General features: G+C 46.8%; 2 protein-coding genes across 8 annotated transcripts; both read left to right on the top strand.

Annotated features, from left to right (window-relative positions):
* The first annotated feature begins 4,622 nt into the window (after positions 1 to 4,622).
* Positions 4,623 to 72,047, top strand: ST8SIA5 (ST8 alpha-N-acetyl-neuraminide alpha-2,8-sialyltransferase 5). 2 transcript variants are annotated; one of them, XM_082242124.1, is made up of 8 exons: positions 4,626 to 5,131; positions 27,676 to 27,783; positions 44,736 to 44,828; positions 54,361 to 54,447; positions 56,649 to 56,793; positions 60,349 to 60,461; positions 63,723 to 63,815; positions 69,388 to 72,047. In XM_082242124.1, the coding sequence occupies exons 1-8, from the start codon at positions 5,001 to 5,003 to the stop codon at positions 69,854 to 69,856; spliced, it is 1,239 nt and encodes a 412-aa protein (XP_082098250.1). In that variant the 5' UTR covers positions 4,626 to 5,000; the 3' UTR covers positions 69,857 to 72,047. The 2 variants fall into 2 exon arrangements, with proteins under 2 accessions (XP_082098251.1, XP_082098250.1); XM_082242125.1 differs by lacking the exon at positions 27,676 to 27,783 and having other exon boundaries at positions 4,623 to 5,131.
* Positions 72,048 to 89,726: 17,679 nt separating this feature from the next.
* LOXHD1 (lipoxygenase homology PLAT domains 1) lies at positions 89,727 to 285,872 on the top strand. 6 transcript variants are annotated; one of them, XM_082241741.1, is made up of 41 exons: positions 89,727 to 89,945; positions 120,722 to 120,836; positions 130,571 to 130,651; positions 133,071 to 133,255; positions 142,360 to 142,458; positions 145,245 to 145,393; positions 146,706 to 146,829; positions 160,063 to 160,313; positions 163,046 to 163,181; positions 166,145 to 166,305; positions 166,828 to 166,914; positions 176,813 to 176,948; positions 183,997 to 184,151; positions 186,704 to 186,864; positions 190,526 to 190,602; positions 190,947 to 191,143; positions 192,488 to 192,680; positions 193,323 to 193,483; positions 195,482 to 195,782; positions 198,276 to 198,427; positions 199,366 to 199,499; positions 203,300 to 203,445; positions 204,553 to 204,657; positions 206,038 to 206,166; positions 208,600 to 208,764; positions 212,492 to 212,673; positions 216,847 to 216,963; positions 227,986 to 228,148; positions 231,313 to 231,467; positions 232,169 to 232,378; positions 243,191 to 243,305; positions 245,623 to 245,831; positions 256,851 to 257,036; positions 259,596 to 259,723; positions 262,924 to 263,041; positions 270,167 to 270,344; positions 272,895 to 273,080; positions 278,070 to 278,240; positions 279,877 to 280,015; positions 281,193 to 281,354; positions 284,315 to 285,871. In XM_082241741.1, the coding sequence occupies exons 1-41, from the start codon at positions 89,903 to 89,905 to the stop codon at positions 284,793 to 284,795; spliced, it is 6,543 nt and encodes a 2,180-aa protein (XP_082097867.1). In that variant the 5' UTR covers positions 89,727 to 89,902; the 3' UTR covers positions 284,796 to 285,871. The 6 variants fall into 6 exon arrangements, 5 of the variants coding, with proteins under 5 accessions (XP_082097867.1, XP_082097866.1, XP_082097868.1 ...); XM_082241740.1 differs by lacking the exon at positions 89,727 to 89,945 and adding an exon at positions 111,457 to 111,764 and having other exon boundaries at positions 284,315 to 285,872; XM_082241742.1 differs by lacking the exons at positions 89,727 to 89,945; positions 142,360 to 142,458 and adding an exon at positions 111,457 to 111,764 and having other exon boundaries at positions 284,315 to 285,872.
* Positions 285,873 to 288,358: the final 2,486 nt, after the last annotated feature.

The following is a 288,358-nucleotide window of genomic DNA, read 5'->3' as shown; positions in this document are numbered from 1 at the left end:
ACTAGTATGAAAGAGGCCTCCCAGGATATTCACAGGCCCATATAAGAACAGCGTAAACAGTTGGGTCTGATGAGCATTTGTTGTTCCCAACCCTAATCCTGCGGAATTAGGAGGTAATTTAATTATTTTTTGATTTTATACCAATGTTATATATTTGACGTTAGCCGCCCTGAGCCCGGTTTCGGCTGGGATACAAATAAAAGTTGTTGTTTATTATTATTATTATTCCTTGGTTAGACTTTAACCTTTACTGGGTACAGGACCCCAAGAACTCAAAGGGTTGCAGGGCACCATCCAGACTGACTCCCCAGCCCATAACAATACTCTTATTGGAAGTGCTGAGAGCAGAAGGAGGCACACTTTCTGCACTGTTCCTCTGCCCGCTACCTTCCCCGTCTTCCTGCCTCTGCTGTGACCAGCAAGGACCCTATTTTTGCCCAGTAGCAAGCAACGGAGGAGGCAACTGCAAATCGGTCTCCCACTTTCTCTTCCCAGGTTCTCTTTCCTGCCTGTTTCTGCAGCGAAACGCCCACCCACAGACCTCTTAGCAAGTGCAAACTGTGAGATATATGCTCTAATGGAATTTATGGGGAGTTGATTGAAAGAAGCATTTAATCCTTCAGCATTATGCTTTCAAATAAAACAAGTTTTTTGTGTGTGGAAAAGCCCTCTGGGTTGCATACTATTCTGTGCTTCATTCCCTCACAGCAGTTCCCTCAGGATCATGTGTCCTTGTCAAATATATTTCCAGATCCCTGCCTGGCGGTACAGCAGGGCATCCCATAGGCTAGAATCTGTCCCTGTGGCTTTGCATCTTGGATAGTGAGCCGCTGGGATGAGGCAATGGCTAAGAGAGCTTCGGCTGGAAGCAGGAAGGGGAAGATCTGTTCATTTCACTGCCTCGTCCTCCCAGTCTGAAGTTCAGGTCCTCGCCTTTCTGCTTAGTGATTCTTCATTATTAAAAAACCCCCATGTGCAGTGAATCCCTGCTTCTGCGTTTCTTCACTAGCAAATGCTGCACTGGTTGAATTTCTGCCTATCATGCAGCTCATAAAGGCACAGAACTTATTTCATGACACAAGCTAGTCTTGGTATTGCTGCTTCTTATGGACCTTATGCTGTCAAAAAAATAAGGAGCAACAATTGCTTCCTCCAAAGTTGTTGGGGATGACAACAGATAATGAGTAATTTCAATGCTTTTGAATATTTGTTGATCTTTTAACAGCTTTGATTTCCAAAAAAGCTCAACAACTTTGGCTGGCCTGCACCCCCATGCTGTGCGGTGTACATAAAAATGGCTAAAACAGATGGGGAAAATATATCTACCACATAAAACACGTGACGGCAAAGGTGGTGCCATAAAATTAAACACAGACATCTTTTTTCTGCGAGGTGTCTGCATTTTCTCCTTTGCAGAAATTCTAATTCTATTCCTTTGTATGCTTCGTTTTTCTTTGTGGTTGTTTAAGGCGTATATACATAAATTAAGTTTTTAATGCCAGTCTTAAAAACCCAGAAAAAGGTCTCTTAAGCCTTTATTTATTAAATACAAGTTAAACAATGATGGTTAAATAAGAAATAACCAAAACAGGCTGCAGTTCTGCACCCACTTACCTGGAAGTAAGCCCATTGAACTCAGTGGGACTTCCTTTGGAGCAGTGATGAATAGTGTGTTCTGATCATACCTTTAAAATCCGCCCTGCATTCCATGCTGGTGCAGAGCCAGGAAGGCTGCAGTCCTAAATCACACTTACCTGGGAGTAAGCCCTACTGAATACAATGGGACTTCTTTCTCAGTAGGCATGGTTAGGAATCTGCTGTAAACTGCTTGCCTATGAGGACCTGGTGCCTTGCTTTGTCTACTGAGCATCATGTTCATTCCGTGGCATCTTTCCAGCTTCAAAGCATCTCATGTAGGTAAGCTGCAGAAGGAACTCTACCTGAGATCTGGTAAGGGAGGAGGAGAGAGATTGCCAACCAGAGTGGTCAGCACAAAGGACCAGTGCTTTGCCCACTCTAAGACAGCATGTTCATCCCTAACTCAGGAAGACTTTAGGGACGTAATGTGACGGTCACTCCTGAATAAAAGGTAAAGGGACTTCTGACCATTAGGTCCAGTCGTGACAGACTCTGGGGTTGCGGCGCTCATCTCGCTTTATTGGCCGAGGGAGCCGGCGTACAGCTTCCGGGTCATGTGGCCAGCATGACTAAGCCGCTTCTGGCGAACCAGAGCAGCACACGGAAACGTCGTTTACCATCCCGTCGGAGAGGTACCTATTTATCTACTTGCACTTTGACGTGCTTTTGAACTGCTAGGTTGGCAGGAGCTGGGACCAAGAAACGGGAGCTCACCCTGTTGCAGGGATTCGAACCGCTGACCTTCTGATCAGCAAGTCCTAGGCTTTGTGGTTTAACCCACAGCACCACCAGCATCACTCCTGAATGTTGTTGTTTAGTCGTGTCCGACTCTTTGTGACCCCATGGACCAGAGCATGCCAGGCACTCCTGTCTTCCGCTGCCTCCCGCAGTTTGGTCAAACACTCACTGCCTTGCTGTGGCAAAGGGGCTTGAATAACTCAGAGAAGCTATGAGCCCTTGCAGGGCCACCCAATATGGACAGGTCATAGTGGAGAATTTTGACCAAATGTGATCCACCTGGAGCAGGAACTGGCAAGCCACTCCAGTATCCCTGCCAAGAAAACTCCATGGACAAAGACAACAAGAACTCCCGAATAGCCAGATACAAATTAATGCCAGCGTTGTATGGCGGTTACAGTGTCAGGCTAGGATTTGGAAGACCAGGGGTCGATTCCCCACTCAGCCATGAAACTCATGGGGTGACCTTGGCAGTGCCACTGCCTCTTGACAGGGTCGCTGTGATGATAAAAATGAGGGAGTACCATGGACACCAACTTGAGCTCCTTTGATGGAAATGCAATATAGAAATAATAATAATAATAAAAATTCCTTCCAGTAGCACCTTAAAGACCAACTAGGTTAGTTCTTGGTATGAGCTTTCGTGTGCATGCACACTTCTTCAGATACACTGAAACAGAAGTTGCCAGATCCTTCTATATAGTGAGAAGGTGGGGAGGGGTATTACTCAGAAGGGTGGTGGGAATGGGAGATTGGCAGATAGCTGAGATGAGCCTGTTGACGACTCTTAACAACTGCAATAGGTCTTACAGGAAAAGGCAAGGGGTGAGAAGGTGAAAAATGGCTAAGTCATGTATAATGAGATAAGAATCCAATGTCTTTGTTCAAACCAGGTCTCTCCATGGTTTTAAGTTTGGTAATGAGTTGCAATTCAGCAGCTTCTCTTTCCAGTCTATTTCTGAAATTAGAAATATAGAAATGTAAGAGATAATACTATTTGCTTGCAAGAGCCACAAGCTTGTGGAGACTAAAGTTGCCTTCATCAGACCCAGGGCATGTTAAGAATTTTGCAGCAACAGACTGCAGGGGGTGGGGTGGGGGGCGGTGTTCCTGCATTGCAGGGGGCTGGACTAGATAATCCTCAGGATCCCTTCCAACTCTGCAATCCTATCGTTCTATGGCCACCAGAGACTCGTGCAGTTTGCCTTACCCATCCTAAGGGCTATCGGGAGTCAGGAAGGCATCGCTGTATATCTGCTACAATTACCCCCAGCCCCATCACCTGCCGGTGGATCCCGGTCGACCTTCTTTCCCTGACAAAGCACGCACACGCAGCTTTTGCAAATAGCCGCCTCTTCTACCGCGACAAGTTTCCGGCATGGGGAGCGGGTTCCTTCTCGCAGCTGAGACGGGCTAACCGTTCAGGCAGGAGGGCTGCAGAGAGAGGGGTGTGTGCAAGCATCTCTCTACAGGGCACCTGGAGGTCGCAGAGGCGGAAAATCAGGTCAGAGACAAAAGACACACTTGTCTTCTCAAGGACAGTTTCTTCCAAGCACGCTTTCGGGTCTGCCTGAAGTCCCTGGCCTGCGACGGCCGTCCACATGGCTCCACCAGCTGCAGGCGGGAAGGCGCCGGGCGCGCGCGATCTCCGTGCCCTTGAAGAGATGCGCAACGACCTTGCCTGGGCTTGGTAGGGGAAGCTGGACGGGGCGCGAGGAGAGCAACTCCAGCCGAGAGCAGGCGTTGCACATCAATGCTCCAGAACCAGCCCCCCTCCAGCCTACCGCTTGCTTTGGACACTCACAAACCCGACAGCCCTCTCCACCGCAAACGCAGCTCGGCCGCGACGCGCTAGTCCCTGCCTCCGCGCCTCGCTCCCTCCCCGGGCCGTTTGCTTGGAGAGCTGTCCAAGCGCCGTCGTGACCCTCCTGGGGCTCAAACCTAGCCCTGGCCGAACACGTCCCCTTCTCCTTCCTCTTCCTCGCCGGAGCCTATGTGCCAGACGCCCACATGGAAATCTCCATGCGCGCCCGCACCATAGCAGCACCTAACCAAAGCGCAGCGTTTTGGAGAGGCCAGCCAGCCCGCTGCAGGAGTTCCGTTGGGGGTGTCGCCTTTCGCGTTGAACCCTCTCTCGATTTGCTCGGCCTCCTCCCTGCCCGCCCCCTCTCCGAAAGAAGACCGGGGCAAGCCCCTCGTTGAGTAGAAAGGGGGATTTTTGGGGGGCTTTTATTCCCCGCCCCGCAGGAGGCGGAGGAGGAGCAGCGCCGCCCTCCTTTGCGCGCCGGGGGCCTCCTCCTCTGGCGCAGCGCGGGCGGCGGAGGCGCCGACCAGGCGAGCCGGAGGGCGCTGCTTTGCAGAAGCGAGAAGCCACCGAGGCGCTTTCCCGCGCCGGGGAAGAACTTTCCGCCCGCCCGGCCGCCGCCGCCTCTCTCCCTCCGCCGGGGGGCGGCGATGCGGGGCCGCCGTGCCCTTGAATGGCGCGCCTCCGCCTCCTGCTCCTCCTCCTCCTCGGCTTCTCCCCTTCGCCCCAGCCGCGCCTGAGCGGGGTTTGAGGAGGATGCGGCTCCTTCTGCGAGCGAGACCTTGACGGAGCTCGGCTTCGCGGCCCCCTTTCCGCCAGCATGGGCTACACGGACCCCACTTCCAGCCGGGATCTGCTGGGGAACCGAACTTTGCTCTTCATCTTCATCTGCGCCTTCGCCGTCGTCACTCTCCTGCAGCAGATCTTGTACGGGAGAAACTATCTCAAGAGGTACGAGAGGAGTTTTCCTCGCTGTCTTTTGGGGAGGGAGGGAGAGATCCTGGGGATAAACGAATTGCGGGCGAGGGGGGGGGGTCCGCAGATTTATTTATTTTTAACCCTCCTGAAAGTATGCAAAAGAGGCTTCTGGGACCTTCGGAACCAACCGTGCAAACAGCCTCGCGCGCTCTTCCCAAGGAGTGAGTTGAGCAGGACTTTACTCCCGAGTAAAAACGTGAGCGGGATCGCGCCGTACGACTTGCCCGTCACCCTCTACATCCCGTAACTTAGGCAAAAACGGGCGCAGGTCTGGGCTCCGGGGCTTGCAATCCTCTTCACAGGATTGAACCCAGCGGGACTGAGGAAGCGCAGGATAGGACCGGGCTGCCTTTGGGTTTGGGCTTGTGGCTGCACCAACCCACTTTCGCCAGATCCGGAGCGGTGCTGGTCCCTTAGCCTGGATGCGTGTTGGTGACTGGTGGTGGTTGTGTGTGTTGTAACGCAGTGAGGCCAAATGGCCAAGACATGCAAGAGTTCAAGCTCCGTGCGATGCTGTGTGGGCAGATAGCCACAGATGTTTCAGAAGCAGGCACTGTGCTTGCCTGGATGGATATGAACACATTTCCTGGTTTAGTGTCGCTGTAAGAACTCCCTGCAGATATTCTTTACCTTGTAAGGCTTTGCTCAGTTTGGGCTAGAGGGCTGTTGGGAGATAAAACTTCTGCCTTTGGAGTGATAACTACAAAGTGTGCAAAATGCAGCTGTACAGAGGTACCAGATGCTAGGGGCAGCTTAAGCCACCTTGCTGCACGCTTTGGAGTCCTGCCACTCTGTTTTGGTTGGAGAGCTGGGCAGATGCCCTGTGCCCTCAAGGCAGCCTTTGCCAGCCTGGTGGTGCCCTGCAGATTTTGGGGCCCGGAGCTAATGGGAATCAAAAAGGCTGCCTTAAGCCCACTCTTCCCGTCCCACTAATCCAGCACTCTTGGACTATGTGGAGACAAAAATTGCAGTTTTCTGTGTGTGTGTGTGTATAATATGTGTGTGTGTGTGTGTGTGTGTATATATATATATATATATATTTGCTTTCGTAGATTTTCACGGGTACAGGAATGCAGGTTTTGGTGTCTTCGGGTGTCTTCCCGTGTAAGAGTCGGGGTGTCTGTGCGACGTTTCGACGAGGTCTCATATATATATATATATATATATATATATATATATATATATACACCCCATATTTCTTGCTCTATGAGACTCACTTTTTCCCTCCTAAAAAGTAAGGGGAAATGTGTGTGCGTCTTATGGAGCGAATGCAGGCTGCACAGCTATCCCTCTTGTTGTTCTGGCTTCTGAGATTCAGAATATTTTTTTTCTTGTTTTCCTCCTCCAAAAACTAGGTGCTTCTTATGGTCTGGTGCATCTTATAGAGCGAAAAATACGGTGTGTGTGTGTGTGTGTATATATATATATGTGTGTGTGTGTGTGTGTGTGTGTGGGGTGTGTGTGTGTGTGTGTGTATATATATATATATGAATGATCTAATTTGGCATTATATATATTTCTACAGCATAGATATTCCAAGCTTTACTGTGTCTTGAGGGCTGCAGAACAGCCTTGTTTTATCAGAATGATCTCAACCTGAGAAATTGCAAAGTTTGCTGCCTTGTTTCATATGCAGAGAATACACCCCATCTTTCCCCCACTCATCTCCTGCTACTCACTGGTGAAATGCTGTCACCCATTTCTTGCCTATACAGGCGTGTTTCTGTTTTGGGTCCTTTACTACCACTACCATTACTTCTTCTGCTTAGATCTTATCTTTCCTCCAAAGAGCTCAAGGTAATTCTCTCCTCCCCCAGCCATTTTATCCACACAACAACCCTGTGAGTTGGTTAGGCTGAGAAATAGTAATTCGCCCAAGGTCGCCCAATGAGCTTATGGCTGAGTGGGGATTTGAACTCTGGCTTCCCAGGTCCCAGCCTAACTCTCTAACCACTACACAACACTGGCTGTTCCACTTTCCCATTGTCTGTTCCAATACATGGAGTCTTTGCCAAATGGATGCTCTGTGCATAAACATATTTTCTCATATGAAATGCATGCCTCGTATGCTTCTGCCAGAACAAGTAGCAAAAAGTGCCTTCCACCCTCCTTTCATGGAACTGAACCCCATTTGAACAGGTCAGCTTCCTTCTGAGTAAAAGCATGCATTAGCTTGGGCTAAATAGTTATGCAAATGAAGAGGATGCTTCAGGTTCCGAGCCCTGATCAAGAGAGAAATTATCACACCTGGGCACCATTGAAGTCAATGGATTTGTCAGTGATGAATTCAGCTGGCCCATTCATTTCAATGGGATGTGGGCTGCAATGGCCTTTTCCTGAATTGGGATCAGCAAATGTAAAAATTCAGCGAGTGTAATAATGTAAATTGTTCTAGTCACTGGTAGGTAGCCGTGTTGGTCTGTCGTAGTCGAAACAAAATTTTAAAAATCCTTCCAGTAGCACAGGGGTCAGCAAACTTTTTGAGCAGGGGACTGGTCCACTGTCCCTCAGACCTTGTGGGGGGGCCAGAATATATTTTTTTGGGGGAAATGAACTAACTCCTTTGCCCCACAAATAACCCAGAGATGCATTTTAAATAAAAGGACACATTCTACTCATGTAAAAACATGCTGATTCCCGGACCGTCCACGGGCCGGATTTAGAAGGCGATTGGGCTGGATCCGGCCCCCGGGCCTTAGTTTGCCTATCCATGCAGTAGCACCTTAGAGACCAACTAAGTTTGTTATTGGTATGAGCTTTCGTGGGCATACACACTTCTTCAGATACTTCTTGCATGCACATGAAAGCTCATACCAATAACAAACTTAGTTGGTCTCTAAGGTGCTACTGGAAGGAATTTTTTTTGCAAAGTAAATTGTGAAAGGGGACTTTTCTCAAAGGACAAATGGGGTCTAGGTGTTCAGAGAATATAACATCAATCCTATGCCGGTTGCATTGGCTGCCGATTCATTTCCAGGCTCAATTAAAAAGTGCCGGTTATGCCCTTTAAACAGTGGTGTGGGACGCCTGCTTTTCCCGTTTCGTAAGTTCATTAGTAATAATGAACAGGTGCCAATTGCAAATACAGTATTAAGCAAGCTTGGCAGTTTCAACATTCTTAGCTTTGTTTACCAAATACAAGTAAAATAAAACATGCTACATTAGATCACTCTCTACTGGAGCATAAGGATTTCCCCACATGGAAACTAACTTGCAAAGGAAAACGTTCTGGAAAAAATTACAACACAGATTTTTCCGGAAAACCAACACCATCGCCTTTCAAGCCCTAAATTCAGCCTCGCCAATTTTGATGCCCTCCAGATGTTGCTGGACTAAAACGTCTGCAATTCCTGACTGTTGGACATGGCGGCGGCTGGGAGTTGAAGTCTAACAAGATGTAGAGTTCACCTCAAAGGCTACTGCTGCTCTAAATGATTTGGGATCGGGTTGTTTGCAGGACCTCTTGCATCTATAGGAATGCACCCAGGTGTCAAGATCATATTTTGGGGTCTGGCTCATGAGCCTGCTGTCAGGATCCATCAGACTGGTGGGTGTTGAAGACGGGGCCTATTCTGTGTTAGCCCTGCATATGTTGGGAATTCTCTTCCAGAAGTTTGATCGGCTCCATTTTTTAGACTGCTGTTAAACAGACCGTAAACACTTGCTTGTTCCAAACTGTGTTCTGTTTAAAGTGCGGTCGCTCTTAGCTTTTGAAATTGGCTTGTTTAATTTGTACATATTTTTTTAAAAATCTGTTACGATTTTGATGGGCTTTCGTAAGCCACCTTGGGAGGGCTGCTTCTTTATTTAAAGGGGGATCCACAACAAAACGTTGCAGCATGGAGTTGCACAATTCAGCCAGCCAGCCAGCTGTGTCCTTTCCTAGGCTACTCCATTATGTTCCCACTGATTTTTCTCTCTTTCCCGCCAAATAGTCAGCAAACATTCTGAGTTCTCAATGAGATGCTTTTGGCTCCCTCCACTTTAAGGATTTTTTAAAAAGGTATTTTTTTGGGGGGGAGGGGTAGTCTTGACAACCCTCAGTTTTTCCTTAGCCACTGTGTTGCATGTAGGTAATGAGATTTTTGCTGTATTGTATAAAGATTGGCACTTGGGTAGTGAGTTTGCTGTTAGTACAGTGGATCAGGGAACAGGGTGTTTTTCAGGCTTTTCCAATGGGTGTTCCAATTATACACAATTTCACGCAAGCGTGCAATGATCCAGAATGCAATCCCCGCGCAAAGAAGGCGTTGCCTGTAAATAGGAAATGATCTCTTTCAGCTTCTGCCTTCTGGATGAAGATACAGGGTTATAAAGACTAGGACTAGCCGCCTGAGAAACAGTTTCTATCCAAATGCGATTTTGGTTTTAAATGCAGTGTAAGGTAGTCTCTGTGGGAGTATATTGTATTTAATTATGGGGTATCAGAGTTTTTAGGGGGTTAACCAGGCTGGGACAGCTGGGATAGCAGGCTTGTTGGTTTTTGAATGTCTGATGTATATTTTTTCAGTTTCATTGTTCTGTACGGGACAAAGACAATAAAGATTATCATATCGTAGAGCAAGTTCCCCCAAGCTTAGGAACGGAGAACCATAGAGTTGGAAGGGACCCCTGGGTCATCCAGTCTGACCCTCTGCAATGCAGGAATCTTTTGCCCAGTTTGGGACTTGAAACCATAACCGTGCGATTCAGAGCCACAGGCTGCAGGTTAGGGCTTCCATGGAAGCCAGCAGTTCATGGATTTCTGGCAGCTGACATATCCTTTATTGTAGCCACGGCCAACCTGATGTGCTCTAGATGTTTTTGACTGCATCTCCCATCAGCCACAGCCAGCATCTGGAGGGGAGCACATTGGCAAAGTCTGCACTAGCACATATCAGCCCCCTACCCCTCCGAACCAGTAGTGATGTATGGAAGTGAGAGCTGGACCCTAAAGAAGGCTGATCGCCGAAGAATTGATGCTTTTGAATTATGGTGCTGGAGGAGACTCTTGAGAGTCCCATGGACAGCAAGAAGATCAAACTTCTCCATTCTGAAAGAAATCAGCCCTGAGTGCTCACTGGAAGGACAGATCCTGAAGCTGAGGCTCCAATACTTTGGCCACCTGATGAGAAGAGAAGAGAAGACTCCCTGGAAAAGACCCTGATGTTGGGAAAGATGAAGGGCACAAGGAGAAGGGGACGACAGAGGACGAGATGGTTGGACAGTGTTCTCAAAGCTACCAGCATGAGTTTGACCAAACTGTGGGAGGCAGTGAAAGACAGGAGTGCCTGGCGTGCTCTGGTCCATGGGGTCACGAAGAGTCGGACACGACTAAACAACAGCAAGAACCCCTCTGAAAGAGATAGGGTGCCTTCAGCTTACAGCTCTCCATTGGGGAAGAGAGAAAGTCCTTTAGAAAACAGGTCTTCTTTAACCTTTTGCAAAGCGTTTTTCCTCTCTCGCACCATGAGGGCTGGAACTAAAAATAATAACAAGGATTTAAACCTGGGATTCTCAGGGAGCTGCTGGAAGCCCCGGTTTCTATTCTGCGTGATCACAGCTGTTCAGAAAGCTACCATCGCCGAAGACAGCTAGTAAACGCAGCTCTTGCACTCCTGCCATCCAGTATTTTAAAGCACTGCTGACTTTTGGCGAAGCGAGGGCAGTTTACACAGGAGGAAGCCCTGCCTTGTATGCAGGATTCCTCTCTCTCCAGCCTTCTCCAGCAGCTGACAGTCCAATGGAAGGCTCCAGTCGTGCAGTGCACATTTAATCGTTCCTCTTTAAATAGCTGTAATTTAGGTGATTATGAAACCAAACATCTCCAGATGTGGCAGAGGCAGTTAATTGGAACTTGCTACAAAACAGACAGGGCTTTTAGAAGTAATAATGCTGCACTATAAATGGATATAATTTATATATAATTGACACAGGCACGGTGCCCCCCTTCCAAAGGTTTATTCGTTTATTTCACCAATGGATCCATCCAGCCCTTACCGCAAGGAGCTCAGGCAGACGTACATTGGTGCTGGCCCATTTTATCCATACAACAGGCCTTCTTCTTTGTTTTTTTTTAAAAAAATATATTTATTAAGTTTTCAAAAATTATACAACAAAGACAAAAAACCAAAAATAATAATAATTAACAACACGTATAATTTCATTCCCTTATTTTCTTTTAACTTATTTCTTGGACCTCCTCATACCTCCCCTTTTTGTATTCCAATTCGAATTATTCATTCAGCAAATCCTCACACTTAATTTTCACTTAATTTTACACCTTTCTTTCTTTTAATTTCCCCCCAATTATCTTAATCATTTCAGCTGATAACCGCTTAAATTCTATCCAACATCAATTTAACATTCACGAATTTTGTAATATTTCCCAAGATAGTCCTTAAATTTATTCCAATCTTCTTCCGCCGTCTCTCTTCCCTGGTTTCGGATTCTGCCGGTCATTTCTGCCAGTCCCATGTAGTCTATCACCTTCATCTGCCACTCTTCCAAGGTGGGTAGATCTTGTGTCTTCCAATACTTTGCAATAAGTATTCTTGCTGCTGTTGTTGCGTACATAAAAAATGTTCTGTCTTTCTTTGGCACCAATTGGCCGACCATGCCCAAGAGAAAGGCCTCTGGTTTCTTCAGAAAGGTATATTTAAATACCTTTTTCAGTTCATTATATATCATTTCAACAGCCCTTCTTCTTTGGCGATCCTTCGTAGCCAAGTAAGATTGTCTTCCATAAATACGGTTTTAACAATGAGTCCATAAGTGACCGTGGAGGCCAATTCTGGATCCATACATCCTCCCACAGTGGGGACATTGGTTTCCGGGCGGGAGTTGATCACAGTGTGGATTTGCCAAGTGAGCCTTCCTCTTAGCACGTTTCTCCATTTGACTTCCGAAATGTTCGAAAACCAAGGCACAGCTTCTGATTGGTGGAGGTGCCCCGGAAACAATAGACGACAACTGCATTGGATGTTCGGCTTCCGAAAAACGTTTGAAAACTGGAACACTTACTTCTGGGTTTTCGGAGTTTGAGAACCAGAGCATTTGAGAACCAAGATACCAGTGTAAGCCAAAATTGCTCTCCATGTATTTTGTGACTGCATTCAATGCTCTTTTCAGGACATAGTTGCATTTTGAAGTTTTGGGCTTGTAAATAGCCACCCCTTGTGTAAGACCCAAAGTAGGTAATGATATTGCAATGGTACAAAATGTACCAACTACTCACTCTCACCCTCCGCACTTGTGTGTACATTTAACACAGAAGTAGAAATCCTGGACAGGGCATGTGTTGAATAAGGAACTAGAAATAGCTAGAGGTTTATTCCATCTGACGGCTCAGTAGTGCCCACACTGACTGGCAGTCACCCTTCAGAGTTTAAGCTGGGAATCTCACCCAACTTTCCTAGAGATGTTGGGAATTGATCTCTTTTTTGGGGGAATGTTTCAGTAGTTGTTTTTAATACAGTGGTACCTTGGGTTACAGGGGATGCGGGTGGTGCTGTGGGTTGAACCACAGAGCCTAGGACTTGTCGATCAGAAGGTCAGCGGTTCAAATCCCCGCAACGGGGTGAGTTCCCGTTGCTCGGTCCCTGCTCCTGCCAACCTAGCAGTTCGAAAGCATGCCAGTGCAAGTAGACAAATAGGTACTGCTCTGGCGGGAAGGTAAACTGCGTTTCCGTGCGCTGCTCTGGTTCTCCAGAAGCGGCTTAGTCATGCTGGCCACATGACCCGGAAGCTGTACGCTGGCTCCCTCGACCAATAAAGCAAGATGAGTGCTGCAACCCCAGAGTTGGCCACGACTGGACCTAATGGTCAGGGGTCCCTTTACCTTTACCTCAGGTTACATACGCTTCAGGTTACAGACTCCACTAACCCAGAAATAGTGCTTCAGGTTAAGAACTTTGCTTCAGGATGAGAACAGAAATCGTGCTCCGGCAGCGCTGCAGCAGCAGGAGGCCCCATTAGCTAAAGTGGTGCTTCAGGTTAAGAACAGTTTCAGGTTAAAAACGGACATCCGGAACAAATTAAGTACTTAACCCGAGGTACCACTGCACCGATAATTCTGTTGTTTTATTCTCTTTGTAATTTGATGGTTTTTGTAAAATCAGGTGGTGTATAAATTTTATGAAATTGTGTGTGTGTGTAAAATACAGACACCCCCCCCACCAGCAGTTAAAAACAACACAAACAGCACAAAGCATTTAAAGTATTAAATCAAGGCAGCTAAAAGGGAGAGATTGAAAATAGCAGCAGAACACCAAAACTGTGATTAAAAGAAGCTCAGAATGGAGAAATCTTCAAGACTGCCTTAAAAGACTGCTTGTCTTTATTTTCATATATATATATATATATATATATATATATATATATATATATATATATATAGTTTTTTAAGATATCATTTCCAACAATCGTTTAACATATTTTCTTATCTTATACAATGTTTTTCTATCAGCCTCCTCTGAAGATTTGTCAATCTTTATCACTTAGTCTACATTTCTTAATTTCTCTATTACTTTTAATCGTCCTTAACTAATAACTCTCTTCATAGTCTTCTCTGCAATATTTTGCATAGTCTGCCTTACAAAACTTCTTGTAGTCCTACTAGCGTAATCTGTTTATTACAATTGTTTTTCAAATAGTTCAAATATTTACTCCAGTCCTCTAAGAATCTCTGGTTCCGCAGGTTTCGGATCCTTCCTGTCATCTTATCTAATTCTGCATAGTCCATTAATTTCATTTGCCACTTTTCTTTCGTCGGTAGTTCTTCTTGCTTCCATTTCTGTGCCAATAATATTCTCGCTGGCTTGCCTTTATTTTCCTTGTGGGCAAATTCAATTTGTGCCCCTGTTCACTGTTCATGAAAGACAAAGTGCAGGTGTATTTTGGGCCCTTAGGAGGCAGGAGAGCTCGGGTCAATTTCTGAGTCGCAAGAGCATGGTCTGAAGTGGTGTTGACTTCTTATTCTGCATAGGCTGCGGATCTCTAGAAGTGTGTGTTGGACACCTGCCCCCCGTCACCAAATGCCTGATGATGTCTCCCATATCTCCTGCATTACATAACGTATTTTTCGCTCTATAACACGCACCAGACCATAACACGCACATAGTTTTTAGAGGAGGAAAACAAGGAAAAAAATATTCTAAACGAAATAGTGGATATATGATTTTTGTGGTTCATGCTGTGGCCACAGACATGTGATCTGACAGTGAGTTTGGAGTAGCCCAATGCAAAAATCCTGAGGATCCATGTGGATCCATGCTTTGTAACCATGGAGGAGGGAAGGAAGGGGACCCATGGATCCTCTGCTCACGACTGCAGCAAATCCCCCCACCACCACCTGCAGACATTCACTCCATAACACGCACAGACATTTCCCCTTACTTTCTAGGAGGAAAAAAGTGAGTGTTATGGTGCAAAAAAATACGGTAATCCCCTTTCCCCCACTGCCCTTAGAAAAACAAAAGCATGAAAAGGGTGGTAAAGTAGGGGAGAGAACAGATCACACACACTTGAGCTGTGATTTCAAAAGATCCCTGCAGGAATGTTGCAAGTGCTTGCTGTTCAAGCGTTCCCTGCGAGGTAGTATTTTTTTGGCTGTGAACATAGCACCGTGTAAGAATTCCCGATACATACATCAGCACCTCTGCTCTTAAACTGCAGCCTTGTTAACAGCAAGAACATTTCATTCTGACTCATCCAGCTTTCTCTCTCTCTCTCTCCCCCCCCCCTCGTTTGGGTAAAGAAAATAAAAGCCAATCAATAAAAAATACTTTCAAAGGTGTCCTTGCCTCAGCACAATTTCCTCCTCCCACCAAAGCTGTGTGTGCTTTAATTGTTTAGTTTTCAACCTCTAGGCCTCCCTTTCTGACTTGAAAAGCTCTCAGCGGTCTGCACCAATTAATAAAACAATGCCAAGCTGGTGTTGAAATGAGTCCTTAAAAACACAGTGTGAGAGAGCACCACGCAAGGAGAAAATTCAGTGAAGTGGGAAAGCCCACACTTCAAAAACTAAGAGTTTGCGGTTGCAGTCCTGAAGTGTAGGTGGGTTCCTACAAGGCAAGACACAGCGATAGCAGCAAGAACCTTCATTGAACTACATAACTGGGAAACAGGCAAAGCAGCTGCTTATATACATTTCTGAAAGCCTGGGCCACTCCCACTCCCAATGTGATTGGCTGTCTAAACTCCCAAACTGCGAATCACGACTCAGAGTTCAAGGGCCAATGGCAGAGGCCCAAATCCTGAAAAGTTCTGTGATTGGACAACATGTACCGAATCAGAACCCAGGAGCTCAGATTCCTTAGTCCAGACTCAAGCTCAGGCAAACACAGACCACTGGATACATAACAAGTCCTACACCAGACACCCCCAAACTTGACCCTCCAGACATTTTGTGACTACAGTTCCCATCATCCCTGACCACTGGTCCTGTTACTTAGGGATGATGGGAGTTGTAGTCCCAAAACACAGGGAGGGCCAAGTTTGGGGATGCCTGTCCTACACTCAGTCAACTTGGAGTATACCTGTGTAGGATTGTGCCGTAAGAAGCAGGGCAGCTGCTGTGAATCACAAGTCGGGAGAGAGCTCTTGTGTGCAGGTCTTGATTGATTGCTTTCCATGTACATCTGGCTGGTCCCTGTGAGAAAAGGATGTCGGCAGTGATGTGCGGTGAATTTTTTCCATAGAGGAACGGTCAGGGCCAGAGGAATCAGCTTGCGAGGGCAATTGGTGGGGGGTGATGTTGTGGCATCTTGACGTTGCACGCATGAGTATTGCACCCCCCTCTCTAAGCAGGGCAGAAGCTTCCCAGGCTATGGGAAAGGGGGTGCCAGGCTTTAATACTTTAATCCTCTAATTTACCAGGAACATTTAGGGGACTAGCTTAGTTCCCCTAGTCCACTGATCACACACAACTGGATGTCAGATTCATCATCATCATCATCATCACTGATTTATTAAGGTAAAAGTAAAGAGACCCATGACCATTAGGTCCAGTCGTGGCCGACTCTGGGGTTGCGGCGCTCATCTCACTTTATTGGCTGAGGGAGCCAGTGTACAGCTTCCGGGTCATGTGGCCAGCATGACTAAGCCGCTTCTGGCGAACCAGAGCAGCGCACAGAAACGCCATTTACCTTCCCGCCGGAGTGGTACCTATTTATCTACTTGCACTTTGATGTGCTTTTGAACTGCTAGGTTAGGAGGAGCAGGGACCGAGCAACGGGAGCTCACCCCATCGCGGGGATTCGAACCGCTGACCTTCTGATTGTCCTAGGCTCTGTGGTTTAACCCACAGCACCACCCGCGTCCCTCACCTTCTAAATCAGCCTTTCTCAACCTGTGGGTCCCCAGATGTTGTTGAACTACAACTCCCATCACCCCTAGCTAGCAAGGCCAGAGCTCAGGGATGATGGGAGTTGTAGTCCAACAACATCTGGGGACCTACAGGTTGAGAACCGCATCTAAGCCATCACCTCTAGGAGATTGACACAGAAGAGAATTAAAAACAGCAAAAACAAATGAACCCCCCTCCAAACAAATGGACACCAGAGGTAAAGACCCATTTATGCAACTGGGAAAGCCTGTCGGGGAAAAAACAGTCTTCAGTTATTTTTGGAAGGTGCAGGTGTCTTGACAGGGGCGCTGCTCCACCGAATGGGGCTCTGTTTGGCCCTCAGGACATTCCCCAGATGTGGCCTTCAAGGCCACTCTGTTTGACCCTCGGGACACTTCCCAGCTTGTGTTCAAGCCCAGGCCATGTCCCTCATTGGCCTTGCTTTGCCGTCTCAGTGAATGCTTTTGCCCGGCTGACATGCATCCTTGATGATGCTTCTGGCTTGCCTGTATGTAGGATGCAGAGAGGCCTGGGTGTAGAAACCTCTGGCTTTCTTTTTTTATTATAAATATTTATTAAATTTTCACAAATTATAAAAACACACACAATGCACAATACAAACGTACACACGCAAAAACAAACAAACACGTATAATTTCAAATCCTTTTTTTTCATAAAACTTACTTCACCGACTTCCCCATACCTCCCCTTTCTGCATTCCAATTCCCAAATTTGTTTCAGCAAATCCTCCCCTTAATTTTATCCAGTTTTCCCTTTCCTTTTCTTTTACTTGATCTTTTACAGCTGTAATCCCTTACTTTCTATAACCACAACATTTTAACACTCATTAATTTTACAATTTTTCTTAAGGTAAATTTTAAATTTCTTCCAATCTTCTTCTGCCGTCTCTTTCCCCTGGTCTTGGATTCTGCCAGTCATTTCAGCCAGTCCCATATAGTCTATCACCTTCATCTGCCATTCTTCCAGAGTGGGTAGATCCTGTGTCTTCCAATACCTCTGGCTTTCACAACGTAGCCTGCTTTGCAAAAAGGGAAGAACTGTCTCTGTTGCGCCATCTACTTTCCTCCTGGCCCCACGAAGTACCAGTGAGCTGCCTGTGAGGGGATGCGTCCCTTTGGCTGGAAAAGATTCCCCTCCTCTGCTGTGAATTTAATTATCCACTGTGTGCAGAAATGCTTCCTTTCGCTCGTCCGTAATCTGCTCATCCGTTTGATTGGATAACCCCGAGTTCAAGAATCAGGAGAGGGAGAGAGCAATGTCTCCCCATCCACATTTATTCCACTGGGTGTGCAATTTTATAAAAGTCAATCACATCCTCTCCACCTCTGTACCAAACTGGAGGTTCTTTTTCTGGCGTAGTTTCTCTCTGCTTAGTTAGGAGCGTAAGAAGTTGCTGGCTCTGTTGGATTGAGGCCAGCGACCCATCAAGTCCAGCACCCTGCTGTCACAGGGACCAACCAGGTGCCTATTTGAACCCTTCAAGGAACACCTGAGCATCACAGTGCCCAAGTTAATTTTTTTGTTAAACATGTCTGCAGTACGCAATGGGAGGAAAACTCCTTTTGACACCACCAGCAAGACGTTTTTCTCCCGCTGCAAATCCCAGCTGTGGGTGTTTGGGGACTTATTTGTTTATCTCTGCTATTTATGCATTTCCTTCCCATAATTTCTAAGTGGCATGCAGGAAACGTGTATGAAAACATACGAAGAAAGGTAAAGGGACCCCTGACTACTAGGTCCAGTCATGGCCGACTCTGGGGTTGCGGCGCTCATCTCGCTTTATTGGCCGAGGGAGCCGGCGTACAGCTTCCGGGTCATGTGGCCAGCATGACTAAGCCACTTCTGTCGAACCAGAGCAGCGCACGGAAACGCCGTTTACCTTCCCACCGGAGTGCTACCTATTTATCTACTTGCACTTTGACGTGCTTTCGAACTGCTAGGTTGGCAGGAGCAGGGACCGAGCAACGGGAGCTCACCCCGTCGTGGGGATTCGAACCGCCGGCCTTCTGATCGGCAAGCCCTAGGCTCAGTGGTTTAACCCACAGCGCCATCTGCATCCCTTATACGAAGAAAAGAGGCAACTAAAATCCATCATAGAGTACTAAGAAATAGCAAAGTGTTTATCAGGTGCCTGAGGTTTAGAAAGGAGGGGGGCAGTTGAATCCCAGCTGGAAGGGAGTTCCATTCTGGGTGGTGGTGGTGGGCAAAAAGGTTAACACCCCCCCCCCTATTTCATCCAACTCACCTCCCTTTCCCAATATTTGTTAAAGATGAATGCAGTAAGCAAGGAGAGGGGCTGGACCTCAGTGGTAGAGAATCTGCTTGGCAGCAGGTTCAGTCTTCAATGGCATCTCTCAGTAGGGCTGTGAATGTCCCTCATCTGAAATCCTGGAGAGCTTCTGCCAGCCAGTGGAGGCAATACTGACCTAGGTGGGCCAGTGATCTGACCCAGGGTAAGTTCAGCTTCTGAGGTTCCAAGGGGAAACAACCTCACTGGTGTCATGTATAAGGGTTGCTTTCTCTCCTCAAAGTTACAAAAAGCCCCACACTTACCTTGTAGGAAGTAAACCATGAAAATCTGTACAAAATGAGAGAAAACGTATGAGACACAATTGCAAGGTGCTGGATACAGTCATACCTCGGGTTGAATGTGCTTCAGGTTGAGCGCTTTTGGGTTATGCTCCGCGGCAACCCAGAAATAAGGGAGCGCGTTACTTCCGGGTTTTGCCACTCGCGCATGCGCAGACGCTCAAAACGACGTTACGCGCATGCGCTGAAACAGCAAAATGTGACCCACGTCTTACGTTCTGTTTAGGATCCCGTTCGCATCCCGAGGTACCACTCTACAGTGGTATCTTGGGTTACATACGCTTCAGGTTACATACGCTTCAGGTTACAGACTCTGCTAACCCAGAAATAGTGCTTCAGGTTAAGAACTTTGCTTCAGGATGAGAACAGAAATCGTGCTCCGGCGGTGCAGCGGCAGCAGGAGGTCCCATTAGCTAAAGTGGTGCTTCAGCTTAAGAACAGTTTCAGGTTAAGAGCAGACCTCCGGAATGAATTAAGTACTTAACCCGAGGTACCACTGTATTGCCGAAATGCCTGATTGCCTCTGCTTAGATTGTCCAGCATTAAATGTTGAATTTTGGATATTCACTGAACATGGCAAACCTCGCCAGTATTTGGAGAATATTGGCTGCCAACATTTAGGGAAGACCTTTGGAGCAGATTAATTTGTTTGCATCTCTCCTTCAGTAAACTGGGTCACATTATTTTGCTCCTTGTCCTTTAAGGATGCAAGGAGGGGGGACGGACACACGTATGGCGGTGACTCTGCTTCCTTGCCATGATTGATGCGGGCATTTCCTTTTCGATGGTTAGATCCAAGGGTGTTCATCACTCATCAGTCCACGAAGCCTGGAGGCAGGAGAACCCATCCCTCCTTGGGTGACCTTGGGCGTTCTTGTTTCTGGCCAATCCTTGGCTTGCTCCTTTGTTGACAACTGTTCTCCATTCCCCCATCAACTGCTACATGCAGCTCAGTGCATGTCCATGCCAACACAGTCTGGCTGCAGCTCCCCTTGGCACAGTTCTTTGGCATCCTTCTGCCAGCACTAGAGACGAAAGCCAAGTGAAGCGAAATAATGAAGTTCCTATTTTTCACCCTTTGTCGCCTTCTCTGGTATTTTTGCGTCCAGTTTTTCTGCTCTCCGTTGATGGCGGTTCTCTGAGCATCATATTACGGAAAAGCAAAAACTGAAGCAGCAGTTATACCACTTTTAAAAATAATTTTTATAAAGGCTTATAGAGAAAAATGCAAAAATGAATATATTTAACCTTTTTTTGAAAAAACCCGAACCAAGGCTTTTATTTAGATGCAATAAAAACACAAAGGGGGGGAAGGGGAGAGAAATAGAGAAAGAAAAGGAAAGAAAAAAAAGAAAAAAAGAGTAGAAAAGAGGTTAAAAGAGAAAGGTAGAAAATAAATAACTTCTGATTCTTCATCTATCTTCTATATTAAAAAAAGCAATATTCAGTTTGTCCAATCCACCCAACAAAGCCACTTTCTATAAACAAACATGATCTTCAATCCTCAAATCCAGATATCATTATTTCTTTTTCTTTTTCATGTAAAAAGTCTGTGAGGGGCTTCCAATCTCTAACACATGTTAACAATGACTTAGCAATGTTTAGTCTCTGACTAAACATGTCAATTTAGCCATTTCAGCTATGTCTCTTAGTTTTAACAGCTATTCTTCCATTGTTGATAATAATGGGTTCTCCCATCTTTGTGGCTATAAAAGTCTCGCAGCCGTGATCATATATTGTACTAAAGTTCCACAGTCCTTTCCTAATTGTATATATCCATAAGTCCCGTCAGGAAGAGTTCTGGCTTCAGCTGAAAACCAGCAGTTATACTATCAAAACAAACTAGTTTGAATCAGAGAGCAGCAGAACATCTCAGCGGCGGACAATTTGAACAGAGACAAAAGAACAATAATAATGAAAATCACGGGTTAAACGAATATACGAAGTATATTGGTACTGTTAGAGGTCTCCTGGCATCCATCTCAAATGGGTGACAGCCTGTACTCTCTATGAGGCTGTGTACTGGTAGGGTTGCTATTTCCAGAATCAATTTTGCTCAACAACTTTTGTGTCTGTTTCACTGTTTGAAACGTGGCAACCCTAGGTAATGGTCATTTCTGAACTGAACTCTTCATGACAGCCTCCCTGCCCATTCCACATAACAAACTAGCCTCATAGCTATGGCTTTCTGAGGTCCCAACTGCATTTAAAACAGTATCATAACACTTTAAACAGTCATTGCTTCTTGCCCAAGGAATCCTGGGAGCTGTAGTTTGTTAAGGATGATGATAGTTCACAGAAGCCGATGCCATTGCAAATGTAGTGGCCTTGAAGGTGCCACAAGTCTCTTCTGCTATTTTTAAGGAACGTTGGTATATCTGTAGGGTTTTGAGCCAAATTTCATGTCTGTGAGGTGACTCCTTTTGGGGAAATGGCATGGGAAAATGACCATCTGTGCCCTCGCTTGAGTGCCAAAATCCCAGTCCAGTTCAGAGGCTCAAGAGATTGCAGTCAGACCCCTTCTGCATTATGCATTTAAAGCAGTATCTTATCTTATCAATCTTATCACCAGAGTAGTTTAACAGCCCATATCTCTTCCCAGGGAACTCTAGGAATTGTAGTTCTGCGAGGGGAATAGGCATCTCCTAACTGCTCTCAGCGGGACACGGGTGGCGCTGTGGGTTAAACCACAGAGTCTAGGGCTTGCCGATCAGAAGCTCAGCGGTTCGAATCCCTGCAACGGGGTGAGCTCCCGTTGCTTGGTCCCTGCTCCTGCCAACCTAGTAGTTCGAAAGCACATCAAAGTGCAAGTAGATAAATAGGTACTTCTCCAGCGGGAAGGTAAACAGCGTTTCCATGCGCTGCTCTGGTTCGCCAGAATCGGCTTAGTCATGCTGGCCACATGACCCGGAAGCTGTACATCGGCTCCCTCGGCCAGTAAAGCGAGATGAGCGCCCCAACCCCAGAGTCGGCCACGACTGGACCTAATGGTCAGGGGTCCCTTTACCTTTAACTACTCTCAGCATCCTTATCAAACTGTGGTTCCCAGGATTCTTTTGGGGAAGCTATGACCGTTTAAACTGGTATGATACTGTTTTGGAGGTATAGTGCAGATATAGGGCCTAAGTCTATACAACAAAAATCCTTTATGGTTTCCGCAACAAGCCAGCTTTTGTTTCTCCAACTTGATGAAGAGCTCAGGTGGACCTGAAAGCTTGCTTACTGCTGTGGGATGTTTTGCTCGCTCGCAACAAAAGGGTGCTGGGAATTTTTTCCAAGGGAAAGTTACAGTTCACCCCCAGGGTCATGCATGCTCATGTCTTCCTCCGCTCGGCTTATTTGGTGGGTTCCTCTCTTGAGAAAAGCTTATTTGTTTGACGTGCGACGGAAATAGTGCCCGGGGAGATGATGCCGCCGTCCCTGCTGTGACATATGATGGTGGCGAATTTTCTCTGCAGACGCAAAGCCTAGAGCCCAAATGAAAACATCGAGCACCTCCTTGACCCAGTTCAGGTATCGCACAATCAGCCAGGGGCGCCCTAATCTGGAGATGCCTTTGGTGGAGGAGGAAAGCAATTCGACGAGAGGAGCCCTTCGAGGGGTTGGACATCATCCCGGCCTGTAATTGCTCCTGACCTGAAGCCGTCTTGGGAGTTCTCCGGGCTGCTGTCAGGAAATCAAGTTTAACAGATGTCAGGTCTCTCTCTATCCCCTGCCCTCCCAGCTCCTTTTGGAGGAAGGCCAGAGGAAGATCAGTCAGACTAATTTGAGGAGTGGAAAGATATGTCTTATGAGGAGCGGCTTAACATGCTTGCCCTTCAGATCACAGCGAGCGAGGGGATCCAATTTAAGCACCCTCGATGCTAAGGGAGTTCAAGTCAGGATGCTGTTATGGACCCAGTGGCTCATTATGTAATACAGCCTTTCCCAACCTGTGGGTCCCCAGATGTTGTTGGACTACAACTCCCATCACCTCCAGCTAGCAAGGCCAGAGCTCAGGGATGATGGGAGTTGTAGTCCAACAACATCTGGGGACCCACAAGTTGAGAACCACTCAATTGAAGAAGTGCCCAACTGGATCAGGCCTGTGGCCCAACTTAGGCCAGCATCCTGTTTTCACAGTGGCCAACCAGATGCCTGTGGGGAACTCGCAAGCAAGATTTGTTTTTGTTTTTCAAAAATTTTACTCATTTTATAACACAAATAAACAACACAAACAGAAAAACAATACAAACAAATTCTTTTTTTTATAATATTTTATTAGGTTTTGTCAATAAACAAGTTTAAAAAACACAAAAGACAAATGCAAGTCAAGTACAAAATACAAAGCACAAAAGTACAAAATACAAAAATACAAACATTAAACACAACAAGAAGAAAAAACACATATAAAAGAAAAACAAAATTTCTCTCTTTCTTAATCTCTCCACTTTAGGTTAACTTATTTTCCTGACTTCCTCACTTCTCCCATTATTGTATCCCTTTTAAATTTAGTTCAGCAAATTCATGATCTATTAATTTATCTATTATTAATCCCCTTATACTTTTTACCTTGTTGCTAGAGCCCCTTCAATTCATTTCAATGTCATCAACATTCAAAAATTTTACAATATTTCTGCAAATAAATTTTAAATTTCCTCCAGTCTTCTTCCACCGACTCTTCTCCCTGGTCTCGGATTCTGCCAGTCATTCAAATTCTTGTCTTATCCTTATTTTTTTAAACATTGTTAGGTGGGCTTCCCTAAGTCCCCCCTATCTGGTTTTCATTTTACCTCATCTTTAGCAGTTCATAATTTCTAACCATTTTTAAAAATCACGTTTACTATTACCATAAAAGTCTTCACATTTTATCACTTACAATTACAGTGGTACCTCGGGTTACATACGCTTCAGGTTACAGACTCCGCTAACCCAGAAATAGTGCTTCAGGTTAAGAACTTTGCTTCAGGATGAGAACAGAAATCGTGCTCCAGCGGTGCGGCAGCAGCGGGAGGCCCCATTAGCTAAAGTGGTGCTTCAGGTTAAGAACAGTTTCAGGTTAAGTACGGACCTCCGGAACGAATTAAGTACTTAACCTGAGGTACCACTGTAATACTATTTTAAAATAGGCTATCTTCTACTTCTAACCCTACAGCCTATATCCACTTCCAAAGGTGTTCTAAGATTTAAATATTAACATATTTTTTCAAATATTCCTTAAACTTCTTCCAAACTTCTTCCACTGTCCCTTCTCTCTGGTCCCAGAGTCTCCCAGTCAGTTCGGCAAGTTCCATATAGTCCATCATCTTCATCTGCCCTTCTTCGATAGTTGATAATCGCAAGCAGGATTTGAGCAGCTCTTCCCTCTTGTGGTTTCCAGCAAACTGGTATTTGGAAGCTTCTGGCTATGGAAGCAGATCATAGCCATCATGACTGGTAGCCATTGATAGACCCCTCCTCCAAGAATTTGGCCAGTCCTCCTTTAAAGCTACCCAAGTTTGTGACCGTCCTCTTGTGGGAGTGAGTTCCACAGTCTAACAATACACTGCCTGAGTACGAGAGAGAAGCCTCCAGGCTGTGGCTGATTGTGCTGTGGTGCAGCAGGCAAAATCCTGGATTTGGCTGCCAGAGCCAACATCCCAATCTCCTTTCAAGAGAATATCACTATCTCTTAGCTAGAGCTGGGTGATATGTTGGTAAGTCATCTGAAACCTGTGTAGCATTCAGATTGCCATGCCTGTTTCAGACATTTTGAGGTGGCAGTGCACCCCAGGTGGCAGGATTTGAACTGGGACCTTTGGCAGGCAAGGCAAAATGCTCCATCACTGAGCTGTGGTCCTTCCCTAGAGGTGAGTAAGGGGATGGATGGACGCGATAGATGGGAATGAAATTCTCTCTTTTCAAAAATAATTTTTATTTGATTTTACAAGTACAGTAGTACCTTGGGTTAAAGTTGCTTCAGGTTGAGCATTTTTGGGTTGCGCTCCACAGCGACCCGAAAGTAACGGAACGCGTTACTTCTGGGTTTCGCCGCTCGAGCATGCGCAGACACTCAAAATGACATCATGCGCATGCGCAGAAGCAGCAAATCGCGACCCGCACAGACGCGGGTTGCGTTCTCTTCAGGATGCGAACGGGGCTCCGGAACGGATTCCGTTCGCATGCAGAGGTACCGCTGTATAGAATTATAACAGTACAAATTACATATCCATATTTAGAGATTTTCCCAAATCTCTGGACTTCCCACCTTCCCTTCCATGGGTCCAATTGTCTACCTTCTCAACTGCATATTATTTCATCATCCATGTTTTGTATCTTTCCATTTTGTCCATAATATTTGCTACATTCCAAGTGTTATTAGAATCCTGCTAATGTTTTCATCTGCGGACAGTGGTCTCCTAGATACAATATCAATTTCCCCATTCTTTATTAAAACTTTTTGTCTTCTGGGTTCCTGAGCTTTCTGGTCAGTTTTGCCATTTTGGCATAATCCAACAACTTGGTTTGTCATTCCTCTGTGGTAGGGACATTGTCTTCTTTCCATCTCTGGGCTAGTAGCATCCATGTGGTTCAGGGCCAGATTTAGGTTTGATGAAGTGCTAATCTACTGAAGGTAATGGGGCCCTTTATATGTCCAGCTGTCCTTTGTCAACAACAAATTGTCACTGTTTTTTGTGTTGAATATATGCTACATGGCACCGTATTTTTCGCTGCATAAGACGCACCCGACCATAAGACGCACCTAGTTTTTAGAGGAGGAAGACAAGAAAAGCCAGCGAGAGCTGCAGACACGCTCACTCGGTGCGGCTCTTTAAAGAAAGAGCGGCTCTTGCTGGCTTTTCCGGGAGGTGGGAGAAAGGACTGATGGGCTCCATCCCTCCTCCCTGAAAATCCAGCGCAAACCGCGCAGCTATCGCTGAAGCCAGCAGAGCAAGAGGGAGAGCTGTGCATCGCCTCTTGTTTTGCTGTCTTCCCAGTGAAGCGGGAGAAGGGACGGAAAGGGCTCCGTAAGGGCTCTCTTCTGTTCCTCCTCCCCTTCCGCTGGGAAGCCAGCAGAACAAGACGCGCTGCGCAGCTCTTGTTCTGCTGGCTTCAGTGCTAGCTCCGCAGCCTACATTCACTCCATAAGACGCACACACATTTCCCCTTACTTTTAAGGAAGCTTCTAATGTTTGATGTATTACTGTATTTTAATATTTGGTTGGAAGCCACCCAGAGTGGCTGCGGAGGCCCAGCCAGATGGGTGGGGTATAAATAAAAAAATATTATTATTATTATTATTATTATTAGGAAAAAGTGCATCTTATACAGTAGTTCAAAGCGCTTTGCATGCAGTTAACACAAACCATAGTTTAGCTACCATAGGGAGCCTCTTTGAAGGCTGACTGGTGTTGAAACAGTACCTTCAGAGGTGGTTACTGTTAACCGCTAATCAGCAGTTGCAGCAACCTCCATTGAATGTTGACAGCTGTTAATCACCTGATGCCATTATGCTCTTGCTCTGCTGGCTTCAGTGATAGTTCTGTAGCCTACATTCGCCCCATAAGACGCACACACATTTCTCCTTACTTTTTAGGAGGAAAAAAGTGTGTCTTATGCAGCGATACTTTATGGACCTAATAGGGATCTAAAGCCATTTGCACATAAACAAAATATGTCTTTTATCACATTGATTTGATTTTATTTGTTTTTTATCTTATATTTTGGAAATGTACACCCAGTTTGTTTTCCTTTAAAATTTTTGCCGCCCCCCCAAGAGAGTAGGGCCCTAAGCTATAGCTTGTTTAGCTTATATGTAAATCTGTAAAGCTTGTTTAGCTTATATGTAAATCTGGCACTGGTGCGGCTGTTGTCGCATACATAAAGAGCCTTTTCTGGATGGGAATGAAATTCTGCATGGGTTGGAAAAAGTGGACAGAGAGAGAATACGCATGTTGGAATCATAGAGTCGGAAGGGGCCCCAAAGGTCATCCAGTCCAACCCACTGCGATGCAAGAATCTCAACTAAGGAAGATGCGCGTCAAGCGAAAGGAAGCGCTTTGACTTGGAAAACATTGTTAAGCTGGGTTTTTTAAAAAGCAAATAAACTTATTTAGAGCATTTGTAGCGTGCTTTTCACCAAAAAAAAGTCTCCCGGAGCGGCTTACGTGAAATCAAAACAAGACACCCCCTTCCCACAGGTTTTTTTGATGCCAGCCTCTGTAGTAGCTGTACGGGACACCCCCAAAGAAGAAGCAGACTCCTAGAAAAGCTGCATTTGCGGCTGCAAGATGTAAAATTGGGCCACCGGTTGGGATGCCTTGCAAAGCGGGTTCGGCAAATTCAGATGCAGTCTCCCAACCCAAAGAGAAAAGACCCTGACCTTTCGTAATGATAAAGTTGCCTTCCCCAAGTTGGTGCCCTCCAGATGTTTTGGACTACAGATTGTGGCTGGGGCTTTGCAGTCCAGAACATCTGGAGGCCACCAGCTTCGGGAAGGCTGCACTAAACCAACGCGGTTCCTGCCCTTTGCAAAAACGCATTCCGTCCACCGTGTAACGGGCTGGATAGAAACTGAGCCGATGAAATCTGCAAAATACCAATTGCCTCGTTTTTTTGCTAGTGGGCTGCAGTTTAGCTGGCAGAGTGGAGAGGAAATGGCCAATTGGACCGGCAGCCTCAATTTCACGGATGGCGGAGCTCTGAGGAGTGGCGGTGACACTGGCACCAGGTACAATCACACACACCCAGGGCATTGTGGTGGCGGGGTTGACCGTGGTCCCCGGGGAGAGTCGCTTGGCACAGTCGGGGCAGGCCCCACAGCTCAGTGGCAGAGCGCTGCATCCTTTGCATGCACGAGGCCCCAGTGTTGTGTTCTGAGGCCAAAGGAAAAGGACTGGACCCTGATTAAAATAAGACACATAGAATCATAGAGTTGGAATAGACCACAAGGGCCATCGAGTCCAACCCCCTGCCAAGCAGGAAACACCACCAGAGCACTCCTGACATATGGTTGTCAAGCCTCTGCTTAAAGACCTCCAAAGAAGGAGACTCCACGAGGCTTTGACCGGCAAGGCTTTCGGAGGAAGTGCGTACACCACACCCTCACCAGGCCATTTTATTAACAAAAGAACCCTTTACACAGTGCTCGTAAGAACCAATCAGATTTCCTCTGAGCATTTAAACAAACCCCACGTGCGGACAAAGTTAAAACTACAAACACTAGTTAAGCATGCATACTTTTGGAGTAAATGAATGAAAACTACAAAGGAGCGCATTCAGCAATCCTGGAGGTCATAAACAATCAATACACATGATAAGAAGGATGGCCAGGAGGACAGCGATCATTATCACCTTCATGTGAAACCTGTTTCCTGGCCCTAAGATTAACATCCTAAGATTAACATATCAGAAAAGCTACATTGACGAAACTGCCCACTGTCTTTGAGGACCCAGGACGCCTGCCTGTCTAAGTGTGTACTGGCTTGTCAAGAAAGAGGAATGGAACAGGGATGCAGAGGTGTAGATTGATCAAGAATCATATCAAAATAGTTTAAACCTAGTCAACGCAATGCTTTCATTGCTGACACAGATGGCTTACTCTATATTTGTTATAATTTCTCATAGCAATCCCACCTGATCACTACACCCAGGATTTCTGGTAGCAGCACCGGGAAAGTCCCTGCACCCACGGAGAGATCCCCGCAGGTCAGGGCACCAGGGTTAGATGGAGCATTGATCTAGCTAATGGGATGCTGGTGGCCCTGTGGTCTAAACCACTGAGCCTCTTGGGCTTGCCAATCAGAAGGTCGGCGGTTCAAATCACCGCGACAGGGTGAGCTCCCGTTGCTCTGCCCCAGCTCCTCCCAACCTAGCAATTCGAAAGCACGCCAGTGCAAGTAGATAAGTAGGTACTGCTGTGGCAGGAAAGTAAACAGCATTTCCATGTGCTCTGGCTTCCGTCACGGTGTTCTGTTGTGCCAGAAGCGGTTTAGTCCTGCTGGCCACATGACCTGGAAAGCTGTCTGTGGACAAATGCAGGCTCCCTTGGTCTAAAAGCGAGATGAGTGCTGCAACCCCATAGTCGCCTTTGACTGGACTTCACCGTCCAGGGGTCCTTTATATTTTTACCTTTTAGATCTAATTCCATGTATGTCATGAACTGGCTAAGAGAAGAGAATAAAGATTGGGGGGGGCAGGACATTCAGCTACACAAGTGTAAATCCTTGCGCTGATGGGACATGTTAGTTGGTCTGATTGACAGTTAAGTCTACTGCTACGACGGCTACTGCTACTAATAATTTACAAGCCTTTAGCAGTCTTTCCCCAAATTGGTGTCTCCCTCCAGAAGTTTTGGACCACAATGTCCCATCAGCTGATGGTAGAAGTAGTCCAAAATAGCTGGCAAGCACCAGGTTTTGGAAGGCGGAGAGCCTTCTCGGTAGTGGCACCCGCCCTGTGGAACACCCTCCCACCAGATGTCAAAGAGAAAAACAACTACCAGACTTTTAGAAGACATCTGAAGGCAGCCCTGTTTAGGCAAGCTTTTAATGTTTCATAGGTTATTGTATTTTAATATTTTGTTGGAAGCCGCCCAGAGTGGCTGACAAAACCCAGCCAGATGGGCAGGATATAAATACTAAATTATTATTACTACTATTATTATGAAGGGTGATCCAGAAGGATAGGGACAGAGGATGATGTCTTAATCAATCAATCAAACAATCAGTCAGTCAATTAACTTTGCATACTGCCCTTCATCCAAAGCTGACAGGATGGTTCATAGCGTAACGATACAAAAATTGAAACGTAAAATGCATAATAAAACACAAGCAGAACAAACCCAGTAACCTCCATCCCACAAACACATTTAAAAGACCGTAGAATGTTAACCAGCCAAACGCCTGGAGATGCTAGGATTTGAACCCAGGGCTGCCTGCCCTTGAGCTATGGCCCTCTCTCCCTGCCCAATGCGGTAACAGGAATGCCCTCCAGATTTGTACAAATGTGCCCCTTGCGCACTGTCAGCTCTGTGCTCCTTTCAAACGGCAGAGTTAGCATCTGAAGCAATGTGACCCTCCAGGAAAAGATGAGCGAAAGCTGATCTGGACGCTGCAGTGCATCGTAATGGGCTAGGATGGCTCTCGTGCAGCAGCTACGTGACTCAGGCTGTTATATTTGCAGAACGCATCACTCAGAGCCGCTCCTCCTCCTCTCCTCGTGCTCTCCAAAGGCAGCCGGCACAATCCGTGACCCTTTCCGCTCACATATGGTAACTCCATAAGAGCCCAGTGCTGAACTTACTATTTATTTTAGTTTGCAATTGCAGTTTTTTTTTGAAAAACCCCACCTTTCATCCAAGGACCTCAGGGTGACTTTCAGGCTCCCCCCAACCTTATTTTTATCCTCAGCACAACCCTGTGAGGTAGGCGAGACTGAGAGGAAGAGAAATTTGAACATGGATCTCCCTGGTCTTAATTCAGAACGCCAACCATTATACCACCCTGGCTCTCTTACTCATTTTCACCACCCTATTTTCTTGAAAATAGGTGTGGGGGTAAAGGGACTGTCAGCTATTTTTGACAAAAACAAAACAAAACGGGGGACGGTTCAGGTGGCTGTGACAAGGTTCCTCTGAGCAGCCAGCGGCCGCTGTTAAAATTTTGTAGAAGCCCTCTGGGGAAAAACACATAGCATTGTTCCCAGGAGACCTCTGGGAAATTAAAATGGTGGCCAGCCTGACAATCACTTCTCTGGTTGTAGTGAAACCTGTGTTGGAGAAAGCACCCCCTTCCAACTGAGAGCTTTAGGGCTGGGTGGCGCTGTGGGTTAAACCACAGAGCCTAGGGCTTGCTGATCAGAAGGTTGGTGGTTTGAATCCCTGCTACAGGGTGAGCTCCCGTTGCTCGGTCCCTGCTCCTGCCAACCTAGCAGTTTGAAAGCACATCAAACTGCAAGTAGATTAATAGGTATCGCTTTGGCGGGAAGGTAAACGGCACTTCTGTGCGCTGCTCTTGTTCGCCAGAAGTGGCTCAGTCATGCTGGCCACATGACCCGGAAGCTATACGCCGGCTCCCCCGGCCAATAAAGCGAGATGATAGCCGCAACCCCAGAGTCGGTCACGACTGGACCTAATGGTCAGGGGTCCCTTTACCTTTACCTTTAAATAAACTTCCTAGTTTGGCTTACTACCTGTGACTTAAAAGGCAGGGCCAGGGATTGTCCAACGGACCTCAAGACATGCCTAGTAGCTGTGTTCAGGTTGGTGGAAGGGCCATTGCTCAGTGGTAGATTGTTTCCTTTACATGCAGAATCCCTGACATCTCAAGGTAGGTCTGGGAATGACCCTCACCTGAAACCTTGGAGAGCTGCTGCCAGACAGTGTAGACAATACTAAGCTAGATGGACCAATCATCATCATCATCATCATCATCATCATATTTATACCCCGCCCATCTAGTTGGGTTTCCCCAGCCACTCTGGGTGGCTCCCAACAGAGGACTAAAAACAGAATAAAATGTCAGAGATTAAAAACTTCCTTAAACAGGGCTGCCTTCAGATGTCTTCTAAAAGTCAGATACAGTGGTACCTTGGGTTATGAACTTAATTCGTTCCAGAGGTCCGTTCTTAACCTGAAACCGTTCTTAACCTGAGGTACCACTTTAGCTAATGGGGCCTCCTGCTGCCACCGTGCCACCGGAACGCAATTTCTGTTCTCATCCTGAGGTAAAGTTCTTAACCCGAGGTACTACTTCTGGGTTAGCGGAGTCTGTAACCCGAAGTGTTTGCAACCTGAGGTGTTTGTAATCTGAGGTACCACTGTAGTTGTTTATTTCCTTGATATCTGATGGGAGGGTGTTTCACAGGGCGGCTGCCACTACTGAGAAGGCCCTCTGCCTGGTTCCCTGTAACTTCACTTCTTGCAGGGAGGGAACCGCCAGAAGGCCGTCAGAGCTGGACCTCAGTGTCCGGGCTGAACAATGGGGGTGGAGACGCTCCTTCAGGTATACATGGCCAAGGCCGTAATTGGTTTAAGGCAGCTTACTGTCATCCCAAGTTGTGCAAGCCTCGTCTAAAACGACCATTAAAGGTAAAGGTAAAGAGACCAATGACAGTTAAGTCCAGTCGCGGACGACTCTGGGGTTACGGCACTCATCTTGCTTTACTGGCCAAGGGAGCCGATGTACAGCTTCTGGGTCATGTGGCCAGCATGACTAAGCCGCTTCTGGCAAACCAGAGCAGCGCACAGAAATGCCGTTTACCTCCCCGCCAGAGCAGTACCTATTTATCTACTTGCACTGTTGTGCTTTCGAACTGCTAGGTTGGCAGGAGCAGGGACCAAACAATGGGACTCACCCCGTCGTGGGGATTCGAACCGCCGACCTTCTAATCAGCAAGCCCTAGGCTCTGTGGTTTAACCCACAGTGCCACCTGCGTCCCTAAAACGACCAGTAGGGTTGACGTTTTTCTTGCTTGTTCGTGGAACTGTTTGGGGATCTAAAGAGAGCGGAGGGTAAGCCCAAGGACCCAGAGATTACACGGACATTAAGGTGGTTTATGGTTGGTGGAAGGAACCTGAGTGAGAGACAGGGAAGGGGAGACCTCCCAGGATGAGAGATTTGGAGAAGAAAGGAAAGCTCCCAGCTGAGAGCTTGGAGGGTCCACCACTTTCTGTAGGTAGCAAAGGTTGAGAGCTACCTTTGAATGAAGACTCTGTGTTTTCTTTCCTCTTTCTTTCTCTGCTTTTTTTAATATTTAGATTACAGTGGTACCTTGGGTTACATATGCTTCAAATTACAGACTCTGCTAACCCAGAAATAGTACCTCGGGTTAAAACTTTGCTTCAGGATGAGAACAGAAATTGTGCGGCGGCAGCACGGCAGCAGCAGGAGGCCCCATTAGCTAAAGTGGTGCTTCAGTTTAAGAACAGTTTCAGGTTAAGAACAGACCTCTGGAACTCATTAAGTGCGTAACCAGAGGTACCACTGTAGTTTCTTTTCTCTTACTGGACCATGAAAAAAGCTTTAATAAAAGCTTAGGAAAATAAAATAAAGAGAGCAGAGGGGTAGGAAAATACCCAGAGAGAGTTCGAGGACCTAGAAGGCTTTATCACTGCCCTGTCTCCTCTCATGACAAATCGGACACCAGGACATAAGCAACAGGGAAGGACTAGGTTGGTGGTCCTTGCTGACCTCAAGACATTTGATCCTCGAGGGTAATCTTCCTCCCTCTTTGCAAACCTGAGTCACCTTCAGCTTCATTCTGCAGTGAAACCGTAGTCCTGGGCGTACGGGGGTCATGAGTTGCTAGCGATTAGAAGGATCCAAAGCATGCCATTTAGCAAGGTGACTTTGCTCCGACGTTACAGCCGCCAGCTGCAGCGCTCGGAAGTTGTGACCTTGTGCTGTCGCTTGGGAGACGGTGCTTCGCTTTCCCCTTGTTCACCATACTGTTTTCCAGTGGCAGTGCATTGTATCTTGCGATGTAATGACCCTCTCTTTCGCCCAAAGGTTCCCAGAGCAGCCTGCGGCAATTAAAACAGCAATAAACAATCAAAATCACATTCTCAGTGTGGGGTCACCAACATCCTAACGCCCACAGCGGCAACGCAGCGTGTAAAAACCAGTAACCATTCTGACAGTTTGGGTTTTGTTGTTTCCTTTGCTAACTGCTGGTCTTCCAGATGTTGCCAGCCTCCCCCCCAGCCTCCATGATGGGAGTTGTAGTCTAACAACATCTGGAAGGCCACAACCACCCCGGTCTCTTTGAATGGACTGCTGCTTGTTTTAACTTGCTGTGCTATTTTGTATGCTCAGATAGTGCTCTCATTGTTTCTGACTGTTTTCTTAGCCACCCTGGGAACATAAATAAGGGAGGAATATTAGAAAGCAATTTTCAAAGGAGCATGAAAATGGCCTGTAGTTGGCAATGAAAGGGCATTGGATTTGGCACCAGGTGAATTTTGGATGAGGAATGCTTGAAAGAACTTGGCATGTTCCCCTCCCCCAAATAATCTTTATTAGTTTTTCAATTAGATACTCCACATACACATATTGTAATACATTTTACCTTTATACTTGCTCTTCAGAGCTAACTTCCCTCCTTCCTTCTTCTGGTTTTTTTTATATCACATATAATTTTATTGCATTATCTTCTTCCATTTTATATATTGTTATTCATTTTCCATATTTTGTCCATAGTGTATCCATAAATAAATAAGTCCTCATGTTTATACAATTCTTCTTGTCTGTCTGTACAGTGGTACCTCGGGTTACATACACTTCAGGTTACATATGCTTCAGGTTACAGACTCCGCTAACCCAGAAATAGTATCTCAGGTTAAGAACTTTGCTTCAAGATGAGAACAGAAATTGTTATCCAGCGGCGCAGCGGCAGCAGGAGGCCCCATTAGCTAAAGTGGTGCTTCAGGTTAAGAACAGTTTCAGGTTAAGAACAGACTTCTGGAACGAATTAAGTACTTAACCCGACGTACCACTGGAGGTACCACTGTATTCATTTACCACTACTGTTAGTTATATTGGTTTCCTTATACATTTTGCTTCTTATTATTTTCATTATCCATCACTTATCTTAATCTTTACCGTTATGAGGTTTGTTTCCAATTCTACTGGTTTTACTATTTCATCTTATCTTTCCTATATACAGTGGTACCTCTGGTTACAGACGCTTCAGGTTACAGACTCTGCTAACCCAGAAATAGTAGCTCGGGTTATGAACTTTGCTTCAGGATGAGAATAGAAAATACGCCGCGGTGGCAGCAGGAGGCCCCATTAGCTAAAGTGGTACCTCAGGTTAACAACAGTTTCAGGTTAGGAACGGACCTCCGGAACGAATTAAGTTCTTAACCAGAGGTACCACTGTACAACATATTTTTTTTGAGAGCTTGGCATGTTTAGTGTGGAGAAGAGATGGGCCGTAGCTCAAGGGCAGAACAGCTATTTTGCATGCTGAAGGTCCCAGGTTGAGTCCCCACCATCTTCAGAGACCCCTGCCTGGAGACCTGCTGCCAGTTAGTGAAGACAGAATTGATCTAGGTGGGCCAGTAGGTCTGATTCAGTATAAGGCAGCTCCTTGCTATTGACATCCATCTATCTTCAGAGACAATGGAGTTCACCTCTGGGGGTGAAGTCAAACTGTTGCATTAGCAGCACCAAAGTGACCTCCCGGGGGTGTAAGCTTGGGCAGTATGTCTGGAGGTCCTGGGCTGCCCAGAAGACAAGACCCCCCTCTTGGCCTCGCTGCAGTGGCCCAAAGGAAGCAGAGCGATACGTTTTGGCACCAGCTGGGATGCAGGAGTTGCCGGAAGGAGACATAAAAGGCACCATCCAACTGCCTTAGGGACTCCACTCCGGATCTATGTAGCGTTTACTCCTTCTTCTTTTTTTAACATAATTTTTATTGAGTATTCCATATTACATTTCATTTTTATTGCATAAACCCATAACTTACAGTCCTCCTTCCCTCCCTCTTTCTGACTTCCACATATCTTTATCAAATCCTTCGCATCTCTACAACCACTTCTTTACCTTATATTAACTTTTAACATTCACCCTCTTATATGTAAATTAGCTCCTTAATTTCACATTACCAAACATTTCATGTTAAAGCTGCAAACGTTTTCAGATGTTTACAGTTTTCTTTCAAATAAATTATAAATTTGCTCCAGTCCTTTTGAAACAATTCATCGCGCCGATTTCGTATCTTTCCCATCAACTTTGCTAATTCCACGTATTCTACCATCTTTATCTGCCAGTCTTCCAGGGTGGGGAGTTCTTGTCGCTTCCATCTTTGGGCCAGAAGAATTCTTGCAGCCATTGTGGCATACATAAACAAATTTACTTTTTTTTTAAAAAAAATTCCTCGCCAATTAATCCCAATAGAAATGCCTCTGGTTTTTTTTTACTAAAATTATATTTAAATACCTTTTTTAATTCCTTTGTATATAATATCCCAGAAGGCCTTCACCCTGGTACAGGACCACCACATATGGAGAAAGTTCCCTTCCTTCTCCTTGCATTTCCAACAAAGTTTATCATGAGACCTGTACATTTTGGCAAGTTTACTCGGTGTGATGTACCAACGATAAATCATCTTCATTAAATTCTCTTTAAGTGCCACCCATGCTGTAAATTTTATTGTTTTAGTCCACATTTTCCCCCACCTCTTGAAATCGGTGTAGGGTTTACTTCTTAGCATTTTCTTCTCCTGAAGATATCATGCAAGGGCGCATAGAGTTAGAATCAGTACAGTGGTGCCCTGCAAGACGAATGCCTCGCAAGACGAAAGAGTTTTCCGTTTTGGAGGTGCTTCGCAAAATGAATTTCCTATGGACTTGCTTTGCAAGATGACAATGTCTTGCGGGTTCCTGCTGGTTTTTTTCCCTTTCCCCCCTTTTTCTAAGCCGCTAAGCCGCTTATCAGCTGATCCGATCAGCAGATAAGCTGCTAAAAGCCGCTAATAGCGCTAATCCGCTAATCCGTCAATGGGCTTGCTTTGCAAGACGAAAAAACCGCTAGACGAAGAGAATCACAGAACCGATTCTTTTCATCTTGCGAGGCACCACTGTATTTCCCTTCTCCTAAATGGGCTACGTTCCCAGGTTGACAAGCCCCATCGGCCCCTCACTACCCTCCACAACACATGCAGAAACTGCCTTCTTGACCATTGGACCCACTATTGGTCTCATTAGCTCAATCTGCCAGAACCTGTCTTTGTATTTTTTTTAATATACATTTTTATTGATTTTTTAACATATCAGTTCCAACAATCATACAACATATCTTCACTTCTTATACAGTATTTTGACTTCCGTCAACACCTCTGATTTTCCGTTCTTTATTGCTTATTCTGCATTTCTTAATTTCCTGTTACCTTTAATTATCCTTAACTAATAATTCTTTTCATAGTCTTTCTTGTAATATTTCAAATAATCCACCTTACAAAACTTCTTGCAGTGATCTGTTCATCACAATTATTTTTCAAAGAGTTCATATATTTACTCCAGTCTTCTAAGAATCTCTGGTCCCGCAGGTTTCGAAGCCTTCCTGTTAATTTATCTAATTCTGCATAGCCCACAAAGCCTGTCTTTGTATGCAGGAAAAGTCCCCAACTCACCAAGCGTTTGAGACTGGCTGGCTACTCTCACCTGGTTTAGCCAGCCAGTCAAAACTGTTTCCGGGGTGTGGCTGCTGTTGCATGCTGAGCTACAGGTGAGTGCTGAGTGCAGGGTGGGCACCAAAGGTGGACAGATGACCCCAGAAGGAGCATGACATGCCCCCCACCAGAAGTACTACCCCTCCCCCAAGACCCCATATCCCTAAGATTAAGGCAAGAGCTTGCAACTTGGGCAATCGATTCTGAAATGGACTCTGTGCCCAATAGCCTGGTTTCATATTGGTGAAGGAAGTTGACGATGATGATGATGATGATGAAGAAGAAGAAGAAGAAGAGGAGGAGGAGTTTGGACTTGATATCCCGCCTTTCACTCCTCTTAAGGAGTCTCAAAGCAGCTAACAATCACCTTTCCCTTCCTCCTCCACAACACACACTCTGTGAGGTGAGTGGGGCTGAGAGACTTCAGAGAAGTGTGACTAGCCCAAGGTCACTCAGCAGCTGCATGTGGAGGAGCAGGGAAGCGAACCCGGTTCACCAGACTACGAGTCCACTTCTCTTAACCACTGCACCACGCTGGCTCTCAAGACAAGCTGGATGAACTTACTTCCTCCCTGTTCCCCGTTTGTGCTATTCAGCTCCTGCCAGCCCAGCTGCGTGTAATTGCACCAGGCAGAGTGGGAGTTAATAGACACGCCCACCAGGGAGAGCGGATGGACAGAAGCACAGCAGAGCTCTTCCAGGCGGGGAACTCCCAACACGCTGCCTTTGGAAAGAGGTCTTTCTGCACATCTGCAAGCGACTATAATCAGCTGCAGAGGAAGGAGGGGGCTGGGAGAGGATGCAAAGTGAAGTCCGGTGGAAAGGAGGCTTTTAGAGCAATGTGCTGCTCTGAAAAGTGGAGTTAATGGAACTGACATGAGCTCTGAATATAGCACAGGATTCAGAAGTGCTTAGATTGGATGGATGGTCTCCCAGGTGGCAATTTCAGCCTCAAAGCAGTTTTATCCAACGTGTTACGGCCCTGCCAGATGTTAACTAAGGTGTGGTGGGAAACTTGCCCACGGTCTATTTATTTTCTTACATTGAGGTGAATCTTTACATGCCACCCTGCACCTTACAGTCCGAGGCTGGTGTGCAGAAAAAGAAGAACATGCACAAACTTGATAAAAACTATACCAACTTAAAATGTCCACAGTGTAAAAGACTGGTGCCATAGAACAACAGTACAACAGGAGGGGAAACCATCAAATTCACCCAAACTTTCCTGCACTCAACTTTGGGAAGATGGAACAAACTTGTTTTCTCCTGCTCTGGAGCATAGGACTCAAACCAATCAATTCAAGTTACAAGAAGGACAATTACAAATAAACACCAGGAAGGACATTCTGACAGTAAGAGCTATTTGACATTGGAATGGACTTGCTTGGGAAGTGGCGGACTCTTCTTCATTGGAAGTTTTTGAGCAGAGGTTGGATGGCCATCAGTCATAGATGCTTTAGTTGAGATTCCAGTTTTGTAGTTGGACTAGATGCCCTGGGTGTCCCTTCCAACTCTATAATTCTATGATTTTATGAATACATAGGGACGCGGGTGGCGCTGTGGGTAAAACCTCAGTGCCTAGGACTTGCCAATTGTATGGTCGGCGGTTCGAATCCCTGCGGCGGGGTGAGCTCCCGTCTTTTGGTCCCAGCTCCTGCCCACCTAGCAGTTCAAAAGCACCCCTAAGTGCAAGTAGATAAATAGGTACCGCTTTATAGCGGGAAGGTAAACGGCGTTTCCGTGTTCTGCGCTGGTGCTGGCTCGCCAGAGCAGCTTCGTCACGCTGGCCACGTGACCCGGAAGTGTCTTCGGACAGCGCTGGCTCCCGGCCTCTTAAGTGAGAGGAGCGCACAACCCTAGAGTCGGACACGACTGGCCCGTACGGGCAGGGGTACCTTTACCTTTACCTTTATGAATACATTACTGGTGGCTAGCGTCCATTGGGACTGGTGGAACAGAAGCCAGGGAGATCCTTCTAGGCAGAATCCTCCTGAACCACCTTGGTTGAGTAGGACACAGGCTCGAGGCAGTTTATCTGTAATCAGTGATAAGAGAGGAGCGCCTGGGTGGAATACATCCCAGAGGGGCTTTGAGGGCCTTCGAGGTCTGGACTCTCTTGTATAGAACATGGTAGGTACACAGGTTTTCTTAAGCCTTACATCTATGAAGGTAGGAGGTTTCTAGTTCTCACGGTGAAAGAAAAGGAAGCTTCCCTAAACTGGACATTTTCTTGTTAAAATATAGGAGACAGAGAGACAGAGAAGTGTGTGTGTGTGTGTGTGTGTGTGTGTGTGTGTTTATGAGAGGGGTCTCCAAGATATGCTGGTCTAAATGACATGTAGGGAATTTGGCGTCTCTGCAAGATGCAGCCCAGATTTTGGGCTCCTTCCAGCAGAGTTAAGATCACACAGTTCAACTGAAGATCTTGGAGTGCAGCCTGTTTTATTCCTTCTGATAATTTTATGTGGCAAAATACTGGACAGGCGTACATCTTCCCTGCTGCTTTCGCCTCTGGACGGACCTTTGTTTTATTTTTATCCGGTTATCTGCGTAAACAGGAAATGACCACGGGAAAGAAAGAAAGAAACCTCACGACATCTTGAGGAGTGTTTATATCCTTCACAGAAAATTGGTAGCTAGCACTGACCCACCTTGCTTTCCTTTCCTTCCTTTCTTCCTCAATCTTGGGAGTCCCTCCATGAGCCAAGTTTCCCTCTAGCCTGCCGGATTCCCATATGGCAGATGAGCTGTGAAATGTGAGCTGGGTTTTTTCTAATTTAGGAATTGCAGATAGCACAGCCAGGGAATGACGGACGTCATTCTTGAAGATTTATTTGTCTTTCACGGCTGACTGGTCCAGTACCGCCACCCCACCCCATCATCTTGGCTATAACATTTTGTAGTAGGAAATGTCTCTGTTTCTCCCATCGCTTTGGAAGGTTGGAATGTAAAAAAAGCCTGCTGGATCAGGCCAGTAGTCCATTTAGTCCAGTATCCTGTTCTCACAGTGGCCAGTCAGATCCCTATGGAAAACCCTCAAGCAGGATTTGAGCACAAGAGCTCTCTCCCCTCCAGTGGTTTCCAGTAACTGGTGTTTGGAAACATTGGTGCCTCCAACCATCACGCTAGCCATCATGGCTAGTAGACCTCAACAGCCCTCTCCTCCATGAATTTGTCTAATCCTCTTTTAAACCAATTCGAGTCCATGAACATCACTGCTGAAATCCTGAGTAGGAGCACACAATGCAGGGATAGCTTAGTCGGTAGAGCATGAGAGTTTAAATCTCAGGGTTGTGGGTTTCAGCCCCACACTGGGCAAAAGTTTCCTTCATTGCAGGGGGTGAAGTAGATGTTCTTTCCAACTCTACAATTCTGTGATTTTGTCAAAGCCCTCTGCTTATTTGGGCTCAGTTCAGAGTGCTAGTTTCAACTTAGGAAGGCCTATACGGCTTGGGACCAAAGCATCTCAATGATTGCCATCTCTTGTGCAAACCTCCCCATTCCTTGCAGTCATTTGGAGGGGCTCTTCATTGGATTTTCTCACCTGCTCCAAGCCATGGCATGATCAGCACCTTGGAGAGGGACCAAGGAGTGTGTTTCAGGACCATGGACAGTGATCCTGCAGTTGAAGTTGTCTCAGCAGTGTCTTAGAGCAGGCACGCCCAACTAGTAGATCATGATCTACTGGTAGATCACTGGACAAACACCGAACCCCCAAAAAGGGGGTAGATCACTGTCAGTTTATAACTCTGTGTGTAGATCACAGTCTCTTGGGAGTTGGCCACCCCTGTCTTAGAGCATCTGGCAGATCTTTAGAGGCGTTCACAGGCTAGAGGCCCTTCCCTCCAAATCTGTCCAACTACCTCCCTCTGCATCCATTGGCCTCTTCTAAGCCCTGAGGTTCCAGGTTATGAGGATAGCTCATAAAGGCCTCTCCAGTCATTCAGGGGCAAAGGTCTCCATGGGGTTCTGGAGAGTTGTGGGTGCCCGTGGCAGTACATTGGATGGACATGCGATACACCAGGAATCAAATCCATCTGCTTGGGGCTGCCGTTGTTGGAGAGCTCTTGCCTCTGATGCTTCCAGGTCTGAGGCCATGGCAAGTGATACGCAAGCAGTGGGCCTCTTCTGTGACATCGCCTTCTCTCTCCCTCTTCCACCCCACCTAGCGGAGCTAATTCCATTCGTTCGCCACCTCCTATTTCCACCACTCATTCTGTTGCTCCATCTCTTTCTGCTGCTTCCTCCTCCTCCTCCCTTTCCTTTCTTACCCACCTTAAATTAAACTCAAGACTCCTTGTGGTCATACTCTCATTTGTAGCTTGTTACTACCTACTTCACCACGTGGTTTTCCCCCCCTTTTGTATCACCTAGCACATTACTGTATCTTTTTAACTCCACCTTCAGCAGCCTGACACCCTCCAGTTTCACTGAACTCAATGTAGGATGAGCCCTGCAGGATCAGGCCCATTGCCCACCTAGTCCAGCCTCCTATTCTCACAGTGGCCAACCAGATGCCACATGCAAGTAGGAAATGAACACTCCCGTGCTCTTCCCACTTGGGATTGAGAAGCATTGTTTGCCTCTGGCAGTGGAGGTAGAACGCAGTCATTGTCCATCATGAATTAGCCCCATCCTTTTTTATAGCCACCCATGTTGGTGCCATCACTTACTCTTGTGGCTTACCATGCACTATGTGAAGAGAGTCTGTTCCGAGTCTTCCAACGCTCAGCTTCAACGTCTCCAAGTTCTAGACTTACGAGAGAGAGAAACTTCTCCGTCTTTCCTCTCTCCACACCGTTCTAGAGTTGCCATATTTCAATAAGTGAAAATCCAGACACAAAAGTTGTTGAGATTATTTTTTTTTTGGCAAAGTTGTTGAGTTTTTGAGCTACTTTTTTAAGGAAATTCACCAAAAACACCCATCCATTATGGATTGCCATTGTCAGGAGTTCAGCTTACACTTGAGTAGGACCCTGGCAGAGACACACGCCCGATTGGCATCTTCTCTCCCTCCTGGTTGATCGTTTGGGAGCTTCATAAGCTTTCTTCATTCCAAACATCACAGCGACTGATGCCAACCGACACTGGCACACTTAGGGATCTGCAGAGTCTTTGCACATCATGCGTAACAGACCTCAGCAACTCAGCATTTTGGCTAATCTACTTTATTTACATATAAACACACCCGGAGCACTGCAACATGGCTCCCTCTCTCTCTACCATCAGACAGCGAAGAGAGAAAGAACAAAGGACAACAGTCCCACTTCACAGAACACAGTAACACAAACATCCTGTCTCTGTCACTTCCCATTCTGTGGAGTCAAAACATACCACGTCATGTGAAAGATAACAATCCCATGACTGCAATCATGGAGCAGGAATTCTAACAGCCATATGCCTGTTTTTCCTCAGACATTTTTACCGATTTTCAGGAATTTTGCCTGGATGCTATTTTCGGCGGACGAATCCTGGATATGTCCGGGAAATCCCATGCATAGGGCAATCCTACACCACGCACAATTTTACACTCTTCTATCATGTTCTCGTTGCCCCCCTTATTTTATTCCCCCCTAATCTAAAAATCATCCCCCTAGCCTTTCCTCATAGGAGAGTTGTTCTATCCCCTTGCCCTCTTGGTTGCCATTTTCTGAACCCCTTTCACAGCTCTACAGTATATGTTTTGTGGGGAGGCTTCCGTATTGGCAGAGACTCATGGGAATTGTAGTCCAAAACATCCAGAGGTCACACTACAGATTGGTGGAGGCTGAGTTAAGTGAAGAATGTCAGGAGTTGAACCTAGAGCCTTCTGCACACAGAGCTTGTCGCTGCCATTGAGCTGTGGCCTTCCAGCTTTCGGTGCAAAGCCTTGGGCTGCCTTTATCTCCCATCTGCTTCTAGTCTACATCAGTTGACTGCTGTCTGCTTCCCTGCTTTTAAATTTAGATTTTGTATGGCTTTATGAGGGCGCCCTATTTTCAGTTTTTGATCCTGTCTGTGTTGTAATCTGTAACCCTTCTTCATGATAAGGTGGTGGTGGTGGGGGGTAAGGTTTAGGCAAAATCTGCTTTCCTTGCAGTTTCAGCCACAACAATTTGGGTGGTGGTATCCCCCCATCCCAACTTTGTAAATACCCACCCCACAAAATTATATAATTTTATAATTTTAGAGTTGGAAGCAGTCATGGAGATAATCTGGACCGGAGGACAGGGAACCTTTTCAACTGGAGGGCCATGTTCCCTCATGAGAGGTCTTCTGGGGCCGTATGCGAGGGATGGCCTGAGGCAGAATTGGGCAGAGCGATGGGTGCAACTCTTACATTTGTGGGCAGCCTTCTAACCATGTAAATGTCAGAGGTTTCTTCTATATATAGACACGCTTCTCCATCCTCCATTCTGGCAGTCAAAAGGCATTATCATGGTTTAGCATTCAAGGAATAGGTATGCCATACCCATCTTTGTTAATAATTCCAGTAAATGAGAATCCACCCACTCCCTGATTTTATTTTACTGTTTACAGTGGTCCCTTGGTTCTCAAACTTAATCCGTTCCGGAAGTCTGTTCCAAAACCAAAGCATGCCAAAACCAAGGCGCGCTTTCCCATAGAAAGTAATGCAAAACAGATTAATCCGTTCCAGACTTTTAAAAACAACCCCTAAAACAGCAATTTAACATGAATTTTACTATCTAACAAGACCATTGATCCGTAAAATGAAAGCAATAAACAATGTACGGCAGTCACACAATCAATCAATCAGTAGCTGGACTGGGTTCCACGCAGTCACAAAAACAAAACAAAAAGAGCCGCAAAAATGCAAAATAAATAGCAAAAACAGACAGACCTCAGCGTAACACTCAAAGCAGAGCACATTTGGCTTCAAAAAAAAGTTCACAAACTGGAACAATTACTTCCGGGTTTGCAGTGTTTGGGTTCCAAGTTGTTTGAGTACCAAGGCGTTTGAGAACCAAGGTACCACTGTATGTATTAAATTTATACCCTACCCTTCCTCCCACAGGAGTCCGGGGCAGCAGATGCCTTTGTGATTCCAAAACCCAACAAATAAAACTTCCCATGCATTTTGTTTTAATGTCAAAAACAATTCTTAATGTTGGAAAGTTTCTCCTAATTGACTTCCCTGCAATTTCGACCTAAAGTTTTGCCCTCTGGCGCAAAAGAGAAGTGGTCCACATCACCTTCTGCACGACTGCCCTCCAGATATTTGAAGACTGCTATCGTATCTCTCCTTAATCTTCTCCAAGCTAAACATATCCAGCACTTTCAATCATTCCTCCCAGGACTTGATTGCCAGGCCCCCTACCAGCCTTCCTCTGGACACATTCCAGTTCGTCAATTTCCTTCTGAAAATATGCTCCTCAGAGCTGGGCCTGGTACAGTCCAAATGCAATTTGACCTGATTTTATATATATATATATATATATACATGCATGTGTGTGTATCTATTTCTGAAATAGCTAGTGATTACATTTTTCTTTTCTTTTTCTTCTCCAGGTACTTTGAGTTTTATGAAGGTCCTTTGGAGTACAACTCCACAAAATGCCTGGAGCTGAGGCAGGATATCATTTCAGTGAAGGTTCTCTCGATGTAAGTGGGGCCACACCATTTTAGTTCTCCAGCCTTAAGCAATTGTGAGTGATGCTGACGGGCTTTGACCAGGCAGACCTGGGTTCATATCCCTGATCCGGGTACAGAGCTCAGGGGAACCTTGCACCTTGTTCCTTAACACAGGCTTGCTAAGCAATGATAAGGCACGGGCAAACATGTTTGCAGGAGACAATGGCGAAGGTAGGTCTGGACACCTGCATTTGACACTCCATCTTTCAGGCAAGACCCATCACCTGCCTGGACTCCAGCTGCAGGCTTACCTTGTTCCTGAGATTTGATTTTTATTCTCCTCTCCCTTCCCTTTCCCTTTCCCTTTCCCTTTCCCTTTTCCTATGCCTGTGGCTGTTTTCCCTTGGCAACTAGCCTCATGTATATGAAATGCGTTTAATCCAAATCAGAAGAATTGGATACGTCACCTCAACTGGGCACACATAGATAAAAATACATCATTATTGGGAAAACAAAATGGCTTCCTCATGTGGCTAATTTAGGAGGGAGCCACTAGCAGGCACTTTAAAAAAACAAAAATCCATGTGTCCTCTCAGGCATTGAGACAGCCCTGTGTTGTGTATACAGTGGAACCTTGGTTTTCGAACGTAATCCGTTCCGGAAGACCGTTCGACTTCCGAAACGTTCGAAAAACAAGGCACAAAGGGCGGTCTGCAAATTTAATTGAGAAAATTGAGAAACACTCAGCGGAAGCCATTTGACTTCTGAGGCATGTTCAAAAACGAAAGCATTTACATCTGGGTATTGGGCATTCGAAAAGTGAAATGTTTGACTTCCGAGACGGTCGAAAACCAGCCACTGTATACATATAAATAAATGCTGATGATATGCAATGTCCAGACTCTTTATATTCGAAAGGAACTTTACTTTCATAAACATATAACTGAGAAGAACATATCTACATTCTCATGCTTATTCACTTTGTTCCTTATAGAGAACACAGGTTTCTCCCTATTAACACTTAGAGATCTTCCTCTGTCTGCTTCACCCCAGAGAGGCCACACTGACACAACATTGTCCTCAGTAGCAGAAACCTCTCTCAGCAGCCGTTCTCCCTCACACACACAGAGAGAAGACCAGAAAAACAGTTAAAAAACGACAGTTACCGGAATAACAGTCACAACAGAATGGAATGTCTCTCTCATGTGACTCACAGCCAGCCAATCACATGAGAGCTACTGCCACAGAAAAAACCCTATGCTAAGAATGCATAGGCAAACATTCCCATTTCAGGAAGTTAAACCATTATCCGTAACGCCCTGGACAGGTGAAAACGGCTGGATTAAAGAGCAGTTAGCGTTGGCATCCGCATAGCAGAGTCACGCTGACTTGGCATAGTTGGCTCTCGCCAGCCCCTCCACCAAGAAGCGCCCTTGTTTCCCAAGTTGCGCTGTGGCTTTCTAGCTTCCTTTCTGAATCTCCCCCCCCGCCTGCCCCCATTCACTGTTTTGTGCCCCGAAAAGATTTCAAAATTATCACGCTTGGCTGGTCTGAAGTACAAAATGACCTACTTCTTTGAAGAGTGACTTATGGAAAATCCTAAATTGCTCCCATTTTAAATATTAAACCCCTTTTCTCTGGAGGGGAAGCGAGGGAGGGAAGAAGCTCATTGTGTTTGAGGCAAGGTTGGACAAATGTGTGAAGGGTGTGTAGAGGATGGCTTGCTATCCTGGCATAAACCTTTTTTAAAATATAAAAAACTTTCCCCATAGGTTTTGGAGTGTTTTCCTTCTTCTGGGGTACTACAAACTGCTGCAATTCAAAGGCTTTTCATTGGGTGGTTTGGAAATGTATTTGTTTTTGTTTTTTCCTAAAGGCCCCTGAGGATTGGAGGGTTTTATATGGGTGCATTCTGCAACATGTCATTGATGCAATAGTATTGCATTAGCAATGGATTCATACTGGACCATCCACACATCTCTCTGCTTTGTTAGTTTTTCTGCAAGGTTTCCCTGACGATAACTGTATTCTTGCTGTCTGGAGGGGCACTCTTGCACTCCAGCACAACAATAGCAAACCAACAACAACAACCAAACAAACGAAAGAAAGAAACTGGAACGTTTGTGGTATAAAGATTACATTATTTCAGCTGCGGGACATGCATTGATTGGAAACGAAGCAGTATGACCACCCAAAAAGATTGTTTGAGCATATTACACCGATCCTGGTCCAACTGCGCTGGCTACCAATTAGTTTCTGGGCCCAATTCAAAGGGCTGGTTTTGACCTATAAAGCCTTAAATGGCTCTGGACCGCAATACCTTAAGGACCGCCTCTTTCCATATGAACCTACATGGACCCTGAGATCATCTTCTGAGGCCCTTCTTCATGTGCCTCCTCCTTGAGAGGTCCAGAGGGTGGCAACACGAGAACGGGGCCTTCTCTGCAGTGGCTCCCCATCTGGGGAATGCTTTCCCGAGGGAAGTTCGCCTGGCGCCTTCATTATACACCTTTGGGCACTAGGCAAAAACGTTCCTTTTTAACCAGGCCTTTGGTTGATTTGATTGGCATTCTATGCCCTTTTAAAATGTCCCCCCCCGGGGGTGGTTATTGGGTTGTTTTCATTTTGATTATATATTTTGTGGTTTCGTGTTTTGGTTCTGTGAGCCGCCCTGAGACCTCCGGGTATAGGGCGGAATATAAAATCAATCATCAATACTTTTGCAGGTGCCAAACAGTATCTGTATAAGCACCCTATGAGCACGAATAATCCTAAACACACAAGGAAATGGGTGCTTGGAGGGGCCTATAGAAGGCAAGGACTCTTTTGGAACAAGCAAAATGCCCCAGGGCCACTGTTGAGGAAACACACTCTGCTGACAGAAGTCCCCTGGACCTGCTCCTCGTCTTCCCCATTGCATCTTGCTTGTTCACTCGTCTTAGAGCCAATGTGGTGTAGTGGTTAAGAGCGGTGGAGTCGTAATCTGGTGAACCGGGTTCGCGTCCTCGCTCCTCCACATGCAGCTGCTGTGTGACCTTGGGCCAGTCACACTTCTCTGAAGTCTCTCAGCCCCACTCACCTCACAGAGTGTTTGTTGGGGGGGGGGAAGGAAGGGAAAGGAGATTGTGAGCCACTTTGAGACTCCTTCGGGTAGTGGAGCGCCTCCACCCCCATCGTTCTACCTGGACACTGAGGTCCAGCACCGAGGGCCTTCTGGCGGTTCCCTCACTGCGAGAAGCCAAGTTACAGGGAACCAGGCAGAGGGCCTTCTCGGTAGTGGCACCCTCCCTGTGGAACGCCCTCCCACCAGATGTCGAAGAGAACAACAACTGTTGGTTTCTGCTTCCTTCACTGTGCAGCGAAGTGCTTGTCACAAGACAATGTTTACATTCCACAGTCAGAGCACTGTTGGGTTTTCCCACGGGAATGGGAAGCTGGATGTGACGTACACTGGTTTCCTGTTTTTCACTGTTCTCTCGGTGTTCTTCATTCCGAGGAGGAGGACGGTTGCTTCTCTGCTCCCGCAGAGGCAAGATGCATGTTTGTAATTTCTCAACTTTGAACTGAAAATAAAGCAACATTAAGCATGTGGCACGTACTGTTCGTCATTCCGTTGTGCACAGGACTCTGCAATTTCAACATTTTGGTTATCGGGCCCAGAAAGACGTAAATCAAACTGAGGAATAAAGACTCCAGCAGTCGAGTCGAGTCAGAATGCCGGCAGAGGAACAGAGGAACGGATCGCGTTATCTGCTCTGCGCGTCAAGTTTGATTGATGAAGGTATGTGCTCATGCTCCAGGCAGCCTGCCAGTTTCTAGTTTATGGCTTTATGGCTGGACTTTGAACTTTTAAAGCCGTTTTGCCGCGATATAGGCAATGGCTGAGAAAGCGAAAGTACTTTTACAAGTGCTTTTGGAAGCTGCAGGACTGTGACTCAGCTCATTTAAAGCAGCGGAAATGGCTGAAGCAAAGCTGGCTGAAGCTTTTGGGATTCCTAAGCTCAATAAGAAAAATTACACGGAGTGGGTACTTTATGCAGAGGCTGTTCTGCGGAAGGAAGGTCTGTTTAATGTTATTACAGACAACCCCCCAGCTCCAATTACAGCTCAATGGGCAGCTAAGGATTCCAAAGCAAGGGGAACACTTACATTGATAGTATCCCCAGAGGAGCTCTGTCTGTTGCGTGGAAAGACCACAGCCAGAGAAATTTGGAACACTTTAAGAGAGGCTCACTTGAAGACAGAAGCTGGTTCCTCAATGTACTACTATGCCAAGCTGCATGATATGGCTCTTGCTGAAGGTGGAGATGTGCGTAAACATCTGATGGAGATGCAGAATCTGAGACATGAGTTGCATGATACTACATTCTTTGGGTCCAAGTTGGGAGTCCGTTGCCACTCAGATTGCTGTTCAACCAACTGCTCAGCTCACAGTAGCCTATGTTACTGCCGTGATCCAGAATGAAGCAGATCGCCGGGCTGCTAGCTGCATGGGTATGGGGGAGTCTTCACAGACGTCATCCCAGAATGCAGTGGAACCACCAGAGGGCGCCAAAGCTTTGAAGGCAGTGAAATGCTACTCGTGTGGACGTCTAGGCCATATGAAGAGGGAATGCAAATATCCCAAGGCCAAGACAGAGCAGCGCAGCGGAAGTTCATCGCGTGGAAAAGGCCAAAGCAAAGGCAAAGGTCCGGTGTCCAGGACAACGCAGCACAAGGCAATGGTCTCACGTTTCACTCCAAAGGTTGCAAAGGTCCAGAAGACGTCTAGATCTTTCTTTGTTGTTGATTCAGCAGCTACCCACCACATGTGCAACGATAAGAGACTGTTCGTGTCTTTTACACCGCAGGAAGGTGCGATTCACCAGGCGGATGACCACACGATCCCCAGTCAAGGCTACGGAACTGTTGTACTTCACAGTTTGGACTTAGAGATACATGATGTACTTTATGTTCCAGATGCCACACACAATCTTCTCAGTGTGATGCAGCTGAATGAACGGAACATTGACGTTTCCTTCAAGAATAAGAAATGCACCATCACAAAGAAAGACGATTATGTTTTGCATGCTGAATGTGTTGATCGTTTGTTTGTTTTGTATTATGATGATGTTGTGCAGAATGATACTTGTTGCATTGCAGGTTCTAACAAAAGTTTGCATGCAGGATGTATTCATGATTTTCACAGGAAATTTGGTCATTTGCATTTTGAGGCAGTATCTAAAATGCCTGCCTTGGTTGAAGGTATGACTATTAAACCCTGCAGGTACCACATGAAGTGCAAAGCATGCGCAGCAAACAAGGTGAAAATGGCTGCGAAAGGTAAGGTGTCTAGTAGGCAAGCTACAGAACCATACCAGATTGTTCATGCTGATTTAGTTGGTCCACTATCGCCCTCTTTGGGTGGAAATAGGTTCTTCATGGTTCTCATTGATGCATTTTCCAGGTATATTTATGTGTACAATCTCAAGCAGAAACCAGAGGCTTTTCCAAGGTTCAAGGAATTCTGTGCTTGGTTGGAAAATGTGCATGGTAAGAAGATAAAAATTCTTTTCACAGATCGCGGGGGAGAATTCACTTCTCAGCAGTTTGAAGCTTTTCTGACTGAGAAAGGAATTCAACACGATTTGTCCAGTCCTCGCTCGCCATGGCAGAATGGTCTTTGCGAAAGGGCAAATCAAACATTGCTTCAAGGGTTAAAAACCTTGCTGCATGATGCAAATCTTCCAGAGAGTTATTGGGCCGAAGCTCTCTCGTTTTTTATTTACAGTTACAATCGCAGGTTATCTTCAGCGATTGGTTGTACCCCCTATGAGAAGATGTTTGGCAAGAAACCATACATCAAACACATGAAAATTTTTGGTTCTGACATGTGGATTCATTCACCACAAAGCTCCAAATTAGGCAAACGTGGATTGCATGGTATCTTTCTAGGTTATCAGAAAGGTTCTTACAGAATAATGATGACTGACTCTAAGACGATTAAACTCACAAGAAGTGTTGAGTACAATGCCAAGTGGGGGGAGAATGTGGGAATTTTCCAATGTTATCCTGATGACAGTGATGAGACTGAGGATAAGCAACAGCAACCCACACCCACTGATGAAGGTTCTGATTCTGAGTCTGAAACTGAATCGGATAATTCAGAGGTTTTCAAGAGTGCGAAAGCCTCTATGCGACCCTCTGAAAGCTCTGATCAGGAATTGGAAGAACCATTGTTCACAATAGGTCACTTTTCTCCTAAGAAGGAAGAGGAAAGTGTTGAAGACCAAAGGCTAATTCGCAGGTCACAAAGAGCCACAAAAGGCAGACCTCCAAAGAGATTTGCTGATGAATTTGCCAAGACAGCAGTAGCAGCTGTTAAAAGCTCCAAGAAGGTATTTGAACCTTCAAGTTTCCAAGAAATCCAGGATTTGGATTCTAAGGAAGCTGAGCCATGGTTAAATGCTATGAAGGCTGAGCTTGATTCCTTAGAAAGGAACAAAACTTGGGAACTAGTTCCAGTAGTTCCAGGAATGAAACTGCTTGGAAGCAAATGGGTCTTCAAAGCGAAGACAGATCAAAATGGCAAGATAGTCAGACACAAAGCCAGATTGGTAGCCAGAGGTTTTGCACAGGTACCAGGTGAAGACTATCATGAGACCTACTCACCCACGGTGAGGTATGAGAGCATTAGGCTTATGCTCAAGCTAGCTGCAGAGGAGAATCTTCACATTAGTCACCACAATGTGAATACAGCATTTTTGTACGGATCTTTAGGTGAATCACTTTATATGCTTCCACCTGATGGCGTACAGGTAAAACAGGGATTTGTTTGTGCTCTGAAGAAGTCCCTTTATGGTCTCAAACAAAGTGCACGGTGTTGGCACACAAAACTCACTGAAGCATTGTTTTCTCTAGGTTTTCAACAAGGGAAGGCTGATCCATGTGTATTTGTCAAAGAGGAGGGGCAAAAGAAGCTGTATTGTTTGTTTTATGTTGATGATATTTTATTCTTTTGGAAAGATGTCACAATGTACAATAATGCCCTAGCTCAACTGAAAGAGCACTTTGACATGAAAGATCTTGGTGAGGTAAACAATTACCTATCTCTGGAAATAGAGAAAGATCAAAGTGGTAACATTCTAGTACACCAATCACGGAAAATTGCTGATGTGTTAAGCAAACTAAACCTGATGGATGCTAACCCTGTAGACACACCGATGACAACAGGTTATCAGGTAGAAGACACTGAAGAAGCATTTTCTGACACTACACTGTACAGAAGTGTGCTAGGCAAGCTAAACTTCATTGCCAGATGTTCAAGACCTGACATTGCTGTTAGCTGTAATTTGCTAAGCAGACAAGTCAACAATCCTACTGTTAAGGATTGGAAAGCTCTGAAACGCATAGCACGCTATTTAAAAGGCACTATGCATTACAGACTGAGATTTAACAATCAGAAGTCTGGTGGTCTTGAAATTTTTGCAGATGCAAGTTTTGGAAGTGACACTGCAGACAGGAAAAGTACGTCTGGAGTTTGCTACATGTACAATCAGGGTCTATTTGATTGGTCATGCAAGAAGCAAACAACAATTAGCTTAAGTACTTGTGAAGCTGAACTGAATGCACTGTCTTATTCACTTAAGGATTGTGAATGGTTGTTACAATTGTGCAAAGACATGAAAATTCCTGTCAAATGTCCAATCCAGGTTTACCAGGACAACAAAGCATGTTTGGCTTTGCTGAATTCGGAAGGTTGTAAGCAAAGCACGAAGCACTTGCAATTGAAGGTGCAACATGCTAGGGAACATATTCAGAAGGGACTCGTAACGGTGTCCTATATGCCAGGTAATGAAATTCCTGCTGATGTATTGTCCAAGATTGTATCAAGGGATCAACACTGTACCTATGTACAGAAGTTGGGTTTGTACTGATATTGTACGAACACGCTGCCCAGTGATGTTCACAGAAAGGGGGAGGATGTTGGTTTCTGTTTCCTTCACTGTGCAGCGAAGTGCTTGTCACAAGACAATGTTTACATTCCACAGTCAGAGCACTGTTGGGTTTTCCCACGGGAATGGGAAGCTGGATGTGACGTACACTGGTTTCCTGTTTTTCACTGTTCTCTCGGCGTTCTTCATTCCGAGGAGGAGGACGGTTGCTTCTCTGCTCCCGCAGAGGCAAGATGCATGTTTGTAATTTCTCAACTTTGAACTGAAAATAAAGCAACATTAAGCATGTGGCACGTACTGTTCGTCATTCCGTTGTGCACAGGACTCTGCAATTTCAACAACAACTACCAGGCTTTTAGAAGACATCTGAAGGCAGCCCTGTATCGGGAAGCTTTTAATGTCTGATGTATTATAGTATTTTAATATTCTTTTGGAAGCTGCCCAGAGTGGCTGGGGAAGCCCAGCCAGATGGGCGGGGTATAAATAATAAATTATTATTATTATTATGCGGGATATCAAATCCAAACTCTTCTTCTTCTTTTGCCCAGAGGAGAGGAAGAAGTGAACAGCAGGAATGGCAAGGAGGAGGAGGGAGGAAGCAACTCTCCCTCTGCCTGTTTGGCCATTGGCTCTGTCTCGCAAGCGAGCAAGAGGTAGCCGCAGTGAGGCAGAGGAGCACAGCATCTGGCAACGTTGGCATATGAGGTTTCCCTCCTCTAATTAAATGAAGTGGAGGAATCAGGGAGGGCACAAGCATGCAGAGCTGGTCTCTTATCATGCTGGTTGCACTTTAAGATGACCTTCTGCAAGGAAGTGGAGGTTGACACTTGTACTATCTATAGAGCCAGTGTGGTGTAGTGGTTAAGAGCGGTAGACTCGTAATCTGGGGAACCGGGTTCGCATCTCCGCTCCTCCACATGCAGCTGCTGGGTGACCTTGGGCCAGTTACACTTCTCTGAAGTCTCTCAGCCTCACTCACCTCACAGAGTGTTTGTTGTGGGGCAGGAAGGGAAAGGAGAATGTTAGCCGCTTTGAGACTCCTTAGGGTAGTGATAAAGCGTTGGATATCAAATCCAAACTCTTCAAACTCTATCTATTAAAGCGTCAGTTGATAACACTCTGGGAATCTGCTGCTATGGCTGAGCTCATTTTCTCAGATTTGGGGCACAAAAACAAAAGATGTGACAAGTTTTATGAGAAGGTAGGGTGATTTTCTTGGAACGTGTTAACAACAGAAAAGGAAAAGGGCTGTTGGCAGATACAGATCATGGCTTGCTTTACAGCGCTTTAATAATAATTAAGTAGAAGATGAAAAGCAGCCTGATAGCACGCAGGAAGATAGCTCACCCTTAATTGTTAATGAGATACCAGAAATGACAAATTTAAATGGAAAGACCCTTGTTTTATTTCCATTCTCCGTGCTGTTTTGTTGAACCAGATATAAACGGCAGTTAATAATACCTGTATATAAAATTGGGGGCTGCCCTAGATTTACATATCAAGGAAATGTTTGCCCACCTCAGGCTAGTTCTCACCGCAGTGGCAAACTTTGTTTCTGCGTTGGGAGTCGATAGCCTCTTGGACCCACGCTCTAAGTTTAATTAAAAGATCCTTTCTCCCTCTTTTAGGGTGAAGCAGACAGAGTTGTTTGAAAGGTGGAAGAACCTTCAGATGTGCAAGTGGGAGATGAACATCACCGAAGCCAGACAGTTCAAGTAAGAGGCATCTCAGCTCGGGGGTGGCAGGACCTCAGCAAGCACTGTTGGCTGAAGAACCGCTCTTGGCTCTTGCATTGTGCAGGAGCTGCTCTTGGTTTTGCAAGATGGAAGGTTTTTTTTATAACACTTTAGATCTTCCCCATGATATAAGTAAGGCCATTGCTAGTTGGTCTAGGGAGGGCAGCTCTTTACAGGTGGCATTTAGACACTGAGAGATCAAGATGCAAAGCCCACCCTTTAGCCTTCCCAGGGCTCTGCATGGGACAGCCCTAATTGTATAAGCATAAAAACCTTCCAGAACTAGAGTTTCCGCCACCCATGTCTCTTGAAGGGTGATGATGTTTTGGCGATAGAATGGAATATCTGTAGATTGAGATAAACATCTAGACCAGCCAGCCACATTCCAGGAAAGGATATTTAGGTCATTGGCTGATTCTTGGATTTTTGGATTTGGGGCACCCTCAGATATTTTCATTGGGATGTGGGTGGCACTGTGGGTTAAACCACAGAGCCTAGGACTTGCCGATCAGGAGGTCAGCGGTTCGAATCCCCGCACCGGGGTGAGCTCCTGTTGCTCGGTCCCAGCTCCTGCCAACCTAGCAGTTCGAAAGCATGTCAAAGTGTAAGTAGATAAATAGGTACCGCTCTGGCGGGAAGGTAAACGGTGTTTCTGTGCGCTGCTCTGGTTCACGACAAGTGGCTTAGTCATGCTGGCCTCATGACCCGGAAGCTGTACGCCGGCTCCCTCGGCCAATAAAGTGAGATGAGCACTGCAACCCCAGAGTCGGTCATGACTGGACCTAGTGGTCAGGGGTCCCTTTACCTTTACAGATATTTTCAGCCGTTGATTCTTTAGGGTGGTGGAGTCTGGCATTTTTGTAGGGAGGTGGGGTAAGATAGAAAAACCTTTTGTAGTAGGGACTGATTTGGTGTGTTTAGTTTCTCTGACAGGGCGTCCACCCACTGTATCCGTATTTCAAAAGATGGAAGATACATGCTCACTGTAGCAACATGGGGTGCCTAAGGATGGGTCTGAAGGCAGTGGTGGGCGGGGCCAAAGCAAAAAGTGGGTGGGGCTCTGATACGTTAACATATGAGAGTGCTGGAGGTGAAATAGTTAAACAGGTTGCCCAATCAGGACCCGGGGGGGTGGAGTCAGAGGGACTATAAAACCAGCTCTGGGAGGAGTTTGTTAGGAATCATAAAATCATAGAGTTGGAAGAGACCACAAGGGCCATCGAGTCCAACCCCCAGCCAAGCAGGAAACACCATCAGAGCACTCCTGACATATGGTTGTCAGGCCTCTGCTTAAAGACCTCCAAAGAAGGAGACTCCACCACACTCCTTGGCAGCAAATTCAATTGTCGAACAGCTGTTAGGAGTTTGTTGGGAGTTGGGTGGTTGGTTAGAGTGGGAGTGAATTGGGATAGAGTTTGTGGGTAGGTTGAGTTAGTGTAGCGAAATAAGATGAGTCAGGAACAGTTAGGGGCTAGGAAGACAAGTAAATATCTGAGAGGTGGTTTAGTGAGTGAGAGCAGGGAGTGGAAGTTATAGGTCTGGATAGGCACCCCATGATTATAATTGACCGATACTGTTTATGAAACCACAAGCTTGTTAAACTGCAATAAATAAATAAACAAAAAATTATGTTCCAATTTAACCCTGACTGGACTCAGTATTGTATCAGGTAGGGCCTGGGTGGTGACAGCGAGAAATAAAGTAGTGGCACAGGGATCAAGAGATGGTGAAATGTCCAGGGACCCTGTGTGATCGCCACAGGCTCTACTCTTACTCTCTCTCTCTCTCTCTCTCTCTCTCTCTCTCTCATTCTCTCTCCCCCCCACACCCTTCTCTCTCTCTTTTTCTATCCCTCACTTTCCCCCCTGTCTCTGTTCTGTCACGCTCATTGCCCCCTTTCCTTGCCTCTTCTTCCTCTGCCCAGGTGGCTTTTGGTGCCAGGAGAGATCTCTCTCTCACCCCAGAGGACTTCTGAAATTAGGCTGAGGGCCACATAAAATTTGGGCAGGGGCCACATGCATGGCACCTTGAGCTTGCTGAAGAAACAGTGTTGTATGCATGCAACGTTGACATCAACAGCAGCTGATTCACAGCTCCCTGCCACACTCGGTGTTTGCCTGGGTCGAGGGTCTGCCTTCGTCCTGTGGTTGACCCATGTAATCCTGTTTCTCCTTCTTTAGGGCTACTCTGTCGAGGTGCTGCAACGCCCCAGCCTTCCTCTTCACCACCCAGAAGAACACTCCTCTGGGAACAAAACTCAAGTACGAAGTGGACACAAGCGGCATCTTTCACATCAATCAAGAAATATTCCGAATGTTTCCAAAGGTGCGGTGCATGTTGTTGACTTAACAAAATCTCAAGACGCCGTTCTATTCAGAGGCGTGCGCCGGGTGGCAATCTTGCCATCCTCTGTGCTGCAATGACTTCCTGCGTAACCGTTCTGATCGCAGGCCAACTGTTCTCTTTGTCGTCACATTCCTGTGCAACAGCTGATAGGCAGCTTAGTTTATATTTAGCAGCTTTACATCACGGGAGTATCATATCCATGTGGAAAATGACTGATCAACAGCCGAGTATTCTCTGGCAGGGATGAGTGCAGAATTGCTTCTGGTGTATAGCTAAGAAAACGAGATGCTGCCCAATAGTGACCCCGAAAGAGTGACTGACAGCAGTGCTTAGCATTTATATAGCACATTAAGCGTTCCAAAGTGCTTTACGTATACAGTGCATTGCTCCTTATGGTGAGCCCAGTGGTTGGTCTGGGAGCACCAGTTGCATTATTACTGTTTTCAATTACCGTATTTTTTGCTCTATAAGACTCACTTTTTCCCTCCTAAAAAGTAAGGGGAAATGTGTGTGCGTCTTATGGAGCGAATGCAGGCTGCACAGCTATCCCAGAAGCCAGAACAGCAAGAGGGATTGCTGCTTTCACTGCGCAGTGATCCCTCTTGCTGTTCTGGCTTCTGGGATTCAGAATATTTTTTTCTTGTTTTCCTCCTCCAAAAACTAGGTGCGTCTTATGGTCTGATGCATCTTATAGAGTGAAAAATATGGCAATTCAGATTAGAAGGTGGCTTCTAAGTGGTTTACAGGTGTAAAACCAATTCTTTCTTCTCCTCTCTTCTTTGGTGATCACTCGAAGCTGAATAAGATTGTCTTCCATAAACACGGTTTTAAAAGTGAGTCTGTAAGTGACTGTGGAGGCCAATTCTGGATCCACATGTCCTTCCACAGCGTAGACATTGGTTGCTGGGCGGGAGTTGATCACGGTGTGGATTTGCCAAGCGTGCCTTCCTCTTAGCACGTTTCTCCCTTGCGTCCTGAGTTCGAGTGTCTTCAAAGCCCATGACACCTTTGGTAAAGGCTGTTCTCCAGTTGGAGCACTTGCAGGCAAGTGTTTCCCAATTGTTGGTGTTTATACTACATTTTTTTTTAGATTTGCCTCGGGACAGTCTTTAAACCTCTTTTGTTGGCCACCAGCATTACACTTTCCATTTTTAAGTTCGGAATAGAGTAGTTGCTTTAATTAATTAATTAAATTAATTCAGATTACCAAGTTGGCTTCTAAGTGGTTTACAGGTATAAAACGAATTACAGATGCCAATACTGTAGCATCGTAGAAAGTGGTTGCAGGTGGACTTGATCAGAAGTCTGGAAGGCTATTGGAAGGCCACTTATAACAAGTTGAAGACAGGCCGTCAGGTCATGCATCCATGCAGATGAAGGCATCCATTTGTGCTGCTGCAGATGCACCATGGCGTCTCTTCTTTCCACGCTCCTCCCGGTGGTCGTTCCTCCTCTGGTCCGCTGCTTTGGATGCACGACTGCCTGCCAGTCTCTAGGCACTGCCGTCATCTGCAAGAGATCCCCACATATCAAGGTTGATGTTACCAGCCTTCATGTCACGGTTGCAGACATCTTTGTAAAACGGAGTTGGTCTGCAAACAGGGCCTGGGGCCTGAAGCCTGATCCCCATAACGGCAGTTTTATTTTCAACCCCTTTTCCTAAATTGCGTGCTGGATCAATCAAACGTTTGACCCTTGGTGTTATTGCTTCGCATATGTCAGTTCCAACCTAATGTTGCTGGTCCATCTCTGAACGTGGTTCTCTTTGCCCCCAAATCTCAGAGGACTCTTCGTTGCTCCATTGGGCTTTCTGCCATTATGAGACCATGTAACGTGTGCTATAAATAAATCACATTAAAAGCAACAACAACAACCACACCACATTTCATGTCACCGTTTCCTTCAGATGTGTTTTTGTTTTACTGTTGCGGAATTACTCATAAACTATGCATGTACTAATAGCAGCATTTGCATGCTTACATAAGCAAGTCTTTCCATCTCTGTGAGGTGCCAGGCATTATAAGGAAGCTAATGCATCAGATCGTTTGTCCATGTAAACCAGGGATGGGTTTGACTCCAACTTTTGAAGACACGGGTTGCGTTCTGCTTAGGATGCGAACGGGGCTCCGGAACGGATCCCGTTCGCATCCAGAGGTACCACTGTATTCTCTATTTTGCTCCTGTGGAGGAGCAAGGCAGGTTTTGTTGCTTCAGCACCCTTTGCTCCAACATAAAACAAGGACTTTTGGGGGGTATTTTTATTAAAGATTTTCTTGATTTACAGAAGTATGTGCAATGTCTCTCTCTTGTATTTTTTCTATGTAACATTTTTACAAATCAGTTTCATTTGTTGAGACAGTAGGAAGAAAAGGGGGAGAGGGGTGGAAGATGGGTGGGATGGGTAAAGCAAGGACTTTTGAGACTCATGCATCCAGTCTACGTCTCAAGGGTCCAGAACTCTTGCCTGAAAACCAGCACTTTTCTTTCACTCCATGACCTCCCGCCTTTGTGTCCTTCGTAGGCCACTGCACTGGTGAGATAGCTCGTTTCCTTGGGATCTTGACGGGACAGCCTTGGGTTCAGTTGGGCTCTGATCACCAGAATTCAGGCTCAGAGCTGGGAATCTGGGCCTGGCTCCTTAGCCAGGGACACTAGCTGCCAACTCAGTGTCCTGGTCGCTGCTGGTCATGATGGGGTAGGGAATGAGGCCACCAAGATCTAATACAGTGGTGCCTCGCAAGACGAAAAGAATCCGTTCTGTGATTCTCTTCGTATAGCGGTTTTTTTCGTCTTGCGAAGCAAGCCCATTGAAGGATTAGCGGATTAGCGCTATTAGAGGCTTTTAGAGGCTTTTAGCGGCTTATCTGCTGATCGGATCAGCTGATAAGCGGCTTAGCGCTATTAGCGGCGTTTAGCTGCTTTTAGCGGCTTATCTGCTAATCAGATCAGCTGATAAGCGGCTTAGCGGCTTAGAAAAAGGGGGGGAGGGAAAAAACCAGCAGGAACTCGCAAGACATTGTCGTCTTGCGAAGCAAGCCCATAGGAGATTAGTTTTGCGAAGCACCTCCAAAACGGAAAACTCTTTCGTCTAGCGAGTTTTCCATCGTGTGAGGCATTCGTCTTGCGGGCCACCACTGTAACATGGATGTTTTTAATGTATGACCTAAAATGCAACAGCAGAGCTTTCCTGCAGAGTCAGTCCATCCATTGCACTGCCAGTCACTACTATAGAGCAGGCTTCCTCAACCTCGACCCTGCAGATGTTTTTGGCCTACAACTCCCATGATCCCTAGCTAGCAGGACCAGTGGTCAGGGATGATGGGAATAGTAGTTTCAAAACATCTGGAGGATCGAGTTAGAGGAAGCCTGCTGTAGAGTAATCAGATACAGGGGAAACTCAAGAGTTGACCATACTTGTGTGTGCATGTGCGAGCCCAGAGTTAACTGTGTTTCATCCTTTCATCCAAGGGAACACAACCAGTTCCTGCGAGGGTTGCCACTGCTAATGAACTGGCTTACTCTATTTCTCTCTAGGAGATGCCGTACTATCGGTCCCAGTTCAAGAAGTGTGCTGTGGTTGGAAACGGAGGGATTCTGAAGAACAGCAGATGTGGCCGGGAGATCGACAGTGCTGATTTTGTGTTCCGGTAACAGTTTTGGTGCAATTCTTTAAGGGATTAGCAATTGTGTATAGCAAATGAAGGGGATGTGGGTGGTGCTGTGGGTTAAACCACAGAGCCTAGGGCTTGCTGATCAGAAGGTCGGCATTTCTAATCCCCGTGACGGGGTGAGCTCCCATTGCTCGATTCCTGCTGCTGCCAACCTAGCAGTTTGAAAGCACGTCAAAGTGCAAGTAGATAAATAGGTACCACTCTGGCGGGAAGGTAAATGGAGTTTCTGTGCGCTGCTCTGGTTCACCAGAAGCGGCTTAGTCATGCTGGTCACATGACCCAGAAGCTGTATGCTGGCTCCCTTGGCCAATAAAGCGAGATGAGCGCTGCAACCGCAGAGTCGACCACAACTGGACCTAATGGTCAGGGGTCCCTTTACCTTTTATAGCGCATGAATGTTTTGCCATGAGTTTTTGATGTGTATGTGAGCAACATTTGGGATCTTTCTTCACACATGGTTCACTGGGCCTTGCACCTATCGTTAATACCAGGTAGTAAAAGAGAGCAAGTGGGAAGGAGTCCCTGACTTAAGAAGTAGGGAATAAGTTTTAAGCTTCGTATTAAAACCCAGAGTCTCCAAAAGCTCACTAAACTTCTTTGGGAAGCCAAGCAGAAAGCACAGTTAAGCTTTGGGACTCACTCCCACAGCAGGTAGTGGTGGATCTCAACTTGGATGGTTTCAAAACAGGATTGGACAAATTCATGGGGGAGAAGGCTATCAATGGCTATGATTGGTGGGGTTCCCAAAGGCATCTTGTTGGCCACTGTGAGAACAGGATGGGCCATTGGCCTGATCCTGAAGGCCATTCTAGTCCAAAACATCAGTAGGGAGCCATGTTGGGGAAGACTGCTGTAGCACCTACAGGGATGCGGGTGGTGCTGTGGTCTAAACCAGTGTTCCCCAACCTTGGGCCTCCAGCTGCTTTTGGACTACAATTCCCATCATCCTTGACCACTGGTCTTGCTAGCAAGGGATGATGGGAGTTGTAGTCCCAAAAACATTTGGATGGCTGAGTTTGGGGGTGCCTGCCTCAGGGTGATGTATATGGGCTATCCTGCTTTATCCTCACAATAACCCCATGAGGTAGGGACTGTACCTAGGGACTGTGTTGGGGAACACTGGTTTAAACCACCGAGCCTCTTGGGCTTGCTGATTGGAAGGTCGGCGGTTCGAATCCCCATGACAGAGTGAGCTCCCGTTGCTCTGTCCCAGCTTCTGCCAACCTAGCAATTCGAAATCATGCCAGTGCACGTAGATAAATAGGTACTGCTGTGACAGGAAGGTAAACAGCATTTCCGTGTGCTCTGGTTTCCATCACGTTGTCCAGTTGTGCCAGAAGCGGTTTAGTCATGCTGACCACATGACACCGGGAAAGTTGCCTGTGGACAAATGCCGGCTCCCTCGGCCTGAAAGCAAGATGAGCGCTGCAACCCCATGGGTGCCTTGGACTGGACTTAACCGCCCAGGGGTCCTTTTACCTATTTTTACCTTAAGTACCTACAGTACATAAGGGACGCGGGTGGCGCTGTGGGTTAAACCACAGATTCTAGGACTTGCTGATCAGAAGGTCAGCAGTTTGAATCCCTGCGACGGGGTGAGCTCCCATTGCTCAGTCCCTGCTCCTGCCAACCTAGCAGTTCGAAAGCACGTCAAAGTACAAGTAGATAAATAGGTACTGCTCTGGCGGGAAGGTAAACGGCGTTTCCATGCGCTGCTCTGGTTCGCCAGAAGTGGCTTAGTCATGCTGGCCACATGACCCGGAAGCTGTACGCTGGCTCCCTCGGCCAATAAAGCGAGATGAGCGCCACAACCCCAGAGTCGGCCACGACTGGACCTAATGGTCAGGGGTCCCTTTACCTTTACCTACAGTACATAGGAAGTAAATTGGCTTGCACTGCTTCAGATCACTGGTCCATCTATTTCAGTATTGTCACCACTGGCTGAGACATCCCAATTCTCACTTGGTGAAGTGGGAGGTTGAAACTGAGACCTTCTGCATGCAAAGCATATTCTCTACCACTGAGCTACGGCAACCCTTCGCCATGGCTCCTGTTCCTTGCACTGGTCTTCCCCCACAGCATATAAATCCAAAGTGGCCAGAGTTCTCTGAAGGCAGAAGGTCTAGAGATCACTACTCTGTCTGATGCATGGCTCCACCTAGAGTTCAGAGGGTGAAACTGCTCACATCACCTACCGGTTTCTCAGGGTGTGGCACAAGAGGCACTCAAAATAATAATAATAATAATAATAATAATAATAATAATAATAATAATAATAATAATAATAATTGCACCACTCTGGGCGGCTTCCAACAAAATATTAAAATACAGTAATGCATCAAACATTAAAAGCTTCCCTTCAGAAGTTTTTAGGGCTGCCTTCAGATGTCTTCTAAAAGTCTGGTAGTTGTTGTTCTCTTTGACATCTGGTGGGAGGGCGTTCCACAGGACGGGTGCCACTACTGAGAAGGCCCTCTGCCTGGTTTCCTGTAACCTCAGTTCTCGCAGTGAGGGAACCGCCAGAAGGCCCTTGGCACTGGACCTCAACGTCCACGTAGAACAATGGGGGTGGAGACGCTCCTTCAGATATACTAGACTGAGGGCATTAAGCCTCTTTTTTTGTAATTTTAAACAATGTTGTACATTAAGGAATCACAAGCTGCACCCGCCCCTATTGTTGACTCTTTCTGAAATGTTTTGGATGATGGAATTAACTATAAAGGTAATATTTCTGCTGAACATCTAGGGCGATGTTTCTCAAGCTTAGGTCTGTTTTGGGACTAGAACTCCCAACATCCCTAGCTAGCAGGACCAGTGGCCAGGGATGATGGGAGTTGTAGTCCCACAACAGCTGGAGACCCAAGTTTGAGAAACAGTGATCTAGGAGGGAAAGAGGACCAAGGGGAACGTCTGAAGAGTGCCTGTTTTAAAAATCTCCTTAATTGAGGTGGAGAATGGAGGGCTGCCACTAAAAATGGCTTCTCCTGATGGGTCATTTCTCTTGTGGCGCTGAGAGCATGATGTATAACCCGCTGATCAGTGGGTACAGGAAGATATTCCTTTCAGAGGAAGCAGTCTGCAGAGGGGGAAAACACCTTTGGAATCAGGGAGAGCTAGGTTCAAATCCCTCTTCCATTCAGCCAGATCACTCACTCTCTCAGTCTACTCAGCCTACACATCTTAGCTCCTTGAAGGAGAGAAATAATAATGGCCTCTTTGTTGCTCTGTCCTTTCTAGGTGCAATTTGCCTCCCATTTCTGAGAAATACGTTGTAGATGTTGGTGTAAAGACGGACGTCGTGACGGTTAACCCCAGCATAATCACCGAAAGGTCAGTTGCTTGCCTCTTCCTTGCCCACTTCTGCCCACGCTTTCCTCCTCCTGCGACATTGCGAAATTGACAAACCTCAGGAAAGGAGCAACGGCGCCTTATTATTAGCTCCGGCGGTTCTTGCTCTTGACTTCGTAATTTCATAGCAACTGGAAATCAGAACAAAATCGGGCCTTCTTCTCAGGCAAATGTGTTCAGAAGGTCCCTGCAGACTTCCTCCCTACAACTCACCTGCTCCTTTTCTGATGTTTTTCTTCTTCCTTACTGAAAAAAGTAAATCCACAATAAGTAATGCATTAAACAGCAATATCCTTTGATGCTCTGCATTTTCAAAAGAGAGGAGAAAAAGAAATGCAAATAAATCCACTAATTATCTGCCTTTGGGAGACTCCCAATAAATTTTATAGTTATAGTACCTTGTTGTTGTGAGTTGAGAACCCTCCACCAGTGGTAAATAAGACACAAGGACATGTGTATTTTAGGTTAATGGGCTAAAGAAGGCCACAAATTTATTGGTTACAGCATGTGAGTGGTATTGGCTTAGGCATTGGATCAAACAATCTATATATGACTCCACCCCGCTCAGCAGAGAGTCATTCGAGGGTTAACAACCAGTGGGAGGAGCTTGTTGATGCAAATACAACTGGAAGCTTCCCCTGATGTCACCGGGGTCATGCTGTTAATGGAGGAATCCGAGGGCTCCCTTGGACAAAAAAACAAAGACACCAACCAGGGCAATTTGGAGCAAAACAGCAGCCTGTAGGCTTGGTCTTTATTGTAGACTGTCGCGACAGGACTCCCACCCACTACAAGATGAAGCAAGATGGAAGCCCAGAACAAAAAAAAGTCCCCAACTTTTATTTGTTGCTAACCCCCCAAACTACACCCCTAAGACTACATCACAACTACATCACAAAAAGGAGGGGTTGAGGGAGGAGTTGTGGAGATAACCTGAGTATCTTGTCACCTGGCTGGTTCCTCCTTTCCCTCCTCCCCATGAGTCATTTCCAGAGGACAAAGGGGAGCTGGCAGTTTCCTGCCCCCAGAGGGAAGATCTGATCATTGTCCTTTGTTTCAGTCTGTGTTGAATCCACTCCCATATGCAAGTCCTTTGTGACCCTGATGGTCTTCTGTCTGGGACCATCAAGGTTGGCATGCCAACTGGGTAGGGCTCCTGCCTACCTGTTGGTACGCTCAAGGGATTATGGCCGTCCTGTATCAAACCACCCCCCTTTGATAGTCCTTCCTTCATGGAGCAAAATAAACGTGGACCAGCATAAATCTGATGTACAGTTGATTTACTATGAATTTATAACAGAAATGTTGCATATGTTGTGTGTGTGTGTCGTGTTTGTACAAATTGAATGATTTGGGGGGGGGGTGTTCCTGCAACAGTGCCATGGCCCTAGCCACCAGCAGGGCATCAGACAGGATCCACAACCACCAGATTCCTTTAACGGAATACCCAACAAGGGGAGAGGTAGGTGATGGCCACACCCTGCCCACCAACACGTGACAAATATTCCAATGCCTAACCGCCACCCAAGCTCGCCACCAAATATCCTCACAGCTGCAACCAATCCCTAATGCAACTGATGATAGCTGCCAACCACACACCATTTCCTTGATCAGACAAATGAACGCCATCGTCTCGAAACAGGGCCGCCTCGCTGAGCAGAATGAGGCGCGGTGCTGCCGCGGCTGCTTGAATGCAGGTAGACCCTGCCCCCAAGCCAACCCTATTGGCTGGCCTGGTGGGCGCGGCACGGCAGCTGGGAAAGGGACGCAGGGGGCCAAATACCCCTCCCTGCTGACGCGGGAATGGCCCCCACTCACAACACCTCCCCTCTGTGAGGAGGAGAGGCTTTTCAGAAACACAATAGGTGTTGTTGTTTAGTTGCTTAGTCGTGCCCGACTCTTTGTGACCCCATGCACCAGAGCACACCAGGAACTCCTGTCTTCCACTGCCTCCTGCAGTTTGGTCAAATTCATGTTGGTCTCTTCGAGAACACTGTCCAACCATCTCATCCTCTGTCGTCCCCTTCTCCTTGTGCCCTTCATCTTTCCCAACATCAGGGTCTTTTCCAGGGAGTCTTCTCTTCTCATGAGGTGGCCAAAGTATTGGAGCCTCAGCTTCAGGATCTGCCCTTCCAGTGAACACTCACAGCTGATTTCCTTAAGAATGGATAGGTTTGATCTTCTAACAGTCCATGGGACTCTCAAGAGTCTCCTCCAGCACCATAATTCAAAAGCATTAATTTTTTGGTGATCGGCCTTCTTTATGGTCCAGCTCTCACTTCCATACATCACTACTGGGAAAATCATAGCTTTAACTATACGGGCCTTTATCGGCAAGGTGATGTCTCTGCTTTTTAAGATGCTGTCTAGGTTTGCCATCGCCTTTCTCCCAAGAAGCAGGCGATTTTATTTTCGTGACTGCTGTCACCATCTGCAGTGATCATGGAGCCCAAGAAAGTAAAATCTCTCACTGCCTCCATTTCTTCCCCATCTATTTGCCAGGAGGTGATGGGACCAGTGGCTATGATCTTAATTTTTTTGATGTTGAGCTTTACAAATAGCAGCACAATAGGTAGGGGCTGTTTTCCACTAAAAAAATTTCCTCATCTACCCTCTCTGTTTTTTACTATCATTCTGACCATTTCTGTGCTGCTTAATTGCTATCACCTCTAAGAAGTGTACAAAAAAGCTCAATACGGCGAGTGGACTAATACCTGTAAGTTTCAACTTGTACAATATATCCTACTTCTTGATAACCCAGTGTTTCAGTGATGACAGCTCTCTCCGGGTAATTGCCTCTTTCTTTTGCTACGAAGAAGGACGCCTAGCAATAACGCCATCCGTTCTAACTTACTTCCTCCTCCAGGTTTTTGAATCTCACAATAAAACGTACAGATATATACTGTATTTATTTGATATAATGCATATTTCCGTCTACCCACGCCGAAGGCCTTTTAACTCCTGTTGATTTCAAGCCCACTGAAATCAGCAGGACTTCAAAGAGGTTAAATTTGGCGAGGCCTTTCCCATTTAATCCTCCCCCACTCCCAGGCATGTTTTTCTTTTGCATATCTAGAGTATGAGCATCACGCTGCCAGAAAGAGAGAGGGTTTACTCTCTTGGAGGAGGAGGAGTCTGAATTTGATATCCCACTTTATCACTACCCTAAGGAGTCTCAAAGCATCTAACCTTCTCCTTTCCCTTCCTCCCCCACAGCAAACACTCTGTGAGGTGAGTGAGGCTGAGAGACTTCAGGGAAGTGTGACTAGCCCAAGGTCACCCAGCAGCTGCATGTGGAGGAGCGGAGACTCGAACCCGGTTCACCAGATTACGAGTCTACCGCTCTTAACCACTACACCACACTGGCTCTCTGCAGTCCTGAAGCCATGTGGGGAAGAAGTGGGTGGTTGGGTGGGAAAGCAAAGATTGATGAATCACTACATCTTGTGCCCTGCCAGGCTCCCATCAGCAGGGCAGAAAGGTGGGTCAGGACCCTTGTACTTACGGGACCGTCTCTCCTGGTATGTCCTGCAGAGGACCTTAAGGTCCATGAATAATAATAGCTTAAAGGTCCCGGGCCCTAAGGAAGCCAGACTATCCTCCACCAGGGACAGGCCTTTTTCAGTGATGGCTCCGACCTGGTGGAATGCTCTGCCCCACGAGACCAGGGTCCTCCAGGACTTGATCTCCTTCTGCAGAACCTGTAAGACAGAGTTATTCCGCGTGGCCTTCAATTTGAATTAGCCTGCTCCTCTATTCTAGTGGTTCTCAACTTGTGGGTCCCCAGATGTTGTTGGACTACAACTCCCATCATCCCTGAGCTCTGGCCTTGCTAGCTAGGGGTGATGGGAGTTGTAGTTCAACAACATCTGGGGACCCACAGGTTGAGAATGGCTGCTGTCTATTCCCTTTCCCCTTTCCTCTTCTATGAAGAAACCCTTTCTAGGACCCCACATTTAAATTCTTCCCAGGGGCGTAGCATGGGTTGCCGATGCCCAGGGCGGGGCAAGTGTTGCGCCCCACGCGGTGGACTGGGCAGCAGTCAGTCCCTTCGCTGGCCAGCGTCTAATCAGTGGAGTCTCCTTGCAAACTAGCCCCAACCTGGGAGCAGAGATAAGACAGACATACCCGAAGCTAGGAGCACCACTCTGCTGCCTTGCCCTCCTGTCCTTGCAGTGATGCGCCCTGGGCAACGCACTTGGCTCTAGCAGTGCTTTCCTGGCTTCCTCTTCCTCCCTCCCTCCTTGGTGGGTGGGGGTGCAGCACCCTCCCCCTCCCTCCCTCCCTGTCAGCTAGCCTCTCCTAGTATGCCCCATGGAGGACCTTAAGGTCCACAAATGACAACACTTTGGAGGTCCCCAGCCTTAAGGAGGTTAGATTGGTTTCAACTAGGGCCAGGGCCTTTTCAGTACTGGCCCCGAAGTGGTGGAACACTCTGTCACAAGAGACTAGGGCCCTGCGGGACTTGACATCTTTCCGCAGGGCTTGCAAGACAGAGCTGTTCCACCTGGCCTTTGGTTTGGACTCAGTCTGACCCTTATGTTTCCCTCCTGTAATAGGTATGAGTTACTCGTGCGTAAGCTGGTGCCTTTCTCGGTTAATTTGCCTTGTTAAACCTTTCTGACTGCACAGCCCCTTCTCATCGTGACTGTCTCAGTCACTGGCAGAATCCGTCAGTGGGTGTTTCTTGAACCTCTTCCAACATAAAAGTTGTTTGACCCTCAGTCTCCTCCTCCTCTCACTGCGAGGGAGTCTTCTGCGCAGGGAAGGCGTGGGTAGCAGAGGACCTGGGCTCTCCTCACTGATGTCCAGTGAAGAGTCCCGGAGCCCTCTCTCCACTTCCCCCATCTGCCCCCCTTCATCCCTGGTGTTGCGCTGATTGGCTTCCCCCTCTACTGAGCTGTTTCACCCCCTGCTGCTGGGTCCTTCGCCAGCATCATCTGGGAGCCTCCCCTTCGCCTCTCCCTCCGATGTCAGTTCCCTGACACCTCCCCTTATGGTCTTGATTTATCAGCTACTTTAAAATGAGGCTGCATTTTAAATTGCATTTTAACCTGTATTTTAAATTGGTTTCCCCCCCTCTCTTTCCCCCCTATTATGTTTTTACTGTGAATTTTATTGGTGTTAGCCGCCCTGAGCCCGGGAGGGTGGGGTATAAATAAAATTTAATATTATTATTATTGTTAGGGGTTGGGTGCGCACAGTTGTCCCTTTGCAGGCCATGAAGAGGAGGCAGCACCACCCCAGTCTGAAGGCCCGGTCTGGGCATTGCTTTCCTCCCCAGGGCTCCAACCTCGATGAGGGAGCCTGTTGTGGGCGCACCTGGTTGCGCCCCCTCAGAAATTTGCGCCCAGGCCATGGCCCTCGGCCCTTCCCATCCTACGCCACTGGGGCCACCCTACCGATCTGTTATCTGGTTCTCTTATACTGCTGCTGTTTTGCCTGGAAAAGATGCCCAAAACCCAAAGCTGTTCCTAGCGTTGGCCGCGGTTGCGAGAGTTGTGGCTCTCCAGTCTCCCTGATTGCTCTCCCTTTAATCTTCCCAAATCATCAGGTTTCACAAACTGGAGAAGTGGAGGAAGCCCTTTTTCGAGGTCTTGCAGGTATACGAGAACGCCTCGGTCCTGCTCCCGGCTTTCTACAACACCCGCAACACGGACGTCTCTACCCGGGTCCGGTACGTCCTGGACGACTTTGAGTCCCAGCAGGCTGTCTACTTCTTCCACCCGCAGTACCTGATCAACGTCTCGCGCTACTGGCTGGCTCAAGGGGTCCGCGCCAAGCGCATCAGCACGGGCCTGATCCTGGTGACGGCAGCTTTGGAGCTGTGCGAGGAAGTGCACCTCTTTGGATTCTGGGCTTTCCCCATGAACCCCTCAGGGATATTTATCACCCACCATTACTACGACAACGTCAAACCTCGTCCGGGATTCCATGCCATGCCTTCAGAAATCTTCAACTTCCTCCATATGCACAGCAGAGGCATTCTGAGGGTGCACACAGATGCCTGCACTTGCTGCTGAGGGGTCAGGACAGGAGGAAGTTCGGTTCTACTCCCGAGTCGTGTAAAGGAAAGGAAGAAAGGGAGACGATGCGCAGGCAGCCCTGGGTCTCGAGAACCAAGTTGCACAACTGGTTTTTTTTGCAAGGCTGCTTGGCACCTTTCTGCCTCCATGTCTCGTGAAAGATTCCCCGTGGTACGGTTATCAGATGCCACATTCTGAAAAAGACGTGCGGCTGTGCGGAGTGGCACAGCCCAATCTGTGTCAGAGAGGACGGAGTGGTGTGTTTTTTTATAACGACACTGAGAGATTTATGCAATAATGTTTGATAACCATACATTTCTTCAAAGGCTTTGCGTTGTCCCTCGTGAGCTGGGGTTAACGACACCCTCCCTCGCTTAGCCAGCATTGTAGGGTGGCTGCTGTTTGGGCTGAAGCCCACCTTCTCTCCACCGCAGGAATCCACAACCTGCCTTGGAGCCCGTGACAAACAGGAGAAGCACATTGACTAGTGGTTTTAGGCCAGAAATAGAGCACATCACTGTAACGATTCCTTATTTTACCTCCGGGAACGCACCAAACCTGAGCGTACTTGACAAAGCTGAGGATCTTGACCTGTTGTTCTTAAGGTGTAGTGCCAATGCGCTTGTGTGACAACGCTAGCACTCATCAGGGGATGCTCAAGAAAAACACTGTAATCTGCTCCATACATTTGAAGCCCAAGGCTTCCACGGCAAGGATTCTGGGAACTGCAGTTTACCCCCTCGCTGAGCTACAATTTCAAGCACCCTTAACGAACGGCGGTTCCCAGGATTCTTTGCGGGAAGCCATGTGGGTTATTTATTTACTTTTTCCAATAAGATTTTTATTATAGCTGCCTAAGTGGGGTGGCGCTGTGGGTTAAATCACAGAGCCTAGGACCTGCCAATCAGAAGGTCGGCGGTTCGAATCCCTGCTACGGGGTGAGCTCCTGTTGCTCAGTCCCTGCTCCTGCCAACCTAGCAGTTTGAAAGCACATCAAAGTGCAAGTAGATAAATAGGTACCACTCCGGCGGGAAGGTAAACGATGTTTCCGTGCGCTGCTCTGGTTCGCCAGAAGCTGCTTAGTCATGCTGGCCACATGACCCGGAAGCTGTACACCGGCTCCGTCGGCCAATAAAGCGAGATGAGCACCGCAACCCCAGAGTCAGCTACGACTGGACCTAATGGTCAGGGGTCCCTTTACCTTTTAGTTGCAAGGCAAGAAAAAGAAGCAATAGAAAAAGAGAAAGGGACAATAGAGATAAAGAGAGAAAAGGGGGTTAAAAAGTGGAAACAGAGAAGCTGTTTTAAATGTGTGGTGCGGATGTGGCCAAAGGGACGTCGTTTCTGTACCCTGCCTGCAAATCTGCCTTTTCACTTTTAGTTTTCCATAAGTACCACTGGCAGGAAGATCAGGGTTCAGAGGTCCTTGAAATAATACACATCTCTTTCCTCTCCCCGCCAGTTTGCTCTCTCAAACAACTTACTGTGGACTAAACACCCCATAACCACTTCCCGTCTGCTTGCCAGCTCCACAGCCTTAGGGTTAAAGAAGGATTTAAAAAAAGGACCTTCACCTTCAAAGCATAGAACTATTTTGGTTCTGGTTCACGTTGGAAGGTGCAAGCGGAGTGGTGCAGGACGCAGTCTGAAAACCGTTGCCTTAGCAAAATGCATAGAAAGCTTTGAGCGCACCTGATATTGTAAATAAATAACACAGGCGTCAGTGTTGTTGCTATAGCTGGGAGCTGTTTCTCATGATATGGCTGTGGTGGTGGAGGGATGGTTCATGCGGCCAGCTGATGCACAGGAAGCGGCCCGTGGCATCGATCCTTCAGTTGGAAGTTGGATCATGAGCAGCAGCCCTCGGGTTCCCTTTAGAAAGCCATAAATGTTTTCTGTGTAAGCCGATGGGTTTTTATTGCCATGTGTATCTGTCACTGTGAAACGTACCAAACATGTCCAAAGGCTTCTCAGCGGACAGAACTTGAATTGGAGGGTTGCTTTCCAGTAATCTTCGACGGCATGGGACAATGCTGGCTGCTCTGTGGTGCATCCATGGATCACAAAATACCTGTTATATAATAGGTTTTGTGGTAATAATAATAATATAAATTAATTTATACCCCGCCCTTTCCGATCCAGAAAACCGGGCTCAGGGGGGCTAACAATAAATTTAAAACACTTAATCGATGCAACGAAAAACAGCATAAAATACAGTATAAAACATGAATAACAATAAATTCAAAAATCAAAAATCAGTTTAGGGGGAAAATCCATCCAATAAACATTACATGATCACCATGGCTAGCTGGCTAAGTTAGTCCTATTTGGGCCAGCGAGGAGACCAGGGGAGAATTCGCTGTGGGATTCCAGAGCGGGTGGTCTTCATAAAAGGGGGAGGGGGAGGGAAGGAAGGGGAATAAAAGATCAGGCTAAGTTCAAATTGAAAGCCAGGCAGGATAGGTCTGTCTTATAGGCCCTGCGGAAGGCATTTAAATCCCGCAGGGCCCTGGTCTCACGGGACAGAGCATTCCACCAGGTTGGAGCCATCACTGAGAAGGCCCTGGCCCTGGTGGAGGATAACCTGACTTCCCTAGGGCCCGGGACCTCTAAACTAGAATTATTCATGGACCTTAAGGTCCTCTTTGGGGCATACCAGGAGGGGCGGTCCCGTAAATACGAGGGCCCTAATCCACAAAGGGCATGGTAGAGGGAGGGATTGTCTAATGCAAGGACTCATGGGGATGTTCAGAGATAACACTGCACCCTCCTGCATGTTGCACTCAGGTCACCCTGTTTCAAGGGTGGAAAGCTGTCATCACAGCAGCTCCTACAATGTAGCACATTAACTGTTCACTGTGGGGATCCTGCTGACCCCTGTGGAAGAGGAAAAGTGTGGGGGGGTTACTTTTGGGTACGCAATCAATGGAAGCACAACCAGTACCCTGTGACCTTAACCAGTGAGACTTGAGCCTGTGCTTATCTGCATAGCCCCACCCCTTCATTTGCATAGCCCCACCCAATGTTCTTTGTCGTACAAAAGTGTGACATGGAACATGGCTTTTTTCAGTAGAGACGGAATTGTATGCGTTGATCCGTTTGTGCCAGTCACTTAACTGTAGATGGGGCTTAAAAGTATTTTGTGACCCTATGCAAAACAAGTTGCACATCCCTCCCCTTCTTTGCCTTGCCATTAAGCCCTGACACTTTCCTGACCCAGCTGATCTCCTTCCGCACATGTCAGAGGGCTACAGAGGGCTCCCCCTCACTCTGTGTGTGTGTGTGTGTGTGTGTGTTCTGCAACACGATATTGGCATTCTGCTTTATGAGTTGCCCTGCGATGATTCCCCATTGCAATATTGGCATCTAGAGGGGCACTTTTGCATTATAGCTCAACAGAAGCAAGACTAAAGATAAACTGGAACATCTGTGGTATGAAAAGTTACGGGATTTCAGCAGGGAAGTTGCAGGACATGCATGGAATGAAGCAGTAAGCCTGTCCTGATGGTTTTGCTGGTGCAAACGGTAATGAAAGTGAAATTGTGTGTAACTGCCCCGATACCATCGTGAGCACAATCGGTCATGAATGCACAATAAAAAAAGACATTTGGAAGGATTCTGAATGAGAGGAAAGGGAGCCAAGTGCGGTTCAGCAAGCACAGGGATTCTGTAGCTTTAAACCATGTGCACACAAGAGGGAATTTCGCCTGCTTGCACCACTTGGTGCTATGAAACAGGTAACAGAAATTCCCACTTTTGAGTCTCCTGGAATGAATGAACAAGCAAATGAATGTCTTCTTCAGTACGAGAGTGCACCTCCAATCCTTCTGCAGCCAGTCACCTGGTGCTATTAATTAGGAAAAATCGGATCTCCCTTTTGAAAAACAACCACAAGCTTTGTAGTCTTTTTGCCATGACATTGTTGTACAAAGCATTGTCCTGTTTCTCATCAAGCCTCAATGGTTGAAAGAAGGGGGGCAGGTATAACTTGACTATTACAGGATTGCAATTTCATGACTGAAGCATTTTTGAGATTTGGGGAGGGTTTCTTCATATTTCGGTTGTTTGTTCTGTGGCTTTATTTGGTTGCAAAGGAAGGATATTGAGCAGCTAAAACTGGATAGAGTACAGCAGCTTTTGATTTCACCTGAGGCTTTGTTTATTGCGCATTATACTGAGGTGGGGTGAGGTTTTTTTCTTTTAAATCCATTCTAAAGCCTACTGTATTTATTTCAGGCATTCATAAAGAGATAAAGTAAAGGGAGGGAGAGAGAGAGAAACAATGCTGATGAGACCATTTTGCTTCTGATTTAAAGACAGGTTTATCCTTCTGCTCCTAACACAACTTGAAATATGCATTAAAAACACATTGTACAATAAGCCCTGTTCATACTTCTTGACCTCACGTAGATGGGGACGGGGGAACCGATCCACTTTGTTTACATCTGATTTGTTAATGCCCTTGTTTTCATTGAGTAATCATTTGCCGAAATCCTCAGACATTGTAATTTTATTCCTTTTGATGTGCGTTTCCTTCAGTTGACCGCACGATGTGAAAGAAAGCCTATAAATTGATGTAAGCCATAACTTTGAAAACAACAATCAGGGTATTTTTTCCATCAGTCACATTGTGTTACTGTGTTTGGGAGACAATTTAACAGTTAACAAATAAAGCAGTCTATGAGTTTAATTTGAAAAGAAGTCACATTGTAGGTTCTTTGTGTGTGTTTTAAGTGAGTTGCTATGCCCGTCTATGGCTTTGTATGATTATTCTCATTCTCTCTTTTTCTCATTACACCTCTCTCTCCAAAGAATACATATGCCACCCTGAACTTTTTGGAGGAAAAGTAGGATATAAAGTTAATAAATTAAGCAAGCAAGCAAACATAAAGTGAAAGAGTGCACTTTTGAGTCTTGCAAGTACTGTAAGGCTTTTTTTACCATTTTTTGCTTGATTGCAGCGATTACACAACTTGCCCTGAGAAGTAGGGGTGTGTTGTGTGTTTGTGTGGTGAAAGAAGCATCTTGTCTATTCATGTGCATTCTATAGAAATGACATTTCTGGAGTGCTTATCTAGCCTTTACGTTCCCTCCCCCTCCAAATTGCTCCGGCGATGCAAGATGGTGATGAATTCAGGCAGAATCGATTTTGATTGCAGCTTTTCAGCACCACTTCCATTTCCAGGAACGGGGAACATTTTCTCTTTACAGCTGCTGGCGATAATCCTTTACCATTATCCCGACACACACGAAAAGGGAAATGCGAAGAATGGAAGGGATGACTCGACCGGCTTGCACAGTTAGATATGATTGCAACTGTGAAGTCAAAGAAGAAGGAAGGAAGAAATCCAGCAATTCTCTCAACTGGTGGCCTGATTCTGCCATCAACTGTGCCAGCAAAATGGGTCCCATTGTTTCATCTGTGTCTGCCAGCCCTGGTGATGTTGCTAGTGTTGTATTATGGACCGTGGTGTTGAACTGAATAATAATAATAATAATAATAATAATAATAATAATAATAATAATAGCAGTACTATATACTTGGATTAATTTATTGTTCTTACTTACTCCAAAAGAGCCCAAGGGAGCGATGCAACATAATAGTACAACCTAAATACAAACACATTTTCAGTATACGTACGCAACTTCCAAGCTGTTGAATGTACACTCCATCAGTGGCTGTTGGGGAGGGGCACGGGGGGGGGGTTTGCTCCGGGTGCAAAATTGTTAGGAAGCACAAAATTTCAACACCGGGTGCTGCCTCAATACAGCTATGTGCTTCCATTGCTGGGCTCCATTGAAAATGGCTTCTCCATGAGAACCAGGAAGTGACCTCTCCATACAATGAAATGACTCTTCTTATCTCTGCAGTTGCAATCTCCTGGGTGACGCAGATGCCGTTAGGCAGTTGAATGTGTGTGTCACCCTGCCTCTGTGTGGCCCCAGGCACTGGCAACCCTCGCTACACCACTGCTCTCCTTTGATTACTAAGTGCCAGGGTGAACAGGGTATTCCCCCCCCATACTAGGTGCCAGTAATGCCAAGCACAGATTATCACCAGCTTAGAACAACATCTGTGTCCATCTGGGGATAGTCCATCTCTTTATGGCGTTGGCCCCTGTGAATACCTCTCTTAGGGGAAGTGACATAACTCAGTGACGAACGCATCATTTGCATGCAAAAAGCCACACCTTCAATGGGATCCCAGCAGAGTGAAAAGATACTCCTACACCTGAGCAAGAACAGTCAATCTGAGCAGTGGAGATTTGGCCATTCCTGCAGCAATGCCTTTCAGGACCCACCACCACGTGTATCTTGCCTTGATGCTGGCTCCTAGCAGGAAGGGGTGTACAGCTGGGAGTTTGCCGTGGGCCGACTAAGGCTTACTTACGTCACTCACTGTTCCTTCTAATCAGACCCAGTGTTGCTCTGCAGTACACAGATGTAAATTCATTTTGCTTTGCGTGGATGCTGCAGTCACCTTGTATTGAATGAGGTCACTGAGAAGCTAGCCAGTTTCTCCCCCAACCTCCTGCTTTACACACACACACACACACACAGAGAGAGAGAGAGAGAGAGAGAGAGAGAGAGAGAGAGAGAGGGAAAGGGAGAGATATGATTGGTAGCCATTGTTTTCAATTGATCAAAGATGCTGGTTATATTTCTTCATCTCATTCCGCTCTCTCTCCTCTGTCATTTCTTCCAGGTGTGTTTTCATTCAGTGAAATGCTCTCAGCTTCTATCTGCCTATTACTGCCCCTATCCTTCCCCCAGTTTATTGGGGGCTCAGTCTGCAGGAAGAGATGTTGAGATGCTACTGCAGCATTGGCAATGTAATAGCAATGTAAACAGTCCACTTCACAGTAAGGAAAAGGGATGGGTGAGGGGAGAGAATCTGGAAAGCTAGATTGATGGATTCTTTGCAAATAGTGCTTTTTTAAAAAAAACATCTGTATAGCAAAACCTTTAAAACGGATCAGGGGCTTATGGCCAACTCTCAACCTGTGGTTAACTAGTAGGTCAGGAATAAAAAGTGTAGCACAGCCCTCTGAGAACCCTGGTTTACTGCCTTTAAAACAAAAGAAAAACAAAACAAACTCCCTTTTTTGGCTTTCTATTGCTTAGAAATAGGAGGAGTTGCAGGATTTGAGTTCTGAACTTTGGTGTAAACTGGACTTCTGGGCACAATTCAAAGTGTTGGTTATGACCTATAAATCCCTATATGGCTTGGCCCTGGCTACCTGAATGATAGCATATCCCTATGCGAACCTGCCTGGGTGCTAAGATCCTCCGATAAGCATCCTCTTTTGGTCCCATCAGCATCAGAAGTTGGGCTGGCAATGCTTCACTCACCAGTTGGCAGCCACACTGACTGCAGCATGATGACATCCTTACAATTTTATTATATAGTTCAATAGATATATGAACAATACATAACATAATATCCACCCAATAAAGTTATAGAAATCCAATGCATGACATATAATGAATATATACTAAGCAGCAATAATAGAACTGTACAGTTGGAAGGGTTCCAAAGGGTCATCTAGTCTAGTAGGTCTTCTTTGAACGTGACTAACATACAACCCAATGTCACCCAGGGAAACATTGTGGAACTCAACTCATGTGAAATAGAGTCTCATAAGATAAATCGTTATTTTGGGTACAACCATAAAACATAATACATATTTCTCTATGCAAAACTAGATCTTAATTCACAGAAAATGACAGACCCTCCCAGCTCTCACCTGTGATCTTTCTTTTCCTAGCTTCTAACCCTCAGAGATCTCCACTTCCCTGCTGATCATTCAGAATCCTTCCACCATATCTATCTGCCACTTGTATGGGTGTGTGTGTGTGTGTGTGTGTGAAGTCCTTGTCGCCTAATGGCTCCTGCCAAAGGGAGAACATCAAAAACATGACCTCAGATCCCACCACGAATGATCAGTTCAGGATTCAGAAGTATTTGAATCCCTAATACACATCTTCATTTTTTTGAACATTGACACCAACTCTGTTTCAAAGGGAGTTCATCTGTATTTCCCCACTCAGGTGCATCTCTTTGGGCAGAATTGCACATCACATTGAGCTGCCTCTGCGCCACCAAAAATGGCACCTCTGTAGACCTTTCTCTCTCCCTCTCCCCATCTCGAACATGTAGCAAATCCTTCCCCTTGTCCTAAGGTAAAGGTAAAGGGACCCCTGACCATTAGGTCCAGTCGTGACTGACTCTGGGGGTTGCGGCGCTCATCTCGCTTTATTGGCCGAGGGAGCTGGCATACAGCTTCCGGGTCATGTGGCCAGCATGACTAAGCTGCTTCTGGCGAACCAGAGCAGCGCACGGAAACGCCGTTTACCTTCCCACCGGAGTGGTACCTATTTATCTACTTGAACTTTGACGTGCTTTAGAACTGCTAGGTGGGCAGGAGCAGGGACCGAGCAACGGGAGCTCACCCAGTCACGGGGATTCGAACCGCCAACCTTCCGATCAGCAAGTCCTAGGCCTTTGGTCAGGGCGCAGCCTGACTCCCTCCTTTGGCAATCTTTACAGAACTTTTGTTTATGGTTGCCATCAATTTTGATTTTAATTTAATTTTTATAATGTTTTTAGAACTATTTTAGTGTTGTTAACTGCCCTGAGCCTGGCTTCAGCTGGGGAGGGCGGGATATAAATAAAATTTATTATTATTATTATGTGGTTTAACCCACAGCGCCACCCACGTCCCACCCTCCCCTTGTCCTACCACCATCCTTTTGTGGTTATATCCACTCTAGCCAATTCACGATGAGAAACATGCAGCACAATGACATTCAGAGGGCTTTTTTCTCCAGCGCATTATGGAAAGGGACTGGGGAGAACTGAGCACCGACCTGCCATTTACAACAGCAGTCCTGTGATTAAAATCTGTTATTTTCCGAAGCAGTTGAGGAGGAGGATATTCCACTCCAGGAGCTGCTTCAGTCCAATTTCTCTTATCTTCTTTTTTCAGGCCCCAATCAGGATGAAAAACGAGTGCTGGAGGTGAGCACTTTTCTGTCGCCCTCCTTTTGCTCGTTCTCTCTCTCTCTCTCTCTTGTTATTTTAAGACACTGGTATAGCAGATCTTGGAGGTGTTTACACTCTGGTGCATACAAATTACTGAGCTGATTGGGCAATTATGATTAATCTAAAGGAGCAACGTTGACACGGTCTCTGAATTACCTTTTCCTAAAGTGGCAGATGAATATATGTGCATGAAAAATGAATCATCCTGGATCCTATCAGGATTCAAACCCACAGAGGCTCATCTGACTCCCAGTTTCCAAGGGATGCTAAATGGAGATTAGAGCTGCTACGTTTGCATGCTAATAGCAGAAGCACCCTGAGCCAAGATGGGCGAACTGAAGCGCTTGGTCTTAGAGGACAGGATTAATGCAGTGAGCATAATGGAAATGTAGTGGCATGGAGAGAAGCAGGGAGACACGGTTATCTCAGGATACAAACTCTATAGAAAGGACAGGGAAGGGAGTACTGTAGGTGGTGCCACTCTGTACATCAGTGAGGACATTGAGTCCCCAAGGGGGAAGAATCGTCGGCAGAATCATTGCATGTGATGATACCAGGGCCCAAAGGTCATTTAGTACAGTCATACCTCGGGTTACAGACACTTCAGGTTGTGTTTTTTCGGGTTATGGACCACCGAAACTTGGAAGTACCAGAACAGGTTACTTCCGGGTTTCAGTGGCTGCGCATGCTCAGAAGCGCTAAATTGCACTTTGCGCATGTGCAGAAGTGCTGAATCACAACCCACATGGGCGCAGATGCGCAGATGCAGGTTGCGAACGCTGTGGGTAGCGAACGTACATCCTGCACGGATCACGTTCACAAGCCGAGCATCCACTGTACTGGGTGATGTGCCATCATCTCTGGGATCAAAATGCTGAGATATATCTTGACATGAAGAAGGAAATCAAAGAAGCCTCCAGAAGAGGGAATGGTGTAGTTATGGGTGACTTCAACTATCTTCACATAGACTGGTGTCAGGGACTGGCTGGAAGAGGGTGGAAGCTGCCCCCTGCCCCTGGGGAAGGCACAGAAGAAGATGGATTACACCCTGGGGCCTGGTGGTGGGACACCGGCCACACCTCAGAAGAGGAGACGAGCTGGGAAGTACTAGAAGCAGAGAGCTTGAGGGATAGTGAAGAGAAAGAAGCAGGCAGGTGTCCCAGCACAGGGCAGGATGATGAAGTTTCCAGTTTCGATGCTGGTGCCAACAGCGATGGTACAGGGGAGCAAGACTGTGATGGCCTGGGACTCGGACTCGGAGGTTGAACCTGAGGAATCCCAGCCTGCACAGGATCCCCCGCCTCCAGAACCAGATGAGCCGGAGCTGGGGCCTGAGCCTGAAGGGTCCTCACCTGTGCTGGATCCTCAGGTGCAGGCACCAGCTGAGTCTGCTCTGGCTCCTGAGGTGATGGAGGACCCATTGCCTGCAGGTGCTCCACTCTCAACCCCGTCAGGGGGGGCTGAGGTTGCCTCTGGGTCCGGTAACCCTCCAGCCTCTCCTGAGCTGCAGAGGCTCAGGGCAGAGAGACAGAGGGAACTAAGTTCTCGCAGGAGGAGTGCTCGCCTCCAGGCCAGGAGAGGCGAGTCACCTGAGGACCGGGGCTGCCCTATGCCTCGGGGCAAATAAAAGCCAGCCAGCCCCAGTCCCAAGTTGCGGGAGCAACATTGTTGGTTGCTAGTTCCTGCCTGAACCCTGTCCTGCTTCCTGCCTGAGCTCCTGACCAGCCCTGGCTCCCTGCTTGCATGTCTGTTCCTGACTTCATTCGGCTCCCTGCCCTGCACCCAGCTTCAGCTACTACGGACTGCCTCCAGGTCGCACCTTTGACCTCGGACCGGACTTGGACCTCGCCTCTCAGGTAACCCACGGGACCAGCAGCTCTCCCACAGATCCCCTCCGACAGCTGTCAGATGTCCCACCACCAGGCCCCTAATTCATCATTTTCTGTGCCTTCCCTGGAGAGCGGTCTCTTGGGGTGGGCGGCTCCCACCACTCTTCCTCATCGAGTCAGTCCCTGACAACTGGCTACATATGTGTTCCATTCATGGCATACCTCTTGCTGTTCCTGTTTTGGTTTTGCTTAGCTGGAAAGTCGGGGGGGGGGGAGGAAAGTAGCCTGTTGTGCAAAGTTAAAATTTGCATCCATTGTTCCACCCACTCTCGCCTCTGGCCCAGCACAGGCATGTGGCCCTTAGAAGACGGCCCAGAAGGAAATGTGGCCCTTAGACAGAACATTTCCCCCACCCCTGTGATTAAAAAAAATACAAGTGGATAAAAAGGAGGACGTAGAATCTTCAGAAAAGGTGAACAACAACAACAATTTCCCCAGTCACTCTGGGTGGCTCCTAACAGAATATTGAAAACACGAGAAAACATCAAGCATCAAAAACTTCCCTAAGCAGGGCTGCCTTTAGGTGTCTTCTAAAAGTTAGGTACTTTTTTATTTCTTTGACATCTGATGGGAGGGTGTTCCACAGGGTGGGTGCCACTACCGAGAAGGCCCTCTGCCTGGTTCCCTGTAACCTCACTTCTTGCAGGGAGGGAACCGCCAGAAGGCCCTTGAAGCTGGACCTCAGTGTTCGGGCTGAACAATGGGGGTGGAGACGCTCCTTCAGGTATAATGGGCCGAGGCCATTTAGGGTGTTGAAGGTCAGCACCACCACTTTGAATTGTGCTCGGAAATGTACAGGGAACCAAAGTATTGTATTTTTCGCTCTATAAGATGCACTTTTCCCCTCCTAAAAAGTGAGGGGAAATGTGTGTGCGTCTTATGGAGCGAATGCAGGCTGTGCAGCTTTCACTGAAGCCAGGAGAGCAAGAGGGATCACTGTGCACCGATCCCTCTTGCTCTCCTGGCTTCGCTTCCCTGGAGAGGCGCAGCACAACTTTCCCTCTCTGCGCAGCGCCCCTTTAGCGAAGCGGGAGGAGAAATGTAGCCCCTACCATTTCTCCTCCTGCTTTGCTGGAGAGGCGCTGAGCAGAGAGGGAGAGAATATTTTTTTTCTTGTTCTCCTCCTCTAAAACTAGGTGCGTCTTATGGTCAGGTGCGTCTTATAGAGCAAAAAATACGGTAGGTCTTTCAGGACCGGTGTTATATGGTCTTGGTGGCCACTCCCAGTCACCAGTCTAGCTCTGTTGCCTTAGACATGGAGTGAAGCAAAATAAGAAAGGTCTAGATCAGGTATCCTTTCAGAGATCAGGCCTGTTATTATGAACCTCAATTGCCTGTTAGGCCACAATGAGGACATGGTCTAAAAATAGCTTTTGACTATTGACACCTTTTGCATAATTTATTTATCAAGTGAAGTATTTAATGGTTCATGTCCGGTATCAGAAATGGATGTGCACCAGTTCTTGGCTGCCTCATAGAATTTTGCAGCTTGTTGAAAAGGGGAATACCTTTCTCGAAATATGCTCAAGAAAACCAGCAGGTTCTAACCAATTAAATATCCTTTTTTTTTTTGGTGCCAGCTCATCCCCCCCCCCATCAAGGGGTCACTGCACTCAAGTGGGCAACGTGTTAAACTTAGGCCTCAAAACCTCAGCTTCAAATTACCTCTGCAAATACCAGGAGGAGTCATTAGCTATCCAGATCTGAAACCTATCTGTGCGAAGTGAAATAATACATCTTAATTTCAAAACCAATAATCTTGCCTTGGTGGCACATGCTCTAGGTACACCCTATAACCTTCGCTTTACGTTACCCAAGTAAAAGCCTTTCCAGAGTTGTTTAGCTCTAATGGATTGAGCTGTCTACACCATGTTGTTGTTTAGTCGTTTAGTCGTGTCCGACTCTTCATGACCCCATGGACCAGAGCACACCAGGCACTTCTGTCTTCCACTGCCTCCCACAGTTTGGTCAAAGTCATGCTGGTAGCTTCGAGAACACTATCTAACCATCTCGTCCTCTGTCGTCCCCTTCTCCTTGTGCCCTCCATCTTTCCCAACATCAGGGTCTTTTCCAGGGAGTCTTCTCTTCTCATGAGGTGGCCAAAGTCTTGGAGCCTCAGCTTCAGGATCTGTCCTTCCAGTGAGCACTCAGGGCTGATTTCTTTCAGAATGGAGAGGTTTGATCTTCTTGCAGTCCATGGGACTCTCAAGAGTCTCCTCCAGCACCAGAATTCAAAAGCATCAATTCTTCTACGATCAGCCTTCTTTATGGTCCAGCTCTCACTTCCATACATCACTAATGGTCTACACCATATCTAGCAGCAATAGCAAGTTCTTTATTGACCTCAAAGCAGAAAACAGAGAACCAGACACACACACACACACCTGCATGGTGCAAAATAAACCTTGATAAGCACTTTGGATGTTCTCTCTCTCTCTCTCTCTCTCTCACACACACACACACACAGACACAATCACAAGGTAGATTGTGTAGGCGCAGTGGCATAGCAAAGTCAGATGGTACCCGGTGTGGAAAATTTCTTGTCACCCCCCCATTGAAATTATTAAAAGAAGGAGAAATAAGATACTTGCAGTAGGCAGCATTCTGTGAATTCAAGCTGCTTACACAGATATACACACCTGATAGGAGACAGATAAGTAACGTCACACAACCCAATCGGTTTCATAAGTGGACACTGTCTTACGTAAATTGGCTCAAAGGTTTTGAAATAGGTTATGAAACCTACTTCAGACAGAGCACAGCAAACCGAAAGAACAACAAAATTACAAAACTGAAACGGTAAGCGAACCAGGAGGGCCTTGAGACTGCACAAAAGCTGAACAAACAGGCATGCTGTATTGAATTGCATCCCTAGTTGAGATCTGTCATTCCAGTATGTTGTAAAATTATACCAGGGTTCTAATGCGTTTATTTCTGCATCTGCTGCCCATTCCTATAACCTTTTATACGATGAGAACTTATGCACACGCATCTGTGCCAAGCAGCTATTTCCCATTTCTTGATGCCTCTTCGCTAGAGTTCCTGACAGTTTGTTCCTGTTCGTTGTTGTGGCACTGATTGTATATTTTCATTTCCCCGTGGAAAGGGGAAGCAGTGACAAATCCAATGGGTATAATTGGGCTGACCTTGGAAGAGTACACCTCATGTGTGTTATGGACTGAGTTGAATAGGATCCAAAATGCAGCAGTCTGATTGGTCCTAGAACAATAGGATTCAGAATGCAGCAGTCTGACTGGTCCTAGAACAATGCAGCAGTATGATTGGTCCGCAGGAGCCACCCAATCCAGCTCCAGGTGGAAGTGAATCCACAACTTGATTGGCCTACAGGAGAATCCAGGAATTAGCCAATCACATGCAGCCCATTGTGTAAATAATGTATATAAAGCAGATATTGTGGGGGAACTTCCATTCCTCCTCACCACTATGAGCTGAATAAAGAGCATGAAATCCATGCTCAACTCTGAGTATGTTTCAGTGTGCCTACCTAGAAATGAACTATAGCTGATTCCTGAATCTGGTGTCCTCCAGAAGTTGTGGACAACCTTCATCATCCCTGACCCTTGACTGTCCTGGCTGGGGTTGATGGGAGTTGTAGTCCACAGCATTTGCAGGGCACCAGGTTGGGGAATGCTGCTCATCTCTCAGTCATGGGTCAAAGTAATTTGTCCTGCTCTAAAATGCGAATCTTATTACTGTAATATTATGAGTCTCGATGAATGACCCAATTTTCTGACATCTTTCCCCCCCTTCAGAATAAGAAAGGTTTTCTCCACGTTCTGGCAATGAACACTGGAGATTATGGTCCTAGGGAGCAGGTATAGTCATAAGGACCAATTGTGTCCATGTGGAATGAATCAAACCTTCCATATGCATTTGCCTATGTGTAGCCTTGATGATGTATCTAGTCAAAACTGGTTGGCTTGGGCATGGAGGAAACCGCCAATTATCTTTGGCCTTCTTCTTCAATGACAGACCTTCTGTAACTGGTTTCCTGCCCCAAAAATTGCAGCGGAAGGTTTTTTATTTATTTATAGTAAACCTATCTTCTCAGTTGTCATTTATTGTAAAGGTGACACTCTCAGCATAAGCCAGATGTGTCTTTATAAGGATAGCTTTTTTTGAAATAATTTTTATTTGATTTTACAAGTATAAAATTATAACAAACAATCATATACATCCACATTTAAAGATTCCTCTGAATCTCTGGACTTCCTACCTTACCCTCCATGGGTCCTATTGTCCACCTTTTCTACTGCATATTTTCCAGTAGTCCATATTTTATGTAACTCCATTATCTCCATATTACTTTCTACATTACAAGTATTCTTGCAATCCTGCTAATGTTTTCATCTGCTTAAAGTAGTCTCCAAGATAAATTATATCCCCCCCCCAATTATTTGTTGAAGTTTTGGCTGTCTTGGTTCCTGAGCTTTCTGGTCAGTTTTGCCATTTTGGCGTAGTCCAACAATTTAATTTGCCATTCTTCTCTGATAGGGATTTTATCTTCTTTCCATCTCTGAGCTAATAACATCTGTGCGGCTGACGTCGCGTACATAAAAAGTCTTTTCTGCTCTCTTGGAATGTCTGCACCTACAATTCCTAATAGAAAAGCCTCTGTTTTTTTAAAAAAAATAAAGGTTAATTTAAATATTTTTTAAAAAATTCATTATATCTCATTTCCCAGAATACTTTTATTACTTTACAAGGTAATTTGCTGAAAGGTGCCTTCTTTTTCTTTACATTTCTAATAGAAATTTGTACCTGTCCAATACATTTTTGCTAACTTACTGGGAGTCAGATTCCATCCATACAAGGATAGCTTTCATAGAGTAAGGTTTGTTGATTTGCATCGCTAATCGCAGTTTTACTATTTGGTTTTAATTCTACACTGGTACCTCGGGTTAAGTACTTAATTCGTTCCGGAGGTCCGTTCTTAACCTGAAACTGTTCTTAACCTGAAGCACCACTTTAGCTAATGGGGCCTCCTGCTGCTGCGCCGCCAGAGCCTGATTTCTGTTCTTATCCTGAAGCAAAGTTCTTAACCTGAAGCACTATTTCTGGGTTAGCGGAGTCTGTAACCTGAAGCGTATGGAACCTGAGGTACCACTGTATTTGAATCACCAGTCGTGTTTGGGAATACTAGGGATTTTCCAGTTTGGTATGTGACCTAGCTAGGCTTCATGTGCTGGGCCTGGGGGTAACCCATGAAACGCAGTCCAGGACCAGTCCAGAATCTGAAGGTTCCTCTAGGAGTCAGTCCAACAGGGCCAAGGCAGGACACGAGGCAGGAAACCAGGCAAGGACAGATACAGGATCTCAGGCAGGGTCTGGCATACAGCAATGTTGCTCCCGCAACCTGGGACAGGGTCCGAAAGCCTTTTATCTTTGTCAGGGTAACGGCCGGTCCTGATCCCCCGGCGACTCACCTCCCTGTCTCGGCTGAAGGTGAGCACTCCTCCTGCAAGTACTCAGCTCTCTCCTTCTCTCAGACCTCAGTCTCTGCAGCTTGGGAGATGTCGGTGAGTTACTAGACCCAGGGTCCGTCTCAGCCGCCCCTGACCCAACTGGTAGTGGAGCAGCTGTAAGTGATGGCCCAGCTGAAGGCAATGAGGTAATCCTCGCATCTGGAGCCAGGGCAGGCTCAGGCCCCTGACTTGGCCCAGCTGGTGTTTGTTGCACGGTAACCTGTGCAGACTGGGACTCTTCAGGATCAGGCCCCAGACTTGGTTCAGATGATGCCTGAGGCAAAGGATCTGATGCGGACTGAGTCTCCTCTGGTTCCGAGTCTGAGCCCGAGTCCCAGGTCATCACACTCCTAAATCTGAGATGGGGAGCCTGTGGTCCTCCAGGCATTGTTGAACTACAATTCCCATCAGCCCCAGTGAGCATGGCCAATGGGCAGGGGTGATGGGAGCTGCGGTCCAACATCTGAAGGGCCGCAACTTCCCCGTTTCTGTAAGAATCCGCATCCCCCTTTTAGAGCTGCAATTTCCACAGTGGTTTAACAGTCGATGCCTCTTCCCAGGGAACTCTGGGAATTGTAGCTCTGTGAGAAAATAAGGGTCTCTTAAGAAACCACAGCTCCCAGAATTCTTTGGGCGAAGCCAGCGCTGTTTAAAGTGGCATTGCAGCATTTTACATGGACGGTGTGAATGGTGGCCTGAGGCAAAGTGTGTGAGTTGTTGCGATCTGAGAAGGCAAGAAAGGTTGAGATCTTGCGAGAGATTGAGTTTCTCTTTGTCAACGGCTCTGCTATAACCGTTACCTGATTATCATATTGAGATTTAGCAGGCCCACATTTGAGAATGATTGGCTACGCTTGAAGATTTGCGGTGTGTGTGTTGGAACTTGAACTCGAGACCTGCCAGTGTCAGAGATAGTGAGGGGCCAAAAGAAGACTGTACAGAACGTGCCCTTTGCGTATTTGCTTGTCTTCTCCTTTTACAGCTCAGGTTCTTTCCTTATAGCTTCTGTTATCCCTCACCATTGGCCGTGCTGCCCGGGGCTGAGGAGAACAGCAGTGTGAAGCAAGAATTGCAGAGCAGACCAGATGGCACAGATATTTAACTACTTTCCACCCCTCAGTTTGCTGACTCACTCTGCCTCATGACCCCAGTGTGAAATATATGGAGGGCACCAGGTTGGGGAAGGATGCACCGGACTGACCTGGTGGAATTTCCCTCCGTGTCTTAATGCTTTGATGTCATTAGGAGAGCTTTTTGCTTTGGTTCCCCATTAGCATAGCTGTCAACTTACAGATTTGAAAATAAGGGACCAGCAGCCTCAAAATAAGGGATCAGCAGCCAAAATAAGGGATTTTAGTCAACCAGCTCATTTCCTTTCCCCCATAACAGTCAATCGAAAGAGCCTCCAAAACAAATCCAAAAGCCCCCCTCCCACGAGATTGCCACCTGCCATTGTACTCAACCAGCTCCTTTCCTTTTCCCCCACCATGTGCCCCCGCTCCAGACAGACCTTTTCCCCGGCAAGGGAGAGTGGGCCGTCGATGACGTATCCATCCAATTCCGAGCACAGGTATGTTCAACTTCTGAGCCCCTCTGAGCCAAAGGCAGAAAGCCCAGCCAGCAGCCAAATGAAGCCTCAAGTGGTGGTTCCCACAGTGCAGCAACCCGGCAAAGGGGATGTAGCAAGGAAAACCACCATCACCTCTCCGCTGGGAAGCGCTGAGCAGAGGCGAGTCCCCAGGCAACGCGGCCAGGCACAAGGCATGCAAGCTCCACCCCCCAGTCGTTCTTAGACTCCTTATTGGGTGAGCAATGCAGCCAAGCAACACAGTTGGAGCCTCCTTCCTCCCTGGCCGGCAGGCAGGGAGGGGGAGGAGCTGCTTCCTTTGAAACCCGGGAAATTTAAGGGTCATCATCAATAAGGGACAGCAGTGGGACATGGCGCTGGGATAAGGGACTTTCCCGCAAAATAAGGGACGGTTGACAGCTATGACCATTAGCGAAAGTAGCTACAAAGTGGTTAGTGTTGATTATAAAGAAGAGATGAGGGACTTCAGGACCAGGGACTGAATGCGGCCCTCAAAACTGCTCTACCTGGCCCTTGGAATTCCCAGGCCACAATCCTCAGTGGCTTTACTTCAGCCCCCTGAATGTTCTTGCCTGGCTAGAATGTGTATCCTTTAATTCTGCCAATACATCTTCCTGGCCTGGATGGGGAACAACAACAACAACAACAACAACAACAACATATTATTTACCCCACCCATCTGGTTGGGTTTCCCCAGCCACTCTGGGTGGCTCCCAACAGAACAACAACAACAACAAAACAACAACAAAGCAATAAAACATCAAACATTAAAAAATTCCCTAAACATGGCTGCAAGTCTCAGGCCGTGACTTTAAGCTGCCGGAAACAGGTAAGAGGTGTCCAGGAATTCATTAAAAAAAAATATTTATATGTTGTGTGTCTTTATTTCTCAATTTGATCCTTTTACATGGTTTTGTATGTATTGCGGTTTTTTTATGCATTGTGACTTGCAGCTATTTTTATTGATCCTAGTCTAATAATTATTTACTGTAATTGTTAAGTGTGAATTTCCGTTTCATTATTATTTGCTGACGTTTTGAGAGTCAACTTTATTGTGTGCTCTTACATCCTAATAGATCATTAGATATGACTGTCCTTGATACGAGCCATTCCATTTTAAAGTTATGTTTTATTATGACTTGTATTGGATCAGATTATTATAAGGTGTGTGTTCTTTGTTGTATATTTGGTTGCCGTAAACGTCCTTGTGTGCAGTAATATAGAAAGGCGGTACACAGGTAACTCGGGTTAAGTACTTAATTCGTTCCGGAGGTCCGTTCTTAAACTGAAACTGTTCTTAACCTGAAGCACCACTTTAGCTAATGGGGCCTCCCGCTGCCGCCACGCCGCTGGAGCACTATTTCTGTTCTCATCCTGAAGCAAAGTTCTTAACCCAAGGTACTATTTCTGGGTTAGCGGAGTCTGTAACCTGAAGCGTATGTAACCTGAAGCGTATGTAACCCGAGGTACCACTGTATACAAACTAAAAGTGAAAAGTAAGGAAAGGGAGGGGTATAGGCAGAAGCAAGCCTAGTGTACAAAGGTAGAATTCACACTCATTTCCCTACCCACTTTTGCTTCTAGCCCTGCCCACCACTGGTAAATGGCCCTCGAAAGCTTGCTCAGAAGAGAATGTGGCCCTTAGATTGAATGAGATTCCCCAGCCTTGACATGAAGCATAGAGGGTGAGACCCACAGGTGTCCCATTGATTCCCTTGATGATCAATTGTCTGCCTTCTCTCTCGTCTCCCCCTCCGGCAGAGGTCAGTAGGTCCTTTCTGGCTTCATATTTTTTTTAAGCGCTCATTAAGTCTGACGGGGCTCTTGGCTGACTGGCACAGTGCACTTAAATATCAGAAGTGAGAGCTGGTCTGCCTTGACTTCTTGCTGGTGTCAGTCAAAACTCATTTGACAACGGAGTCCTATCTTGAGGAGCAAAGGCTGATCGCTCGTTGCTCCTTGTCCGCTCTTTAAATAAAACCGCTTGTTCAGAATCAGAGACCTGAACTAGGAGGGAAGACAAGACAATTTGCAATGTGGTGGAAAAGGAAACTTCTGTCTTCTCATTCGCAGACTGGTAGGATTTTGCTTTCATTGTGATGTGTGTTTTAGACCACAATGTAAATATTTAGAACCTAACCTATAAATTGTTTTGGCTGGTTTTAATCTTGTAACCTGACCTGGGACCTTACACTGAAGGGTGCAAAATACCACTACTGATGATGATGATGATGATGATGATGATGATGAAGATGAAGATGATGTGTGCTGTCAACCTGGGTTGTTTCTCAAACTAAGTAACACAGTTTGCTCTCTCAATGAATTTGCTAACTCTAATAGAACCAAAGAGCTCCCTGTTCTGTTCTAATAGCCCACTCCAAGGATGTTCAAATGCAATTCTGTATTTGGGACTTAGATGGGCAAAGGAGGAGTGGTTTATTATAGGAAGAAGGGTTTAAGGAAATAAGGAGTTTTGGTCTGAAGCTACCATCAGGATGAGCACGCCAGAAGAGATATAAAGAAGTGAAGAACTGAATGAGATGTTGTTAGGAAGTCTAATATTGTTGCAGAGTTATTGTCGTGTTAGACTTGTTATTTGCCTGTTCAGCAAAGGTTTCCAAGTGACGTACAACATTTAAAAACATAAACAAAAAAATCATTAAAAGGTTAACAGATTATGACAAAACTTTGGCAAATCCTCCTTTGGATAGGAGTGGAGGTTAACAGCACAACCCTATTCATGTTTACTCAGAAATAAGTCCCATTTTGTTCAACAGGGCTTACTCCTGAACAAGTGTACTTAGAATTGCAGCCATAATGAGTTTGTGTCAGTTTTGATACCGAATATTCTTTGGCTATGACTTGAAACTGTGAATATTTATGTTGTGAACTGCCCGGTGATCTTCGGATGAAGGATGGTATGCAAACTTTAACAACAACAACAACAACAACAACAACAACAACAACAACAACAACAACAACAACAGGTATTTAGTTCCAGAAATTGATGACTAATTATTTCTCATTAGGAATCAACACTGGGCAGTATCTGACAACTGATTGTAATGAATAAACTTTTGTTGGATTTTGTAATGGGAATTAGGGGTTGCTTGTGCATAAGTTGCTGCCACTTTCGGTGAGGTTGCCTGGAAAAACCTTTCCCTGGCTGGACAGTCCTGATTCCGCGTCTGTCTCAGTCACTGGCAGAATCCGTCAGTGGGCGTTTCCTCAACTTCTTCCAACATAAAAGTTCCTTGACGGATAGTCTCCGCCTAGCCTCCCTGCGCGGAAGTCTTCTGCGCAGGGTGGGTGTGGGCAGTGGAGGACCAATGCTCTCCCTGCTGGTCTCTGGCGAAGAGTCCTGGAGCCATCCCTCCGAAACCCGCCTCTGCCCGCCTTTCTCCCTGGTGTAACGCTGATTTCCTTCCCCGGTCACTGAGTCCCCTCTTTTCCTGCTGGAACCTTCTCCGGCATCGCTCGGGAGCCCTTCCTCCACTCCTGACTGCGATGGCAGTTCCTGGACAGATTTCATCCATTGATTGACCCAATCAGGGAATGTTCCCTTGGATGGGCCAGACCAGGCTCAGACTGTCATGTTTTGCCTCCTGAGGTAGAATAGGAATGTGCCCCCCCCCGCTGCTCCCCACCGAAGCCCCACTTAATGGGGTCACATAGCAGCTGCAACTTCCAGTAAAATCCTGCAAGGTCTTGCAGGAGCTGTCGTGAGATCTTGCATGAGCTCAGCAAGATCTCACGAGAGTTCTATGAGATCTCGCGAGTTCTCGCTGGAAGCCGCCACTGCATGACCCCAGTGGTGGCGGCAGGGGTGGGCAGGGTCCACACTGAGAGCCAGTGTGGTGTAGTGGTTAAGAGCAGTAGATTTGTAATCTGGTGAACCGGGTTCGCTTCCCTGCTCCTCCACATGCAGCTGCTGGGTGACCTTGGGCTAATCACACTTCTCTGAAGTCTCTCAGCCTCGCTCACCTCACAGAGTGTTTGCTGTGGGGGAGGAAGGGAAAGGAGAATGTTAGCCGCTTTGAGACTCCTTCGGGTAGTGATAAAGCGGGATATCAAATCCAAATTGTTCCTTGCGGGGACACCAACCCATAGGATTCTGCCACTTGAGTTGGTCTGCCTCATGAGTGGGTCAACCGTAGACCAGACAACACAAACACCTGGATTTCAAATGATGGTGCTGAATTTTTATTTAGAAGTTTGGCTGACAGATTTTAGACACTGGGTTTCAACCTCAAAATCTGAATCATGAAATTTGATAACTGGGCAAACCCTGTTTCATGTCTAGGTGAAAAATACAACAGCCTCTTCTGCCTCATTGATGCCATGACTTGATTGTGTACTGCTTATTGTAAAAGCACCTAGTCTAGAGGTGAGTTGGAGAATGATTCATTCCAGAAGCTTCTTCAGCTTTGGAGAAGCAGATTTAAGATTTCACCAGGACCAGGACTATGGTTGATGGGTTCTCCAGATATCCATGGGCTTTGGGAGGGAGGTGACCCCATGCCTGGTCACATGGCTGTTCTCAGTCCAATGATGGTGAAGTTCTTCTTTCAGCTCACATTAGCATCAGCCTTTAGAATGGGAGCTGTCAGGGGACTGCCATCAGAACAGGGGAGGGAGGCAGGGGGGCCATTGGGATACAGAGAGCCTCCGAAACTCCTGAGGAGCAGTTCCTCTTCCTGGGGTGGGAAAAGCCACACCTCCAGTGGAGAAGGGGCCAGCCAAGTGAGGAAAGGGCTCGAGGATGCTGCTGAGAGCCCCAGCGCCTCACCTATCCAGGCTGGCCAGGAGGGACGCACACCACTTCCACTGCCCACCTTGCGCAGAGGGGTGAAACACAAGGAGGGGAGGAGGAGGCTTGGGGTGTCAAAGTTCTTATGTTGGGGAAGAAGCCGGAAGGGGCCACTCCCGGATTCTGCAAGTGACTGAGATGGACATGAACTTGGTAGATCTGCACTGTAAATAGTTTGCACAATAAAACCTGTAAAAGCCAGGTCAGAGTCCTGCCTGGTTACTCACGAGCAACCACCACCAGCATCTGACAGGAGCCTTTAGAATGGAAGTTGAGCATATGCTCTGGCCACTTGGGGAAAGACTCCGGCCTTGCATGCCAGAGATCCCAACTTCAATCTCTCGTGTTTCCAGACAGGGCTGGGGAAAGCTCCTTCTGGAAGCCTTGGAGAGCCATTGCCAATTGGTGTCAATTAGCAGTGGCTTGCCAAGTCAATCTTGACCAACTAGGAGGGTCTGATTTGGCCCTTGAGGCCATTTCCTACAAAACCATGCTCACCCATCATCTGACATTACTGCTCCCCGCTTCTGTCAGTGCCGGATTAACAACTAGGCAGAGTAGGCACTGGTTTATAGGCTCCCCACCTTTTAGGGGCCCCAGGACAGCAGATCAAAATAATATTGCATAATAGAATTGGTTTATTAAAATTGTTGGTTGGTAAAAAAATGTATTACCAACCAACAATTATCTAGGGGATAAGGGTTCATCAGTAAAGACCTAGAATCATAGAGTTGGAAGAGACCACAAGGGCCATCGAGTCCAACCCCCTGCCAAGCAGGAAACACCATCAGAGCACTCCTGACATATGGTTGTCAAGCCTCTGCTTAAAGACCTCCAAAGTAGGAGACTCCACCACACTCCTTGGCAGCAAATTCCACTGTCAAACAGCTCTTACTGTCAGGAAGTTCTTCCTAATGTTTAGGTGGAATCTTCTTTCTTGTAGTTTGGATCCATTGCTCCGTGTCCGCTTCTCTGGAGCAGCAGACAACAACCTTTCTCCTTCCTCTATGTGACATCCTTTTATATATTTGAACATGGCTATCATATCACCCCTTAACCTCCTCTTCTCCAGGCTAAACATGCCCAGCTCCCTTAGCCGTTCCTCATAAGGCATCGTTTCCAGGCCTTTGACCATTTTGGTTGCCCTCCTCTGGACACGTTCCAGTTTGTCAGTGTCCTTCTTGAATTGTGGTGCCCAGAACTGGACACAGTACTCCAGGTGTGGTCTGACCAGAGCAGAATACAGTGGCACTATTACTTCCCTTGATCTAGATGCTATACTCCTATTGATGCAGCCCAGAATTGCATTGGCTTTTTTAGCTGCCGCGTCACACTGTTGGCTCATGTCAAGTTTGTGGTCAACCAAGACTCCTAGATCCTTTTCACATGTACTGCTCTCAAGCCAGGTGTCCCCCATCTTGTATTTGTGCCTCTCATTTTTTTTGCCCAAGTGCAATACTTTACATTTCTCCCTGTTAAAATTCATCTTGTTTGTTTTGGCCCAGTTCTCTAATCTGTCAAGGTCATTTTGAAGTGTGATCCTGTCCTCTGGGGTGTTAGCCACCCCTCCCAGTTTGGTGTCATCTGCAAATTTGATCAGGATGCCCTTGAGTCCATCATCCAAGTCGTTGATAAAGATGTTGAATAAGACCGGGCCCAAGACAGAACCCTGTGGCACCCCACTAGTCACTCTTCTCCAGGATGAAGAGGAACCATTGATGAGCACCCTTTGGGTTCGGTCAGTCAGCCAGTTACAAATCCACTGAGTGGTAGCATAGTCAAGACCGCATTTTACCAGCTTCTTTACAAGAATATCATGGGGCACCTTGTCAAATGCCTTGCTGAAATCAAGGTAGGCTACATCCACTGCGTTCCCTTCATCTACCAGGCTTGTAATTCTGTCAAAAAACGAGACCTGGTTATGTTTAGAATGATACTGCATAGGGAAATGTTCCCTGATATCAAGATGAGGGATTCTATGGGATGCTGATAGAGAGAATTGAGAAGAATAATGATCTGTTGTGACCTTGACGGAAGTGTACAATACATGAGCCTTCTTGTGTTTTGGCTCATTTCCCCCATTCCTTCTCCTTCTCCTTTCCTTCTTCCTTCTTTTTTCTTTCTCATAATGGCTTATGTTCTAAGCCATGTACTTTGATATTTTTTGTAGTTTTTTAGCCTTTTCCATTATTATTATTAAGGATTTTTCTTTTGTAATTTTGGTTGTTTGTATTTATCTGTATTTGTTTAAAGCAAAACAAAAATTGTTGGTTGGTAAAAAATATGTATTAGGAGATAATATATATGTGAGCCTCCCCCTCCCTGATTTCAAATGCCTAGGGGCTTCAACAGGGTTTAATCCGGCACTGCCGCCCATTGCAACATTTGCACACAAGTGCATCACAAATGGAAAAGGATTTCAGGCAGATGTCCAGCTTCAAACCAAGAGGTGTGGATCATATCATTGGGATTAAGTGGGCCAGAAACCAGGCTCTAAATTTTTCACACGGAATGACTTAATCTGTCTGAGGTTGCACGCCTGTTGTGTTCTTCAGTGTAGGTCCAACTCTGCGAAGGGACTTTCCTCTTATCGGTTCCAAAGGCTTGAATTTCTCCTCATTGCTTCCTTTTCTTTGAGTAGGGGCTTGGGTTGCTAATCTCCCCATGACATTAGAAGCCCCATTTTGCCATTGTCTCCAGAGGCCTTTTCTTCTGGGGGACGGCAAACGTGGGTAACTGTATCGCTCTCCTCTTATTTCCGGAGTCCGGCTGCAAAGTGGCATAATGTTCTTTTATCATCTTGCCAAACTCTTACAGGCTAGGGAGGGACTCCTATTTCCCAACCAGGTCTACGATTCCCAAAGCGGTTTAAGAGCCATTTCCTCTTCCTAGGGAACTTTTGGAATCATAACTCCAGGAATAGGAGGCCTCCTAACCCCCCTAACCCCACATAACAAACTGCAACTTCTGGAAGTATTTGGGGGGAAAGCCATGACTATTTAAAGAGATATCACAGGGCTTAAAATGTATGGTGTAGCTAAATAATAATAATAATTTATTACAGTGGTACCTCAGGTTAAGTACTTAATTTGTTCCGGAGGTCCGTACTTAACCTGAAACTGTTCTTAACCTGAAGCACCACTTTAGCTAATGGGGCCTCCTCCTGCTGCCACGCCACCAGAGCACGATTTCTGTTCTCATCCTGAAGCAAAGTTCTTAACCCGAGGTACTATTTCTGGGTTAGCGGAGTCTGTAACCTGAAGCATATGTAACCTGAAACATATGTATACCCGAGGTACCACTATATTTATACTTCGCCCATCTGGCTGGGTTTCCCCAGCCACTCTGGGCGGCTTCCAACGGAATATTAAAATACAATAACCTATTAGACATTAAAAGCTTCCCTAAACAGGGCTGCCTTCAGATGTCTTCTAAAAATCTGGTAGTTGTTTTCCTCTTTGACATCTGGTGGGAGGGCGTTCCACAGGGTGGGCGCCACCACCGAGAAGGCCCTCTGCCTGGTTCCCTGTAACTTGGCTTCTCACAGCGAGGGAACCGTCAGAAGGCCCTCAGCACTGGACCTCAGTGTCCGGGTAGAACGACTCAAGGTCAGCATGGTGCAAATGGATCAGGCCAATGGCCCATCTAATCCACACATGCTATGATTTACTCCTGAGTAAACATGCTTGAGGATTGTGCTGGAAGTGAACGATGGCAGCTTTCTCCTGCCCTGTTTTGGAGAGTTCGCGTCGCCCTGCCTCACAGTGAGCTCGGCTTCAGCGAGACACCGCTCTGAGCGCGAGCTGGCCTCAATTTCCTTCTGCCCCGGAGACAAGGTTAGGATGGCAGGAGAGAGGATAGAAACCATAGCCCCTCGAGGTGGCCCGAGCCTCGCTCCCTGTCACCCTGTGTTTGCTTGATCTGTGTGGCAAAGCCTGCTCCAGTTTGCCACAATGCCTCCCAGCGCAGAGAGCAGGCAGAGAAACAGACACTGTGGCACGATGATCAGACAGAGACAGGGAACAGAGAGAGCCAAGGCTGCCTTGGGTGCCACAGGAGATGTGACAGGAAGATGACAGCCCCTTGGTTGAGGAATGCCTCACATTGTAAGAAGGGCAATAGACAAATTCACAGAGGAGAGGGCTACTAGCCAGGATAGCTACTCTCCTCCTGATAGACGTCCCATGGAGACATCTGCTTGACCACTGAGATGACAGGGCTCTGGACCAGATGAAGCTTTGGTCAGATCCAGCACAGTTCTTCTGATGTTCCTATAAAGTCACGGCCCATCCCAGGTAAATAAGGCACATATCTCTTTTTTTAAAAAAAACAATAAATTTATTAGGCATTTCAACATAACAATTTATCAAAAACATATCATCCTCATCCCCCCCCTTAATTTTCCCTCCCCCCAAGAAAAAACCACCTGGACTTCCCTCAGCTCCTCTCTCTGGTTTTTCAACACAGGTTGTTCTCTGCATGTTATAAAATTGTAAAAATCCTTATATTATCTATTTGTGATTCTTTATTCCAAATCTGCCAAGGAGTCCAGTTCATTTTGTTGTTTCTTTAAGTACTTTGTAAAAGGTTCCCATTCTTCTTTAAAGTCACAGTTGTCCTTATCACGCAGTTTGTGTGTCACTTTTGCCAGTTCCACATAGTCCATCCATTTCCCTTGCCACTGTTCTTTTGTCGGGATTTCTTCATTCTTCCATCCTTGTGCTATTAAGACTCTTGCCCCCGTTGTCACATGCATGAATATGTTCTTCAATTTCCTTGGCAGGTCTTTCCCTACAATCCCTAACAAAAAATGATTCAGGTTTTTTTTACAAATGTTAATTGGAACATTTTCTTCAATTCATTGTATATCATTTCCAAATTTTTAAGAATTTCACTACAACCCCACCACATATGATAAAAAGTCCCTTCTTTTTCCTTACATTTCTAGCATATGTTTGAACTGGTTTTGTACATTCTTGCTATCTGTACTGGTGTTATATACCATCTAGACATCATTTTCATATAGTTTTCTTTCAATAGAGAGCAGTCTGTAAATTTTAAATCAGTTTTCCACAATCTTTCCCAATCTTCAAACATTTTGTTATGGCCCATGTCTTGCGCCCATTCAATCATGACTGATTTCACCTCCTCATCTTTTGTTTCCCATTCTAGCAGAATACTCTATGCACCTTTCAGCAATTTTATTTTCCCTTCCACAACTTCTTTCTGAAATCTAGATATCATATAACTGAATCCTTTCTTATTGTCTCGTTGTCAACTCTTTATTGACACATATCTCGTTGTCAACTCTTTATTGACACATATCTCGTTGTCAACTCTTTATTGGCACAAAAAACACTTACAGCGGCTTTCATGACGTTCCAGATATGCATACACAAGCACTTCTAGCCTCTAGACAGCTGTCCACAGGTCTGGGCCCTATGGAGCAGTTGCAGCAACAGTGGGGTTCCTTCCCTCCCCAAGCCTAAATACCCTCCTCTGATGGATTGTGGGCCTGCAGCCTGAGACTTCTCATGCATAGAAGTCATCACTGATCTTTTCTTTTTCTTTAAAAAAACAAAATAATTTTTATTTGGTTTTACAAAGTCAACCACACAATTAACATTCTTAAAAATATTAAAATAAAACAAGATTTCCCTGAATATTAAGACCTTCTACAGAGAAAAAGGACCTTTCCCCCGCAAAGAGCACATTGACAACAATGCGGTCCATGAGATTCTTTTGTGAAGAAATTATGCCACATGGTCTCAACGTGCCCAGAGAGATTTTTTTTTGCATTTCCAGGGTGGCGGGTGTCAGTAATAAATATAATGGAATCGCCTGGGTTGTTTACAGCTTATCTTAGCGGATCACATTTCCCTGGAAGAGCCTTGACATTCACGCTTGACTTCCCCGACTCTCTTGGTAAGAAATAAAAGAGGTTTCAGCTTGCTGAGAATGCCTGCCTTTGGCCCCCCTTGCCATCTCAGCACCAGGCTCCGAAGCAATTCAATTAGTAGGGGTGCCTTTAATGGTGTCTTCAAAAGAGGACGACTCAGAGCCAGGGGAGTGGGGGTGGGAGAACATAATGGTTGGATGCTGAAGAAACATCTGCTTGAGTGAGTGAGAGGAACCAGAGGCAGAAGAGCAGTTTTGTTCCTGCATCACTAGGAAGACTAGGTCCAGGTTGTGCTGGGCCCGGGGGTAAGCTGAGAACCACCGTCCAGGTCCAATCTAGAATCTGAAGTTTCCACTAGGAGTCAATCTGACAGGGTCAAGGCAGGACACGAGGCAGGAAACCAGGCAAGGACAGGTACAGGGTCTCAGGCAGGATCTAGCATACAGCAATGTTGCTCCCGCAACCTGGGGCAGGATCCGACAGCCTTTTATCTTTGTTGGGGTAACGGGCAGTCCTAATCCCCCAGCGACTCACCTCCCTGTTTCGCCCGAAGGCAAGCACTCCTCCTGCGAGTACTCAGGTCTCTCCTTCTCTCAGACCTCAGTCTCTGCAGCTCGGGAGACGTCGTGGGTTACTAGATCCAGAGGCCGCCTCAGCCTCCCCTGACCAAACCGGTAGTGGAGCAGCTGTAAGTGATGGTCCAGCTGAAGGCAACGAGGTAATCCCTGCATCTGGAGCCAGGGCAGGATCAGGCCCCTGACTCGGCCCAGCTGGTGCTTGTTGCAGGGGAACCTGTGCAGACTGGGACTCTTCAGGATCAGGCCCCAGACTTGGTTCAGATGATGCCTGAGGGAAAGGATCCGGTGCAGACTGTCTGAGCCCGAGTCCCAGGCCATCACACCAGGCTTCTCTTTAGGTGGTACTCACTGGAACTCAGTTCTGGCACCTCTCAGGTGGGTGCCATTGCCATTACAAGAGTACAAGGGACACACTGAGCCTCATGGGCTTGCTGAATGGAAGGTCAGCGGTTCGAATCCCCGTGATGGAGTGAGCTCCTGTTGCTCTGTCCCAGCTCCTGCCAACCTAGCAGTTTGAAAGCACACCAGTGCATGTAGATAAATAGGTACCATTGCAGCAGGAAGGTAAACAGCATTTCCGTGTGCTCAGGTTTCCATCACGTTGTCCAGTTGTGCCAGAAGCGGTTTAGTCATGCTGACCACATGACACCGGGAAAGCTGCCTGTGGACAAATGCCGGCTCCCTCGGCCTGAAAGCAAGATGAGCGCTGCAACCCCATGGGTGCCTTGGACTGGACTTAACCGCCCAGGGGTCCTTTTACCTATTTTTACCTTTAGTACCTACAGTACATAAGGGACGCGGGTGGCACTGTGGGTTAAACCACAGATCCTAGGACTTGCTGATCAGAAGGTCGGCAGTTCGAATCCCCGTGATGGGGTGAGCTCTCATTGCTCGGTCCCAGCTCCTGCCAACCTAGCAGTTCGAAAGCACGTCAAAGTACAAATAGATAAATAGGTACTGCTCTGGCAGGAAGGTAAACGGCGTTTCCGTGCGCTGCTCTGGTTCGCCAGAAGCAGCTTAGTCATGCTGGCCACATGACCCGGAAGCTGTACGCTGGCTCCCTCGGCCAATAAAGCGAGATGAGCGCCGCAACCCCAGAGTCGGCCACGACTGGACCTAATGGTCAGGGGTCCCTTTACCTTTACCTTACCTACAGTACATAGGAAGGAAATTGGCTTGCACTGCTTCAGATCACTGGTCCATCTATTTCAGTATTGTCACCACTGGCTGAGACATCCCAAGTCCCACTTGGTGAAGTGGGGGGTTGAAACTGAGACCTTCTGCATGCAAAGCATATTCTCTACCACTGAGCTACGGCAACCCTTCGCCATGGCTCCTGTTCCTTGCACTGGTGTTCCCCCACAGCATACAAATCCAAAGTGGCCAGAGTTCTCTGAAGGCAGAAGGTCTAGAGATCACTACTCTGTCTGGCAGTTGTATCGGGCTGCTCCAGCTCGCTACCTGGCGGATATCCACTATCCACTATATTTCCGTGTGCTCAGGTTTCCATCATGGTGTCCCGTTGTGCCAGAAGCTGTTTAGTCCTGCTGGCCACATGACCCGGAAAGCTGAGGACAAATGCCGGCTCCCTCAGCCTGAAAGTGAGATGAGTGCTGCAACCCCATAGTCACCTTTGGCTGGACTTAACCGTCCAGGGGTCCTTTACCTTTACCTTTACCTACAAGGTTGAATTCATGGTGAATTCCCGCACCTCTTTTTCTTGAAAAATAGCACTGACTAAGTCCCATGGCCCAAGTGAGACCAACGGTGTGATGCCAAGTTGTGTGTTGGATACCAGGGTGATCTCTATTCAGATCCCTGGCTAGCTTATTGGACGATCAAGCCCAAGGCATTTTGCTGCCCGAGGCAAAGGACAATATAGCCTCTCTCTACACCCCCCTCCATTCCACATACGGAAGCTAACTAAACTTCAGCGTTGGCAACAGGGCAGCGCTGTGGGCAGAAGGCTGTGTATGAGCAAGCTCTCTGGCTCACACACAGCTCTTATGCCTGCCCCTCAGCAATTGCTACCTGAGGCATCTGACTCCCTTCACCCAACGGTAGAGCTTAATGCCAGATGCAATCTTTCAGCCTACCGTCACAGGCTAACATTGGAAAACCCATGTATGTTGCTTTGAACAACTTGGAGAAAGGGAGAGATACCTCACCACCAACCGCACAAAAAATGAATATTTGAAGAGCCACAGGGTATTTTGCCATTTCACTCAATTACATATTCTCTGGCAGGGCTGACAAATGAGGAGGAAAGGAAGTACAGTGGTGCCTCGCAAGACGAAAATAATCTGTTCTGTGATTCTCTTCGTCTAGCGGTTTTTTCGTCTTGCGAAGCAAGCCCATTGACGGATTAGCGGATTAGCGCTATTAGTGGCTTTTAGGGGCTTTTAGCGGCTTATCGGCTTATCGGATCAGCTGATAAGCGGCTTAGCGGCTTAGAAAAAGGGGGGGGGGAGGAAAAAACCCCCGCAGGAACTCGCAAGACATTTTCGTCTTGCGAAGCAAGCCCATAGGAAATTCGTTTTGCGAAGCACCTCCAAAACGGAAAACTCTTTCGTCTAGCGAGTTTTCCGTCTTGCGAGGCATTCGTCTTGTGGGGCACCACTGTAGCTGGAACTGGGAGGGGTGGATGGGGGAAATGCAATACATTCCTCAGTTCCGTTGAGGATGCCATGAGCAGGTTGTTTCGCCTGTTTGATGCTCTGCCTTCTGACTTTGAGGCTGGGCTGAGGCACAGTTAATGTGGAAGGGGAGAAGTGTTAAAACATTGCCCTCTTCTGGACACAACTGGACACCTGATATTTAGGAACGGCAAGCTCACTATAGGAAGCTTCCGTATTAACTGAGTCGGACCATCTAGGTCAGGGCGGCCCAGCTTTTCATACCAAGTGGGCTGCAAGAGTACTTTGACACGGAACCCGTGGGCTGCACACTGTCTTGTCACACTCAGAAGGGAGCATGGCCAAAATTTGACACCCTCCCTGCCCTCACATTGCCTTCCCAGCTAAGCAAGGCACTAGGCTTTGGGAAGGAGGCGGCAGAGCTCGGAAAGCGTGCTGGTGGAGTACAGGATCAGGTTTAAGGTGCTGGTTTAAAGCCCTATACGGCCTAGGACCCTCGTATCTATGGGACAGCCTCTCCTGGTATGTCCCACGGAGGACTTTACGGTCTTCAAACAAAAACATATTGGAGGTCCCGGGCCACAGGGAGGTTAGGCTGGTCTCAACCAGAGCCAGGGCTTTTTCGGCCGTGGCCCCGATCTGGTGGAACGCTCTGTCACAAGAGACTAGGGCCCTGCAGGACTTGACATCTTTCTGCAGGGCCTGCAAGACAGAGCTGTTCCACCAGGCCTTTGGCCAAGGCACAGTCTGACCCCCTCCTTTGGTAATCCTCACCAAACTCTAGCCCAATGGTTGCCGTTAATTTGATTCTGAATTGATTTTAAAACGAATTGATTTTAGAACGCTGTGTTACATTTATTGTTGTTAGCCGCTCTGAGCCTGGCTTCGGCTGGGGAGGGCGGGATATAAATAAAAAATTATTATTATTATTTTATTAGAGTTCTCCTACCTTCTTTCCAAAGCTGGGAATGCACTAACTGGGCTTTGGGAAGAAGGTGGGAGGACTCTAGGACCCTGTCAGATTCCTCACGTCTCCTCCTCAAAGACCAGTGCCCTATGTATGAAGGGTAAAGTGTATATTCACAACTCCACCTTCTTTTGCCTCTGGCCCTGCTCAGCACTATCGTTTGGCCCCCAGAAGGCTGCTTGGAAGGGAATGTGGCCCCCCATGCCGAAATATGTTATCTAGCCGAGTCTTAGAACTACAGGCCTGTGCTTTCCTCCATTATACTTACTGTTCCGGTTCCCCTGTTCTCCCTGTTCCCCAACTTCCTTTTAGTGTTGAAATGAATTTTATTTTATTTATTTATTTAAGCTCAGAGGAGAAGGGATGGTGTTTTTGTGATGCACTCAGCTGGACGGGTTTGCAAAGCAAGGGAACATCTCATTGTCTTGCAGAGCTCTTTGGGGATGGGGGAATTCAGATCATTTGCATTTAAAGACGCTCCTACCCAATTTGCATTTCTGAAACAATATGCAGAGAGGTTCTTTGAAATATGCACTTTTCCATATTTTTTCAACACAGTTCTCTAGTCCAATAAAGATGCATATACTGAGGTAAAGTGAGCATTAAAAGGCATGGCAAAAATTACGTACCAAAAAGACATTAATTAAGGGAATATTGCTTGGGGAAAATGTGCGCATTAGGAGAACTTTGCACTCAAACATTAATGAATATTCATGAAGACTTAATTTTTATTTTTGCAAACGGATGTAGAAAAGTGGGGAACTGAATTTGAGACTGGAAAAATGAGAAACTGAAATTGACAGATCCGGTCATCCATAGGTCTGAGTGAGAGAGCTTTGAAATCTCCCTCTGGCTGGCTTGGAAAACAGCTGGACCCCACAGACGTCTTCAAAGCTTCACGGCTCCATGTGAGTTGCAGAAATGAAGGGGAGAAGCCACCCCCTTTCATTAAAACTCAGATTGCTTTGCAAAACAGCTCCAGCACTTGTTGGTGCACTGGGTGGCCACGTACTGCGGTACATGCAGCATGCTTGAGCCACGCATCTCTCCTGGGAGTGACACAGAAGCTGGGATAATTGCTGGTGCATCAGGACCAGAGCATCTCATATTAGGAGCTTATATTGCAGCTGGAGACTCTACTCCAGGCATCCCCAACCTTCGGCCCTCCAGATGTTTTGGACTACAATTCCCATCATCCCTGACCACTGGTCCTGTTTGCTAGGGGTCATGGGAGTTATAGGCCAAAACATCTGGAGGTCCACAGGTTGGGGATGCCTGCTCTACTCCTTCCTGGCTCTCATTCAGGTCCTAAACCATACAGATGCTTCCATGTCCTTTCCTCTCCTCTTGAGTAGCCTCATATGCAGCTAGTCAGTCACTGAAATTTCTGTTTGACTTCCATCTCCTCTGCTCCTGTAGCCAGGAACCCAGGTAGATGAATTAGGGGCCTCCAGTACTGGCTTAGGGATGTCCAGACTTGATGACCTCCTCAGGGTCCTTAGTGGTGTGGAGATCTGTTGGGGGGGCGGGTCCTGCTGCTGTAGATCCTCCTCTGAGGATCCTCAGGTTTGAGGTGCTGGTAGGGCTGATCCCGGATAGATATTTTAGTAGTTTGCAAAGTTGCAGTCCAAGGAAGTGCAGGAAAGTTTTGCCCTTCCTGCAACCCCTTTTCATCAGATGTCACCTCAAACCACGCACAGAGACACATTTATTTATTTGTTGTGTTTGTCCATATGCATCTATACATCCCAGAATGGTCTCCTGAGGCAGCTGGATGTCAACAACAATGCATGTACAGTGGTATCTTGGGTTAAGAACTTAATTCGTTCTGGAGGTACATTCTTAACCTGAAACTATTCTTAACCTGAGGTACCATTTTAGCTAATGGGGCTTCCCACTGCTGCCGTGCAATTTCTGTTCTCATCCTGAAGCAAAGTTCTTAACCCGAGGTACTATTTCTGGGTTAGCGGAGTCTGTAACCTGAAGCGTCTGTAACCCGAGGTACCACTGTATATCCCACCTGGAGCTCAAGATGGCAAATGATGTTCACACCTTCCCATTCTGTTTTATTATCACAACAAGTCTGTGAGGTAGGTTAGGTTGAGAGGCAGTGACTGGTCCCCATTTTCACACAGTGGACTTCATGGCCAAGTGGGGGATTTGATTCTATGATTCTATGAATGTTCAGGTACAACTTTTCAGGAATCTTGTTCTTTCTTTCCAGCAGGGGGCACTCTGTCCTTAGACTTGAGGATAGTAAGAGGATCCCATCAAGAGGTTAGCGCTAGACAGAGAGATCTCCCTTTTCCTTTCTCCTCTTCACTGATTTCAGGCAACACACTGTGTTGCGTGGTGATAAACCATCAGGACTGAATCTGAGCAAACCAAACTGAAGGCCAATTCACACACCTTACCTCCCTTCTCATAACAGACATACACGGCTTGTTTGTTTGAACAATATATTGCTGCTTTAACCTGCCTGCCTTCAACCTTGTCTTTCATGTAGCCATTGACCAGATCCAGACCTATTTATTCCCCGCATCTGGAGCCAGGGCAGGCTCAGGCCCCTGACTCAGCCCAGCTGGTGCTTGTTGCAGGGGAACCTGTGCAGACTGAGGCTCTTCAGGATCAGGCCCCAGACTTGGTTCAGATGATGCCTGAGGCAAAGGATCCGGTGCAGACTGAGACTCCTCTGGCTCCAAGTCCGAGCCCGAGTCCCAGGCCATCACACCCCTGACGGCTGGCAGTAGGTGCGGGAGTCACAGGTGGGTGGAGCGCCGTTGCCCCATGCTCTTGGCTGGAGGAGACAGGCAGGCAGGGGAGAGGATGGGAAGGAGGCAGGCGAGTGGGAAGGGGAGAGGAAGGAAGTGGGATTGGTGTGTGTGTGTGCAGCTATCCCGCGCCTGGGAGGGCACCCTCCATGCCCTCCGGGAATGCGCCCGCCCTGGGCAGCATGGGCCTATGCTCCGCCACTGTTTATAGGTCCATACCAGAACTTGGAATTGGACCCAGAAACTAACCGGCAGTTTCTGCAATGAGAATAGGGACGCCCTGTTTCACCATCACCATCATTTTATTATTTATACCCAGCCCATCTGAATGGGTTGCCCCAGCCACTTTGGGCGACTTCCAACGTAGATAGAAAAACAGACTAAAACATTAAACATTTTTTTAAAAATTCCCTGTACAGGGCTGACTTCAGGTGTCTTCTAAAGGTTGTATAGTTATCTCCTTGGTTTGAGGGTCGCATTACTCCATACCCTCCAATGCGATGGGGTGAGCTCCTGTTGCTCTGTCCCTGCTCCTGCCAACCTAGCAGTTCGAAAGCACATTGAAGTGCAAGTAGATAAATAGGTACTGCTCTGGCGGGAAGGTAAACGGCATTCCCGTGCGCTGCTCTGGTTCGCCAGAAGCGGCTTAGTCATGCTGGCCACACGACCCGGAAGCTGTACGCCGGCTCCCTCGGCCAATAAAGCAAGATGAGCGCCGCAACCCCAGAGTTGGCCACGACTGGACCTAATGGTCAGGGGTCCCTTTATCTAAAGAAAAGTGGGACATTCTGGGATCAAATCAGAAACCAGGACTGCTTCTGTAAACCTGGGACTGTCCCTGGAAAATAGGGGCACTCGAGTGTCTGAGATACTCCATGCGTGTAAAATTTACTATGGTGTGAAGAAAGCCACATGATTTTGAGGGCAGGACCCAGCACACCGTGCCCCCCACCGAGTATCAAATGTCAACTAGGGTTATGAGAGAGCCAGTGTGGTGTAGTGGTTAAGAGTGGTAGACTTGCAATCTGGGGAACCGGGTTCGCGTCTCCGCTCCTCCACCTGCAGCTGCTGGGTGACCTTGGGCCAGTCACACTTCTCTGAAGTCTCTCAGCCTCACTTACTTCACAGAGTGTTTGTTGTGGGCGAGGAAGGGAAAGGAGAATGTTAGCCACTTTGAGGCTCCTTAAAGGGAGTGAAAGGCGGGATATCAAATCCAAACTCTTCTCTTCTTCTTCTTCTACTCTGTCATTTTGTGTGCTGCCTGGGAGCGCAGAACATGGCTTGAGAGCTTCCTATGGAAAGCCAATGACAATTGGAGCCACGGTTTTAAGCTGATGGTCTCGCTGTTAACTTGGTTGCTCTTGCCTGATCATTCTTTATGCATCGGTGACCTTCTGTTGCACGGCTTCCCCTGTTCTGCTATTCAAAGAAAGAACGAAAGAATAAAAGGCATTGCGGCGTTCTTCAGTGTATTACTTTTAATTTAATTACGGCAGGTATGTCGGCAGGGACAATGGCTTTGATGGAAGAACTCTGATCTTTGATTTAATTGCCCCGGGTGGGAAAACTCAAACGCTTGATTGTGGACACTGGCTTTTAATCTGCATATTTGCTCACTGTTATTCTCACCAGATTGCAAGTGAAAAGACTTTAAAAATGAGTTGAAATTCAGAGCAATTTACTGTTGATGATAGGATGTAGGTGTGCCATGGGTAAATAAGGTTGCGCTTGTGAGAAATAACGGCTGATCTTTTCTTTTTTTGAAAGAGAATTGTTTTTCCATGACAGAGACCTTTGAAAGGAGTCTTTGAAGAGAGGCATCAAAAACAGGGCCATAGCGCGTGTGTGTATGGGGTGTTTAAGGCTGCTGCAGCACAATTTTGAGGGGTTGCGCACCAGGTGCCCCTACACAGGCGTTGGCTTCTGGAGGAAACCTGTGTCGCCCTGGAGCATCCTGTCGGGCCCTTGCCACAGCTCCCCATCCTTACCTGCCTGCTGCCAGGGGTCTCTGGGCCCCAGAACCTGGCCTGGCCTGGCCTTGCTGCTGCATCCCTGCCCCCCTGAGATGGCCTGGGATTCGGACTCAAAGGCTGAACTTGAGGGTTCCCAGCCTGCACAGGATTCCCCGCCTCCAGAACCAGTTGAGCCGGGGCTGGGGCCTGAGCCTGAAGGGTCCTCACCTGTGCTGGATCCTCAGGTACAGGCACCAGCTGAGTCTGCTCTGGCTCCGGAGGTGATTGAGGACCCATTGCCTGCAGGTGCTCCACTCTCAGCCCCGTCAGGGGAAGCTGAGGTTGCCTCTGGGTCCGGTGACCCTCCAGCCTCTCCTGAGCTGCAGAGGCTCAGGGCAGAGAGGTGGAGGGAACTAAGTTCCTGCAGGAGGAGTGCTCGTCTGCAGGCCAGGAGAGGCGAGTCACCTGTGGACCGGGGCCGCCCTGTGCCTCGGGGCAGATAAAAGCCAGCCAGCCCAGTCCCAGGTTGCAGGAACTACATTGTTGGTAGCCTGTTCCTGCCGGCACTCTGTCCTGCTCTTCTGCCAGAGTTCCTGACCTCATCCGACTCCCTGCCTTGGACCCAGCTACAGCTTTGACAGACAGCCTCCATACCGCACCCTCGACCTTGGACTGGACTCAAACCTCGTCTCTCGCTTAGCCCCCGGGACCAGCACACCCCTGGTTGAATGGCCGCCCAGCCAGCGCTTGCTCACTCCTTGCTGGGCGTGCTCCCCAGGTGGATGAAGGGAGGTGAGCAAGTGGTGGTGCCCAGCATGGCCTGGCTTAGTGCTCCTTTCCGTTGGCGCCAGGGGGATTCACCCGCCAAGGGCCACGTCGATTGGCTGGGCTTCCCTCTGTGCTGACAAGCAAGCAGTACAGTGCATCCCTGCTTGGCCACAGTGGAGAGGGTTCGCTCTGGCGGTACCAGAAGTGAGGGCTGGGCTGGTGCGGCAGGCTCCGCTCAGCCTCCACGCCCTGCCCCCTAGTGCGTGTGTCCATCTGCCCCAAGAGCTGGCAACCCATGCTACACCACTGATCATTAAAAAATCCAGCATGAGAATTCCCTTCCCTTGTGGGTTCCAAATCCCTGCTGTCAGATGGCAGTGGTGGTTGCTCGTGAGTAACCAGGCAGGACTCAGACCTGTCTTTTACAGGCTTTATTTTGGGTGCAAACTATTTACAGTGCAGAGCCACGAGTTCATATTATTATTAGTATTATTATTATTATTATTATTATTATTATTATTATTATTATTATTATTATTTTATTACTGCTTCGCAAGATTTTTGGAGGCTCCCTGTAACACGACTGCTCCTCTGTTTCCCGCCCCTGTTCTGATGGCAGTTCCCTGACACCTGTATATATATAAAAAATAACATTTTCTGTAGAAAGCTAGTCCTTTGAAATGTGCGTGTTTTCTATGTACGGGGATATTTAGAGGAATAATTTAATTGTGCAATCCATTCCTTCTCCTCCGCAATCCACCTAGTGGTGCAGCAATGGAACTGCTAGCACATTTGCAAAGCTAAGCAGGGTTCAGTATGGTTTCAAATGGGATGGGGGACCACAAGTTGGGATTCCTGCATTGTGGGGTGTTGAACTAGATGACCCCTGGGGTTCACTTCCAGCCCTACAATTCTACAATTCTAAGTGATGTGGCCCAGGAACGGTTTTAGCAGTGGCGTAGTGGAGGGAGGATGTAGAGGAACACAGCAGGGCGCAGAGAGCAGGAATGATGATGCTATTTGCTGGAGTACCTGAGAAATTGATGGATTCTCCTTGCTCTGGCAAGTGAATGAGGTGACAGCGAGACTTTTGAGTTCATTTGTCATCTGCCCTGGGAGTCTCTTAAAAGAAGCACAGTTTAGAAGTGCAATAAGTAATAAACACAGAGGAGAAAATTAGCAGAGTTTAAATACTTTTTTTTTGTTTTGAAAATCATTTTTATTTGATTTTACAATGCAAAATCATAAAGAAAAAAATCAAATACACATCCATATGCAGAGATTTCTCCGAATCTCAGGACTTCCCCCCGTCCCCTCCCTGGAGTCCCATTTAAAACATTCAAGACTGCATTTTCTTCAAACCCTAACTATTGTATAAACCCATATTTTCCATAGTAATTGTTACACTACAAGTGAAGTCAAAATCCCGCCCATGTTTCCATCTGCTTACAGTGGTCTCTTAAGCAACTTATAAATTTCTCCCATTCTTTTGTAAAGTTTTTGTCCTCTTGATTCCTGAGCTTTGCCATTTCAGCATAGTCCATCACTTTGGTTTGCCATTCTTCTCTGGTTGGGAAAACTTTGTCTTCTTTCCATCTCTGAGCATCCCAGAGACAGAGTTTAGATACAGAGTTTGACCAAACTGCGGGAGGCAGTGGAAGACAGGAGTGCCTGGCGTGCTCTGGTCCATGGGGTCACGAAGAGTCGGACACGACTGAACGACTAAACAACAACAAAAGCCTTTCTTTGATAGGGCTCCTACTTCATACTAGCAGTTTAAGTGCGAACACTTCTTTGATTTGATTTAATATGGACATTCTGTTTTCTCAACGACAAAAATTGATCTCAAGGCGGCTTAACAGTGGCGCTACTGAGAGACCCACAGGGACACAGGTGGCGCTGTGGGTTAAACCACAGAGCCTAGGACTTGCCGATCAGAAGGTTGGTGGTTCGAATCCCCGCGAAGGGGTGAGCTCCCTTTGCTCGGTCCCTGCTCCTGCCAACCTAGCAGTTCGAAAGCACATCAAAGTGCAAGTAGATAAATAGGTACCACTCTGGCGCGAAGGTAAACGGTGTTTCCGTGCGCTGCTCTAGTTCGCCAGAAGCGACTTAGCCATGCTGGCCACATGACCCGGAAACTATATGCTGGCTCCCTTGGCCAATAAAGCGAGATGAGCGCTGCAACCCCAGAGTTGGCCACAACTGGACCTAATGGTCAGGGGTCCCTTTACCTTTACCTTTTACTGAGAGATTTCGGGGACCAAACCTGGGAGCTCACGCAGGCAACGTATTTGCTCTCCTCCTAACCTATGGCACTTCACCCATCGACTTCGGGAGTTTCTCTGCCACAAAGTTTGAGGTCCCCAGCTGTAAAGCAATCCTGAGACCCATGAATAATGGAGAAGGAACTGCAAACCAGCCAGATAAAGTAGCTCTCTCTCTCTCTCTTTTCACCTGTCTGTCTGTCTTGGGGTCAGCTGACCGAAGGAGCTCCAGGTAATCTCCCCCCTCTCCCACGCCAAATGTAGCCAAGTCTTCTGAAGCTCAAAGTGGGGCTGTGAGGAGAGTGGCGTAAACTTGCCCCACTGCATAAATCTCTCTCTAGGCTCAGGCCACGGGAGAATTTCATCACAGGCTCCCTTCCTGACCTACATTTGAAGGGATTCTGGCTTTCATTGGCTAGGTGTGTCATGGTAGACTCATGGCAAGATCTGATCTCAGGAGAGGAAAGCTCTTCTTTAAAAAAAGATGCCGAAGACGACGGAGGTGGAGGAAGCAACTCTGATCAGGCCAATGAATAAGTAATGGAACCGAAAAGGAGAGAAGGAAACGAAAGATGTGAGCAGAAGAGGCCTTTTGGCCAAACAGGTGGAAGACAGGAGGGATAAAGTTAAAGGCAGTCAAAGAAGCGACCGTCTGATGGGATTATCGATTGCAAGCAGGGGAGGAAGTCCACAGCACAGGCATCGAGGGAGGTGCAGATTCGGGGAAGCTTAGAGGAAACTAGCGTCTTTCAAGAGGCAGAAGAGCAAGGAGGGATACAGAGGAGAGAATCAAGGGAAGAAGGCTCGAGGGAAGTCCAAAGAGCCTGAGAGGAAAGGCTGTTGTGGAGGGATGAGGAAAGAGAAGGCAAAGTGTAGGTGATAACTGGGGGGAGAGGATGAGCAGATCATCAGATGAGGAAGACGAGGGGGTGGAGGAAGATGAGGAAGATGAGGAGGAACAGGAGAGAGGAAGGGGCTTGACAGAGGATGAAGAGGACGAGAGGAGTGAGAAGAAGAAGAAGAAAAAGAAGAAGAAAGAGTGGAGTGACAGCGAGGAAGACGACGACGACTATGGTGGGAAAAAGAAGAAGAAGAAAAAGAAAAAGAAAAAAGGGAAGAAGTCCAAGGACAAAGACAAGAAGAAGAAGAAAAAGGATGATGAGAATTTTGCTGAGATGTATGAGCAAGAACTTCGGGATTATCACTCGGATTCTTGCCATGAAACTGAAGATGAGTACAACAAGAAAAAAGGTAAGACGGGAGAGATGATGATGATGATAATTTATTTATTATTTATACCCTGCCCATCTGGCTGGGTTTCCCCAGCCACTCTGGGCAGCTCCTAACAGAATATTAAAAGCATGACAAAACATCAAATATTAAAAACTTCCCTAAACAGGGCTGCCTTCAGATGTCTTCTAAAAGTCAGATAGTTGTTCATTTCCTTGACATCTGCTGGGAGGGCTAGTGCCACTACTGAGAAGGCCCTCTGCCTGGTTCCCTGTAACCTCACTTCTTGAAGGGAGGAAACCTCCAGAAGGCCCTCAGAGCTGGACCTCAGTGTCCGGGCTGAACAAGTTGGGTGGAAACTCTCCTTCAGGTATACTGAGCCAAGGCCATTTAGGGCTATAAAGGTCAGCACCAACACTTTGAATTGTGCTCAGAAATATACTGGGAGCCAGTATAGGTCTTTCAGGGCTTGGGTTATAGGGTCTCAGCATCAGGGATCCCTTTGCACTGGTGCTCAAAGCAGTTTTAGTGGTTTGGTTTACAAGACAAGGCGCCAGATCAGTGTGATGTGATGGATGGAGACCTCAGTGTATATCCTGCTTAGTCATGAAGCTTACTGAGTGACTCTCGGGCACCCAGGGGTGTTGCGACTCTCCTACAGGAGTGTTGTGAGGATGGAATGGAGTGTGGGGCTGGATTGGACCTTGCATGCTGCCCCGAGTTCCTTGGGGAAATGGGGGACAAAACTGGGATAGCTTAATAAAATGGTGGTTTGCACAGTAGCAAAAAAATCCCTGCCCCAAGCTGCCTACAGTCAAAATTTTGACAGCTGGAGTGACAGCAAAGGAAAAACTGGGAAGGAGGGTGCAAGGGTAACGAGAGACGAATGTGAGGATCATTGAAGATGCGGACTGCATTTAATTATTTACTTACTTACTTATTTAAAATATTTATAAGCCACTTTTCTAGTTAAAAAACCACCCAAGGCAGCATTTAGAAACCAACAAAATCAATGACCAAAAACGCTAAATGATTCAGATCACCTAACAACCCACCCCAGATAAATCAGAAGGAGGAGCAAAGAATAAAGTTAAATGATAGCATTAAAGACCAAAAATTCAGTTTGTACGACAGTCCTTTTGGGTGGGCCACTTGTTATCATCCACCTGAGATAATAACATGTGAAAAGGACTAAAGGCTGAGTCCAGGCAGCAGCCTCTGTCATAGGGCTGGCTGCACGCTTAGGACTGGGGTTATTATGGGGAAAACGAAATTGTGTGGCTGGTGACCAGCTCCCTCCCAGTGTGGCTCATAGATGTGATGCATACAAAATGTGGACGCTGGTGGCGCTGTGGGTTAAACCACAGAGCCTAGGACTTGCTGATCAGAAGGTCGGCAGTTCGAATCCCCACGACGGGGTGAGCTCATGTTGCTCGGTCCCTGCTCCTGCCAACCTAGCAGCTCGAAAGCACATCAAAGTGCAAGTAGATCAATAGGTACTGCTCCGGTGGGAAGGTAAATGGTGTTTCCGTGCGCTGCTCTGGTTCGCCAGAAGCAGCTTAGTCATGCTGGGCACATGACCCGGAAGCTGTACGCCGGCTCCCTCGGCCAATAAAGCGAGATGAGCGCCACAACCCCAGAGTTGGTCACTACTGGACCTAATGGTCAGGGGTCCCTTTACCTTTACCTTTATAGTTCCTCTGCTCTGTTGGCAGTGGACTTCTGGCTGATGGGTTGGGATTCACTACCAGGCCACGGCCTGATCCAAGGTGGGTCGCAACAGCAGAGCACCATGTTAAAATGCATGATAAAATAATTAAGGAATGAGTTCCTAAATGCATGAAATGCAACTATGCAAGTTTTGTATCACAGTGGCCAAATTCTGTGCGACTGCCATAAAACTTAGGGAACATGCCATACTACCAAAATGATTAAGGTTTTAAATGATAATTTTAGGTTATATTTTAGTGTTCAATATTTAATATACTTTTTAAACTGCCGCTATATCTGAATTGTCTCTGTTAAACCCAATTGCAATTCAATGTATCCCTGTTGTGTTTTATGATTTTCCTGATATTGTAAGTGACCCGGAACTGGTCTGTGACGGTAATAATAAAATTCTAATTCGTTTTGTATCACAAAGGGTCCCTCTACCCTGTTGTGAAAGCAAGCTTGAAATCGTAAATGTGTTGTAAACTTTCAGCTATTTGCGTCGGTTCCATCTGAGGCCATCTTTATCTTCCTTATGAGGAACGGCTAAGGGAGCTGGGCATGTTTAGCCTGGAGAAGAGGAGGTTAAGGGGTGATATGATAGCCATGTTCAAATATATAAAAGGATGTCACATAGAGGAGGGAGAAAGGTTGTTGTCTGCTGCTCCAGAGAAGCGGACACGGAGCAATGGATCCAAACTACAAGAAAGAAGATTCCACCTAAACATTAGGAAGAACTTCCTGACAGTAAGAGCTGTTCGACAGTGGAATTTGCTGCCAAGGAGTGTGGTGGGGTCTCCTTCTTTGGAGGTCTTTAAGCAGAGGCTTGACAACTATATGTCAGGAGTGCTCTGATGGTGTTTCCTGCTTGGCAGGGGGTTGGACTCGATGGCCCTTGTGGTCTCTTCCAACTCTATGATTCTATGATTCTATGATTCTATGATTCCTCCAGAATCATAGAATTGCAGAGTTGGAAGGGATTGGGCAAATCATCTAGTCGAAGCCCCTGCAATGCAGGACTATTGCAGCTGCCCCATCCAGTGATTTGTTGTTGTTTAGTCGTTTAGTTGTGTCCGACTTTTCGTGGCCCCATGGACCAGAGCACGCCAGGCACTCCTGTCTTCCACTGCCTCCCGGAGTTGCATCAAACTCATGCTGGTAGCTTCGAGAACACTATCTAACCATCTCGTCCTCTGTCGTCCCCTTCTCCTTGTGCCCTCCATCTTTCCCAACATCAGGGTCTTTTCCAGGGAGTCTTCTCTTCTATGCTTGGCATAGTTCATAGCTTCTCTGAGTTATTCAAGCCCCTTTGCCACGGCAAGGCAGTGATCCATGAAGGAGTTATTCAAGCCCCTTTGCCACGGCAAGGCAGTGATCCATCCAGTGATACTGTGTCCAATTCTGGGTACCACAATTTAAGAAGGATATCGACAAGCTGGAATGTGTGCAGAGGAGGGCAACCAAGATGATCGAAGGGTCTGGAAACCAAGCCTTATGAGGAATGGTTGAAGGAGCTGGGCATGTTTAGCCCATGGGTAGGCAAACTAAGGCCTGGGGGCCGGATCCATCCCAATCGCCTTCTAAATCCGGCCCACGGATGGTCCTGGTATCAGCGTGTTTTTACATGAGCAGAATGTGTGCTTTTATTTAAAATGCATCTCTGGGTTATTTGTGGGGCGTAGAAATTCATTCATTATCATTCCCCCCCAATATAGTCCAGCCCCCCCCCAAAGGTCTGAGGGACAGTGGACCGGCCCCCTGCTGAAAAAGTTTGCTGACCCCTGGTTGCCTGAAAAGAGGAGACTGAGAGGAGATATGATAGCCATCTTCAAATATCTCAAGGGCTGTCACATAGCAGAGGGATTAAGCTTGTTTTCTCCTGCTCCGGAGGGTAGGACTCGAACCAGTGGCTTCAAGTTACAAGAAAGGAGATTTCAACTAAACATCAGGAAGAACTTTCTGACAGCAAGAGCTGTTCTACAGTGGAACGGTATCCTTCGGGAGGTTGTGGACTCTCCTTCTTTAGAGATTGGATGGCTGGATGGCCATCTGTCATCATTATCATCATCATCATCATCAAAATTTTTTATTTATACCCCACCCATCTGGCTGGGTTTCCCCAGCCACTCTGAGCGGCTTCCAACAGAACACTAAAATACAATAACCTATTAAACATTTAAAGCTTCCCTAAACAGGGCTGCCTTCAGAAGTCTTCTAAAAGTCTGGTAGTTGTTTTTCTCTTTGACATCTGGTGGGAGGGCGTTCCACAGGGTGGGTGCCACTACCGAGAAGGCCCTCTGCCTGGTTCCCTGTAACTTGGCTTCTTGCAGCGAGGGAACCGCCAGAAGGCCCTCGGAGCTGGACCTGAGTGTCCGGGCGGAACGATGGGAGTGGAGATGCTCCTTCAGGTATACTTGACCGAGGCCGTTTAGGGCTTTCAAGGTCAGCACCAACACTTTGAATTATGCTCGGAAACATACTGGGAGCCAGTGTAGGTCTTTCAAGAGTGGTGTTATGTGGTCTTGGCGGCTGCCCCCAGTCACCAGTCTAGCTGCCGCATTCTGGATTAGTTGTAGTTTCAGGGTCACCTTCAAAGGTAGCCCCATGTAGAGTGCATTGCAGTTGTCCAAGCGGGAGATAACCAGAGCATGCACCACTCTGGCTAGTCAGTCCGCAGGCAGATAGGGTCTCATCCTGCGTACCAGATGGAGCTGGTAGACAGCTGCCCTGGACACAGAATTGACCTGCGCCTCCATGGACAGCTGTGAGTCCAGAATGACTCCCAGGCTGCCTTAGCTGAAATCCATGCATTGTGAGGGGGCTGGAAGAGATTACTCTGGGGGTCCTTTCCAGCTCTACAGTTCTATGATTCTATGTGATTCTTAGCTCTGAGAAGTGGAAGAATCCATCTTGCCTGCAGGACGCAGTTCTGTTCATCCCCAGTCTTGCTGTCAAGAAGCATCAAGCCCTTGATATCTCGCACAAGTAGCTCTAGGAAGTCAGAGGCTTCTGGCAACCTGAAATATCTAAACAGCCTCAGTGAGGAGCCTTGCTCTTTCATAGGCACATTACAGGGAATGAATACTTGTAAGATGATATGTATTTAAAAACAGGCTGCATTCAATAATGAGGGAAATGAAGAGGACCACTTTACTAATTAATTTACACCTTGTCTTTCAGCTCTGTTGGGGTAGGTCTGAAAAGGCAAGTGTGACTTTATAGTGTGACTTTCTGTTCCGCTTCTGAAAACCTGGGTGGATGGATGATCTGATTTTATATTTAACAGATCAGTAGACCACTGGGTAGATAGATAGATAGATAGATAGATAGATAGATAGATAGATAGATAGATAAATAGATACATAAATTTATTACGGTCGGAGACCAGCTTCTAAAACACACTTGGGGGTACAATCCCAGAAGGAAAGCAAACATTTAAAACAATGTACAACAATAAATTTAAAATTTAGAAATGCAATAAGCATAAGGTAAAAGGTAAAGGGAACCCTGACCATTAGGTCCAGTCGTGACCAACTCTGGGGTTGCAGCGCTCATCTTGCTTTACTGACCGAGGGAGCCGGCGTGCAGCTTCCGGGTCATGTGGCCAGCATGACTAAACTGCTTTTGGTGAACCAGAGCAGCACACGGAAACGCCGTTTACCTTCCCACCGGAGTGGTACCTGTTTATCTACTTGCACTTTGACATGCTTTTGAACTGCTAGGTTGGCAGGAGAAGGGACTTAGCAACAGGAGCTCACCCCGTCATGGGGATTCGAACCGCCGACCTTCTGATCGGCAAGTCCTAGGCTCTGTGGTTTAACCCACAGTGCCACCCGTGTCCCTGCGATAAGCATATAGACACTTAAAACTTTAAGATAAGCTACCACAGAGAGATGAACCAGAGTCACCCATGGAACCAAGTTTGGGGATTTTCTTAGCAAACTAGTTTGGGTTGGGGGATGGCCTGCTCCTACAGATCTGTACACAGAATTTGGCGAACATCCAGGTCATCTTATGATCTTTGCCTAACAGGATAGATCACTGAGTATTTGACTGCTGAAGATCTGCTATGTGCATTGTAAAAATAAACCAAAGGGCTGAAAAATACTTCAGCATCAATGAAAAACAGGGATGGGGAATTTATTGGTTAGCTCTAACCATCAGTAAATTCTTCCTGATGTTGAGTCAGAATTTCCTTTCTTGTAACTTGAAGCCATTGGTTCGGGTCCTACCCTCCAGAGCAGGAGAAAAACAAGCTTGTGGCAGCCCTTGAGATATTTGAAGATGGCTATCATATCTCCACTCAGTGTTCTCTTTTCCAGGCCAAACATACCCGGTTCCCTCAACTGTTCCTCACAAGGCCTGGTTTCCAGAACCTTCATCACATACCCCCAACCCTCAACATTTTCACTTCGCCTAACTTCTCCAGAAAAGTAATGTACACAATATATATCTATATCTCTATCTATCATCTATCTATCTTTCTATCATCTATCTATCTATCTATCTATCTATCTATCTATCTATCTATCTATCTATCATCATCTATCATCTCTCTCTCTCTCTCTCTCTCTCTCTCTCTCTCTCTCTCTCTATCGATCTATCTATCTATCTATCTATCTATCTATCATCTATCTATCTATCTATCATCTATCTATATATCTATATCTATCTATCTATCTATCTATCTATCTATCTATCTATCTATCTATCTATCTCTATCTATCTATCTATCTATCTATCTATCATCTATCATCTATCATCTATCATCTATCTATATCTATCCATCTATCTATATAGATATATAGATATAGATATAGATATAGATATAGATATAGATATAGATATAGATATAGATATAGATATAGATATAGATATAGATACACACATACAGAAATGAATTATTCTAGGGAAACTTGTTTTGTATAAATAAGAATTGTGTAGAAAAATGTATATCAGGGGTCAGCAAACTTTTTCAGCAGGGGGCTGGTCCACTGTCCCTCAGACCTTGTGGTGGGCCAGACTATATTTTGAAGGAAAAAAATGAACAAATTCCTATGCCCCACAAATAACCCAGAGGTGCATTTTAAATAAAAGGGCACATTCTACTCATGTAAAAACACGCTGATTCCCGGACTGTCTGCAGGCCGGATTGAGAAGGCGATTGGGCCACATCCGGCCCCCAGGCCTTAGTTTGCCGACCCATGATGTATATCGGGGTGGCCAACTCCCAAGAGACTGTGATCTACTCACAGAGTTAAAAACTGTCAGTGATCTACCCCCTTTTTTGGGGTTCAGGTCACAGTTGTTGAGCCAGGGATCTACCAGGGATCTACAATAGACGTCCAGTGATCTACCAGTAGATCACGATCTACCTGTTGGACGTGCCTGAGGTATAGCAGAAGTTCACATTATGCTGGTGAATTTTCAGGAAGACTTTAAAAAACAACCAACCAAATAAACAAACAAACAAACACACAAACCTATGAGCAAATCCAGAGAACTGCATGTAAGACTGGAAAAAAAAGAGAAACCAAGACTGACAGATTCACCCCTCTGTAACTGAACCTGTGCTCATTCTTCTATAGTTGTACCTCTACAAGTGTGCAATTACATTATAAACTGTATGAATGTTAAGGATGCAGGATAGAAAACAACATGGCATCAGCAATTTTGTTGAAAGAAATATGAGAATATGTGATGTTTAAGAAAAAGATGAAATTTGGAGTAACATTATGTTTAAATTAAGTATTTAAGTATTTGATAAAAATATCTAAAGTCGGAGACATAATATCTGAAAATTACAAAATAAGAATTGAAACAAGGTGATAAATTGCTGCTTATAATTTTATAACTGGGAATGCAGGAAAGGGAGATGTGAGGAAGTCCAAAAGATTATGGAAATATGATTACAGACAGTTGATTTCGTTGTATTCTTTCTATTCTATGTTTATCTTTTTGTTTCTCTCTGTTTTTTCTTTTTGTTTGTTGTATCTTGGTGATGGTATTTTAGATGTTTGGTGATTTTATTGTTTAAAACCTTTAATAAATATCTTTTACAAGTTTGCAAAGAGGGTGAAGAGATACATCGCTTTCTAGCACAATATAAAGGGTGCCTTGCTTGCTAATCACAATGGATACCTGTGGGGTGAATTTGGCATCTCTCTGGTAAATGTGCTTCCCTGCCCAGCAGAAATTGAAATTAGATCACAAAATCTGCCAGTTTCTGAACTAATATCTGCCAGCGCTGTGAAGAAACCAATATGTGTTTTCCTGGCTTCCGAAAGGTAGACCGATGTTTTGCTCCCAGCTAAGACTCCAAATGACTCAAGGCACTCATCACGCAATGAGTCAGAAATAATACCATTTGACTTTGCAGTGGCTCATCAAGAATAACAAAGCCCATGGAATTCCTGCGTGTGCCTCTTCTAGGTTGCAGTGCTTGGATTTGCAGATATAGGATACAGCAACCTTTGCCAACCTGATGTCTTACCAAGGTTTTCAACTGCAATTCCCATCAGCCTCAGCTGGTATAGGTGTTTTGCTTGGGGCTGACGGGAGTTATAGTTTGAAATTTCTGGAGGGTGCCAGGATACTCTATATAAAAGGGTTGCCAGTCACTCAAAATTTACATGAAATTGTCAACTATTTCAGAAGCCCTGTATAAAATAAGTAGAAAACTTACTCCTAGGGCTGCAGCATTTAAATGAGTTTTTATTAATACATTTCTTTTTCAGTAAACTCCAAAGATGATCCAAAATTCATTTTGATTGCTTGCAAAAATGTGTATTTTAGTTAATACTGCTTGCAAAATGGTATATATTAGGAGAAATGTACGCTAAAATGCTTATTATTATTATTATTATTATTTCATAACTTTACATACCACCCTTCACCTGAAGATCACAGAGTGGTTTGTTGTTTAAAAGCACAAAAATGCATACCATGATGAATTTTCATGACGACTTGTTTTTAAAAATTGTAAGCTACTGCAGGAATATGGAGAGGTTGGAAAAATGAGAAACTGAGGCACAACAAAATTGACAGTTGTTCATCTCTGCTTCCAGTCCTAATCTTCCTCTTTTTATATTTTCAGAAGTGAGGCATTGAAAAGATCTTTGCTCTGAATCCTGTACTTACTCTAAAATGAATCTTGTTTCAAATCTTGACAGTGGGGTCCATTTTGACCAGTTGCTCCACCCCACCCTGGAGAGCAAGATACATTCTTCCTGCTGGTTTCATGTATTTCCTCCAATTTGTATCCACAGTCTACGAAGTCGTGACGGTGACAGGAGACGTCCGAGGAGCGGGGACCGATGCCAATGTCTTTGTTACTCTCTTCGGAGAATTTGGCATCACTCCGAAAGCCCATCTGACCAGCAAGTGAGTCTCGCTGGGTATCTGTGAACTCAGCAGCGTTCTCTGCAGTAAGCTAATATGAGAGGTTTTGGTTTGCGACATATCTTGATTCACTGATGGATGCAGCACATTCTAAATGCATGCGAAGCCTGTGAGAAAATTCGAGCAACCCCTGCATGTATAACCCAAACACGCACAGACCCATACATGTGTTAATCCTTTTGTTACTGCTCTGTTTTGAAATGCCCATTCAGAAAACTTTTTCGCTTACCCCCTCATCCCAAAACGTAAAAGCTCATCTAACGCATATCCTGACAATTCTCTAGCTTTGCAGAAAGTGTACTATAATTAACTGAGCCACTTAAAAGCGCATTGAAGTGCAGCGGGTGGTTATTGTCAATAGGCGAGACTGTGGTTTTGCATACCTGTTTTGAGGGAAAGATAAATTGGAATGAGAACATACGGGCTCGGTGCAATGAGGCGAGTTTGACATGTGTAGGCCTATTGCATAGTGACAAGTGAGCTGTGTGAATGGTAAAATGGTTATATGTCCTGCTTGTCATGAAATTTAGGTACAGATTCAACAGGCCCACATCCAAGCAGATTTAGGGGAATTGAAATACAGTGGTGCCTCGCAAGATGAAAAGAATCCGTTCAGTGATTCTCTTCGTCTAGCGGTTTTTTCGTCTTGTGAAGCAAGCCCATTGATGGATTAGTGGATTAGCGCTATTAGCGCTATTAGCGGTTTTTAGTGGCTTTTAGTGGCTTATCTGCTGATCGGATCAGCTGATAAGCGGCTTAGCGGCTTAGAAAAAGGGGGGAAGGAAAAAAAACCCGCAGGAACTCGCAAGACATTTTCGTCTTGCGAAGCAAGCCCATAGGAGATTTGTTTTGCGAAGCACCTCCAAAACGGAAAACTCTTTTGTCTAGCGAGTTGTCAGGGAACTGCCATCGGAGGAACAGGTGGGGAGAGGGCTCATGGAGGCTGGGAGGGACTCAGCAGCTGAAGCAGGGACCAGCAGGGGGAGAGATGGGTCTCTGGAGGAAAGTCTCACGAAGGTTGAGAGAGACGCAGCAGCTAAAGCAGGAACTAGCAGGGAAAGGGGAGGATCTCTGAGGGAAAGCGAGCAAGAGGGAGGGCTCAGGGACACGTCCAGCGAGAACAGTGGGGAGGTGTCAGAAGCTCCCATAGGGAGACCCATTCCTCGCAGGAAGCTGTCACGCCGCGAGTCCCGAAGACGTGTTTCCGTTAAGGAGCTTTTATGCTGGAAGCGCTTCCGAAAACAACCACTGTTGGAATCTGCAAGTGACTAGAGCAGACATGTCTGAGGAGCTCTGTCACACACAGAGGTTTGTGGAGTTGCACAAACTCTGAGGGACTACGATTTTACGCACAAGCAGCTCATCATCCCATCACACGAGTTTTCCGTCTTGCGAGGCATTCGTCTTGCGGGGCACCACTGTATTGAAATACTTTATTGTGATTTGTACAACTTGTATACAGTGAGATTACACAAGCACCCCCCACTCAGCTCTCTTAGTCCTAATTCCCCTCGTTTACTGACGCACACCCACCAAACCCAAAAGTCACTTGCCCTGTTGTTATCTTTTCATTCAGCAGCCTAACAGCCCATGGATAGAAGCTGTTCTTTACCCTGTTGGTGTGACTAATCATGCTTCTATATCTTCTGCCTGAGGGCAGGAGATCAAAAAAGTGCTAGCCAGGGTGTGAATCATCCCTGAGAATTTTCCTCACTCTCCTGAGGCAACGTTCTTCTGCTGTTTCATCCAGCGGATTCACGGGACAGCCCATAATATCTTGTGCTGTATTCACCACCCTCTGTAGGCACTTCCTATCAGTTGATGTCAAACCAGCGTACCACACCGTGATGCAGTATGAAAGGACACTTTCTACTGTGGACTGGTAGAAGGAGATCTACTGTGTGAATCAAAAACTACGGTGGCTGAGCCCCTGTGGTTCTGAATCAGAAGATGTCAGAATCATAGCATTAATGAAAAAGAGGGGTGGGTAATTTATAGAATCATAGAATTGTAGAGTGGGAAGGGGTTCTGAGGGTCATCTAGTCCAAGCCCCTGCAATGCAGGAATCTCAGCTAAAGCATCCCCGGCAGATGACCATCCAACCTCTGCTTAGAAACCTCCAAAGAAGGAGAAACCACCATCTCTTCTGGGAGTCTGTTCCACTGTCGAACAGCTCTTAACATCAGAAAGTTCTTCCTGATGTTGAGTCGGAATCGCCTTTCTGGTAGGGTTGCCATACAGTGGTACCTCGGGTTACGAACGCTTCAAATTACATTTTTTCGGGTTACGAATGATTATAATCCAGAAGTAAGTTGTCCAAGCTCTTGGAGGCCTCACCGCTGCCTGGAGGCAAACCCGGACATCGGTGGAGCCTACGGAGCTCTCTGAGGCCTCTACGAATGCTGGGAGCCAAGCCCTGGCATCCATGGGGCCTGCAGAGGCTCTGCGACTGGGCTCCAGCCTCAGGAGCTCTCTGAGGCCTCCACGAATGCAGGGAACCAAGCCGATTGTGATTGTGGAAGAGGACCCTGAGCCCCCTCCAAACAGTGAGTTTGGAAATAAATTTTAATTTTTTTCCATCTAAAATGCTGTCTTATATATTTTATAGTACAGTACATTGATTATTGCCTTCATTTTGTGGATCAATGGTCTCGTGAAACAGTAAAATTCGTGTTAAATTGCTGTTTTAGGGAGTGTTTTTTCATCGTCTGGAACGGATCAATCCACTTCCCATTATTTTCAATGGGAAAGTCCGCTTCAGGTTAAGAACGCTCCAGGTTAAGTACAGACTTCCAGAACCAATTAAGTACTTAACCTGAGGTACCACTGTATTTCGAAAAGTAAAAACCAGGACACCCCAAAAGTTGCTAAGCTTTTAAGTAAACCCCCATATTGTCCAGGAGAAAATGCTGTCTTCCAGAGATTCCCCCTGGACATCACTTCGGTCCATAGCTGTCAACTTTTCCCTTTTTTTAAGGGAAATTCCCTTTTTCCGAATAGGATTCCTCTCAAGAAAAGGGAAAAGTAGACAGCTATGCTTTGGTCTTTGAAATCCCTGTAATGTCCAGGAAAATCCAGACGTATGGCAGCCCTATTTCTTGTAACTTGAATCCATTGGTTGGGAACTGGAGAAACGAGCTTGCTCCATCTTCCATGTGACAGCCCTTAAGATGCAGGCTGCAACAAGGAAGATGGCTGGTACAATGTTCAGATTTTCCACAAAGCGGTTTGTTTTCTTAATGGCCCCATAGTCCTAACGGAGAACGATCAACAGTACAATCCTACTGGTGTGTACTCCGAAGGAAGTCACACGGAGTCTTATGAGGCTTAGTCCCCGTTAAGTGGGTAAAGGATTGGCTTAAAGGACAATCCAAACCTCACTTACTGGGAGTAAACCCCCTTGAATCCACTAGGACTTACTTATGAGTAGCCATGGCAAGGATTGCACTGTTAGGCTCCCATTCTTGTGTTGCGCCAGGTTCTCTATGATGCTTGATTGCTTTCCTGTGGATGTCAATGTATCACCGAAAATGTTAATTTCATACCATAACGCCACATTTTCTCCATGTCTACAGCGCTGACAAGAGGTACCTGAAACTCTTTTAAGTTTCCCCCTCAAAAGATCTTCTTTCTCCAGTGAAGCAACTCAAACACGAAAACCTTATAAAGACAAATAATATGGGAATGGTAAAGGAAATGCATGAAATTTCAGGCCTCTTTGCCATATTTGAAACAACCTGGAGATGATTTCAGAATACTCAAATGCATTCAGTGCACCAAGTACACTGTAGATGTTTCAGACCACCATTTCCATCAGCCCCAGCTGGTGGTGGGATAGAAATTTAGTTTTGTGTTCATTTCAACGAGAAACCACCAAATGCACACTCTTCAAACAAATGTGTGAGGTCAAACACAGCTATCCTTTAAATTTTGCATTTTTTTGAATGTTGCGTAACGGTTCTTCAACCGAACGTTGTGTACAAAAGTGCATATATTAGTGAAAACAACATAGGGAATTAATTAATTCAGGGGGGACTTGTTTGCAAAAACGTGCATATTATTCAAAACTGCATACAAGAATGGGTTTATTAGGAGAAATTTGCTGATGAATTTTCATGAGGGTTCTTCTTCTTTGTCAAAATAATAAATTGCTGCAGAGATGCGGAGAACTGTAGATGGGGAAAATGAGAAATCGAGACCATATTTGCACCAGACATTTAAAGCAATGTGTTACTATTTTAAACTATCATGGATTTGCAGTTTGTTAAGGGTGACAAGAGTTGTTAGCAGACCCAAAGTTCTCCTAATTATTTATTAAACCGCTTCTTAAAAAACCATCTCTAGATGCGGCCACGATGGCCAACTATCGCCCAGTCTCAAATCTTCCATTCCTGGGCAAGGTGATTGAGCGAGCGGTTGCCGAACAACTCCAGGCACGCCTGGAAGAAGCGGACCATTTGGATCCCTTCCAGTCGGGATTCAGGCCTCATCATGGGACTGAAACTGCCTTGGTCGCACTGGTTGATGATCTCCGGCGGGCTAGGGACAAAGGTGAGAGCTGTTTCCTAGTTCTGCTGGATCTCTCAGCGGCGTTCGATACCATCGACCATAGCATCCTTCTGGACCGTCTTGAGGGGCTGGGAGCTGGGGGCACTGTTATACAGTGGTTCCGCTCCTTCCTCCTGGGCCGTGTTCAGAAAGTGGTGGTGGGGGATGAGTGTTCAGACCCCTGGGCTCTCACTTGTGGGGTGCCTCAGGGTTCTGTCCTCTCCCCCATGCTTTTCAACATCTACATGCGGCCGCTGGGAGAGATCATCAGGAGGTTTGGGCTGGGTGTTCATCAGTATGCGGATGATACCCAGCTCTACCTCTCTTTTAAATCAGAACCAGTGAAGGCGGTGAAGGTCCTGTGTGAGTGTCTGGAGGCGGTTGGAGGATGGATGGCGGCTAACAGATTGAGGTTGAATCCTGACAAGACAGAAGTACTGTTCTTGGGGGACAGAAGGCGGGCAGGTGTGGAGGATTCCCTGGTCCTGAATGGGGTAACTGTGCCCCTGAAGGACCAGGTGCGCAGCCTGGGAGTCATTTTGGACTCACAGCTGTCCATGGAGGCACAGGTCAAATCTGTGTCCAGGGCAGCTGTTTACCAGCTCCATCTGGTACGTAGGCTGAGACCCTATCTGCCTGCGGACTGTCTCGCGAGAGTGGTGCATGCTCTGGTTATCTCCCGCTTGGACTACTGCAATGCACTCTACGTGGGGCTACCTTTGAAGGTGACTCGGAAACTACAACTAATCCAGAATGCGGCAGCTAGACTGGTGACTGGGAGCGGCCGCCGAGACCATATAACACCGGTCTTGAAAGACCTGCATTGGCTCCCAGTACGTTTCCGAGCACAATTCAAAGTGTTGGTGCTGACCTTTAAAGCCCTAAACGGCCTCGGTCCAGTATACCTGAAGGAGCGTCTCCACCCCCATCATTCTGCCCGGACGCTGAGGTCCAGCGCCGAGGGCCTTCTGGCGGTTCCCTCATTGCGAGAAGCAAAGCTACAGGGAACCAGGCAGAGGGCCTTCTCGGTAGTGGCGCCCGCCCTGTGGAACACCCTTCCAGCAGATGTCAAGGCGATAAACAACTACCTGACATTCAGGAGACATCTTAAGGCAGCCCTGTTCAGGGAAGTTTTTAACGTGTGATATTTTATTGTATTTTTGGTTTTTATGGAAGCCGCCCAGAGTGGCTGGGGAGGCCCAGCCAGATGGGCGGGGTATAAATAATAAATTATTATTATTATTATTATTATTATAATTCCCGGAATTCTCTGGAAAGAGGAACTCACTGCTAAACTCACTCTGTGAACTATAACTCTGTGAGAGGAATAGGAGTCCCCTAAGAACACTCATCAGCCTTAACAAACTACAGTTCCCATGATGCTTTGCGGGGGCATGATTCTTAAAGTGGCATACTACTGCTTTAAATGTCTACTGCAGACGGGGCCTGAGATAAAATGACAGATTCATCCACACAAACTCCAGCTGCACAGCAGCGGCCATAACAACATGTTTCTTATTTTCATTTATTTATTTTGCATCATTTACATACTGCTTGATTGTAATAAAAACCTCTAAGAGGTTTACAAAAACAAACAAACACACTAGAATTATCAGTGAAAGACAGTTAAAAACATTCCAAAGATGATTAAAATAAACAGTAAGCAAAGAAAGAGAGATTAAAACATATGCCAGCATTCTACATAGGCTTTTCAGAGCAGAAAAAAAAGAAAATGGTTTTAAGCAGTCACTGAAAGGAATTTTTGTTTTATTTTGCCATGTTGAAAAAGTACTTTCTCATGCATCTCCCAAATCTCTTCCCAGTCAGTTTCATTTATGACCCCAGAATGAGCCGTTAAGCATTCATGCCTAGGAATCTTGTTCGGCATTTGAAATTAACTCTCTCCTGACTTAAACCTGCAACTGCACTCCACCTTACCTTGCCAAATGTCACAAAAATCGCTTGCCATTCTTCCAAAACAGCTTCTCATTTGACCTTTTAAAATTCTTATTAAATAAATACCCTGTTTGATGTATTTATGGACCGTTTGATTGTAAAAACAACAACCCTCAAAGCAGTTTGCACAAAGATCAACCATAAAACCAGCAAACAATTACATTAAAGCAGTTCAAATACTAAAGCAGTTTAAAATTCACACCAGCGTTTCTAAACATCAGGAGTGAAGGCTTGTCTAACCAAGAATGTTTTTAGCAGGCACTGAACAGGCACCTGCTTGGTCTCAATCAGCAGGGAGTTCCGAAGTGTAGGTGCTGTCACACGAAATGATGGAGTTTTTACAAACGTGGAAGGGGTATTATGTGTCACCTGCACCAGTGCCAATTCTGCACTCAAGCAGGCAAATATGTGGCAAGGTGATCTCGTAGGTAAACTGGTCCCAAATTATTAAGGGCTTTGTATACTAATAGCAGAGGGACGCGGGTGGCGCTGTGGGTTAAACCACAGAGCCTAGGACTTGCCGATCGGAAGGTTGACGGTTTGAATCCCCGCAACGGGGTGAGCTCCCGTTGTTCGGTCCCTGCTCCTGCCAACCTAGCAGTTTGAAAGCACACAGTGCAAGTACCGCTCCGACGGGAAGGTAAACGGTGTTTCCGTGCGCTGCTCTGGTTCGCCAGAAGCGGCTTAGTCATGCTGGCCACATGACCCGGAAGCTATACACCGGCTCCCTCGGCCAATAAAGCAAGATGAGCGCCGCAACCCCAGAGTTGGCCACGACTGGACCTAATGGTCAGGGGTCCCTTTACCTTTACCTATACTAATAGCAACACCTTGAAATTAACCTGGGAGCAAATCAGCAACTGGTGTCGATCTCTGAGCACAGGTGTTATACGCTGACAAGGCGTCACCCCTCTCAGAAATCTCGCTGCAGCGTAATTGCTTTTCAGGGCTTCCCAATTCCCGTCCTTCTCTTCCCCGTGGTCTCCTCAAAAACAAAACAGAACAGAACAAACCTCACAGGCAAAACCAGAAGGAATTTATTCCTGCCTGTTAGCTCCAGCTAACATTTGACGGTAATAACTGATTCAGCAGCAAGGGTGGCGAGAGAGCACGACGCCTACGCCCCGCTCCAAATTTGTCACGCTGTTTACGGAATATGGCAAAAGGATGGAATCTCATGCATCTCCCCGGCGGGCTGTTTTCGGAGCGTTGACGGATGATACGCCTTGCGGAATGCATGACATTTGAGACCCCCTGTTTCGCTCCACGGCGCCGATTGCACAAAATGCCATGCATTTCCTCAAAGGTGGTGCCTTTCTGGTTGCCACAAGGCTTTCTGCTTCTTTCCCTTTCACGGCTGCGTGCTGCCACACCAGTGCATGGCAACGTCACCTCTGCATTTTGGCGACACACTTCACAGAATGGTCACCACAAGGCATGCTGAAGTCACATGAAACGTCTTTGCCATAGGTTCCCCGTTCCCCACATAAACATACAGGAATTTGCATGTCTCCGTGTGTCATCAAAGACAAGAAACATCCATTCCAGAGTTCCCCACAAAGTAGATTTCACTACCTGCTTCTGTTGCATCTATATTTTTATAGGTTGGGGTGGGGGTAAGTCAGTCTGGATGACATCTGTGGGTCCTGTCCAGGCCTGCCATCCAGTGAGGCTTAGAATTGATTGATTGATTGCATTTATTCCCCCCCTTCCTCCAAGGAGCCCACTGAGCCTTTTGGGCTTGCTGATCAGAAGGTCGGCGGTTCAAATCCCTGTGATGGGGTGAGCTCCCGTTGCTCTGTCCCAGCTCCTGCCAACCTAGCAATTTGAAAACATGCCAGTGTGAGTCGATAAATAGGTACCACTGTGGCGGGAAGGTAAACGGTGCTCTGGTTTCCATCACAGTGTCCTGTTGTGCCAGAAGTGGTTTAGTCATGCCAGCCACATGACCCAGAAAGCTGTCTGTGGACAAACGCCGGCGCCCTTGGCCTGAAAGCGAGATGAGTGCCGCAACCCCATAGTCGCCTTTGACTGGACTTAACCGTCCAGGGGTCCTTTACCTTTTATATAGTTCTCTTCCCCCTCTCCACTTTATCCTCACAACAGCCCTATGAGGTGGTTTTGGTGCACTGATCTCCACTAGGGAGAAAGCGTCTTCACCCTGGCATGTTCTCCACTGGGAATGCAGCAGGGAGAAGCGTCTTCATAAAGGTCTTACCTTTACTTTGGCAAGGCGGTTGGCGGTGGCTGGAGGATGGTGGGTCGAGTCAGCCTGGGTGGGTTGGGGGTGGTGGCATCATGCGTGTGACATCACACACGTGCGACACCCCCCTCCATGTTGGGCACAACTCAGTGCTCTGCCTAAGGCTGCGATCCTGTGTACAATTATCTGGGAGTAAAAACAATAAAACTTACTTCTGAGTAGGCATGCATAGGGTTGCAATGGAAGAGACTGAGCAGGTGTTCAGGATGTTCCCTGGTTCAAATCTCACCTGTGACATGAACTCTCCAAAGTGAGAGTTTTGTCCTACACCTTAGATTTCCATGCATACCAACGAAAAGATAATAGCAGCACCACTACTTCACGAAGCAAGCTGATCCTAGTTTCTGCACACTGTGGAACTTGTGAGAACACGGGATCAGCGTTTTCCCCCTAGTACCAACTTTCCCTTGCTCTTCTCTTTCTTAAATTCCCGGCCTTCACTCTTCCTTGCTTCCTGCTTTTCTCCCCAGTAAGACCAGCTACTCTGGTTTGTAGCCAGCATTCTTCGGTTGTCAGTACTCCTCTCCACTTGACCGCGTCCTCCAATGTTATCTTTCAATTCAAGAAACCAAAACACTGGGAGAAGCACAAGACGCACCCAGCGTGACCCTCAGTCTGAGGTGTCTGTCCCAGCCAAAATGACCCCTCACTTCCCTCAAGGGAGACTGACTGTGAGAATTCCGTGCTGCCTCTTTCATCCTCTCAGCCTTGGAATGTTCATGGACATTCTGATGCCTCCCACCAACTCAGCCAATAGGAGCCAGAGGCTTCATGGCCACCGCTGAGCATTACAATAGATATTGGGAGCCCTCCCCCACACTTAGGTTCAAATTATCAGGTGATGAGTCAGCTGAGTGGTGGAAATGCATGTGCAGACCATCTGTAACGATCACTGTTAACCCCTGCTTTTCAATAATTGTGCTTTCTGGGGGGCATGTGTATATTTCAGGAGCAGCTCTGCCTTTGAGAGGAGCAAAACGGATGTGTTTCGAGTGAGAACCAACAACGTTGGGACAATCAGGAAAATAAGGTATGGTAGCGGAGACACAGAATATTGGGTTCCCCTGAACCACATAGTCTTATCCAGGGGTTAGCAAACTTTTTCAGCAGGGGGCTGGTCCAGGGGGCGTGAGAGCCAGTGTGGTGTAGTGGTGAAGAGCGGTAGTCTCGTAATCTGGGGAACCGGGTTCGCGTCTCCGCTCCTCCACATGCAGCTGCTGGGTGACCTTGGGCCAGTCACACTTCTGTGAAGTCTCTCAGCCCCACTCACCTAACAGAGTGTTTGTTGTGGGGGAGGAAGGGAAAGGAGATTGTTAGCCGCTTTGAGACTACTGAAGGGGAGTGAAAGGCGGGATATCAAATCCAAACTCTTCTTCTTCTTCTTTTTCTTCCACTGTCCCTCAGGCCTTGTGGGGGGCCGGACTATATTTTTTTGGGGAAAAAATTGAACGAATTTCTATGCCCCACAAATAACCCAGAGATGCATTTTAAATAAAAGGACACATTCTACTCATGTAAAAACACGCTGATTCCCTGACCGTCCACTGGCCGGATTTAGAAGGCGATTGGGCTGCATCCGGCCCCCGGGCCTTAGTTTGCCTAACCATGTTCTTATCGGACAAATTCATGGGCTTTTAACAATAAGGTGCATATTAGGTGCTAGAATTATAGGCAGGCATGATGGCTTGCTAGCAGAGCCAGATTTAGGTTTGATGAGGTCCCAAGCTACTGAAGGTAATGGGGCACTTTATATGTCCAGCTGTCCTTTGTCAACAACAAATTGTTGCTGTTTTTTGTGTTGAATATATGCCATATAGTAATTTATGGACCTAATAGGTATCTAAAGCCATTTGCCACTGTTGCTGTATGTAGGTTTTATTTCATTTTTTTTATCTTATATTTTGGAAATGTACATCCACTTTTCCCCCCTTAAATTTTTTTTGGGGCCCCCAAGAGAGTGGGGCCCTAAGCTATAGCTTGTTTAGCTTATATGTAAATCTGGCACTGCTTGCTAGATAGAACAATTACTCTCTTCTCCCCATGCCCTGCTTTTTCCATAACCCTGTGATCCAATTTGGGGGGGCACCCATGGGAGAAGAAAGCCACAGCGCACAAGCAGACGTCCTTGCACAGGGCCCCAGCCAAAATCCCCACTCAGCCCCAAATTCTTGAGTTTCCCGCATTCTGTGTTGTCCCCAGGGATAAGCTATCTGAGCACATAAAAGGCATCACTTGGAATATAGAAATTTAGGAAGGGGCCTTAAACCAAGTAACACCATGGGTCCATCTGGGTCAGTATTGTTTTCTCTGATCGGCAGCAGCAGCTGTCCAGAGTTGCAGACAGGGATCTCTCCTGGCTCTAGAGATGCCGAGGATTGAATTTGGGGCCTTCTACATCCACAGCGAGACGCAGGTGGCGCTGTGGGTTAAACCACAGAGCCTAGGACTTGCTGATCAGAAGGTCGCCGGTTCGAAACCCCGCGACGGGGTGAGCTCCCGTTGCTCGGTCCCTGCTCCTGCCAACCTAGCAGTTTGAAAGCACGTCAAAGTGCAAGTAGATAAATAGCTACCACTTTGGCAGGAAGGTAAATGGCGTTTCCGTGCGCTGCTCTGGTTCTCCAGAAGCTGCTTAGTCATGCTGGCCACATGACCCGGAAGCTGTACGCCGGCTCCCTCGGCCAATAAAGCAAGATGAGCGCCACAACCCCAGAGTTGGCCATGACTGGACCTAATGGTCAGGGGTCCCTTTACCTTTACCTTTTACATCCACAGCAGGTGCTCTAACACTGAACTACTGCCTTTCCCCTATAATGGCACCACAATATCATATACGTGAGCAAATAGCTCATCATTTGGTGATTCTGCAATGTGAGAATAGCCACCTGCCTTTGGAGGGTGTATGCCTTGATGAAAACCTTTTAATGAGCTTAAGAGTTGTGTTTAAATCAAGAGATCAGGAAACTAATCAAATCAGACCATTGTTATAAAGAAGAACCCTAGTTTGTCAATGGAGCCAAACTAGATTCATTTTACGACATGAAATACATATATAAAATGATAAAAATAATAATAAGATATAATCTAACTGCAATACTTGGCAATCCTTGTTAATGATTTTTATGCAATTTTACATACATCTTTTCACAAAATCCTTTTGCCAAGACGAGTTTAAAATTATTGGAATTACGCAGAAACGTGAAAAAGTCATTTTTTTTAATGTCGTTATTTACCAATCAAAGCTAATCAATTTAACCAATATATCTTTTGAATTCCCAAGTCACGCTACAATTTTTTTTTTGCACCCCTCATTTTGGGAATCTGAAAGTGGAAAAATTCAGCACTCCGTACTGTTGAAAAATTCAAAAAATTCAGCACTCCCTACTGTTACATTAAACGTGAAGGTGTGGCAAACCCCCCAAACCCTCGTCTTATTCTGATTTGTGCAACAGAATTGAACATGACAACACAGGGATGAACGCCAGCTGGTTTCTGGATCGTGTGATAGTGACGGACATGAACAGGCCCCACCTCCGCTTCTACTTCCCGTGCAACAATTGGCTGAGCAAGGATGAGGGTGACGGACTCTATGTCAGAGATCTTATCGGTAGCCTTAACCCCATGGATGTTCCCAAAGGTATGTCATTCCGCAACGGGCTGAGCTTACGACTGTGCAGAACAGTGTCGAAATGGGGGCAGTTGATGCTGGTGGTGGTTATAAAGTGAAAGAATATGGTAATGATTTAAGTCTTGGGGCAATGATGCCGTCAAGAAATTTACAGAAGGCAAGGGAGAGCGGGTATAACAGCAGCAGCAGCAACAACAACAACAACGATTTATTATTTATACCCCACCCATGTGGCTGAGTTTCCCCAGCCACTCTGGGCGGCTTCCAACAAAACACTAAAATACAATAACCTATTAAACATTAAAAGCTTCCCTAAACAGGGCTGCCTTCAGATGTCTTCTAAAAGTTTGGTAGTTATTTTCTCTTTGACATCTGGTGGGAGGGCGTTCCACAGGGCAGGCGCCACCACCGAGAAGGCCCTCTGCCTGGTTCCCTTTAACTTGGCTTCTCACAGCGAGAGAACCACCAGAAGGCCCTCAGCGCTGGACCTCATTGTCCGGGCAGAACAATGGAGGTGGAGATGCTCCTTCAGGTATACTGGACCGAGGTATGGTTGGGTTTCTGCCATGGGGTCGCCCTCCTCCTCAAATTTATATCCCACCCTTCCTCCGAAGGATTTCAGGGCAGCAAACATGCCAATACTAAGACTGTACAATTAAAAATTCTAAAACAAGTTAAAAACAACTCTATGCCACAGGAGAGGCAAGGATCCTAATTGCTAAAAACTGGAAAGAAGAAACTGTGCCAACAAAAATGGAATGGCAAGGCAAGCTGTTAGAGTATATTGAACTGGCTACATTAACAGAGGCAATTAGAGATCACACTAGGCAAGAGTTTCAAAAAGCATGGGGAAAATGCAGAGAATACGTCACAAAACAGTGCCCTAAAATACATACCTGGACTTGTTTCGATTAATGTCTGCAGGAGACTTTGTGGATATTTAAGTTACAATTAGAAAAACCTTAATAATTATTCATAAAGGAGACAGTTTATAAGAAGTAAATAAGGAGGCCAGATAAAGGAAGTCTTTTATTTTGTTGTTTGTATTGTTGTATGTTATGCTCACTGTATGTTATGTTCACATTTAATGAGCGTGGATTGTGTATTGGTGGGGTGGGGGGGTTATATTATGTTGTAAATAAAATTCCAATAAAATTATTAAAAAATACTAAAAACAACCATATAAAAACATTTTTAAAATCCTAAAAGCAACCATACTCAAACTAATAATTTCTGGGTTACCAGGGACAGGACCTTCAGCCTAGGTCAGCAGGACTGTTTTGCATTTTTCTCCTAAATGTTAACAGTGAGGGAGACTGGTGCAACTCATTAGGGAAGGCATTCCACAAGCAGGGAGCCACCACCAAGAAGGCCCCGCCATGAGTTACCACCAACCAGGCATGTCCCCAGTGGCCTCCCTTGCTGGTCGTAGGTTCTGAGATGGTTGATACAGGGGAAGGCGCTCTGTTCGGAGTAAATGTGTGCCCAATCTCGCTTCTTCAGGAATTGTTCTTTTCTGTGGTTTCCTTCAAGGATATATGTATTACAAACACTTGCATCCCTTCCAAACCAGTGAAATGCTCCCAGTTTTCCCCAAAGAATCCTGGAAATTTTAGCTTTGCTGTGGAGGATGCCGCGGATATCATTTTTGGAAGTGCTCGCCTGCCCTTTACAGAACTGCGGCTCCTAGCAATTCCCAGGGAAAGGGAATGAGCAATAATCCAGTGTGAAGTTCACTGCAGTGTCGATCCATCATTTTACTTGCCGCAAACCAGGCAGGTGGCTCACAAGCAACGCCAGCAGTCTTACCATGTGGAGCATGTTACATAGGTATAAGTAACACGAGCAGGGAGTCCACCTCCCCCTGGTGTCAAAGACTTGTGAAAAAGGAGCCCGCAACACTTAGGTCAATCATAGTTCATCTCTGTTGGCTAAAAGGTCAGTTCAATGGAGATGAACTTGGAGTAGCTTTTCCCACATCAGAAAGACACCAGACTCTGATGGGTGGACAGCTGTTATATTACAAGGGCTGATTGGAATGAAGAAACACCCTGACCAAGCAAATTATTATTATTATTATTATTATTATTATTATTATTATTATTATTATTATTATTTTAAAAATTATATTGCCCTCCCCAGCAAGAACCAGGCTCAGGGCAGCTAACATCAAAATATATGATACATTAAAACATTACACTTACAGTTTTGGCAACTCGTTGTTGTTGTTTAGTTGTGTCCGACTCTTCGTGACTCCCTGGACCAGAGCACGCCAGACACTCCTGTCTTCCACTGCCGCCCGCAGCTTGGTCAAACTCATGCTGGTAGCTTCGAGAACACTGTCCAACCATCTCTGTCATCCCCTTCTCCTTGTGCCCTCCATCTTTCCCAACATCAGGGTCTTTTCTAGGGAGTCTTCTATTCTCATGAGGTGGCCAAAGTACTGGAGCCTCAGCTTCACTATCTATCCTTCCAGTGAGCACTCAGGGCTGATTTCCTTCAGAATGGATAGGTTTGATCTTCTTGCAGTCCATGGGACTCTCAAGAGTCTCCTCCAGCACCATAATTCAGAAGCATCAATTCTTCGGCAATCAGCCTTCTTTATGGTCCAGCTCTCACTTCCATACATCACTACTGGGAAAACCATAGCTTTAACTATACGGGCCTTTGTTGGGCAAGGTGATGTCTCTGCTTTTTAAGATGCTGTCTAGGTTTGTCATTGCTTTTCTCCCAAGAAGCAGGTGACTTTTAATTTCGTGGCTGCTGTCACCATCTGCAGTGATCACGGAGCCCAAGAAAGTAAAATCTCTCACTGCCTCCATTTCTTCCCCTTCTTTTTGCCAGGAGGTGATGGGATCAGTGGCCACCACATAAGGTAGCGTCTTCAACCTTTTGCCTTCCCTTCTTGTTTCTGCTCTAACACAGCCAAAGCCTCCCACCAACTTTACAATTCTGATTCTATGCAGGTCACATTTAATTCCAGGCCTAATTCCACTCTGCCGCCTAGCGTCTCATAAATATAATAATAATAATTTATTATTTATTACCCGCCCATCTGGCTGGGTTTCCCCAGCCACTCTGGGCAGCTTCCAGCTCAATATTAAAAACAAGACAGCATCAGGCATTAAAAACCTCCCTAAACAGGACCACCTTCAGTTGTCTTTAAAAAGTAAAATAGTTGTTTATTGCCTTGACATCTGCTGGGAGGGCGTTCCACAGGGAGGGCGCCACTACCGAGAAGGCCCTCTGCCTGGTTCCCTGTAGCTTTGCTTCTCGCAGGGAGGGAACCGCCAGAAGGCCCTCAGCGCTGGACCTCAGTGTCTGGGTAGAATGATGGGGGTGGAGACGCTCCTTCAGGTATACAGGACCAAGGCATAGCTGTCAACTTTCAGATTTGAAAATAAGGGATCAGCAGCCTGAAAAATAAGGGATCAGCAGCCTCACCTGTCCTGGGGACAGTCTACGGGATATCTAACAATCTGGCATAGCAGCAGGAAGCAGCGGGAAATGGCGCTAGAATAAGGGAATTTCCCGCAAAAAAAGGGAAGGTTGACAGCTATGGACCGAGGCCGTTTAGGGCTTTAAAGGTCAGCACCAACAATTGTGCTCGGAAACGTACTGGGAGCCAGTGAAGATCTTTAAGGACCTGCATAAACAACTATGCAGAAGGTTGCATCGGAAAGCTGGGCAACAGTGCACAATTTATGATCCAGCATAAGCAAGGATTATACAGTGGGTTGGCTGAAGTTTGCGAAGGGTCTGTCTCTGTGAGCTCCGGCTGTCTTCTGGTTGAGTTCACATTTGCTGATTTCCATCCGTCTAATCCACGCAAGGCATCTAGCAGCTGGGCTGATTTGCACTGAGCGGATCCTGCCAAACCGACAAGCTGGAGTTGGAGAACTGCATGGCTTTGAACATGCCCAGTGGCACAGTTGGCCAGTCATGGGGGCAGCAAACTGGATGCCTGGCCTGATTTGAAGGCAAAAGGGCTTCCAATTCCTAAAGCCCTGTTTTCAGAGAGCTGCATCTTTAGCAAATACCTCCAGCAAATGTGAGCTCAAATGTGCAGAAAGGCTTTGGGGCTATGTGGAACGGCAGCGAGCGTGAAAAGCCAGGACTCGTTGCTTCGTTACTTAAAGCTGCCATCCTTATCAAAGTTTGTAAAATGATTTATGGGGAAAGTGGACATGGAAACTCAAAACTCGTGGTCCTACCAATCAAGCTGAATGTTGGAAGATTCAGGACAGATCAAAGAGAGCACTTCATCACGCAGTGCGTTGTTAAACTGTGGAACTCATTGCCACATGAGGCAGTGATGGCAAGCAACTTGGACGGCTTTAAAAGCACCGGGTAAATGACACCTTGCCAACAAAGGTCCGTATAGTTAAAGCTATGGTTTTCCCAGTAGTGATGTATGGAAGTGAGAGCTGGACCATAAAGAAGGCCGATCGCCAAAGAATTGATGCTTTTGAATTATGGTACTGGAGGAGACTCTTGAGAGTCCCATGGACTGCAAGAAGATCAAACCTATCCATTCTGAAGGAAATCAGCCCTGAGTGCTCACTGGAAGGACAGATCGTGAAGCTGAGGCTCCAATACTTTTGGCCACCTCATGAGAAGAGAAGACTCCCTGGAAAAGACCCTGATGTTGGGAAAGATGGAGGGCACAAGGAGAAGGGGGCGACAGAGGACGAGATGGTTGGACAGTGTTCTCGAAGCTACCAGCATGAGCTTGACCAAACTGTGGGAGGCAGTGGAAGGCAGGAGTGCCTGGCGTGCTCTGGTCCATGGGGTCACAAAGAGTTGGACACGACTAAACGACTAAACAACAGCAACAAATGTTGAAGATGTGGATTAAATAAGGCAGATTTTATACATATCTCTTGGAACTGTTCTTAAATAGAAATATTCTGGAAACTGGTTCAGGTTAATATCTCTGGCATGTTAGGATATCATATACCCTTGGAAGCTAAAATATCGCTGCTTGGTTTTCTAGAATAGGTTGTTTCGGAAAATAATCGAGAAATAGCTTTCAGCTATATAACGGCTGCTAAGATTATAATTATAAGGGACACGTGTGGCGCTGTGGGTAAAACCTCAGCGCCTAGGACTTGCCGATCGCATGGTCGGTGGTTCGAATCCCCGTGGCGGGGTGAGCTCCCATCCCAGCTCCTGCCCACCTAGCAGTTCGAAAGCACCCTTAAGTGCAAGTAGATAAATAGGTACCGCTTTATAGCGAGAAGGTAAACGGTGTTTCCATGTGCTGCTCTGGTGCCGGTTCGCCAGAGGAGCTTTGTCACGCTGGCCACGTGACCCGGAAGTGTCTGCGGACAGCGCTGGCTCCCAGCTTCTAGAGTGAGATGAGTGCACAACCCTAGAGTCTGTCAAGACTGGCCCGAACGGGCAGGGGTACCTCTACCTTTACCTTTAAGATTATAATAGCTAAAAGGTGAGGGGAAATGATAACTCCTACTCTATCTGAATGGAATGAGAAAATTTGGTGCATAGTAACAAGGATTAAGCTAACTTAGTATAAAATAATAACCTATCAACCAGCCTAACAGGTATATGGAAAAATGGGTATTGTTTTCAATGTTTTGAGCAAGTTCAACAATAATGTCCGGCCTTACGCTGCTTTCAAGCTGCTGTAACAGTATCTCTTTATGCTCTTTATCTTTGGTTTATTTATAAGATAAAATATATATAGTAAAAAATGAGGGTTGGATGAATTCATGGAGGAGTGGGCTATGGGTGCTACTAGCCACAGTGGCTGTGCTCTGCCTTCACAGCATTGCTCCTGAATACCAGTTGCTGGCATTCTTATCACTATGGTTAAAAGGGAACCGTTATTCATCCTGCGTCAACCAGGCCACAGCAATGTCAACAGCTACCTTTGGAGGGTGACAGTAATTCAGCACTGGACTGTGGGCCTAAATTCAATCTACTAGGCCCCTTTATATGGCTTTTAGAGGCCATTTCTAGGAAACTCCACCCTCTCACCAATCACGTGACATAATTTGATGTCACCTGTCAATCATTTTGATTGGCTGTCCACTTCCCATGGCCCTCATGTTGAGACTCCATTTTACATATTTTATGCAAATTTAATTATTTTATTTGCAGTTGGCCCTAAGGCTAAGGAGGAATTGATTGCAAACGTACAGAAGATGTACAGAAAATGAGTAAAAATATATAATTTCTTAGTTGTGCTTAGCTAGCTGAGCTTTTTTTTTTTTTTTTTGCTTAGCTGCTTTACTTTCTCTTCAGTGGCCTTTAGCTCCACCCATTTTAGCTGTTGGCTCCGCCCATCACCAGAATGCAGCCCCTGCAAAGCTCTCCAGATTTGAATCTGGCCTTCGGGCTGAAAGTGGTTCCACACACCTGCGCCAATTACTCTCTCCTTTCCTTCCATTTCTGTTTGCAAGAATCTGAAAAACAAATCTGTGACGTGCTGAAGGGACAAAGATACTTTGCAGATCCCTAGACATGTATTTGGACGTGATTCCTGGCGAATCAGTCTTCTCCATCTGTTTGCATTTCGACTCTTTTCTGCTGCTGCTGCTTCTTGCTGGTTGCCAAGATGTTGGGGTGCGTGTGAAACTAGGAAGCAGTCCAAGCTTAATTAGCCTCTCCTTCCTGCCAGATTTAGTCAATGATGCCACTAAACAGGTCTTCCAAGGGAAGCAGAGAAATTCACACAGCCCTTCCAGGCACAAGAATGACTTGCCTCACTCTTCCACTGTACTTTCTTAACACACATGTAGGCTTCATGCCTGGCGCTGCTGGAGAAATTTAAAGTCTTCTCTAGACTGGAAGAATCCCTCCCAGGAACCCCAAAGATGTAGGCTCCAGGTGAAATATTGAAATAAACATACACAAAGGGGCAGCCTGAACAATAATGAGGAGGCTGCGAAGAACCACATCTGAAGCAATGGGGTTTTTTTTATACACTTCCAGAATACATACGGGATTTCTATTCACCAATCGAGGGATTGCAGCAGTCTTCACATTTGCAACCCAATAGCACCGTCCCGAACCAATCAAATTCGTTTGCCTCTTTAGAACAGCCCTCATCATCCTATCATGTGATTGCATATAATCGTTCCTCAGTGTCTTTCTTTATTAAGACTTTGATGAAATTTTCCTGTTCATTTCCTGGCCAATGTGTATGTAACCAGCAGAGGGAGCAGACACACTGTGTTATGGGAATTGTCCAAAAGGGGTGGTTAGAACTAGTGCAATGCATCACTGAACTTCCAGAGTGCTTTCACCCATGGATCCCTCTCACAACTTGCATGTAGCCATCTCATCTATTGCCAGAACACCTGAAGAGGAAGACCATTTTTGAGAGGTGAGGCTGAGCATCTATATCTTGTCCCGTTCCTGTGAAGCCATTGCTACTGGATGATTGTTGTTTAGTCATTTAGTCGTGCCCGACTCTTTGTGACCCCATGGACCAGAGAACGCCAGGCACTCCTGTCTTCCACTGCCTCCCACAGTTTGGTCAAATTCATGCTGGTAGCTTTGAGAACACTGTCCAACCATCTCGTCCTCTGTTGTCCACTTCTCCTTGTGCCTTCCATCTTTCCCAACAGCAGGGTCTTTTCCAGGGAGTCTTCTCTTCTCATGGGGTGGCCAAAGTATTGGAGCCTCAGCTTCAGGATCTGTCCTTCCAGTGAGCACTCAGGGCTCATTTCCTTAAGAATGGAGAGGTTTGATCTTATTGCAGTCCATCACTGCCTTGTCATGGTGAAGGGGCTTGAATAACTCAGAGAAGCAATGAGCTATGCCATGCAGGGTCACCCAAGATGGACAGGTCATAGTGGAGTGTTTTGACCAAACGTGATCCACCTGGAGCAGGAACCAGCAAGCCACTCCAGTATCCCTGCCAAGAAAACTCCATGGACAAAGACAACAGGCATATAAAAGTTATGGTGCTGGAAGATGAACCCCTCAGGTCGGAAGGCGTCCAACATGCTACTGAGGAAGAGTGAAGGACAAGTACAAGTAGATTCAGAGCTGATGAAGCGGCTGGCCCAAAGCCGAAAGATCGCTCAGTTGCAGATATGCTTGGAAGCAAAAGGAAAGTCCAATGGTGTAAAGAAAAATATTGCATAGGAACTGGATGATTAGAACCTTATAATGGATTCTGGAAATTCATGCAAAGTTGGGCTGTTCCAGCACTGGGCTGGAGTCTAGATAATGCACAAATTATAACTATCTTTGCATTGAGTAAGCCACTAACATATGAATGAGTTTTTCTGTGTTGCCTTGGGCTTCTTTAATCATTGTCATCATCTCCAAGTTTTTTTAATCCAACCCCCCCTAGGATTTCTGTTTTACATTTTGGAATACTCACTTAAACAACCTTAAAATATCAATGACTTCCCTTCCTCTCTTTCCATGGGTCATTCTGCACAACATAAATCCCTGCATATTTTATATAAACTAAACCGTTCAGCATTCCATTATTACATCCATCAAAACTTATTCGCACTGTTGAATTTATCTTAATGCTGCCCACGTTTTCAAATAAACACAATTTTCCTCCATATATTCAATAAACATATTCCAATCTTCTTTAAATGTATGATGTTCTTCTTCTCTTACGCTCTACGTTAGGTCTGCAAGCTGCACATATTCCATCGATTTAAGTTGACAGTCTTCTTTAGTTGGGACTTTAGTCTCTCCTTTTCCATTTTTGGGCTACCAAAACACAAGCTGCAGTAGTGGCAGACATAAATAACCTTTTCCAACACCTGGGCCACATCTCCAAGTTCTGAAAGGCACATTCTTGATGCACAAGATGGAGGTATCAGCTGACTTGAGGGAATCCTGAGGTTTACAAAATAACAAAGAAATCTTTTCTTTTTAATGCCAGTAAGGAACTTCAAAATACAACCCGATGAGGGCAGTGTGGCCGGGGAATGCTAACTGGTACTGTTGGAGTAAAAATATATATAATCAGGGTAGGGGAATGGAATGGAGGAGCTGCATCCCTGAAGATCATCACCCCATACTGCAACATTTTGTTGCAGTTCCAACTCATTATGCATCTAATAATCTGTATCCCTGTTAACGAGGCTGTGTGTTTTTGCTCTCTCTCTTTGCAGTGAACAAATATGTGGTCAAAGTTTTTACAGGAGATCTAAGTGGCAGTGGAACAGATGCAGATGTTTTTATTAACCTTTTCGGCCAAAATGGAGACACAGGTAGGATATCGAAGAGGATCTGTTTCCTTTGGTCTGCAGCAAACCAAACAGATGAACAGTGAAATAATCCACACCCCCGAGATGTTATTCTGAGGCAGGGGTGTTGCTGTTGGGGATATTCCTGGGAGCTATCATAGTGGTTACACACAGCGTTTCTCAAACTTGGGTCTCCAGCTGTTGTTGGACTACAACTCCCATCATCCCTAGCTAGCAGCCCAGGGATGATGGGAGTTGTAGTCCCACAACAGCAGGCAACCCAAGTCTGAGAAACACTGGCACAGTGTTTGGACTAGGAGCAGAGGGACTTGGGTTCAGATTCCCACTCTGCCATAAAGCTCACTGGATAGATAATCACCATCTGTTAGCCTAGTATAATTTGCAGGGATGTTGTCTCTGTCAGGAGTTCAGCCTACACTCGAGTAGGACCTTGGCAGAGACACATACCCGACCAGCATGTTCCCTCCCTTCTGGTCGATCGTTCGGGAGCTTCATAAGCTTTCTTCAGCCCGAACATCACAGCGACCGATGCCAACCGACACCGGCACACTTAGGGATCCGCAGAGTTTGCGCAGTTGCGTAACAGACCTCAGCAACTCAGCATTTTGGCTAATCTATTTTATTTACATATAAACACGCACGGAGCACTGCAACATGGCTCCCTCTCTCTCTAGCCTCAGACAGCAAAGAGAAAGAACAAAGGACAATAGTCCCACTTCACGGAACACAGTAACACAAACATCCTGTCTCCGTCATTCCCACTCTGTGGAGTCAAAACATATACCGTCATGTGAAAGACAACAATCCCATGACTGCAATCATGGAGCAGGAATTCTAATAGTCTCAATATGTATTCTGTGTGTGAGAGAGAGAGCGAGAGAGAGAGAGCGCGCGCACTTTGCATGCCACCCTACGTTTCTTGGGCAGGGGAGGGGAACTTTAATCCTGTGGGCCAAATGCAGCCCTCCAAACCTCTCTGTCCGACCCCCAGGAATCCCTCAAATCACCCCCTCCCCAGCCACACCCCATCTCCGAAGGGGATGCCCTTCACCAGCTCTGCTTTGCACTTCACTTGAGTGTTTTTGCCTGGCTGGAATATGCCCTTGCACTCTATGTTTCCTGGAAAGAAAGGTGCATGCTTGTGTGTGCCTAGGAGCTTGCCTGCTGCATAAAGGTAAAGTTGCATCCATTGCTCCTCCCATTTTTGCCTCTGGCCCCGCCTACCACCGACCTGTGGCCCCAGCAAGCCTGGGGCCCAGAAAGGAATGTGGGCCTCAGGTGGGAAGAAAAGTTATCTACCCGTCCTTGGAGGAAGGCTGGGATAAAAGGATAACAAACACAAAACTTTCCCGCCCACTCCCTGTTTCTCAGTTCCTGCTCTTCCCAGCGCTGCAATGCCTGTGAGGTGCTCAGAGCTGATTGATGCAACCAGATTGGCATGCAACACAAGTGAGTTGAGTACGCAGAGCCAAGTTTCGCTCATCACGAGGAGTGCAGCTGTCCTTCTGGAATTTTTCAGAAATTGTTCCCCCCCCACACAGCACATTTCAGCCCTGTATTAAACAACTATCGAAGCAATTAACTTGGTCTCTCTCAACAGATTAAATGATTGTACTTGATTAAGCACGTACATTTTAGCAGATTATTGATTAATGAATCTATCAATTAAATTTACATGCATTTTGCATATTTATTGGCGTACCTCAAGGCAGGCGCCTCTTTGAGATGCTGAAGAAAAGTGTAGGATAATAAGAATAAGAATAAGAATAAGAATAAGAATAAGAATAAGAAGTTTGTGGCTTAAGAAATGAAAGCTACTACTCACAATTAGGCTATCCTTGTTCATGGCCTGTAAGACACACCAGAACCAAAATAGCCCCCGCTTTCAAAGTGTGCAAATTATACAGTTCATTTGCAGCTTCATTGATTTGCAATGTGCCCTTACAGGTTAAAGAATTGCCTTCCACCAACTGTAATTTTTAGTTGATGGAGTTACTGTTTAAATGATGAGAGCCTGCTTCTGCGTCCAAGCCCGCCCATAAGGGTACCTTTCTGGTCAGCTGTGGAGGGTGGAGCTGAACTGCTTCTCTCTGGGGTGCCCAGCCTCCACAGTTATATTATTGCGGGTAAAGGTAAAGGGACCCCTGACCGTTAGGTCCAGTCGTGACCGACTCTGGGGTTGCGGCGATCATCTCGCTTTATTGACCGAGGGAGGCAGCGTACAGCTTCCAGTTCATGTGGCCGGTATGACTAAGCCACTTCTGGCGAACCAGAGTAGCGCACGGAAACACCATTTACCTTCCCGCTGGAGCGGTACCTATTTATCTACTTGCACTTTGACGTGCTTTCGAACTGCTAGGTTGGCAGGAGCAGGGTCTGAGCAGCGGGAGCTCACCCTGTCGCGGGGATTCGAACCGCCGACCTTCTGATTGGCAAGTCCTAGGCTCTGTGGTTTAACCCACATCGCCACCCACGTCCCGCCATTATTGCGGGTGCCCAAGTTTAAAAGGGGGAATGTTACTCTGCTAAATTGTAGAACTTGTTAACACAACTTGGAAAGGATATAATTAAGCAATATACCCTCTCCTGCCTCCCTGAACATTCCCACAGATTTGCATGCTCCTGTTGCGTTTGTGCCTGGCTCCAATGGCTAACCACATGCAAGGGCCTAGATTAGGCGCATGCCCCAGACCCTGAATCTCCCAGCTGAAATCTCTGACGCATGCATTCCTGCACTGAACAGTTCCTCACCTGTTTGCCTTTTCCTTTCCATGCCATTTGCTTTTCAGGAGAGCGGAGGCTGGACAACGACAAGGACAATTTTGAGAAAGGTGCGGAAGACAAGTTTACCCTTGATGCTCCCAACCTGGGAAAGTTGAGGAAGATCACCATAGGCCACAACAACAAGGGAGGCTCTGCCGGGTGGTTCTTGTCCAAGGTTTGTGCAGATGAGCTGATTGTTCTCTACGAACGTAGGATGCTGCCTTGTAGAAAGTCAGCCAGTAGGTCCATCTAGCTCCTTACAGACTTACCATATTTTTCGCTCTATAGGATGCACCGGACCACAAGACGCACCTAGTTTTTAGAGGGGGAAATCAAGAAAAAAAATATTATTCCCCCCAGAGCAAAGAAGCCAAGACAGCCAGCGGGATCCATCCCGCTGGCTGTCTTGGCTTCCTCTTTAGCCACACACAGCTCCTCCGGCCGGGAGAGGCTGCGTGAGGCTATGGCAGAAGCCAAGACAGCCAGTGGGATGGATCCCGCTCACTGCCTTGGCTTCTTTAGTCACGCACAGCCTCTCCGGCTGTGAGAGGCTGCATGGGGCTATGGCAATTCCCCCACCTCCCGCAAAAGCCCACAGGAGCCACACACCCTTTAAGGAGCTCATGGCTCCTGCGGGCTTTTCTACGAGGACGGAGAAGGGACTGACTGGCTGCATCAGTCCCTTCTCCCTCCTGGGGAAAAGCCTGCAAGAGCCACGCGGAGCTTGTGTGCGGCTCCAGGGGGTTTTTCCTGCCTGCCTCCCCCCTGCATTCGCTCCATAAGACACACACACATTTTTCCTTACTTTTTAGGAGGGAAAAAGTGCGTCTTATGGAGCGAAAAATACGGTATATGGACTCGCAACAGTTCTCTGGGATCTCAGAAACAGGTCTTTTCCAGAACTACCTGCAGATGCCAGGGACTGAACCCACCTTGACCACTAGCAGTGCTTCCATCCAATCCTCTGAGTCCCTCCAAGGAAATCAACACACACTCTCTATTTTTGTAAGGAAGGTTGCAGTTCCCCCATTAGGCAAAAGCATAGTGCGTTTGTTGACAGGGCCTTTTCGGTGGTGGTTCCCTGCTTGTGGAATGCCCTCCCTAGCAAGCTGCACCTCTCTCCATCATGATTAACTTTCAGGGAGGGTCCCAAAACATTGTTGTTTACTCAGACATTTGGTGGCTGAAGAATATTGGCAGTCCCATCACCTACCTCTAGATGTTATGAATTGGAGTTGTCTTTAGAATGTTTTTGCTTTGCTATGGCTTTCCAGTTGGGAATATGTCCCCCCCCCTCAGAGGTGGGGGCTCTTTGCAGAGAATGGGTGGGGTACAAACTCAACAAACAATAAATAAAGGGAAAGTATGGGCGTGTGTTTCTTCCCATGATTCCAGCTAAAAGTAGTTAGGTGTCCTTATTAAATGCGGTGTCTTTCTTGTACCAGTCTTCCTCTCCTTGTTCAAACGAGTCTCTGTTCTCGCCCTAGGTTATCATTGAGGACATAGGCAACAAATGTATTTACAACTTCCCATGCGGCCGCTGGTTTGCTCTGGATGAAGATGATGGGAAAATCCAGCGGGATATTCTAGTGGGAGGAACAGAGGCTACAGGTAAATGCATTTGCAGGTAAAAATACTCCTTTGGGTTTGGCCTAAATATTTATCATTCAGGAAAGGGGAACGAATGCAGCTTTTCTAAAAGGGAAGAAGCGCAGGAAAAACCACACCTTACTTCCGTATCCACAACTGGGCATCTTCCTTGAAATGAACATTTCGGCCTGTGCTCTCTGCATCTCCCCATTTTATAAAAAAGTGGGGGATAATTTCCTGCCTACCCCTGAAACAAGGGCTTCTCCTCTACAACAAGGGAATATACCTGAAATATACTTGGAGTCGAGAGTGGATTTCATGCTCTTTATTCAGCTCATAGTGGTGAGGAAGAATGGAAGTTCCCCCAGAATGTCTGCTTTATATACATTATTTACACAATGGGCCCCACGTGATTGGCTAATTCCGGGTTTCTCCTGGAGGCCAATCAGGTTGCGGATTCACTTCCATCTGGAGCTGGATTGGGTGGCTCCTGTGGACCAATCAGACTGCTGCATTCTGGGTCCTATTGTTCTAGGACCAATCAGACTGCTGCATTCTGAATCCTATTGTTCTAGGACCAATCAGACTGCTGCATTCTGAATCCTATTGTTCTAGGACCAATCAGACTGCAGCATTTTGGATCCTATTCAACTCAGTACATAACAATACCCTTCTGTTACGTGGGGGGCAGCATAGAGTACTTCTGCCTTTAGGTGTGGGGTCCTTGACTATAGCTTTCTCACATTAGATCCACGCAGCATTGCGTATCACATCTTTTAAACATGGGGCCCATTGGGATTGGTGGGATGGAAAACAGGGAGGCCAACAGTAGGTGGCGCTAGAGCTAAATACAGGCAGAGCCATCTGATTTTAGTTCCCTTTCCATCCTCTTCCCTGTTGAGTTCTACAAGGGCAAGACTAAGGAGGAAGAAGCAGACAGGATATAAGCAAGACAGCTGGCACCTGAGGTCTGGCTAAAGGCTGACTGAGGTTGGTGGACCAGCTGCCATTGCACTGAAACGCTGTATTTTGGAAACATGGGAGCTTAGGAGAATGCTTTCCCTCTGTTAATTGATATAATCCCCTTAAAGCCTTCAAAATTTATGGCTTGCAGACCTAAATATAGGATAAGAGAACAAGAAGAACATACTTTTAAAGAAGATTGGACCATGTTTATTGAATATATGGGGGAGAAGTTGTGCATATTTGAAAACATGAGCAGCGTTAAGATAAATTCAACTGTGTAAATAAGTTTTGATGGATGTAATCACGGAATACTGAATGGTTTAGTTTGTTTAAAATATGCAGGGATTTATGTTATGCAAAATGAACCATGGAAAGAGAGGAAGGGAAGTCATTGATATTTTAAGGTTGTTTAAGTGGATATTCTAAAATGTAAAACAGAAAATTTAATAAAAATTATGGGGGGGGGGGAAACTGAAAAATTTATGGCCACCAACTGCATCCTTGGGGAGCAGATTTCACAGTTCAGCTATGTACTGTGAGAAGAGCTAGTGTGGTGTAGTGGTTAGAGCATCGACTAGGGCTTGGCAGAGACCAGGGTTTAAATCTCCACTTGGCCATCATGCTCACTGGGTGAACTTGGAGACCAATCATTCACTCTCAGCCTAACCACCTTCAGCTCCCTGGAGAAAAAGGTGGGATATAAATGCGTAGCTGTCAACTTTCAGATTTGAAAATAAGGGATCAGCAACCTCACTTGTCCCGGGGACAGTCTATGGGAATCTAACAATCCTGGATAGCAGCGGGAAGCAGCGGGAAACGGCGCTGGAATAAGGGAATTTCCCGCAAAAAAGGGAAGGTTGACAGCTATGTATAAATGCAATAAATAAATAAGAAATAAAAGAAGCAAGAGGTGATTTGTGACTTGTCTCAGGGCAGTGATGGAGCGTGGAGCACGAACGGCTCTGCTAGGTAAATTTGATTTCAGTGGTCCAGGCAGCCGGATCTGCAGGTTTTGAGCAGGAACAGCTGTTGGGGAGGGGCAAAGCCCTGGAGCTGGTCTACCACTGGCATTGCTGCCATATATTGGGGTGGCGAGGGTTGGGGCAGGGTGGCAGCAAGGCCAGGGTGCTAGTGAATGTAGCCATGCTGTTGCTGGGTGTGGGAGCCAGGTCAGTGTCTCCACACACCCCTGCTGGCTCTTCCTGTTTTGAAAGTTGCGTGGCAAGTTCCCGCTCCCCCCCCCAGTGGAAATAAAGACACAAGACACAATTATCAAGGTTAGTGGGCTAAATAAGGTCACAACTTTATTGGCTACAGGTGATGAGCGGTATTGGCTTAGGCATTGGTCCTAACCGACTATATCTGGCTTCAGCCCGTTCTGCTTGAAGTCCGGGAAGGGTTAACCACCAGTAGGGGGAGTCCTGCTGATGCGCATCAACTAGGAACTCCCCCGGGGTCATCACTAGGGGGCGTGCCTTAGGCCCTCACCTCCTTAGGCTTCGGACAGGGCCACGCCCCCCGGAATCCTTTATTGGACTACCCTTCAATATGCGGGGCAGGTGATGGCGCTACCTCCCCTCTTCCATCTACATAACAATACCAATGCCTAACCGCCAAGACCAAGAAAGTTGTGACGATTTGCTATGAGGTAGGTGAAAACCAAGTGGCTGGTGCCAATTTGCCAAGTGGAAAAATTCCTACCAGGCCCCTCAGTGGCGACCAACCGAGGTCCATAGCAAGGTCAAGGAAGGAAAACCTTAAATGGCGGGAGGGTGGGAAACCGGAGCAGCTGGAGGTGGCAAAAGAGGGAGATCCCCGGCCGCGCCTGCAATAAATGGAGCAGGCCACGTCCCCCGAGCCAGCCGATTGGCTGGCCAGGGGGTGATGCGGCCAGGGATTCCCCCAATCACACGGAGGCTGAGCTCCAGCCACCGCGTGCGTGGTGGGGGCGTGGCGCCTGCAACACCACCTCCTTTGCAAGGTGGAAGTGGCTTTACAGAACAGGCTTCTGAATTAGAAAACCCAGAAGGGCACCAAGTGAATGCCCTGGTATTTGCTGTGGGAGCTGCTGGCTTCCCAGTTACTGGGAAGGAAAATAAAAAATGCATCCAAGTCAAGGATGCTTTTGATGCTCATTTTGCAGCAGGTTTTAAGATTACGGAGGTGCGTGGCCTCTTCTTTAACCCTGCAGCCGCCGCCATAGATGCCCGGTGGCAGCCCTGTTTCAATTTCATAAGGAAACTGGCAAAACGGAGGAATTGTAGCCCGTTCTCGAGGTGATGGAGAACAGGATTTCTCCTGCCAGATCAGAACCTGACAGGATCTGTACTCAGTTCCTTCTCCTTGACATTTTGCCGTAAAGCTGAGAAGGCAAAGTTTGCTCTTGCAAAGATGCCTTCAGGACATCCATTCCCCAAAGGTTGCTGATGCTCTGAAGGCCACCCAGGGTTTCCTGCCCCCTGGGGAGAAGGGCAGGGGGTGGGGGGAATAGGCCATCAAACAATATTCCAGGCCTCAAGGCATCTGGGCAAGCAGCGGGCATGCTGGGGGGCGGGCGGCTGCTTTATCCAGGCTTCTTCTAGCGGAGTCACAGCCTCCGTTGTGTGAGGCACCCTTTCGGAATGGCTTAATTATTGAGTTGAGCAACGGGTGGACAAGCTGTTGTTGGTGTGCTCCACACCCATCGGTTTTATGCTTTGGATTCTTGGCTGAGGGGGGAAATGAGCAAGCCTTCTCCAACTCGTGGGTGCCAATCCTGACCCCGCACCCTGCTTTTACCCACAATCGTGTGTCTGCAGAATGCCGCGGCGAGGCTCCTTATGGGGTCCTTGCCGCAGGATCACATTCATCCAGTGCTTTACCAACTGCACTGGCTCCCGGTGGAGTACAAGGTCGGGTTTAAGGTGCTGGTTTTGACCTTTAAAGCCCTATGCGGCCTAGGACCCTCGTACCTACGGGACCGCCTCTCCTGGTATGCCCCGCGGAGGACCTTAAGGTCCACAAATGACAACACTTTGGAGGTCCCAAGTCGCAATGTGGTTAGGTTGGTCTCAGCCAGGGCCAGGGCCTTTTCAGTACTGGCCCTGACTTGGTAGAATGCTCTGTCCCAAGAGACCAGGGCCCTGCGGGACTTGACATCTTTCCGCAGGGTCTGCAAAACAGAGCTGTTCCACCTGGCCTTTGGTTTGGACTCAGTCTGACCCTTATGTTTCCCTCCCCTTATGGTTTTGATCTATGGGCTATTATTAAAATGAGGCTGCTTTTTAAATTGTATTTTAACCTGTATTTTAAATTGGTTTTTTCTCTCTTCCCCTATTATGTTTTTATTGTAATTTTACTGGTGTTAGCTGCCCCAAGCCCGGCTGTGGCTGGGGAGGGCGGGGTATAAATAAAAAATTATTATTATTATTATTATTAGTAGTAGTAGTAGTAATGAGAGCTCCAGCAAAGAAATGCCTTCTCACCCTTTGAGAAAATAAGGGCTTAAGTGTCTTGGCAGAAGGCCACAATGGGTATTAGAGCTTTCCCACATAGCTTTATGTAGACTTGCTAGCATTGCTATTCTAAGCGGAAAAACGAATCTTCTCCTTCTCCTTCTATTCTTCCATCCAGCAAGGCGAAGGGTGGGTCCAAAGGGATTCAGAATCAGAAGAGGTGCGGTGATTCTGAGTCAACCGTTTTGAGCCAGTGGGCACATTGGGAATCTTGAGGAAGTGTCGTGGGACCAATCCCAGATATGGCTGCAGAGGGGGTGTGGCACATTAGAAAAGGGCTGCCACATTTAAAAGAGCAGGAAATAATAATAATAATAATAATAATAATAATAATAATAATAATAATAAATTTTATTTATATCCCGCCCTCCCCAGCCGAGCCGGGCTCAGGGCGGCTAACAACAATAGAATAAACAATCAAATAATCACACTTTCTAAAAATATTTCATTATAAAAATTAGTTAAAATCAAATTGATGGCAACCGATTAAGCAAAAATCATGTGCAGGTTGCCAGAGGAGGAAGTCAGGCTGCGCCCTGACCAAAGGCCTGGCGGAACAACTCTGTCTTGCAGGCCCTGCGGAAAGATGTCAGGTCCTGTAGGGCCCTAGTCTCTTGTGACAGAGCATTCCACCAGGTTGGAGCCGCAGCCGAGAAGGCCCTGGCTCTAGCTGAGGCCAGCCTAACCTCTCTGAGGCCTCGGACCTTGAGGATGTTATTATTTGCAGACCGTAGGTTTCTCTGTGGGGCATACCAGGAGAGGCGGTCCCGTAGGTACGAGGTTCCTAGGCCGTATAGGGCTTTAAAGGTTAAAACCAGCACCTTAAACCTGATCCTGTACTCCACCGGGAGCCAGTGCAGCTGGTATAGTACCGGATGAATGTGATCTCGCAGCGAAGACCCCATAAGGAGTCTCGCCGCGGCATTCTGCACCCGCTGGAGTTTCTGGGTCAGTCTCAAGGGCAGCCCCACGTAGAGCGAGTTACAATAATCCAGTCTGGAGGTGACCGTCGCATGGATCACAGTGGCTAGGTCAGGGCGAGAGAGATAAGGGGCCAACTGCTTAGCTTGGCGGAGATGGAAAAATGCCGCCTTTGTTATAGCTGTAATCTGCACCTCCATAGAGAGGGAGGTATCAAAGATTACACCCAAACTCTTAACGGACAGTGCTAGCACTAATTGCACCCCCGCAAGAGATGGGAGTTGCCCCCTCGATCCCATATCGTCCCGCCCCAGCCAGAGGACCTCTGTCTTCGAAGGATTTAACGTCAACCGGCTCCCACGTAACCATCCAGCCACAGCTTCCAGACGTCTGGTCAGTGTGTCTGGGGCCGAGTTAGGATGGCCATCCATCAACAGATAGAGTTGGGTGTCATCAGCATACTGATGGCAACCCAGCCCAAAATTCCGGACAAGCTGGGCGAGGGGGCGCATAAAGATGTTAAAAAGCATCGGGGAGAGAATCGCACCCTGAGGCACTCCACACACCAAGGAGTGACGCGATGACAATTCCCCCCCAAGCGCCACCCTCTGTCCCCAATCAGAGAGAAACGAGCGCAGCCATTGAAGGACTGTGCCCTGGATCCCCACGTCGGCAAGGCGGTGGTCCAGGAGTTCGTGATCGACCATGTCAAAGGCTGCTGACAGATCTAGAAGAATCAGCAGCCCCGACCCGCCTCGATCCAGTTGCCTGCGGAGATCATCTGTTAGGGCGACCAGAGCCGTCTCGGTCCCATGACCAGCACGGAAGCCGGACTGGAATGGATCCAAAGCAGATGTTTCATCCAGAAACCTACCAAGCTGTTCATCAACCGCTCTCTCAATCACCTTACCCAGGAATGGAAGATTCGAGACCGGGCGGTAATTGGATAGATCTAAGGGATCTAATGATGTTTTCTTTAAGAGCGGACGCACCACCGCCTCCTTCAGTTCCCCTGGGAATATCCCGGTGCCAAGGGACAAATTGATGATATCCCCCAGGGGGCCCCGCACCTCGTCTGGACACGCTCTAATCAGCCATGACGGGCACGGGTCAAGAGGACAGGTGGTGGGCTTTCCAGCTTGGAGGAATCTGTCCACATCGGCTGGAGATATCCGGTCAAAGTGGTCCAATACTGGACCCGAGGACAGTCGAGGGGCCTCCAGTTCCTTTATTGTATCCAAATTGGCAGGGAGGTCATGGCGGAGCAACAGGACCTTCTCCGCAAAAAAACTCACAAATGCCTCACAGCTGTGTGTCAGATTGTTATTTAAATTTGGCTGTCCTTCAAGGGATGTTAAAGACCGAATTATACTAAATAATTGCGCCGGGCGAGAGCTAGCGGATGCAATTGAGGCCGAGAAGTAAGACTTCTTAGCGGCCTTCACTGCCATCTCATAGGTTTTCATAAAAACCCTATAAGATGTTCTTGAGGCTCCGTCACGGGCACCCCGCCACACTCGCTCTAGCCGTCTGAGGTCCCGCTTCATTTTCCGAAGCTCCTCGGTAAACCAGGGAGCCCGGTTTCTGCGGGGTCGCAGAGGGCGCTTAGGTGCGATCTCATCGATGGTTGCCAGGAGCTGGGTATTCCAGCCCTCAACAAGCTCAGTCAGTGAGTCGCCAGGGGGAGCAAGGTCCCGCAAGGCTTGACGGAATCTATCAGGGTCCATCAGCCTCTGCGGGTGAGCCCAAATCGGCTCGCCACCTAAGCAGGGTGGGGGTGGAAAGTCAATCCTGGCTTTCAGAGCGTAGTGATCAGACCATGGCACCTTCATCGAAGGAAACATGATCACATCTATACCGGCGCCAAAGATCAAATCCAGCGTGTGGCCTGCTTGATGTGTGGGGCCCGAAACAAACTGGGAGAGCCCTAGTGTCGCCATGGAAGACACCAGGTCCAGAGCCTGTGAGGAGGGAGTGGCATCAGCATGGATGTTGAAGTCCCCCAGTACCAATAGGTTAGGGAACTCCAAGGCCCAGCCGGCCACCGCCTCCAGCAGGCCTGACAGGGTGGCTGCTGGTGCGCTAGGTGACCGGTACACCAGCCAGACAGCCAAGCTCTCCTCGGAGCCCCACACTAGGCCAACACATTCAATGCCGGGGATCGATGGCGATGGTAGAGCCCTGAAAGAACAATCTTCCCGGATTAATACTGCCACCCCTCCCCCCGGCCCACAGTCCGTGACTGGTGGAGGACGGAGAAACCCGGGGGCGCCATCTCTCGTAAGGTAGCAGTTACCCCTTCGCGCACCCAGGTCTCCGTCACACAAGCCAGGTTGACCCCCTGCGAGGTAAAGAAATCTCGCAGGGTAGCGGTTTTGTTGCCTATAGACCTGGCATTGCACAACACCAGTGAAGGAGGTGAGTAATCCTTGCTCACCCTACCCTCGTCCCTCGGGATGGGGCACAGATTGGAAGGGGTACGAGCATATCCGTATCTCGATCCCCTTCGCCTATAACATCTGCCCCCACCGCCATACCTCCCTCGCCCCTCCACGGTAGCAATCCCAAGCCTCATACTAACCTCCATTTATAAAATAGAAAACAAAACAACCAAAAACAATTATGCCCAAACAAAACCAGCCACGATGTCCCAGACCCCACGATGCAGCAGCAGCGATGTCCCAGAAAGAGAATCAGGGCCACGAAAAGCTCTATCAATGGGGAAAAGGCACTTACATCAGGCTAGCTAGCAGATCTGGAGTTGCAGACAGGAACCTGTTCTGAATTTCACTGGGGTTTCCACTGAACATTATGTTGTTGGTTGCTGCACACCACTAATGCATCCCAGTCCCTCATTTTCCCCGAAGGCAGCCCTTCTAAGCTTTCAGCTTCTGCTAGGCAGCATATTTGAAAATGAGATCCTAGATGTTTAAATACAGATTTCTTCCCTCCTTTTAAACGCATGGCTTTGGAAACACCGGGCTGAGTGTGCTTCCTTCGGCTGTCTCCTGGGATGGGTGCCTTTCCCTCCCTCCCAAATGATGATGAGCATCAGGGTAGCTCTGCACTGAGCATTATTTATTCAACCTGCTTAGTGTCATCATGCGGCTTTTGCCATCGCTGAACTGCTACTCAGGTCTTTTCCCGCTAGTGTGCAATAGAGGCTATCACTGTTAAGACCTCCTGCCGTGGGCCTTTCAATGTTATATGCAATTTAACAAGGTGAAATCTTTGCAGAAGGAAAACTACCATATTTACAGTATGCCGCAGGCAGCCGTGAAACAACAGAAGCCCCTGCAAGGACAAGCCCAGTGCCTGGATTTTACTTAAACCCCAGTTGCGGCTGGTAGTTGCAGCTGCTATCGTTAGCCCCCGAGCTCTGCTGCAAAATCAGCCTCGGAGGATTCACACATTTAAAGCATAAGACTGTCATGGAATTCTACTCAGTATTGATCCATAATAATAATAATAATAATAATAATAATAATAATATCTTTATTGTCATTGCCCCCTCTCGGGGACAACAAAATTACTTGGCTGCTCCATCCACCCAGAGTAGATTCCAATGTATAGTTGCTGCTGTTGTTGTTGTTTAGTCGTTTAGTTGTGTCCGACTCTTTGTGACCCCATGGACCAGAGAACGCCAGGCACTCCTGTCTTCCACTGCCTCCCGCAGTTTGGTCAAACTCATGTTTGTAGCTTCGAGAACACTGTCCAACCATCTCGTCCTCTGTCGTCCCCTTCTCCTTGTGCCCTCCATCTTTCCCAACATCAGGGTCTTTTCCAGGGAGTCTTCTCTTCTCATGAGGTGGCCAAAGTATTGGAGCCTCAGCTTCACGATCTGTCCTTCTAGTGAGCACTCAGGGCTGATTTCCTTAAGAATGGAGAGGTTTGATCTTCTTGAAGTCCATGGGACTCTCCAGAGTCTCCTCCAGCACCATAATTCAAAAGCATCAATTCTTCGGTGATCAGCCTTCTTGATGGTCCAGCTCTCACTTCCATACATCACTACTGGGAAAACCATAGCTTTAACTATACGGACCTTTGTTGGCAAGGTGATGTCTGTGCTTTCTAAGATGCTGTCTAGGTTTGTCTAATGTATAGTTAGCAGAGTAAAAACTTAAAACACGTTGCAGGATTCCCAAAAAGTAGACCAGAGACAATTGTATTTCATCCAGCAGAGCTTTACTGCTACTGAAGGCAAATGAACATAATGTGTCACAAATCCAATACATTCAGGATTGGCCCTGTCCATAAAAAATCCATTTGCAGCAGACGTAACTTAACTCAAACTTACAATAACTCAAAATAAATCTAAACCTTAACACTAAGCGTACTGTGCACAGAACACTACACCAGAAGAAAAAGAGATAGAAAATGAAAGCCAGGCTCCTTCTGGCCCTACTTTTATAGTCAGCATGACCTTGGCAGAAGAGATAAGAGAACCAGTTTAAACCAGCTGTGCTCAGCTTCTCTGAAGGAATAACCCAAACACCAGGAACCTTCTGCTTGTTTCTTTCACACAGAGAAGCTTCCAGAAGCTTCCAGAACCCTCTTGAATTAATTAGAATAGGAAATATCTCCACACATCGAATCAATACTTTTTGTACCAAGAAATGCAAACTGACAATGGACCAACCCCCCCCCCCCAAAAAAAAGAATAAAGGGAATTGTAGTTTATAAAAAGTTCTGGAGATTTTAGTTTTCTGAGGGGGAACTTGCATGCTTTCAACGTGTGTTGGCTATGCTTTAGATGTATGGTGTTGGGGTGACCTACACATCAGTTGGAAGGGTTGGGTGCTAGTTGAAGCCCAGTTATGGTTTTGAAGAGGACTGGTCTCCCTGGCATCCCAGGTGAACAGTTTCTTTGGTGACCCCTTTATTCACCCACTTATTTATTTCTTGCTTTTGTATCCCGCCTTCTTCTCTCCACGGTGGCCTACATGGTTCTCTCCACTCCTCATTTAATTCTCACAACAACCCTGTGGTTGTAGGTTGGGCTGAGAGGCCGTGGCTGGTGCGAGGTCACCCACTGAGGTTCATGGCTGAGTCTCAAGGACTGGCTGAATGAGGAAGAGCAGTTGGAGCATCCTGCCCAAGACACCCCAGGGAGGACACAGTAGAAGACCACTTAGATCCCGGATCGTGGTGGTGGGACACTGAGGAGCAGTCTATGGAAGAAAAGAGCTGGGAGGTGCTAGAAGCAGAGGGGTTGAGCAATCAAGAAGAAGGAGGGTCCTCCAGGATTGTCCCTGCTACACAACAACGGGGCAGTCCCAGTCCTGTTGTCTCTCTTCCCCCTTTGACTCCCTGCATGATGCTGAGCAATGGGCCAGACAGGCCTAGAGAAGGAGCCCACCTCCTGGATGTAGCCTTCGTCTGCTTGGGAGGGATCCAGAGTAAGAAGCTAGAGTAAGGTTACCAGATTTATTTCAATGAATCCAGGGACACAATCAATCAATCAATCAATCAATCAATCAATCAATCGTGTGTTTCCCCCCGGAAAAAAAGTTATTAAAGAAGAAGTAATATCTTCTCTTCTGTGGTCTCCTCTGTTGCGCGGCCTTCCTCTGGGTCCCGGCCTTTCTTGGAGCACTAGTCATGCTTCCCCCCTCCCTCTTCCTCCTTGCACTGCGATCCTCTACAGGCTTACTCGGGAGTAAGCATTAGCAGAACCCCTCCTCCTCCTGCTGCTGCCCTGCCCGCCTGTCTGGGCATCTCCTGCATAGACATCATCCAGTGGCCGCCCATCCGCGCCGTGGCATGCCCAGTCAGCGGGTCCGGGGCAGAGCCAGCGGCCAGCGAGTGGGAGGAGGCGTGCTTGGGCCGAATCAGCTTGTCTCCTGCTCGCCTCTCATCTGTGATGGCCAACAACGAGCTGGCCAACAAGCTGATCTGCTGCTTGCAAGTCAAGGAGCACAGTGGCAAAGCCGAGCAGCAGCCACAGCCGCCCAAGCACCACCCAGAGGCCAAGCCGCAGCCGGAGCTGACTGCCTTAGGCAGCGGTGCTGATGGTGAGCTGAGTGCCAAGTTGCAGTGGCGCACCAACCCCGCACAGCTCGACAATCCCGCGCAGCTCTCGCCCGGAGCCAGCACCCAACACTGTGTCTTCAGCCCCTATTCCGAGTCCCAATATGATGTGTCTTGTGCACAAAGTATCATATGGGGACTTCCAGCGAGGCAAAATGGTGGGCGTCATGGAAGCGGCCAGCTCCTGAAGCCAGCCAGAGCCAACTGCACTTCCAGGCTGTCTCTGGGCTGCTGAGGCTGCTGCTGCTGCTGCCACATTTCCAGGGGACATTAGATGAAATCCGGGGACATTCCGGGGATGGAATTTGTCTGGGGACAAATTTGCTAATCCGGGGACCGCCCCTGGGAAACGGGGATGTCTGGTAACCCTAGGCTAGAGGGGAAGGGTGGAGATACTGGTCAGTTTCAGCAGTGTCTCAGGGGGATGAACCAGAGGATTCTGCTGTGCTGTTGTTTTCTGTTAATAAAGAGTGAATTGCATTCTGTGCATGCCATGTGTACGCTTCCCTGTGCTTGACCCGGCTCTTCTGACGGCTCCTTGACACTGAGTAAGGATTGAACCCTAGCTGAGTGGAATGTGCTCTTCAACTCTAACAATACCTCTTCCTTGCCCATAGAGAGATGGGTGTATGAATGTGGGAAGAAACCTGCCTAGAGGTAAAGGTAAAGGTAAAGGTAAAGGTAAAGGTACCCCTGCCCGTACGGGCCAGTCTTGACAGACTCTAGGGTTGTGCACTCATCTCACTCTAGAGGCCGGGAGCCAGCGCTGTCCGGAGACACTTCCGGGTCACGTGGCTAGCGTGACGAAGCTCCTCTGGCGAACTGGCACCAGAGCAGCACACGGAAACGCCGTTTACCTTCCCGCTATAAAGCGGTCCCTATTTATCTACTTGCACTTAAGGGTGCTTTTGAACTGCTAGGTGGGCAGGAGCTGGGACCGAACGATGGGAGCTCACCCCGCCGCGGGGATTCAAACCGCCGACCATGCGACCGGCAAGTCCTAGGCGCTGAGGTTTTACCCACAGCGCCACCCGCGTCCCATAGAAACCTGCCTACTATAATAATAATACAAATAATACAAATAATACTAATAATCATTTATTATTTATACCCCGCCCATCTGGCTGAGTTTCCCCAGCCACTCTGGGCGGCTCCCAATTGAGTGTTAAAAACAATACAGCATTAAATATTAAAAACGTCCCTAAACAGGGCTGCCTTCAGATCTCTTTAAAAGTCTGGTAGTTGTTTTCCTCTTTGACATCTGATGGGAGGGTGTTCCACAGGGTGGGTGCCACTACCGAGAAGGCCCTCTGCCTGGTTCCCTGTAACCTCACTTCTCGCAGGGAGGGAACCGCCAGAAGGCCCTGGGAGCTGGACCTGAGTGTCCGGGCTGAATGATGGGGGTGGAGATGCTCCTTCAGGTATACTGGACCAAGGCCGTTTAGGGCTTTAAAGGTCAGCACCAACACTTTGATTGTGCTCGGAAACATACTGGGAGCCAATGCAGATTTTTCAGGACTGGTGTTATGTGGTCTCGGCGGCCAGTCCCAGTCACCAGTCTTGCTGCCGCATTCTGGATTAATTGCAGTTTCCGGGTCACCTTCAAAGGTAGCCCCACGTAGAGCGCAAAGGTAAAGTTAGCAGGCATTGCTCTGCCTCTGACCCCACCCACCTTTAGCACGTGGCCCCCAGAAGCCTTCCCAGGAAGGAATGTTGCCCTTACCCTGGCAACTTCCCCCACTTCCCCTGTAAAAAGTGTTGCCGAATGAGCAGACACCAAGACTTCCACTGTGGTGGTTCCTCATCTCCCTCCCTGCCTCTTCTCCCATCTCCCACCATCCAGGCATTGTCTACAACGTGGCTGTGGTGACTGGGGACATCAGAGGGGCTGGCACGAACTCCAAAATCCACATGGTCATGCATGGCTCCAAAGGGCTGAAGAACAGCGGGAAGGTCTTCCTGGAAGGAGGCGAGTTCGAACGTGCCAGGACTGATCTTTTCAATGTGGAGATAGCTGCTCTCCTGAGTCCCTTGAGCCGTGTCTCAATTGGACATGACAATGCAGGTGTCGGCTGCGGCTGGTACTGCGAGAAGGTGAGGATGGGTCACTTCAAGCCTTTGGACAGCTGTCCAGTCACTTTCCCCCTATTTGTGGTCTGACCAGAGTGATTTGGAAGGCTTGAAGGATGTTTCAGCTCTTGTTTCAGTGATGATGCTGTCAGGTTAGCCAGTCGATACAATGCAATAATGCGTCCTGCAAATCTGATTTCGCCTAATATATGCCATGCGGCACTGAAACTTATGCAGAAATCAATTGCGTGCTCATTAGGTGCCAGGGCTGCTCTGCAGTTGCAAGATTGGGGGACGGCATTCCTTCTCCGCCTCTTCAGCCACTCTTACAGTTGTGCAGAAGGGATGTGGAGGTTATTTGTGGCAGGTTTGCCTTAATTTCTAGGGAGAGGCAGCAGATTCTGGATCAAACCCAAGAGCTGTGTCATCCTCCGATTTGTGGACATTGCGGTTTTGCAGTTCAGTTATATATAATAATAATAATTTATTATTTATACCCCGCCTATCTGGCTGGGTTTCCCCGGCCACTCTGGGCAGCTTCCAACCGAATATTAAAAACAATACAGTGTCAGACATTAAAAACTTCCCTCAACAGGGTCGCCTTCTGTTGTCTTTTAAAAGTAAAATAGTTGTTTATTGCCTTGACATCTGGTGAGAGGGTGTGACAGGGCAGGCGCCACCACCGAGAAGGCCCTCTGCCTGGTTTCCTGTAACCTCACTTCTTGCAGCGAGGGAACCGCCAGAAGGCCCTCGGCACTGGACCTCAGTGTCCAGACTGGATGATGGGGATGGAGACGCTCCTTCAGGTATACAGGACCAAGGCTGTTGAGGGCTTTGAAGGTCAGCACCAACACTTTGAATGGTGCTTGGAAGGAGTGGGGGGAAGAGGAGAGGGATGGGGGGCTTGTTTTAGGAAGTGGGGGTGATGTGATAGCCAGCTCCAAATATTTGAAGGAATAGGGACGGTGGATAAATTCAATTCAGTCCGCATTTGTAGGCTAACCTAACTAATTAGCATTTCCTGAAATCATGTGGGAACCAAAACACAGCCATCCTTTGAAAATTTGCACCTCTCTGAAGTGCCGTTCTCCAGCCAAGTAGAGTGTCCATAAAAATGCATTGCTTCGGGGGATATTTCATGGCAAAAAATGTGTATGTTAGGCAAAATTGTATCAGGAGAAATTTGCACTAAAATGATGAAGGATTTTCATGAGGAATGCATTTTAAAAAATACTGCAAAGGAATTCAGCTCGGCGGTGGAACATCTGTCTTGCCTACAGTAGGTCTCGAGTTCAAGTCCTGGTGTCTCCCAGTAGGGCTGGGAGTGTCTCATGGCTGAGTCAGTATAGACAATTGTGAGCTAGATGGAGCAGATGTCTGACTCTGTATAAGATAGCTCCCTATGTGTGCACCGACCCCTCTCAGTCTCCAGGCTTCAAAGATAGCCGCCTGGAGCCTCCGGAGTACGGCAGGAGCTCCTGCCGCGCTCCGGAGGCTTCGGGTTCCTTTCGCTGAAGGGTAGGTGCCCCTTCAGCTAAGGCGTAGCGCCCCTTCAGCTAAGTGGGAGGAGAAATGGAAGGGGCTCCGTTTCTCCTGCCGCTTCACTGAAGGGGCGCTGCACAGAGAGGGGGAGATTTTTTTCTCTTGTTCTCCCCCTCTAAAACAAGGTGCGTCCTATGGTCAGGTGCCTCCTATAGAGCGAAAAATACGGTAAGCCCGGGCACACATGATCGATCATGTGACATGGGGCGCACACACCCCATTTGAATGTCAATGCCCATTAACTTGGGGGGGGGGCGGGCCCTCAAATATTTTATTGAGAGGACTGAAGGGACCTTGGTGTTAGGATTTTTATCCATCCTTGGAAGAAATTTAAAGACTATTTACAGAAATATTGTAAAATTTATGAATGTTAGAATGATGTTGGATAGAAACTAAGTGGTTTTTAGCTGCAATACTATAAGGGAATATGAAAAATGGATTACTAATAGGTAAAGATTTAATGTTACAACATTTTAAGATTAAAGATTAGGATAAATAAAGAGGGGAAGGATTTGCTGAACCAACAAACTGAATTGGAATACAAAAAAGGGAGGTGTGAGGAGGTCCGGGAAATAAGCTAATGAAAAATAGTAATGGAAAGACTGAGTTGTTTATAATTATTTTTATTTTGTATTTTTCTTTTTTATTATTATTCTGTAATATTTTGAAAAATTTAATAAATTTCTTATATATAAAAAAAGGATTTTTATCCATGCGTGCTGCTCCAACAGTAGCACTATGTTTTGTGCATATCATGTGTGTGTCTGAGAGAGCGTGAGACAGGAAGTCTCAGTACTGTTGGAAGTTGGAAGTTTAGTTTCACTTCTGTTTGTAATGCTGTTCTATACTGGTCCTGAGAGAGCACAGACATGCTGATGGATTCTGCGTATATAGACTGTAAAATAAAGTAGTTTTAGAACTACGATTGACTCTTTCTTCTGCTATGATATGCCAGAAGAAGAGTATGCTCCTCTCAGGAGGGAGGGGACACTTATTACCAGTCACTCTGGACTGTGGGAGATTTATAGCCAGAGAGTGACCACTGGAGAGACGCCCCGGAGTCTTGGGAAGTTGGCAGCTTCCCGGGCGTGTTTCCAACGCTTGGCCCCTGAGAGTTGGCTCCTATGTGTCCGTGAATGCATTATGTCTCACTAGGAGGGTGTGGGCAATGGAAAAATGGATGGTCTATTCCGGCGCTCCCTTTCCCCTTCCAGGTGGTGGTGTATTGCCCATTTACTGGTATCGAACAGACCTTCCCGTGTGGGAAGTGGCTGGATGAGGATGACGGTGATGGACTGGTGGAACGGGAGCTGTACGAAATGGTCTCGCTGCGTAAGAAGAGACTGAAAAGTAAGTGCGAAAGAGCCAAGCTTGAAGGGCATCCATCATTATTTGAAAACCCTCCTGCCCTTGGGAGCACTCAGGGTTGTTGTTTTTCTGCTGACAGTTCTTTCTTGGTACAGAGAACCAAAAATTTGTCTTCTTCTTTTTGCTTCCTACGGCAGCCATTTTATATTGGCATCCACAGCACTGTTGTTAATATGTGAGTACTGGCACCCCCAATTTTTTACCTGGGGAGAAAAAAAAGCACCGAGAGCACTGCAAGCCACTGGTCTGAGTCAAAAAAGGTCAAAAAATGGCCCTTTTAGTTTAGAGAAAATGTGAGTAAGAGTTGACAAGCTACGACTTTATAAAATCACGTGTGACATGGAGGAAGTGGAGAGAGAAAAGGTTTTCTCCCCCTTCCATGACACTAGAACACCTAAACATCTCAGGAAGCTGGTTGCGTGGCGAGTTCCCGCCTCCCCCCTCAGAAATAAAGACACGAGACACAAGAATTCGAGTTAATGGGTCAAATTAGGCCACAACTTTATTGATTACAGGAATTGAGCGGTATTGGCTTATGCATTGGTCCTAACAACTAACCGGCTTCAGCCTGCATGCTTGAAGGCCGGTGAGGGTTAATCACCAGTAGGAGGAGTCCTGCTGAGGCACGTCAACTAGGACCTCCTCCGGGGTCACCGTGCAGGGGCGTGCCATGGGTCCACACCTCCATAGGCTTAGGACAAGGCCACCCCCCCGGAATCCTTTACCGGATTCCCCTTTGCTTTGGGGGAAGGTGATGGTGCTACCTTCCCCTCTGCCATCTACATAACAATACCAATGCCTAACCGCCAATACCGCAGAGTTGTGATGGTTTGCTACGAGGTAGGCGAAAACCAAGTGGCTGGTGCGAATCTGCCAATTGGAAAAATTCCTACCAGGCCCCTTGAGGGCGACCAACCAAAGTCCATAGCAACGTCAGAGAGCCAAACCTAAAGGGTGGGAGGGGAGGGAAAACCAGGTCAGCTGCGGCACGGGGAAGAGGGAGCCCTCGGCTGCCCCAGACCTAAGTAAGGCGAGGCCACGCCCCTCGAGCCAGCTGATTGGCTGGCTCGGGGTATGACGCGTCCGAGGATTTCCTACTATCATGGGGGCTGAAGCCAGCCCCCACGAGTGTGGGGAGGGGCGTGAAGCCCGCAACCCCACCTCCTCCCTAGCTCGGAAGTGGCTATGTTGCAAGATTCAGGACAGATAAAAGAAAATACTTCTTCACGCCTCATGTAGTTAAACTATGGAACTCTCTGCCACTTGAGGTAGTGATAGGCATCAGTGCTAGAGTGCCCAACCTGTTAAATAGAAGATTCCAGGTATGTTCTCAATCCCTGCTGGCTCCAGGGTGTCTGCTGTCCTCCAGATGCTTTGGGGACAAATTGCTGCATAAGGTTCATAACTGGCGGGGAGAATTTACATTGTCCCTCTTCCAGTGCACAATCACATCAGTGCAATGAATGCTTATAAAATTAGTTAAGGGGCTGCATGATCAAGACGCCTCAGTGACGAACGGTTTGTCCCGTTTAAGGAGCAATTCCATTGCAGCCGCGCTTATTACAGCGAACATCGCTTAATGTGACAGCCACTTTATCTCTGCAGCGCAGTCCATTCTGCGAAAGCATTTATGACCTTTAAACTGCCATATTATCGACCCTGACTGCTATTGACAGCGTAATCCCTTTGTGGATGTTGTATATTAAACGGGGAGGAAGCAGTGCCCTTGAGTAACTGGTGACCTTTCGCTGCCATACAACGGGATAAACTTGTATTGTCATCTCCCTCGCCTGCTTCGGAAAGGATATGGTTTCTCGTTGAGAGGCTCAGGATTTTTCCTCAAACCGGTGGTGTGTTGCCATGAAGAGTGCTGAATATTTGTACAGTTGTTGCCAGTCATCACAGCCATGCGTATCTGCAACTTTTCTTCGGTGACCTCAGGGCAGGCATTCTCAAACTCGGCCCTCCAGATGTTTTGGGACTACAATTCCCATCATCCCTGACCACTGGTCCTGTTAGCTAGGAATGATGGGAGTTGTAGTCCCAAAAACATTTGGATGGCTGAGTTTGGGGGTGCCTGCCTCAGGGTGATGTATATGGGCTATCCTGCTTTATCCTCACAATAACCCCGTGACGTAGGGACTGTACCACCATTTCAGGGCCTCTCCAGCCTATTATTATTATTATCATTATTATTATTATTCATTGGTGTAAGAAGAGAAGGGGCGATCTCCCCTTTGGCTAGATGCTCCCCCCTAAAAAAAGGGCAGTAATTTCCAGCACCTCTTTTTCTAGAAAAAACTCCCTGTGCCTGACACACTATATATGCAAGGATTTCTCTCGTTTTTTTTCTATGGGGAAACATTCCATCTTGTGAGTCTTAAGTAGTAAAGATCAGACCCCGGTTGACACCTTAGTGAGGAGCTTTATAGCTGAGCCAGGATTTGACCCTGGCTGTCTGCTGGCAGTCATGGCTTTTGGGTGGGATTTTGAGGCAGAAGATCAGGGCCCTACTCAGGAAAAATGAATGGGAGGGACCCTAAACACAGGAGGACTGGACTTTCACTTTTAAAAGTAACCCACGTTACTATGTAAAGTCATGTCCCCCCTCTGCAATGAGACAATTAAGTCCAGTGTCTTAACTCACCAGTTACCTGACTGCACACTTGCTCCCAGGTCCAGACTCACAACATTACAGTCCACTTTGTGAAAGTGCCGTGTTGCATGAGATCAGACCCTTTTGCTCTTGGGAGGCAAGGGAAATTCACATACGCAAGGGGAAGCAATGGATTGGGGCTAACATGAGTGCGATGTTGAGCTGAAATGGAAGAGAAGGACCTCTCTATTCATCTCTGGTGGTTTGGTTTGGTTTCCTTCTTTGTTTTTCCTTTACCACCAGCTTTCACTATTCTAATTCAGTGATTCAGAACCTTTTGTTTTATAAGAAAACCCTTGGTCCCTGTGGATATGGACAAGTGATATTAAGGGCGCAGGGACAGACGCCCCCATCTTCCTCCAGGTTTACGGTGACAAAGGAAAGTCCGACGAAATGAAGCTGGACAATAACTCTGATAACTTTGAAGCTGGACAAACGGACAAATTCATGGTATGCCTTCCTGTCCGCCACGTGTGCTCCAAACAGACTTGTGTTTACTGCCGTGTTAACCTGGGAATCAGCCTAGACGCTTCCTGTTTGCAGTTAGTGCTGGTTAAATGGCACAGAAGAATAGCCAGTCAATTCCTCGTGGTTTATGTGAAAGGGTTTAATAGCCCTTATAAAAGGAAGGAAATAGCAAACTTATTGGAGATGTCAGCTATGTTGGCGCTTCATTGACTCAGAATGCTGAACGTGTGACAAATTCTTGCCTTAAATACAAGGTGAAAATTATGATGCCTGCGTTCTTCTCTGGTTCAGATTTAATCTAAACCGGAGAAGAATCGTGCCCCTTGTTGTTCTTGTGCAACAAGCTTTTGGCTCCACCAAAGCTTGCACAGAAAATGTCACTAATGGATTTTGCTGTTTTTGTGCATCTCCAGTTTTACTTCCCCCGGGGCCTGTTCTTCCCCCAGATTGTGCCTGTAGTAGAAAAAGGCCACCACTGATGTGTTTTACGCATGTTTCCTGCAGATTGAGCTCCCAGATCTGGGCAATTTGTACAAGATCCGGATATGGCACGAGAAGAGGAGCCCATTTGCTGGCTGGCATCTACATAAGGTAAAAAGCCAGCAGGAGAGATTGCACTATGGGGGCAAGATCAATCCCCTGTGATAAGCAAGAGCTTATTGTTTCCATGAACTTGCGTCCTTATCTAACGTTTGAAGACTGACATGTGGCTGGGGCAACCCTGCCAGATGGGCAGGATATAAATTATATCATCATCACCATCCTTATCATTATTTGCATGCTTGGTTTACAGTGAAACTAATGAATCTTAATCTTCAGGGCTCCTAATCCTGAAGGGTCTCAGAAGTGACTTTAGTACACACTGCTTAAAAATATTAGGTTTAGTCAGTGGTGTAGCATGTTAGTCAGTGGTGTAGCATGGGTTGCTGATGCCTGGTGTGAGGAAAGTGTTGCACTCCCCTGGTGGACTGGGCAGCTGGGGTGGGGACACATGCAGAGGATGAACAGAGCCTGCCTCCATCAGCCTCCTCTACCGATGCTTCAATCCACCTGCCTACTAAACCAACCCGCCTGCTGCCGTGCCTCAACTGCCGGGGCTCCGTGCCTGATTACACCCCCTCAAAAATGAGTACTCGGGGCCACGGCCCCCTGGCCTCCCCATGCTATACCTCTGGGTCTAGTAGACCCAATTTGAGCCACAGCAACTTTTTGTTGTACATATTTCAACAGTCCCATAGTCTGAGAGTCAGTAGCACAAATGTTGTTAAGGTGTAGTATCGGTCATGGAACAACCCCATTGAAGAAGATAACAGCGGTTATCCAGACCCCATTGCTGGTAGTGAAGGGGCTCCCATGACAGTTCAAGTTTCAGGACCCCCAAAATGTAGGTCTGCCATGGAGCCATGTTGACTTACCTGCTGAGGAGACCCTGAGGAACTACCATGGAACTCCTCCGTGCTGCAAAATGTTATTCCTTGGGTTTATTAGAGGGTGAACACTTGATTCAGAATGTGTTGGGCCTCCCTCCCTGTACTCTGATGGTGCTTTCTTTTTTTAAAAAAAATAAATTTATTGGGTTTTCACATTTTATATAGACAAAGACAAACACAAAAACAAACACAAAAAACAACAAACATGTATAATTTCAGAAAATCTTATTTTCTGACCCTAGTCCCTGACTTCCCCCCACCCCCTCCCTTGCATCCCTATTCCCAAATTTATGTCAGCAAATTGGCATTTCTTATCCATCTTAATATTAGTCCTTTTATCAAAAAATAATAATAATTTTTTTCTAAGTTGGACCCCAGTTCCCTTCCATCGATTTCCCATTTTGTCTTGAATAATAATCTTTTTTCACTAAACCCCATGGTCTTGAGTGTTGTTAAAATTAGATCCTTCCCTCCCTCCCATCCCCGATTTGCGTCCCTTCCCGAAACATGTCCAAAATAACAGTTCTTAGCCTGGGTTCCTCACGTCCGAGGCTCTCAAATCTCTTTCAGTCCCTCTCCGCCGGTCTTGTTGGTAATCCTTTATGTCGGTCATCAAATCTCGAAAGAGTTCTATCACAATCAATCCATAGTTTCTTCGCAAATTTAAAAACAGCTGCTGAAGAATTTCCACAAGGCATGAATCTTGAAAGTAGTCAAAGTCAGAGTCTGTGTGGAGGCCCCAATTATATTTCTTTATTTTGAGTTCCTGGATTTCATAAACTCCCAGGGCCTCCACTTTCTTTTTCTGCTTCTTTCGTGGATTTGTAGTAGATTTAATCCAATAGTCTCCTTGCTTGTATTCCGCAGGTGTCAGCTTCTGGTTAGTGATTTCCAGCTTCACTTTTTCTCTTTCTTGTTTTTGTTTTTTTTAAATTTTTTATTAGGTTTTCACATTTTATATAGACAACAACAAAACACAAACACAAACACAAAAGACAACAAACATATATAATTTCCAAAAAACTTATTTTCTAACCCTGGTCCTTGACTTCCCCCCACCCCCTCCCTTGCATCCCTATTCCCAAATTTATGTCAGCAAATTGGCATTTCTCCTCTTTTCAATCTTAATATTAGTCCTTTTATAGAGAGAAGCGAAAATAAAATTTTCCTAAGTTGGACCCCAGATTCCTTCCATCGATTTCTCATTTTGTCTTGAATGATTATCTTATTAACTAAACCCCCTGGTCTTGAGTGTTGTTAAAGTTAAATCCTTCCCTCCCTCCCATCCCCGATTTGCGTCTCTTCCCGAAACATGTCCAAAATAACAGTTCTTAGCCTGGGTTCCGCACGTCCGAGGCTCTCAAGTCTCTTTCAGTCCCTCTCCGCCGATTTTGTTGGTAGTCCTTTATGTCGGTCATCGAATCTCGAAAGAGTTCTTTCACAATCAGTCCAATCAGTCCATAGTCTCTTCCCAAATTTGAAAACTGCTGCTGAAGAATTTCCACAAGGCCTGTTTCTTGAAGATAATCAGAGTCAGAATCTATGTGGAGGCCCCAATTATATTTCTTTATTTCAAATTCCTGAATTTCATAGACTCCCAGGGCCTCCACTTTCGTCTTCTGCATCTTTCGTAGGCTTAAAGTAGATTTAGTCCAATAGTCTCCTTGCTTGTGTTCTCCAGGTGTCAGCTTCTGGTTAGTGCTTTCCCACTTCACTTGTTCTCTTTCTTGTTTTGTCTTCTCCTCTTCTTTATTTATCATTTCAAATTCAGCTGTGGATTCTTTCTCATTCAAGTCCTCATTACATTCAGCAGAACTGCTTGTTTCAGAATTCAAGGTCATCAATTGTTTGCTCATAGCAGTAGTCTGCTCTTGTAAGATTCCCACCAGATAGAACATCCTTTCGATTTCCCCCAGTATCTTTCCATCCACAGCCATTGTAATTCCACAGAATTCCCCCTAGAGGGAATCTGGTTACTTAGTGTTCTTTTCTCCAACAATCCTCTATCTTGTTATTGTTTCTTTGTTTCCAACAGTTTTAATTCAATTGTAACTCCTTTTAATCCGGAGGGATCTTAAATAGCAATTTTTCCACTATTAACAGTCCGTTTGACAGCTTTGACAGCTGTCAAATTCTGTACCTTTTATACAGGCTCCAAAACAAAACGCTCCCGGGCCCGGGAGGGAGGGTTGTTTACAGCAAAACAGAAACACTTCCAACACTCTACTCTCCTGCTCGAAATTACTTTCCCAAATCTTGGAAGTTACTGTCTCTTTAGAACTCACCCTTTACAGGGTAAAAACTCCAGCTTAGTTCTTATGTCTTTGCTCTAGATCATCTGCAAGGGGGGGGTGCGGACTTCCTTTTAGCACACCCCCCGATCGTCTCAAATTCAAAAGGTAAAATTTTTAAAATTCGATTCCAATTTACTCACGGGTTCTTCTTTTCAGTCCAAATTTTAAGGAAGGAAGTCAGCGCTCTCGGGTCATGGCTCGCGGCTTCGCTCAGCGGCGGTAGCGATCGACTCTCAGCGCCGCGCCGTCCCCCGTATCCCCTCCGCAGCCTTTAAAAAGGCTCTTCGCGAATCAGGGGGGCGCTTAAGGCACCCACCGAGTCTTCAGTCCGCAGGCTTCCGCGCCTGCGGTTTTTAAGGGTCCCCGTGTCGCCGGCACGGCAAAGACCCATCCATCGCTGAGCCGATTCCCTCCGGAGCTCGGAGGGAATCCGCCATTTCCCGATCACGCCAACCCCGGAAGTCCACTTTTTCTCTTTCTTGTTTTGTCTCTTCCTCTTCTTTAGTTATCATTTCAGGTTCAGCTGTGGATTCTTTCCCATTCAGGTCCTCGTTACATTCAGCAGAACTGCTTGTTTCAGAAGTCAAGGTCATCAATTGTTTGCTCATAGCTGAGGTCTGCTCCTGTAAGATTCCCACCAAATAAAACATCCTTTCGATTTCCCCCAGTATCTTTCCATCCACAGCCATTGTAATTCCACAGAATTCCCCCTAGAGGGAATCTGGTTACTTAGTGTTCTTTTCTCCAACAATCCTCTGTCTTATTGTTGTTTCTTTGTTTCCAACAGTTTTAGTTCAATTGTAACTCCTTTTAATCCAAAGGGATCTTAAGTAGCAATTTTTCCACTATAAACTGTCTGTTTGACAGCTTTGACAGCTGTCAAACTCTGCACCTCTTACACAGGCTCCAAAACAGGACGCTCCCGGGCCCGGGAGGGGGGTTGTTTACAGCAAAAGAAGAAACTTCCAACACTCCACTCTCCTGCTCAAAATTAATTTTCCAAATCTTGGAAGTTACAGTCTTTTTAATCTCACCCTTTACAGGGTAGGCTCTCCAGCTTAGTTCTTATATCGTTGCTCTAGATCGACTGCAAGGGGGGGGGCGCGGACTTCCTTTTAGCACCCCCCCGATCGTCTCAAATTCAAAAGGAAGAATTCTTAAAATCCAATTCCAATTTACTCACGGGTTCTTCTTTTCAGTCCGAATTTCAAGGAAGGAAGTCAGCGCTCTCCAATCATGGCTCGCGGCTTTGCTCAGCGGAGGTAGCGATCGACTCTCAGCGCACGCCGCCCCCTGTATCCTCTCCGTAGCCTTTAAAAAGGCTCTTCGTGAATCAGGGGGGGCGCTTTAGGCACCCACCGAGTCTTCAGTCCGCAGGCTTCCGCGCCTGCGGTTTTTAAGGGTCCCCGTGTCACCGGCACGGCAAAGACCCATCCTCCACTGAGCCGATTCCCTCCGGAGCTCGGAGGGAATCCGCCATTTTCGGATCGCGCCAACCCCGGAAGTCCTCTGATGGTGCTTTCTAAGGCACACCCAAGAGTCCTCTGTAACTCTAAGTTGCAGGGGCAAGATTGGCAGCAGAAGGACCATGATGATCTTTTCAGAGGGCAGAGGTGGCTAGCCTTGGCAAATTGGCACCAGCCATTTGGTTTTCGCCTACTTCATAGCAATCGTCACAACGTTGTGAGATTGGGCATTGGGTAAGCCTTTGTTTGGCTGGAGGGGAGGTTGTTGCCTTCGCCTGCCCCTCCTTATTAAGGGTATCCTGTTAATGTGGGAATGTTTAGGGATGTGGGGGACCATATATTGTCTAAGATATCCTATCCCAACTTGTCTTTACAAGTTCAACAAAACCAGCAGAGTTTACACTCCCCTTTTATTTAAACACTGCACAGTCTTCTGTAAACTATAAAACATTTACTCACAAGTAATCATCTGGTCACACAAAGGTTCCCAGAAGGCATACTTAAAAGGTTAGAACATACAGTGGTGCCTCGCAAGACGAAAAGAATCCGTTCTGTGATTCTCTTCGTCTAGCGGTTTTTTCGTCTTGCGAAGCAAGCCCATTGACGGATTAGCGCTATTAGCGCTATTAGCGCTATTAGCGGCTTTTAGCGGCTTTTAGCGGCTTTTAGCGGCTTATCGGCTTATCGGATCAGCTGATAAGCGGCTTAGCGGCTTAGAAACAAGGGAGGGAAGGGAAAAAAAACCTGCAGGAACTCGCAAGACATTTTCGTCTTGCGAAGCAAGCCCATAGGAAATTCGTTTTGCGAAGCACCTCCAAAACGGAAAACTCTTTCGTCTAGCGAGTTTTCCGTCTTGCGAGGCATTCGTCTTGCGGGGCACCACTGTAGTTTAAATGTGGTGAGTATCTCCTTATGGGAGAAAGCCCCCCTTTTTTTCTCTTGGCCTGGAGCCAAGGGTGCATTTTAGTAGTGCTGTCGTTAAGATGGCATCGATAGAGACAAGAGAGACAAGATGGTCGCCAGTCTGTGGTTTTGGTACTTTCTACTTCAGGAGAGGCCACACCCATCTCAAGTTACACACAGGAAGTTTTGTCTCAGTCCTGGAAAGCAGGAAGTTCCAGCTGGAGGACTGACATAACCTTCATGTTTACTCTAGCCATGTTTTGTTTGACTGCACCTGATTCTTATACCCCACAGTTAAAGGGATCGAGGGGGAGTGGCTTCTCTCCAATGCCCTGATGGGGGCTAGGGCCATACCATTCCCCCAATGGGGACCCCTCTGGGGGTACCCCTATTTGATGTAGGTCATAGAATTCCTCCAAATGATGGATTGCCCTTAGATGCAACTCCCAGCAAATGGACTGGAGTGATATAGTCTGGCTTCACTCAATTCCTGTCCCAAACCACTCACATCTGTAACCAGTGAAGTTGTGGCCTATTTGAATCCATAAACCAAATACTGTCGGTCTCTGTGTGTATTCATCCCCCAGGGAACTGCAGGTCATGGGGTCTTGGTACACTGTTTGCTTCTTTTAGTCAATCAGAGGGTTGGGCAAAATGCTTGTGTAGGACTCTGTTGTCCCACCATTGGACAGTTGGGTGGATATCCTGCTCAGCTCATTGCCCAGCTTCTGAGATATCATTGCTCAACATCACCCAGCCACCTTAAGCATGCCTTCACAAGCATGGGAACTGGAAACTATTTTTCCTAAAAGCCAAAACTAAATTCTCAGATTTATTCATTATGCTCCCATTATCAAATGTTCTTGCTGCAGAGTGCAGTGTCTTCCTATATGGAAGTCCTACTTTGGATAGCAGGACATGGGTGGTGAAGTGGTTTAAACCACTGAGCCTCTTGGGCTTGCCGATCAGAAGGTTGGAGGTTTGAATCCCCATGACAACAATGAGCTCCCGTTGCTCTGTCCCAGCTCCTGCCAACCTAGCAGTTTGAAAGCATGCCAGTGCAAGTGGATAAATAGGTACCATTGTGCTGGGAAGGTAAACGGTGTTTCCGTGTGCTGCTCTGGTTTCCGTCACAGTGTTCCGTCAACCCAGAAGTGGTTTTGTCCTGTTGGCCTCATGACCTGAGCTGTCTGTGGACAAATGCTGGCTCCCTTGGCCTGAAAAGTGAAATGAGTGCCGCAACCCCACAGTCACCTTTGACTGGACTTAACCATCCAGGGGTCCTTTACCTTTACCTTTTTGGTTAGCACTTTACAAATACTAGAAATGTCTTTCTTTTGCTATGCAGGCATGTGCAACAACAATAGCAAATCACCATTTCCCTTTTTTATTTAGAAAAAAAGAAAATTAGGCCACAATGTTAATAAACATTGGCTTTTGAGCCTCTAAAAGGATTTGATAGGTTTCTGCCTTATTTTGCATTGCACAGATGTTTGGAGGATCTAGCTGGGAGTTAGTAAACCATGAAGCATTGTGGATGCACGTTGGTTCCCAAGATTCATCCACGCAGTCATTCTGGCCTCATTAGTCCCCGTTTGCTGTCGCTTCCACTCCTGGAGGAAAGGTTGATGTCTAGCTGCAAAAGAGTCCCTTGTTCATTCTCTAGTGAGAGGATTGCTAATGAGGCTGCTGCAATGTTTAGTTGATTAATCTCTTAGATTAATCAGTTTTAAAAAACCTTTTCGCAGCACAGTCTTAAGCATGTCAGCTTGGAAAAGAAGCAATGGCTTCTGTGTTCAGTACTGTGTGATAAGTGTGGTCAGGATGACAACTTTACCTCACAATCATATATGTGACTAGGTAAAGGTAAAGGGACCCCTGACCATTAGGTCCAGTTGTGACCGACTCTGGGGTTGCGCGCTCATCTCGCTCTATAGGCTGAGGGAGCCAGCATTTGTCCTCAGACAGCTTCCTGGTCATGTGGCCAGCATGACTAAGCCACTTCTGGCAAACCAGAGCAGCACACAGAAACGCCGTTTACCTTCCCGCCGGAGTGGTACCTATTTATCTACTTGCACTTTGATGTGCTTTCGAACTGCTAGGTTGGCAGGAGCAGGGACCGAGCAACGGGAGCTCACCCCGTCGCGGGGATTCGAACCGCCGACCTTCTGATCAGCAAGCCCTAAGCTCTGTGGTTTAACCCACAGCGCCACCCACGTCCCTTTTATATGTGTCTATTGAGGTGCAAATTCTCAAACTAGGATTGGGCAATATCTGGAGGAGACAGTTTGGAGGAGAAAAGCAGATGGGGGAGGTGCTTGACCCCAACCCAGCACGCCATTTCCCACACTTCCTCCTCACAGCTGCTTCCATAAATCCACTCCACTTCCCAGTGGGGAGGAGTTGCAGTGGGCCGCGTGGCCACCCACTCCCCACCGGGGGCGGGGGATCCTGGGCACGTCAGAGCCCGGCCAGCCAATCCGCTGGCTGGGTGTGTGTAGCCGAGGCCGTTTAAACTGAGGAGGGAGCCAGAGGACCTCCTCTTTGGCTCGCTTCCTCAATCACCCGCCCTCCCTCCCTATTTTGCAGTGTAATGGAAATTGGGGTTGCTTGTGCGTAAACTGCAAACTGCTCCAAGCTGGTCGTATAGCTAAACCTTTCCCGGGTTTGACAGCCCTTACAACACGACTGTTAGTCACTGGCAGAATCCGTCAGTGGGCGTCTCCTAAATTTCCTCCAACATAGAAGTTCTTTGACGCCAAGTCTCCGCCTAGATTCTCTGCGCGGAAGCCTTCTGCGCAGCATGGGCGTGCCAAGCGGAGGTCCTGTGCTCTCTCCGCTGATTTCACTGGAAGAGTCTCGGAGCCTCCCCTCCGCAGTACTCTCAGCTTCCCCTTTCTCCCTGGTGTCCCCTGGATTTCCTTCCCCAGTGGAAGCTCTCTCTCTCTCCTTGCTAGTTCCCTCCCCTGAATCATTGGAGCGTCTTACCTCTCCTCTTGCCTCTGATGGCAGTTCCTGACATGCAGGTTAGGCAATGGCCTTGCTATGGACTTTGGTTGGTCGCCTTGGTTGTCCAAGGGGCCTGGTAGGAATTTTTCCACTTGGAAAATTGGCACTGGCCATTTGGTTTTCACCTACCTCGTAGCAATCATCACAACTTTGTTAGACATTGTTTGACCTTGTGTGGGGGAGGGGAGGTGTGGCCATCACCTGCCCCTTTATGCTTAAGGGTATTCCGTTAAAGGAATCTGGGGGTGTTGATCTTGTCTGAAGCCCAGGTGGGGGCTAGGGCCTTGACACAACCTCAATGGGAACACCAGGGGGAGCTTGAGTTGGTTCGCATCGACAGGGCTCCCCCTACCGGTGGCTTACTCTTACCGGACTTCCTGCACAGTGGGCAGGAGTCAGATATAGTCAGTGGCGTAGTGTGGGGGGTGCAAGGGGGGCCGGCCGCACCGGGCGCAACATCTGGGGGGGGGCACGCCCGCTGCCTCCGGAGTCGCCAAAGAGCCTCGGGCGCAGGCTGTAGCAGAGCCCCATGTCTCGCAGAACCGACAAGCTGGCAGCGGCTCTCAGCGGAACCGCGGTCCCCGCATGTCAGGGCACGCCAGGCAGCCCCTCCTCACAGCCCCGCTGCCACCGCTGCTGCTGCAGATGCTGGGCCATGTTGCATTTTCCTCGCCTCTCTGCCCTCCTCCTCCTCCGGGCAAGTGGCGTCGTTTGGGCGGCAGCGCCAGCGGCAACTCGCCTCAGGTCACCTGACGCGGCAGGTTAGGGGTTAGGGGGCGCAAATTACTTGCCTTGCCCCAGGTTAGGGGGCGCAAATTACTTGCCTTGCCCCGGGTGCTGACAACCCACGCTACGCCGCTGGATATAGTCAGGTCCAATCAATGCCTAAGCCAATACCGCTCACAGTCTGTAATTCAATAAAGTTGTGCCCAAAATTTGCCCAATAACATAAACCTAATATCTTGTGTGAGTTATTTCCAACGAGGGGGTGGCTGCGGGGTCTCGACACGCAACCCCCTGTCTGAGGTTCCAAATGCACCTGGTGAGGAGCTTGGCCCAGGTTTTCCACAGCATAAGCAAATCCCCCCAAAATATGCTGTTATATGTCTGTACTTATCGGTATACCTCCTTTTGTATTCTGGGGGAAGAAAAAGAACAACAGGTTATTTAGCTAGCTGAATTTCAAGGTTAATAGAGGCCTCGTCTGGAGGAAATAAAATAACTGAACCATCTTATTAATCAACACTCATTTCCTCCACCTTACAAAGGGACACGGCTCCAGCATGTTTGGTAAATTGCATTTTTTCCTGACTCCAGTTTCCACCCTCCTTCTTTCATTCACGTTGAACTTATTCAACATTTTGGTTCAATTTGGGTTTAATTAAAGGTAACCCTTTTGAAAACCCTGACGAAAGAGAAGTATACATTCAACTGTGACCGCTGGCTGGATAGCAACGAGGACGACAACGAGATTGTGCGGGAACTAACAGCCGAAGGCCCACAGGTGGCTGAAGTGAAGCCAGGTGAGGAGAAAGAGGACCTCCGGGAGGGGGGTGCATTTGGGTAGCAATTAATCTCCCCCGCCCCATCCTCATTGGTACTGTATCTCCTGCAGATGCCATTAACAGGCTGAATGGCTGCAAAATTTCATTATGAAGTTGTTGGTTTTTTAAAAATAAAAAAACCCAGCTCTTTCTGGAGTCGTCCTTGTTACTCCTGCTGGGTCATAGGAAATGTTAGGGGCTTAGCAGTATAGTCGTCATTTGGGCTACACCTTCTTTGTGTCTTGAGTTCCTTTGGAGAAAGCTGTGAAAAAATATAATAATTATAATAATTATAATTATAATTATTAATAATTTATTATTTATACCCCGCCCATCTGGCTTTGTTTCCCCAGCCACTCTGGGCGGCTTCCAACTGAATATTAAAAACAATACAGCATTAGACATTAAAAACTTCCCTAAAGAGGGCTTTCTTCACTTGTCTTTTAAAAGTAAAATAGTTCTTTATTGCCTTGACATCTGCTGGGAGGACGTTCCACAGGGCAGGCGCCACTACTGAGAAGGCCCTCTGCCTGGTTCCCTGTAACCTTACTTCTCGCAGTGAGGGAATTGCCAGAAGGCCCTCGGAGCTGGACCTCAGTGTCCTGGCTGAACGATGGGGTTGGAGATGCTCCTTCAGGTATACAGGATAATTTGGGCACAGTCTAACCCCCTTATCCAACGTCCTGAATGGGGGTTGGATGCACCCGGCCCAGAACTAGCGTCCGCCAAGGCAGAGCTCCCCATTCTGCCATCCAAAAGTGGAGGTGAGAGCAAATCCAGTCAGAATCTGTCCTTCCAGTGAGCACTCAGGGCTGATTTCCTTAAGAATGGATAGGTTTGATCTTCTTGCAGTCCATGGGACTCTCAAATGTCTCCTCCAGCACCATAATTCAGAAGCATCAATTCTTTGGTGATCAGCCTTCTTTATGGTCCAGCTCTCACTTCCATACATCACTACTGGGAAAACCATAGCTTTTACTATATGGACCTTTGTTGGCAAGGTGATGTCTCTGCTTTTTAAGATGCTGTCTAGGTTTGTCATCACTTTTCTCCCAAGAAGCAGGCATCTTAGGTGCAATTAACTTGAGCAGTTTTAACCAGACACGGTTGAAGGCAGGCTGGTTGAAGTAGCACAAGTTAAACTGAAGCAAGGCTTGCAAACCCCTTCTGTGCCAGTTCCTCTTGGGGGTAAAGGTAAAGGGACCCCTGACCATTAGGTCCAGTCACGGACAACACTGGGGTTGTGGCACTCATCTCGCTTTATTTCCCGAGGGAGCTGGCGTACAACTTCTGGGTCATGTGGCCAGTATGACTAAGCCGCTTCTGGCGAACCAGAGCAGTGCACGGAAACACAGTTTACCTTCCCGCCTGAGCGGTGCCTATTTATCAACTTGCACTTTGACATGCTTTCGAACTGCTAGGTGGCAGGAGCAGGGACCGAGCAACAGGAGCTCACTCCATCGCGGGGATTCGAACCGCCAACCTTCTGATCGGCAAGCCCTAGGCTCTGTGATTTAACCCACAGCGCCACCCGTGTTGTGCCAGTTTCTCTTGGGGGTAACCCAGCACAAAAATAACTTTAAAGCTCTCCTCCTTGCTTTGGGATGGCAGGGCCCAACTCTGTGTTACAAAGAGGTCCGCAAACATGACATGAAGGCTGGCAACATCAACCCCGCTGTGTGGGAATCCCTTGCAGACAACCACTGGCCTGGAGACAGGCAGTCAGGTCACGTATCCTTAGCAGTGACCAGAGGAGAAATGACCCCTGGGAGAAGCGCGGTGAGATATATAGTTTTCTATCTAGCACCATATTGCTTACACTGGTGTAGGTGGTGTGTTAGGGGGGTAGTATCTCTGGTGGGAAGAACATTGTGTTCCTTCTGGGTAGTTTGTCCACCTTTGGTCCCCATATGTCAGGCTTCGAGGAATCTTACCCTCCCCCAGTGACAGCAAGAAGCAGAGAAAAACAAAGAGGACTTCTTACTTATGAGTTTATTCAATCATCACATCGAGAGACAAAGGAATGCAGTCTGCCTCCCGTTAATGACGTTGCTCTAACTGATCTCCTCCTGCCTCCCTTCCTACCAACCAACCAACAGCACTTCCCCTTATGGTGGCCAGCAGGGGCTAATTGTCTCTGAGTCCTTTGCTCTTGCATTCTCAATGAAATCTGGGTTCTAGGAGAGGGGGGGGGGTCAGAAATGCTCTCCAGTGATAACGCGTCAGCTGGCTGCTCTGTCTCCATCTCTGCCTTATCTTCTCCCAACACCTCCCAACTCTTCTGTTCGCCTGTCTCTGAGCTTCCTCAAACCACTGCTGTAACTCAATACTGCCTTCCTCTTCTCTAGAAGCTTCAGGGGGAGGGAGGGGGTGATCTCCACCATTCCTCCCCAGTCTCGTCCCCCTCAGTCCACTCCCTGACACCACCCTGCACTCAACTCTCATCTGTGGCTCCTATAAGTTGTCATTATGCTACAGTGACCACACCCTGGGTATGCCTTCAACTGACCAGCTAAACAAAGTGAGGGCAGGTGATGGGTTCCAAATCCTCAATGAGTTAGGGACTTCCCTTGTATGCAAAGACTGGCTCTAACAGATTAGGCAGATGAGACCAATATTGGGTCCAATGGTCAAGAATGGAGGGCCTTCTCAGTGGTGGTGCCTGCCCTGTGGAACACCCTCCCATCAGATATCAAGGAGATAAACAACTATCTAACTTTTAGAAGATATCTGAAGGCAGCCCTGTTTATTCTGTTTTTAGTGTTGTGTTGGGAGCCGCCCAGAGTGGCTGGGGAAACCCAGCCAGATGAGCGGGGTATAAATAATAAAATTATTATTATTATTATTATTATTATTATTATTATTATTATTATTATTACCGTATTTTTTGCTCCATAAGATGCACCTGACAATAAGACGCACCTAGTTTTTAGAGGAGGGAAACAAGAAAAATATATATTCTGAACAGTGGATGTATGATTTTTGTGGTTCATGCCACAAACATGATATGTGATTTGACAGTGAGTTTGGGGTAGCCCAATGCAAAAATCCTGAGGATCCATATGGATCTGTGCTTTGTAACCATATTTTTGCACCATTGCGTCACCACGAAACAGTGGATGTGTGAGTTTTTTGGTGCAGGCTGTAGCCATGGACATGCTATGTGATCCAATGGTGAATTTGGGGCGACCCAATGCAAAAATCCTGAGGATCCATGGGCTTTTACCTCCCCCCTCCCAAGCAGCCTCCTTTATCGCTAGCCTCCCTTATCTCCCTCCCAATTGCTTGCCGATCAGCTGCTTCCTTTCAACACCCCCTTCCCTCTTGTTTGCCTTAGTGTCTTTTCCTTAGCTGGAACAGTTTTTTGCTCCTCCTTTTCTTCTAATTTCTCTCCTCATTGCTTGTTTTTAGTATTCCTGTCTCCTCTCCTTGCAAATTCGCTGTCTTTACCACCTCCCCTTCCCAGGCAGCCTCCTTTACCAGCTGCCTTACCTCCCTCTGATCGCTTGCCGATCAGCGGCTTTGTTTCAACACCCACTTCCCTCTTTCTTAAAAAAAAGGGGGGAAGCACAATCTGCTTTTTGCCCCAGGGCAATTTGGCTTCAGGGACCATGCATTTGCTCCATAAGATGCACAGACATTTCCCCTTACTTTTTAGAAGGAAAAAAGTGTGTCTTATGGATCGAAAAATACGGTATTATTATTATTATTATTATTATTATTATTATTATTATTATTATTATGCGCCTTCTGCCCATGCGGTAGAGGGAAGTGAGGGGCAGGTGGGGCTTGTTAACCTGAGAAGGTTGCCCATCTAGGAGAAGGAAAACTGATTCTAAACCTCAGCTGCCTTGCGGGATATCTTTGGGAGTAGACAAGGCTATGGAGTAAGCCCTACACACATCCAGAGTGGAGTCCCTAAGATGGTGAGATGGCCATTGTCTCTTGAGACAGACAAATGCCAACAACAACAAATCAAATTGCCTATGGTGACCAGCAGTGGCTCTGCCCTACCTAGAGATCTTGTGGACTGAACCAGCGCTGCACCACCGAGCTGTGGTCTTTCCCTTAAATGCAGCTCTGCTGATCCAGTGTGGAGCTACCTATGAAGGTGACCCGGAAACTGCAATTAATCCAGAATGCGGCAGCTAGAATGGTGTCTGGGAGTGGCCGTTGGGACCACATAACACCGGTCCTGAAAGATCTGCATTGGCTCCCAGTACATTTCTGAGCACAATTCAAAGTGTTGATGCTGACCTTTAAAGCCCTAAACGGCCTCAGCCCTTTATACCTGAAAGAGTGTCTCCACCCCCATGATTCTGCCTGGACACTGAGATCCAGCGCCGAGGGCCTTCTGACGGTTCCCTCATTGCAAGAAGTGAGGTTACAGGGAACCAGACAGAGGGCCTTCTCAGTAGTGGCGCCCGCCCTGTGGAACGCCCTCCCTTCAGATGTGAAGGAAATAAGCAGCTATCTTCTCTTTAAAAGACATCTGAAGGCAGCCCTGTTTAGGGAAGTTTTTAATATTTAATGCTGTATTGTTTTTAACACTTGATTGGAAGCCGCCCAGAGTGGCTGTGGAAACTCAGCCAGATGGGCGGGGTATAAATAATAATAATAATAATAATAATTATTATTATTATTATTATTATTATTATTATTATTATTATTGACGCGGGTGGCGCTGTGGGTTAAACCACAGAGCCTAGGACTTGCCGATCAGAAGGTTGGCGGTTCGAATCCCTGTGACGGGGTGAGCTCCCGTTGCTCCGTCCCTGCTCCTGCCAACCTAGCAGTTTGAAAGCATGTTAAAGTGCAAGTAGATAAATAGGTACCACTCCGGCGGGAAGGTAAACGGCGTTTCCTTGTGCTGCTCTGGTTCGCCAGAAGTGGCTTAGTCATCCTGGCCACATGACCCGGAAGCTGTCTGCGGACAAACGCTGGCTCCCTCGGCCTATAGAGCGAGATGAGCGCACAACCCCAGAGTCTGTCATGACTGGACCTAATGGTCAGGGGTCCCTTTACCTATTATTATTATTATTATTATTATACTTGTATATAGATATACATCATAATATGCATTGTAAAACATTGCTGCATCATCTTAGTCAAACATAGCCTGGCATTCCATGGAAAATGAAGCTGGCCTAGTTTAAACTGCTACCGTCACACTGGTGTGTATCACGGATATGGCACAACCACCAATCAGCCTCAAGTGCTTAGGCCCGCAGTTGAATAAAAGCAGAATTTGGGATTACAGTAGATCTGAGCCATCTCTGGCAGTACCTTCCTGCTCATTGATCAGTATGCAAAGGAGAGCTGTTCCCGAGAAGTTGTGCAAATGATTATAATTGCAAATGCTATGATTAACATGTCAACAAACCTTTGATGAAGTTTATTTTTAATCCGCTGTGTGAAGTGGCTGCGAGGAACAGTGCGTGTTCCCTGGCTGGGCTCTGCTGTTTGGCAACTGCATGGAGCAAAGGCCACGAGGAGCAAAGTTTGATGATGCTCTTGCTTCTCCATTTCAGGAGCTGGCCACTTTGGTCCAATGCAGATGTCGCAAACTGTGATTTGCTAATCGGGAGCCAGCCTCAGGAGCACACGCTCACTTCCTCTAGCCCTCTCTAGTCAAAATCCCTGCTCCAGTATGTTATCACACTTAGTGAAGGATGGAAGGAGCTGCCAATCTCTGTCTTAGAAGCCTTTTCCTGGAAGTAGTGTAGCAGAGCTAAACAGGAAGCCCTAGCTGATTTCTGAGGCAACAAGCATGCAAGGTGTTGGTGTTAACCTTTAAAGCCCTAAACGGCTTCGGCCCATTATACCTGAAGGAGTGTCTCCACCTCATCAGTGGCGTAGCGTGGGTTCTTAGCACCCGGGGCAAGGCAAGTAATTTGCGCCCCCTAACCCGTAGATTTTAGCACTTGAGTCTCTTCCGCGCCCCCCCAGATGTTGCGCCAGGTGCGGCAGGCCCCCCCTGCACCCCCACGCTACGCCACTGCTCCCACCACAAGTCTTCAGGACAGCCATCCGAAGGCTGGCGCGGGGAGAAGGTCTCTCCGCCCCACCGCCAGGCTTCGGAGCAGCCTTCCGAAGCCTGGCGGTGGGGCGGAGAGCCCTCCTCCCGCTGCCAGCCTTCGGAGCATCCTTCCGAAGCCTGGCGGTGGGAGGAGGTCTCTCTGCCCCACTGCCAGGCTTCGGAGGAGGTCCGAGGACAGTGGGGAAGACGCGTTGCGCTTCCCCGCTGTCCTGGAGATTCCCCTATGGAGTTTTGTCTTGCGAAGGGCCGGCCAAACGCGCCCCCCCATGTTGCGGCCGGTGCGGCCGGCACCCCTGGCACCCCCCACGCTACGCCACTGCACCTCATCATTCTGTCTGGACGCTGAGGTCCAGTGCCCAGGGACTTCTGGCGATTCCCCCACTGCAAGAAGCAAAGCTACAGGGAACCAGGCAGAGGGCCTTCTCGGTAGTGGCGCCTGCCCTGTGGAACACCCTCCCACCAGATGTCAAAGAGATAAACAACTACCTGACATTTAGAAAACATCTGAAGGCAGCTCTGTTCAGGGAAGTTTTTAATGTGTGACATTTTTATGTATTTTTAATCTTTGTTGGAAGCCACCCAGAGTCGCTGGGGAAACCCAGCCAGATGGATGGGGTACAAATATATTATTATTATTCTCTCCAACCACCTCAAAAGAGTTTTCACACAACATAACCCTATATAAACTCACAAAGATATGTCCAACAATGCAGGATAAATGTTGGCAATGTGGTAGTCATTATGCAGGTCGCTTACACATATTTGGGACTTGCCCAGTGTTTTCAAATTTACTGAGAGCCAGTGTGGTGTAGTGGTTAAGAAGCGGTGGACTCGTAATCTGGGGAACTGGGTTCGGCTCCCTCTGCCAATAAAGCAAGATGAGCACCGCAACCTCAGAGTTGGTCACAACTGGACCTAATGGTCCGGGATCCCTTTTACCTTTATTATTATTATTATTATTGGATTCCTTAACCTCTGCCTTTGCAGTGAAAAAGTACCGGGTCGTCGTTCACACCGGGATGGTGAGTGGAAGCGGTACAGATGCCAACGTCTTCACTTGCCTCTATGGGGATCAGGGAGACACCGGAGACCGCGTCCTGCAGAACAGCGTGAACTCGATCAATAAATTTGAGAAGGGCAATGTAAGTCTGCCTGCCTGTTTAAGAAGACACCATGATATACTAGCTGTGGAAAGAGGGAGAGGGCCAGCCCAAATAATAGACATGGGGCCAGTTGTCCCAGGCAGATGCCAGCATTGGCAGGAATGCTGAGCAGTCAGTTCACAGGTGGCAGTGCCATGGCCTTTTTAAAGGATCACAGGTGAAGCCTGGAAGCTGGCTGCTCAGATTTTTATCCCTTGTTCTAGCTGCCACAGCTAGTGTGCCATTTTGCTGTGGAGCTGGAGGGGCAGTGTTTGGTCATTGTCAAGTGACTACAGGAAGTGCTGCCTAACCCATCTAGTGGAAGGGAACGTTTGCCATTTTACATGTGGAACAGAGCCTTTTTCCGGCTGATGGGGGTACGTCTGCCGGAGGGTAATGCCCCAAACCATTGTGCGGTTGGTCCTGCCTCCTCTTTTGGAAGTGGCAGCCATTTTGTATTACGCCACACACGCGCCACATGTCAGCCATTTTGTGACTGGCGTGAACAGCACTTTGTCAACAGTCCAAAGGTGGCTCAAAAAGGCTTGCAATCCCCGAGTTATTTTACATAGTTAGCTATTATTAGGAAGGGTGTGTGTGTGTGTACCATTTTAACGTTCTGCCTCACATGCCAAAACTGTCCAGAGTCAGTTTTCTCCAAACAGCTGGAACGGCACATCTTGCGAAGTGATTTAATTCCGCTTCTACACAGTGGCAGCTCAGATATATAACAAAAGGGTTGCACTTTTATGCTACAAAACAAAACAAATCCGAAAGGGAACGTCCCAAGCTGCTTATAAATAACTTTAATGTAGTTTTTCTTTTGGGGAAGAGAATCCAGAAGGGCTGGAGGCAGAGAGCAATTCCCTGAAGAAGAATTCACCACAGCTTGAAACCTGCCGGACATTTAAAAAGAGACTATATTGAAGTTATTTATAAGCACCTTGAGATGTTCCCTTTTGTTTTCATGAGCTGTAAAACATGAGCCAGACCTGAAGTGCTCCCTCAGATTCCTTTTTCATCTCTGATGGGGGTTGTTGTCAGGAGATGTCTGAATCTTCTCTAAACAAGCCCTCGGTATGTACCTATTGCTGTTTCTCAAACTTAACTATATCAATGTTAGCAGCTTAAAAGAGTTTTAAGCAACACTGATTTGTATAACCATTTGTGTGTGTATATAACCACTTTACATTTAAAGCACTCTTATACCACTATAACAATCATGGCTTGCCCAAAAAGAATGCTTAGAGCTGTAGTTTTTAAACTGTAGTTTGAGAGTCGTTAGGAGAAACCTCACAGAGCTACAATTCCCAGCCCCCTTAAAAACTACAGCTCTCAATATTCTTTTAGGAAAGTTGTTATAAATCTTACAGAAATCATTTAGAAAGGTACCTGCACATTTTGCTTCATAACTTTCTTCTTAGGAGAGCTAAAAGAAAAAAGAAAAAAAGCTCAGAGTTTAGAGCCCTGTGCTGGCTGTTTACCTAGTACATCCACATACTCTACTCACCTCTTGACACCCACCATCGGGGCAATCAATTTATTGGGGAAGGCCCTCTTTAGACGGCACTCCAAAATGTGGCAAGCCAGCCTGTTGCATTTGGAAGCTTTCCGGCTCATTTTGCTCTGTCACGTCCCGGGCTTCTGTCCTGCAAGTCCTACAAGTGATGGCAGGTGTACATTAAGCCTTGCTGGGACAGAACTCGGGCACCAAATTGAATAAACTATTATGGGGGGCTCCACCCTACAACACAAGATTTGGCACCTGCTCACCATTTCAGTAAGGGACACGGGTGGCACTGTGGGTTAAACCACAGAGCCTAGGACTTGCCAATCAGAAGGTCGGCGGTTCAAATCCCCGTGACAGGGTGAGCTCCCGTTGCTCGGTCCCTGCTCCTGCCAACCTAGCAGTTTGAAAGCACGTCAAAGTGCAAGTAGATAAATAGGTACCGTTCTGGTGGGAAGGTAAACGGCGTTTCCGTGTGATGCTCTGTTTCGCCAGAAGCGGCTTAGTCATGCTGGCCAGATGACCCGGAAGCTGCATGCTGGCTCTCTCGGCCAGTAAAGCGAGACGAGCGCCGCAACCCCAGAGTCGGCCACGACTGGACCTAATGGTCAGGGGTCCCTTTAACTTTACACCATTTCATCCTGCATCACAAGATGTGGCACCTGCTCACCATTTCAATGACAATGCCTATCAACTTGGGGGTGGTGGTATCCCCCTCAAATATTTTATTGGGGACAAAGGGAGCTTGGCCCCTAGGAGTTGGCTCCTAGAGGTGGAAGGCAAGGGGACCACCAGCAGATGGAGTCAGAGCTGATGACAGGAAGCGCCAACTCCCCCTGGCTGATGGTAAGTAAAATGGCAGGCAGTTAGGGGACTGGCTGTTGGGGGCAGTTCCTCATTTGCCCCAGTAAACCAGCCTCCCCTACCTGAACCCATTTCTCTCAGATCTGAGTCCACCATTCCAGGTCTAGAAAAGTGTGTTTGTTTCTCGACGTTCTTGTCTCCCATTTTGACCATTTTCTTTCTGCTTTCCCCTGCGCCAAAGGCCGATGAGTTCATCATTGAGGCGGTCGACCTGAAGCAGGTGAGAAGGGTGAGGATAGGGCATGACGGCAAAGGAGGAAGCAGCGGCTGGTACCTTGGCAAAGTGATAGTGAGGGAAGATGGACAGCCAGAGAGTGAGGATCAAGAATTCCCCTGCTACAGGTACTAGGAAAAATGTCAGGCTCTGCCTGTGCTCTGTCAACTGGCTGAGTGTTCAGGACGGCAGGCTACCCTTTTGCTTTAAACACACGATGAGCACACTGTGGGCCTCGTTGTACAAAACCCGTCACCTCCATTCTCTCAAGTCATGCCTCAGAGAGAAAATTACAAACAAGGATAGAATAGGCATCAGCCACCCAACATAACCCCAATGGCCTCAACCACTGAACCTCACCATAAACGCTCCTGACACAAGCATTATGAGGCTATCTTAGCCTAGCACAGAGTGGTTGAAAATAGCATCAACAATAAATAACAATAATTTTAGGAAGTGTGCAGGCTACTAGGATACTGCATGCAAGTGGAATGTACAGCCCTTTCAAAGGAATAGTTCATAAGGTGAAATGATTTAGAATTATTACAATTTACAGTTTTCCCACTGACCAATTTTTTGGTTTAAAACATGGTATTCTTTCCTTCCAATCCAGTGGCCTTGAAAAATAAAAATGGGTGCTGTATAAATAAAGCCACAATTGGTTCTCCTTTCCATGTGATCTACCTGAGCATCAGGCAATAACGTCCCTCAGAATCGTGGAGGCAGCTAATTCTAAACCCCAAAGAGACATCACACCAATCAGGAACACGAAGACCAAGGCCCAGATCTTAAAATCTCTTGCTCTGCAGTCACAGAAACACATGCCACAAAAAGGGGCACATGATCCTTAACATCTCCCAAGCCCTCTTTTCCATGTAAGACAGTCACATCTCAAGAGAAATTTCCTTTGCTGTCCTTATACCTCTATTATCTCTACCTTTCAAATAGAAAGAGGGTCACATGACAGCCTGCAGCAGAAGAACCCAGCCCAATGCTGGCACGTGCATTCTTTGCCAACATGGCTGCCTTCTGCTTGGCGGTTGTGTCATGGGCTCTTGAGAAATTTGAAGACAAAGGTGCTCGCCAACTGCATCCTCTTTTATGAAGGAAAGCAGATCTCTCCATGACCTGTAGATATTGGATGACAACCATTCCAGGCCTGCTGGTCAAGGAGTCTTCCGATTTCTTTGGGGTGTTTCTTTTTTTTTTTGGAGAAGCATTAAATCTTTGTATGAAACGTTGATCACAAACTATGGGCCTTGCTTATGGCTGATGTAGATGCTACACTCCTTACAAGGAGGCTGCTGGAAGCAGCTTTCCTGTGATGAGTGATCCCTGTTGTAAGACCAAAACAGGAAGTATCTCAGAAGAACTTCTCATGAAGGTGCCACCTAAACAGCAAGATGTCTTGACCATGGCGGTGGCTTAATCCCTAGTCACTGGAACAAGATCCTAGGATGGGAACAGCATCAAGAGCTGCACGAGACACAGGTACTAAGTTGCAGCAAGGTAAAAAGCAAAGACCAAAACCAACTCTACAAAGACTTCCTTCTTCGGGAAGTTATCTTGGTTGTTTCTACAGCTGCTTTCCTTATATTCTTACTTCTCGATCTCTGCCACAAGTCACTACAGCAGAAGATTACTGTTCCTAACTAATGTTGGGCCAAAACCGTGGACGTACATGTCGACGAACCTTTTACATCTCCCATGAAACACACCCTCCCTTCTGAGCAAAATTGTTCGCTGGGGGCGGGTATCAGTGGAAGATGAAATGTGTCCTCATTGCCAAGGCAACCAGACCAAAACAGAATTGCTCGGATCTAATTGTTGCACATTTTCCCTAGCCGGTGCAGAATGCAGATGTCATCCATCGACACTTGCTTTCGGTGGGATATGCATTCGGATATATATCCTCACCCACATATTTCTCCAGCCTAGTCATAAGCAACTGGAATTGGGAAAGTCTTGCCTAGTAATGAAAGTGGACAAAATCGCCAGTATGGTGTAGACAAATAACGAGCATCAACATTAACGCCTAGGCAAGAGAGATCCATTTCCTCCTATTCAGAGGAGGGCAGTAGATTTGTTTTCTCTCAGTGCTGTTGTCACATAGTCCTGCCTGACTGGTTGCAGGGTGCTGTGGCATCATCGTGATCTTTGATTGGCTGGGATCATGGTGTGATGTGGCCTTTTCAAGTAGAACAAAATGGCGCCCCAGCAGTAGCAGGCAGAGGGGAAAATGGCAGCAAACAAACACAACATTTTTTGCAAGAAAGTGTTTTTTCTCCACAATGAACATCCCTAAACAGCAGGTTTTGCAGCTAAAATGAAAACTCAGGTGCATTCCTGCTAATTGAGGCATCTAAACCTTTCCAAAGCGCTTACCTTTGGCCACATGGTTTTAGAGACTGAAAGGGAAGAATACTGGGTAGAGTACATACCCGACAATCAACAAATGTTCAGCGAGCGGAAATGGGGTTCCTTTGTTTTGCATGCCGTGGTGCTTTGCCAGGGTCTCATAGCTATTTTGCATTTTTTTAAAAAATGGAATATACAGTCACCAAATGCGTGCAATGCATCTGTTGCCAGGCTGCACCAGTTCAGACTGCAAATTGTGTGTGTGTGTGTCAGAGAGCGAGAGTGAGTGTGAGGGCTGGCCCTATGAGGAGACCGAGTGAGGCAGCTGTCTCAGGCAACAAATCCTGATGTGTGTGTGTGTGTGTGTGGAGGGGGGAGTGGCCAGAGCTGTGAGTCCCACATGGCCTGCCCTGTGCCCCTTACACCAGCCCGCTGCCCTTTAATGAAATCTCCAATTTTAAAAATGGGGTAGAATAGACAATGAGTAGCCCACTTTTTTTGTAGATGACTACGCGGGTAGCACTGTGGGTTAAACCACAGAGCCTAGGGCTTGCTGATCAGAAGGTCGGTGGTTCGAATCCCCATGACTGGGTGAGCTCCCGTTGCTCAGTCCCTGCTCCTGCCCACCTAGCAGTTCAAAAGTACGTCAAAGTGCAAGTAGATAAATAGGTACCACTCCAGCAGGAAGGTAAACGGCGTTTCCGTGTGCTGCTCTGGTTCGCCATGCTGGCCACCTGACCCTGAAGTCATGCTTAGTCATGCTGGCCACATGACCCGGAAGCTGTACGCCGGCTCCCTTGGCCAATAAAGCGAGATGAGTGCCACAACCCCAGAGTCAGTCGCGACTGGACCTAATGGTCAGGGGTCCCTTTACCTTTACCTTTACTACCTGGAATGTAACATGTCAGAGGTTAGGATAAAACAGAAATTATACATATTCTTAGTACCCTTTGGGGTCATTTTTTTCAAACTCCCCAAACAAAAAAGGTTTCAATCTTGCTGGTGATGTTTAAGGCATTAACTGCCAGAAGTTAACACCTTTCCCTAGCTCTTGTTCCCTGCCCCTTCCTTAAGCATTTCAAATCCACAACTGAGACATGGAATAAAGATGACAAATATATACATTTACCTTGCAAGGTGACATGCTCTTCTTCATTAGAGGTCTTCAAACAGAAGCTGCGTGGCCACCTGTCATGGATTCTTTCACTTGGGGGGGTCCCTTCCAACCCTACAATTCTGTGAATTATTGGATATTGTTTCTTCTTTGCCAGGTGTCTTGTAATCTGTTTCTTTATTCCAGATTGCCATAAAAAGGTCTCTAGGCACACAGGTTTGTTTCTCAGTATATACACTGTATCTTCCTGGATTTTAATAAACCTCCTGATGCTTGGCTGGTAATAGCAGGTAACTTAACTTTTATTTGCTGACCAGATGGCTTGACAAGAATGAGGATGATGGCATGATTATTCGAGAGTTAGTTCCAGCTGGGAGATCATCTATTCTGGAAAGTGAGTTTGCAAATGGATTTCATGTCTGGCTGTTCAGTTTCTATTTCATTGGGACGGGGGTAGATAGAAAGCATTCTTTTAACTTGTGTCTTTACACTTGCTAAGATCTTCTCATTTTTTCTGGCCAAGTCCTTTGAATATCTATTTTTTCTTTCCTCCGTCAAGCATAGGAATGGGTGACACTGACCATTTCAGCTGGTCCTGAAAGAGTCTGAAGTATCATACATGAATTCATAGCTTCTGTCCTTTCCCTTCCTGTTCTTTTTCGATCACCAGTGATGAGGGATGAGTTTTTGCCATACGTTGTCAGGTCTCATACCTGGCACATGCTATTATTTCTGTAGATATCGGTTACCACATCAGCATAAAAACAGGGGACGTCCCTGGAGCCAGCTCAGATTCAAAGGTTTTGATCAAGCTCTATGGTGAAAAAGCAGACACGAAAAAGGAGACTCTTTTGGTGTCTGATAATGACTTAGAGGACTACTTTGAACGAGGACGGATCGATATCTTCACTCTTGACACAATGGACATTGGGGAGGTAAGAATGAACTACAAACATGGCTTTGAGCCACAAAGGACTGGTTTAATTGTTAGGGTCACGATGGCTTTAAAAATGGAGTGTGGTTGCCTAGCAGTTTATCATACTTTATGGCATCACATGCTTTCTAAACTGAAACCCACAGTTAAGCAATAGCTTTTTTAGGCTCACAGAAAACATCAGAAATAGCACGCAAGGACTCCAGAGCTCGTTATCGGACTCCATGTTGAGGAAAACAGTGGGTTGAGGCAGGGGAAGAGGAAAAATTGGAGCATGGTGTTTTGAACCCACTTAGGGGGCAAACCTATGGAAAGATCCACTGGGATAAGCATCTTAGGATGCAGTAGATCACTGGCCCAGCCAGCTGATTCCTGTCTCAGCCAGGTTCAGCTGGCATTAACTCCCCCATTCCAGCTTGGCCAAATATAGCTCCAGCACATCTTGCTCAGCTCAGCCCAGCTCAGCCTCAGCTGGCTGAGCTAAAACCAGGGTAAGTCCCCCCAAAGGTCATGGCGGGGGCATGGCAGAAAGAGGACCAAAATGGGTGAACTTAGAGTGGACCCTAAGCCCATTCAGTTCTGTGATGCAACCCAGCACCCCAGCATAAAATGCTCTTTTAGGAGGATATCTCAATCAGTAGAGAATGAGACTCTTAAACTTTGGGTCGTGGGTTCGAGCCCCCTATGGAGCAAAAGACTCCTGCATTTGCCGGCTGGATGTCCCTTGTGGTCCCTTTCAACTCTACAATTCTACGATTCCATGACTTGTTCTCTCTCTGCCATGCTTAGGTGGAGCAGAAGGCCTACTGCTGAAGGGGCTTTGGATCTGATGGAATTTTACACTAGCTTAACTTACATTGGCTTGCTTTACACCAACTTCTTGTGCATAGGACTCCTCCCTACCTCTGCAGTCTGTAGGAGTCTTAATATGATGTGCTGTTGGTGTTGCGCAGGTCCAGTTCATTTAGCCTCTCCTCAACAGGCTTCAGTCATTTTGAGAGCTGCTGGGATCATAATGATAACAACAACAACAACAACTGATCTCCAGGTTTTTTTTGTGTGTGTCCAATGTTAGTCATACTCAGAGCAGGACCATTGAAATCAATGGGCATGTCTAACTTAGCTCCATTAACTGCAATGGGTCTACTTTGTATGGAAGTTAGTTGGATGCAACTCATCAAATCTAGACGTTGTATCTGCCTGCCTGCTATAGCGCTGAGCAGAATCCAGAAGTCCCCTTTGACACAGAGAGCAAAGACAACTGAGGTAGTTGAGAACTGAGCAAAGATAGAGCAATAGGCATTTCCATGACGCACTCAAACGCTTTCCATCCTGCCTCCCAAAGATCAAGCGGATTTCCATCGGGCACGACAATGTAGGACTCCGAGCTGGCTGGCACCTTGGCAGTGTTGAGATTTCAATTCCTGTCCATGGCAAGCAGTACAACTTCCCTTGCAACCGGTGGCTGGACAAAACCGAAGCCGATGGAAAGGTAGAGATTGAAGTCTACCCCAGCGAGATCGTCCCAATTGAGAAACGTAAGGACTGGTGGCACCTTTCTAGTGATGACGATTGATAGCGTTTTCTGGGAGTGAAAGAAAGGGAGGGTTGTCCTTTGGATGTTGGAAGATTTAGGGCAGATACAAGAAAGCACTTCTTCACATAGTAAATCATCCCCCCCCATAAGAATATTTTACTCCTTTCCATATTGAAAATTACATTTGTATCTCAACAGTTATAGTCAAATTCAACAAAGCTAGTGACTTCCAGCTCACCCAATGTCTATGTTTATACAGTTGCACCTTGGAAGTCAAATGGAATCTGTTCCCCAAGTCCGTTCGATTCCCAAAACGTTTGAAAGCCAAAGCACAGCTTCTGATTGGCGACAGGAAGCTCCTGCAGCCAATCAGAAGCTGTGGAAGCCCCATCGGACATTTGACTTCCAAAAATAGTTTGCAAACCGGAACACTCACTTCCGGGTGTGCTGCGTTCTGGAGCCAAAGCGTTTGAGAACTAAGCTGTTCATAAACCAAGGTACGACTGTATACCAAATTACATGCAATTGCATTTTAAGGTTCTGTATTATCTAATTTCATCCTCTAAAATCTATTGGGGGGAAAAAAGAGAGAACAGCCTTAATTCCCACAATAACCTCTCCTCCCCGTCTGCTTCAAACATAGTGATAAATTACGAGGTGTGTGTAGTGACTGGCGACGTGAGGAATGCGGGTACCAATGCCAACGTCTTCATGCAGATTTATGGTGAGCTGGGCAAAACAGAGGTCCTGATTCTGAGAAACCGGTCAAACAACTACGAGAGAGGAGCGACAGAAACCTTCAAGGTAGGGCTGAGCCACAGAAGGGGCTTTAAGTAGATTTCTCTGGGGTAAGTGCTTTCCCTCTCCGCCAGCAAAAGTGTGGCGGATCTAGATATTGCATCTTTTTGCCAGGCTTGATGTTCGACGAGCCTTCTTCAGTTTTAGCTTCTCCGAGGTCACGCCTCCACAATGTGTTATGAAGTTCAAAATGTGCCTTGTGAACATGATCACAGAGGAACAGAAAATATGAACCTTTAGCTCTCAGCCCTGAGAGCTGTGAATGAGATTCTCTCCTGGTCAGAAATTGAAATTGAAATACTTTATTGTCACTTGTACAACTTGTATACAGTGAGATTACATGAGCACCCCCCACTCAGCTCTCTTAGTCTTAATTCCCCTTGTTTACTGACACACACACACCAAACCCAAAAGTCAGTTGCCCTGTTGTTATCTTTTCATTCAGCAGCCTATCAGCCCACGGACAGAAGCTGTTCTTTACCCTGTTGGTGTGACTAATCATGCTTCTGTATCTTCTGCCTGAGGGCAGGAGATCAAGAAAGTGCCGGCCAGGGTGTGAATCATCCCTGAGAATTTTCCTCACTCTCCTGAGGCAACATTCTTCCGCTATTTCATCCAGCAGATTCATGGGACAGCCCATAATATCTTGTGCTGTATTCAGACCCTCTGTAGGCACTTCCTATCAGATGATGTCAAACCAGCGTACCACACCGTGATGCAGTATGAAAGGACACTCTCTATTGTTGACCGGTAGAAGGAGATCATCAAATGTTGATTGACATCATTCTTCCACAATAATCTGAGGAGATGGATCCAGTAGTAGATAGGTAGCCGTGTTGGTCTGCCATAGTCAAAATAAAAAAATTCCTTCCAGTAGCACCTTAAAGACCAACTAAGTTAGTTCTTGGTATGAGCTTTCGTGTGCATGCACGCTGTGTATCTGAAGAAGTGTGCATGCACACGAAAGCTTATACCAAGAACTAACTTAGTTGGTCTTTAAGGTGCTACTGGAAGGAATTTTTTTATTTTGACTGAGGAGATGGAGTCTCTGTTGGGCTTTCTTGGGCTGCTGTTGGGCTGCTTGTGGCAGAGCTGTGGAACTGGATCTGGGCAACAGACCCAGAAATTACCTTCCTGACCTCTAGCAGCCCACATTGGACAGGTTGGTGGAGCCACCTGCCTGTCAATCATCTGATGTCACAATTATTCTCTGGTTGTGACTCCTGTATTGCAGTGGGTTGGACTAGATGACCCTGGTAACCCCTTCCAAATCTATGATTCTATTATCTTTTTTGCCCACAAGGGTCTTCAGAAACACCACCCCAGTTCATTATGATTTAATTTGGAAATATTTGTAACTCTCCCCAGTACCCTACCTCTTCTTCCAACTTCTACATTGGGCTTCTTGACCATTCATTATTTCATTCTATATTTTGTTAAACCAACAATTCGGTCATTTTTAAAAAAAGATTTACATATCTATGACTTGCCTGTGGGTTAGTTAAAGATTATAATTTCTTGTTGTGTGTTCTTTTGTTTTGTTGCATAAACTGCAAAATCATTAAATGAAAGCTATTAAAATATAAAGAAAAGAAACCCTCTTCAAAAAACTGTCTTTGCAAGCACTGCCTATCATCTGTTTTATATTTTATTCCTCCTGTACTTTTGTTATTTATGCTCGGTAGTCTTGTCTTTAACAAAATTAGTACAATTTAGAAAACATCCTTCTGTCCATCAGTCTGAAATATAGAGATCATAATATCTAACAGCAAGGATGGCCAAACTTGGCCCTCCAGATGTTTTGGGACTACAACTCCCATCATCCCTAGCTAACAGGACCAGTGGTCAGGGATGATGGGAATTGTAGTCCCAAAACATCTAGAGTTTGGCCATGCCTGTCTAACAGGGTTGCTGTAAGGATGACAGAGAGCATGTACAAAACGCTTTTAACACCTTAAAATGCTGTCGAAATGCTCAGGGTTTATTTTACTAACCATCTTAAAGGTAGAAGCTGCGGACGTTGGCAAAGTCTACAAGATCCGAATTGGCCACGACGGGAGTGGCATTGGGGACGGCTGGTTCTTGGAAACTGTCACGGTTAAGAAGATGCCGACAAGGGAGGAAAAGAAGAAAAAGAAGAAGAAGAAGAAGAAGTCTTCTGAAGAAGCGGAGGAAGAGGAGGAGCCTCAGGAGATAGATATTATGGAGGTTTATCAGTTTGAAGCCCACCGATGGCTGGCCAGGGATGAAGAGGACAAGGAGCTGGTGGTGGAACTAATACCAGAGGATGGAGAGGAAATTGAAGGTAAACTAGGGTCACTGGAAGGTAAACTGGGATCGAAGGGTCATAGCTCAGTTGCAGGGATGGAAAAGATCCATAACTGAAAGATGCTGGAGAGCTGCTACATGTCAGTACCAACAATTCTGAGCTAGATGCAGTATAAGGCAGTTTCCTTTGTTAGTGTGCATGATTCCTAGTGCATTTCCTTGTATCCAGCTTTAGCAGGTATGGACCTTGTGTGAGCAGGGTGGCCAATGAGTGGAGATCCATGCAGACACGAGTCCAGGGTTCTCCAACTTTCTGATAGTTTGAAGGGACTTTAGTCAGACCTCCTTCCAGCACTGCTGATTCCCCCTATCCTTTCCTCTGCAATGCAAAAGCAGCCTGGGGAGGGAGACTTGGGCAAGGTGATTGGGGAGGAGACTTGGACAAGGGCAGCATGGTGTAGTGGTTAGAGTGTTGGACTAGGACCTGGGAGACCAAATCAGCACTGGGCACCAAAACTCACTGGCTGACCTTGGGCCTGTCCCTACCTCTCAGTACTTCAAAGGGTCGTCGTGGGGATTAAAAAAGGAGGAGGAGGAGGACATTGTATGCTACCTTGATGTATATTTAGCTCTAGGAGGCTTATTTTGGTCAGATTCAAGTATATACACTTCCTGGTGTTGAGTTGGAATCTCCTTTCTTGTAACTTGAAGCCACTGGTTTGAGTCCTACCCTCCAGAGCAGGAGAAAACAAGCTTGCTCCATCTTCCATAGATACAATCAAGTAACACTTCTAGAGTTAACCCTAAATACAGCGGCGTAGCGTGAGTTGTCAGCACCCGGGGCAAGGCAAGTAATTTGCGCCCCCCTAACCCCTAAACTGCCGATCTGAGGCGAGTTGCCGCTGGCGCTGCCGCCCAAACCACGCCGCTTGCCCGGAGGAGGAGGGGGGCAGAGAGGCGAGGAAAATGCAACATGGCCCAGCAGCTGCAGCAGCAGCGGCGGAGGCGGGGCTGTGAGGAGGGGCTGCCTGGCGCGTCCTCCGCGGCCCTGACGCATGGGGCTGAGAGCCGCTGCCTGCCGGACGCCTTCAGCCCGGGCACGCGCACAACTCGTCGGTTCCATGAGACATGGGACTCTGCTACAGCCTGCGCCGGAGGCTCTTCGGCGACTCTGGAGGCAGCGAGCGCGCCCCCCCCAGATGTTGCGCCCGGTGTGGCCTGCCCCCCTGGCACCCCCCACGCTACGCCACTGCCTAAATACATTACTTCTGGTAAATGAGCCACAATAGCTACTGGAGGGCCAGGAAAATTTGTATCCTGGGCATTTGAGACTTGTGCATCCCTGTACTATCTGGCATAATGATCTCTGGAAGGCAAGCAAGTCCCGATAAGAAGTAATGACTCTCTGGTAGTTTTATGTATGTTTATTTACAAAAAGACACACCCAGAGCACTGCTTCTCACCTGCTCGCATTGATGATAGTTGGCCAGTCTGAATTTTCGCCCCTCCCACAGCAGGAAGGACGCCAAACTCCCGTCTTTACCCTCTTGCCCTTCCGCTGCCCTCTGATCTTATCCAGTCTCCCAGAACGGGGACTGAGAGGCTGGCCTTCACCCTCCCCACTGTCATTTGACAGTCTCAGACCTCTGCTTATCTGCTGGTTGCGTAGCAGCGCTCTGGCTGCCTTCCAACTCTTCCTCTTCTTGAGAACTAACAGAGTCTTCCCCAGGAAGGCGGGTCGAACTCTCCAGTGTGGTGTAGTGGTTAAGAGCGGTAGTCACGTAATCTGGGAAACCGGGTTCGTGTCTCCGCTCCTCCACCTGCAGCTGCTGGGTGACCTTGGGCCAGTCACACTTCTAGTCTCTCAGCCCCACTCACCTCACAGAGTGTTTGTTGTGGGGGAGGAAGGGAAAGGAGAATGTTAGCCGCTTTGAGACTCCTGAAGGGGAGTGAAAGGCGGGATATCAAATCCAAACTCTTCTTCTTCTTCTTCTTTCTCAACTCTGTTAGCCAGCTCTCATCTGCAGAGTCAGTCCCTCATTCACTTAGTTCGATTTCTGAGTCTCACTCTTCCCCTGCGCTCTGGGGGGCCACTTTCCTGACACCTGAGACCAAAGGGCCACATTGGTTGTCAGATGTGAATTTGCCCCCCCCCCAGCTCTCGTACCCTACTAAAACAAACACAATACTTGGTAAGTGTGGGTACCCTATGATGAGAAGAGTCCTGAACTCCCTCCTGGAGGAATTCCCTGTTTAGGAAAGTTTTTAATGTTTAATGCTGTATTGTGTTTTTACTATTCGGTTGGGAGCCGCCCAGAGTGGCTGGGGAAACCCAGCCAGATGGGAAGGGTATACATAATATATTATTATTATTATTATTATTATTATTATTATTATTATTATTATTATTGACTCACCAGAACCCTTCAGAGAATAACAGAGGCTAAGCCTAAGCAAAACATGTTTACAGAAGGGAAAACAATGAGTCCTCTCAGAATCTGAATACAGGTTTATGGCTTCCTTCCCCCAGCAAACTTGTATGAAGTCAATGTCATCACTGGGGGCGTGTGGGGCGCTGGAACGGATGCTAACGTTTACCTGAGCATCTATGGTGAAAGAGGAGACACCGGAGAGAGGCACTTGAAGCGCTCAGATCACCTCAACAAATTTGAGAAGAACCAGGTAAGAACCTGAGAACAGGGTGTCTCGATGCAGGTCACACGCCCAGCTAATCCAGCACTCCGAAAAGAGCCAAGAGACAAACATGACATTCTGCTCTCCTCCATCGCAGCACATCACCAAACAACAGACCTGGAATAATATTTCAGATTTGCAGCTTCTACATATTTGTTCCCAATGAGAACTTTCTCCCCCTTACAAATAGCAGCTTTCAGGGAGCAGTTTCTCTCCCTAAGGATCTCAGCAGGAAAGAAATGAGTTAAGCTCCTCCATCCCTTCCTCCTGCAACCCTGATAATTATCAGCTCCCTCCATCAGCTGCTATTTGTATTTTTTAAAATCATGCACGATAAATGCACTGGACGGTGCATGTAACATTGCATCCAGTTTATCTGTTGGGCACTTGCAACAGACCATTAAACAAGCAGAGTTGGGGACAATAGTTTGACTGTAGATGTGAACCTGCCTTAAACTGAGAGGTTTGTAAAAAAAAGAAAAAGAAAAAAGGTTTTATAAGGCTGATTAATATTCTACAGCCGTTTAAATGTGTTTGTGGGAGGGGGGTGTTATTGTTTTGTTTTAACAATTTCTTTGGTTTTCTCCCTGGTATTTTTATCCTGTGAACTGCCCTGAAATCTTGTAATGAAGAATGGTATCTAAATAATAATAATAATAATATTAATACTACTACTACTACTACTACTACTACTACTAATAATAATAATAATAATACATCTCCAGGGATGCGGGTGGCAGAGCCTAGGACTTGCTGATCAGAAGGTCGGCGGTTCAAATCCCCGTGATGGGGTGAGCTCCCATTGCTCGGTCCCTGCTCCTGCCAACCTAGCAGTTCAAAAGCATGTCAAAGTGCAAGTAGATAAATAGGTGGGAAGGTAAATGGCGAACTCCAGGGGGCGCTCTCTCTCTCTCGCTGCTTTGCAGGTGGACGTATTCACTGTTCCAGCCATTGATCTGGGAGAGCTCAAGAAGGTACGCATCCGCCACGATAACACCGGAAGCAATCCCGCTTGGTTCCTGGAGAGGATCGAGGTCATTGACACCAACGAGGACATCACGTGAGCGGATCAATGACTGTCCCTCAGCTAAGGCAACATTCTGGGTCCTGACCAATTCACAGGGCAATTGAAATTAATTTGCAACTCCAGTTGTATATATAACCTAAATGCCCAAGAATTGCATAAGTGAAACAAGGCATAGAGTTGTTGTTAGGATAAACACTACACAGAACAACCTAAAGGGGAATTTCAACAATGGGGTCCTCCTTTGCTTGGGTAGTGGTACCCTTGGGTGTTCTACAGTGTAGCCCTAAACATTTATACCAAGCGACGAATTCTTTTTGGCTTCCCCCAATTTCCACTTCTGGTTTGTTTCTCCTTTCACCCATTTTGCTGCCTCTTAAAAGAAAAAGCTACTAATAACATATTTATACAATAACATCAAACATAAAAACATAAAAAAATAACAATGAATACACCATATTACTTCTCTATCTTCTACACATTTTCTAATACTAACGATGTGAATGTTTATTTAAACCCTGCCATCAAGTCTATAGACTTTCTTTGTTTCTGCAAGTATAATATAAATGGTTCCCATTCCTTTTCAAAGTCACTGTTGTCTTTTTCTCTGTCTGTCATTTTTGCCAGTTCTGCATGGTTCATCAGCTTCTCTTGCCACTGTTCTTTAGTTGGTATTTCTCCAGTCTTCCAATTTTGTGTGATCAACATTCTCGCTGCTGTAGTGGCATGCATAAATAAAGTCCTCTTTTCTTTTGGTATATCTTGGCCTAAAATACCTAATAAAAGGCTTCAAGCCTTGATGAATTCAATGGGGGTTACTACCAAGTAAGTGGATATGGCACTGCAGTCTTAAGAGTCCACTCCCTCCCCCAGAGATTTTCAGTACAAGATTGGGTTGCCTTTGTTCTGCGATGCCCCTATACAATATCTAACCTCCTGACAGGTCCCATTTGCCTTCCCCCAACACCCAGGGTCAAAAGAGGTTTGGATAAAGCAGCATCTGCAAGAATGATCATAGCTGTCAACTTACAGATTTGAAAATAAGGGGCCAGCAGCCAAAATAAGGGACCTGCGGCCTCACCTGTTCCAGGCACTCCAGTCTTCCTGTCCTCCTGCAGTCTGGTCAAACTCATGCTGGTAGCTTCGAGAACACTGTCCAACCAACTTTGTAACCAGAGGTTCAACTGAATAGAATCTGAATCACATGCACCACAAGGCCTATGCAGCCTCAACTTAAGATGGCTCCCCGGCCTGGCTTTGCACTGCAAAGTTTGCAGCAGCACGTGCAACAAAATGGCGTCCAGCATTCAAAAACCCCCTCAGCTTGCATTAACTAGCCACACACAAGGCATGCAAGCTCCACCCCCCAGTCGTTCTTAGACTTCTTATTGGGTGAGCAACACAGCCAAGCAACACAGTTGGCTGGCAGGGAGGGAGGGAGAGGAGCTGCTTCCTTTGAAATTTAAGGGACATCATTTAAGGGACATCCATCAATAAGGGACAGCAGCGGGACATGGCGCTGGAATAAGGGACTGTCCCTTCAAATAAGGGACACTTGACAGCTATGAGAATGATACATGCCTGCAGGTCAGATCAGGTAGTGTGAGGTTTGAAACCAGCCCACCACCTTTCTCAAAATGGCTGTACAAGAAAGCTGGCTGCTGGCCAGAGCTTTTGATATGAGGTCATTTATTAATGTTATACAGTGGTACCTTGATTCCCAAACTTAATCTGTTCCAAAAGTTCATTCCACTCCCAAAACTGTTCAAAAACCAAGGCGCGGCTTCCGATTGGCTGCAAGAGCTTCCTGCACTCAAGCAGAAATCGCGTTGGACATTCAGCTTCCAAAAAATGTTCAAAAACTTACTTCCAGGTTCTTGGTGTTCGGGAGCCGATTTGTTTGGCAACTAAGCTGTTCGAGAATGAAGGTACCACTGTATATATTCTAAAAAGGTTGTTAAGATTATCAACAATAACAAAAGCTGCATAGCTAAGATTTCCTGGATACTTAAGGTAATACTGTCATAGGCAAAGATTGGAAGGAAAATAATTTTTATTTAGAATGTTACCAATTAAGAGATCAGAGACAGAGATAAAGGGTTGGCAAAGTATGATTAATAAATTTTGTAATGGGGATAAGAAACCTAGAATTAATAAAAAAAGGTATAAACCCCAGAAAACAGGTGGACAGAGTCCCCCCAACATAAAGTTATATAGCAAATCGATTAAGATATATCATAGACTGAATAACAGAACAATGAGATTTAGAATGGTTAGAGAGTGGTACACAGAAAATGAGGGAGAAGTTAGTGAATATATACGTTTTGATCAAACTAAATAGGCAATGGTGGCAGGAATATTGAAAATCCCTTATTAAAAATCACCATTGAGATATGGGCGATATATAAAGGAGAAGTGATACCAGTAAATTTCTCAATAATTCTGGTGGTGATGATAGAAGACTTCCCAGTAAATTTTAAAAAAGCAAATTGAAAAAGAAGCGAAAGAGAAGAAAGTGCTTAAAATAAAGGAATGGGTGGAGAAAATGAGGAGCAAAGAACAAATAAAAGAAGCTCTAACAGGAAGTAAAATAACTTGGTTTAACTATATACAACTGAAGCCCCACGTTAGGCAAAAGATCCCTGCATACAGGGGGTTGGAGTTGATGATTCTTGTGGCCCCTTCCAGTTCTATAGTTCTACAATTTCTTGGTCTACTGTCCTACTGACCTGCCCCTTTAAGGTCAAGCTGGAGAATACATAATTCATCATCAACCTTTATTACGGTCCAGAGACCCAACAAATCGTTACAAAGCAATACACAATTCATACAGTCTACCTCCAGGTTAAACAAGCATTTCGTTCAGAATATAGGGATCATTGGTTCTTGCAACCACCGATAAAAACTTGGCCACTGCTATTTTCCTGGCAAAGGTACCAGCAAAATATCAGTTTTCCCGGGAAAGGTACCAGCAAGGTATCAGTACAGCCCTGGCTTGCTCATATTTTGCACAGTGCAACAAAATATATACGGTAATTAGCTACAAATCTTTACTCTTAAGTGCAGAGGGAACAGGGTGGATCGATCACAAATTGAACAAATCTGAAGTCCTGCCTGCAATTTACATAAGGGAGGAAATAATTGAAGAGTACGAGAGGGTTTTCCCCCTAGGCAAATTGCAGGTGTAGGGTCCCAGATGTGGACTAGGAAAGCCCCCTCACTGACTCCCTTGTTCTGGCAACTTGTGCTAAAATAGAAGGTTGCGGGGAGCACCTGTCCTTAAGGGCATTGGATATGGAGCCAGCATATTCTCAGGAGTTCAGCCTACATTTGAGTAGGACCTTGGCAGAGACACATGCCCGACTGGCATGTTCCCTCCCTCCTGGTCAATCGTTCGGGAGCTTCTTAAGCTTTCTTCAGCCCGAACATCACAGCGACCGATGCCAACAGACACCGGCACACTTAGGGATCCGCAGAGTTTGCACATCTTGCGTGACAGACCTCTGCAACTCAGCATTTTGGCTAATCTACTTTATTTACATATAAACACACATGGAGCACTGCAACAGGGCTCCCTCTCTCTCTAACATCAGACAGCAAAGAGAAAAAGGACAAAGGACAATAGTCCCACTTCACAGAACACAGTAACACAAACATCTTGTTTCCGTCACTTCCCACTCTGTGGAGTCAAAACATATACCATCATGTGAAAGACAACAATCCCATGACTGCAGTCATAGATCAGGAATTCTAACACCTATTGCCTAGGCCTTTAGAGTAGGATCTCAGTCTGGAGGTGGCCAAGGGGAGGTTGCTAAACTGTGCTGTTCTTGCAGTTATTATTTCCCATGCCAGAGGTGGCTGGCAGTGGAAGAAGACGACGGTCAGGTTGCCAGAGAGCTGGTCCCAGTGGACGAAGCCTTTGTGCTGAAGGATACAGATGATTCTGGGTCTCTTGCAACACTCGGCCTGGAACAGAAAGGTTTGCCATCAGCTCTTTACAATTGCGTCTGCATCACAAAGGCTGAGGTTGAGGAATGAGGAGAAATGAGGACCAGAAATGAGGAGAGGCTTTGCATTGTCCTCAAGTGTTTTTGCTTAGCTGGAATGAGTCCTTGAACTCTGCTTGAACGCCTCTTCCTTCCTTGAATAGACGACAGAATTGTGTGGGCTTAAAAACTAGCTGACTGGACAAATGAAGACATCTGAAGGCAAATCTTTAATGGTTGGTGTTTTCTTGTGTTTTTAATATTTTGTTGGAAGCCTCCCAGAGTGACTGAGGCAACCCAGTCAGATGGGCAACGTTTGAATAATTTTTTTAAAAAAATTACAAATGTAAACTCGCAATGTTTAGCCCACTTTTGCTTCTTGCCCCGCCCACTATTGGCATGTGGACTCCAAGAGGTTGCACAGAGGGGAATGTGGCCCTCGGGATGAAAAAGGTCCGCCGTCCCTGTCCTAGAAGTATGACTCTACTGCGGGCCTTGGATCACTTTTATTCAATGGCTAACTCACTCCATAGAATAGTCCTGTGTGTGAAGGGATAAGAGAGGGCATGAAATTCTCAGACTGGAAGAAATTTAAAGACTACCTGCAGAAATACTGTAAAATTAATGAATGTTGAAGGGATGTTGGACTGAAAATAAGCGGTATTGGTAAAAAGATGAACAAGAATATGTAAATGCGGATTGACAATGGTTGGAAATATATAGTGATAATAGGTTAAGATAATAAGTAAAGATAAATGATAGAGGGTAAGGATTTGCTGAACTATGTGAACTGGAATACAGAAAAGGGGTGTGTGAGGAGGTCAGGAAATAAGTAAATGAAATATAAGACATGAAAATATTGATTGTTTTTCCTTTTTTTAACTTTCTTCTTTACTGTCTTTGTATCTGGTTTTCGTATTTTTGTATTTTTCTGTCTTTTATTATTGTTATGCTTTTTTATTTTCTATCTACAATTTTGTAACTTTCTATTGTCTGAAAAAGTTTAATAAATATCATTTAAAAAAAAAGAGAGAGAGGGCATGAAATTCACAGTAGCTCGGAAGTCAGCCCTTGCCAATGGAGATTTTTCTTCTTGACAGCTCAATCCACAACGTTTACCGTGACTGTGAAAACTGGGGACAAGAAACGTGGTGGGACGGATGCCAATGTCTTCATCGTCCTTTATGGCACCAAAGACGATACAGGTGGGAGCAAGAAGCCCCAGGGCGAAATGGTGGGGTACTCATATAATTCACTGCCAGGGCATGGAAGGTTTAGCTGCTCCTTCCAGAAAATGCTTTTCCATCGTCTCATGGCAAAATTGTTTTCTCACTGGGGCAGCCAAATCAGATTGGAGTTTCTTTTCTTGCCATGGATAGATGAACTACAGTGGTACCTCGGGTTACAGATGCTTCAGGTTACAGACTCCGCTAACCCAGAAATAGTACCTCAGGTTAAGAACTTTGCTTCAGGATGAGAACAGAAATAGCATGGTGGTGGCATGGTGGCAGTGGGAGGCCCCATTAGCTAAAGTGGGACCTCAGGTTAAGAACGGTTTCCGGTTAAGAATGGACCTCCGGAACGAATTAAGTTCTTAACGCAAGGTACCACTGTACAAACTTTTGAACTGTTGTGTGTGCCCAGGCCTTCTTTGGGTCTTCAGCCGGAGCCTCTTGAGATTCCTTTTGGCAGTTCCATTACACAGTATTAAGTGCAGTTCATGTTCTGAAATGCACCAGATCTGACTGAATTAGGGATGGACAGATCAGTCAAATTCCACTTTCACATGTTTCATTTTAAAGCATGATTCTTCACATCATTTCTGTGGATGGTTGTGGTTGTTTTTAAAAAAAAAATCAATGTGAAAATCTTTCGACCCCAGACAAAGGGAATGACCTACTATTGCAGTGACTGTACTTGCTAGCAGTAGTATAATTGTATCAAGTATTTTAACAAGTGCCTCTGTCAAGAGGCCCTACGATTGGTCAGTATCTGAAGAAGTGTGCATGCACACGAAAGCTCATACCAAGAACTAACTTAGTTGGTCTTTAAGGTACTACTGGAAGGAATTTTTTTTATTTTGACTATGGCAGACCAACACGGCTACCTACCTGTAACTGATGCCCAGCTCCCTTAGCCGTTCCTCATAAGGCATCGTTTCCAGGCCTTTGACCATTTTGGTTGCCCTCCTCTGGACACGTTCCAGTTTGTCAGTGTCCTTCTTGAATTGTGGTGCCCAGAACTGGACACAGTACTCCAGGTGAGGTCTGACCAGAGCAGAAGACAGTGGCACTATTACTTCCCTTGATCTAGATGCTATACTCCTATTGATGCAGCCCAGAATTGCGTTGGCTTTTTTAGCTGCCGCGTCACACTGTTGGCTCATGTCAAGTTTGTGGTCAACCAAGACTCCTAGATCCTTTTCACTTTTGGGGAAGGAGGAGTGTTATTGCATTGTTGTTTTTATTTTGATCTTTTCTGTGAACTGCCCTGAGACCTCTGGGTTTAGGGCGGTATATAAATTCAATAAATGATCATAATAATCCTTTCCTTTCCACCTCCCTCTGTGAATTAAAACAAAACAGGGACGATTGGCCTGAAGGCTTCTAAGACGAACAAGAACAAATTCGAGCGAGGCAAGATTGATGTGTTCACGGTGGAATGTGTGGACCTCGGAGACCTAAAAAAAATTAAGATTGGCCACGATAACACAGGTATGTTGGCTTGAATGTACAAAATTGCTCAAACAAGCTCTAGAGAATTATGACTCAATTAATTGGGGACACGGGGACGCGGGTGGCGCTGTGGGTAAAAGCATCAGCGCCTAGGGCTTGCCGATCGAAAGGTCGGCGGTTCGAATCCCCGCGGCGGGGTGCGCTCCCATTGTTCAGTCCCAGCGCCTGCCAACCCAGCAGTTCGAAAGCACCCTCAGGTGCAAGTAGATAAATAGGGACCGCTTACTAGCGGGAAGGTAAACGGCGTTTCCGTGTGCGGCTCTGGCTCGCCAGAGCAGCGATGTCACGCTGGCCACGTGACCCGGAAGTGTCTCCGGACAGCGCTGGCCCCCGGCCTCTTGAGTGAGATGGGCGCACAACCCTAGAGTCTGTCAAGACTGGCCCGTACGGGCAGGGGTACCTTTACCTTTAATTGGGGACACAGGTCAACTTGACCCTGAGACAACGTCTAGGATGGGCACCGGTCCCAAGCTTACATGACCATGGGGGCTTCCTCCAGCCGTAAATATGATGGTTCATCACCTTTCCTAATTTGCATATTTTAGAGGTTACCGCCCACACACGTCCGCTGTGCTTTTCTGCTTGTGTGGTGGCACCTTGGTAAAACCACTTTTTACTGTTTGTAGCAGAGTTTTCCCCGGAGGCAGAGGACAAGTCATACTCAAATTCACAGTCAAGAGCTTCCTTATTGCTTGACTGGTTCCACAAGCATTTCTGTTACTATTACAAACAAGTTATTTACTGCATTTTTCACTCTATAGGATGCACCAGACGATAAGACACACCCAGTTTTGGGGGAGGGAGGAAAACAAGAAAAAAAAATTGAATCCCAGAAGCCAGAACAGCAAGCGGGATCTGGCTTCTGGGATAACCGTGCCAAGCCTCTTCAGGGCAGCGGGATGAAGGCTCCCCCTGCCCGGAAGAGGCTGCACGGGGCTAAGGCAGAAGCCAGGACAGCAAGCGGGATAGCTGTGTAGTGATCCCTTTTGCTGTCCTGGCTTATAGGATAGCCACACGCAGCCTCTCTCGGGCAGCGGGATGAAGGCTCCCCCTGCCCGAAGAGGCTGTGTGCAGCTAAGGCAGAAGCCAGGACAGGCACGTCACTGAAGGGGCGCTGCACAGTTCTCCCTCTCTGTGCAACACCTTTCCTGCAAAGGAGAGGCGCTGCGCAGAGAGGGAGAACTGTGCAGCGTCCCTTCAAGCGAAGCTGGAAAAGGAACAGGAGGAGACCCTTCTGTTCCTCCTCCGGCTTCGCAGGACAGGTGCCTCACTGAAGGGGCGCTGCACAGCCCTCCCTATCTGCGCAGCGCCATTCACTCCATAAGACGCACTCACATTTCCCTTACTTTATAGGAGGGGGGAAGTACGTCTTATGGAGCGAAAAATACAGTACATTCCCTTCTCCATCTCTCCAGCACGGTATAATCTCAGTCCAGTAATTAACAATCCTGACACAGCAACACTCACAGTATCAGCAGCACACATTGTCTTACTTCCAACCTTGTTGTCAGCGTGCGTGCTGACAGTGTGTATGTGTGCTTTCCTCGTGAGGAAATTTCAGCCTGCAACTTCCTCCCTTTATTTGCACTACCGGCTGACACCAATCAAGCCTCGAGTGCCACTGCGACTCACTAAAGAAAATTCTGGAACCCTCTTTAAAGCTTCCAGGAACTTTTATCTGTTTCTTAAAGAATGTTTTCCTAACAGCATTGTGTTGTTTAGTCGTGTCCGACTCTTTGTGACCCCCTGGACCAGAGCACGCCAGGCACTCCTGTCTTCCACTGCCTCCCGCAGTTTGGTCAAACTCATGCTGGTAGCGTTGAGAACACTGTCCAACCATCTTGTCTTCTTTTGTCCCCTTCTCCTTGTGCCCTCCATCTTTCCCAACATCAGGGTCTTTTCCAGGGAGTCTTCTATTCTCAAGAGGAGGCCAAAGTATTTGAGCCTCAGCTTCAGGATCTGTCCTTCCAGTGAGCACTCAGGGCTGATTTCCTTCAGAATGGAGAGGTTTGATCTTCTTGCAGAGAGTCCATGGGACTCTCAAGAGTCTCCTCCAGCACCAGAATTCAAAAGCATCAATTTGCCAGGAGGTGATGGGACCAGTGGCCATGATTCCTAACAGCACAGAGCTCTTTAAACTTAGGAATATTTCCCTAATTCCCAGGTTGCACCACAGGCAAGTGAAGCAAGGGGGACACCTGTCTTACCAGTCATACATGTGGAAAGGATCTAGGGGTCTTTGTAGACCACAAGCTTCACATGAGTCAACAGTGTAATGCAACAGCAAAAACCCCCCCCAAAACTAATGCCATTCTAGGCTGCATCAACAGAAACATAATGTACAGATCAAGGGCCGTCATAGTACTGTGTGATCAGACCACACCTGGAATACTGTCTCCTGTTTCTCTGCAGGTAAAGCTCAAGGTTGGTTCTTGGAATGGGTAGAAGTGGATGCCCCATGCCTGGGACTGTGTCTTGTGTTCCCTTGTGGCCGTTGGCTGGATAAATCAGAAGACGATGGAGCCATTGAAAGAGTTCTCTTCCCTGCAACCCTGCAGACCAGGACATATGTCCCATGTGAGTAGTGTTGCTTGCCAGAATATTTGGTGTGTTTTTAAATGAGGATTTTTTTTAATTGTGTGGAATCCCCTAGGTTGTGGAATTATGTCCCTGCAGAGGTGTGTCTGGCTTCTTCACGATGTACCTCTTCACTCTGGCCTTTGAGACATGAGAGGTGTATTTTCAGGACCCAACCTATTATTGGAAATGTCTCATGTTTTAAGAGTTTTTATTTCTGCCCTGCCAGGGAGGAATGGCAAGCTAAGCTGATGGACTATGCAGAAATGGCAAAGCTAACTGGAAAGCTCAGGAACCGAGAGGACAAAAACGTTAAAAAAGAATGGGGAAAATTTGTGATTTATTTAAGAGACCGTTGCAAGCAGATGAAAACATTGGCAAGATTCTAATCTCACTTGTAACAAATATTACGGGCAATATGGATTGATATAAAATACAAATTGTAGAATAATATGCAGTTGTAAATGTTGACAATAGGACCCGTGGGGAGGGGAGTCTTGAGATTCAGAGTAATATCTATATATATTGAGAAGCATTTGGATTGCTATAATTTTATATTTGTGAAATCAAATAAAAATGATTTCATAGAAAAAGACATGCAGAAGACTGCTCTGTTTAAAAACGGATATGCAAACATTCGTTAATCTGAAAAAATTATAAACCACAATAAAAAGGCTTTCCATATATATATATATATATATATATTTGCTTTCGTAGATTTTCACGGGTACAGGAATGCAGGTTTTGGTGTCTTCGGGTGTCTTCCCGTGTAAGAGTCGGGGTGTCTGGGCGACGTTTCGATGAGGTCTCACTCGTCATCTTCAGGCTGGTGCTTTCGGCTTCTTGTTACTGGAACAGAGCAGAATCTGGTGTTTGAGTTCCTATAAATACTGTTGAGGGGTGTGGTGTATAGCCTCCAACGTTCTGGGCAGAGAGGAAGTTCCTAGATTAGTGTGCCTTTTCTTCTTTTGTTCCTTAATTACTTGAGGGATATCTTGAGATATCTTGAGTGATTTCATGAGTGATATTCTGAATACCACTGGGTGGGTCATTCATCCACAATGGACAAAGATACAAACAGATAGAAGGAGCACCTATGGGATCACCCCTCTCACCGGTCATCGCAAATTTGTACATGGAACACTTTGAAACCAATGCTTTAGACAAGTCAGAACACAAACCCAAACTTTGGCTCAGATATGTTGACGACACCTTTGTAATTTGGCCACACGGGAAAGAAAAACTAGATAGCTTCCTCACACATCTCAACAGCCTACACCCCAAAATACAATTCACTATGGAAATAGAAGACAACAACCAACTCCCCTTTCTTGACGTCCTAATCTACAAAAAACCTGATGGCTCCCTAGGACACACTATCTACCGGAAAAAAACACACACCAACCGCTACTTACATGCACAATCACACCACCACCCTGCACAAATAAACTCCGTAGCCAAGACTCTCATCTCCAGAACCAAACGCCTGGCTGACAAAGACCACTTGACAACTGAGTTACAGAATCTCTCAAATGTGTTAATCGCCAATGGATACCAGAAAAACAGGGTTACGAAGCTAATCCAAAAAGAAACACCCCCCAAAAACCAAGACACAGAAGAAAACAATGGCATGGCCCTCCTTCCTTATATCAAGGGCACTACAGACAAAATTAGCAAAATCCTCCATAAACACAATATCAAAACAGCCTTCTGCACCAACCAAAAAATAGCCAATATCCTCAGAAACCCAAAAGACAAAATCCAGCTGGAAAACCAAGGGGTCTATGAAATACCCTGCAAAGTCTGCCCAGCCACGTATATTGGACAAACAAACAGACGAATAAATGCACGTATCGCAGAACACAAGAATGCCGTCAAAAAAGAAGAAAAAACTTCCTCTCTTTTCCAACACATGAAAGAAACAGGACACGAAATTAATTTTGCAGATTCCAAATTGCTCTTTAACATGGAACATCACCACAAGAGAATAATCATGGAAGCCATCGAGATAGAGAAACACCCTCACAACATGAACAAGCGTGACGACACGTCCCGCCTGCCAGACATCTGGAAATTAGCCCTCCCCACAAAAACCGACACCAGAACCAGAGGCACACAGAACGCCGTCACCAATCAACCACACCAGACCCAAACCCAGACCCTCTCCACAGACATATTACAGACTCCATCCAGTAGCCAAACTATAGTGGCACCTCCGGATGCTGCACCCCCCTGCAATCCTTACACAGATCTGGCTGGCACAAGGCACAAAATCACAGCTCGCCCCTATACACGAAGCCAAGCCAGAGCACAACTAAATGCAGCACAGCCATCTTCTCAGAAAAACTCTTCACAAGCTCAAGAGGTCAAGACACGAAAGCTTTAGCAACTAATCTACACTTAATGACCCACCCAGTGGTATTCAGAATATCACTCATGAAATCACTCAAGATATCCCTCAAGTAATTAAGGAACAAAAGAAGAAAAGGCACACTAATCTAGGAACTTCCTCTCTGCCCAGAACGTTGGAGGCTATACACCACACCCCTCAACAGTATTTATAGGAACTCAAACACCAGATTCTGCTCTGTTCCAGTAACAAGAAGCCGAAAGCACCAGCCTGAAGATGACGAGTGAGACCTCGTCGAAACGTCGCCCAGACACCCCGACTCTTACACGGGAAGACACCCGAAGACACCAAAACCTGCATATATATACGAAAGCAAATATATATATATATATACTCTGCTCTGTTCCAGTAACAAGAAGCCGAAAGCACCAGCCTGAAGATGACGAGTGAGACCTCGTCGAAACGTCGCACAGACACCCCGACTCTTACACGGGAAGACACCCGAAGACACCAAAACCTGCATATATATATATATATATATATATATATATATATATATATATATATATATATGCTTTCGTAGATTTCATATATATATATATATATATATATATATATATATATATATATATTTGCTTTCGTAGATTTTCACGGGTACAGGAATGCAGGTTTTGGTGTCTTCGGGTGTCTTCCCGTGTAAGAGTCGGGGTGTCTGTGCGACGTTTCGACGAGGTCTCACTCGTCATCTTCAGGCTGGTGCTTTCGGCTTTAAATTTAAATATATAAATTATAATTAATTTTAACATATAAATTATAAAATATAACACAAAACTTATCACTTATACAATCTTTTTAGACTTCCATCAGCACCTCTGATGATCCACCGTTTCAACCACTTCTTATGCATTTCTTAACTTTATATTGCCTTTACATCTCTTAACAAAACATCCTTCCACATATCCATTTTTGCAATACTTCCAATAATACTCCTCACAAAACTTCTTGCAAACCTAAAAACATCGTCTGGTCTTCACAAATACTTTTCAGATAGTCCGTAAATTTACTCCAGTCTTCCATGAATTTCTGGTCCCGCTGGTTTTGAATCCTTCCTGTTAATTTATCTAGTTCTGCATAGTCCATTAACTTCATCCTCCATTCTTTGATCACCGGTAATTCTTCTTTCTTCCAATAAAAAGGCTTTCCTAGCGATGTACAAGTAAAATTATAAATAAAACAATAAATTAAATATTACTATAAAATGCATTAAACATAAAAAAGAGTTTTTAATTCTGGAAAATGCTGGTGAAGAGCGGATCATACATTTAACAACGACAACTCATTTTACCCGCTGTTTATCTTCTTCCTCGCCTTGTGCAGTTGTTCCCTACGAGGTCACTGTTTACACAAGTGATATTTTTGGAGCTGGGACTGATGCCGACGTCTTCATTGTCCTGTACGGAGCTGATGGGGTTTGCACTCGCCAGAAATCCTTGTGCCAAAACAAGAGGGAGCGAAGAATGTTCTTTGAGAGGAACACCGTGAATCAGTTCATTGTGGAGGTAACCTAAAAGATGCCGTAGCTGTTTGCCTTCCCGCAATCCAAATTTCAAGATCTGATGACTCATCCTTTGCTCTCAGAATTATCCTGTGAATTACATTTACATACATTTACTTAATAATTTACAGTATTCATGGGTTGTATCCAATGAAGTCATCACATTATCACAAGGACTTCCACCTGTGCAATTGAATATCCTCCCCACACTATCAAATCAGTTATGGTTTTTTCCCCCACAACCGTCTGGTGATTTGGGGGCAGGGAGCATGCAGAAGAGGTTGAGAAAGTCTTGTTGCACTAGCAGACACATCCGTGCACTAACAAGAGCGCCTCATTGGATAAAAACTCTCCCCCCCCAGCTAATTTGGATTTTTTTGGGAGGGAAGGAGAGAAGCGTAATGGCTCTAGGTCAAAAGCCCTACACTCTTTCCATGGCAAAGAGATGAATTAAAAGGTAAAGGGACCCCTGACCATTAGGTCCAGTCGTAGCCGACTCTGGGGTTGTGGCGCTCATCTCGCTTTATTGGCCAAGGGAGCCGGCGTACAGCTTCCGGGTCATGTGGCCAGCATGACTAAGCCGCTTCTGGCGAACCAGAGCAGCGCTTGGAAACAACGTTTACCTTTCTGCCGGAGTGGTACCTATTTATCTACTTGCACTGGTGTGCTTTCGAACTGCTAGGTTGGCAGGAGCAGGGACTGGGCAACGGGAGCTCACCCCATCGCGGGGATTCGAACCGCCGACCTTCTGATCAGCAAGCCCTAGGCTCTGTGGTTCTATCCATGAATGTGGAGAAGAAGTGTACAAACATGGAAAAGTATTGCAGAATTGATTCCAGTAAATTCATTTGCGAACAAAAGCACCACATCCCCGAATTGCTTGCAGTCCATTCCACCTTTGTGGCATTCGAAAGCTAAAGATGAAATAAAATAGACATCTAGGCCAACCGCTCTTTTATCCAGATTTTGTTTTGTTTTGTTTTTTTACTGAGGGATCAAATAGTTCTGCCATTAATTCTTTCGTGTTTGATCCTCACACGGCCTTGAGCACTTTAGAATTCCTTTGGACTAACGCAAAACCGTTCCTAAATCTTATTTTTACATGTTTTGAGGTTGATGTTTTATACTGGCAGAAGACAACTAGTGAGTGGGGAGAGGGAAGTAGGAGCAAAATGTTGCGTGCTGTCAACTGCTTCTGAGAATCTGTAATAAGTTCAATAGACCTTGAAAACAATTCCGGGATTCCTGATCATCCAAGGGCTGTGAAATGCCTTTTTTAAAAAAAAAGAAAAGAAAAAAGAAGTCGTAGTTTTACTGCTGGATCTGCTTTGTATTCTGCAGATAGCATCCTGAAAGCATTTAAGAAACTGTTATCAGCCACACTTTGAGGAGGTGATTTGATGGCAATGTGGAAAGTGCTTGAATAAATATACCATTTTGTTGTTGTTGTTTTTCGTTGGCTTCTTCCATGCCTGTCTTTAAAAGCACACGTGGCATTTCCTTCCAAAGGAAGGCAATTTATTTGGCATGAGCAGAAGGGGAGGGGGAGAATAATTGCTCTCCTTCTAATGTTAAATGTTTTTCAGATAAATAGAGATTTTAATCATTTTTGTTCAAAAGGAGAGATGGATAGCACCATCTCGGTTGGTCCGGAGAATGTTGGTGTAAGCCCTGTCACCTGAAATGGATAATTTTGCAAGCTTGTGGATCTACCCCAGTTTCAAGCATTTGCTACTGTTATTGTTGTTGTTACTACTGGTTTCTATTGATTTATTGATGTGTTTGTTGCTCGTAAAGGATTTTTTTTAATATTTATGCTTTGTTGTGTTTTTATATACTATTTTTTAAATAAAATATTTATTAAAGTTTCACAAATTATACAGACAAACACAACAATACAAACAAACACACACAAAAAAGAACAAGTATAATTTCAAACCCTTATTTTCTTATAACTTACTTCTCCGACCTCCTCATACCTCCCCTTTCTGCATTCCAATTTCAAATTTTAATTCAGCAAATCCTCACCCTTAAATTTATCTAATTTTTAACCTTTCTTTTCTTTAACTTAATTCTTACAACTGTAATCCACTTAATTTCTAAACCAGCATCATTCTAACATTCATTAATTTTGCAATGTTTCTTAAGATAGTTCTTAAATTTCTTCCAATCTTCTTCAACCGTCTCTTTTCCCTGGTCTCGGATTCTGCCGGTCATTTCTGCCAGTCCCATATAGTCTATGTTGTGTTTTTATATACTAAATAATAATAATAATAAAATTTTATTTATATCCTGCCCTCCCCAGCCGAAGCCGGGCTCAGAATAGCTAACAACAATAAAAATAACACAATTTACATAAAATCACAATCAATTAATTGAAATACATTCTAAAATCAATTCAGAATCATATTAATGGCAACCATTGGGCTAGAGTTCTGTGAGGATTACCAGAGGAGGGGGTCAGAGTGTGCCTTGGCCAAAGGCCTGGTGGAACAGCTCTGTTTTGCAGGCCCTGTGGAAAGATGTCAAGTCCTGCAGGGCCCTAGTCTCTTGTGACAGAGCGTTCCACCAGATTGGGGCCACAGCCAAAAAAGCCCTGGCTCTGGTTGAGGCCAGCCTAACCTCCCCGTGGCCTAGGATCTCCAAGATGTTTTCATTTGAAGACCGTAAGGTCCTCCTTGGGACATACCAGGAGAAGCGGTCCCGTAAGTATGGCAAGGACCCCGTAAGGAGTCTTGCCGCAGCATTCTGCACCTGCTAGAGTTTCTGGGTTCATCTCAAGGGCAGCCCCACGTCGAGTGAGTTACAATAATCAATATATGTTGTAAGTCACCCAGAGTGGCTGGGGAAACCCAGCCAGATGGGCAGGATATAATTTAAAAAATAAATAAATTATTTTATTATTAGAAACCAGAAATTGGAAGCTCTAGTGCAGGCACCCCCAAACTCGGCCCTCTAGCTGTTTTGGGACTACAATGCCCATCATCCCTGATCACTGGTCCTGTTAGCTAGGGATGATGGGAGTTGTAGTCCCAAAACAGCTAGAGGGCCGAGTTTGGGGGTGCCTGCTCTAGTGCAACACAGGGCACAAACACCTTAAACATCCCACCCTCAAGAAAAGGCAAGAGATGGAGAAGAAGAAGGTCTGCTCTGCTCAGTCCCCCTCAGCCTTTCTCCCCTGTAGAAGGAGATGTGCTGGAAAGATGGGGTCAGATTTTAGCTTGGCATTTTCCCTGAGTTATTGCACATTAAATGCTGCAGCAGGGATGAAGAGCCTGTAGCCCTTCAGATGTCTGACTTCAACTCCTATCAATCTCTCCTCCCCCCATAATGATTTTTATTAAGTTTTCCATTTTTATCGTATTCACATTTTGTTACATAATTCCATATCCCAATACATTCTTTAACAAAGCACCGACCACCTTCCATCCCTCTTTCTGACTTCCATACATCTTACTAAATTCTTAGCATTTCTAAAATCACTTCTTTTTTTACCTTCTATCTTTCTTTAATATTTCACCTTATTGTTGGTAAATCAGTTCCTTATATTTACATGACAAAACATTTCAGTCCAAACCTACAAACGTTTTCAGATGTTTACAGTTTTATTTCATATAGAATATAAATTTGTTCCAGTCCTTTTGAAACAGTTCGTCGCACTGATTTCGAATTTCCTCTGTCAACTTGGCCATCTCTACATACTCCACCATCTTGACCTGCCATTCTTCCTATTCCTATCAACCTCAGCCATTATGGCCAATGGTTAAGAATGATGGGAGTTGTAGTCCAACAACATATTCCCCACCCTAGCTGTAGTACGGCCCAGAATGCCCTGGGCAAAGTCTAAATTGGCCATTATTCTCTCTTGGATTCTTCAGCTCCAGCCATTAATATACACCTTTTTGTATTGTATTGTAATATACACCTTTTTGTATTGATTTGGCCAAGTTCATGAGCTTCAGTCTACAGTCAAGTCCTCTGCTAGCTGGAATGTGTTAGGACCTAGCACACCTTTCTGAGATGATTGCAGTTTGAGATGCTGCCAGAATATTTGTCGTCTTCTTATCCCATTAAGAACAAACAAGATACAAGCTAAAGGAACAAATAGGATTGGGTGTTGAAAAGTGAGGTTGCTAAACTTTGGTTGATCCTGAAATGTCTTTCTTGATTTCTCCAGTTGGAGGACATTGGGGACATTCTTGAAAAGATCCGCATTGGGCATGACGGCACAGGGATTAATCCTGGTTGGCATCTTGATAAAGTGCAGATACGAAGGCTTTTACCCAACGGAAAGGTGAGCAGAAAGCTGAACATTTTGCCGCATGCACCTATTCCACCAGAACTTTTCTGCTTTGTGCAGCAGAGGGCAGACCCCGAATTTGTTGCAAAACCCAGGCAGCAAGTCCTTACCTCCATCTGGCCAAGGAGGTGGCAAAAATCCTAACTTCACGTATAAACTAACGGGATCTGAACTGGTGTTACCAGGAACCACAGGTGGGAAGAGTTGCTCTTGTCCTTGAATCCTGCTTTCAGGCTTTTCATAGGCTCAGCCACTGTGAGAACTGGACGCAGGCCTGATCTGCAGGCTCCTCTGTTGGGATACTGCCAGGGAGATAAAGTCCATCATGGCCCCCAAGCCGGCTGCCGGACGATCCATCGATCTCCCGTAGTCACGCAGTATAAGCTATTAGTGACACGAGTTTCCTGGAAATACCTTGCCAAATTCTAGGGCTCGTGCACACTCTTATCAGCAGATAATGCACAGCCAGAAGTTGCACTCAGGAGAGCATTATTTACAAGCTTTTATTCAGCGTTGATCAGAACAAAGAAAAAACATGACTGTTCTGCGTCAGTGTCTTCGACAGAGAGAGAAAACGAAAGCAATAGCAAACATAAACATCCTGTGAATAGGAAATACGCAGGCTGTGACACAAACATCCTGCTCCCTTTTAAGGTGGAACGGAAATATCCTAACATCCTCTTGTGTTTGTATGACTGACCAGGGAAAAGATCTTTGGTGGGATCTGGTGAACAGCTCGATGAAGATATTGTCCCAGTGTGTGGCAGCTGTAGGGGGGAAAAGTGAATTCCATGTTATAGATCGGTAGGAAAACAACAACTGCCAGTATAGAAATCGTGGAATACTGGGTAGAATTTTGGCTTCTGCATCTCAAATAGGATATTTTTAGAACTAGAACAGGGGCAAAAAGGCACCCAAAATGGGATTGGAGCAAAGGCAAGCAAGGGATACAAAAAGGTGTACAGTGTAGAGAAAGTAGATAGGGAAATGTTTGTCTCCCTTTCTGTTAATAGTAGTATTCAGTGCCTAACATCAATCTACAAATGGCTGACATTGAATTTGCTCCCCCGAGGAATAGACCCACTGATCCTCTGTGACCAGTTCCAGTGAGGCTGGCAGACAGCAGTCCTGAACCCCCTCCGGAAACTGGGTTTTGCCCCTCAAGCCCTTCTGAGTCTGGGATTGGGCCAGGCAAAAGCTACGGGCAGGCAAAGAATCATAGACACTGAGAGACACCAGGACTGCTCAATGTGTCCCAACAATAAAATTGGAGAAATCAAGAGATATATAGCCACACTGGCAGCATATCTCTTTTTTCTTGTATCCAAAAATGCAAGAAGGGCTTTTACACACACCAGAAGCTGAGCTCTGCCCTCGCTGGTCCTGGAAGGATCCTTTAAAAAAGTCCCATATGCTCAGAGACTTTGCTCCAGTTCATTGGGGGAGATAGGAAGCCCAGAGCACTTCTTCTTTAGATGTCCCTTTTATGAAGAGGCACGTAGTGAGACCATTGATCCTCTGCTGGTGAGGCTCGCTGACCTCCTGGAAAAGCAACAAATTGACCTTTTCCTGTTAGGCAAAGATCAGAAGACGACCCGGATGGTTGCCAGATTCTGTATACAGATCTGTAGGCGCAGACCATCCCCCGACTCAAATTAGTTCATTAAGAAAATCCACAAACTCAGTTCCGTGGGTGACTCTGGGTCATCTCTCTGTGGTAGCTTAAAGTTTTAAGTGTCTACACGCTTATAACATTTATAAATTTTAAATTTATTGTATATTGTTTTAAATGTTTGTTTTCCTTCTGGGATTGTATCCCCAGGTTGTTTTATAAGCTGGTCTCCGACCGTAATAAATTATCTATCTATCATCTATCTATCTATCTATCTATATCTATCTATCTATCTATCTATCTATCTATCTATCTATCTATCTATCATCTATCTATCTATCATCTATCTATCTATCTATCTATCTATCTATCTATCTATCTATCTATCTATCTATCATCTATCATCTATCTATCTATCTATCTATCTATCTATCATCTATCTATCTATCTATCTATCTATCTATCTATCTATCTATCATCTATCTATCATCTATCTATCTATCTATCTATCTATCTATCTATCTATCTATCATCTATCTATCTATCATCTATCATCTATCTATCTATCATCTATCTATCTATCTATCTATCTATCTATCTATCTATTTATCATCTATCTATCTATCTATCTATCATCTATCTATCTATCTATCTATCTATCTATCTATCTATCTATCTATCTATCTATCTATCATCTAGTAGTATTCAGGGTCATCCAAGGAAGATGAATGATGCAAGATTCAGAAGGAATGGATAGCTCAGTTGGTAGAGCATGAGAGCCAGTGTGGTGTAGTGGTTAAGAGCGGTAGTCACGTAATCTGGGGAACCGGGTTCGCGTCTCTGCTCCTCCGCATGCAGCCGCTGGGTGACCTTGGGCTGGTCACACTTCTTTGAAGTCTCTCAGCCTCACTCACCTCACAGAGTGTTTGTTGTGGGGGAGGAAGGGAAAGGAGAATGTTAGCCGCTTTGAGGCTCCTTAAAGGGAGTGAAAGGTGGGATATCAAATCCAAACTCTTCTTCTTAATCCCAGGGTTGTGCGTTCAAGTTGGGCAAAAGATTCCTGCATTGCAGAGGGTTGTAGATGATCATTGGGCTCCATTCCAACTCTACAATTCTGTGATTCTGGGAATTACTTATTCACACGCTGCGTAGTGACTTTAAAAGGTGATTAGCTGTTGATGGCTATGAACCACACCTCTATGTATTACCTCCAGTGTCTAAGATGGTCTGCCTCTGGCTACCAGTTGCCAGGGAGCAACTGGTGGGCCACTGTGAGAACAGAATGCTGGACTAGATGGGTTTCTAGTCTGATCCAGCAGGGCCCTTCCTATATTCTCACGGCCTTATGCAAGTCACTGTCTGACTGGGCAGTTCCTGACAGTCGCTGTTTTCAAATGGGCTTCAAGCATAACCCAAAAATTCAGGTTGCACCAATCAGACTTTCTGCCATAATGGGAGGGGCTATGCACCAGCTGTTTGTTAAGTTCCCCCCAAACAAAGGGGAACAAATGCTCACTGGAAGTAGGGGTGGAGCAGAAATTTGATTCAGCCCATATTAAAAGATGAGCTTGCCTAATTTGGACTTTCTGAAACAATCCAGAAACTGGAACACTGCCACACTTCAGAATTTATATCCGAAGGAGAGTCTCCACCCCCATCGTTCTACCCGGACACTGAGGTCCAGCTCCAAGGGCCTTCTGGCAGTTCCCTCACTGCGAGAAGCCAAGTTACAGGGAACCAGGCAGAGGGCCTTCTCGGTAGTGGCACCTGCCCTGTGGAATGCCCTCCCACCAGATGTCAAAGAGAACAACAACTACCAGACTTTTAGAAGACATCTGAAGGCAGTCCTGTTTAGGGAAGCTTTTAATATTTGATGTATGACGGTATTTTAATATTTTGTTGGAAGCCGCCCAAAGTGGCTGGGGAAACCCAGCCAGATGGGCAGGGTATAAATAAATTATTATTATTATTATTATTATTATTATTATTATTATTATTATTATTATTATTATTATTTGCACTTTTTCGCATCTTGCAATGAGGTTCCCTGGCAAAGCAGTGTGCACAAAAACACACGGATATGCACATATCAGTGCATTATATTAGGGAAATCCCTTTGCAGACGTGTGTGTATCAGGCAGAAGGGCATGCAAAAACGTGGATATTTGGAGAAATTCGCAGTAAAATGGTGATGAATTTTCTTGAGGATTTTTTTTAAAAAAATAGAACTTAAAGAAAAAAGCAAACAGTTCAGTGTAGAGCAGCTGGTTTGCATGCAGAAAGTTCCGGGCTCAATCCCCATTATCTCTAGGTAGGGCTGGGAGAGTATCCCTTTCTGAAACTCTGGACAGCCCCTGCCAGTCAGTGTAGGGAATACTGAGCTAAATATAACCCACTGTAAGGCAGCTTCCTGGGCTCTGCTCTAAAATTTTATGGTGCTCATTTTCCAGCTGGGACGCGGGTGGCGCTGTGGGTAAAACCTCAGTGCCTAGGACTTGCTGATCATATGGTCGGGGGTTCGAATCCCCGCGGCGGGGTGAGTTCCTGTCGTTCGGTCCCAGCTCTTGCCCACCTAGCAGTTCGAAAACACCCCTAAGTGCAAGTAGATAAATAGGTACCACTTTATAGCGGGAAGGTAAACGGTGTTTCCGTGTGCTGCGATGGTGCTGGCTCGCCAGAGCAGCTTCGTCACGCTGGCCACCTGACCTGGAAGTGTCTTCGGACAGCGCTGGCTCCCGGCCTCTTAAGCGAGATGAGCATGCAACCCCAGAGTTGGTCATGACTGGCCCGTACGGGCAGGGGTACCTTTACCTTTACCTTTTAATTTTCCAGTTAATGTGCTGCCTACCTCATCAAAACAAAACGTACCATATTTTTTGCTCTATAAGACTCACTTTTTCCCTTCTAAAAAGTAAGGGGAAATGTGTGTGCATCTTATGGAGCGAATGCAGGCTGCGCCGCTATCCCAGAAGCCGGAACAGCAAGAGGGATTGCTGCTTTCACTGCGCAGCGATCCCTCTTGCTGTTCTGGCTTCTGAGATTCAGAAATTTTTTCTTCTTGTTTTCCTCCTCCAAAAACTAGGTGCGTCTTGTGGTCTGGTGCGTCTTATAGAGCGAAAAATACAGTATCTTGCTTCCTCAGGAAGGTCAGAAACTGAGCAGCTCCCAGTGCACCCTGCTGGCTGAGTGTGGAAAATGTTCCCTGAAGACTTAAGAAGGCCAGCAGGGCCTACTCTTGCAGTGGCTCCTCCCCTCTGGAAGAGCTGTCTGCAATCCTTAAATGGCCTGTATCTGATTCTGTAGATGCGGCCTCCTGCATGGATGTGGAGCAGGAAGAACTACGAGGGAGACATGCCCAGAGTCTGAGGGAAATGGAAGAGGCATGCTCTTAGGCTGGGAAGGCATAGAACAGGGCACTGAGGGCTTCTCGTTGGCTTTGCTATGAGAAGCCAAGTTACAGGGAAGCAGGCAGAGGGCCTTCTCGGTAGTGGCACCCGCCCTGTGGAACACCCTCCCACCAGATGTCAAAGAGAACAACAACTACCAAACTTTTAGACGACATCTGAAGGCAGCCCTGTTTAGGGAAGCTTTTAATGTTTAATAGGTTATTGTATTTTAGCGTTTTGTTGGAAGCCGCCCAGAGTGGCTGGGGAAACCCAGCCAGATGGGCGGGGTATAAATAATAATAATTATAATAATAATATTATTATTATTATTATAAGGGAGTGGGCAGAAAAACGTTCACTTGTACCCATTCTGCAGTGGGCAGAAAAACATTCACCTGTACCCACATGCCAAGTAATGTAAGAGTTGAAATGGGTTGTTTTAGGGGATAATTAACAGGCTAAAGCAGAGTGACAGCTGCCAATGTCCACCTGCAAATGCCCTTCAGGTCATCCTGAGCCTGCCCTCCAAATCAGGTTGCTTTGCAATCTTGAAACCTGACTGGACCTCTCCCCACCCAAAAAATGGATAAAAAAGTAGCAGAAACTGCTGTGCAAGGGAATAGTTCATCACTCCCTGCCCCCCGCTGCCATTTCTTCCCAGCCAGTCCACTCCCCAAACGTCAGTGTTACAAACCAAGCACCGAACCCAGGATTTGCCTCATAATAATAATAATAATAATAATAATAATAATAATAATAATAATATTTGTACCCTGCCCATCTGGCTGGGTTTCCCCAGCCACTCTGGGCGGCTTCCATAGAAACCAAAAATACAGTAAAATATCACAGATTAAAAATTTCCCTGAACAGGGCTGCCTTAAGATGTCTTCTAAATGTCAGGTAGTTATTTATCGCTTTGACATCTGATGGGAGGGCGTTCCACAGGGCGGGCGCCACTACCGAGAAGGCCCTATGCCTGGTTCCCTGTAGCTTTGCTTCTCGCAATGAGGGAACCGCCAGAAGGCCCTCAGCGCTGGACCTCAGCGTCCGGGCAGAACGATGGGGGTGGAGACGCTCCTTCAGGTATACTGGGCCGAGGCCGTTTAGGGCTTTAAAGGTCAACACCAGCACTTTGAATTGTGCTCAGAAACGTACTGGGAGCCAATGTAGGTCTTTCAAGACCGGTGTTATGTGGTCTCGGCGGCCGCCCCCAGTCACCAGTCTAGCTGCCGCATTCTGGATTAGTTGTAGTTTCCGAGTCACCTTCAAAGGTAGCCCCACGTAGAGCGCATTGCAGTAGTCCAAGCGGGAGATAACTAGAGCATGCACCACTCTGGCGAGACAGTCCGCGGGCAGGTAGGGTCTCAGCCTGCGTACCAGGTGGAGTTGGTAGACAGCTGCCCTGGATACAGAATTGACCTGCACCTCCATGGACAGCTGTGAGTCCAAAATGACTCCCAGGCTGCACACCTGGTCCTTCAGGGGCACAGTTACCCTATTCAGGACCAGGGAGTCCTCCACACCTGCCCGCCTCCTGTCCCCCAAAAACAATACTTCTGTCTTGTCAGGATTCAACTTCAATCCATTAGCCGCCATCCATCCTCCAACCGCCTCCAGGCACTCACACAGGACCTTCACCGCCTTCACTGGTTCTGATTTGAAAGAAAGGTAGAGCTGGGTATCATCTGCATATTGATGGACACCCAGTCCAAACCCCCTGATGATCTCTCCCAGCGGCTTCATATAGATGTTAAATAGCATGGGGGAGAGGACGGAACCCTGAGGCACCCCACAAGTGAGGGCCCAGGGGTCTGAACACTCATCCCCCACCACCACTTTCTGAACACGGCCCAGGAGGAAGGAGTGAAACCACTGTATAACAGTGCCCCCAGCTCCCAGCCCCTCTAGACGGTCCAGAAGGATGTTATGGTCGACTGTATCAAAGGCCGCTGAGAGTACCAGCAGAACCAGGAAACAACTCTCACCTTTGTCCCTAGCTCGCTGGAGATCATCAACCAGTGCAACCAAGGCAGTTTCAGTCCCATGGTGAGGCCTGAATCCCGATTGGAAGGGATCCAAATGGTCCTCATCCTCCAGGCATGCCTGGAGTTGTTCAGCAACCACGCGGTCAATCACCTTGCCCAAGAATGGAAGATTTGAGACTGGGCGATAGTTGGCCATACTGGCCGGGTCTAAAGATGGTTTTTTAAGAAGCGGTTTAATGACCGCCTCTTTCAGTGGATCTGGGAATGTTCCCTCACAGAGGGAAGCATTCACCACCCTGCAGAGCCCATCGCCCAGCCCTTCCCGGCTTGCTTTTATTAGCCAGGATGGGCAAGGATCAAGGAGACAGGTGGTTGGTTTCACGCGTCCAAGCAGCCTGTCCACATCCTCGGGGGTAACGGATTGAAATTGATTCCATGCAACTTGACCAGACAGAGCTCTAGCACTCTCCCGTCCCAGCCCTGCTCCCACGGTGGTGTCTAGCTCCTTCCGAATACGTGTGATTTTATCTGCAATGTCTTGATGTATTGTTATATCACGAGACGACACCGAGTAGGGAAGCAGAGAGCTGCCTTGAAGGATGGAAGAGAGCAGGCAATATCCTCAAGGGACTCTTAGATAACTGCAGCAGCTTCTCTGCTTTCCCCTCCCTGAAACTAATGAGCTCTCGCTGGTGCACATTATGCGCCGTTAGCTTCTGGTGCTCCTGTGCTAACGGCACACACTCTTCAAAATCCAGCCACATCTAGGAACAAAGGAAGCCTTCCCCTGCATGCTGGGGAGGAAGCAGGCAGCCACCGGCAGCTGTCTCTTCAGTGGCTTTGGTCTGCACTCGGCAGATTGGACCCCTGCCTCCGTCCCTCCCTCATGTGCCTCCTTCCTGGCTCCCCTTTTCCCCGCTGACATGAGCCTGTGGGGCAGGACGCCTGGTGGAAAGACCAAAGGAGAGGCAGGGCAGCTGAGAAGCAGGCAAGGCAGTAGCTGGATGGAAATGGGCAGAACAGATTGTGGGTGGAGAAGCAGCGAGGAGCTAAAGGATGCTCTGGGAAGACGGCGAAGGGGATCGAAGGGCAGGAGAAGTCAGGTGCTGAGGACAGCAGCAGGAGGAGTGGCTTGGGTGGAAATAGGGCCTAGAGACCAGAGGGGCTGTTTTCAGGTGAGAATGTAGGGGAACGGCTGGATCTTTCTGTTTTATTAAAGATTTTCTTGTTTACAAAAGTATGTGCAATCTCTCTCTCTCTCTCTCTCTCTCTCTCTCTCTCTCTCTCTCTCCCTCCCAAGTAACATTTTTTACAGATCAGTTTCATTTGTTGAGACATTAGGAAGAAGAGGGGGAAAGAGGGGGAAGGGGGGAAAAGGTGATTGGGGGTGGACACAAGTGAATAGCAGAGAACCTGCACAAGCGACGCTGACACAAAACCCCCACATACAGTGGTACCTTGGGTTAAGTACTTAATTCGTTACGGAGGTCCGTTCTTAACCTGAAACTGTTCTTAACTGTTCTTAACTTGAAGCACCACTTTAGTTAATGGGGCCTCCTGCTGCCGCCGCACCGCCGGAGTACAATTTCTGTTCTCATCCTGAAGCAAAGTTCTTAACCCGAGGTACTATTTCTGGGTTAGCGGAGTCTGTAACCTGAAGCGTATGTAACCTGAAGCGTATGTAACCCGAGGTACCACTGTATAATGGATCTTTCTGTTTTGATGTGAAATAGCCAGTCAAAATCCTTTGCCTGGCTTGCGTTGATCGGAATCAGCACTCTGGATAGCTCCCTGCAGACAGCGACTGGCTGCTTGTACCCATTGCTTCCTCCCCTTCCTCCTCGTTTTTTTTCCCCTTTTCCTTTTTTCTGTAGCCATAACCAGCCCTTGACGAAACCTTGTTAATGAGAATGCCTGGAGGGGATGTAGTAGCAGGCCATGGTGATGCGTCTGAGCAGCCACACATATTCTTGCTGAGCTTTTAGATTTGGGCACGTGGAGAGGGGAAGGGGGAGAGGAGGAGGAGGAGGAGGAGGAAGGAAAGAGCCGAGTGCTGCATGATCGTGCCATCATCCGCCGCAGGATATTACGGCCTGCCACAGGATAGCAATAGGCTGCCAAGCCGCTAAAAGCCCTGCTACCTGATTAGACTGCTAAGAAGCCTCTCCGCGTATCTGTGCGCGGCAAGGGGGGGAAATGAGGTCAGATTAAATTGAAAAGCGTTTGGGCAGGACAAGCTGACTTCGCTGCAGAGGGCTAAAGCCACAGCAACATGTGCCAGTTAAATTTCACAATTATATTTCATCTGCTGTGCTGAGTATTGGGGGAGGTGGGGGCAAGCAAATCGGAGCGTTTCAGTGGGATCTCATTTGCGCAGGGAGAACCGACAGACAGCAATGAGGAGGTTCTGACAGCACGGGGGGGGGGCGAGGATAGGCTCCTCCGTTGCAAAATGTGACTTTATACGCTACATTTTATTTATATATTGTGGCTGCTCTCCGTGAGCTCACAGGGCGCTGGAGAACTGACCAACAGCTGAGAGCAAAGAGCTTTTTCCGGGGAGAACAAACTAGGCGTGACATGAATGTCAAAGTAGCTCTTCGTATTAAAAGGTGCAGGTTGTTTTGTTATGCAAACAGCATCAGCTGGAGGAGGGGAGGGTATATTGATGATTATCCGGATCACTGCAAGTGGGGAGGGAAAGTCTAACCATCTCCTCCCTTGCTGCAGTCCCAAGGAAAATCCTTCCTCTGAAGCTGGCATTACAATGTGGGATTCCCCCATGAATGGTGTTTACTTACATTTGCATTTTTTAAAAACAATACCCCCCCCCCGCCTTGCATTATGCCCTGTCTCATTTGGCCTTCAGATGTAACTCAGTGGTGGAGTTTGCATGCAGAATGTTCATAGATTGGTCCCTGGCATCTACAGACCAAACAATAATGTGCATTGATAATGTGCATTGGGCGCTGGTTGCAGGTGCCTTTTTGGAGTGCTGTTGACACAGTGCCATCCTCGTGCCTCTCTATTGGGCCTTGGGGACTCTCTCTAGGCCACACCTCCTCTCTAGCCACACCCCTGACCCTCATGTGATGCTCCCCACGTCATGTTCTTCACTAGGACTGCTTCACACCTTCCTTGAGTGTTTCCGCCTGCCTAGAATGTGTCCTTGAAAGCTGGCAGTGCCCCTTGCTTGCCTGGACAGAGATGTGAGAGCCCAGAAAACAGGCTACTGCACAAAGGAAACATGTACGTTAGTTGCTCCACTCACTTTTTGCCTCTCACCCCACCCACCACTGGCAGGTGGCCTCTGCAGAGTTGCCCAGAATGGAAAGCGGACCTCAGTCTGAACAAAGTCTCTCCATCCCTGTTTCGATGAGTGGGTTCCCCTAGATCAGGATGGATAGAGACCTGTTACATCAGCAACCCAGCACATCAGCCTGGGAGGTGTTATAGGAGCTGAAGGCTTCACCCCTTCCTGGCTCTTAGCCCAGCCCAGATTTCAGCAAGTGCTCCTATGTGCTTCTCCATCCTCCCAAGATCACAGCCTAGTTGGGCCCTTCATTGGTGGCCCTGAACTGCTTGGCTGCTTCATGGTCTCCTCTGTCCCTGTGGCCCTGGCTGAGATCAGGGGTGGTGGTCTGAGAGAGTTGGTGTGGGGACCTCCAATTCAAACTGATGGAGTCATAGGAAGTGTGGGGAAGGATCCTGCTCTCCTTGTTCCTCATCTGAGGAGACCTCAGATTTGAATACCAGTTGCTGGCAACAACAGGAGGGGAGAGATGCTTTTGTGCTCAGGGTTTTCCATGGGCATCTTGTTGTCCACTGTGAGAACAGAATGCTGGTCTAGATGGGCTACTCGCCTGATCCAGAAGGACTCTTCTTATGTCCTGAAGATGTCTGGGTAGGGCTGAACCCTGACATAAATTTATTTCTCAAATATTTGGGTTGCTGACCTGGTATTTACATACGTTGTTTCACTACTTACGTTTGTTGCACTTTGCTATTCCCCACCCCTCAACTGCCACATTAGGGTTCTGAAAAAACAACGTTTCCTTGTGAGAAGTGGCTGGCCAGCTCTGAAGATGACGGCGAGATTATGAGGGAGCTGGTTCCATCCAGAGTCTTTACTGAAAAACTGTTGAAAGATGGGACGCTCAAGCAGATCGATGAACTAATTGATGATCCGCTGGAAAGTGAGTCAAATCCCACCAGACCAGAGTCTGGCAGCCCCTACTCTAGATCAACCCTCTCCCCGCTGTGCTAATTTAGTATAATTTACCTATGGCGTGTATTTATATGTGTAGTGAACATGGTATTTTGCAAAGAATAAGAGGACAGGTCTTTGCCTCAAAGCACTTACAATCAAGAATGTGATGTTTCCCAAAGTGGGTAATTTCACCCCCTGGGGGGTGCTGGAATGATCCGGGGGGTGGGGTGGTAGTAGCCTTGAGTGCAATTGGGGCACACTGAATAAAAATAAGCGGGCAGTGGAAGCGTAAAGAAAGAAGAGAAGAGAAGAAAAAACTGAAAAAACACACATTTGTTCTGTTGTGTAATGACGCTTATCACCAGGTCAGGCGCTCTTGCAGGATAGCGACAGTGGCTCCCCTGGATCTGGCAGTCATGCTGGAGATGAGGGGATTCCCCAGGCTTGCGGGAACCCTTTTCAGCATCACCCAGATCCAGGAAGTGGACCCCAACTTGCCTGCCTATTTGGCCAACCCCTACACTTCGCTTAAAGAAGGTAGATTTCGGGGGGGGTCTGAGTATTCTCCCCCCCCAAAAAAATGGGCAGTTGGCCAAATAAATTTGGGAACCTCTGATCTACAAAATAGGAATAAGGGGAGGGGAAGGGAGATGGAATTGGAGGTGGGGATAGACCAGAATAATATGTACCGTATTTTTCGCTCTATAACACGCACCTGACCATAACACGCACATCGTTTTTAGAGGAGGAAAACAAGGGAAAAAATATTCTGAACGAAACAGTGGATGTATCATTTTTGTGCTTCATGCTGTGGCCACAGACATGTGATCTGATGGTGAATTTGGGCTGACCCAATGCAAAGATCCTGAGGATCCATGTGGATCCATGCTTTGTAACCACGTTTTTGCACCATTGCAGCCCCAGACAACAGTGGGTGCGTGATTTGGGGGGGGGGGCAGGCTGTAGCCATGGACATGCTATGTTCTCTGGTGGTGAATTTGGGGGTGACCCAATGCAAAGATCCTGAGGATCCATGCTTTTTAACCACATTTTTGCACCGTTGCAGCCCCAGGCAACAGTGGGTGCATGATTTGGGGGGGCAGGCTGCAGCCATGGACATGCTATGTTCTCTGGTGGTGAATTTGGGGGTGACCCAATGCAAAGATCCATGTGGATCCATGCTTTTTAACCACATTTTTGCACCATTGCAGCCCCAGGCAACAGTGGGTGCATGATTTTTGGGGGGCAGGCTGTAGCCATGGACATGCTATGTGCTCTGATGGTGAATTTGGGGTGACCCAGTGCAAAAATCCTTAGGATCCATGTGGATCCATGCTTTTTAACCACATTTTAAGTGGGGAGGGAAGGAAAAACACAGAAGGGCTAAGAATGCAGGAGTGGGGTATAACGGGAGGGAGGAAAGGAAGGCAAAAGTTTCCCCCACGCACCCACCCAAGCCAGCCAGCTCGCGCTCTCTCTCTCTCTCTCTCTCTCTCTCCCACCTGCATGTTTTCAGCAGCACCGGAGCACAGAGAGGAAGGAGCGGAGCACAGAGAGGAAGGAGCGACAGTCTGCTTTTCCCCTCTGCTTGCCTGGAGGGGAGGGGCTTTCCCTGCTCTTTGTTCCGTTTGAGCAAACACAGCAACGAAACAGAGAGGGTGGGCAGTAAGACCCTGAGGCAGAATGCAGGAAAGCAGCAACTTCCTGTCTCACGGAGCTCCCTTCTCCCTGAAGCGCGGTTTGATTTTTGCCTTATTTTTCGGCTCCAGGGACCACACATTCGCTGCATAACACGCACAGACATTTCCCCTTCCTTTTTAGGAGAAAAAATCTGCGTGTTATAGAGCGAAAAATACGGTAATTATTGTAGCTGCTTGTACTCTTTGCAGGATTTTTTTTCATGGGAGCACTCAAAAAATTCAATTCATGTTGTCCAAAGTGGTATATTCTATGCTAGTTCAGGATTCTACCACCTCATTCCACTGTGCTGTGTTTCTAGGGACAGATCTGTGCTTTAAAGAGCCATGTCTGAGCACTTTTCCCCCTTTGCCCTGGCACTTTCGCTGAGGAAACCTACCCTTTACTGCTAAATCGGGGCAAAGAGCAATCTGCAGAAAACACGAACTGCCATTTGTTCTGATTCATCATTAAAGAACAGGTTTTCATGGGGACCTTCCGGTACAAAAAAGGGGGGGCACTTTAAAGTGCAAGCTGTTCCTAGAAAGCACAGGGCATAAGGCAACTGTGCATGAGCCCTTAGTCTCATGGTAAGTTTGTGTTTGTTGCTGCATTGTGTGTGCAGCAGCCCCATAGTCTTAGATTCAACCCATGATCTTGAAAATACGGTGAATAAAAGACTGTCTTAAGGGGAGGGGAAAGGTTGCTTTCTCAGCATGAACGACAGTGTAAACAAGTGCTTACAAGCTGTGTTAAAGCCAAATCAAATATTGAATAATGAGCGTTGATAATAGTATCCTCTTCATTGATGATTTTCCAAGTGCCCCTTTTGGAGCAGTTAATTTTCCTTTATGTTTCATCTTGTTTCTTTCAAGCAAGCCCTTTTTTAAAAAGAGAGAGGGAGGGAGGGAGGGAAGGAGTGCTAGACTAAATAAAATGCTTTCAAAATCCATTATGTCTTAGATTTCTTTCTAGCACTCTGCAGGAATGTTGCTGCAACTTGGAGAGCATTGAAAGAAGGCAGCTGACACGTGCCTGGTGCCTAGAGCTGAGCAAGCCTTGCTTTTTCCAACAAAAACTCACCACGCTCATGTCCGTCCTTTCCAGAACACTTACAAAGAGCTTAAAACTGAGTTGGAGAAATGGGTATTTTTCTTAGCCACCTTCTAACTCAGTGGTAGATCACCTGCTTTGTGCATGAAATGTCCTGGGTTCAACCCTCAGCTTCTCCTGTTGAAAGGTGTCTGATTGTGGGGCTGGAAAACAGCTTTGCTTAAGACCTTGCAGGTAACGGATGTATTGCATTGCAAGGTTAGACTGACCAAGGGCCTAACGTGCTACAAACTAGCTTCCTTTGTTCATTCATAAGTGATTGCAAGCTAGGATCAGTTGAAGGTTGCTCATCTGGTCATTGATGTCAGTGCTCTGAAAGCCTACATTAAAATGTGGTCTTCTCCCTCCCACTTTGCGCAGTCCATACGTACAAGATTAGCGTTTTCACCGGCGATATTTTCGGCGCTGGGACGGATGCCAGCGTGTTCTTGACGATATATGGAGACCTGGGAGACACAGGGGAGCGACAACTCAGCAGCTCTGAAACGAACATGAACAAGTTTGAAAGAGGACAGGTATCGATAAAACTGAGTATTCTTCATCAAACGTCTTGATAAGAGAGAAGTACAGCTTTTGTGCTTCTAGAAATGCCAGGAAAAACTCTGTCCCTGCACACTGCCTTCCCAGAAAAAAAATCCACACACACCCTGATCTTCAATCACCGTATTTTTCGCTCTATAAGATGCACCAGACCATAAGATGCACCTAGTTTTTGGAGGAGGAAAACAAGGAAAAAATATTCTGAATCCCAAAAGCCCCCAAGAGCCACGCTCCCTTTAAAGAGCGCGAGGAGCGTGTGTGCGGCTCTTGGGGGCTTTTCCCCGAGGAGGGAGAAGGGACTGACGGGCTGCCCTTCTCCCTCCTCGGGGAAAAGCCACCAAGAGCCGCACACATGCTCCACACGGCTCTTTAAAGGGAGCGCTGAGCAGAACCTTCCGCCTGCATTCGCTCCATACGACGTACACACATTTTCCGTTACTTTTTAGGAGGGAAAAAGTGCATCTTGTGGAGCGAAAAATACGGTAGTTAAGGAAACACAAGTTACATACCCTCATGGTACACATTAAGTGCAGGTCTCATGGAGTCACAGTGTGAGTGCAAAAAGGCCAGGGCTTAAGTCTCAGGCTCCTTGGATCTTAGCCACTCTGCACTTTTCTGCTTGCATAACAAACAGAACCTTGAAGAATTGCTCCTTTTTCCATTCCATTCTCCCCAGGAAGACATATTCTCAATCCAAGCCGTGGACCTCGGTGCTGTCTTCAAAATCAACATTCGGCATGACAACACGAACCCAAGGCCAGATTGGTACCTAGAGAAAGTAGAGATCCTGAATGACAACACAGAAGAATTGTTCCTGTTTCCGTGCGAACGCTGGCTCTCGAGGAAGAAGGAGGACCTGATGATAGAGCGGGTCCTTTTTGAAAAAGTAAATCACAATATTTATTTAGGCCCCGATGTCCTAGAGGTTTGTAGGGCTGGGAGGCACAGGGGGTTTTATGTTAAGTTTCAGATGTGGTATGGAAGAGAAGTGGCTGTTTGTGATGTACGGTATTTTTCACTCCATAAGACGCATCAGACCAAATGACACACCTAGTTTTTAGAGAAGGAAAGCCCCAGTTTTTGAGAACAGCTCAAAGTTGTTGAGCTTACTTTGCAAAGGGAAAAAAATCCTGTTTTTATGGGGTTCAACTCACAGTTCTGCAGCTTCTTTAGGAAAGGAAAGGGAGCCGTTTCTACCGTTTCCAGACGGATAATCTAATCAGCCAGTCACATGTCGCTTGGGAAACAAACAGTTCTTCAGAACATTCAACAATGGAAGCCTGGGCAAGGGAGTGGGGCCAAAAGGGAGCCAGTGATCAACCACACATTCGCTCCATAAGACGCACAGACATTTCTCCTTACTTTTTAGGAGGAAAAAAGTGCATCTTATAGAGCGAAAAATACGTACAGTCTTGCTTTTAGCTCAGTTGCCAAACCAGAAGCGGCCAGGGATGTAAGAAGGCAACAATTTCCATTCCAACTGTAACATTCCTTTTGATGGAATGGAAGCATCAAAACATTGTTTCAAAAAGTCATTAACTGTGTATTGTTTGTGGACAGAGGGAGCACCCACACTTCGACTTGTCCCATGCCTAGAAAGAATGGCTCTGAGCGGTTTTATCCTTGCTCCTCTCCTTTCCCAGGGAAAGCCTGCTCTTTAGTGCTAAATCGGAGGAAACATCAACCCAGAGAAAGCCTGAATTGCTGTTTGCCCCAGTTGAGGGCTAAAGAGGGGCTTCCCCTGGGGGAAACAGCAGGAAAAGAGTTCTTAAAAACAACAACTATGTGAAGGCAGGCCAGTAATATTTGCTTGACTGATTTCAGCTCATGAATACACAAACTGCCCCAATTTCTTCCTGCCTTTCCTTCCTTTTGTAAGAGTTCCTGCAAACAAAATATTTATTTTTTAAATTTACATCTACTGAAGCAAGAGAAATCCAGAATTCAAGGGCACAGAAAGCAGAGGTTTGCAGAAAGAAAAGAAAGGGGAAAGTGGGGGCCAGGTAGACAGCGGGTAGAACTAGCAGATATAAACTATTTTTGTAAAAGATGGAGGAACCTGCCAGCTACAGAAAATAAGGAATTATCTCCTTCCCCATCCCTTCAAGGCACATTGGTGATGCTCACCATCATTTTCTCAATCTCATTTTGCCACTTCTCTTCTTTTCAAATTTTGCCACTTCTCTTCTTTTCAAATTCTTTTGGAGTTCTACCGACAACCCCAGAGGTGACAGAGGGCAAAAGTAGATTTGTGTGTATATGATGTATTGCCAGTGTAATTTTAACAGGGAGAGGCAGGGAATGTTTTTTGCCCAGAATATCTAATTACTGGGCAGGGAAAAGATTGGCCCAAAGTTGGCAGGGGGAAAGGCCAAAGCAAATTGGCAAAGGATGAAGACATGTCTTCTTTCCTAGCTAGGTCACTACCAAACAGGACAAGTGGGAAAGAGGGCATGTCCGAGGGAGAAAGCAGGTGCCTTAAGGAGAGTGCTTGTGGCAGATTAGGGACACGGGTGGCGCTGTGGGTTAAACCACAGAGCCTAGGACTTGCCAATTGGAAGGTCACGGTTCGAATCCCCGCGGCGGGCTGAAGTCCTGTTGCTCGGTCCCTACTCCTGCCAACCTAGCAGTTCGAAAGCACGTCAAAGTGCAAGTAGATAAATAGGTACCACTCCGGCGGGAAGGTAAACGGCATTTCCGTGCGCTGCTCTGGTTCGCCAGAAGTGGCTTAGTCATGCTGGCCACATGACCCGGAAGCTGTATGCCGGCTCCCTCGGCCAATAAAGCGAGATGAGCGCCGCAACCCCAGAGTTGGTCATGACTGGACCTAATGGTCAGGGATCCCTTTACCTTTACCTTTTCTGGCAGATTAAGAAGCCTGGTGGGCCAGATTAGGCTCATAGCTTTCCCCATACCTGGTGATGAAAGGCAGCTAAGAACAGAGGTGGAGCAAGGTGGGTGCAGCCTGCCCTGGGTGCCATCTCTGAGTGGGGGTGACAAAATCTTGACAGGGCCCGATTGTGGCCATGCCAGACTGCACCCCCCCCGGCAGTGCTGCTATGCCAGATCGTGCCCTCGGCCGGGCCACCACGGCGGAGCACACACCTGGGTCGGGAGTTGCGGGGGGTGGCGCACTGTTACTCCACGCTCTAAGTAAGCAGGCATGCAGGCAGGCAGGGGAGAGGACAGGAAGGAGTCCATCCCACCCTATGGGCGGTTTGCGCCACCCCAGGTGCCAGAATGGGTTCCATCCCCCCATCCATCCCTCCCTATGGGCGGTTTGCGCCACCCCAGGTGCCAGAATGGGTTCCATCCCCCCGTCCATCCCTCCCTATGGGCGGTTTGCGCCACCCCAGGTGCCAGAATGGGTTCCATCCCCCCGTCCATCCCTCCCTATGGGCGGTTTGCGCCACCCCAGGTGCCAGAATGGGTTCCATCCCCCCGTCCATCCCTCCCTATGGGCGGTTTGCGCCACCCCAGCTGCCAGAGAGGCTTCCTCCACCACTGGGTGAGAAATCTAATACAGTGGCATCTCGGGTTACATACGCTTCAGGTTACATACGCTTCAGGTTACAGACTCTGCTAACCCAGAAATAGTGCTTCAGGTTAAGAACTTTGCTTCAGGATGAGAACAGAAATCGGGCTCCGGCGGCGCGGCGGCAGCAGAAGGCCCCATTGGCTTCAGGTTAAGAACAGTTTCAGGTTAAGAACAGACCTCCGGAACAAATTAAGTACTTAACCTGAGGTACCACTGTAAATAATAACTGAACCACATGAACCCATTTTACCCGGCTACACCAGTTAAGTGTCTGGAGGTGGCTGGAGGATGGATGGCGGCTAACAGATTGAGGTTGAATCCTGACAAGACAGAAGTACTGTTCTTGGGGGACAGGGGGCGGGCTGGTGTGGAGGACTCCTTGGTCCTGAATGGGGTAACTGTGCCCCTGAAGGACCAGGTGCACAGCCTGGGAGTCATTTTGGATTCACAGCTGTCCATGGAGGCACAGGTCAATTCTGTGTGCAGGGTAGCTGTTTATTAGCTCCATCTGGTACACAGGCTGAGACCCTACCTGCCCGCGGACTTTCTTGCCAGAGTGGTGCATGCTCTGGTTATCTCTTGCTTGAACTACTGCAATGCGCTCTATGTGGGGCTACCTTTGAAGGTGACTGGAGATTACAACTAATCCAGAATGCGGCAGCTAGACTGGTGCCTGGGAGCGGCCGCCAAGACCACATAACACCAGTCTTGAAAGATCTACACTGGCTCCCAGTACGTTTACGAGCATAATTCAAAGTGTTGGTGTTAACCTTTAAAGCCCTAAACGGCCTCGGTCCAGTATACCTTAAGGAGCACTCCACCTCCGTCATCCAGCCCGGACACTGAAGTCCAGTGCCCGATGGCCTTCTGGCGATTCCCTTGCTGTGAGAAGCCAAGTTACAGGGAACCAGGCATAGGGCCTTCTCGGTAGTGGCGCCCGCCCTGTGGAATGCCCTCCCACCAGATGTCAAAGAGAAAAACAACTACCAGACTTTTAGAAGACATCTGAAGGCAGCCCTGTTTAGGGAAGTTTTTAATGTTTAATAGACTATTGTATTTTAATATTCTGTTGGGAGCCGCCCAGAGTGGCTGGGGAAACCCAGCCAGATGGGTGGGGTATAAATAATAAATTATTATTATTATAACTGAGAGTTTAAAAATATACCATCACAATCTTTGTAGCTATGATTCCTGCACGGCAGGCGATGGAACCCTTTGGGTCCTTTCCAACTCCATAGTTCTATAATTCTATGAATGCAGGTGGCGAATCTTCCAAAGATCTGTACTGGCTTGATAGCTCAGTTGGTTAGAGCATGGTGCTGATAATGCCAAGGTTGCAGGTTCGATCCCCGTATGGGACAGCTGCATATTCCTGAATTGCTGGGCATTGGATTAGAGGATCCTCAAGCTCCCTTCCAACTCTTCAACTCTATGATTCTGCGATCTTCTTTGCTAGCTAGCTTTAGGGATTGTCTGAAGCCATTTGCTAATTCTTGGAGTATCTTCAAAGAACTATGTGAATGCAGAATTCTCCGGCTCCAGCACCCTGTGTTTGTTCCTTTGTGTGGCGAATTCCCCCCCCCCCCCGCCCAGTGGAAATAATGACACATGACACAATTATTAAGGTTAATGGGCTAAATAAGGCCACAACTTTATTGGTTACAGCTGGTGAGCGGTATTGGCTTAGGCTTTGGTCCTAACCGACTATATCCAACTTCAGCCAGTCCGCTTGAAGTCCAGGAAGGGTTAACCACCACTAGGGGGAGTCCTGCTGATGCACATCAACTAGGAACTCCCCCCGGGGGTCACCACTCGGGGGCGTGCCTTAGGCCCTCACCTCCATAGGATTTGGACAGGGCCACGCCCCCCAGAATCCTTTATTGGACTACCCTTCAATATGTGGGGCAGGTGATGGCACTTCCTCCCCTCTTCCATCTATATAACAATACCAATACCAATGCCTAACCACCAATACAAATACAGATAGGTAGCCGTGTTGGTCTGCCATAGTAAAAAAAAAAAAAAAAATTCCTTCCAGTAGCACCTTAAAGACCAACTAAGTTAGTTCTTGGTATGAGCTTTTGTGTGCATGCACACTTCTTCAGATACACATATACCAATACAAAGATACAGATACACCAATACAAAGAAAGAAATACAAAGAAAGTTGTGATGATTTGCTACGAGGTAGGCAGAAACCAAGTGGCTGGTGCCAATTTGCCAAGTGGAAAAATTCCTACCAGGCCCCTCAACCAAGGTCCATAGCAAGGTCAAGGAATGAAAACCTTAAAGGGCGGGAGGATGGGAAACATGAGCAGCTGGAGGCGGGGCCGATTGGCTGGCCAGGGGGTGACGTGGCCAGGGATTCCCCCAATCGCTCAACACCACCACCTTTGCAGGGCAGAAGTGGCTTTTTCAGCTACCACTTAAACCCATTTCTCCACCCCAGCAACAGCAACCAACCAATTATAATGGAAAGAAAGGGTGTGTTAATGTTTTGGGATAGTTCTTCAAACAGGAAACTTCTGGAAATTCCCAGAAGTAGCTGAAACTAGTTTCTCTGTGTCACTGTGATCTTGGTGGTTATTAACATGGCTGCAGGCATTCTGTTATAACTTAATTTTCTCAGACAGCATCTCTTCTTATTTTGGGCAATTAGCTGTGACACCTGGTAAAAGCCATCTTTAAAGCATCCTTGCTTTCTCCTCCTGGAACTGTCCGCAGCCAGAATCCAGGCTTCTGCAAGTGAATTGATGATGGAAACACCATGGTTGACTCTCCGAAAAAAAGCTATATTTTTATCTCCAGTGCGTCAGTACTGCAGTGAGATTCCTGGGGGAAATAGGACCTATTACCTGCTGTTTCCAGCAGAGCACCATATCAGGTTTCGGTGATTGAAGGGGAAAGACTTCCGTTTCAGAGAGGCAAGATTCACAGCAAGGATCAAAGACCAGCTCTTGGTTATAATTCAAGTCTGAATTGCAAACAAAAACCAACTCAAAACAAAAACCCAGCGTGTCTTAAGAGCGTTTGTTGTGATGCCTTTTCCCAATAGCTCCAAATTACACTGTCAGATGTTAGCAAGGCAGGTCAAACGCTGGGTAAAAATGCCGCACTTTCATAGCACCAGCTGCAAGCTGCAAAAGTAGGCTGTTTGGGCAGTTTTTGGGTGCATAGGGGACTGGAATCAAAGAAATGGGTGCAAACCACAAAGCCACTTCCTGAAGCTCCTCCCAGCTGGTGCTAGTTGGCTGGTAGCCAATGCCTTCTTGTTCCCCAAAGTCCCCTGGAGCAACACTGTGGCCCATCCCATGCACTGCAGCAAAACATTGTTAATGGTTTTCCACAAACATCACTATCTGGGGCTCTTCATTTTCTTCCCTCTGAGACTTGGAGGAGACAAACCTTTTGATCTCTTGGATGTGATGGTTTGCCATTACATCCAACCCAAAGATCCTGGCTTGTTTTGCTCCAACAGACTACCCAAAATGGAAGCTTGGCTAAAGATTTTGGGTGGTCTGAAGAGAAACAAGGCATGACCTATTGTTTAAGAGTAAGGCTACACCAGGGTTTAGTGGTTTGTTTCTTTCCAGCGTTACTGGGGAAGAGTAAAGCAGAAATATTTAGCTTGTTCACAGTAAGGCATACAGTGGTACCTCTGGTTAAGAACTTAATTCGTTCTGGAGGTCCATTCTTAACCTGAAACTGTTCTTAACCTGAGGTACCACTTGGGGCCTCCTGCTGCCACCGCACGGCCACCATGCAATTTCTATTCGCATCCTGAAGTAAAGTTCTTAACCGAGGTACTAATTCTGGGTTAGTGGAGTCTGTAACCTGAAGTGTCTGTAACCTGAGATATCACTGTATTATTATTATTATTATTATTATTATTATTATTATTATTATTATACTGCCCTTTACACAGGGGTCTCAGGGCGGTTCACAGAATAAAATCAAGATATAAAACCACAAAATGCATAATAAAAATTAAAACAACAACCCAATAGAGACCCCCCTCAAAAAACCCCACATTTTAAAAGGGCATAGGATGTAAATCAGATCAACCAAAGGCCTGGCTAAAAAGGTGTGGGAATGTTCTGGGGTGCAGGAGAGGATATATTGACTAATTATATCCTTATCCAACTTGTGCTAACAAGTTCCCAAAATATCAGCAGAGTTCATATACATTCCCCTTTAAGTTCGCAACGGTAACGTGTGCACAGGTTCGCTAGAACCTCTATAATAATTACTCTGGTAATTTCCCCTTTATTCCCTCTTAAAATACAAGACACAACACAGTCTTTATAAAAGTATAAAAGAGTTTACTCACGATCTGTTCACAATATGATCCCAGACGGCAGACAGGCATAAAAAGGTTACATATACTTAGAATCTATCTTGTTGCAAGATAGACCTTATCTCCTCTCTTGGCTGGGAGCCAAGAGAGCATCTTTACATGCTTCCTCATTGAAGGAAAATGGCAGAGAGAGAGAGATGGCTGCCTGCCCTGTGCTTTTATCATTTACCTGCACAGGTGAGGCCACACCCACCTCTGGTCACATGCAGAGGAAGTCCGTCCCCAGGAAGTTTACCTGTTTGCTGGACAGACATCCCTTCCCATGTTCTAACATGTACACTCTTGGAATGTTGTCATTGACTGCTCCTGTGTTTACATCCCACAAAAGGAACGCTTTTGCCTGGTATCCAAAGGTGTATAATGAAGGTGCCAGGCAAACTTCCCTCGGGAAAGCATTTCTCAGATGGGGAGCCACTGCAGAGAAGGCCTCAGAAGAAGATCTCAGGGTCCGGGTAGCTTCATATGGAAAGAGGCGGTCCTTAAGGTATTGCGGTCCAGAGCCGTTTAAGGCTTTATAGGCAGTGGTAGAGGAAGGGGGTGCGGCGGGTGCTGTCCACCCCGGGTGTCATCACTGAGGGGGGTGACAAATATATGAGGTTTTTTTAAAAAAATTAGGCTCACAAAACTTTTTAGTTCAGTCAAGAAACCCCGACTTTCGTGCTCCTAAAGATGTGGAGAGCGACTCTCATTTTGCGTCCTCTTCCTCCCCCAAGATTTGAGCCAAAAGTTCTCTTCCTCAAAGACACAGCAGGCATAGCTGATTCAGAGAGCAAGTCAAATGTCAAGTAGCATTTCCCTTCTGTGAACAGGAAGCCAGCCAAGCCAGTAGTTGTTCTGTTCCTGAAATAAGAGATACGATCCTGTTCAGGGCTCAACTCTTCCATTGCTCCTGCAAGCAGCCTGTTGGTGGGGTGAGGGCAGAGCTGGTTGGGGGCTACTGGAACAGGTCTACCTGCACCTCAGCATTTAGAAAAAGCAAATTGGGCAGAAAGAGAGCATCTCCTGAAGAGCAGTGTGAAGTGTGTCTGTCTCTAAATGATGCCCCTTGGGTATTAATTCCATAATAAAACATTGAAAAAGCCTTCTCTCTACAGGGCTGCCTTCAGATGTCTTCTAAACGTTGCATAGCTACTTATCTCCTTGGCTTGGGGTAGCATAACTCCATACCCTGCAACATTTCTCTGATGGAAATAGGGACGTCCTAAGGAAAAGAGGAGGGATGCGGGTGGCTCTGTGGTCTAAACCACAGAGCCTAGGGCTTGCCAATCAGAAGGTTGGCAGTTCGAATCCCTGTGACCCGTTGTTCGGTCCCTGCTCCTGCCCACCTAGCAGTTCGAAAGCACATCAAAGTGCAAGTAGATAAATAGGTACTGCTCTGGCTGGAAGGTAAACGGCATTTCCATGTGCTGCTCTGGTTCACCAGAAGCGGCTTAGTCATGCTGGCCACATGACACGGAAGCTGTACGCCGGCTCCCTCTGCCAATAAAGCAAAATGAGCACCGCAACCCCAGAGTCTGTCACGACTGGACCTAATGGTCAGGGGTCCCTTGATCTTTAAGGAAAAGAGGAGGGACACGGGTGGTGCTGTGGTCTAAACCACAGAGCCTACGGCTTGCTGATCAGAAGGTTGGCAGTTCGAATCCCATGACGGGGTGAGCTCCCGTTGATCGGTCCTTGCTTCTGCCCACCTAGCAGTTCAAGTAGATAAATAGGTACCGCTCTGGTGGGAAGGTAAATGGCATTCCCGTGCACTGTTCTGGTTCGCCAGAAGCGGCTTAGTCATGCTGGCCACATGACCCAGAAGCTGTCTGCAGACAAAAGCCGGCTCCCTCAGCCTATAGAGTGAGATGAGCACCACAACCCCAGAGTCGTCCGTGACTGGACCTAACGGTCAGGGGTGCCTTTACCTTTACCTTTAAGGAAAAGAGGGACATTCTGGGATCACATCAGGAACCTGATATGAATCAAATTTACAGCATGAATTAAATGAGGTTTCTGTAAATCTGGGACCGTCCATGGAAAACAGGGACACTTGGAAGGTCTGGAACTAACTCCAAATGTTAGTACTGGGAAGGAAAGAGAGTAGTATCTGTCTCCACATCAGCATAATTTCATATGGCCTAGAAACTTATGCAAAACCATGTCCTTAGCCCTGACTTTTCATCCACTTGATGATGCCTCACAAGCTTTTTTTTTTTTGCCAAGGCTTTGCTTTTGGCACCATTAATCTCTCCTGGTGAAAAGTCTGTGGCTTCCATGTGTGAAAGAAAGAAAGCTTCTTTCTGACTGCCACAGCCACTGAAAACCAGGAGCTAATTAGAATTCCAAGTATGTGGATTAATTAACGGGATCAAAATTAATAGGCAGTGCTCGGCCTTTTACTCAGAAAGGCCTTGTACTGCAGTTGAGTGGAGCCGGTTGACTTTGTAAGGGCTTGTTCTACAGGGCAGAGCGATGTTTTAATTGCACGTTATGACTGAAACGATTGCATATTAACACTGGGGCCAATGGAGACACCCCAGGGATGAGCTTCATGGGTTGCATGCAGTACATGTAGCCTGCAAAGGGCCCGGTGGGACCAGGCTTACTTAGCCGCTATTATTAATTCCTTTTAAGGAGGCAAAACTAATTAGGTTTAATAAAAACAATTTCAACGAACATGCAGGGGGATTTTTCTTTTATTTTTAAACATTTAGTCATGCTATTACACCAGCCCCCAAACCCCCAAGAATTTTTGCGGCTGTTTCCCATTCCGATCACAGTTTTCACTGCACAAATTGCTTCGGAATGCTTGCAAAGCGTTTTAGCGAGTCAAATCATACCCAGCGATTAGGGTGTCTGGAGCTGCTGGGCTCTGTGGACAGCTGCCTCATGTGGCAAGTCACTGAACTGCAGGTGGAACTTTCTCAGGACCTTCAAGAACTGGATTGACTCCACTCACCTAGGCTGGCCATGGATTGGCTGAGATTTGGGTCCGTTGGCTAAGGAGCCACTGGAACATAGACATTGTGTTCCCATTGTTCCTTTGGGGAGATAAAAAGTTGGGTTAAGCCAGAATTGGTGGCTGAATAGCAGAGACAGAGGAACAGAGGTTTTATAGGCAGGAGGGCATTTTCCTTTTGCAGAGAATCCCAGGGGCCAGATTGCGAGAGCTTTAGGCCCCTGGGCCTAAGGTTCCTCACCCCTTTCTAAAAGGATTTCTACTAGGCCATATCCCTCTGAAAACAAGGGAGGCTTCTTGCTCAGAAGTATTGCTTCCTATCTGAATTTAATCAGCTGATATTCACAGACTTGAATATTTATTTATTTAACTAGGCGGCAGCCCTGGTTAAAACAGAACTGGTTGGAGGACTTGCAGGCTTTGTTGTTGGTTTTCTTTATAACATTTGTGTCCTTCCCCTTCAAAAAGCTCTAATTTTATCTACCTGACAGTCCTGAAAGGTAGGTTATGTGGGGGGGGGGGAGCAAGAGAGACTTGCCAAAGGGCACACAGTGAGCTCTATGAGTGAGTGAGGATTTGAACCCAGAGCTTGCTCCAAGTCCAAAATAAATCCTGCCTTTAACCAGTTTGCTTAGGTGCATAGAAGAAGCATTGTAGAATGAGGGCCTCTCCCCAAAATCATTTGTATATACATATTCATATCCCATTAATCACATTGCCCTTGGTAAACAGCTGACTTGGAATAACCCATACCAGGAATTGCAGTAATATTGTTCCTTGGGGTGTGGAGGAACTTCTTCTGACTTTGCTGGGAAGTCTGGGCCTGTTAAGTCCCCTGAGTGTATTTGCTCTTTCCCATTAGAACTACGATCCTGACAAAAAAAACACCGGTGACTCATCCCTGAGCCGGGACAACAATGCCAACGTGAAGGATAAGAAAACAGACAGTTCGGGTGAATCTCCTCCGGAAGGGCCATGTAAGGATATGATGCACTGCAGTGGGAAGAGGGCAGGCAGAAGGCCATTTGGCACTTGAACACGTGACTTTGTAGGGTTGGAGAAGAGATTTCAGTCAGTTTGCTGCAATTCCCCAAGTGCTTTGACCACCAGCCCTTCTTACCAGGGAACTCTGGGAATTGTAGTTCGATGAGAGAATATGGGTCTCCTAACAACTCCCCCACGACTTCTCCCAAAGAATCCTGGGAGTTGTAGTTCATTAAGGGGGCTGAGGGTTGTTAAGTGACCCCCCCTTATCTCTCCACAGTTCCCAGAGTGGTTTAACTGCCCATTCCTCTTCCCAGAGAACTTTGGGAATTGGAGCTCTGTGAGGGGATTAGAGGTTTCCTAACAACCAACCAGCACGGGTGGCGCTGTGGTCTAATCCACCGAGCCTAGGGCTGGCTGATCAGAAGGTCAGTGGTTCAAATCCCCGCAATGGGGTGAGCTCCCGTTGCTCGGTCCCTGCTCCTGCCAACCTAGCAGTTCGAAAGCACGTCAAAGTGCAAATAGGTACCGCTCCGGCTGGAAGGTAAATGGCGTTTCCGTGCATTGCTTTGGTTCGCCAGAAGTGGCTTAGTCATGCTGGCCACATGACACGGAAGCTGTACGCTGGCTTGCAGATCCCTCGGCCAATAAAGCGAGATGAGCGCCGCAACCCCAGAGTCGGCCACAACTGGACCTAATGGTCCCTTTACCTCTAACTTTACCTTAGTCAGAGGGAGAAGACTGTGGGGAAGAGATGTCAGAAGCTGGAGAGGTTACAGGGCTTAAGTGAGCAGGGAGAGTCTGTGGCAGAGAGAGTCCAGAATCAGAGGCAGAAGCCGAGCAGGAGAGGAGGGAGGCCAAGATGGGTTAGGCTAGTGAAGAAGCATGGGCGTCTCCCCCTCCTGCTGTGGCAAGCTTTCTCCTCCCAGTCTCCCAGAACCAGGAGAGGCATGAAGCAGGGGGCAGCAAAGACAAACATGCAGCTTGCTTGGGGGAAAAAACCCTGGAGAGGAGAAGACACAGACAGCTGTGTACTTGAGCCATGGCAACTGCTTCATGGGAACAAGACCTACCGGAGATGAGTTGTTGTTCTAATAATAATAATAATAATAATAATAATAATAATAATAATAATAATAATTTATTATTTATACCCTGCCCATCTGGCCTGACACTGCTGTGTAGATCCTGTTTTGCTAGTAAGAGCTGACCACAAGTTGCTCAGTGTGATTTACTGCCGGCTCATGCCTGTCAACATGGGACGCGGGTGGCGCTGTGGATTAAACCACAGAGCCTAGGGCTTGCCGATCAGAAGGTTGGCAGTTCGAATCCCTGCGACGGGGTGAGCTCCCGTTGCTCGGGCCCTGCTCCTGCCAACCTAGCAGTTCAAAAGCACATCAAAGTGCAAGTAGATAAATAGATACCGCTCCGACGGGAAGGTAAACGGAATTTCCGTGTGCTGGTTTGGCTCACCAGAAGCGGCTTAGTCATGCTGGCCACATGGCCCAGAAGATGTCCGTGGACAAATGCCGGTTCCCTCGGCCTATAGAGCGAGATGGCGCCGCAACCCCAGAGTCATCCGCGACGGGACCTAATGGTCAGGGCTACCTTTACCTTTACGTTTTAACAACCAACCCCTAGCCCCTATCAAGGACTGGTTGGATGCAGAGGAATGGGGAGGGTACCAGCTGGGGAACCCCCAAGGGAAGAAGGCTCAGAGCCTGAGGTCTGGTGGTGGGTTGATGACAAGTAGTCAGGGGGAGAAGGGACACGGGTGGCGCTGTGGGTTAAACCACAGAGCCTAGGGCTTGCAGATCAGGAGGTTGGCGGTTCGAATCCCCGCGAATGGGTGAGATCCCGTTGCTCGGTCCCTACTCCTGCCAACCTAGCAGTTTGAAAGCATGCCGGTGCAAATAGATAAATAGGTACTGCTCTGGAAGCTGCGGACAAACGCTGGCTCCCTCAGCGTGTAGAGTGAGATGAGCGCTGCAACCCCAGAGTTGGTCACGACTGGACCTAATGGTCAGGGGTCCCTTTACCTTTACATGCCTGTCAGCACCCTTAACAAATGACAATTCCGTGGATTCTTTGAGAGAAGCAATGGGTGTTTAAAGTGGTATGATGATGCTTTAAATGCATAGTGGAGACAGGGTCTCAATGTCCCTGGCAGTGGCTCCCCAAAGTCTCGGTCAAAGAACCCATGAATAGACCTCATGTCTGAAATCCTTTACCTGCAGATGCCAAGGATTAGACATGGAACCTTCCCACACCCTCCACCGCTCACTTGCCTTATTCTTCCTTTCTTTCCAGTAATTCCTTACCACATCATTGTCACCACGGGTGCCGAGCTGGGTTCAGACACCGACAGCCGAGTCTATATCATCATTTCAGGTCCCCGGAAGCTGCAGACGGGCCGGCTGTGGCTTGACCTCCCGGATGGACAGACTGAGTTTGCAGATGCCTCCGTGGAGAAATTCTCCGTCATGGGACTGGATGTTGAAGAAGTTAAAAGTATGGAGGTAACTGTACAAGTGAAGAGTGAGGTCTGGGAGTGTTGGTGTTGTGGGCCTTTGACCCAAACTTCTCCCCAAAGAGGGCAGAGCAATTGGAGGCTGTACTGAAACAAGGCATCCCAAGTACATTTCTTCATAGCTGTCAACTGTCCCTTATTTGGTGGGAAAGTCCCTTATCCCAGCGCTGTGTCCTGCTGCTGTCCCTTATTGATGATATCCCGTAAATTTCCCGGGTTTCAAAGGAAGCAGCTCCTCTCCCTCCCTCCCTGCCAGCCAGGGAGGAGGGAGGCTCCAACTGTGTTGCTTGGCTGCGTTGCTCACCCAATAAGGAGTCTAAGAACGACTGGGGGGGGTGGAGCTTGCATGCCTTGTGCCGATCAAATTGGCCGCATTGCCTGGGGACTCTCCTTTGCTCAGCGCTTCCCAGCAGAGAGGTGACGGTGGTTTTCCTTGCTACATCCCCTTTGCCGGGTTGCTGCGCTGTGGGAACCACCTCTTGAGGCTTCGTTTGGCTGCTGGCTGGGCTTTCTGCCTTTGGCTTGGAGGGGCTCAGAAGTTGAACATACCTGTGCTTGGAAAATCCCTTATTTTGGCTGCTGATCCCTTATTTTCAAATCTGTAAGTTAGCAGCTATGCGTCCCTTAGAGTTCGGGGACCCTTGGCCCCCAGATGTCACTGAACTGCAGCTCCCATTGGCTCCAGCAAGCATTGCCAATGGCTATGGTTGATGGGAGTTGTAGTTCAGTGTCATCTGAAGGGCCAAAACATCCTCCCAGCCTACATATATGAAGCTGCCATAAATTGTTTCAGACGATTGGCCCGTCAAGTCCAGTATTGCCTGTTTTGATTAGCTGTAGCTCTCTGCAGTCTCCCGCAGAGATACCAGAGGTTGAACATAGAGCTTTTTCGTGGAGCTGCTGCTCTTCCCATTGGCAGTGTGTGTTTTGTGCTAAAAAGTGCTGCAATGGAGTGTGTGTGCCAGTGCGCCGCAAGATGGGGAGATGGTCACTGTCTTAGATGGCTTTCAAAGCAGTGTGAGGTAAACAAATGGAGGGGGGAAAGCCCATTGATGACTACAAGTCATTGTGTCCAATGGGAAACTTCTGACTTCCAGTGAGGCAACATGGTGGGCGCCACGGCAGCGAGCAGCTCCTGAAGCCAGCCAGAACCAACTGCCCTACCAGGCTGGCTCCTGGCTGCTGAGACTGCCGCTGCCGCTGCCGCCGCCACTACCGAAAAAGAACCAGGGACACCTGGTGCATCAACTAGGGAAGCCGCTGAGCCCCCCGACCCAAACTGAGTGGGGTGCGAGATCGCCCGGCCACCAGGCTGACTGTCCAGGGGAGCTCTGGGGCCAGGAAAACCCCAGAGCTCACGCGAAAAGAGAGGAGAAAGAGGAGAGAGAAAGAATAAATAATATTTATTATTTATTATTTATTATTTATTATTTATTATTTATTATTTATTATTTATTATTTATTATTTATTATTTATACCCCGCCCATCTGCCTGGGTTTCCCCAGCCACTCTGGGCGGCTTCCAACAAAATATTAAAATACAGTAATGCATCAAACATTAAAAGCTTCCCTAAACAGGGCTGCCTTCAGATGTCTTCTAAAAGTCTGGTAGTTATTGTTCTCTTTGACATCTGGTGGGAGGGCGTTCCACAGGGTGGGTGCCACTACCGAGAAGGCCCTCTGCCTGGTTCCCTGTAACTTGGCTTCTCTCAATGAGGAAAGTGCCAGAAGGCCCTCGGCGCTGGACCTCAGTGTCCAGGCAGAACAATGGGAGTGGTATACTGGACCAGGTATACTGGACCAAGGCCGTTTAGGGCTTTAAAGGTCAACACCAACACTTTGAATTGTGCTCAGAAACGTACTGGGAGCCAATGTAGGTATTTCAAGACCGGTGTTATGTGGTCTCGGCGGCCGCTCCCAGTCACCAGTCTAGCTGCCCTGCTCTGGATTAGTTGTAGTTTCCGGGTCACCTTCGAAGGTAGCCCCACGTAGAGTGCATTGCAGTAGTCCAAGTGGGAGATAACCAGAGCATGCACCACTCTGGGAAGACAGTCTGTGGGCAGGTAGGGAGAAAGGAGTCCCAACATTGCCGCTGCTGAGGAGAGAAGTAGGAGAGCACCGGGAGGGCAAGGACACATGGCTGAGCCCAGGTCTGATCCCCAGCAGCTAGCGCTCCATAACTCCCACCCCCCTCTTCAATGGGAAACTTCCATTGTCAGATGCAGGATATCTCCCAGCACTACTATCTGGCAGGTGAAACTGCTGGGGAAGGGTGCTGTTTCCTTTGGTTGGTATTCAGCTAAGTTGGTATTCAGCAAACCCACGACTAAGCAGAATGTTCTGCTTTGGGTCTTCCCTAAGACAGCTGTTTATTCACTGTGGAAAGCAAGGTGCTTGCTTCTAGATGGAGCTTGTTCTGAGCTATGAAGACTCTTCTTACTGCATGTGTGAGCGTGTGCCCGTGTTTGTGCATAGGACTGGTTGGTGTTGCACAACAAATCTGCTCCTCCAAAAAGGCTGAACTGTTTGCAATAAGGAAAGTGATGGGGAAGTGAACTATAAAGCGTGGGATAACACTTGCCTTGACAGAAAATCACCTAACCTCCCCACAAACAAATGGTCATTAAATTTGTTGTTTAGTCGTGTCCGACTCTTCATGACCCCATGGACCAGAGCATGCCAGGCACTGGTCATTAAATAGCCAACATCATCTAATCTCCCTGCAAACAAATCTAGATGAATGCTAAATAAATAGGTCACCTAGCACGGCCCAAGCAGGTATAGCAACTTTTTTGGGGGGAGGGGGTTGGTATCCAGCGTAATACTCAAAGTAGACCCATTGAAGTTACCTGGGAGTAAGGCTCCCTGAATTCAACAGGATTTACTTATGAGTAGACATGGTTAGGACTGCATTGCAACTTTGGTCCATAATTTCAGTGGGCTTACTCTGAGTAAAACCTAGTTGGCATGTCCCCCAAATTTGCATTGATACGTATAAATTTCATTTGCAAATTTCATGCAGCTCTGTATCCAGTTTTGCCTTCCTTTTTGGTGATTCTGTTCCTCTTTTTAGTGACGCGTAAGTAACTCCCTTACCTGCGCAGGTGGGAAGATGTCTTAGTTTGATGGCTTACAAATGGTGCATGCCTAACCAAATCCTATTCCTTTCCCTTCAGCACACATCATCTGAATATGATTCCTGCAAAATATTCCAATGCAAAAACCACTTATATTTGGTGTGCATCTGTTTGGGTGGTGCGCGGCTTGGGGCGGTTCTCAGCTATGCAACCCCCCACCACTTCCAATTTATAAATGCTGTAAAAAAAAAGAGAGAGAGAGAGAATGATGACTTGACAAAGTGTTGCTCTCTATCAGAGATCGGATTCATAAATGGCCTGCAGCGAAGAGAACTTCTTGTATAATTTCCTAGCTCGACATGGAAATTGTTTTCACAGCTTGCCAGACCTTGGGAGACCTCTCATAGGAGAGCATTAATCATGGCTCATAAGCAATGTGCACCAATCAGAGATCCCAGCGCAGGAACCCTTATGCAACAAAGGGTTTGAGAGGCACAATTTGCATAGACAATCACTCCACTCAGCTTTATCCCCACCCCCCGCAAAATAAACCTTTGCTTTTTCCTGACGGCCATCTGCAGGCAGCCTTGTTGCTCTTGCATGCTATGCCTTCTGCTTCCTGCCCCACCCCCATTAAAATTATTGATTTTTTTAAAAAAAGCTAAAAACAGGTATTTTAAAATATTCCAAATGGTTTAAAGCGACAGTAGCTAAAAAAGGAATAAAACACACAAACCTTCTGCAGATCTAGATAGACTTACCTGATCAAAAATGTGTTAAGTGTTAAGTTGTGGGTGAACATATCAGACGACACAGCGATTCTTCAAACAGCTCTTCTTCATTCCGATGCCAGAACAGAAGTGAACTGAAGGCCTCAGTCAGCCTGCTTATATACAGCTCCAGTACCTTGTTACTGTAACAACTTTCTAAAACTATCCAATCACTGAACGTCACTTTCGATCCTTCATTTGCATACTAACTATCCAATCACTGAACGTCACTTTCGATCCTTCATTTGCATAACTATCTACAGTGTCCCCCTGCTGGCCCAGGGTGAGAACTTCAGTACATAACATTAAGGACGTGCCAAAAACAGACAGTGAAGGCACTTGTCCAAAGTCAATAGGCAGGGAGTTCCAAAGTTTAGGTGCCGTTGCACGAAAATGCAGAGCAAGTCTTATTGCACCTGTAACAGTGCCAGTTCTACAGATCAAAGCACTCTAGTGGGCATTTATGGGGTAAGGCAATTCAGCAGGCAGTGACATAGCATGGGGGGGCATGGGATGGTTGCCCCGGGCACAAAATTGTTAGGGGTGCAATATTTCAACACCCGGTACTGCCATAATACAGCTTTGTGCTTCCATTGTTGGGCTCCGTTAAAAATGGCTTCTCCATGTGAACTAGGAAGTGACCGCTCCAGACTACGGCATGACTCTTCTTTTTGTATCTCTGTGCCTGCGATCCCTGGGTGACACGGACACTGTTAAGCAGTTGAATGTGCATGCATACTCCGTCCGTTTCCCTCCCTTCCCAGTGTGGCCCTGGGCCCTGGCAACCTACGCTACACCACTGCCATCAAGTAACCTCTTCTCACGGTTGCCAACCAGAGATGCCTGCCAGCAGTGCCTGGGTGTGTAGCTACATTCTCCCCACTTGTGATTCCCAACCTCCGTCAACAGGGGTCTCTAAGACATCTGGAGTGAGCAAAACCTGGGAGACACCAGCTATGCATTCCAATCTGGACGCCATGGTACAGTGTCCAGACTGGACAGCATTCTGCTCACACAGGGTCTGATCCCCTCAGTGGAATCAACAAACATAGGTAACATTAAAATCACAGATCACGCCCCAGTAGATGTCACCGTTAAAATAGGAGCAGGAACACAAACCACCCCATCATGGTCCATCAGTCCCATCCTAACTACAAACAAACAAATCAGAGAGAGTCTCACAAAAACTCTCCAGAACTACTTCAAGGAAAATGATGTAGACACTATAACAACCCCCCTCTCATGGGACGCAATGAAAGCAGTCACCAGAGGAGCTTGCATAAAAGAGAAAGCATTCCTTTAAAAACAAAGCTTCTCAAAAATTAGCCAAATAGAACAAGACATCACTGCCCTCTCATCATGCTACAAACAAACAGGATCCAAGAAACTCCTTCAACTTATAGAACAAAAAAGGAGAGAACTAGACTCCCTAGAAATCAACAAAACAATGATCAGCATTCTATATTCTAAACAACGCTTCTATGAATATGGAGGGAAAAACTCCAGACTATTAGCAAATAGATGTAGGAAAAAAGCACTCAAAACAAGAATACACTGCATCACCAAAACAGATGGCAACATAACAGTGCAGGTACAACAGAGGCATTGAGGATAGTAGCCGCCGAGTATTGCAACATGACCCACCTGTCTCTCATGCTTGCAAAGAACTGCTTTAAAGTATTGGGGCAATAGCTGCTGAAACAGTTCGGGAAACAGAGTCAGCTGATCAAAGTGGCTGCCATTAGTGGCAAAAGGTTTCTTTATGTTCTACATTAGTTCCTTGTCTGCCCATCAACTAGAATAAATTATACCTTCCCCCAGGACATGGGGGGTCTAAATCACTGAGCCTCTTGGGCTTGCTGATCAGAAGGTCAGCAATTCAAATCCACACAACGGGGTGAGCTCCAGTTGCTCTGTCCCATATGCACGACGGGGTGAGCTCCCATTGTTCTGTCCCAGCTTCGGCCAATCTAGCAGTTTGAAAGCATGCCAGTGCAAGTAGATAAATGGGTACCACTGCGGCAGGAAGGTAAATGGTGTTTCCGTGTGCTCTGGTTTCCATCACAATGTTCTGTTGCTCCAGAAGCAGTTTAGTCATGCCGGCTACATGACCTGGAAAGCTGTCTGTGGACAATCGGCCTGAAAGCGAGATGAGCACGACAACCCTATAGTCACCTTTGACTGGACTTAACCGTCCAGGGGTCCACCTTCCCACAGCTGCAACCAAACATGTCTCTCCCATACGAGTCTCTACAGCCACAGCAGGCGCTGTGACACTCTGATGGGTTGACTTCACCCCCAAAGGCACATTCTTCCCTTGTCTCCCAAGACAGACTGATGCCAACACCAAATCGATATTGTGCGCAAATTTGTCTATTTGGATTGTGCCTCATTTGCCACCAAATTCTTTGTAGTGTCTATACCAATAAGGCCTTTATTAGATTATCCTGACTCTTCAGCTTTTCTTGTTCTCCTCCACCACCACCTCCACCTCCTTGAGGCTTTGCGTCTTCTCTCATTTTGCTCCATCTGGCCAGAATGGTCTTTTGGCTAATCCAATCCAGCTTCCCCTTTGACAAATCCATCATGTCTCATTATTGCAACCTTGCAGTGTCTCTGCCAGCTGGGATTTGCCAGACCTCCCTGAATGCCCGGGGCAGGGAGCTAGACAGGGTCACTTTCTGCTTGCGAGAGCCTAGAAATGAGCTATGAAAGGTAGGCCAGAGTACAAGAATGAAAAATGGACAGAAACTGCCCATTCATAAATTTGAGTAGGAAATGGAAGATTCTACCTGTAAGAGGAGTGGAATGTCCCTACACAGTGAGGGGGAAACTGGGGCCCTCTACTTGTTATAGGACTCTACCTCCTGGAAAAGCAAAAAATTGACCTTTTCCTGTTAGGCAAAGATCGTAAGATGACCCGGATGGTCGCCAGATTCTGTGTACAGATCTGTAGGAGCAGACCATCCCCCAAACCAAACTAGTTCGTTAAGAAAATCCCCAAATTCTGTTCCATGGGTGACTCTGGGTCATCTCTCTGCAGTAGCTTATCTTAAAGTTTTAAGTGTCTATATGCTTATCGCATTTATAAATTTTAAATTTATTGTTGTACGTTGTTTTAAATGTTTGTTTTCCTTCTGGGATTGTACACCCAAGTGTGTTTTATAAGCTGCTCTCCGACTGTAATAAATTACCTATCTTTAGGACTCTAACTCCCATCAGCCCAAGCCAGCATGGTCAATGGACAGGGAGAATGGGAGTTGTAGTCCATAGAATCATAGAATTGTAGAGTTGGAAGGGACCCCAGGGTCATCTAGTCCAACCCTCCGCAATTCAGGAATCTTAACTAAAGCATCCATGACAGATGGCCATCTAACCTCTGCTTAACAACCTCCAGTGAAGAAGCATCCACAACCTCTCATGGGAGTCCAATTCTACTGTCGAACAGTTCTTACTGCCATAAAGTTCTTCCTGATGTTAGGATGGGATCTACTTTCTTGTAACTTGAAGCCATTGGCTCAAGTCCTACCCGCCAGAGCAGGAGAAAACAAGCTCACTCCATCTTCCATGGGACAGCCCTTGAGATATTGAAGATGGCTATCATATCTGCTCTTTTTGTTGTTTAGTCGTGTCCGACTCTTCATGACCCCATGGACCAGAGCACGCCAGGCACTCCTGTCTTCCACTGCCTCCTGCAGTTTGGTCAAACTCATGCTGGTAGCTTCGAGAACACTGTCCAACCATCTCGTCCTCTGTCGTCCCCTTCTCCTTGTGCCCTCCATCTTTCCCAACATCAGGGTCTTTTCCAGGGAGTCTTCTCTTCTCATGAGGTGGCCAAAGTATTGGAGCCTCAGCTTCAGGATCTGTCCTTCCAGTGAGCCCTCAGGGCTGATTTCCTTCAGAATGGAGAGGTTTGATCTTCTAGCAGTCCATGGGACTCTCAAGAGTCTCCTCCAGCACCATAATCCAAAAGCATCAATTCTTTGGCGATCAGCCTTCTTTATGGTCCAGCTCTCACTTCCACACATCACTACTGGGAAAACCATAGCTTTAACTATGTGGACCTTTGTTGGCAACGTTATGTCTCTGCTCTTAGACTCCTCTTTTCCAGGAGGACATGCTACCCAACTCCCTCAACTGCTCCTCATAATGCTTGGTTTCCAGACCCTTGATCATATTGGTTACTTTCTGACAGTAAGAGCTGTTCAACAGTGGAATGGTCTCCCTTGGGAGATGGTGGACTCTCCTTCCTTGGAGATTTTAAAGCAGAGGTTGGATGGCCATCTGTCATGGATACTTTAGTTGAGATTCCTGAATTGCAGAGGGTTGTACTAGATGATCTTTGGGGGGGTTACCTTCCAACTCTATGATTCTGTGACTTTCAGAGACTGAGCAAAAGCTAGCTGGAGAGGTAGCAATGATGGGTACCAAAGCCATTTTCATTATTCCTATCCCATGTCAGGAATCTGCTATGGAAGGACAAAATCTGTCAGTTTTGATTTCTCATTTTTGCAACCTTTTCGCATAAGATTGCATTTTTAAGTTCTCATGAGAATTCACCCGCATTTTAGTTTGCCTTTTTCTTAATTTATAGGCAGTATTGCCTAATATAAACTGTTTAACAAACAAGCACCCTTATGGTGCATTTTTGGGGGGGCTTTTTCCACTAACCCATGTGTTTTCTGTACCTCTTCCCCTAATATATGCGTTTCTTTTGCACAATTTGCTTGGTTTGAGAAATGCACTGCAAAATCTGGAGAAGTCCTTTTGAAGAACAGCCACAGTTTGGGTCCGTGCGTGATTTTGGGAGCAGCGAATTAGGTACATGCCTGTTAGGAATGCAAACTGAACTGCATTCCTCCCCCATTGTGAGCACCTGCCAGTCTCCCTGTCAATCGCTCAGTTTCCAAGGCGATTAGATGTAATTTTCTGCAGCTATGCAGCCTTTAGCCGGGTGGTAATGCCCTTAAATGGGAGGGATGGCTGAAACAGTTAGATAAAGTTATCAGTTGTTTCGTGTAAATTTGTGTTTGTAGTGGGAGGAGATATACAAGTTATCGGCTGTTTCAGATGGAATGACTTATCACATGGAGGGTGGACTGGGAACTAATTTCCCCACTTGAATCAGAGAAGCCAAAAGGGTTTGGACGCCTCTGCTAATACGGAACAACTTTTGCTTTGAACACGATGAACTGTCAGGCTTTCCAGTGTTTTCGTGAGCAGATTGTTCATTAGGGCTGATTGACTGGGAGAGGCTCCCTTGAAGTGATTGGGATACATAATTATGCTGATAAGAATGTGCCCGAGATTAATCTCTTAAGTAATTTAGCAGTGACATGCGGCGAGATTCTTGGAGAGGAGTCTAAACTGTTAGCAGTTTGTCAGACAGTTCAGACAGCGCCGGCTGAGAGGATTCGCATCTCTCTGAGCTAAGTAGGGTCGTGCGAGTTCAGGGAATGGTTGCGAAGCGCCACAGAGCTATAGAAATATGTTCTTCACTCTGTCCCTCGTGGATCAAAGAGCTGGTCGGTAGACCTAAACCAATGCTGCTTACAGGTTTTCCACAAACATTTTAAGCTGCCTCCTTTTTCTTCCAGATTCCCTTTTCCACAAACATATTCCCCACCTCCCGCTTTTCGTGCTACTTGTGAACATGACCGTCTTTCCATTTCCATCGCGCTCACTTTCACTTGTAGTGTCCATTTTTTATTGTTTTATTGTTTTCCCCATTTCCCGTGGATTGTTTTTATAGGCCCTGCTGAGAAATGCAAGTAATTAAGTGGCACATGAATGTATTAAATAAATAGAAGTTTACAAAGCAGCCCAGTGGCTATGTGGCATTGTAGCATATACCGTACTTTACCATGTATAAGACGAGGTTATTTTATTTTTAAAAATTAGTTTAAAAATATGGGGTCGTCTTCTACATGGATAGTGCATAGGAGGGACGTGTGATTGGCTGCTGCCGCAAGCCTGAGATTGTCATCAGCTATTGGGCGTTATTGGTGGCTGCGGCAAGGGCTGGTGTTGACTGGCTGTTGGTGCATGAGTTGGGCGGGCGATTGGCGGCATCTGCCAGCAAGGGGACAGACGATAAGCGGATATTGCGATGTGTGCGAGTGGCAGAGCAGGTTATGCGGGTGTGCGATTTTCGGCAATCCCCCCTAAAAAAAGCTCAACAAGTCTGGGCAATCCTCCCCCAAAAAGCTGAACAACAACTCCGGGCAATCTCTCCCCATTTTCTTAATTTGGAGTCCCCCAAAATAAGGGGCCTCTTATACATGGGAGCGTGTTATACATGGAAACATACAATAAATTTTATGAAATAAAGTACAGCAGTGATTCCTGAGGGTGGGGGAACTGAGGCACGCACAGGTCAAGCGCCGTGGTTTGCACCTGTGGGTTGTGTGTCTCCTTCAGCCCCTGCCCACCCACCCCCACCCAGGTGGCTAACACACAGTGGGGCTGCGGTTCTGGAACCCTTTTTCTCTGGGTCAAATTTTCAGAATAAAAAATTCCTCGTGCCACACCCATTTTCAACTGATAAATATAAGTATTTAAAAATCATTTTATAAGTTGTGTGTCTTTATTGTTAGAGTGAATTTCTGTTTATTTATTATCTGTTTATTATTTGCCGATGTTTTGAGAGTTAATTTTGTTGTGTAAATCACCTTGAGTAGAAAGGCGGTATACAAATTAAAAGTGAAATGAAATGAAATAAAAAAAACCAGGAAGCGGGTGACGCTGTTGGTTAAACCACAGAGCTTAGGACTTGCCGATCAGAAGGTCGGCGGTTCGAATCCCCACGATGGGATGAGCTCCCATTGTTCGGTCCCAGCTCCTGCCAACCTAGCAGTTCAAAAGCACGTCAAAGTGCAAGTAGGAAGGTAAACGGCGTTTCGGTGCGCTGCTCTGGTTCTCCAGAAGCGGCTTAGTCATGCTGGCCACATGACCCAGAAGCTGTATGCCGGCTCCCTCGGCCAATAAAGCGAGATGAGCGCCGCAACCCCAGAGTCGGCCACGACTGGACCTAATGGTCAGGGGTCCCTTTACCTTTACCTTTACATAGTGTCATGGTGCCATTCTCTCCATCATTGTGTAATCGCCTTGCCCAAGCTTTCATGTTGACCAACAGTGATTCTTCCTTTCCGGCTCCACTAGGTGGGTCATGATGGTGCCACACCAGAAAGCTCCTGGCTCTTGGAAGAAATAACCATCATTGTGCCCACCAAAGGTGTCATGTATACCTTTGTCTGCAAGTGCTGGCTGGCCAGAGACATGGGAGATGGACTTACCTCGCGGGTCTACAACATCCTGGATGCAGACTGTGTCAACGTTGGCCTGAAGGTCTGTTGTATCACCTTGCCCTATACTTCTCACCGGCCACTTCTGAAGCAAATATAACTTTTTTTTCTGTTTTTTAAATAAATATTTTATTAAGTTTTCACAATAAAAGACAAAGAAAATACAAAATCACAAAAAATACAATACAAAAATACAGACATTAAACACATCAAAAGAAAAAGAAAAAAGAGATAAAAACACATATAATAACAAAAAACAAAAATTCCCTCTTTCTTAATTTCTCATCTTCAATTAGCTTATTTTCCGGACTTCCTCACGTCTCCCGTTCTTGTATCCCTTTTTTAAAGATTAATTCAGCAAGTTCATATCCTATTAATTTATCAGTTTTTAATCCAATCTTACATTTTACTTTGTTGCTAAAACCCCTGCGATTCATTTCAATGTCCTTAACATTCATAAATTTTACAATATTTCTGCAAGTATATTTTAAATTTCTTCCAATCTTCCTTCACCGTCTCCTCTCCCTGGTCTCGGATTCTGCCAGTCATTTCCGCCATTTCCATGTAGTCCATTAGTTGCATCTAAATATAACTTTTTTCTGGGAGGGAACTAGTGGTTCTCAAATTCTCCTGCCTTTGCCAGACCACTTGAAAATTACTGGTGGCTTTGGCGGACCACCAAAGGAACTCTTTTTGTCCTGCAGAATTTTTTTATTATTGTGAATTCATGATTATTTGTACCCAAGATGGTATCAGGGCAGCTATAATTCAACATTATTCATGTCTGTGAATGTTTCAGGGTAGGCATGCTGCTTCATTTACAATAGGTGCCTGTCCTATAACTTCCTGATGCTGTAACTCTTCACACTGCTAATGTCCTGGGGTGTCCTGCTTTGGTTGCGCTATAGTACAGTAGTCCTCCTCCAGATTCCAATAATAAAGTAACATTAGGGAAATGTCATAATCCTGTGCTGCCAGCTCAGTAGTTATGCCTTCAGATGTCTTCTAAAAGTCTGGTAGTTGTTGTTCTCTTTGACATCTGGTGTGAGGGCGTTCCACAGGGCGGGTGCCACTACCGAGAAGGCCCTCTGCCTGGTTCCCTGTAACTTGGCTTCTCACAGGGAGGGAACCACCAGAAGGCCCTCAGAGCTGGACCTCAGCATCCGGGCAGAACGATGGAGGTGGAGACGCTCCTTCAGGTATACAGGGCCAAGGCTGTTTAGGGCTTTAAAGATCAGCACCAACACTTTGAATTGTGCTGGGAGCCAGTGTAGGTCTTTAAGGACCAGTGTTATGTGGTCTCAGCGGCCGCTCCCAGTCACCAATCTAGCTGCCGCATTCTGGATTAGTTGTAGTTTCCGGGTCACCTTCAAAGGTAGCCCCACGTAGAGCGCATAGTCAAATGATCCGGGAGTGAAGAAAGCCAAGGGTCCATGGTCACAAGAAGCAGCAAGGTCTGCCCAGGAATGACGAACGTTGTTTCCAGCAACCGACTGAGGCTGGAAACCCTGCTTAAGAAATCTGGAGCTAGCTGGTTCTCATCGGGAGCAAGAAAGCTGATCAGCAGCAGGTGGAGTCACTTTGCCGTTTGCTCCTTCAGGCTGCTGCTCAGCAGGTGAAGCTGAGTCCTGGCCCATGACAGGAAACACCGCAGAACAACCAATGTGTAGATGGTCCAGTATAAATAACATCACTTTTGTGTTTTTATTCTGTCAATAACATGTTGGAAAATGCACAGCAAAAAAAAACCCCACAGCACTTCTGGAGGTGCCCCAACACATATAAAGCGGTACCTTTGGTTAAGTACTTAATTCGTTCCGGATGTCCGTTCTTAACCTGAAACTGTTCTTAACCTGAAGCACCACTTAACCTAATGGGGCCTCCTGCTGCCGCTGCACCGCCAGAGCACGATTTCTGTTCTCATCCTGAAGTACAGTTCTTAACCTGAGGTACTATTTCTGGGTTAGCGGAGTCTGTAACCTGAAGCGTATGTAACCTGAAGCGTATGTAACCTGAGGTACCACTGTAATGACTTGTAGTTTAATAACTATAGCCTTCCGCCTCGAATGTGATGGATCGTACTCTAAATTAAGACATTATTGTGAAAACGAGGGCCATTCTATTAAAAACATGGGCCCTAGGTATGGCGGGGGTGCTCAGAAGGGCCCCTTGAATTGGTCAGTTTCTAGGGAAGAAGTTACCATGGCCAATGGGCATTGATGGACCTTATCCCCCTAAAATGCTCAAACTACAGACTATCTCCATATCACTCATAGCAAGGAGCTCCACCAATTAATTGTTCATTTTTTTGGGGGGGGTGGGTGCAATAGGACAACCGATTCCAAGACATTTCCCCTCTCTTTAATGTGGAATTATTTTCATTTTTTTACCCTAATCCCTTCGTTTACCTGAAAGTTCCTTCTGCCCATAAAGCCAGCCTTGTTCCATGCATAGCCTAAGGAGCCCTTGACACACCCACAGCCCATTCTATTTATTACAATTGTGGCTTGGTCTTTGGTGGGGGTTTTTACAGTACGTAATTTCTTTAAAAAATTATTTTAATTACAGAAATTAAAATCACAAGTTCTTAATCTCTTCCCAGATTCTCTATGAAGTGACCGTTGTGACTGGCGATGTCCAATATGCCGGTACGGATGCTGGTATTTTTATAGTGCTCTTTGGATCTAACGGGTGCTCTGAAGAGATGCAGCTGGAAAAAAATGGAGTCAGGTAAGCAGGACTTTGCCAAATTCCTTGTTCCAGAGCTCCCAATGCCAGAGTCCATTCTTGAGCCCCTGGAGGGCCATTTGGTCTTTGTGGGTTCATTGTGTTGGACTTGGTTTGAGAAAATGCCTAGTTTATCCCTGGGCAAATCATGATCTCTCATACAGCTGCCAGTGGGATTTCCTGGTCCTGGTACCTGTAGACTGAGGCCCCTGCCCTCTACTCCCTGCAATCTACTGCCAAAAACTGCTGCTCATATACATATATTCGATCAGCATTTCCTAAGCATCATTAGCAACAGCAACCTCTCTGTATCTGCCCAATTTGTCTTAGAAAGGTGCTTCCACATTTTGCTTTCAAACTTTCTTTATACAGCTCTAATTGACTTTTTTTTAAAAAATGATCTCTCTATCTGATTTTCCCAATCAGAAAATCTAAACAATATAACAGGGAGTATAGGAAGTTCCCATTGAGCCGGATGCTGTCTGCACTGGCTTGCAATGGCTCTCCAGGGTCTAAGGCCTGCTTCCTAATGGAGATGGCAGTTTACCAGGACTGGAAACATGTTTTTCTCCTAACTGCTGTAAAAAATTTTAAAAAGCAAAAGCAAAAAAGGCAAGCTGAGATTTGGGTGGTTTTTCTGCAGTTCCATGGAATTGCAAAATGCACAGAGGCCTGGAAACAATCCCAGAAAATTGCCATGCGAAGATAATTGGGACAGCAAATTGTAGTTACCCTAAGACTTGAAGCCTTTCTTTAAGTACTAACCCAAGGTGATTTATGCAACAGAAACAATTCAATACATAATAAAAATTTAATAAATAAAAAAACAAGCACATCTTTAAACTGTCCCAGATAATAAGGCAATTTAATTTACATTAGCTTTAAGCTGCAAAATTGCTCCTGGCCATGCAAAAATTGATAAGTGGACATGAGGGCAGGAACAGCCAATGAGTTCCTCCTGAGAGATGAGCCCATATCCAGGAGAGGGCACTGTGCCAGGCCATTTATCTGCTCTGTCTTCACCCTTTTTTCCTCTTGTTAGTGTTTGATTCAGATTTATGCCCCCACGTGCATATAAATTAAGCGTTCTCAAAGAGCTCTCTTGCCATCTAGTTCATCTCTCCAGGGCAATAGCCTCTGTGTAATTTAATCTGTCCTGTGGAGCAACAGGGAGGTTAAGAATCCAACAAACAGTTATAAGCAGGATCTTTAAATGTGTTGCTTGCAGGAGCAGCGCGATAGCAGAACTGCTCAGCCTGGATGGGAACCTGGATCAAGCCAGTGGCTCAGCCAGCCCATTATTGTCTGCGCTGACTGGCAGTGGCTGTCCTGTGTCTCACCCAGAAAGAGGTCCACCACCTGTTGCAAGATCCTTCTACCTGGAAATGCCTGAGAGTTAGCTAGGGACCTTCAGCCAGTGTGGTGTAGTGGTTAAGAGCGGTAGACTCGTAATCTGGTGAACCGGGTTCGCTTCCCCGCTCCTCCACATGCAACTGCTGGGTGACCTTGGGCTAGTCACACTTCTCTCAAGTCTCTCAGCCCCACTCACCTCACAGAGAAGAAGGAAAAGGAGATTGTTAGCCGCTTTGAGACTCCTTTGGGTAGTGATAAAGCGGGATATCAAATCCAAACTCTTCTTCTTCTTCAGCATGTTAAACGTGTGTGCTCTCCTACTGACAGCGGTGGCACATGCAAAGTCCAGATAAGGATTCGTGACATGGGTTGGAATGGGATGAGATTTCAGGCAGCCAGGAATGAGGTCCTCACCCCTTCAACCTTGGAATCCCAGGCAGCAGTGGAGCAAGCCAATCGGGCTTCTGGGGTGGCATGCGTGTTCTGAGCCCAGGGGCGTGCCCAGGCCACCCACGGGGGTGTGGCAAGCTGGGGCAGGATGCTTCGCGGGACCTCCAAGGACTCTGCCTGCCTCCTCCCACTCAGCCACCCTACAGCTGGGGGGGGGGGGAGACAGTGGGTGGACCATTTGGGTCAGCACAGAACCTGCGGGCTCCCAGGCCACTGCAGTGAGTGCCACCAGGCATTTCTTCACCCCCCTCAGTGGTAACACCCGGGGTGACCCACCTCCACTGAACCCCTCTTCCTCTGCCCCTGACCCCAGGTGTCATTGGACTACAGTTCCCATCATTCCTGAACATTGGCTAAGCTGGCTGAGGATGATGGAAGTTGTCGCCCAGTAACATCTGGGGCCCTAAGGTTGAAGAACACTGCTGTGGTCGCAACCCACTCTGTGCCCATACAACCCTCCCTCAAGCAATTCCCCAAGCCTTATCAAACACCAGCCATCTTTGCTCACTTCCTGGAGAAGGGACAGGCATACATAGTAGGGCTGTGTCCTACTTTATAAAGTATAGTCCTCTGTCTGAAGAGCTGTCCAGTCCAAGTTTGGTTCAATGAACCATAGGTAGGGAAAGCAGGGGGCCTTAAGGACATCAGAAGAGAGCTGCTGGATCAGGCCAGATGTCTGCTGGAAGTCTTCACGCAGGCCTTGAAGCTGCCAAGCAGACTGAACACACAGGTGACGCAGACCGCCTGATCCCAACTATAGTGAGATATGGTTTCCATTTAAATTTTAGGAAATTTCATTCATTAGCATACGTGAATTTCATGTTTGTGCGTTTATGCGATATGTAAGCAGCCACTCTCTTTAGTGCTACCTGGCACTTTCCCTGACTAAATGGACAAAAAGGAAAACACCAGACTGAAAAGAAGTCTTCCAAGTGGTACTTGAATTCACCCCCAAGTCTACCCTGTGCCAGGATTGAGTTGACCCTTGTGGAAAGAGACGTCTTCTGCTTGGCAAAGTATTCTCTGGAATGGAGTTGCGCCAGGATACCATCTTGCCATGAATCTCACTCGTGACAAGCAGAGTCCACAAAGCAGACTCTTAAAGCAGCCATGGCCACTTAACGGGGGGACGGGGGACGGGCCAGATCCATCCTCTGCCTCCCATGCACCCCAAGGCCAATTCATGCAAGGCCCACCGAGTCAAAAGACAGAGCACGAGACCAGCATTCTTTCCTTGCAGTGGCCAACCCAATGCCCCAGGGAAGCCCACAAGCGGGGAATGAGTGCAACAGCACTCTCCCTGCAACCTGGAAGATCCTACTCTTTCTTCCAACCTGCGGCCGGGGGCTCTTTCATGTATGTAGCTGATCTAATTCTGAGCCAATTTCTCATTGCTCCAGATTTGAGATCGGCCAAAAGGACACCTTCATCATGGAGATTCCTGACATTGCACCACTCAGGAAGATGAGGATACGGACGGATGGAGAAGGGTGTCGCCCAGATTGGTTTCTCGAACAGGTAGCGACAGAGTTCTTGAACTCCTCTACTGCTTGTGGGGGTGGTCTATGTGCATTCTTTTCATGGAGTGACTCCATTTTGGAGAAGGGACTTTGGTTTCTTTTCTAGATCTACCTGGAGTTACCTAAGGCATGTGCTTTACGTCAAAGCTACTGTCTGTTGCGTGGCAAGGTCCCAAGCCCTCCCAGGAAGTGGAATAAAGACACATGAAACAGTATTTTAGGTTAATGGGCTAAAAAGGCCACAACTTTGTTGGTTACAAAATGTGAGTGGTATTGGCTTAGGCATTGGAAACCTCACAACTATATCTGACTCCTGACCATTTGCAGGAGTCTTGGAAGGGTTAACCACCGGTAGGGGGAGCCCTGCTGATGCACATCAACTAGGAACTCCCCCAGGATCACCGCTAGGGGTTGTGCCATGGCCCTAGCCCCCCGTCTGGGGCTTTGGACAGAAACTACGCCCCTTGGATTCCTTTAATGGAATACCCTTGAAATAGGAGGGGTAGGTGATGGCCACTACCTCCCCTCACCTTCAACCTAATACTCCAATGCCTAACCTTACAAAGTTGTGATAAATTGCTACGAGGTAGGCGAAAAACCATGGGATGCAGGTGGCGCTGTGGGTTAAACCACAGAGCCTAGGTCTTGCCGATCAGAAGGTTGGTGGTTCGAATCCCCGCGACGGGGTGAGCTCCCTTTGCTCGGTCCCAGCTCCTGCCCACCTAGCAGTTCGAAAGCACGTAAAAGTGCAAGTAGATAAATAGGTATCGCTCCGGCGGGAAGGTAAACGGTGTTTCCGTGTGCTGCTCTGGTTTGCCAGAAGCGGCTTAGTCATGCTGGTCACATGACCCGGAAGCTGTACACCGGCTCCCTCGGCCAATAAAGCAAGATGAGCGCCGCAACCCCAGAGTCGGCCTCGACTGGACCTAATGGTCAGGGGTCCCTTTACCTTTACCTAGGCGAAAAATGAAATGGCCGATGCCAATTTGCCAAGTGGGAAAAAATTCCTACCAGGCCCCTCTTAAAAAGCAGGTGACCAACCGAAGTCCATAGCAAGGTCAGGAGATAAAAAGCCTAACCGGGGGGGGGGGGGACAACTGCCTGAGCAATGAGAAAAGAAACATGTCCTTGGCCGTGGGCAGTTTAAATAGCCCATGCCACGCCCCTGGACCATCCGGATTGGACAGCCTTGGGTTGACGCGGCCAAGGACCAACCAATGGCGCAGGGGGTATCCCACCCTATGTGCGTGGGGAGGGCTTGCTCCCAGCCCGCAACGTCATCTCCCCAGGGACGGGAAACAGCGTTCCCAAATACAGCTTCAGCACACTGTCCAACACCGTAAACGCTTCGTTTCAAATGTTTTGTTCCTTCCTTAGAGGGCTTCAATCTCTCATTATATACATCCCAAGGTTTTCGAGGGATGGTAATAAGGAAAGTCTGCTTGGCAAGGTCGCGTTTTTCATTAATGTTTCCTCCAGCCCTTCAACTTCTTATCTTGCTAGAAACGGAGACATGGGAGATCTGTAAGGAAAGCCAAGAGCAACCTATAATTTTACCCAAGCGGACTCTCTGCTGTTCGACTTTATTAGGAGAGCACATTGGCTTTGAGCCATTGCACCTGCAATACATTTCAAATCCTCTTTTGTGGTAGGAGGCCCCAAGGAGAAATTGTAGCTGCCATGGATGCTTTTGGAGAGAATGTTGCACATCCATGAGTGGGGGTGGCTAAGCCGGGCTTGGAGCCACGCGATTGTTGACGGAGCCATTTCAGATATTTATTTTGCCAAAGCATCTTTTTAAATAATAGTTACAAAATGTATCGCTCCCTCCCCCTTCTTGGATGTGCCAAATATTTAAAATTCCCTTTGCTTCCATCTCTGCTTCCCACCCCCACCCCATATAATCGAGTCACACAGCTGTACGAAAAATTAAGATTCTTCAGGTGGGATGTGTACGGTATTTATTTGTCGCTTTTGATATTTGTACGTCTTCGTTTTGTGTCTTATGCTCATTGCAGCTAGATGGGCATAAATAGGGTTGCCATATTTCCAGAGGTAAAAATTCAGACAAAAATAAGTTGTTGAGCATTTTGGGGGTGATTGCCCACTCACCCTGCTACTGCTGCCAAGCCCAATCCATCCAACACCCCCCTCCAAACCTCCCCACACATTTGCTTAAAATTGTAAAAATCCAAAAGAAAACATGTCTGATCTCCTTCGTGTCCAAAGCAAGACAGCAAAAGCAAAGGCTATACACAAACAGAAATCCCCAGCATACTGTGCTGGAGTGTAAACAGACATGTGACACACAATAATCATGCCTGTTCCTTAAGATGGAATGGAATATCCCAACATCGGGCACCCCAAAAGAGGACATGTTCGAGATTTGTCAGACTTATGGCAACCCTAGCATAAGAGAGAGATAAGGGGAAAGAAAACACATGCTTCTAGAATTGCTACAAAGCCTTCCTCCAATGATCACACTTTGCAGCCTTTCATAGGGAACCACACTGGAAGCAAAAGGAATGACTGGGAGGCAGCAAGGATTTTAACTGGACAAAGGTGTGAGAGGTGTGGAAGGTGATGGGGAAACCACACAGTGTTGGGCAGAAGCAGCGCTCTGACCAAAATTTGGCAAAATTGATTCTGTAAGTTGAGGAGAAATTGTTTTGTGAAATCTCCCCGACCCGACTTTCTTCCTCCAAATCCTTTTGCTGCTGGTTCAACACGTTTACATGGGAGTTGGTTTCATTGGACTCACATGGCTTAACATCTGATTAGACATGAATAGCATTGTACTGTTTATTTCTGATTTCCTCATCCCCTCCACCTGCTCAAATGTGGTCTGGGGTGCCTTTTAAACTTTTTAATAAAGCATCTTTGGGGTTGTTGTTTTTTGCAAGGCAGTCTTACTGTTAAAAATAAATAAAGCCGGTCGTTGAAATCTAGCTGTGATTTCCTGCATCGCAAGAGTTGGGACTAGGTGACCCTTTGGGTCACGTCCAACTTTACAGTTCTATGATTCTATTAAACTTCCCCGTGGGATGATTAAAAATAGGGCTGCATGGAATGGCGTGCAGTGACTTTATATTTTTAGTGAGTCTGCTTCAGTCACTGCCTTTGCTTTGTGGGTGAAATTTTGCACTGAACCTCTCGAATAAAACAGCTGCTGAAGCAACGAGCCGCCCACTCTGTATTAAAAGTGCTTATCTGTAGATGCTCAGCTGCTCATGTGTACCAAAGGAGGCAGCCATTTTTATGATGGAAGACATTTTCAAGTTCTCAAAAATCACCCCAGAACCAGCGAGGTCCCCCTGAACTGGTGTAGAACTTGGCAGATGCCCAACCATGTCGACTCCCGATGGGGGACTAGGAAGTAACTGCTGCCTGCAAACCTGTGCTCTCCAAATTGGAGAGCTGGAGCTACATCCTTCATAGAATCATAGAATCATAGAATCATAGAGTTGGAAGAGACCACAAGGGCCATCGAGTCCAACCCCCTGCCAAGCAGGAAACACCATCAGAGCACTCCTGACATATGGTTGTCAAGCCTCTGCTTAAAGACCTCCAAAGTAGGAGACTCCACCACACTCCTTGGCAGCAAATTCCACTGTCGAACAGCTCTTACTGTCAGGAAGTTCTTCCTAATGTTTAGGTGGAATCTTCTTTCTTGTAGTTTGGATCCATTGCTATACTCCTATTGATGCAGCCCAGAATTGCATTGGCTTTTTTAGCTGCCGCGTCACACTGTTGGCTCATGTCAAGTTTGTGGTCAACCAAGACTCCTAGATCCTTTTCACATGTACTGCTCTCAAGCCAGGTGTCACCCATCTTGTATTTGTGCCTCTCATTTTTTTTTTGCCCAAGTGCAATACTTTACATTTCTCCCTGTTGAAATTCATCTTGTTTGTTTTTGCCCAGTTCTCTAATCTGTCAAGGTCGTTTTGAAGTGTGATCCTGTCCTCTGGGGTGTTAGCCACCCCTCCCAGTTTGGTGTCATCTGCAAATTTGATCAGGATGCCCTTGAGTCCATCATCCAAGTCGTTGATAAAGATGTTGAATAAGACCGGGACCAAGACAGAACCCTGTGGCACCCCACTAGTCACTCTTCACTTACCTTGGACTACTGCAATGCACTCTACATGGGGCTACCTTTGAAGGCGACCCAGAAACTGCAACTAATCCATCATGCAGCAGCTAGACTGATGGGAGTTGTAGTTCAACAACATCTGGGGACCCACAAGTTGAGAAAGGCTGGTCTACATAGAGGAAGAGAGCAAGATTAATAATAATAATAATAATAATAATAATAATAATAATAATAATAATAATAATATATTTATACCCCACCCATCTGGCTGGGTTTCCCCAGCCACTCTGGGTGGTTCCCAACAGAAAATTAAAAGCAGAACAAAATGTCAAACATTAAAAACTTCCCTAAACAGGACTGCCTTCAAATGTCTTCTAGAAGTCAGATTGTTGTTTATTTCCTTGACATATGATGGGAGGTCATTCCACAGGGAAGGCACCACTACCCAGAATGTCCCCTGCTTGGTTCTCTGGAACCTCACTTCTCACAGGGAGGGAACCAGCAGAAAACCCTTGGAGCTGGACCTCAGTGTCCAGGCAGAACGATGGGGGTGGAGACACTCCTTCAGGTATACTGGACCGAGGCCATTTAGGGCTTCAAAGGTCAGCACCAACACTTTGAATTGTGCTCGGAAACGTACTGGGAGCCAATGTAGGTCTTTCAGGACCGGTGTTATATGGTCTCAGCGGCCACTCCCAGTCACCAGCCTAGCTGCCACATTCTGGATTAATTGTAGTTTCCGGGTCACCTTCAAAGGTTAGGCATTGGTATGGTTCTGTAGATGGAAGAGGGGAGGTAGCGCCATCACCTGCCCCGCATATTGAAGGGTAGTCAATTAAAAGATTCCAGGGGGCGTGGCCCTGTCTGAAGCCTAGGGAGGTTAGGGCCTAAGGCACGCCCCCTACCGGTGACCCTGGGGGAGTTCCTAGTTGATGTGCATCAGCAGGACTCCCCCTACTGGTGGTTAACCCTTCCTGGACTTCAAGCAGACGGGCTGGAGTGAGATATAGTCAGTTAGGACCAATGCCTAAGCCAATACCGCTCATCACCTGTAACCAATAAAGTCGTGGCCTTTTTTTAGCCCATTAACCTTAATAATTGTGTCATGTGTCATTATTTCCACCTTGGGGGAGGGGGCGTCAGGAACACACCACGCAATTACAGGTCCGTGTTGGAAGCAGAATAAGCTATCCGATATATTTATACGTTCCAGAGCAAATTAAGCTGATCTGTGTACATCGCCGTGCTCTGCAAGATTTATAGAGGCTGCAGGAGAATTCCGTCCTTCGCACTGTGGAATTTGGTGCTGAATGTAGATTTCTTCCGCTGCTTCTCTTCCAGTGCAAGCAGTGCACTCTCACCTCCCTCCAAAGCACTGATGAGTAACACACTCGCAAATGCATCTTCGTAGGTTTCAAAAGGGGAGTCAGGCTGGTGTGAGGACGAATCTGAGCTCCCTTGAATTTCTGTCGGCGGCGTGTTTATAGGAGAACGAGCAGACGGGAGGACTTGTGGGGGCAGAGCTGGAATGTCAGACAGATGGTGCACTGTCAGTGCTAAGCAGACAAGATGAGAAGGCAAATGAAGCCATCAACCTCGTTAATTAACCATTTGTTGCTACATGGAAACTCAGGCATGATACTCTGAGTTTTCCTGTCTCAAAAAACCGACAAAATCTCCACCCTCCCACCAATTGTAAACAGCAGATCAGAGCTGCCAATGAAAAAATGAATGGGTTGTTTCAGTTAGGAGTCTGCCATTGGAGAAGTATCACAGTTTGCAACAGGAAGAAATTACAATGGTTCACAAGCCCGCCTCCGTACTTATGTTTATATTATTTATGTTTATTGAATTTATATACTTGCCAGCTATGGAGCAAAAGACTTCAGAACAGACATATATATCCTGCATCTCCAGACTGAAACTTCTATCCAGCACCCAAAGCTGGAACCTTTGCTTGGCCTGATAGCTTCCCCAAAAGAAAGTCTTTCATATCTTCCTATATACATAAAAACGTAAGGTGTCGTCACGCTCTGCAGTTATCATTGACCACACCAGCTTCAGCATGAGGAACGGCTGGCATGCCCAGACAAGCTGATGAATGGGGTGGGAGGAATAGGTGATGGGGTGGATCATGTAGAAAAGGAAAGGGGTTTGGTCAGGTATGGGGGAATGGCAAAGGGGAAGGTGGGGTTGGAAGCAGAGGGAGCAGGGGTGTGTATGTCTTTCCCTTATACAGCCTAGCATCTCCCTACTGGTATGCCCCGTGGAGGACCTTAAGGTCCATAAATAGCAACACCCTAGAGGTCCTGGGCCCTAAAGAAGTCATATTAGCCTCAACCAGAGCCAGGGCCTTTTCAACCGGGCTCAGGGCGGCTAACAACAAATATAAAACACTTAATTATCAAAGCAGCATAAAATACAGTATAAAAACATGAATAACAATAAAATTCAAAAATCAATTTAGGGGAAATAAGCATCAGATAATCCCCAGGGCTAGCTTGCTGAATTGGTCCTACTTGGGCCAGTGAGGAGGCAAGGGGAGAATTAGCTGTGGGGTCTCAGAGTGGGTGATCTTCATAAAAGGGGAGGGGGAGGGAAGGGAAGGGAAATAAAAGAACAGGCTGAATTCAAATTAAAGGCCAGACGTAATAGCTCTGTCTTACAGGCCCGACGGAAGGAGATTAAATCCTTAAGGGCCCTAGTCCCATGGGACAGAGCATTCCATCAGGTCAGAGCCATCACTGAAAAAGCCCTGGCTCTGGTGGAGGATAGTCTGACTTCCTTAGGGCCCGGGACCTCTAAACTATGGTTATTCATATAAATAGTCCCACCATTGCAACTGTGTGCCCCTAACCCTACCAAACCACTTGTACTGGTAAGCATCAGTGATGCTGGAGTCCACAGCTCTGCTCTACCCCACACCCTAAGAGTAAAAATTCCCCAGTGGGTGTTGCTGAAGCTTTCTTTTAGGGCTATCCAAAGGGTCCTAATTCAGACTGAACACTTTCCTTTGGTTTGGTTCCCCCCTAGATCACCATGAAGAATCTGACCACTCAAGAGGTGACCGTGTTTGCATACAATGAATGGCTTTCCACGCAGTGGGGAGACAATCTCACCCTGGAATGGGAGATTCCGGCAGTAATCGATGATGAGCAGATGATGGATTATACTGAATATACGATTCAGGTTAAAACCAGCGATGTGGGAGGTATGTTTAACATTTGTTGCATCCAGTTCTACAAGAAACCAGTGAGTTTTCCCTGCTGTGATAGAATCACTACTGTCACTAACCCACTATGTCTGTCCACGGAAATAATTCTTAAGGAAATTTTAGTAGGTTTCTTGAAACTCCGTTGACATCCTTAGATGTTCTGCCAGAGAAGAGGAACCTTCAAGTTTTGCTTAGCATTTTGCTTTTGGAAATATTTGGTATCAGTTGACAGATGCACGGATCTCTTTAGGAAATATTCCTACCCAGATTGATGCTCTTTTTGGCTACCCATGAAATCCCTCAGAAGTCTTGGAGAATGTGTAGTGTGAGGAACTGATAGATATTTACTTATAAAAGAGGCAGGGGGTATTATCAAAGAACTTGTGAATTATTATCTAAATAAGCTGAACATCAAGCACACATGATCTCCTTGATTCCTGATTGTTTCATACTTAGAAAGGACATGGGTGACACTGTGGTCTAAACCACTGAGCCTCTTGGACTTAACTGATCAGAAGGTCAGCGGTTCAAATCCACACGGATTCTTGTTGCTCTGTTCCAGCTCCTGTCAACCTAGCAGTTCGAAAGCACACCAGTGCAAGTAGATAAATAGGTACCGTTGTGTCAGGAAGGTAAATGGCATTTTCCTGCACTCTGGCACTCATCACGGTGTTCCATTGTGCCAGAAGCGGTTTATTCCTGCTAGCCGCATGGCACCTGGAAAGCTGTCTGTGGACAAACACCAGCTCCCTCGGTCTGAAAAGCGAGGTGAGCGCCGCACCCAAAAGTCACCTTTGACTGGACTTAACCGTCCAGGGGTCTTTTGCCTTTACCTTACCTTACCTTACCTTACCTCTTTCGTACTCTGACAAACCTTCTCCAATGTGTGTGTGTGTGTGTGTGTGTGTGTGTGTGAGAGAGAGAGAGAGAGAGAGAGAGAGAGAGAGAGAGAGAGAGAGAAAACACTTTGGATCCCAAAGAAGAGAGCTTCAGATGTCAACACAAGCACATCCATCTTCTCTTTTCCAGGAAATGAAGGGTGATAGTTTTTAACAACAGTAAGTTCTATTTTGTTCTGAGCTGAGACAGCCAGTGGGGGAAAACAAATTAGGGATGAATGAGGTGAGCTTGGTTTTGATCAGATTATACAGCAGTCAGCATAATGTTACATCCGACTGAGGCACATGCAGGTTTGGAACTCACTTGACTGCGGCATCTCTCAGCACAGAGACAATAACCTGATTCGTATGTCATCATAGCACCACGAGAGATGAGCTGTCATATTCTGTGCAGGGTTTGGAGATGTTTTGCAGGTGTACCCTAACCCAAAACAGTCCTTTGCTTTGCCAGCCTCCAGGAGGATTCCACAGCAGCTCTTGACTCTTTGTTTTATTTATCTCCTTCCGCAAAGGTCTAAGGCGATGTACAGAATGCAATAAAATCTGCTAAAAACACAGTTAAAAGCAACAGGGGAAAGAACGGCAGATAATAAGCAATGCCACGGCAGCGACCTATTTGTTCAGCTGGGAAAGCTTGTCAGAACAAACATGTCTTCAGTTGTTTCCGGAAGTGGAGATAGTGAGCACTTGTCGTAATTGTGTGTCAACAGGGATGCTGTTCCACAGAACAGGGGCAGCCAGCTAAAAGCCTTAATCCACATTACTCCAGAATGGACTTCAGAGATCTTGATTTAGTATGATTTATAGATTTCATAAAATTTATATGCCACCTGATTGTATGAAACCTCAAACTGGTTTACAAAACAGAAAACAGAAAATTTGGGGGGTGGGTTCAAAAGCCTGCTTTAAAAATATACATAAGTTAAAATACTAAAATAGATTAAGATTGCCTCAACAGTCTAAGCATGTGCATAAGGTAAAGGTAAAGGGACCCCTGACCATTAGGTCCAGTCGTGGCCAACTCTGGGGTTGCGGCACTCATCTTGCTTTATTGGCAGAGGGAGCCGGCGTACAGCTTCCGGGTCATGTGGCCAGCATGACTAAGCCGCTTCTGGCGAACCAGAGCAGCGCACGGAAACACCGTTTACCTTCCTGCTGGAGCAGTACCTATTTATCTACTTGCACTTTGACGTGCTTTCGAACTGCTAGGTTGGCAGGAGCAGGGACCGAGCAACGGGAGCTCACCGCGTCGTGGGATTTGAACTGCCAACCTTCTGATCGGCAAGCCCTAGGCTCTGTGGTTTAGACCACAGTGCCACCCGTGTCCCTCCTCTTTTCCTTAGGACGTCCCTATTTCCTACCAGTCCTACCACCGTAACTTGTTGATTACAGTTGCTCTTCAAATAATTCGTAAATTTCTTCCAATCTTCTGTGAATCTCTGGTCTCGCAGGTTTCGAATCCTTCCTGTCATTTTATCCAATTCTGCGTAGTCCATTAATTTCGTCTGCCATTCTTCTTTCGTCGGTGATTCTTCTTGCTTCCATTTCTGGGTGAATTTTGCACCAGCTGAAGTTTCCAAGCGGTCTTCAGAGGCAGCCCTACGTATAACGTGCTGCAGTAATCTGTTCTCTCTCTTTCTCCCTGCAGCCGCTGGAACAGATGCCAATGTCTTCATGATCATCTTTGGGGAGAACGGGGACTCCGGGACTTTGGCTCTTAAAGAAGCAAACACGTCCAACAAGTTTGAGAGGAACCAGTTGGATGTTTTCTATTTTTCCGATATACTCAGTCTTGGGGATCTCTGCAAAGTGCGGATCTGGCACGACAATACAGGTAACAAAGAGGGTTTGTTTATTTGTTTATTTTAACAAAGGTTTATTTTAAGGGGTCGAGGGGGGGGTACCATTTCTGCTTTGAGTCGGGATCTCCGCTCAGCCAAGCTGATAAAGCTCATTTTCTTCCCCCGAGTCCTTTGGAATCGCCTCATGACGTGTCTGTTTAACGACCTGAGCCCTTGATAAGGCTCCAAGGCACGTTCCATTCAGCAGAGTTTCCAGCACAGGAAAGAGATGAGAGGTTTGGGCTACATTGCAAAGAGTTTTATTATCCCAACTACGCAGACAAAAAACACATCCTCTCTCTTTGAAGGCAGAGAGCAACTGAACAAAGGAACAAAGGAAACAGGAAACCACTAACGTCACATCCCATCTCCCCTCCCATGGGACTTCCCACAGTCTGGAAGGTCTCTGAAATGTAAACAGAGTCCTGTGACTCCAAGCAGCTGCACAGGGATATGAACAGAAACTAACACTTTGTGGGCTGTATTTCTTCATGGTGGCACATAGTAGGGGGTGCTGATCACAGAGGGGAAACTGATTGGAACAATGCATGTGACTCTCACTTTTGTAAGGTAAACGACAAACCAGCTGCACAAATCTCAGAGGATCACACACAAAAATATCTTTCCATTATCTATCAAAGCAAGCAGGAAGTATTGCATGGCGAGTTCCCGCCCCCCCCCCGTGGAAATAAAGACACATGACACAATTATTTAAGGTTAATGGGCTAAATATGGCCACGACTTTATTGGTTACAGGTGATGAGCGGTATTGGCTTAGGAATTGATCCTAACAGACTATCCAGCTTCAGCCTGTTTGCTTGAAGTCCAGGAAGGGTTAACCACCAGTAGGGGGAGTCCTGCTGATGCACATCAACTAGGAACTCCCCCAGGGTCACCACTCGGGGGCGTGTCTTAGGCCCTCACCTCCATAGGCTTCGGACAGGGCCACGCCCCCGTAATCCTTTATCGGACTATGCTTCAATATGCAGGGCAGGTGATGGCACTTCCTCTCCTCTTCCATCTACAAAACAATACCAATGCCTAACCGCCAATACTAAGAAAGTTGTGACGATTTGCTACGAGGTAGGTGAAAACCAAGTGGCTGGTGCCAATTTGCCAAGTGGAAAAATTCCTACCAGGCCCCTCAATGGCGACCAACCGAGGTCCATAGCAAGGTCAATGAACGAAAACCTTACAGGGCGGGAGGGTGGGAAAAACAGGAACAGCTGGTATGCGGGAAAAGAGGGAGATTCCTGGCCATGCCTGCGTTTAAATTGGGAGGACCACGCCCCCAAAGCCATCCGATTGGCTGGCCAGGGGGTAACACGGCCGAGATTCCCCCAATCATGCAGGGGCTGGGCTCCAGCTACTGCGCAGGGGGTTGGGCCTTGACGCCTGCAATCCCACCTCCTCTGCAGGGCGGAAGTGGGTTTATCAAAATCCCAGCAGGGCAAATGTTTAAGGATGGTGTTGGGAAGGACTAGCAATGGGTGAGGCCCAGAGATGTGGCATGGGAAGATTCCTGAGGGCATCTAGAGAGATCTGTTCCCTATACAGTGCTTCCCCTATGAGCAAAGGTTGCAGCTATTGGGGGCTTTTTCGTTTAGAGAAAAAATGACCCAGAGACGAAATGATAGAAGTTTATCAAACTGTGTGCTCCATGGAGAAAGCGGGTTTTTCTCCATCTTACAACACATGCATTGAATGTTGGGATGGTTCAAGATAGATAAAGTCAGCGCTTTATTTCTGGGGGTACACATGCCCCTAAACACTTTGTGACTCTCTGTACTCTTGTCCATTTACTGTATTTATTTCCCCCGATTTGAACTATAAAATAGTGGTTTTCTTGAGTCAAAATGAGAGTACCCCTAAACTTTTTTTTAATTGAAAAAAGCACTGGATAAAGTCCTTAGTGGGGTAGGAGAACTGGGGGTGGGGGGAGATTCCCATCTGGCAACCAATTCAACCCTTTGGTTTCAGATAGTACATGGGTAGACAAGTACATGGGTGGACATAAATTTTCACGGTCCTCTAGCAGCTATGGTGGCTCATTTACCAGCAGTAAAGCCACTTCCGCCCAACAGAGGAGGTGGGGTTGCGGGCTTCACGGCCCCACCACACGCGCGGTGGCTGGAGCCCAGCCCCACACGATTGGGGGGGGGGATTCCCGGCCATGTCACACCCTGGCCAGCCAATTGGCTGGCTCTGAGGGTGTGGCCTGCCCTATTTAAGGCAGGTCCCTTCCAACTCTACAATTCTATGAAAAGTAAAACAAAAATAAAATTAAGCTGGATCATTTGTGGTACAAAAAGTTCCAGGAGGTTAGCAGGAGGTTACTGGACACTCACTGATTGGGAACAAAACACTGTGCCTACTCCATAGTCCTGACTCCCTGGAGAGCCCTTCAACAGAGGTAGGGGGTTCAAATAATAGATCTGTTGTAGCCTTCTAAAAAATGTAGAAAGTGGACCATCGCAAAAGGGAGAGAGAGCTTCCCCCATTCCCATGTAATTCACACCTAGTGCTATTCAAAGCACAGCTATTTGCCCAAGCAACTATTTTGCTTTCTTCCTGAGCAGAGAAGCAGCTCCCTTCTGGTTTGGCTTCTTCGCCAGCTGCCCTCCATCCAATAGCAGGGTCCAGGCTCAGAGAGCTGGCTTGCCTCCAGCCACCGGGTGATCGTCCGCCAACCCCCAATTCCCACCGCAGTGCCCAGCCGCTCCTCCTCTCACCGCAGGCGGACGTTGTGGTTTCTTTCCCTCCCCCCCCTTTTTGTCTTCTGTTTGCTGAAGACTCTCTTCCCAAACTGCTGGAGACAGGGCTTTGGGAGACAGAGCATTTATTTGTCAAGGGTTTGCTTCTCCAGGGATGCCAAAGAAGAAAAACCCTGAGACTGGTGTCTTCCAGCACACATGGCGGTCCTGGGTAATCCTCTAACAAAACACTGCCTTCTGGAGCTCAAGGCTTAATTAAGGGCTGGCAGGCAAGCAGGGCCCAGGCTGGATTTTTCTGCTCCTCACTTTCCCCCCTTCTTCTCGTTGTTGTTAAGTGATGGGAAATGCCAGGTATGTAATTGGATGAGCAGGCCTGGATTTCCATGCAACAGGGGGCCATAGGAATAAGGAGACTCCACCAACAGGCAGGGGTGGCCCAGCACTCCTAATTCCCCCCAGGTAAATTAAATCCAGGGGAAAGAGGCTTTTGACTAGGGACAGGGGCGTAGTTCAGTGGTAGAGCGTCTGCTCTGCTTGCAGAAGGCTCCAGGTTCAATCCTCAGTATCTCCAGGAATGTCTCCTGATTGAAACCTGGAGAGTCATAATCATCGTCATCATCATCATCATCATATTTATACTCCGCCCATCTGGCTGGGCTTCCCCAGCCACTCTGGGCAGCTTCCAACAAAATATTAAAATACCGTAATATATCAAACATTAAAAGCTTCCCTAAACAGGACTGCCTTCTAAAAATTTGGTAGTTGTTGTTCTCTTTGACATCTGGTGGGAGGACGTTCCACAGGGCGGGTGCCACCACCAAGAAGGCCCTCTGCCTGGTTCCCTGTAACTTGGCATCTCGCAGTGAGGGAACCGCCAGAAGGCCCTCGGCGCTGGACCTCAGTGTCCGGGTAGAACGATGGGAGTGGAGATGCTCCTTCATTGCATGCCAGTGTAGACAGCAGATGGACCAAGGGGCTGGCTCAGTGCAATGCTGCTTCCCTCCACAGTGGGGTTCCCAAACTCCCCCCACCTCCATGGACCACTTAAAAAAATGCTGAGGGTCTTAGCCAACCAGCTAATGATTTCCCCACCTATTGCAGCAGGTATAATGTTCTGTGTGCTGTATGATTTTTAATTGCATTTTCATTGCTTCTTTTGTTTCTTGCACGTTGCGTTTTATGAAGTTGCAATCTGAATCCAACAGAATTAGGTGGAATTGAAATGTAATACGGTGGTACCTTGGGTTAAGAACTTAATTCGGTCCGGAGGTCCGTTCTTAACCTGAAACTGTTCTTAACCTGCGATACCACTTTAGCTAATGGGGCCTCCCACTGCCGCCGCACCGCTGCTGCGTGATTTCTGTTCTCATCCTGAAGCAAAGTTCTTAACCTGAGGTACTATTTCTGGGTTAGTGGAGTCTGTAACCTGAAGCGTCTGTTACCTGAAGTGTATGTAACCCGAGGTACCACTGTACGACGACGTCAACATCAGCAGCAGCAGCAGCAACAACAACAACTTTATTTCTATGCCACCTTTCTGACTGGGTTTCCCCAGCCACTGTGGGTTTGCTCCCCATCCCCCAAATATTACAAAGATAATAAAACACTGACCATTAAGACCCCTTCCTGAACAGGGCTGCCTTCAGATGTCTTCTAAAAGTCAAATCTGTTTGACATCGGATGGGAGGACGTTCCACAGGGCGGGTGCCACTACAGAGAAGGCCTCCTGCCTGGCTCCCTGTAGTTTCATATCTCACAGTGAGGGAAGCTCCAGAAGGCCCTCAGAGCTGGACCTCAGTGTCCAGGCTTGGCGATGCAATAAAAGAAGCGATTCAAATGTAGCTTAAAATAAAAATGAATATCTGATGTGATAGACGTGCTGTCTCACCTCTTCAACCACAAATCCAAAGATGCGCCATGGACCACCAGAACGAAGCTTGTGGACCATGCTTACATCATTATGCAAATTATGTTTTCGTTATCTTATTCCACCCCATTTATTTCAGCAGAAAGGAGACACGGTATAAGTGGAAGGGAAGACACAATCAATTTCATACTGTTTGCAGGCTGAAAATAACAACAGCAGCAAATACTGACTGTGTTCACTGGATTTCCGTTGGTTTCCATTCCAGATGTTGGACAAACAAGTGAACACCAGTGATTTCCATTCCCGTTTTTGTTGGACTTCTTTGACATCCCTACCTGTAGGTGGCGGCAGCTGAACCTACTTCATGTCCCCCAAGTAACGAGATGTTTCCTTTCCACCAGGGATAGCACCCGGCTGGCACTTGGAGTACATCGATATAGAAGACTCCCTGATGGACAAGATGTTCCGCTTCCAGTGTGATCGCTGGCTGGCGAAGAGCGAAGACGATGGGCAGCTCCTCCGAGAGCTGGCTTGTGCCAATAATGACATCCTGGAACTGAAGGAACGCACCTGTAGGTCTAAATGGGAGAGCTGGGCAGTGGAGGGGGAAACTCGTGGTAGCCATTTTATTTAAAATGGAAGTCATGCTAGCCTTCCTCCAACATTTTCCACAGGTGGAAGCTCCATGTGGAGTAGCAGGATTATGCCACTGGTCATAGAACCATAGAATTGTAGAGTTAGAAGGGACCACAAAGATCATCTACTCCAACTCTCTGCAATGCAGGAATCTTTTGCCCAACGTGGGGCTTGAACCCACAACCATGAGATTAAGAGTCCCATGCTCTACTGACTGAGCTGTTCTCCACTTGACATTGGGCACACCACTGGCACTGCCCAATGAGGGGAATCTTGCACCTAAACAATCGCTCATGACAGTGGCCTTCAGGGGGCTCGGATTTCATCAGCCCCCTGTGCGTTGCCAGAATTCAGTGGCCCCCTGCCTCTTGCCTTCCATTCTACATCATATTTGCAGCACCCCTGAGGCTCTGCACCCAGTGCAACTGGTTGTGCTCCCCCAAATCTGCCTCTGCTTATGCAGAGGGTTTCATGCAACCAGCGCCCCTGTGCAATGGGGTGTCCTGTTTTTGTGAAGGTTTACAGAGGGCCCCAGGGACACGGGTGGCACTGTGGGTTAAACCACAGAGCTTAGGGCTTGCCAATCAGAAGGTTGGCGGTTCGAATCTCCGCGACGGGGTGAGCTACCGTTGCTCGGTCCCTGTTCCTGCCAACCTAGCAGTTCGAAAGCACATCAACGTGCAGGTAGATAAATAGGTACTGCTCCGGCAGGAAGGTAATCACCGTTTCCGTGCGCTGCTCTGGTTCGCCAGAAGCGGCTTAGTCATGCTGGCCACATGACCCAGAAGCTGTACGCCAGCTCCCTCGGCCAATAAAGCAAGATGAGCGCTGCCACCCCAGAGTTGGTCACGACTGGGCCTAATGGTCAGGAGTCCCTTTACCTTTACCTTTTACAGAGGGCCCATACCTCAACATCTGCATCAGGGCATGGAAACAGCAAATGTGGGGACCGCTTTGGAGCTGGTGAAATCTGGGCCAGTGGTGTTGACGCCCCACTTTGCCCCACTTGTCTGAATAAACAGTATCATGAGCTGTTCTAAAATGTTCCACAGGTACAATTCTCTACCTTCCCGAGTTTAAATGCAACAAAAATGTTGGTGGGGGGGAGTAGAGCTAAGTTACTGTTGCCCACAGCTTTAACACCTGAAAAGAGTTACTAGGTCATGCTGCTAATGAACAAGCATCTTAAAGACTCTTCATTCATCTTATTCTATGTTCATTGTGCACTAGGTGGAAGGTGCAGGGCTAGGGAGCCTGTGGCTATTCAAGTGTTGCTGAACTAAAACTCCCATAATCCCTGACTATTGGCCATCCTTGGTGGGGCTGATGGGTGTTGTAGTCCTGCAACATCTGGAGAAGGTCACAAGCTCCCCATCCTTCTTTAAGCCAGGAGAAGAAGCCCAGACCTTTCCCCCTTTGGGACCTTTACATGTTGTCAGATATGACGCATGTGAAACAGACACTCTTAATAGCAAATGAAGCCTGCAAGCTCAAATGGCAGCTATGAACTAGGAAGGGCTGAGGGCTGTGTCTTTCCCCCAATTCACCATAAGCTCTTTTCTGACTTCCAAGCTTACAAGATCGAGACAGTCACAAGTGACCGAGATGACGCAGAGACAAAGGAGAACGTCTCTCTTATTTTCGAGGGGAAGAAGGGACGGTCGAAAGAGTTCCTGCTGGAGAACTCACCCAAAAAAAGGAGATTTTTAAGGTATGTGGGTGGTCTTAATAATATATGGCGACGATGACTGCTGATGGCAATTTTGCTGCAGAAGAGGCATTCCTCTCTGTCTAACAGGAAATTCCTCTTCTAGGAGGTTGCCTTATATTGAATCTGACCAGTGGTCCATTTACCTTTGCATTGCCTACACTGGCTGCCAGTGGCTTTCCAGGGTTTCAGAGAGGGAATCTCTCCCAGCATCTGCCTGGAGATGTTGACAGTTGAACCTCCAACCTTCTACATGGAAAGCTTACTGTCAGGCTTCAGGGACTTAGCTTCCTCTCCCCCTTTGGCAGTAGATAAACAGAACAAAGCAAAAAGAATCTCTTACCGGTTAGAAATTTTAATGATCACAGCAAGAGAACAAAGAATCCATTTCTAGGCATGAAGGTGCTCCCATTTAAGGGTACCACCCACTTCCCCCCTGGTCACCCACGTCACTTCCGTGTCTTGCAACCTGATCTCGCAACCACTTAGCTTTCTGTTCTGCCACCTTATCTGTTCTCCTTAACCTTGGGCTGAGCGGATGGATGCTTTCCAGCGAAAGTCAGCCTGTTAACTTTCTCTCCCAGTTCTTCTTCTCCTAACTGTTCACCGCCCAGTTCTTCCCAACTTCTGTCTTCTGAACTATGTCCCTCTGCAAACCACTGTTCTAATTCTATACTTCTTCTCAGCATGGTCCCCGACACTTACACTCTACCACCGAGAGTTGACCCTTCCTCCAATATAATGCCATTGGAGGAAGACGCAGGCTTCTGGTGAAGGATGAGGTACGGAGGACTGGATTTATATTGCTGCTGCTTCATTTGAATGGAAATTTACGTGGACCTGTTTTAATATTATTGTTTAACTTTGCTTTTGGATTTTAAATATATCCACCCTGGGAACTTCAGGTGAACAGCAGACTATAAATAACAGAATCAGCATTGTAGAGTTCGAAGGGACTCTGAGGGTCATCTAGTCCAACCCCCTGCAATGCAATAATCACAACTAAAGCATCCATGACAGATGGCCATCCAGCCTCTGCTTAGAAATCTCCAAGGAAGGAGAGTCCACAACCTTCCAACCTTGTATGAATTCTGTCTTCTCATCATGACTGTTGGTCTTTCTGATATTAATCAGCACTGGGTTTTTGTTTTATTTTGTCACGGGGCGGGGTGTTCTCCAGAGGAGCAACAGACGAATTTGAGTTCGCTTCCAAGAATGTCGGCGATATTGCGGCCATCTGTGTTAGTCACTGTCCAAAAGATGGAAAGAAATCAAGTGTGAAAACAGAAGTCTGCTGGCATGTTGAGGAGATTATCGTCACGGAGTTGGAACTTTTCAACCAGTAAGTGGCTTGTAGGAAAGAGCTCCCTAGATCAGGCATAGGCAAACTCGGCCCTCCAGATGTTTTGGGACTACAGCTCCCATCATCCCTAGCTAACAGGACCAGTGGTCAGGGTTGATGGGAGTTGTAGTCCCAAAACATCTGGAGGGCCGAGTTTGCCTATGCCTGCCCTAGATGTCTCTGGCATTCACTGATTCCACAAGTGGCAGGGACAACTGGATCTGGTGGTATTTCCAGATAGTTGCAACAAGGTCCATGTCCTGACTATGGTGTTGGGTCAAGTCTACAGTCCCCCTTCCCCCTATAGGGCTGAATGACTGATGTCTCCCTTGTTCAGGAGGTAAACCAGATGGAACCAGATGAATGTAGCTCACCAATAGGGTGGCTGGCTTTCCAGATTTGATTGGATGTTTCTTGGTTTTTCCTACTCAGGCATTATACTCATGAGTAAGTAGAACATGCAGGTGGGTAGAGTAGGGATGATGGCACTAGCTCCAACCTCACCCCTAATTGAGTTGAAGGACAGCCATCTGCAGTGGGATACATAAAGATGGGCAAATTTGGAAAATTAAATTTCTCATCTCCCCCCTCCCCAATTGGCTGGAGAACAGCATTGCAAAATTTGAAGAAAAGCTAATTTCATATGACATCTGTGTTTCGGTCCACATATTATTGCGGAAAATGCCTATTTGAAGGTTTGCCTCTAAGCCTATCTTAAATCAAATTTCTTCCCCATCTCTAGTCCCTTCCGAATCTATGCATTCTTGTATGCCATTTGAATTTTTATGCACATTTTAAATGCATATCTGTGCACGTTACTTGGCTGGAGAACCACATTGCAAAATTCAGAGAAATGTAAATTTTGAAGAAGGGCTGTGCTGGGGTTGGCGAATTGTTTCAGGAAATGAACATTAACTAAGTTGGCCTTTAATTGGGAACTGAACTGAATTAATCCCCATTCCTAAGTACAGGCTGCCATTCTCTGCTACACAGATACAAAAGACCCTTGAGATATCATATCATGGTGTGTCGTAATTCCAAAAAAGGCATGGAAGGCATGGAAATAGCAATTGCTGGGCCATCAATAGGACCGCTATGGTTGTTTTGCATCGGCACCAAAATTGTATTTGAAAGAACAAAACGTTGCCATGCCCACCACTTTTTCTCGTGAGCCCGTAACATTACAAGATTTTCTCCCTTCCCTCAAAATTCGCAAAAGGACAGGTTGCCCCTTTTCACCCATCTTAGCCCCGTATTTTCCATTTTTTGGCTCAGTGTTAGGCAGAACAATGAAAAACATGGAGGCAGACCAAAGAGCCTTCTCTGTAAGAGTCTTTGGGGCTCACAAGAGCTGTTAATTATTCAATTCGTTAATTTCCCATGAAACCAGTCACACTTCCCTTGTGGTACAACTAGTGTATGCCAACACACAGTTTGGGAATGACTGTATGGGCCCTGGAACTGAAAGTAAACAAATCCCCATTTTGTTAACAATGCACCCGTGTCCCGTGCGTTTGGTCACATTTGCACATGCAACTAACTGGGAGCAGCCTGCCTAAAAGATTGCCTCGTCCCCTACATATCCAGCCTATCACTGCTTACAGCAAGAGACCGTAGCCTGCAGCTATCATCTTAGCAGGAAGCTTGCTCCCTTGATGTTGTTGGCACCCACCTGTCTCAGGAGGCAATGGAGCAGTGTGCCTTTGGAAGTGAAGTCAAACTGTTGGAAGGTTACAGCATCTGCTGTGACTATAGAGACTGGTACGGGAGAGGCATGTTTTGTTGCAGCTGGGGCAGATGAAGGCATCCAGTTGTGCTGCTGCAGATGCACCACGGCGTTTCTTCTCTCTGAGCTCCTCCCAGTGGTCATTCCTCCTCTGGTCCACTGCTATGGATGCATGACCTGTGTGTCTTCAGGTACAGTACAGTGGACACTTGGGTTGTGAACGTGATCCATGCGAGATACACGTTCGAAACCCGCAGCGGCGCTTCTGTGCACACGCAGGTTGAGATTCGACACTTCTGCGCATGCGCAAAGCGCTATTTAGTGCTTCTCTGCATACGCGACCACTGAAACCCGTAAGTAACCCATTTCGGTACTTCCAGGTTTTGGCGGTCTGTAACCCAAAAAAACGCAACCTTAAGCATCTGTAACCTGACTGTACTATGGTCATCTGCAAGGACTTCCCACACAGCGGGGTCAATGTTGCCAGCCTTCATGTCATCTTTGTAGCAAAGAGTTGCTATGCCAGTTCATTCCCTACAGTGTCAGAACAGGGCCTTTTGTGTGGTGGCATCACGTCTTTGAAAGTCCCTCCCATTGCATATTGAACAGTCGCCTTCTCTGTTGCCTTTTTGGCACCTGCGAAAGATGTTCCTCTTTCAACAAGCATTTGAAATAGAGATCTTTATCCCAGTTGGTATCCGTGCTGGATCTGAATGGATTTTTACACATGTGCTGTTGCTGTTTTATTTTCTATCTAGCTAGTTACATGGGATTTTTTTGAAAAAGTTTATTTCATACTTGCAATTGTTTTAACAGTTTTTATATACGTAACTTTTTTGCATATGTTATTATACCTTTAAGACACCTCGTGGGAAGGGATTCATAAATGAAATAAATAATCATTGTCATCTGAGACTGGGATAGGGGAAATGGAAGGGGCAGAGATTGCAACTTTTCAGAAGCAGGGTGGAGGGGAATAGGCTACACATCCAATTAAATGGATTTCTGTGCCTGGTATGCTTATGGAAGTTTGCCAGCCAAAGGAATTTAAACAAAAGAAGGATAACAAAACATTCAATCAAATGGGATTTAGCAAAGCCAACAAAATAGTTGTTATGGAAAGTGTGCCTTCTCTCTCCCAAGAAAAAGAAGCTCCCTGCAGCGAAATATTTGGTCAGAAAGGTAAGCCGTTAATTGTCCCAGGTACAAAGCTCTGTTCTGTTCCTTTTGGCAGGTATTTCTTCAGGTGCAATGCGAAAATACCACTCTGCAGGAAAAGGGGCGACCAGAAGGTCTTTGAGTGTGCCAAGGTGATCGAGAGCTTTGCCAGCAAAGCTCGGAGTTTGGTGCCAGTCAAATATGAGGTCATTGTTGTGACAGGGTTTGAGAAGGGGTCTGGCACAGACGCCAATGTCCTCATCACCATATTCGGAGTGAACGGGGACTCCGGCAAGCGGGCGCTCAAGCAAAAGTGCCGCAACCTCTTTGAGCGGGGCAATACCGACCGCTTCTACTTAGAGATCCTTGAGCTTGGGGAGTTGAAAAAAGTCCGCATTGAGCACGACAGCACCGGGATCTCGTGCGGATGGCTGGTGGAACGGGTGGAGATCACCAACTCTGCTACAGGCGTGACCACAAATTTCCCCTGCGGGAAGTGGCTGGATCAGAATCGAGGCGATGGGTTAACCTACAGAGAGCTGTTTCCAAGGAATTAATGGCAACGTTAAATGTACATTTTTTTCCTTGAAATCCTTAAATCTGGCTGGGCAATGGTGTTTCCCAGTCTGGGTCCCTGTTCCCGTTCTTCCCCCATCTTAAACAGAATGTCAAAACAAACCCATTTTTGCTTACCATGTAAATTTAAACCAACCAGCTTCCTTTCAACGGGCTTACAGGCTTCTGCTACAGAATATTAGCAGTTTATCCCTATTTTGTAAAAAATACGTCTCTTCAGTAAAATTTTCATTGCATTTAAAACTTCTTTTCTCCTTGTTTAAATCATTTCGGAGCAATCCACAAAAAACGTTAATGCGCAGTTCATTTGTCATTATAGTGCCTGTTCGCTGGAAAACCTTTACTAAAATTCCTTTAAAATGCTGTGTTTTAACATTTTTAATTATTGCTGTTATTTGATTTATCCTCTTTTTTTAATTAGAAAAAGAACAAAATACTTTAACAAAAAGCAACTTACATGAGAAACAGAAGGCGCCTTTCTCTGTTTAAAAACATTTCCAGTGTGTGCGATGGAGCCATTTTAGCTTTGCCAGATTATATGCTGGTACTTAAGCATGAATAAAGTTGACTTTTAAAATATTGTTGAGTTTTATTATAGGCATAAATAAATCCTGTCTGATGAGCTGGTCACCCCCATCCAGAGTTCTGAAAATGCCAAGCTAGGATTGGTTGCCTCTAATTAGGTTAATAGGGATGTTCTTGCAGCTGGAATAACATTGGTCATCTCCTGCCCATCTAGGAGCTAAACCTCTGAATGATGGAGTGCGTGCTTTGGATATGAAAGATTCAAGGTTCAATTCTCAGGCTGTTGAGGTAAGTCAGGGATGGGGAACTTGTGGCCTTTCAAATATTGTTGAACTACAGTCCCTATAATCCCTGACAATTGTCCAGCTGATGGGAGTGAGTTGGAGTCCAACAATTTCTTGAAGGCCACAGGTTGCTCACAAGACAAATTATAGAATCATAGAACTATGTATACAACTTTACATGCAAACACCAGAGCATCATATATACTCCATATATTTCCCTTTAGGACTAGTAGGGCAGAAGGAAGAGAGAGCAGCAGAAGGTAGAACAATGCCCTGTTGTTGTTGTTCAGTCGTTTAGTCGTGTCCGACTCTTTTTGACCCCATGGACCAGAGCACGCTAGGTCCTCCTGTCTTCCACTGCCTCCCACAGTTTGGCCAAACCCATGCTGGTAGCTTCGAGAACACTATCCAACCATCTCATCCTATTTGCCCTAATTGAGCAGCATCCACTGCATGTGGGTCTCAGCTGCATGAAGTGGGGGTACCCAAGGATACCCCACCCACACAAAAACCCTCCCTGCAGAAGTAGAGTACAGTAGAACCTCTACTTACAACCGCCTCCACTTGCGGACGTTCCAAGTTGTGACCACGGCAAACCTGGAAGTAACCGGCGGGTTTGCCGCTGTCCGCGCATGCGCAGGAGCGGCGATCGCTGTTCGCGCCTCCACAGAAGCGGCAATTGCCGTTCGCGCCTATGCAGAAGCGGGCAATCGCCGCCCGTGCCTACACACAACGGCACCTCTCCCAGCTACCTGTTTCACCATAAGGACGGGCCTCTGGAATGGATTGTGGTCGTGAGTCGAGTTCCCACTGTATCCCGATCAAGGGAAGTAATAGTACAGCTTCATTCTGCTTTGGTCAGACCCCCACCTGGAGTCCTATGTCCAGTTCTGGGTACCACAATTTAAGGAGGACATTGACAAGATGGAATGCATGCAGTGGAGGGCAACCAAGACGATCAAGGGTCTGGAAACCAAGCCTTATGAAGAACAGTTGAAGGAGTTGGGTATATTTAGCCTGGAGAAGAGAAGGCTGAGAAGTGATATGATAGCTAAAGGAGCAAGCTTGTTTTCTGCTGCTCCTATGGGTAGGACCCTGAACCATTGTGCTCAAATTATAGGAATGGCGATTCCAACTAAAGAGGGAGAACTTCCTGATGGTGAGAGATGTTCGACTGCGGAACAGACTCCAACTGAATGTGGTGGGCTCTCCTTTGCTGGAGGTTTTTAAGCAGAGGTTTGATGGGATTCTTTAGCTGTGATTCCTGTATTGCAGGAGTCAATGCAAAGTGTGTTCAAATCAAAGCTGAGGCTCCTTGCAGAGACCCAACAGAAGACCCTGACCAAAGCAACTCACACCAAAATGCCTCCATCCTCCTTTCCCTTTCTGCTGCGTTCAACTTTTGACACCCCACCCCCACCGGAGGCCCGTTGCTACAACAACTGACGCTACAGGCGTAATAAGATTCCCGCTGAACTTTTCCAATGGGAGGATTTACATATATTTCTCTAAAATGAATGCATTCTTGGCAAAGGGAGCTGGAGAGCTGGGGAGCTGTCAGCTGGTCAGGCATGGAGAGCTCGTTTGCTGCAGTGACTTCCTCGTTTGCTAATGTGCTCGCTCCTCGGTCAATGCCATACTACAGAAACCCAAATTAAATTGGTGCGGCTGCAGGAGTTGAGAATGGCAGGCGTGGTTCTGCCACCGTAACGCCAGTGATGTCTGCCAAACTTTAGATGCTGTCCTTTAAAGGTCTGCTGCTGTTTTCTTTCTCGCAACTGCCTCTTGCCTTCGCCTAATGGCAGCATTTTAGCCCCACAGACTACCTACAAGATTAGTTAGGTGACAGGCCAGTTACCCTGAGGCTTTTATTTTTATTCATCTTTTCCTTGGGGACTAATACATCCCCTTGGAGATATCTGCAAAGAACAGGATTTAAAATGAGTTTAGCAGAATACAGCTTCACAAAGACCCCTGGAAACTCTACATTTTGTGCAGGGTAATGTGAGCTGGGGGACGCGGGGGGCGCTGTGGGTTAATCCACAGAGCCTAGGGCTTGCTAATCAGAAGGTCGGCGGTTTGAATCCCCGTGATGGGGTGAGCTCCCGTTGTTCGGTCTCTACTCCTGCCAACCTAGCAGTTCGAAAGCACAAAAGTGCAAGTAGATAAATAGGAACCACTCCGGTGGGAAGGTAAACGGCGTTTCTGTGTGCTGCTGTGGTTCGCCAGAAGCGGCTTAGTCATGCTGGCCACATGACCCGGAAGCTGTACGCCAGCTCCCTCGGCCAATAAAGTGAGATGAGAGCCGCAACCCCAGAGTCGTCCGCGACTGGACCTAATGGTCAGGGGTACCTCTATCTTTAATGTGAGCTGGACATTTGTAACAGGGATTTTGCAGCCCCTTACTGTGACCATAGAATGATAGACCTGGAAGGGACCTCGAGGGTCATTCAGGTGAACCCCCTGCAATGTAGGAATCTCAAATGACCCTCCAACCACTGCTTCAAAAATCTCCAAGGAAGGAGAGTCCATCACCTCCCAAGGGAGACAAATATATTGAGGAGAGAGCTGTCAATGGCTGCTGACCATGAGAGTTGTGCTTTACTTTCTGAGTTGGAAGCAGAAATCCTTTTGGATACCATTTGCTGGGAACAGCAGGAGAGAGTTCCTCTTGTGCTGGTGTTCTGATCGCCGGTTTCCACAGGCCACTGTGAGAACAGGATGCTGGACGAAAT

The sequence above is a fragment of the Podarcis vaucheri genome (assembly GCF_965113315.1).
Source record: "Podarcis vaucheri genome assembly, chromosome: 11".
Lineage (NCBI taxonomy): Eukaryota > Metazoa > Chordata > Lepidosauria > Squamata > Lacertidae > Podarcis > Podarcis vaucheri.
This window is presented reverse-complemented; position numbering and strand designations above follow the sequence as displayed.

Excerpts from the sequence above, each read along its gene's own strand:
- ST8SIA5 (XM_082242124.1), top strand. The coding sequence starts at position 5,001 with ATGGGCTACACGGACCCCACTTCCAGCCGGGATCTGCTGGGGAACCGA. Across the intron at positions 5,132-27,675 it reads GGGAGAAACTATCTCAAGAG|TGGGCTGCAGTTTAGCTGGC; the intron begins GTACGAGAGGAG and ends TTTTTTTGCTAG. Across the intron at positions 27,784-44,735 it reads GGCGGTGACACTGGCACCAG|GTACTTTGAGTTTTATGAAG; the intron begins GTACAATCACAC and ends TTTCTTCTCCAG.
- LOXHD1 (XM_082241740.1), top strand. The coding sequence starts at position 111,689 with ATGTATGAGCAAGAACTTCGGGATTATCACTCGGATTCTTGCCATGAA. Across the intron at positions 263,042-270,166 it reads CAGATTGGTTTCTCGAACAG|ATCACCATGAAGAATCTGAC; the intron begins GTAGCGACAGAG and ends GTTCCCCCCTAG. Across the intron at positions 280,016-281,192 it reads AAAAAAAGGAGATTTTTAAG|AGGAGCAACAGACGAATTTG; the intron begins GTATGTGGGTGG and ends GGTGTTCTCCAG.